Here is a 288,358-nt window from a genome sequence, read left to right on the forward strand (position 1 = left end):
ATGATTTTATAGCAGTTGATTCATTATTGTTGCATTCTGTGAATGTTTTATGTTATATAACAAAAGCTGGTCACATTTTGTAACATGGGGACTTATGATTGTATTATACATTATAATATTATTTTCTGTGCACTTTATAAAGCAATAAAGCTCCTGATATATAGATAATGAACTGATGCTTCTATGAATTGTTACAAACTGATGATGATGCTGGTGCAGTACTGCTAGATAGTGATGATCATAATCAGCTAATTACGATTACACACATAAGTAATTACAATTTGTAAACTCAATTTATTGTCTGTGATCATTCGTAATTTTGTGCAATTTTTGTGTAATTTTGTGAATGTATTATTCTAAAACTATATGGCCGAAAACTGAGAAATAATACATTTTTTTTCTTATTATTTCCATTAAAACGCAGTTAGAATAAAATAATTCTTAGCAAAAAGTACCCCCTAAAGAAAGCCTAATTGGTAGCAAAAAAAACAAAAAAACAAGCAATATGTTTTGTTGTGATAAGTAGTAATAAAATTATAGGCGAATGAATGGAAGGAGTGCCGAAGGAGTGGTGATAATTGCTCTCGTTTTTTAAGGGGAAAAACCCTTGGAGGTGAAGTGGTAAAAAAAAACATTTTTTCTTTTGCATATTTAAAATCGATTTTCTCAAAAACGACAAGGTCTTTTTAACCGGTTCAGCGCCGCAGTGCCGAAAATCTCATGCATCCGAGCAACGTTCACCTCCCATTCATTCGCCTATAACTTTATTGCTACTTATCACAATGAATTGATCTATAGCTTGTTTTTTCCGCCACTAATTAGGCTTTCTTTGGGTAGTACATTTTGCTAAGAATTATTTTTTTCTAAATCCATTTTAACAGGAAGATTAAGAAAGAAATGAAAAAAAATCATTATTTCTCAGTTTTTGGCCATTATAGTTTGAAATTAATATACGCTACCGTAATTAAAACTCATTTATTTTGTTTGCCTATCTGTCGCGGTTATTTCACCGTTTAAACGATGTCCCTATCACAATTTATAGTGCCGATATTTCATTTAGAAATAAAGGTGCATTTTTTCAATTTGCGTCCATCGCTATTTATAGGCTTATAATTTTAAATAATATAATAACATACTCTCTTGACATGCATATTTAAAAAGTTCAGACCCTTGGGTAACTATTTATGTTGTTTTTGTTTTTTTTTATTGTATTTTTTTTTGTTTTTTTTAAATAAAAAAATGTATGTGGGTAATTTTTGGGGTGGGAGGGAAACTGCTATTTTCTAATGTAAAATAATGTAATTGTTTTATTAAAAATGTATGTGGGTGCAGTTTACTATTTGGCCACAAGATGGCCACAGTGAGCAAAGTCCTGGATGCGAACTATGTCGCATCCAGGAACTAAAATTCAGAGGAGTTGTTTCCTGGGGGGCAGAAATACCACGCTCTCTGGAGAGAAAGCGTCGGTATTTCTGCGGGGAAGTCAGATCGGTGAATGGGAATTATATTCCCATTCACTGATCGGGGGGCTAGCGGCGGGCGGCGGGTGCGCGCGCGGGCGCGCGCCCGATCGCGCGCACCACGCAGGGAACACAGCAGTGCCTTTCTGGACGAGAAAGCTCGTCCAGAAAGGCCGAACTGGTTAAAAGGGCTTTTCTTTTTACTTGTACCCACTATTCTCCTTAACATATGTAGCAATGTTTGTGGCAATAGCATGTATGGGAGCTTAGCTGTTAACCAGTAAATTGGCACAAAATTATGTGAAAATTACGCAAAATTACGAATGATTACAATTACAGGCAAAATTAATTATGATTTTCCCTGAAATTCCGCATAACAATTTTGCATCATAATTGCGAACTTCAATGCAAAATTACTTCTATGTGAAATTTGTGCTCATCAGTACTTCTAGATGTCCATAACCATAAGTAGCATCTACAGCTGTGCTATGGTTTTTTAATGCGGATATGTGCAGCTTGAATATGAACCAATTAAGGGGAACTGCTGAACATTTTGACTGGTCTAGCTGAAGAAATGCCATCCTTTTTAAAAAGGTACATTTATATTTAAGCCCCTTGTAACATCCTAATGGTGCTGGGTCACCACAAGCTATTTGGGGATTCCATATCTCTGCTGGTGGGAAGGTTTGGATACAAAAAAAAATAAAAATCTAACAGTATATTTTTCTAACAAGAGGAAACTCACATAGGAAGAGAACATGACAATCTCAGACAACCTCTTTATACTATTTATATTGAAAACGTTCCTTTTTTCATCCTCTTATTGGGCAAGTCTCCCTTTTAATCTCCTTTTATTGCATGAGACAAAACATATAACATTTATATCATGCTGGACTCAAATGCTTCAGAATTTTCAGCCACTTGAGGCGCTCTCCCAGGAGCTCTCCCAGGATCATTAGAGAGCCAGAGACTCCTTACTGTTTTACATACTGGCTTAATTCGGGATTCAACCCCAGACAAGGCTTTACTGTTAATAGTTTATTGCAAAGGCAAGCCATACACACAAACATATAATATAATCAGGTTTCGGCATTGATGTAGGCATCAATGCCAAAACCTGATTATCTTATTAGTTTGTATGCATGGCTTGCCTTTGCAATATACTATTAATAGTAAAGCCTTGTGCAGTTGTTATACTGTGATTAGCTATAATTATATATCCCCATCATTCCCTGCAGTTCCCAGCACACTACTTCCAAAGAGAACATTCCTTAACCTTTGCCAGTGATGTCAAATATTGGCACTAGGCTCAGAAACTTCACAGCTGTTTGTTTACACGATTCAGAAGGTTCATTGACTTTGTTCTGCATTTCTGAGAGCTTGATGGTGTGCTTTGTCTCTTAGCTTGAATGCCAGATATAAAATAGACTGCTGGTTTATTCATTTGATCTTTCAAGAACTCACATTGATGGTATATGGTAAAATGGATAACAGACCTATGTGATTTGAAAGCTTTACTGATCTACCTCGGCCAAACAATTAAAAATCAAAAACTTCTCAAAAAGCTAGAGAAGTTTTGAGTGTATAGTTCACAGAGCAACTATTTGTTGCATTTTCTCAGTGACGTGGTGGCATATTACGTAATAACATACGCTGGGTCATGGAGAAGAGGCAAAAATGACGATAGGAACACACGGCTCTGTGTGTTCCTATCATCATTTTTGCCTTTTCTCCAGGCAGAACGATGGATGAGTGTGCCAGTTGGGACAGGTGAGTCACTACACTGCCTAAAACTCTGCAGGGCTCTGGCAAACACAATTACATTGGGGGAGCCCTGCGGTGGGGCCGACAGGTGGCTTGGAGCAATTGCTCAGTTTGCCCTTATTATAGCACTGGCTCTGGTTGCAGAAGTGTAATTTAGAAACTATCTATAATATCCAATAGATCAATGTAACATGGCAAGTGACATTTACAGTATATTGTTTGAAGGTGTGTTGTTGCTCATTTTATATGATGCTCTTAAATTGTAAGCTTTATACAAGATGCACTTACAATCACACAAATGATACATTATCCATGAGATTGTATCGTTAATGGGCACCTTTAGTAAGACCTCTGCCCCCCCATACGCAGAGTGCTGCAGCAGATTTTGATGGCTGCGTGCTGCTAACCTCCCTCCCGCCTGGGTTGATTGATTGGTCCATTTTCAAGCTGCATATATTTGCATAAAAATGTGCATACATTTACATCAACTTGGAAGAATTTGCATACCTTTGATCATCCCTAATCAAAATATTGCATTGCTATAATGGTCAAAACTATGCTTTTATATGTGTTGGATAGATAATATTTGATAGATAAAGCTTTCATGCAGTGTTTTCGATATACTTAACTTTGAACAAAAACATTTGCACCATTTCATGCACAATGACAAGCATTTGTGAGTGAAAGGAGGTGCGCCAAGACTTTTCTTGGCCTGAGGAAGTGGGCTTGTGCTCACGAAACATGTTGCCTGTGCAAATAAAATCAAGTTTAATTAATTTTTTTGTGTTGTGTGAAAGGTAAGCTATCTCTACTTTTTCTAGTTTTATTTGTGCTTTTAACTAAGTTTTAACTATTCTGAGCACTTCTCCACCCTTGTTGTTATATGTGAGTAAAAAACATGTTATACAAGTATTATCACAAACATACACAGATGCAAGATTTTTTTTTTCTACAAAGCACAATGATTTTATTATTCGTTGACCCTCAATCAAATACACAACACAAAGACAAAAGAAAAAAAAATACAAAACAGACACACACAATACATACAATATTTCTTCTTATTTTAGCTATGAATTTCTGTGATCCTGGAAGGTGGAGAATCTGCCATCACTTACTTATTTTTCGAAATTGCTGTCCTGTTCAGCTTATGGCTTTGCTGCTTAGTGAGTTACTGATTAAGATCCATACTGGCTGGAGCTTATTACTTAACAAACTGTGTGCTTATGTCAGGTCAGTGCATTAGTCAGTAGTAAAGCCACAGAACCATGATAGCAAAGGAAATAGCAACTTTAGGAAAGAATCCCGTAAAGCAAGTGCCTATAATCTAAACATTATCCACAATGCATGCCCTGCTATTCAAGAAGCTAGTGGTAGTAGGACCATGCAAACAATACTTAACCATCTGCACAGTGTGACTGTATTGTTTAGCTGGCATGTGCTGAGGAGTGGTTGCACGTAATTGGGTATCTGCTCTAGTTTTGATTTGCCCATTTGTGCCACTTTTCTGTCTGGCTGGTGGCAGCATGCTGGACACTCTTTTTCTGTAGTGGTTGCCAGTTGCCTTGTTGTTTCCTCACTAGCCTGACCTCTGACTTCACTTTATGACTACTGAGATTGACATTGGTGATGATGGCAGAACCATTCAACAGGCATACGGTTTCAAGCAACTGATCGCCGTTCGCTAGCTCACCTTAGCGGTGACCCGTACAGGACATTCGTGCCTCCCCTTTAGTTTCCCATAGGGCCATTCTTTGACCCTTCACCCTGAATTCAGGTGGGATTTTTGGCATTTATGCATGAAAGAAAACCTCTGCGTAAAATGCGTTATTTTTGCGGATTATGTTCCCCTTGATCCACCTCCGTCATGCCACTGCCAGGATTTTACTACACTAGTACAACCTTCTTTAAGGAAATTGTGGCTTCAGAAATGACAGGAAGGGTTCAGAAGTGAATCTGCATTAAAGACAATGGGATTTGTGAACGTTCGTGGTAATGTTCATGAACGCGTTGACAAACACAAAATCGTGATGTACATTCATCCCTACTTGACAACTAACAGCTGGCCTCAGTGCATCACTCATGACTTCATGGAGGAACACTGATGTGGTCAGGCTGTAGAACTGATATCTATGACTGCATGACATACTGTAGCTCTACTGAAAGAGGTGGCAGACTCAGAAGTAGTATTATTGAATGACTGCCTGGTGCAACTGCACTGACTGGGGAGTGAATGATGGTGGGAATCAGGAAAGAATTGACACATTGCACTCTGCAGTGTACAGCATGACCGTCACCCAGGGATAAGGAGAATTTACTACTCCCAGTGCAGCTAGGTCAGCAGGTGCCAGGGCAAACACAGACAGCGACATTGCTGGCAGGGCAAAGCTTGTTATAGGTGGGCAAATGAGATTGGGGTAAATATGGATTTGGTGTGATATAGTTTGGTCCCAGCTTATGAAGGACGACAAACCTTTTCATATCAATATGCAGTACAACAGTTTTGTCCCAGCATTTTTGTTATTGTTACATTGCACAACACAGGCTCCTGCCCATTATGGTGCCCAATTCATGCACCCTATACCATTAAGTTTGGATGCTTGGCATGCAAACATATCAGGCAACTGTACAGCAAGGCTTGTCATGGGGCTGGCATTTCTTGCAGCACTTTGTATCCTGGGCACATGAGGACTGCTCCTATTTGTTGAGATGTGATGCATGCATTGTTTGTTATGGCAGTCTTTCAATGGTATGTAATTGGCTATACATTAAAAAAATACACATCTAACAGACTTCAGATTTTATTGGGAATATATAATGGGTTCCACACTTAAGGCTCGATTCTCTAAAGTGTAATAACCGCTATCACAGCAGTTATGACGCGAGCTGCCGCGCGAAAGGGTAGCGCACAAACAGCGTTACTTGGCGTGATAAGCAAAGGTTTGCTCACGATCATGTGCGCTTTTCATGTGAAAGGCACACGTGATCGCCCGCAAACCTTCGGTTATCACACTTTAGAGAATCAAGCCCTTACTGTGGGCACACAAGAGGGCACGAATGGGGGCACATGACAGAAGATGCACATTGAATGGGTAATATGGAAGCGGCTGAACATGGAGGATGCATATACGGAGGTGAACACAGGTAAATCTGGGAAAAAATGCAGTAAACACACCTTGTTTTGTAATCACCCCCTCCTTAAAGCGGACCCAAACCAAAATTTTTTTTAATTCAAAATATTTAGTTGCACCACTCTGACACATATACAGATAAATAAACACTCCTTCAAGCCTATGAGCATTTCAGTGCTTGCTTTTCACCCTTCTCTTTGCATAACTAGGGTTATACAGGTGGCAGCCATTAGCAATTCCTCCTTTGCTGGACACCATCTACTCCACCAGTTTGCCAGATCCTGTCCCGGCAATATGAAAGGAAGGGAGGGGTTCTTCCAATAAATGTAAAATATTTCATATTTGTCATCATGCAGCTGAAAAAAGGCTGCTATATATTATTATAATTTAGAAAATAGATTTTATTTCTGAAATCTTGTATTTTTAGTTTGGGTCCACTTTAAGGATACCCTGCACAGCCCTGCTGTGTGCTTACATCCGAAAATGGCGCAGGGAGAAAAATGGCGCACCGTTCTGCCGATAAATAAAACGCTATTTACCGTTTTGCAGAGCGGTGCGCCATGAAAAACCATGCAGGGGGCTGGGGTCGGTAGTACAGGCAGCGGGGGCTGTTAGTGTAGGCAGCGGGGGGGGGGGGGGGGGGCTGGAGGAGAGAGGCAGCGGGACACTGGAGGGCATAGGTATCGGATGTATGCAGAGGCATACGTTACCTTGTCCTGGGCCGGCGATCGCTCCTTCCCTCCGCTCCTTCCATTCGTTTGCTGTATTCCTGCAGCCGGCCAATCACCATGCGGAGACTGAAGCCACATGGTGATTGGCCGGCTGCAGGACTACAGTAAACGAATGGAGGAAGTGAAGGAGCGGAGGAAAGGAGCGATCGGCGGCCGGGACAAGGTAACGTATGGCTCTGCACATCCTCCCCCGATGCCTATGCCCTCCAGCGTCCCGCTGCCTCTCTCTCTCTCTCTCTCCTCCCCCGACCCCCGCTGCATTTTTGACCACTTATAACGCTATTTAGCGTTATAAGTGTAAGGCACACTGCCTGCGCCATTTTTTAACACTTATAACGCTAAATAGCGTTATATAATGTAAGTCTATGGGGCGCCCTTTTTATCCCCCTGGCGCTGTGCGCCATTTTTAACTGACACCCTGCTGTGTAGTACTTACGGTATTATCATTTGTTGCCTGTATTTGAATAGCACCAACATATTAAACAAAGCTTCACAGAGAAGATTTATTGATTCACATTTTTACCATCCTCAACTGGGATCTCAATATGATGTTTCTGCTGGTGGCATAACTACAAATAATGGGGTCCAATAGCAAAGTATTGATCAGGCCTCCAGACTGAGGCATACAAGAACAATGACCTAGCATCGATATTGAATGGTAACATTTACTCACACACAATTCAAAGAGTATACAGCATGTGGACAAGGTGATGGTATAGCTGGATAGAGAAAAAAAAATCTTTATATCAGCCTACCCCACACTGTCACAACAGGGGAGAACATGATTTATCTAATTCAAATACCAAAAGAGTGGCAATGAAAGCTAGAATTCCCTTTAGCACAGATCTATGTAAGCATTCTTTGAAAGAAACAGGGATTGGCTTTGCCAATCTTTGTACCGTAACTAGATTATAGAGGAAAAATAAAAGGGTAATTAACACATAAAGTACTGCCTACCCCCCACCAGGCCCTAGGCAACTGCCTAGGTTTGCCTTGTGTATGATCCAGCTCTGCCCCCAACCCTCCAGGTCCAATAACAGACACTAGATACCATGCTGTGTATATTGGCATACTGGGCACTAGTTATTATTCATGAGTAGGCACTGAGCTTCCATTGCTCATTTAATACAGCAACCAGGATCACATTTATGCTATGGAGCCTCATGATTTGTAGTTATGCCTTGGCGCTTAGATATAGCTGTATAAAAAAAAAAAAATTTTTTCAAAAACAAGAGAAACATTGGTGTCAATTCACCAAAGGCTGTTCGATAAGAAAAAAAATAGTCTGGAAAATACAGCATTCGGTATTTTAGACTTTTGTGTGCTAATTCACCAATATTTTTACAGGTGGGGTAGAAGTTTGGTGATTTACCGAAGCCCAGTTGTCAGTATCTGTGTTGTTACATGTTGTTCTGTGCAGAGCCCGCATCAAAATAGTAGTAAGAGGCATCCTGACATGTTTTGTTATATTGCCTCTGCTTGCTCTGAATCTAGCCTCCATTAGACTTTCTTAACATTTTATTTATTTGCCACATCTTAGATGTTATTTCCCCACTACCTCCTTATTTCCCCCACTAGCGCCTCCACATTTTCAAACAGGAACTTAAGAGGTTAAACTGCTGAAGGGTGGCAGGGGAAGCTTGTTTTGTTCCATAATCGCTCACTGGTGTGCTTCTGTGAGTCCTGTGAGTCTTGCACTGATACCGACAGAAGAGAACTGTCAGTAATGGAACTGTGTTTTACTGCATGCTGTAACGTTGGTGAATTGCCATTTACTGACTGTTGTTGAGGTATTTATCACACAAATCAGTAATTTACCTCACTGCTCAGTCATTTAAGCTTTTCATGCGATAACAGTCTTGGTGAATTGACACTTTCCTAAGTGCTCGGTAAAATCAGCTGTTTTCAGCATTACCGAATGCGGTAATGCTTGGTGATTTGACGCCATTTTGTGGACAGAGTTTTTAGTTGGGAGTTAAATTCCAATTACACTGGTTAATGATTCAGATTGTACTTAATTGCTTCCAGTTAGTCCATCTTTACAGGTTTTCTCCAGAAAAACTCTCACCATAAAGTTCACTGATCCCATTTCCACCATGCTTGTTGATTATGTACACACAAAGTAAATAAACGGAGGTGTATACATGGAGAGGTGTGTACATGGAGTACTGTTCAGTCTATCTGGAATGAAGAATTGTCATAGCCTTTGACATCGACGATACTAATATCAGGAATCTCCACTCCTTTATCTTCTTTGTCTTCATCTTTTCTCTTGTTGTCCTTCATATGTTGGTATCTCTCACCGCGATTCTCTGGAAGGGCAGGACCCCAGTTATCAGCTGGTCTACAGGTACTCGCAATGCGCTGTATAACAAAATAAGATTACTTCAGTAAATAAAACTGTTAACATTATCTGAAGCTCCATACACACGCTCAACAGTGGTCTTTTATGCAGCACAATTATCAAACAACTTTTGTAGTGAAACAAGTTGAAACAACCCAAAAAATCGATAATTGTGCTGCATAAAAGACCGCTGTTGAGCGTGTGTATGGAGCTTTACACTTCAGAAAGCTACAGTAGGAGTGTGACTTGTGCTTAGTGATGAGCAAAGTGGCTGAAATTTGATTTGTTGAAAACCTGTTAGCTATTTCTGAAAAATGGATAGTTTTCTTAAAAAATTACAATTCAGGAAAATACATTTAATGGCCCCTTGCATACTGTGTTGCACGGTGCACCACCTTGCTCTTCCCCACCGCTTCCCCACCGCATGGACCCAGGGCCGGTTCAAGTAACAATTGGGACCTAGGGCAAAATTAGCCTGAGGGCCCCCCAACAGACACCCCCCCCCCCCACCAAAAAGTGTCATTAGTCATTGTTGCAGCCAAATTTCCCTTCTGGGCCCCTGAGCTGGCTGCTCCCCCTCCCCCAATCACCTCCCAACTTAACAGACTCTGCAGAGTCCCTGGGGAGCAACAGTTAATATGGGGGAGGGACACATTGGCGGCCCCTACAGGCTCTGGGGCCCTGGGGCAATTGCTCATTTTTTCCTATGGTAGCTCCGGCCCTGCATGGACCATACAAGTCGGTGGAGACTTGCACACTTCACACGAAACCAAGTGGTGTGCCGGAAGTATTCCAATGGCGTCAAGTCCTGGGGCTGCAGGAGTGCCTAGTGCACGGATTATGCAGTAATGGCGGGAACGTGGTGCGATGCGGCGCTCATGCTAGGAATGATGGGAATCAACCCAATGAATCAACAGGGTTACAGTAAAAGATATTTTGAAAAGGTTGTCACCACCACCTTGTATTTAAAAGCTCTTTATTAAATTACAGCTGTTTAAAATGCTGTCATTAGGTAGCAGAAAAAGCAAGCTCTGATCACAGCTGTAATTTAATAAAGAGCTTTTAACTACAAGGTGGTGGTGCTAACCTTTTTAACATATCTATTCTATTACTGTGACCTTGCTGGTACATTTGGTTGATTCCTGTGCTTACTTTTGCTGCTGCCTGTTAAACAGCTGTAATTTAATAAAAAGCTTTTAATGACATGGTGGTGGTGCCAACCATTCCAGCATATTGCATACAATCTTCTAGACAGAACAGTGCGTCAACACGCAGCAACACACAAGGGCCCATATGCAATTAAGTTTTTTTCCTGAGTTTTCTCCTAGGAGAGAATTTTTCAGCTTCAATTTAAATGATCTTTTTAGCACTTTGCAATAGAAAAAGTACCAAAAAGTAGGTGAAAAAGTACTGCCAAAATTATTTTGAGTATTTGCTTGCTGGGTGGTCTAAAGGCATTTTATTGACAATTTTGAATATCACCTAGGAGAAAACTCAGTAGAAAAAAATAAATTGCATATGCCCTAGTGTGTGAATACACCTTTAGTCTGGGACCCTACTTGTCCGATCAGAAAATGCATATTTTTCTATATGCAATTTTTCACTCATAATGCACGCCTGTGTTTAAATGCTTGTATTATTTCACATTAGCTAATGGTTTTCAATGGGAAACAAACAACTTGCAATATTATGTTTCAAAAAGTATTTTTTTTCCTGCATGCAAAAATCACATTCAACTGTGAAAAATGCCATTGACTAACATTGGCTTTCAGTTGTAATGCCATTTTGCATGCCGAAAAAAGTGTGAGATTTTGATAAGTCTTGTCCCAGCCTAAAAGTTAATTCAAGACAAGAAAACATTAGTGCTTCTCCGAATACTGTAGATGCAAACAAGGAATTCTTGAAAATACAGAGTTGGAGTTGATTACATAATACTACAAAGGCATTTTTTCCTTTTAAAGGAGATTATAAATGATGTCACTGTAATAGTCGGGAATGTAAGTGAAAGCACTGTAACTGGGGGATATTGCAACAGGAAGCACTATAGTTGGGAAGGACTATAATAGAGGGCACTATAACTAAGGGCACAAGATCATGAGGATACTAGGCGTTCTGTAACTGGGGGCACGATAACTGATCCCCTTACTGCATACATATAACAAGGGCCCCTGGAGATAGCCGCTAGTAGAATATCGGTAAAATTACTAGTGTTGCTCTCTACGGCCTCGTGATCACGAGTAACCCGTGATCACGAGCTGTTTTTCCTGATCATGAGGTCAGATTCTGAATTCGTGATTGTCTCTCAATCACGGATTCAGTTCCGAATGCACCCGTGATCGTGGTCCAAATCCGGCACGTGATCACGGAATTAGCCGCGATCACAGCTGTGATTATTACCTGAAAACCCGCCGACTTTAGTGGTTAATAGCAAAGCCCCCTTACATGATATGAACACCAAATTTGCAGGATATGTTAAGTAGAATAGTGGGAACAAGGGGAATTTTTTTTTAAATACCTTATAGTTTTTGAGAAAATCGATTTTTTTCTAAGGAAAATAGTATACATTTAAATGCAGTAAATGACAGTTAATGTATTTACCGTATTTACACTAATACTTTTTTCCTTTGAAACTTTAAAATCAATTTTTCTCAAAAACTATAAGTTCATTTTGAAAAGTTTTTTTTCAAGTTGTAACCACTGATCACCTTTAAAATCTTTGCTATTAACTTTAAAGTAAAATCCGTAATCAGGAAGTGATCACAGATTCTACATGTAATCACAGCTAAAATCCGATTCGAATTCGGAGCTCCGGTTGAAATCTGGATCACAATCACGGCGAATCCGGATTTCAATTCTGCCATGGCCGGATTTACTCGAATCTGTGATTGGGGGTATCCGAGCAGCACTGAAAATTACCAATATTCTACTAGTTATTTTGGACAGTAAAATATTGGCAATATTTTCTGATATTTTATCATGACTTAACCTAACTGTAATAGATAGCGGAGATACCGCCGCAGAGACAAGCGGCATGGCGGCTATCTCCGCGTATCAGCCAGCGGCCTCTGCCATGCGGTTACATGCTGAGACTTTGCCTGGTCCTTCTGTTGCTCACAGGTTAAGGGCTACGCGTGCGAGCTGAGCGACAGGACCTTTATGCATCTAGGAGGGGAGTCAGCTGACGCGCGGTCAGCTGATTCCAGCCAGCGTCCGGATTGGCTGAGTGACTGGGGCGGCGCTGTGGAGAATGGTTGGGTTTATATAGGACAGGCCTGTCAGTAGCTCCTCGTCTGCTGTTGCAAATGCTATCGTGTTAGCGCTCAGACCCTAGTCAGATCCCAAAGTGTGCTAGAACCGGCTGGAGCCGGGGATCCACACTTAGCCAGATTCTGTTGATAGCTTAAAGTACTAATAGCATTTATTTGTTATGACTTTCTGCTTCCTCTGACTATCCTCCTGTTTGTCGATTCTGTGCCTCAGCCATCTGATTCACGTTGCCGACCCTGCTTGTTATTGAAGCTGAATCAGTCTTCCGTTTCTGTACTGTACCTGTGCGCTCGTTGCCTACTCTGCCTGTCTGACCTCGCTACCCGCACCAGTGGGCCTAGCCACTGGTGAGGGAAATTACTGTCTGTATCATCTACTCCAAGGCTGCAGTACTGTCTGTATCATCTACTCCTAGGCTGCAGTACTGTCTGTATTGCCTACACTTAGGCTGCAGTACCTTCTGTATCAACTACGCCTAGGCTGCAGTACAGTTCGTATCACCTGTTCCACAGGGGATCGTTAGAGCAGTACTAATTGTATTACTCCTCCTTGTGCTGTGCACCAAACACTACTAGGCTGCAGTACTACCTGAATCACCTGCTCCACAGGTGATCAGTTGTTCAGCTCTGGTTGTATTATCTTCTACTTGCGTTTGTGCTTCCAACACTCTCGGCTGCAGTACGGTCTGACTCACCTGCCCAATAGTGAGCACCGGCTGCAGTACTGTCTGGGTCACCCGCTCCTTGGGTGAACCCGCTCATCCTAATTACTGTTATACAAAACACTATACTACATTAGCTGCCTTGTGCTTTGCTATACTTGTATTATTGGTGATTCTGCAGATCACCATATAATCAGGTATAGGATCTGTATTATTGGTGATACTGCAGATCACCAATAATCAGAAAATCTGTTCAGCTGACACCTATCGTTACAGAACAGCAGACCAAAACAATATGGACGCACTATGCAGCCAAGTTAAAGTCCTGATTATCGCGGTTAATAATCTCACCGGGGTGATTAATACCCAGCAGACTCAGATCCCCTAACTGTCTGGGACAGTCAGGGTACTTCAAACGGCTGTCGATACAGTGCAATCTCCTCCAGTTACAGATCTATGCATGGCTGTACCCGAGAAGTTTTCAGGGCATAGATCTGACTTTCAGAATTTCAGGAATCGTGTGCTATCCTATTTTGAGTTAAGGCCTAACTTGTCTGGTTCAGAGAGCCAGAGGATAACGTTTATTAAGACTCTATTGTCAGGAGACTCGCAGACATGGGCGTATAGTCCTTATTCTGAGCCTGAGGCATTATCCTCGGTTCAGGAGTTTTTTAAGGCCATGGCCATTATATAAAACTCTCAGGCAGGGTCGTAATCCAGTGGAGGTTTATGCTGCGGAGTTTAGAAAGTGGGCTGTGTCAGATAGATGAGGGACGTATGGATTACTAGATTGTTTTCTGTCAGGGTTGTCTGATGCAATCTCTGATTTGATGTTGGGACATCCTGAACCCAAATCCATAGACGAAGCAATCTCTTTTGCAGTGCAGGTAGATCGCCGCCTGCGTTATCAGAAACAGACCCGTGGTAAAACCACGGTAAGATCTGTCTCCTACGCCTCTCCTCCACCCTCGTCATCTCCAGACGAGCCGATACAAATCAGACATTCTAGATGGACACAAGTGGAAAAGAATCGTAGAAGGTCAGAAGGACTTTGTCTATACTGTGCGGAGCAGGGTCACATTGTCCAAAACTGTCCTAAGAAGTCGGGAAACACTGACGCCTAGGTGTAGTCAGAGGTAATACCCTAGGCGAGCAGTCAATACCTCTAAACAATAACCGTTTGCTCCTCCCCTGCTCCATCACTTGGGAGGGTCAGACCACGCCCACAGAAGCCTTTTTAGACTCCGGCTCTGCAGCCATTTTCATAGATTTTGATTTTGTGAAAAAATTGGGGATTCCCTTGCTCCCGTTAGACCGGCAGATTGTGGTTACGGCAGTTGATGACTCTCCGCTACAGTGTAGACAGCCTCTGTCTCAGACCCCATTGCTGATACGCAAAATATAGGGGTGCTACATAAAGAAAAATTACAGTTCTTTGTCTTGCATATGGCAACCTCTACTATCATTCTTGGCATGCGCTGGTTGCAACTCCACTCCCCTCGGATTGACTGGGCGTCAGGTCAGCTACAGAGCTGGTCTACCCATTGTCATCATCATTGTTTGGAGAGAGTTGCTGTTTGCGCCACCAAGATTCAGGTTAAAGGGGTGCCAATGCAGTACGCAGAATTTGCAGATGTATTCTGTCCTAAATCTGCGGATAAACTTCCGCCTCACCGGAGCTATGACTGTCCTATAGAATTAAGATCCGGTTGTATGCCCCCTAGAGGCCATCTGTATAATTTATCTGGGCCTGAGAAACTGGCAATGCAAGAGTACATTAAAGGGATACTGTAGGGGGGTCGGGGGAAAATGAGTTGAAGTTACCCAAGGCTTCTAAAGGTCCCCCGCAGACATCCTGCGCATGCGCAGCCACTCCCTAATGCTCCGGCCCCGCCTCCGGTTCACTTCTGGAATTTCAGACTTTAAAGTCTGAAAACCACTGTGCCTGCGTTGCCGTGTCCTCACTCCCGCTGATGGCACCAGGAGCGTACTGCGCAGGCCTAGTATGGTCTGTGTATGCGCAGTACGCTCCTGGTGACATCAGCGGGATTGAGGACACGGCAACACAGGCACAGTGGTTTTCAGACTTTAAAGTCAGAAATTCCAGAAGTGAACCGGAGGCGGGGCCGGAGCATCGGTGAGTGGCTGCGCATATGCAGGATGTCTGTGGGGGACCATTAAAAGCCTCAGGTAACTTCAGCTCATTTTCCCCCGACCCCCCTACAGTATCCCTTTAAGGAAAATTTGGCCAAGGGCTTCATCCGTCCTTCCCGGTCGGCAGCTGGGGCTGGATTCTTTTTTGTAAAGAAGAAGGACGGAGGGCTTAGACCCTGTATTGACTACAGAGGTCTAAATAAGATCACAATGAAAAATCGTTACCCATTGCCTTTGATAGACGATTTGTTCACGCAGGTGACCAATGCCAGTATTATCTCCAAATTAGACCTGCGAGGGGCATACAACCTGGTACGCATCAGAGATGGTGACGAATGGAAGACGGCGTTTAACACGCCCAACGGGCATTACGAGTATTTGGTTATGCTCTCCAGGTTGTGTAACGCCCCGGCCGGTTTCCAGGAATTAATCAATGAGGTTTTCAGGGAGGTTTGGGGAAAATTCGTGCTTGTATATCTTGATGACATACTAATTTTCTCATCTAATGTGACAGAGCATCGAAAGCATGTTAAATTTGTTCTACGGAAATTAAGACAGAATTCACTGTATGCGAAGTTGGAAAAGTGCCTCTTCGAGGTCACGGAGGTGCCATTCTTGGGGTATATTATTTCCACTTCTGGTCTTTCGATGGATCCCGCAAAGGTCTCTGCTATTTTGGAGTGGCCTCAACCTGTGGGATTGAAGGCACTCCAAAGATTTCTTGGCTTTGCCAACTACTACAGGAAGTTCATCAAGGGCTTCTCGTCTGTAGTGTCACCCCTCACCAGTCTTACTAAAAAGGGGGCTGACACGTATCACTAGTCAACAGAGGCCCAGTCAGCTTTTGCCACTTTGAAAAACTTGTTCTGTTCCGCTACCCATCCTGAGACACGTGGATGTCACCTTCCCCTTCATTGTGGAAGTCGATGCGTCTGAAATAGGGGTTGGGGCTGTGCTGTCTCAGCGCTCTGGTCTTCAAGGCAAATTACACCCATGTGCCTTCTTTTCACGTAGATTCACTCCAGCTGAGAGGAACTACGATATTGGTAATCGGGAGCTCTTGGCCATTAAGTTAGCCTTTGAAGAATGGCGCCATTGGCTGCAAGGGGCAGAACATACAATTACAGTTTATACAGATCATAAGAACTTGGAGTTCATTGAAGGGGCCAAGAGGCTTAGCCCTCGACAGGCCCGTTGGTCTTTATTCTTTTCAAGGTTCAGATTCATTATAACATATACACCAGGTAGCAAGAACGTCAAGGCAGACGCTTTATCCAAGTGTTTCGAGCCTGAGACAGGTCAGCCCTCAACCCCTGAGGCCATTCTACCACAGAAGGTGGTGTTGGCAGCTACTGAGACCTGGGAGGACTGGATGGCTACGCTTGGCCCTTATCAACAGGATATTCCAGAAGGGAGGCCTGAGGGGGTTCTGTTCGTTCCACTCCCTTTCTGCCTACAACCCTTACAATTATTCCATACCCATAAGAATGCTGGGCACCCAGGGGCCACCCGAACTCAGGATCTTTTGGCCAGATGTGTATGGTGGCCTTCACTGGCATCTGATTGTAAGGAGTTCGTGAGGGAGTGTTCAGTGTGTGCCAGAAGTAAACCCTCTCGCCAGGCTCCAGTGGGCACGTTACAACCTTTACCAGTGCCAAGCGAGCCCTGGACCCATTTGTCAATGGACTTCATAGGAGAACTTCCTGTGTCTGAGGGCAAGACGGTCATTTGGGTGGTAGTGGACAGATTCAGTAAGATGGCTCATTTTGTCCCTTTGAAGGGACTCCCCTCGGCCCAGGAATTAGCTAATCTCTTCATTCAGCACATCTTCCGGCTGCATGGCATTCCGGAGAATGTGGTGTCAGATAGGGGAGTCCAGTTTATATCGAAATTCTGGAGAGCCTTTTGCCATCAGTTAGGTATGAATCTTTCCTTCTCATCAGGCTACCACCCACAGACCAATGGTCAGACCGAAAGAGTTAACCAGTCTCTTGAACAATTTCTCAGGTGTTATGTGGCAGATGCACAGGCAGATTAGGTAAAGTTTCTGCCCTTCGCGGAGTTCGCGCATAATAACCTGAAGAGTTCCTCTTCAGGATTTTCCCCCTTTCAGGTGGTATCGGGAAAATCTCCCAAGTTTTCTCCTTTACCGGTGGCTTCTTCTCCTTTCCCGGCCCTAGAAGATTGGCAAAGGGCTCTAAAGGAGATTTGGGGTTCAGTTAAGAGGAATTTGGGAAAAGCCTTCCAGACTCAGAAGAAACAGGCAGATAAGAGGCGGTCTGTAGAGTGGAAGTTTTCCCCAGGGGACATGGTGTGGATATCTACGTGGCATTTGGCATTGAAACAACCATCACCCAAGTTAGGACCCAGATTTATAGGCCCATACCCTGTCACCAAGAAGATTAATGATGTCACATATGTGGTTGATCTCCCAGCCAGCATGAGAGGCGTGAGATCGTTCCTCTCCCCCCCCCCCTGTGATGGTCGACGACCAACCTGAGTATGAGATCGAGAAGATCCTGGATTCTCGATTAGTGCAGAATTCTATACAGTACCTGGTCCATTGGAAGGGGTATGGGCTGGAGGAAAGAACTTGGGTAGCGAGTTGTCACATGCATGCTGAAGATTTAAGGAAAGAATTGCACCCGGATAAGCCGGGCAGGAAGTGTCCGGGGTCCACTCCTCAGGCGGGGGTACTGTAATAGATAGCGGAGATACCGCCGCAGAGACAAGCGGCATGGCGGCTATCTCCACGTATCAGCCAGCGGCCTCTGCCGCGCGGTTACATGCTGAGACTTTGCCTGGTCCTTCTGTTGCTCACAGGTTAAGGGCTACGCGTGCGAGAGGGGAGTCAGCTGACGCGCGGTCAGCTGATTCCAACCAGCGTCCAGATTGGCTGAGTGACTGGGGCGGCGCTGTGGAGCATGGTTGGGTATTGTTAATGTCATAGCTGTGTGTTAATCCAAGTTTCATATATATGCACTTAATAGATATAAGGTGACACTAATGTTTATTAAAGGCCAATGTAACACAGATGATTCAGATAAATAGAGTTACCCTTTATCGTTAGACTCAGATTCTTTCATTGCTGACATGCTCTAGCTAAGACCTAGTACTGTGTGAGTTTTTTATCTTTCAGGAATGTCTAAACAGATATGCTGCGCCTGGCACTGCGAACCTTCCATCGGAGGATGATTCGAGTCCCGCAAGCTAAGACCTTGGAAGTAACTATGTGAGCAAGATGCTGAATAGATTGTGTGCTGGAGACCATACCAGGTGCAATGCTGTGGGAATTCTCCACCCTCCTTGAGTAAAGAAGAAAAACTCTCAGAGACATACATTATTATTGGACAAGTAAAATTACATCATGACTACGTACTTTGGGGTATAAGAACTAATGCACAGCGGAAGTAAAGCCAGAAACCTTAAACTGCCTTGATCCTTTTGCTAGGCTTAACTGGGTTTCCCGCATGTATACATGTGACATTTTTGAATAAAGCCATATGTTGTTTTTCTTTTCATCTCCTGACTTATTTTTGAAATCTTGGTGTATGGGTAAGTAAGTGACTTCCACAGTATATATAGGACAGGCCTGTCAATAGCTCCTCGTCTGCTGTTGCAAATGCTATCGTGTTAGTGCTCAGACCCTAGTCAGATCCCAAAGTGTGCTAGAACCGGCCGGAGCCGGGGATCCACACTTAGCCAGATTCTGTTGATAGCTTAAAGTACTAATAGCGGGGGCGTGGCCGAACTGGACATGTGAGCGGACGTGTGACTCCTGAGCTCCTCTCCCCAGCTGTCTTTATCCGCCTTCATCCTACTTACTCTGCCCGGTGGTTTGCACAACTTATACCTCACCTTGTTGCCGAAAGATTGCTCATCCGACTGCTACCAAAATGGGTCCCAAAAAAGACAAGGAGAAGGAGAGGGGAGCGACTATAGGCCCGCTGGACAAGTACCGGCAAGCAGCACAAGATGGCCCCCAAGATGGCGTCAGCCACGAGGAAGGGGAACCGGCTGATAATCCGGAGACTGTTCGTATCCTGGAGGCCATAACTACTTTGCAGGCAACCCTCACTGACTCTATCACGGCTAAAGTGGAAGAGGTCCGCACCGAAATCCAACTGCTGCGTGCGGACATGGGTAACCTACGAGAGCGTGTTACGGCGGCTGAGCAGCGCATCTCACAGCTTGAAGACGACACCAAGCACACCCCCTGCGAGATGTCCACCATGAAAAATCAGATACGTTCTGTGATAACAAGACAGGAGGACACTGAGAACCGCCTACGCCGTAATAATATCAGGTTAGGGGGCCTCCCTGAGAATATAGAGGGGGATCAACCTGAACTCTTTCTAGAAAGGCTCCTAATCGACCAGTATGGCAGAGAGGCCTTCACTTGCACGTTTTCCGTAGAAAGAGCCCATCGTCTGCCTACACGCAATAAGCTACCCGGCGCCCCTCCACGTACCTTTATCGCTAGGATGCTCCACTACAGGGACCGGGACACCGCCCTTCGTTTAGCGAGAGAGAAAGGGAATATACAAGTCGAGAATGTCTCTATTTCACTGTTCCCTGACTTTGGACTGGAAACCCAGAAACAGCGTGCCAGTTTTCAGGATGTGAAGAAGAAGCTAAAAAATCTTGATTTGCAATATGCCATGTTGTTTCCCGCCCGGCTGCGAGTGGTCTCAGACGGCAAGACCTATTTCTTTGATACGCCATGGGAGGTAATCGACTGGCTGGAAATAAGATCTGCCAAAACCAGGGCCTGAGCGGACCTAACTTGTTTACTACGCATTAATATGCCGTTTTTTCCGAAATGACAGCCTTTTCTCCTTCACAAGATAATGGCTTAATCGGATTCTCTTTTACTGAACTGCCTACTTTATTCCTTAAAATGTGATGCAGTGCAATGCCAGCACCAGGAAACTTGGGAACGTAATAGCCTTACTCCTATTATAACTTCAGGTTAACCTGTAGCTATTACTAAAAGCGTTATAAATGATCTATATGAGCTGCTCTGCAGTTTGCACTACTATAGACTGTTTATGCAACTTTAATGTTTCACGCACTTTATTCCCTGCTAACAGAGCACTGTATACTCTATCCCTCTTCTCCCCTCTCCTTCCCTCCCCGCAATTTGTTATATGTTCCCGTTTTGTGTTGAATAGGGGGTGTGATGTTTGACAACATATGGGCCCTTTGAATATGACTGGTATTGCAGCAGTTTAAAAGCTGGGGGGAGGGTTCTCGCCCTCCGCCTACAATGTTCCTAAGGTTACCTTATTACCCCCTCTGACACCTAGTTAGCTGTTCATCATATTCTCTGTGAGAGTTATCTCCTACCACTATGCGTGGACTCGAGCTACGTGTCAGAAGTGTTAAAGTGAGAAAGCCCTGGCCTCGTTTTAAAGGCAAAGAGCTATTTGTATATAGTTATCCTTACAACTCAGCTATGTTGTTTAATCCTCTATGCCTATGCAGATTGTGCGCGTTAGAGATCCTCCGCCAGCTACATTACATTGTATTTCCCCCATGATGAGCACCCAGAAAGTCTCCTTCCTCACTTGGAACGTCAGGGGGATTAGGGATAAAGTTAAGAGAACAGCAATCCTAGACCATCTCAAGAGGATAGATGTGGATATCTTTGCACTGCAGGAAACGCACCTTGATGAATCCCTTCGCCGATCCATATACAGACCCTGGATTGGGTGGTGCTATCAGTCCTTTTTCAATTCTCAATCTCGTGGAGTGGCTCTGGCCATTTCTAGACGAGTACACTTTCAAATTATACAAAGCACAATAGATCCCGAGGGCCGATACATTTTCTTACATTGTTTAATATTTAATACACCTACGTTAATAATAGCATTATATATTCCTCCACCCTTTCAGTATGAGATAATTAACAAAGCCCTAGCTTTCACTGCTACCTATCCACATCTGCCCTCTATTTGGCTCGGTGACTTTAATTACATGTTTTTTCCTCACCTAGATAAGTTTCCAATGACGCAGCAATCACAATTCCCCTCTAAGTTGGTGCGTATACTTGACTTGGTTTCTGTGGTTGATGTATGGCACAGTAAATACCCTAATACACCAGCATATTCGTGCTACTCTGCCACGCATCACACCAGGTCAAGCATTGATTATGTATTGGTCAGTGAAATCTTGCTGCCCAACTGCACTGAGGTTGAATACCGTGTACCTGTTTTATCAGATCATGCGCCCTGTAAAGTAACTTTCAAATGGATCTTCCCACCCAGGGCAGATTTATGGAAACTTAGTCCATACTGGTTAAACAGCGTCTCACAGGAGGCGCATGTCCTACAATCTATACATAGATTTATTGAGCAGCAATGTGAATCTGTACAATTTACATCCACTTGGAGCGTTGCTAAGATGTTTCTTAAAGACCTTTACCGAAAGGAAATCAAACGTATTAAATCTAATAATGCAGCGTCAGTGCAGTGGGCAGAGAGGAAATACCGAACTGCAGAATTGGAATACTCCCGATCTCCTAATTCTGTAACAGAGATGGAATTTAGGGCTAGATTGCGCGAATATGAGAATTTGCTAAAGGAAAAGGCTAACAGGAAAATATTATATTTGGTCTGGTACGAGATGGGTGATCAATGTGGCGCACTTCTCGCCAAAATAGCTAGACAGCGCGAAGCCCCCCAAGTAATTGCCTCAATACTAGATATTAATGGGCAAGAAACAACTGACCCGTCTGCTATACTGTCCAGGTTCTTAGGGTTCTACGAGAATTTATATACTAAACAAACGTCAAAAACTACCCAGGAGATCACAGAATATCTGGCCAATGTCCCTACCCCCCAACTCAATGAGTCACAGGCACAATTGCTCGATGCTCCAATCTCGATTGATGAGATATGCGATGTTATCTCCTCCTTCCCTTCCTCGAAAACCCCCGGATCTGATGGCCTACCCATAGAATTATATAAGTTATACTCCAAAGACTTAGCACCCTACCTCCAGCGCTTATACCAATCTGCGCTTAACCAAGAAATACTACCATACACCATGAGAGAGGCAGTAATCTCACTTATACTCAAACCTGGGAAAAATCCCGCTGAGTGCGGTTCTTACCGCCCGATATCTCTTATTCAGAATGACACTAAAATCCGTGCGAAAATTCTGGCCCGCAGACTAAACACAGTCCTGCAAATCCTAATACACCGGGATCAGACAGGTTTTGTCCCTGGCCGTTCAACAGCATTAAACCTCAGGCGCCTGTATCTCAACCTGCAGGCTGAACACTCCAATATCGGTACACGAGTGCTTATATCTTTAGATGCTGAAAAAGCATTTGATACTGTGGAGTGGGACTTTCTGTTGGCGGTCTTGAGACGCCTGGGGTTTGGGGAATCCTATATTAAATGGGTTCAACTATTATACACTAAACCGGTGGCCAGAATTAAGGTTAATGGGTGGCTCTCCTCTACCTTTGAATTACACAGGGGTACCCGTCAAGGGTGTCTCCTCTGCCCACTTCTTTTTGATCTCGCTCTAGAGCCACTAGCCACCTTGATCAGATCACATCCCGGGATCAGAGGATGGGAAAAAGGAATCTTACATGAAAAAATCAGTTTGTACGCGGACGACATGCTGCTATATCTGTCCGATCCTGGTGACTCATTGAGCAATGTCCTCTCCACTATCACGGATTTTGGCCATTTTGCCGGTCTTAAGATCAATTGGAACAAATCCTACCTAATGCCCATAGATTTATTCCCCCCTACATTAGAACAAACTAAATCTCCACTGCAGTGGGTCAGTTCCTTTAAATATCTGGGAATTTTAATCTCGAGGTCTCCCTCAGACTTCCTCAAGATTAATCTAGAGCCATTACTGGGTGCGGTTTGTGGAAGGCTGAGGGCATGGGAAAAGCTTCCTCTTACTGTAGTGGGCAGGGCCAATCTGTTTAAAATGATGATACTCCCCAAGGTTCTCTATGTAACATGGCATTCCCCCATATTTCTCCCACCTGCTGCCTTCATCAAACTTAACTCTACTTTAACTCAGTTTATTTGGGCCAAACAGTGGCATCGGTTGGCAATATCTACCTTGCAATGTCCAAAAGATGTAGGCGGGATAGCCCTCCCTAACTGTTATCTATATTACCTTGCAGCGCAGTTGTCGCATCTGTATACTGGCTTCCGGGAGGACAAGTCACTAGTACAACAATTGTTGTTTACCAGCCTACCCTTTGTAAATGCGGATCCTTTATATAATCTGCTTAAGGGTACATCTGGTGTACCTAATTTTAGATCCCTACCGGTCACTCTGAAGCAAATGTTCTATGTTTGGGAACGCTCACATAAACTTCTTAAACTAGATGACAAACCTAATCAGATTCCAATATGGGAGAATGCCAACTTTAGAGAATTTATGAAACTGCCAGACTTTAAGTACTGGGTAAATAAAGGAATTGTATACATACACCAAATTATAGCTAGTGGTAGAATGAAATCCTTCCCACAGCTTTCCACGGACTTTGACTTACCGCAATCTGCTTTTTATAAGTATCTACAGTTAAGACATGCTTTCTATGCCCAATTAAAAGACATACCACCCCCTCCAGTAAACTCGGATATACTAGAAATTGTTACTGGCCCCTCCTCTAAACAATTGATCTCCTTATTGTATCACTCTCTAATTCTACCCACTGCACAATATAAACTCAACACTAAACGCATAGCATGGACAAATGATATAGGTGAAATTGAAGAAGAAGAATGGGAGGAAACTCTTGAGAAGGTTGTAAAGGTCTCGCCACACAAACCAGATAGGCTGCAGTATTTATATATCTTGCATCGTGCATACTTCACACCAATTCGCTTAGCCAAATTCAAACCAGGAACGTCTACATACTGCCCTAAGTGTGTTACTGCACCTGGTACCTTCTTCCATCTAATGTGGAGCTGTTAAAATGTTAACCTATACTGGCTGCAAGTCGTCAAGTTCCTTAATGATCACATGGGTTGCTCAATTGAATGTGATCCTAAATTGTGCTTGCTGAGCATTTTTCCTGATTCCATTACTGATAAATACATCAAGTTCTTTTTACTTGAATTAATGCATATGGCTCGCAAATTACTCACCAAGCACTGGATTGTCGCAACCGTACCCACATGTTCAGATCTTATAAGGTCTGTCAACCAAGTCCTCCCACTCCACAAAGCTGTATATCAACGTAGAGGCGCAGAGGCCAAATACAATAGAATATGGACAGCTTGGCTCTCCTCAATTAGAACTAGAATTTAGATACTCACTCTTTTCCCTAACCTGACCGTTATATACTGCGTCTGGGTGTGCTCTGCTCCCTTCTCTCCACTGGCGGGGGATCTCTCTCTTATTCTATACTCCTGATGGCACAGTCTTATATACTACATAATATAAATGTGCACTGTCTGCATCCAAAACATGGAATTAGTTTTGATATTGTCAATCAACAATGTTGCTGATGTTTATATGTTTTTGTTTTTTTCTGTTAAGATTTAACATCTGCCACAGTTTTATTGCATTTATGGATGATGTAACAACGTTTACCCATTATTTACCTGCTTAATAAAACGTGGTTTGACAAAAAAAAGTACTAATAGCATTGTTTATTTGTTATGACTTTCTGCTTCCTCTGACTATCCTCCTTTTTGTTGATTCTGTGCCTCAGCCATCTGATTCACGTTGCCGACCCTGCTTGTTATTGACGCTGAATCAGTCTTCCGTTTCTGTACTGTACCTGTCCGCTTGTTGCCTACTCTGCCTGTCTGACCTCGCTACCCGCACCAGTGGGCCTAGCCACTGGTGAGGGAAATTACTGTCTGTATCATCTACTCCTAGGCTGCAGTACTGTCTGTATCATCTACTCCTAGGCTGCAGTACTGTCTGTATTGCCTACACTCAGGCTGCAGTACCTTCTGTATCAACTATGCCTAGGCTGCAATACAGTTCGTATCACCTGTTCCACAGGGGATCGTTAGTGCAGTACTAATTGTATTACTCCTCCTTGAGCTGTGCACCAAACACTACTAGGCTGCAGTACTACCTGAATCACCTGCTCCACAGGTGATCAGTTGTTTAGCTCTGGTTGTATTATCTTCTACTTGCGTTTGTGCTTCCAACACTCTCGGGTGCAGCACGGTCTGACTCACCTGCCCAATAGTGAGCACCGGCTGCAGTACTGTCTGGGTCACCCGCTCCTCGGGTGAACCCGCTCATCCTAATTACTGTTACACCAAACACTATACTACATTAGCTGCCTTGTGCTTTTCTATACTTGTATAATTGGTGATTCTGCAGATCACCATATAATCAGGTATAGGATCTGTATTATTGGTGATACTGCAGATCACCAATAATCAGAAAATCTGTTCAGCTGATCTATCGTTACACTAACCTTACACGACATGAGCCTTCCCTCTTGATGTCTAACCCTGGGGATCCCCCTAGCCCTGCAATTTTAGCAGGTGCCTCTGGTGCCCAAATTGCCGCCTATAGCGATGTCCTTTTTACCTTTTAATGGAAAGTGAGTTATAGAATAAATCAGGAGATAAAATATTGTGTTGCAAGTGGTACAGTGTGCAAAATGAGTCAAACTATATTAATGCAAATGACCACAAATGTAAATATTAATGCAATATATTAATGCAAATTGACACCAAAAAGCACATACAACAAGTTGAATTACTGTAACCACAATGACCTGACACTTGTAAGCTACATTTTTATTATTATTATTTATTGTATTTATAAAGCGCCAACATATTACGCAGCGCTGGCATTTGTAACCTTTCTTCCAACCTGATAGCACACCCAAGTATGCAGCCACAAATTCCATTGTATACACCATTAACTTGGACAAACTAACAGCGGGGGTAACCAATTCTATGAAATAATGGAATATACCTATCTTATTGGCTGGATAGTGGCTGGATAGTGTACTGGTTAAGGGCTCTGCCTCTGACACAGGAGACTTGGTTTTGAATCTCGTCTCTGCCTGTTCAGTAAGCCAGCACCTATTCAGTAGGAGACCATGGGCAAGTCTCCCTAACACTGCTACTGCCTATAGAGCGCATCCTAGTGGCTGCAGCTCTGGTGCTTTGAGTCCGCCAGGAGAAAAGCGCTATATAAGTCTTTGTCTTTATTTTTAAGAATATATATTATTTCTTTTATGATATGAAAAAATTTAAAGCAGCCCTGTAGCAAATAAAAACCTGATGATATACTGTGTTGTACTGTATATGTAAGTATGGATAAGGAACAGAACATTAATAACAAAGAAAAGAGTCTCGGTTTTATTTTCACTTATATAGCTTTTTTTAATTGTCATACTGCCACAGTTGCAGTTTTAAAGCCACACTCTGTCTTTTAAACTATAAAACAAAGCAGCAATAAAGACCATTGGAACTTTCCTGCAGAAAAAACTAATCACAAGCGGTCTCTCACTATTTCTTGGCTGTTTAAGTGCTTCAGAATACTGTATTCGACTCAGTGGGTCGAATAGCTCAGAGAAGCTCTTTTGCATAGATAACAACTGAAATTTTTTACTAACTCTTCCTGTACTGGAAAACAACATGAGATTTCTTTTCAACTTATGTTCTATCTCTTAGCTTTACTACAAATAAGTTTATTTTCACTTCAAGTTTGCTTTAACTTTGAGGAAAGCCTCATTTGTAAGAAGAGGGCCCTCCAAGTGTCTTGGAAGAAGGATGTTAGAAACAAGTTTATTTAGGTTTTCCAACTATCTTCAGTTGGTTTATTGAATAGCTCAATCTAATGGTTAGATAGATATCAAGACTACTGTAAGTGTACAATTCTGTTGATCAGAGCATAACATTCTCTCCAGAATTGTTATTGTTACACGTGCCATCTTATGAGGTTAGCTGTGTTGCCAGCTTGATTTTGAGTTATAATTGTTTGGAGTCATTCCAATCTGTTACTGAGAAGCTCTGGAGGGATTTACTGAATTGTAAATATAGTGTTGATTTTCCAAATGTAGTTTTTACTCTGTAAGTGATTTGTTTTACACATGGGCTACATGTGTTCTTTTTTATGATCCAACAACTGTTAACGGTTTACTGCACTGGCAGTTCAATCAGTACATTGTGCAATAATTGTACTCTTTGTTTGCTGAGAATTTAGTTGAAAACATTTTTACTTGTTGCTCTTTTTTCTGTGAAAGCTCGACCCCATCTCAGCTTAAAGGGTACCTCAACTGAATTTGAAAAACAATTCAATTTAGCTGAGACTTCATCCAGCTCAGGGACAGATTTCTCATAAGGCACTGTAGACACGTGCATACAGGCGTCTGAGGATGGAAAGGCAGCTCACTCCCCTCTCTAAGGGCCTCCCCCCTGACTTACCTATACAGAGTCCTGAGCGGGGTGTAAATGAGCGGTTACTCACCTGGGTCTAGGTAATGTTTATGTTTTTATTGTCTTGAAATTATGGCAGTTTGTGCTGTTTTTAAACTACCATCTTGAACTACTGGCCTTTTTATTTGTTCTTTGACATATAAAGGTGCCCATACATATAGTAATGTATAGGCAGATCAACAAAAAAAATGGATGACCATTAAGTAATTATGCAGTGTTCATTGTAAGTAATTTCTGTTTATTCAGTTTTATGCACTTTTTCCATCAGATACTCTGTGTCTGCTACCTGGATTTCCTTCAGCTTTTCTGTAAGATGATGGCCAAGTCTTTTGAAGTCAATAAGGATTGGTCAGGAGCTTGTTCTCAGCAGCGAGTACAAATCCCTTCAGTACAGTACAGGTCAACCCTTGGCCACCAGCTGCTGTCTCTGTTTACAGCTACATGAATCACCTGCTCTCTCATTGGTCAGCAGCCACATTATATGATGTTCACAGAACTGTATTATGAGAACTGATACTGCACACGTCATGATGAATTTTTTTTTTTAACAAAAACTTCAGCCTTTTATAAATCGGACAGAGTTTCTTTTGATGAAATGCTGTGATGTGCAGGGGAAGCCAGGCAATGTGCAAAGCAATGTTTTTTTCCCTTTATAAGGCCTCTTGCACACTGCAAGTGATTCCGATTCAGATTCCGCTTTTTAATCAGTTTTTACATCCGATTCAGATTCCAATTTGCAGTGTGCAGGGTGCAAACTGCAAATCGGAATCTGAATCAGATGTAAAAACTGATTAAAAAGCGGAATCGGAATCACTTGCAGTGTGCAAGAGGCCTAACAGGTTTCCTAAAAAGCATGCCTACAAAACACACATAAGTAACGGCAGACCCTAAATGCTAAAAAGAAATAACAAAGCATTTTACAGCAAACCTGAAGCAAAAAAAAAACAAAAAACAACAAACAAACCCCAAAACCTTATGAAATAATTAATTGTATGTATAGTACAGATAACAAATAGAACATTACTAGCAAAGAAAAGAGTCTCATAATGTAATTTTCAGTTATATAGCTTTTTGTTTTATAACATTGCATCATTCTGTCATATTTGCAGTTTAGAAACCACACTCTGTCTTTTCAGCTATAAAACAAAGCAGAGATAATGACCTTTTGAACTTCCTTGCAGTAAAACTTTATCTCAAGCTGTCTCTCACTGTTTATTTGCTGTTTAAAGTATTACTATCGCGAAAAGTGTAACATTTAAAATAAATGTAAACATGCAAATAAGAAGTACGTTTTTTTCCAGGGTATAATAAGCCATAAATTCGTTTTCTCCTATGTTGCTGTGACTTACAGTAGGTAGTAGAAATCTGACATTACCGACAGGTTTTGGACCAGTTCATTTCCTCATGGGGGATTCTAAGCATGACCTTTATTCTCTATAAAGACACTCATTGAAAATGATTTTTACAAATCACTTGTATACAATGAACAGAGGCGCCAAAAGTATAAGATTAGATTAAATGAGCTTAAAAACCAACTTAAATGGCAAAATTGAAGGAGGAAGTGGTGGTCTTACCTCCCTCAAGCAGACACGACAACGACTGCGATTCAGACAGTCAAACACATTTATTAGGAACTCCAAAAGAAATGCAACGCGTTTCGCAGGTTCAACCCCGCTTCATCAGGCAATATAGGGAGGAGTATCAAACAATCTGCACAAGGATTCAAATTAAGCGCCTCTGTGCACAAATTGGATGGAGCAACTGCCATTTACTAAGTGCTTTGGAAAATAAAGAAAACACTAAGAATCTCCCCCTGAGGAAATGAGCTTGTCTAAAACCTGTTGGTTCTGTTAGATCCCTACTACCTACTGTAAGTGACAGCAATGTAAAAGAAAATTAAATTAGTTTATGGCTCATTTTACTCTTGAAAAATGTACATCTTACTTGTATATGTTCATATTTACTTTAAATGTTATGATTTTGTGATAGTGGTCCTTTAAGTGCTTCAAGACTGTATGCGACTCAAGTTGTGTCGAATAGGTCAGAGAAGCTCTCACCGCTCACTATTGAAGTTTTTTTTTAAAGAAAACCTGTAACAAAAAAACCCTCCCCTCCGGATCCTATCGAGGCTTCCCCCGCCCTCCTGTGTCCCACGGCGGCGGCGATAAAGCTCCCCAAGCAGCGGGGATGTAAATATTTACCTTCCCGGCTCAAGCGCAGGTGCAGCATCGGCTCTCCGCTCGGAGATAGGCGGAAATAGCTCTGCGCAGTAGAGCGGACCCGACAGAGATCGGCTATTTCCGCCTATATCCATGCGGAGATTCGCAACTGCGCCCCCGCTGGAGCCAGGAATGTTAAATAAATCAGCCCTTATCAGCGCTTGTCAGGCTTGTCAAGGGAGGATTGCCGGACACTTCAGGGGAGCCAGCGCTGCATTGCCTGCAACTACAGGGGAGGGGGAAGCCTCATTGGGACCCAGAGGCTTCCCCCTCCCGAGCTGAGTACCCCCCAGGGGAACTTTTTTTTGTTACCGGTTCTCTTTAACTCTTCCTGTACTCTTCTTGTACTTGAAAACAATATGAGAGTCTTTTATGTGCTTCTAATGTTCTATTTCTTAACTATACTAGACACAAGGCCAGTTCCAGACTTTTTGCTGCCTGAGGCAAACTTGTGAGGATCAGTATGATTAATGTTCTCAGTCAGCAAGGGAACATATGCAACAACTTGAGACATGACATGCTGCAGCTCAACACAATAACACACTGGCTGGCTGGCTGCGAGTCTGTGATAAACAAACGGCTCACCCTCAACCAGTCAGCCGTCCTCCATTCCTCCTCAGTCAGAACAGCAGTGCCACATCCTCCCTTCTGCTGTGCAAGTCAAATGAAACACTGCTGCTCTCCTGCCTCCCCCCTCCTCACTCACTGTCACTTCTCCTCCTACTCTGACTGCATGTTGTGTTAGTGTAAACACACAGTACAAACATGCTACCCCTGTAATCTCTGTGCCTGATGCAAGTGTTTCACCTTGCTTCATGCGAGAACCGGCTCTGACTACACATACAATTCTTTATCTCATAAGTTTATTGTCGCTTCAGCTTTGCTTTAAATGCCTCCAGGCATGGTAGTACAGCACAAGGGCAGGCATGGGGGGGGGGGGGGGGGTATCACAGGGGCAGACATGGGGTGTAGCACCGGAGCAGGCATGGCATTCCAGCATAGGGGCAGGCATAGCGCTCATGGTGCTGTGGCACCCATGGCACGAGCCATGCTTGCACCCCTTTAGATACGCCTCTGCCTACATGTTACTGCAGCTTGTTATTCTGGTTTTGTGATGTTTCCCACAGAAGGTATTCTTGCTTGTTTACAAGAATAGAGGCTTTTACACCTCTCTTCCATTCAAAAAGCTTGTAAATAAAAGTTGAGAGGCGGCTATGCAGCCATTCACCGACAGGACCGGCCTTAGGTTTCACAGCGCCCTGAGCGAAATCTGATTTTTGTGCCCCCCCCCCCCCCCTTCATCTGAATCATGCGTGCCCACACACGTACGCATGCACGCGCACACGCACATAAACACAGGCCCATATGCAATTAAACTTCTTTCCTGAGTTAACACCTAGGAAAGTGGTTCCCAACCTTTCTGAAGTCGTGACACATCACGCCAAATTCTCAGATTTCCGTGATACATCACATATGTATAATAGAAAAAAAAATATTAATAACCACAAAATGGATGGAAAGAGTGCATTATCCTGAATTAACTTAAAAAAATGAAGGCTAGAACCTTTCAGGAATATTAATAAAAACAATCAGTGGGACAGTTAGCGCCCCCAATTTGGAATCATAGCACAGCACCGACAATTAGCACCAATCGTTATTGCCCCAGCGCCCCCCCCCCAAAAGAAAACAACCAAAAAACAAACAAACATCAGACTCAGTATAGGTAGGTGTGAGAGATCGCGGAAAAGCCGCCGCGTGTGCTACTGAGGAGGTGGCTGATTCCGCGGCGGTTTGCATGCGGAAGCGGGTGTCTAGTGGCAGGGCGGAACGCAGAAAAGCCGCCGCATGCAACAACAGTCAGGCGGCTGGTTCCGTGTCCAGCGCGGCGGTTTGCACGCGGCAGCGTGTGTCTGGTGTGGCTGGGTCTGTTAGTGCACACAGGCTTAGGAATACACGCGCGCACGCTGAGAGGCAGAATTCTTATACTAGGCAGGGAGAGTCAGCTGACCACGCCGATCAGCTGACTCCTGAGCAGGATACTATTGGTTGAGCAATTAGGGGTGGTGCTGGAGAGCACTACTCCATATATAGTTTCTGCTGGTCACTTGCAAGTTGTCTGCCGTTGCGATCACTACGTGGAAGCACACAGACCTCAGTCAGATCCTACATTGTGCTTGAACCAGGTGGACCTGGGAATTCACACTTAGCCTGATTACTTGAACTGTTTTTCTGTTTATGCTCAGACTAGTTCCAGGGTGTAGAGACCAAGGACCTCACACCCAGCTTAGGGAACTGTACTTTAATTTGTGTTATATTTCAGACTAGTTCCAGGGTGCTGAGACCACGGACCTCGCACCCAGACTAGGGAACTTTATATCATCTGTGTTATTCTTCAGACTAGTTCCAGGGTGCTGAGACCACGGACCTCGCACCCAGACTAGGGAACTTTATTATCATCTGTGTTATTCTTCAGACTAGTTCCAGGGTGCTGAGACCACGGACCTCGCACCCAGACTAGGGAACTTTATTATCATCTGTGTTATTCTTCAGACTAGTTCCAGGGTGCTGAGACCACGGACCTCGCACCCAGACTAGGCATTGTTTGATATCTGTTAAGACTTATTGCTTTTCTGACTACTCCTCTGTCTTCTGATTCGGTACCTTGCATATCTGATATTCCCTTGCCAGACCCTGCTTGCCTTGGATACCGAATCAGCCTTCTGTCTTTGTACTTATCTGTCAGTGTGTTGCCGACCTGGCGAGCCCGACCTCGAGAGCTATCTCTCCTATTAAGAGATAGTCTCCAGACCAGATAGTGACATCCACCTGCAGGTGTCACTCACTCTCTGGCCTTCCCTATCTTCAGCCTGACTCCACCCCTTAAGGAGTCTCAGGCTGCTGGAAGGTTCCTGTGCTCTCAGAGCAGTGTCTCTTTACTGTCTATTATCACCTGCTCTGAAGGTGCATTACTCAAAGTACTACTGTTGCACCAAACACTCACATACCAAAAGGTGTCCAGAGGTTAGCAATATATCTGTATTATCAGTGATTCTGCAGATCATCAATAATCAGGTATATATCTGCATTCTTGGTGATACTGCAGATCACCAATAATCAGATTCTCTCTGCGTGCTGACACCAATCGTTACAGTAGGTAGCCAGGTATAGGTGCCCCCAGTATAGGATCTCATGTGTAAGGTTCCCTCAATATAGGTAGTCAAGCATAGGTTCCCCCAGGATAGAAAGTCAATTGTAGGTCTCCCCCATAGGTAGCTAGGCTTAGGCGCCTCCAGTATAGGTAGCTAGGTGTTGGTGCCTTCAGTATAGGTATCCAGGAGTAGATGCACTACCTAAGTATAGGTAGCCAGCTATAAGTGCCCCCAATATAGGAAGTCAGGTGTAGGTGCTCTCAGTATAGTTAGCCAGCTATAGGTGCCACCCTTGGAAGCCGGCGCCCTGAGCAACCGCTCCGGTCGTTCATATCAAAGGCCGGCTATGCTCACCGATGCTCCGGTCTCCGGCCGCAGGTTATTTTCATTTTCGCCGACCACTGCACATGCGCAGCTCTGGCCACACATATCCTTCTTCACATTGCCGTCCACAATAGCATACTGCACAGGACGCTATTGCTGATGGCAATGCAAAGAAGGATGCGCATGGCCAGAGCTACACAGGCACAGTGGCCTGGAACACTAAACTAACCCGTGGCTGGAGACCGAAGCATTGGTGAATAGCAGAATGGGCACAGGCTGGCTGCAGGGGGCTGGTAGAAGCCCCAGGTAGGTGAAACTCTTTTTTTTTTTTAAAGGCTTAATTATCCCTTTAAGCATAGGTTGGGGACTTTGATTAGGGTTAGGCATCGGTTTGGGGGGGGATGTTGGGGGATTAAGTGTCAACAGAGGGAGTGTTCAAGTGAGGTCAGGTTAAGCGAGAGTGAAAAAAAAGAAATTACTCATATTTTACTGTCGTAATAGGGATGTAACTACAAATCATGGAGGCCCCTGCAAAACTTTGATGGGGCTTCTTTAATGTACATAAACCTCCCCTTAGCCACCCCTTCTTGACACTCACAGCCTGGGGACCCATCTTATTAGGATCATAAAACAAATGTGGCCATCGGGATCTTTACACCCATAACATGTGTAACTACAAAAACACTTGCTATAGAGTATCAGAAGGAGGGAAGGTTACTAGTTGGGATCTCCCCAGATCTCTGGGCTCCCCTGCAGCTGCAGACGCTGCTCTTCTATAGTTATGACGCTGAATTGTAATTACATCCAGCCTATTAGTTGTAAAATTACCGATATTCTACTAGCAGCTATTTCCAGCACCCAAACTAACGGAGTGCCCTTTTACATGTGCACGGATAAATAACCTTAATATGAAACATTTACTGACCTGAAAAATGTTTCCTGAAGCTTGAAAGAGTTTCACAATGGCAACGATGGGAATCCAAATGAGACAAAATACCACCATGAGCAGACCCAGGATTATCCCCCATTTAGGGTATTCTACATCTCCGTACACAGGAGCCTCAAACGTTACCAAAGACCAAACCAAGATAGCCTAAAATAAGACAAAATTTCAATACATCACTGTTTTAATGTGCACTTGCAAATTATGTATCTAAACATAAACAGCGGATATATAAACCTACATAGGGCTGGAGTATGACTTTGCCTTGCAGAGTCTAAGGTTCAGTTCTTGTGATTTCTGTTATAAACTGTTCTAATCACCTTTTTCCGGCACCAGCAACTTCTTATAGTTGCGTCTCACGGACTGTGAGATAACTTGACTCTCAACACAGCAAGCAGGAGATAGACTTTCTCAGGCTTCTTCAATATTCACGTTATTTATTCAGAAAACAGAAATACAGATAGATACAGTTCATCATATCCTAGCCACGCCAATCTTCATGTTGCGTTACAAGCTTCTTGATTAAACCTTCTGCTGAAGTCAATCAGGTACCTTCTTTCTAACCTACGTTACACTAGACTACCTATGTACAGCATACATTATATCAGATTACAGAAAAGAATGAAATACTTAGAGGTTCCAGTCAGCATTTAGAGCTAGTGTGAAAGTAAGAAGCAGAGTGAGCTCCCATCGCTCACTCGGGCTTTAATACCGACTAGAAAAGAGTTAAATATGACATCATCTTCGCCATCCCCTAAATCAGACTATTGGTGGACCCACTCGTGGTGTCATCATACACACCTACTCGATTAATATTCAATGCGGCTTTTGACATACATACAGGAATGAGGTGTTTAGTAAATATGGCTGATGTTTATTGTTCTAGTGGTGTACATGCACAGGTCAGGGAGACCTGTGGCCTTGTCCATAGAACAGCTTCTTGGTATGTTCTAGTTCTGACAGAACTGAAGATTTTCTCTCTAAGAGAAAATCCCCTTAAAGGGCAGGTCTGCTCCCCAAGCCTTTTTGACTAACTCAGTCCAAATAACTGAGGCCTACTTAAATTATAACAGTTTCTCCTTGTGTGAGCTTTCCCTGGGCTCACTAATTTCCTGAAACCTCCCAAAAACTTATAAGTAGGTTAATTGTTCTCCTCCCAAATTGGCCCTAAACTATGGTAGGATAATAGACAAAGACTATGAAAATGACCTTAGAATGGGAACCAATCTTGTAGGAAAAACAAATCACACAGAGTAAGTAGCGTGATGGAGTTTACCTTCAATTTTAAACAATTTTTAATTATTTTTATCATTATATGGAGTTTACCTTCAATTTTAAACAATATTTATTTATTTTTATCATTATATGGGTGCCTCTAGTGATCTATTCACCATTAGATTGGGGACTCCGCTGAGAAAAAGTCAGTGATTTTCAATGACTTTCCTGTAGTTGTGGAGATCTGCAGTGCTATACAAGTGCATACAAATGATAATAACAATAATAATAATATGTGGAATAATTAACAAGCATATTCTTCTGTCTCCACAATAAGGTATAAGTAGTATATAAAAAAAATATATCCTTTATGGCCCACCAAACCCCTGTGTAAGTTTGCATACTATAAACATAGGTTCACAAGTGCAAGTAAATAAAATTAAGCCTATGACTGTTAAAGATATAAAAAAAAGTATACACTCCCTGTTACTATGACAGGATAAGTAAAACAAAGATTTTATCAAGGGTGATTTCAGTCTGGTAACCCTATCCAGAAGAGTATAGATAAAGGTATATAAAAGCAGTTTGCTTTATTAAGTAACACATACAACACCTACATGTGTGGAGAACCAGAAAAACGTTTTTTAGCACTTTAAAAACAATAACATATTGTTTTCAATATGATAAACAATGTTTTTTGTGGTTTTCCACTATAAAAAGTTTATGTATTTATTTTTATGCGTATATCTGTTATTTACTGGATAGGCTTATGATTTAAGTAAAATCCCAAGATTCTCTATTTGACCTTTCCTAACTTACCTTTTCCTAACTTTACCTTCATAAACTTTACAGTTAAAGTGGAATAAAACTCTGACATAACATTCAATAAATTATGTTTTCCTACTTTTTATTACCCATTCATTTACCATATTTGCTTGTGTGAACTAATAATATTGTCTGTTTACAAATTACAAGTTCCCAAAGTACAGTTGATCTGCTCTGAAAGCTGCCATTGCATTGTATTCATAGATCTTAATATAAATATAAATAATATATACTGTATATATTAAAATATACAGCAGCTATCTAGTGAACATTTCTCATCAGTCTCTGCTTGTCAGATCAGTACAGTTCCACTTCACCAAGTGGCTGGCTGTAACTAATTGTAGCAAAACACACCTCCAGATCCGCTGGAATGCAATGATGTGTCAGCTTGATAATATTACAGAGCCACACTAATGCAACATGCATACAGACTGTTTCGGATTGGTTGATCCTCATCAGTGCATGGCATGGATTAACCACCCTGGCGTTCTATTAAGCTCGCCAGGGCGGCTGCGGGAGGGTTTTTTTTAAATAAAAAAAAAATATTTCATGCAGCCAACTGAAAGTTGGCTGCATGAAAGCCCACTAGAGGGCGCTCCGGAGGCGTTCTTCTGATCGCCTCCGGCGGCCAAAAGTAACACGGAAGGCCGCAATGAGCGGCCTTCCGTGTTTTGCTTACTTCGTCGCCATGGCGACGAGCGGAGTGACGTCATGGACGTCAGCCGCCTCCGATCCAGCCCTTAGCGCTGGCCGGAACTATTTGTTCCGACTGCGCAGGGCTCAGGCGGCTGGGGGGACCCTCTTTCGCCGCTGCTCACGGCGGATCGCTGCAGAGCGGCGGCGACCAGGCCGCACACGCGGCTGGCAAAGTGCCGGCTGCGTGTGCTGCACTTTATTTCATCAAAATCGGCCCAGCAGGGCCTGAGCGGCACCCTCTGGCGGTAATGGACGAGCTGAGCTCGTCCATACCGCTGAGGTGGTTAATGTGGCTCTATGGAGTAGGACTTGAAACACCCAGAGTTACAGACTACCCAGCAAGCTAATGGTGAACCAGAACTCATTGGAGTGTGTAAGGGGCTACAATGGACCAAAAAGCCCTCATACTTCTGGTTCATCATGAGCTTGCTGGGTAGTCTATAACTGTTGTAAGTGGTTGTTGCAAGTGTAACTGTAATTGCAATTGCAGCATATTTGCAATTCCTAGTGGGAAACAGTCCATAGTCCTTTATTCTACTACAGTGCTTTCATCAACGTTTTTCAATCCTCTGCGATTCTAAAAGCGTTATTTAAATGAAAATCAATGGAGGTGATCCCACAGCAGCAATTGCGATTTCCCGAAATCGCAATAGTGGTACCTGCAGCATTTTGGAGTATTTGCACTTCGATGCAAAGTATAGGATTGTTGCAAAATTGCTTTTCAATCGCAGTACAAAGCAATCTTGCAGTGCTTTTACTACATATAACCTCATGCAGTACCCATAGCCTTTCACTGGAAAACACAATCACTATTCAAATTGCTAGCATTAAATTCAAAATCACTTCTAAAGTGTCAGAAATCATTCTGGAAAATGTTGCAAAAATTGCTACAAAGAGGTTAAGCGATTTTGATTGCGTTTCGATTTCCAATAGGCCCCAGCCCTTACTGTTGCTATGAAGTGCCTCAGCCAGACATTCAGTGCTTAGATGCTTTCACACAGGGGGCAGTGTATAAAGAATAAAACTGGTCCAAGATAGCTATAGGCATGAAATATATTTATAACGCTACATCAGATCCGCTGAGACCAAACATGCTGACAATCCAGCAATGAGTGTGGACCTAGCCTTAAAAGGGAACATTTTATTGCATATACAGAAATAAGCCACTAAGTGCTTTAATGCTCCTTTTACATCTTACTACTACCATGCTTAAACATAGTACATACATTCTTCAGGCAATAAAGGCTGAATGTGACAGCCCTGTATAGTTCAGATCAGCACAGCATGTATTAATGTAAATGGAAAAATGTAGTACTTACTGCTAGCAGTACAGGTGTTACAAAATACCAGCAGATTCTCCACCACAGCCAGAATATCCAGTGCTTCTTTCCCAGCATCATCTCTATGTCCAGGATAACTCTGTTGCCACCTGTTGGATTACACAGCCGTTACATCTACTCATTTAAAGAGGCACTGTAGTAACATATAGTAAAATGCAGTCAGTTATCCAGGATACCAACTTTCCAAGCATATTTTCTGATTTCAGCATCAAACACTTCATATACAGTATATTCTGGCGTATAAGACTACTTTTAAACCTTTGAAAATCTTCTGAAAGGTCAGGGGTTGTCTTATACGCCGAGTGTCATTGATGCCGGGTGATATGCCTTGTCCTGTTACCGATTCTCAGATCTCGCTGCTGAGGACTAGTGAAGCGGCGCAGGCACACATGTGCGAGACCTGAGAGGCAGAGAAGGAGGAGATACATGGGTGAAAGAGGCGTGTTTTATGGGCACAGTGCGATCTATTCTTCCATACCGCTCTGATAAACAGGGATAAAGGGAGAGCTGACTAATCCACTTAGGTAGAGGGAGAGTTGACCAATCAAACCAGTCAATCGCCTATATATTGTTATATACTGGGTATCACACACAGTACAGCACCAGTATCTGTTCATACATAGCACCAATTAATGATGTTTTTTTTTTTTTTTTTCATTTGGTGTGCGTTGGAAGAGGGGTAGTCTTATACGTCGAGTATATCCCAAACTCTATAATTTAACTGGAAAAGTTGGTAGGCTCGTCTTATACGCCCAGTCATTTTATACGCCGGAATATACGGTATCTATATATTGCTATATATTGGTGTTCAGCTGCTATAGTGGATAGCACAATATCGTAAAATTACCAATATTTGATTATCTGTATTTCACGCCTATTTTTCCTTGTGCCCTATTTTGCATAGACACGCTCGCCCCATCCAGGTAAATAGGTAAAAAGGGTCATGTAAGACCCTCCTATTTCTTTTAATGGGATTAAGTGTTAAAAAAAATCTTTTATGCAAAAATATTTTAATAAAACAAACACACAGTTTTCAAATGATTTTATTACATTTCAATATTATTGTATTTTTCCTCTGCTTGCAGTAAACACTAAGGCTTAACCCTTTCAGTGCTCCCTGCAAAGTGAAACCAAGTTAGAACTTTTTAGGATTTCCATAAGGCTTTTTCATTTCATTTCCATAAACTGTATTAAATATTTTTTCCCCATGAAGGTTATCATGATGTGGCTAATCTTTTACAGCAGAGATGAAGTTCTGAGTTTAGTTTCATTTTAAAATGAGAGGTTTCTATTAATAAAAAAATTACATCATAGAACACAGAGCAGTAGATTTTTTTTCAGAAACTATATGTGGAATAAAGACTTTTCATTGTGCGCTGTACAGATAATGAATTAGTAGCAAAGAAAAGAGTCTCATATTTTTATTTTTAGTTAAAATAGCAAAAAAATAATTAATGTGTTTTTTTAATTGTTTTATTTGTAGTTAGCTATTTTTTTTTAGAACATTGCATAATTCTGTCATATTTGCAGTTTAAAAACCCACACCCTGTCTTTCAAGCTATACAACAAAACAGAAATCATGACCCTTTGAGTGTTCCTGCAGTAAAACGTATCTCACGCCGTCTCACTCTTTCTTGGCTGTTTAACCACTTCAGGACTCAGTCTTTACCCCCCCCTTAAGGACCAGCGCTGATTTCGCTGATCTGTGCTGGGTGGGCTCTACAGCCCCCAGCACAGATCAAATACCAGGCAGAGCGACCAGATCGCCCCCCTTTTTTCCCCACTAGGGGGATGATGTGCTGGGGGGGTCTGATCGCTCCTGCCTGCGTGTGGCTGGCGGGGAGGGGGGGGGGCACCTCAAAGCAGCGTTGTACAAATGTAAACAAAGCGGATTATTTCCGCTTGTGTTTACATTTAGCCTGCGAGCTGCAATCGGCAGCCCGCAGGCTATTCACGGAGCCCTCCGCCGTGAATTGACAGGAAGCAGCCACTCGCGCGCGCGCGGCTGCTTCCTGATTAATTAGCCTGCAGCCAGCGACGCAGATGTGCGTCGCTGGTCCTGCAGCTACCACTTTGCCGACGCACGTTATGAGTGCGCGGTCGGCATGTGGTTAAGTACTTCAGAAAAAACAACTCTATTCAACCCAGTGAATCAAATAGCTCACAGAAGCTCTTTTTAACCATTTATGCCGCGCGGACGTGAGCTTCATGTCTGCAGCGGCAGCTTCTAGAGCTGCAGGAACGTGCTAGTAACATCCCTGCAGTTTGGGGGGAATGCCCGTGATAGCACTGTTACAGGGAGCAGGGATAGATTGGCTGCAGGGAGCAAAAGTCTTCTGTGCCAATCCGTACATTACCATCAAGAATAAACATTATTTTTGTTCAAAAACAGTGTTTATTCTTACATAGAGCGCCGTGATTTTCGCCGCCCAATCGGTAAATTTTTGAATGGGAACAAAGTTCATTAATCTCCCTGCCGGCACTGTGATTGCAGGTTTCCATTGAAACCTTGAGTCACTTCCCTAGTTACAGTGTAGCAATACATTGTATCCTATGTAGTGTACTTACGCTACATAGAATTTTGCTCAGCAGGGACATCTTGTGGCCAAATAGTAAAATACACCTACTGACTTTAGGGGAAAAAAAATAATAATATCTATGTCAAGAGGGCCTATAATTATTAAATAATGGGCTAAAAATTAGTGATGGATGTAAAACTGAAAAATATTGTCACAATACATTATACTGAGGATATAATTGCAATTGCAATAACCGGGACAAATGGCCAATTCAAATGTGTGCATTTTAATTATGGTAGCATTAATTATTTTAAAATTATAATGGCTGAAAACTGCAAAATAATGATTTTTTTCTCAATGTTGTCTTATTATTCCCATTATAATGCATTTAGAATAAAATAATTCTTAGCATAATGTACTACCCAAAGAAGGCCTAATTGGTGGCAGAAAAAACAAGGTATAGATAATTTTGCTGTGATAAGTAGTGATAAGTTATTGGGGAATGAAAGGAAGGAGCACTGCAATGTGAAATTCCTCTCATCCATAAGGTTAAAAATACCCGCAGGCTGAAATGATAACAACAAGTTTTATTAAAATTCTTCTTGTACTGGAAAACCATGAGACTTCTTTCTCTGCTACTAATGTTCTGTTTCTTAGCTGTACTACACATACAATTCATTATCTCATAAGTTTATTTTCATCTCAGGTTTTCTACCACGTTTTGCCTTCAACTAACGTTACAACTTACCTCATATGTAAATGCATTACTAAACTGTCCTGGATTGGGATACAGATTTGATCTTTAGTCATTAACTGTTCCAGAGCATAACTGCAAAATTCTGTGTGGCAGCTTCCTCATTTTGAAGCTCTCTTCCTTCTCCAGATTTTCTCTTAAAGGAATACTATCGATGTATGCATTTATTTTGAAATGCTGTATGTTGTAGCACACATTAGGGCAAGTACTAGGAGCAATTCGATTCCTCACACAGCTGTTCCTCTCAGCTGTAAAGTCCTCTGTCAGTTTTGGCGTCAGTGTTGGATACAAAATGTATCTAAATACTGGGCTCCCAGAGGGCTAGACCATGTCTCTGCAAAGGGCTGTGGCGTAGCTAAGGAGCTGTGGGCCCCGATGCAAGTTTTACAATGGGGCCCCCCAAGCACTCTATACATAACAATTGATACGACGCACCAAAACCTGCCAATGGCAACTACAGTGTCAGAGGTGCAAGAAGGGGATGGGAAACAGTTTGTTAATGATTACCACTATTCAATGTATTTATACAAGTGATTATTATGAGCACAGGACCAATAGAGAGCTAATACTGTAGTTGAGGGAGGGACCTTCGGGGCCCCTCTGGCCCAAGGGCCCCGATGCGGTCGCTACCTCTGCACCCCCTATTGCTACGCCCCTGCAAAGGGGAGTTCCTATCAACTCTTCAGTTTATAGTTTAAGTATCACCTTGCTGAAAGAATCTTGTTGATATGGTGGTAAGGGGTTAAAGATTCTAGCAATGTGTATTTATTATCTTTGCTTCTCTTGACTGATAAAGATACAAATAATGCTAATTGTAGACAGAGGTCTGCCCCTCTCAGCAGCTTGTAAAGTGGATGCAGCCTGGAGTGAATCACCTCAAGCAGGCAGCCAGTCTGAGTGTAAACACAGACTACTGTTATAGCTTGTTATATTCCAGCAATATTACATCCTCAGATCAGCCTGTTTCTCCTCATGTCTGCTGCATGCTGTGAGTGACACAGTGAAATATATTTGTGAGCTGTGTGACAGAGTAACCAAGCAGCTCAGGATGACCCAAACTACTATGAGCTGTGTTAGAAATTAATTTTTAAGCAGGGATAGTGTAATGATCGCTGCTGCAGCAGATATTGCTGGAAGTAGTAGTGCTGCAGCTCAGGCAGTTCTGATCTCTTTCCATGCAAGCTGCATAGCTTTGTCTGCCTTTCCCTGCTGTCAGCTTGTGACTGATTACCATTCACCTGTGTGGGAATCTGCATGTCTGCTCCCATTGGATGACCTCAGTATAAAGATCTGCTTCCTGCAGGACTCCTCGGGTTTTCATAGCTTCAGTTTAAGCCTGTCTTGCTGTCGCTTCAGCCCCCGATCGTGTTTCTTGTTCTAAAAGATACTTTGCTGGTTTTGCATCATATATTGGTTCATTGCCCATATATATGCATACCAGCACGTTTATTATTTTCCTTGTATTCGTGTTACGTTGATACATCAGTGTCGCTGATGTATACGTACACGAACTGTTTATATCCTGTGTGCAGTTAGTCAGCTTTCCAGCACATTTTGGTAGTTTGCGCGTATCGTTAGCACCCGTGCTGAGCTAGTATCCTGCTCCTGGTCCTGTTCGTGTATTGCGTTCATCTCTGCGAAGAGATAGCGAATCCTTCTGAGTCCTGTTCCCTGTATTACTCCAGTCCTAGTCAGCGTTCCTGCTTATGTCATATATCGGTTCATTGCCGATATATACATATGTTAGTCAGACGTTACAAATAGTTTCATTGATAGCTGTAATTGTAATACGCTAGGAAAACATACTTATTGTATATTTGTCTGTGTTACGTTCCATCTATCTTGATCCGGCTATTTCCTGACTATCCTGTCCTGTCTTTGTGAGGCACGCCATCGCTGCAATCGCATTGGCTGCCTCATTCCAGTCTGTCTTGTTTTGGACGCTTGCTGTCGCTAAGTAGCCGCTAGCTAGCAAGCGTTCATTCTGTCTACCTGTCCTGATCTCCTCAGTTCTGGTTTATGCGCTCAGCGCTACTTTGCGCTGAGACGTTATAACGAAAGCATTGTTTGTGGCTGTCAGATCTGCACCGTCTCTGTGCGCCACAATCTCCTATTGGAGTCAGTCCTCCCCTCCACTATACTGGGGATAGCCTGTTTCCTTGTGCTGGTGTGTGTACCTCCTCCACGCCGGCTCGTGCTTTGCATGCTGACTGTGGAGAATACACCACCAAGCCTTACATTATGAAAACCCCATTACCAATCCCTATTGTGGGGGGGATTCCCAGAAAGTATGACACTGTTAATTATGGTTCCTGTTCCTTTAAGAAATTTGAAGAACTTAACTCTAAAACAGAAAATGAGTTTTTCTCTGAATGTGCCAGGTTCCTGGCCAATCCCGATCTCCAAGCGACTCCTGTTTCAACCTGGACACTCCAACTAAGTTATATTTTGTTTAAAGAAAACCTGTACTGAAAATAAAAGTCAAAATAAGCATATACAAGTCATACTTACCTTCCATGTAGTCTACTCCTCAGTGTCTTTCTCCTCTCCCGCGTCCTATTTGTTCACTGTGATCAAGGGAATTTTCCGTCCTCCATTTTGAAAATAGCCATTACCCATAACAGCTTTCTGGTCAGCACACAGTTAAACTGTAACATCGCCCACTTGAGCCATAGGGAAACATGGACATTACCTGGTACATCAGTTTTCCTCTCAGCTATAACTGACAGCAACTGATATTTTACTGACAGCAACTGATATATTTCAGATCTGACAAAATATTGTCAGAACTGGAAGGGATCATTGTCAGAAGAAAATGGCGAGCTTCTGAGAGGACCTGATGGCAAGGTAACTATGAAATGTTCATTTGAAGTTACCTCATGTGTTTATTTTAAATATTTTTACTCAGTACAGGTTCTCTTTAAAGGGGAATTATTCCAGTGGGCATTTGATGTTCTCAATCATTCCGATTTGAAAGAGAGACCGCTGGAATTTCTAGCGTTTGTGATCCATAACTGGTTGCACATAGATCCATTGCCTTTTCCTTTTAATGAACTCCTGGCAGCAGGCCAATCAGCTTCTCCTTCAATTGCTTGCAAAAATGTTCAGCAAGCAGAAAGTGTTACTGATAATTTTCCTGCAGCCTTGAATAAATCACCAAAAACAGCAGGGTCTAAGGCAAAATGCAAACGTTCTAAGAAACGTGTCCGTTCTGCAGAGTCGTTATCCTTAGCGACTGAGACCTATAATGAGATTCTGCCATTAACAGATAATGAAATGCAATTGTCTTTCAGGGGAGTTAAATGGACTTATGAAACTACTAATGAACTTTCCTCCCTGGCTAGGGAAAATAAAGATTTTTGTTTAAAAGAATTATCTGAGTATGATTATGAGGAGATATTACAGAGTATTGAACAAATCAACTTATTTGTGAAGCAAGGAAAGTTTGCATACACTACAGTTCAGCACTTGCTACAGGTATTGGAGATTCTTAGGAATAAGGAATCTGCCAATCACCTGCTAATTAACCCAATATATGTCCCTGCTACAATCATATCTGCAAACCATGATCTGCCTGTTAAGTATGCTTGGAATCCTCCATTTGAGAAAGGAGAGATGGAAGCTCTGGTCAATGAATGGAAGAATGATTCAAGTTCATTTTGTCAATTTTACAGTGCAAAAAGTGAATTAGTATTGAATGCATGCATTAAGTCTGCCTATAACCTAATAAAAACTGGTGTGTGTGGGTATGACTTTGTGGCTCCATTGATTGATGTGTGGGAACTGATTTTAGATGATTTTTATGTGACTCCGAATTCGCAAATTTGGCGTTCTGACCCGCCTGCTTCAGCACCTTTGGCTGATTCAGCAGGTGATTCGGAGCTCTGCCTCTGCAAACACTTCTGCAGAAATTACCTGTGTTAATAAAGTTCAACTCCTGTCTGATCCAGCAGATGCCAATAGATGCACTACATCAGTTTCCGAGTCCCAGCAATCCTGTCTAGAAACCTTAGAACCCCAGCATCTGAATTTTCCAATTTTACAAATGAATGGTGATTCAGATGCGCAAACATTGTGTCTTGATCTTCCTGTTTCTACACCTCGCTCTAGTTTCATGAATAGCTCAGAGCATCTGCTATGTGAACCTGAAATCGCAGAATTATTACCTTGTTCAGAAAATATTCCAGTAAATTTGCCCTGTACCATGAATTGTGCAGTAGATCTCTCCAATGAAACTCAGGTCACAGAATCATTATGCTGTCCAGCAGGTGCTTCCATGGTTTTGCCCTGCAATATGGACTGTTCAGTGATCCTGTCCAGTAAAGCTGTGGTCGCAGAGTCTTATGCTTCACCCAGTACTTTGGATACTTCAAACCCTCCAGCAGAGGAGTCTGAGGCACTGCTTACCTCAGTTGGTGTTGCAGTAATATTCACTTGTTTAGCAGCTGTTTTGGAATTACAGTCTGCTCTAATAAAACTTGATGAATTTCTGCCCAGCAAAGCAGAAGCCATTGAAATATTGTCCTCGTCAGCAAGTGGGTTAGATACCTTGCCCTGTACACAGTCTGATTTAACCAATGTTGTTGAGTCCCTCTCCAGTGTTGTAACAGCCGAGGAACTCCAGCCCTGTCCTCTGAATGTTTCAGAAGTCTTGCCCTGTAACATGGATAATTCTGATTCTCTGGTCAAAATAATAGAAATCTCAGAATTTCAGTCCGGTCTGATGAGTGTTCCTGAAACCCAGCCCTGTATCCTGAAAGATTCTGGTTCTCTGGCCGCTGTGGCAGAGGTTCCAGAGTCCCCTTCCTGTCCAGGGAATTCCTCAGTTTTGCCTAGTCCAGTGGGGGCTGCTGCAATACTGACTTGTTCTGCAGCGCCTCATGAGCTCCAATCCAGTGTATTAGATGAGTCTCTGTCCAGTCCAGAGGTAGTTGTGGAGTCCCTATCTGGTTCAGTGCATACATCAGAAGATTTGTCCTGTCTTGTTAGTGCCCCTGAATCTGATTTGTTACTGACTTTGCTGGAATCAGCGACATCTAAGTCTGATCCTGCATTCTCGTGTAAAAGTCCAGTAGTTGCGAAGTCTAGTCATGATGATTTTTTTTTGGCCAGTCCTGGTTTTGGTCCTGTCTTGGCTGACCCTGAGGCTCACAGTTCCTTGACATGCCCAGAGGTTTCTCTTGTGCCAGTGTGCCCAGATGTTCTTTGTGTGCCAGAATGCCCAAGTGTGTCTAAGGTGTTAGCGTGCTCTGATGCTTCCTTAGTGGGAACATGTTCTGATGTTGCCAGTCTGCCTGCATGCCCAGAGATGGTTCTGGTCCCTGAAAGCCCTGATCTTGATGTTTGTCCTTGTGGCCCTGACTCGGGAATTGCCCTAGGTTCCATAGGGGTTCTTGATAGTTCTCCATGTGAGCCTAAGGGGCGTTCTGACCTATGGGGATCTCTTTGGAGCTTCAAGGTGTTCTGGGAGGTCTCTGAGAAAACTTGTCCTGGTGCCTTGGACTGGTTCAACAGTGGGTTTTGTGTTGGTAAAGACAGTCCCGGTGGGCATTGCAAAGGCTTTGGCATTTTTTAACGGTTCCTGGAAGGCGGTGGGTATCGCTCAGGGAGTTTCGGAGGGCTTTCTTCTGGAAATCATGGTTCTGATGGGTGTCACACTGGGGCTTGTAGTACTGATGGGCATGGTTCTGTAGGTTCTGGTTCTGATGGGTCCAGTCTTGTGGGGACTGATTCTGGAATTTGGTCTTGCCGGGCTGTCCCGGTCATCATGAATTATCAGTCAGACTGTTTTGTTGGGAATTTCAGTTTTGAAAAGCGTCTGGAATCCGCTTTTAAGGGCGGGGGTACTGTAATGATCGCTGCTGCAGCAGATATTGCTGGAAGTAGTAGTGCTGCAGCTCAGGCAGTTCTGATCTCTTTCCATGCAAGCTGCATAGCTTTGTCTGCCTTTCCCTGCTGTCAGCTTGTGACTGATTACCATTCACCTGTGTGGGAATCTGCATGTCTGCTCCCATTGGATGACCTCAGTATAAAGATCTGCTTCCTGCAGGACTCCTCGGGTTTTCATAGCTTCAGTTTAAGCCTGTCTTGCTGTCGCTTCAGCCCCCGATCGTGTTTCTTGTTCTAAAAGATACTTTGCTGGTTTTGCATCATATATTGGTTCATTGCCCATATATATGCATACCAGCACGTTTATTATTTTCCTTGTATTCGTGTTACGTTGATACATCAGTGTCGCTGATGTATACGTACACGAACTGTTTATATCCTGTGTGCAGTTAGTCAGCTTTCCAGCACGTTTTGGTAGTTTGCGCGTATCGTGAGCACCCGTGCTGAGCTAGTATCCTGCTCCTGGTCCTGTTCGTGGATTGCGTTCATCTCTGCGAGGAGATAACGAATCCTTCTGAATCCTGTCCTGTTACCGTTTGTGGATTGCGTTCATCTCTTCGAAGAGATAACGAATCCTTCTGAATCCTGTTCTGTTACTGTTTGTGGATTGCGTTCATCTCTGCGAAGAGATAACGAATCCTTCTGAATCCTGTTCTGTTACCGTTTGTGGATTGCGTTCATCTCTGCGAAGAGATAGCGAATCCTTCTGAGTCCTGTTCCCTGTATTACTCCAGTCCTAGTCAGCGTTCCTGCTTATGTCATATATCGGTTCATTGCCGATATATACATATGTTAGTCAGACGTTACAAATAGTTTCATTGATAGCTGTAATTGTAATACGCTAGGAAAACATACTTATTGTATATTTGTCTGTGTTACGTTCCATCTATCTTGATCCGGCTATTTCCTGACTATCCTGTCCTGTCTTTGTGAGGCACGCCATCGCTGCAATCGCATTGGCTGCCTCATTCCAGTCTGTCTTGTTTTGGACGCTTGCTGTCGCTAAGTAGCCGCTAGCTAGCAAGCGTTCATTCTGTCTACCTGTCCTGATCTCCTCAGTTCTGGTTTATGCGCTCAGCGCTACTTTGCGCTGAGACGTTATAACGAAAGCATTGTTTGTGGCTGTCAGATCTGCACCGGCTCTGTGCGCCACAATCTCCTATTGGAGTCAGTCCTCCCCTCCACTATACTGGGGATAGCCTGTTTCCTTGTGCTGGTGTGTGTACCTCCTCCACGCCGGCTCGTGCGTTGCATGCTGACTGTGGAGAATACACCACCAAGCCTTACAGATAGTGAGAGAGAGACCTGGGTGAAAAAATAAAGTGCCCCTAGCACTAGTGGCAATGTGTACACTAATATAGAGTATTAAAAAAAAAGTAGTTTCAATCGATAGTATTCCTTTAAGCTGCACTTAATGCAGCCCTACTGTTTTTTGTTTTTTTATTTTAGTTTTGCTTGAGGACTTTAACTCACCTATTTTCAGTAGCCAGTCTCTTAGGGCCTGAGCCCACTAACGCAGTTGTGCGCAGTTGTGTCCGCTTTTCAGTAATACATCAACAGATGCTGAAAAGTGGACAGAAGCGGACACAACTGCGTAAGTGGGCTCAGGCCCTTAATGAGAAAGGGTCCTTTTTTACCCTCTGTCATATTTTTGTCAGTGTTTGCTTCAGAATGCTTCTTGCTTCTAAACCCTTTATTATTTTTTCATGCACAGTGCCATGTAATATGTACATAAAATATGGTGAAAATGAGGATATATGAAAATAACAATATTGATGATAATTGGTAACAATAATAATAATTTTATTGTAAGCATCATACTGTACCATAAATCCAGATCATCGCTACCAGCTCTAACACTGCCACAAATAAAATGGCCCATCCTCCACAGAAGGAGTCAATGAGATTTACCCAGTAGATTCCTGCCTGGAGGTGAAAAGGTCAAGTTAAATTGGGGATAATTCTACAACTTGTGTAATTAAAATGTTTTGTTACTTAAAGGACAACTATCAGGGGAAAAAATTTTTTAATTTTAAAATACATACGTATAAAATGTACATTTCTCTCAGAATAAAATGCACTATGAATTACTTTTTTTGCTGTCACTCTGTCGTTTTTAGTAGATAGTGAAAATGCAACAGTTCTGACAAAAGGAAAGCAGGGATAGAGGTGCCAATACCAGGATAAAATATGTTAAAGACTATTTAAAAAGGAGGTACACTTCACACTGAGGCGCGTAGCTCTTTTACTGACCTGATTTTGTTTTTCTGCTACCATTATTGCCTGATGAAGCGAGATTGCACCTGCGAAACGTGTTGCATTGTGGAGTTTTTGAATAAATTATTGTTGATCAAAAAAATAAACAGAGGTTGTGTCTTCTGAATAGGGAGGTAAGTCCACCACTACCTCCTTTTTTAATGGTTTTTAACGTATTTTATCCGGATATTGGTGCTGCTGTTCCTGCTTTCAGTTTACAGTCTAGTCCACCCAGGGGAGGACTGGGACCTTTTGGCCTGGGGGGAAACCGCAGCCTAGAGGCCCTGTCATGACAGCCCCAGCCCAAATGCACATATTAACGTAAAACAGTAATACATTAAAGTTCTGATGCGCTTCATGGTGCCCGCACACACAGATTTTTTTAGGAATCAATCCCCTTAAAATGTCTGAACGATCACATTTCGATTGATTATGACACAGAAACGATTGAAAAAGTGTCCAACAGACAGGACAGAAAATCTAGGTTAAATTAATTAGGCACGGGCCAGAAGCAGTGGTAGATCTGTGGCTAAAAGTGCTGCACCACATTGAACAGTACAATACTGCAGTTTATCTGTTTTTAATAGATTCCCTGCTGGAATGTATTGAAAATTGATGTTCTGTGTGTGGTAGGTATTGATTACAGAACTTTCCCTCTCCATAGGTATCTGACTTTTTTTTATTTTGTTCACTTCAAGCTTTAAATTGCAATCAATGAATGCTCGCTGAATTGTGCATCAGTACTTCAGCGATACATTTTGGCCATACATCTGTAGATTGTGTGATTCGATTATTATCATCGAATGGATGAAAATCAGTGCTGGAACAAGCATACCCAATTGGTTGCATATTAATTCGGCGCCGCTCAGTTCGGCACGAGAGAGACGAATGACGGCTCTCACCGCTGCCGCTAAACTCGAGGCGGCGTTAAATACTATTCTTCCTCCAAGTTGTAGCAACTCGGGAGATGTAATGTGGGGTCTGGCAGCTGCCAGAGCCCCAAATTACCACTACACAGGGCACGCAGCATAGCATTGCTGCTATGGGGCGCCTAGTTTCGGCGCTCGGCTCTCAGAGCCCGTGCCAAAATCAGCTGATCCATGCCCAATTGACTATTCAACCAATGTCATGCTGAAATGAGTCCAATGTTTTGATTGGACATGCTTAGAAATCTCGGGTTAACATGGACAATTGGGTGCGTGGCTGTAACAGCACGCAAAATTGCCAATGATTGCGATGGATCCCCTAGCTGCTGTCCTTCCAAATGTTATATGTCCGTCTGGTGCCTATGCATGTACATACTTTACATATCCCCTGCCACCAGGAGTCTGCCGAATGTCTGCTGTACTTACGCATTCACGTCCCATGTGACAACCAGCATATAGTATGTGGGACGCATGTGTGATGTCACACACGCCCCCCATGTCATTATAATGCCGGCAGCTATGTGGGGTGCCAATGCAGAAGTGTAAAGGACATTCGGGGCAGTAGACAGGTAACGTAGTTACGTGCACGGGGAAGAGGAATCTAAGGTGGCCATTAACGGTCCAATTTCTAGCGAAAAATCGTTCGAGCGATCAGAAATTCTGATCGGAAGTGAAATATTGTAATATTGGGCGGAGCTACAGACGTGCAGAGCTGGCGTGGAGGACACTGTTTTATGCTTGTATTTACCTGGAACATGTGAGTGCAGTGATTTTAAACTTTTAAAATTAAAGTACTTTTTTACGCTATGTGAAGCTCTTCAGTTCATTAGGCAATTGTGGATCCTATCTGACAAGAAGTGGCCTTCTTTTGATGTAATACCCTAAGCGCTTATGCTGTCTTATAATCTGGATGGCATTTTGAGTAGGTGAGAGTCCATGTGTGATGGTGTTGGGATTCTTGGAGTGTCACTTGGTTGATGAGGGGCAACACCTGTTTGTCTGGTGACACTATAAGGCTTATATAGCTGTCTGTGACCTGGCAGCCACGCTAAATGGTGAGGACCTGTGAGACCTTTCTGTGATATTCATACACGAGATCATTGCTTGCAGCACTGGGTGTTGTGGGAAGGATAACACATCTAAAACAGTATTATGCTATGTTTTTTATGTCTCCTTTTTCCCGAGCTACACTTATGGAATGAGGACGTATTGAATCTGTGAGCGCAGTGTCTTGGTGAAATATTTTTAAATATTGTAATACATCGTTCACTACACCATCAACGAAGCAATCTTTGCTTCCTATCTATCACAACCAACAAGAAAATCCAAATTTTGGTTTGACAAAAATTCATTCGGGCGACATTTTTTTCACTCGTTCATAATCGATTGTGTCCACCAATGGAGATTATTTACAACTAATACGAACATAATTTCTGATCGCTTGAACGATTTTTCGCTAGAAATTGGACCGTTAGTGGCCACCTTAACATTTGGGGGGGGGGGGGGGGGGCAGCAGCCAGTGTCTGTGTCTAGAGACCATTTCCTGAAAGATTTAATGCTGAAATAGGATTGGGAATCTGCCAATAGTGTATGGGTCTAATTAGAGAGAGATCTGTCTCTTAGTTGAATCTGTATGGGCACCTTAGTATTTGTGTGTCTTTTGGTCACTTGGCTCTGGCAGCTCCCTTCACTATAAGCCCTCCCCCCTTCCCCCATAGTTTCCATCATACCTTAGGGCCTAGTGCTCCAGGGCCAGGCTTGCTTATCATTTTTCTGCTCCTGTTGATACTAGTGTTCTAAGAATCAGATGGAGAGGTTAGGGATCATTTCCCCTGTGCTAAACTCATCCCCACCAGTCTCATCTCACAGACATGCAGCCTTGCCAAGTGCCAGTGACAGGCGTATGTCCGTTCCTTATCTGTGGGGGAGGGAGCCCAGTACAAGTGAAAACCACAGTGCAGGGTCAGCAGTTCAGGTAGAGACACGGACACTCTGACTGCAAGCCAGCTGAGCAGTCTGTGTGTCCCTGCAACCTGACATTACATAGTATTATGCCATCCAGCTTCCTGCAGCAGCCCAGGCACCCAGTAGTAGCTGTACCAGCCTGCATTGATAGGAGGTCGGATCGTTTCCAAGGCTGCAAGGAATACTTTCTTTTTAACGATTCCTAGCTATTTTGCAATTAAAAAATAAGCATGACATTGCTAGTAATCCAAGGAGGGAGTCCTGACCCACATTCACTGACAGAAAAAGAGAAACTTACAGTGGGCTGGCCGGGCTCATTGCATGCTATCTAGCTGGCTGCTACATGTGTCTGCAGTGTGTTTGCTTTGATTCAGCTTCTCTTCCGGGGGTGGAGTGCATCACCTGCAGCCAATGAGGAAGCAGCACACCGAGAGGAGAAAGTGCTGAGCCAATGCCCTGCAATTTGTGGCTGGTAAGAGAGAGCTGGGGGCGGGGCTGAAATTCTATTTTCGTTCCTACACTAAGCTGGCGGCCCTGATTGTTTATTGAGACGATGGCCCGGGGGGAAACTGGCACCCGTCCCCCCGGGCCAGTCCGCCCCTGATCCCTTGGTGGAGGGGTATAACCCCTTTCCTTTCTACAGAGATTGACTTTTTAACCTGAGTGGGATCAGGTCTAATCTACCCACCTGCTTGAACACTGGTTGCCTGTGTGGTAACCCATGTTTGTGAGTATAAATATACTCACAAACATGGGTCACCACACAGGCAACCAGTGTTCAAGCAGGTGGGTAGATTATATTGCTCTACCCCTTAATAACAAACTACACCATTTGGGCTATCGATTTCCTTTTTGTTTTCTCAAACAGAGACTAAAATGCAATTGCTCAGCCCAACTGCCGAAGAGGATGGCTGACATCTTTGTATAGATTCTTTCCAGGGAGTGCTTTTGTGAAGGATAATGGTAATATTGAGAATCTCCCATGAGGAGATGGACTAGTCAATCTCCTCATGTTTTTTCCCTTCTGTGTATTTAGATATTATTTACCTGTGTGACACATGGAAGTCCAAGTAGAAATAATGCTGCACACAGGGCTAAAGTCAGCGGAATCCTCATTTTTTTCATTGCTCTCGGGTATACATCCTGGATTGCTGTTGTTATTGTTTCTTGTGGAGTCATAAAGAGAAAAAATAAACATGTAGTATCTTTGTGCAACAACCCATTCCTTCATCACAATGTGGAGGTATTTTATACGAGGCAGAAAGGAACACCAATTTAGCTGCTGGTTACAGTGCAGAGAGACCTAAAGGTGGCCACTAACAGTCCAATTAGTGAAAAATTGTTTGAACGATCAGAAATTCTGAATGGATTGGTTGAAAATAATCTCAGTTGATGGGCACAATCGATTACAAATGATTATAAAAATATCCAATTGGATTTTTGTCAAACCAAAATTTGGATTTTCTTGTTGGTTTGAATAGATAGGAAGCAAAGATTGGTTCGTTGATGGTGTAGTGAACGATTTTTCGTCTGATCAGAATATCTGATCGCTCAAACGATTTTTCGCTAGAAATTGGTCCGTTAGTGGCCAGCTTAAGACATCCTGAGGTAGGAGGAACAGAACAGTATGGAAATTATTAAGGCATCCAGCGTGATGAGGGATACAGTATGTGGTACAGAGAGGACTGTGAAATAATAAGACATGAAGTCCACAGGGAGGGGGATAGAATTACAATATACTGATGTATTAGAAACATATGAGGTGGAGATGAAAGTCAGTTTTGGGTAAATGGTGGAGAGACCAAATTCGATCAGCTGGACACTCAGTCACTGTTGTTCTGTCATTCAGCTACCTCAGCCCGGCGACCATATGGGCTTGAAAACCGCCATCGCCTGCACTCTCACCATGCTGCGCAGCAGTCCAGCATGGCCATCACTACACAAACAGCTGTTTGCGGTGCATTACACAGTGAGTTTAGTCTGTCAGTGGGAAGCAGTACACTAATTACAATTCCTGATTGATGTATATGTTACGGCCAGAACCCGAAGTTTGGCCACTTCTAGTTCTGGCCGGCCACTTCGGGTTCTGGCCGGCCAATGCGTGAAGTGGCCGCTGCGCTGCGGCCAATGTTAGAAATGGAATGATTCCTCTGACATTAATGTATCTTCTGGCCGCAGCGCAGCGGCCAAACGTAGAACAACTTAGTTCATTTAATGCAATTCAGCCGGCGGCAATGTAACAATTCAAGCCGCCGGCTTTTTCTCTGCATCTCTCTCTCTCCTTCTCCCCCCCCCTCCCGCCTCTCTCCTATGGGCAGCCGGGCGGGGACACGAGTGTCCCCCCGGAGTCGTTCGTCGCGGCAGGGGAATCATGCCGTTCTTGCAGAGCGGGTGCTGGCAGAAGCAATGTCTGCAGCCTCCCCGCTCTGCTGCCCTGGTGCGATGAACGACTCCCGGGGACACGCGTGTCCCCGCCTGCTGCCCATAAGAGGAGGAGAGAGAGGCAGAGAAAAAGCCGGCGGCTTGAATTGTTACATTGCCGCCTGGCTGAATTGCATTAAATGAACTCAGTTGTTCTACGTTTGGCCGCTGCGCTGCGGCCAGAAGATACATTAATGTCAGAGGAATCATTCCATTTCTCACATTGGCCGCAGCGCAGCGGCCACTTCGCGCATTGGTCGGCCAGAACCCGAAGTGGCCGGCCAGAACTAGAAGTGGCCAAACTTCGGGTTCTGGCCGTAACATATACACATGCAAGATGTTTTAAAGCACTTTAGACCTTCAATTTAGCAATAAAATGTGATTTCTGCCCTTAAACCCTGCTGTGCGTCAAATCCGGATTTTTCCCTTGGACTTTTGGCATGTATCCCACTCATCCATGCCCCCTACAGGTGTTAGACCCCTTGAAACATCTTTTCCATCACCTTAGTGGCCACAATTAGTGTTTGTAGTTTTGAAAGTTCGCCTGCCCATTGAAGTCTAAGGCGGTTCAAAAAGTTTGCATGTTCACAAACTTTTTTCGCGTGTTCGAGTTCAATGGTTCGTGAACCAAAATCAGAGGTTCACAACAACTCTAGTGCATTGAAGCTGGTCAGTGAAACTTACATAACTTTGTACATTATAGAAAGGACCATAGAGTAAAAAATTCATGCAGAATCTTCAGGTACAAAAATATCAAAACTTTATTGACACAAAAATAGATAGTCTATTAAAAACAGTGATGAGCGAAAATGCAAATATTCTTTTCGCCGAATTTTCGCGAAAATAATGACTATTTTCGTTTAGTTTCGCATTAACTTTCGCCTAAAGTCCGTTTTTTTTGGCGTTAAATATCTAAACCCCCTTACAAGCTAGAATCACCAAATTTTCAGGGTATATTAAGGAGATATGTGGGTACAAGAGGAAAAAATTTTTTTGCAAAAAGACCTTATAGTTTTGAGAAAATCGATTTTAAAGTTTCAAAGGAAAAAAGTTTACATTTAAATGCAGTAAATGACAGTTACTGTAGCAAACCTAGCGGTAGTGTAAATTTACTAATATCAAATGAAAGGGCCAAGTGCAAAGGGCCAAGTGTCAAATGCAAAGTGCAAAGTGTTAAATGCAAAGTGCAAAGTGTCAAATGCAAAGTGCAAAGTGCAAAGTGTCAAATGCAAAGTGTCAAATGCAAAGTGCCAAGTGCAAAATGTCAAATGCAAAGTGCAAAGTGCAAAGTGTCAAATGCAAAGTGCCAAGTGCAAAGTGTCAAATGCAAAGTGCCAAGTGCAAAGTGCCAAGTGCAAAGTGTTAAATGCAAAGTGCACTTTGCACTTGGCACTTTGCATGGCCCTTTGCACTTTGCATGGCCCTTTGCACTTTGCATGGCCCTTTGCACTTAGCCCTTTGCACTTAACCCTTTGCGCTTGCACTTGGCCCGTTGCACTTGGCCCTTTGCGCTTGGCCCTTTGCGCTTGCACTTGGCCCTTTGCGCTTGCACTTGGCATTTTGCACTTTGCATGGCCCTTTGCAGCTGGCACTTGGCCCTTTGCGCTGGCACTTGGCCCTTTGCGCTGGCACTTGGCCCTTTGCGCTGGCAGTTTGCACTTGGCACTTGGCCCATGGCACTTGCACTTGGCCCTTTGCACTTGGCCCTTTCTTTTGATATTACTAAATTTACACTACCGCTAGGTTTGCTACAGTAACTGTCATTTACTGCATTTAAATGTAAACTTTTTTCCTTTGAAACTTTAAATCGATTTTCTCAAAAACTATAAGGTCTTGCACTTTATAGTTATAGCCCTTTGCACTTTGCATGGCCCTTTGCACTTGGCCCTTTGTGCTTGCACTTGGCCCTTTGTGCTTGCACTTGGCCCTTGGCCCTTTGTGCTGGCACTTGGCCCTTGGCCCTTTGCAGTTGCACTTGGCACTTGGCCCTTTGCGGTTGCACTTGGCACTTGGCCCTTTGCGCTTGCACTTGGCCCTTTGTGCTGGCACTTGGCCCTTTGCGCTGGCAGCTGGCACTTGGCCCTTTGCGCTGGCAGCTGGCTCTTTTGCGCTGGCCCTTGGCCTCTTGCATGTTTGCACTTGGCCCATGGCACTTGCACTTGGCCCTTTGCACTTGGCCCTTTCTTTTGATATTACTAAATTTACACTACCGCTAGGTTTGCTACAGTAACTGTCATTTACTACATTTAAATGTAAACTTTTTTCCTTTGAAACTTTAAAATCGATTTTCTCAAAAACTATAAGGTCTTTTTGCAAAAAAATGTTTTCCTCTTGTACCCACATATCTCCTTAATATACCCTGAAAATTTGGTGATTCTAGCTTGTAAGGGGGCTTAGATATTTAACGCGAAAAAAAACGGACTTTAGGCGAAAATTTCGCCTTTTGAAGCGAAAATAGTCATTATTTTCGCAAAAATTCGGCGAAATCAAAAATGGGATTTTCGATGCGAAAATGACTTTGGCGAAAATTCGCAAGCAACACTGATTAAAAATATCTCTGTAAGAGGTTCCTTGTAGATATTTCCAACTCAGAATTCAGGCACACATATAGACTTAATTGTAGATTTAATGCATTTTATGGAAAAGGTCTTTTCCATAAAATGCATTAAGTCTACAATTAAGTCTATATGTGTGCCTGAATTCTGTGTTGGAAATATCTACAAGGAACCTCTTACAGAGATATTTTTAATAGATTATCTATTTTTGTGTCAATAAAGTTTTGATATTTTTGTACCTGAAGATTCTGCATGAATTTTTTACTCTATGGTCCTTTCTATAATGTACAAAGTCTTGTGAAAGGGTGGAGTGGATAACCCTTAAAAGGACAAAAAGGTTTTTTGTCTTTTCCTTTTTCTTAAAAAAGACCACACTCCCAATTATATTTAAACCAGTGAAACTTACATAGACAGTTTTTTTGTTTTTTTTCTTAATAGGGGTGTGTGTGTGTGTGTGTGTGTGAGAGGGGGGTCCATAAGAAGCCCATGCACTTAAGACACACCTAGGTTTAGTAGGGTGCATCTTATAGTAAGGAGGGTCTTATATTCTGAAAAATATGGTATGCCTTCGCATGACATCAGACCAGTCTTACAGTGTTTTATATATTTATTTTTTTACTGTGTTTAAAGAGCATAAATGTAATTTTGAGAATCAACCCACTTAAAGGGACACTTAAGTCAAACAAAAAAAATGAGTTTCACTCACCTAGGGCTTCCAATAGCCACCTGCAGCTGTCCGGTGCCCTCGCCGTCTCCCTCCGATCCTCCTGGCCCCGCCGGCAGCCACTTCCTGTTTTGGTGACAGGAACTGACAGGCTGGGGACGCGAGTGATTCTTCGCGTTCCCAGACACATTAGCACCCTCTATGCTGCTATGTGGTATATGATATATGCTATAGCAGCATAGATGGCGCTATTGTGGCCAGGAACGCGAAGAATCACTCGCGTCCCCAGCCTGTCAGCTCCTGTCACCGAAACAGGAAGTGGCTGCCGACGGGGCCAGGAGGATCGGAGGGAGACGGTGAGGGCACCGGACAGCTGCAGGGGGCTATTGGAAGCCCCAGGTGAGTAAAACTCATTTTTTTTGTTTGACTTAAGTGTCCCTTTAAGCGCTTCTTCTTTTGTTCTGAGCTTGCAGAAAATGTAACTTTGTTATAGATTTAATTTGACTACCCTCCACCCTAAATGTGAATTCCGCAGTAAAAAGCTATATTGTAATTAATATTACATATTGTATTAATAGTATGGATGTTGAAGCACAATACCTTCTGACTTTATATCTAAGGACTTACCAATGGTGGCAAATTGTGAGTCCAGTCCAAGGGTCAGGAGCATGAAAAAAAATAAAATAGACCAAAGTGGAGCTACTGGTAGTTTTGCCAAAGCATCAGGGTAAGCAATAAATGCCAGTCCAAAACCTGTAAGATAATTGTTATGCTTAGTTTTACCTGTAACAAGCATTTGGTTTGTGTTCAGAGTGCAAAAAAATACATTTAACCGTTTCAAAGCCAAGGTCCTGCTCCCATATTGCACTTCACGTGGCCAAGCCAGTTTTTTTTTTTTTTTGCCAAGAAAACATTTCAGAGTTCAGTTACTAATGTAGAGTTTATATGTACAGTATTTGTAAATATAAATTACCATTTGTATTATTGCAGTAACATCCACGCATCCACAACAAGAACGTATTGTTTTGATTTATTAATAAAATAAATGCTCAAAGTGCATGTGTCTGACTTGTCATCAGCCTTCATTATGGTCTTATATTACTCAGGTTGGGGTTGTTTACATTTGCAAACTAACAGCAGGATCACTTGTTTTCGCCACTGTTCTCCAATCTCCACCTCTGGAGGACTTGAATAAATAAAGCCATTTGGGTCTGCTTCCATGTGCAATCCATTTCGATGGTGTAGTAGCTAGCGCCCTTGCCTTGGGTTGCTTGGGTCACCAGTGTCCTCCTTGGCCAGGAGGAGTATATGTACATAGAGTATGTGTGTTCTCTCTATGAATTGTCTACCATTACTTCTAAACTCAGATTTATCTCTGCTTACCTACCGGTAAGTCAGCTAATGATCATGCATCCTTCCTTACTGTATTCATTTATCTCATGAATTAGCTCTCCTTTGGCCTGCAGCAATAAAAGCCAGTAATTTTGCCTTGTGCAGGCAGCACACAGCAGTTTTACAGATCTTAAAGAGGAACTCCAGTGAACATTTTACTGCTGGCAAGTGATGTAGCTGCTGCATGGTTTTTGGCAGTTGGAATCAGCTGAAAACAGCTATTTCCCACAAAAGTTCGAACTTTTCTTGTGGGATGGGTTACTTGTGGGAGGGGTTTCACCACAATATCGGTCATACAGCGACCCCTGATGGTCTGTTTGTGAAAAGGAATAGATTCTCAAGTAAAAGGGGGTATCAGCTACTGATTGGGATAAAGTTCAATTTTTAGTAGGAGTTTCTCTTTAATGCCAGAGAAGCACCACCCACTACTCCTTGGTGCCATGTGCATTACCGCTGTAATGTGTGCATCGCTATGGCAACCTGTGTTATGCTATGCTATGTGTGTGCGTATTGTTAAGGTGCAGTAATACCCTGAACTTGGGACTGGTAAAATTGCCATGCAATTTTAGGGGGAAGCCAATTAACTTATCTGTATGTTTTTGGGGATGTGGGAGGAAACGGAAGTGCCCAGAGGAAACCCACAGAGACATGGGGAGAACATACAAACTCCATGCAGATAGCGCCCTGGCTGGGAATTGAAATGGGGACCCAGCGTTGCAAGGCAAGAGTGCTATCTGCTACAACCGTGCTGTCCATTTGACTGGCCATGACAGGAAATACAGTGAACGTTTCTCTAATAGTTAATACATACTGTAAGGACCTGTGAAATATGTCAGTGCTATATTAAATAGACAATATTAAAAATGATTCAGCTATAATATTTGTTACCTTCATCCACCACTTGTGCAACTGGCTTCCCGGAAACTAAAGCCATGTGTCCAAGGATGGAGAAGATTGAGAATCCTGCAAGGATGCTGGTCAGACAGTTTACAACACAAACCACAATAGAGTCCCAATAAGAATTGTTGTGGAATTTGTTATATGAGGCAAGAGCAGTCAGTCCTCCCCAAGCTGTGGAAAGAGAATAAAATATTTGTGTAGCCGCATCTCTCCAAACCTGCAAAAGAAGAGTGGGAAGAAGTTTTTATCAACATAAATAGGTTTCAGTAGCGTATCTGTAGGCTAGTGTATTTTGTGTTGTTCATGTATTCTAGAGATGTTTCAGATTTACTGTACAGTCTTGTTATATTATATATAAACCAATTTATATTATAAACATACGTATGGTTTCAGCATTTCTAGTTTAAGTAATTCACACTCATATTGTATCTATCTTCTTAAAGGGAATGCCCAAGCAAAATAAAAAAATGAGTTTCACTTACCTGGGGCTTCTACCAGCCCCAAGCAGCCATCCTGTGCCCTCGTAGTCACTCACTGCTGCTCCAGTCCCCTGCTGCCAGCTTGGCGACCTCAGAGGTCGGCGGGCCGCATTGCGTACATTTTTACGCATTCCCGCTAGTGCAGGAACATTAACACATACATTTTTACGCATTACTGGTTCAATGCGTAAAAATGTACGCATTGAACCAGTAACGCGTAAAAATTTATGCGTTAATGTTCCTGCACTAGCGGGAATGCGTAAAAATGTACGCAATGCGGCCCGCCGACCTCTGAGGTCGGCAAGCTGCCAGCAGGGGACTGGAGCAGCAGTGAGTGACTACGAGGGCACAGGATGGCTGCATGGGGATGGTAGAAGCCCCAGGTAAGTGAAACTCATTTTTTTATTTTGCTTGGACCTTCCCTTTAAGAATTAAACATAGCATAAAATTAACAGCTAAAACCTTTTAAGCAGATTCCAAGGTATTGGAAGGGTTAAAACTCAAGCTTTTCAAAAAATGTAGTTACTAATTGATAAGCTTGCAGGCCAGCATTATCAGATTGTGCTGGAAGTGTAATAAACTGTGTAAACAAGATAAACAACGCAGATTATGCTGTATCCAGGGGGGAAGCAGAGAACTTTCTCTTCTTTGTTTGCTTGTTAATTACTTTATTACTTTATTAAAAGCCTATCTGATAATTTGTCCTGCAGCCAGCAATGATATGTTAGCTTTAGTGAGTTATATATATATATACATATCTATATACATATACATATATATATATACATATCTATATATCTATATATATATATATATATATATATATATATATATATATATATATATATATATATATATATATATATATATATATATATATACATATCAGGCCAGTTTTATACTTTTATAGTTCATTAGGCCACAATCAGCTATAATCATTTATGTAATCATTGTTTGCACCTATGGCAGGTGTGGTGAACCTATGGCATGGGGGGGGGGGAGAAAAGGAAATTTGGGTGCATGCAGCATGTGGACTAATTGGGTGCCGCCATAGGCACCAATACATTTTATTGGTATTTGGGCTCAGGAGTGTAAATTTGGGCACCTGGTAAATAGAGGGCGCTTTTACAGTGCCTGCTGTGTATCGGGGACCCAAATGCTGATATATCTATAGGCGCCTATGGCAACACCAAAGGACTTACTTTTTTTGCGGCGAGGTTGGCAGTGGATAGAGGGGTGGACAGTTAGGCGTCAGGGAGGTAGTTTGGGGTGCGGGTTAAGGGTTAGACGTCAAGGAGGTAGATTGTTTGTGTGGTGGGTTAAGGGTTAGGTGTCAGGTAGGTAGTTTGTGCAGGTAGGGGGGTTTTAAGGGTTAGGCGTCAGGTAGGTAGTGTGTGCGGGAGGGGGGGTTAAGGGTTAGGTGTCGGGAAGGGTTCTGTGTGAGAGTAGGGTTAGGTTTAGCTATAGTAGAATACAAATACAGGTAGTCCCCGACTTACGAACGCCCGACTTACGAACGACCCGCCGGTACGAACGGCTCGGATTCTGTGTTTCCATGGGAACAAGCCCCCAAAATTTTTTAAAGCGGACTTGTAGTTTTTGAGAAAATCTATTTTAAAAAATTTAAAGAAAAAATGGCTTTTAAACTTGTATAAGCAGGCACAGAGGGCAGAGGTGACACAGGGGGGACACTGGAGGCACATGGGGGCACAGAGGAGGTACAGGGGACAGAGATGGCACAATGTTCCGACTTAAGAACAGATTCAGGTTAAGAACAAACCTACAGTCCCTATCTCGTTCGTTAACCGGGGACTACCTGTATATATTTTACACTTCATAGTAAAATATTGGTATAATATGTTGGCGTAATATGTTGGCGCTTTATAAATACAATAAATAATAATAATAATAGTATTAAATGCTGGTAATTCTGGGAGCCCAAATTTCCAGGAGCCTTTATTTGAAGTACGCGGCATAGGGTACATTCTGCATATTAAATGTAGGGCATCTTTTAATGTATGGGTTGTTTTTTTCTTAACTAAAACCTCAGTGTCTAAAAGGTTTGCAATCAGTCACCTAGAGAAAGTGGGTGAATGTGTTCTTGCCAGGCCACAAATGCGCCCGACCAAACAGATTACTGAATCATGAAATGTATTTTGTTGTTTGAAATAAATTGCTTCATCTCATGTGTGAGCTCTTCTTAGGTATGTCAATTCTTGTTTCCCATACACCTGCAATTGGATCTACACTTCTTCTGCAGAGAGTCCCACACGTGCCCATTTACCTTGAGTGATATATGCAATTGAATCAAGCCCATGGTTTACTATTAACCTTCGCTAAATAAATTATATAGCTTAACAGAATACATTTTTGTTTTCACAACAGAAGTGCAATATTCTCTTAAATACAAAGTCTCCTCAAACTATTATACTTAGAAACTGGATAGACCAGCACCCGAATGGGGACAGACGTGTGCTAGAGTGGAAAGACCCAATAGCCCTCAGAGGGTCAGCAAAGTCCAACACGAGAAGTCCACAGCACCACGTCAGTAATGTATAGCTCTTTTATTAAAAGAAATACAAAGAGATAGCCATAGCAGCGACAGACGCTGTTTCGGACAAAGTCCTTCCTCAAGCTGTATCAGGCTCTCTCTCAAACTATTATACTCACGTCTCCATTGCTGAGCTTTCTAATGTCCGACTGCTGTCCAATGTAATATTCAATACCATCTCTTGCCCCCTCTAAGGTGACACCTCTCACAAGAAGGATAATTAATACCACATATGGAAATAAGGCTGTGAAATAGACCACCTATGAGGAATTGAAAATGAGCAATTACTGGAAATACATGCTTAGCATGATAAGCAAACATCACCCACTGTTAACACAGATTGGAAGTATGAATGCCCATTTAAGCTGGGTAGGGATTCATATCTGCAGATGATTATATGGGCATTGTATACATTCCTTGTACAACAGAAGCATCCTTACTATAACCTTAAAGAGGGTATACCCTTTACTGAATATAACATTATGATTGAAATTGCTTTTTTTTTTTTTTTGCAATATTCATTAATAAATGATTTAGTCAGTGTTTGCTCATTGTTTTACCTCACCCTTCTTAAAGCACACCTAAATTGAGGTGAAAAAGTTAATTTTACGTACTTTGCTTTACTTACTTTACTTACCTAGGTCTTTTTCCAGCCCCTGTAATCTTTGAGGCTTCTTCCAGCCCCCTGTAGTCTTTGAGGTCCCTCATGGCTTCCTGGGGACCCCTGCATTGTGCTGTTGCCCACAGCAGAAACATGTCTTAACAGGCTGGGTCGTGGTATACTTTGTAAGCGCAGTCCCGATTGGGCGCTTCTATCAATCATGCTCCCATCACTGGGAGCATTCTGCGTATGCAAGGAGAAAGTTCTTGCCAATGGGAGCATGACTGATGCACAGTATCCTGGGACCAAGCTGGGATGGAGATTTTTATGGACAGTGGCACAGTGGAGGGGACCCTGAAAACACTGAAGGGCTTCAACGACTACGGGGGACTGGAACAAGTCCCAGGTAAGTAAAAGCCAATTTCTTCATCCCAGTTCAGGTGTGCTTTAAATGTGTTAGTGATGCCGGTATATTAACTACTGACATGATGAATCATCCTAGGTGTGTGTGTGTGTGTGTGCGGGTGCGTGTGTGTGAGGGGGGGGGGTTGAAGGGATTGATTTTAAGACTATGTATCAGGCACCAAAAGGATAAAACAATGTTCAAATAAAAAATAGGGGAAGAGGTACTCAACTCCCCATAGAAGATTCAACAAGATAAACGTTTCAAAGTATTCTTTAATAATGTTCTCCAATAATTGTAATTGTGATGCGTTTTGTGGGACATATCCCTCTTCCTCAGGCAGTGGAACATGAGCAGCTAATCTGTTATCAGAGCGAGCACAAAATTGATCCCTTTCTTGATGGGAAGCAGATCGGTCATGTCGGAAATGATTGTATGATGGGACATTTCTCATTGATCTTATGGGGATATTATATCCTGTCTACCAGGCCTTAGTTTCTGCTACTAGTTGCAGCTAATACTCACTTTAACCTGTACAGGACCATAGGCTTACACTCCCCTAGTGACCAAGCTATTTTTTACTAATTAGGGCTCTGCAGCTTTAAGTGCTCACTGCAAAGCCATTCTAGTCAGCACACAAGTGACCCCACCCCCTTTTCTGCCCACCAATAGATATTTCTGTTGGTGGGCTCTGATCTCTACTGACGTGCTTGTTTATTTATTTATATATTTATTTGTTGCTTTATTTTGATTAAATTTCACTATTTTGTTCTTATTTTTTCCCTCCCTCCCCCCACCAGTTACTGTGATCGACTGTCATAGGCATCAGCCTATGAGAGCCAATCGCTTCTGTGCCTCCCCAGGTAGATTACAATGCTGTACAATGTAAATAGACGGCGGTTTCGCCATCTAACAGTCTCCTAGTGGCGATCGCTGCTGGGAGACAGATGACGGTGCGGGGCTCCGTTACTCAAGCTGGGATGCCTATGCATTGGCACACATAGTTACATAGTTGTTTTGGTTGAAAAAATACATACGTCCACCGAGTTCAACCAGAGAACAAAGTACAACTCCAGCCTGCTCCCTCACATATCCCTGTTGATCCAGAGGAAGGCGAAAAAACCTTTACAAGTCATGATCCAATTAGCCACAAAAGGGAAAAAAAATCCCTCCCGACTCCAGATGGCAATCAGATAAAATCCCTGGATCAACATCATTAGGCATTACCTAGTAATTGTAGCCATGGATGTCTTTCAACGCAAGGAAAGCATCTAAGCCCCCTTTAAATGCAGGTATAGAGTTTGCCATAACGACTTCCTGTGGCAATGCATTCCACATATTAATCACTCTTACCGTAAAAAACCCTTTCCTAAATAAATGGCTAAAACGTTTTTCCTCCATGCGCAGATCATGTCCTCTAGTCCTTTGAGAAGGCCTAGGGACAAAATGCTCATCCGCCAAGCTTTTGCTGGATCCCCAGCAAAACATGCTCCCAGGACTTCATGCCAATTGGCATTGAGCGGTCCTGTGGGAGCCGCCGCGTTCATGCCAATTGGCGTGGAGTGGTCAGCAAGAGGTTAAAGGTGCGGTTGCTAAGAACTGTCACACACTACAGAAACTAGTTGTTGCTTGCGTGTGTGCTTCAGTTCTCAGCAGCTGCACTGGAAAGTGTTAGACTTAGCTTGTTATATGTAGTAGGTACGAGAATTGTTGCCTCCGTTAGAGGCTGAATACTGTACAGACCCATCAACATCCTGTTGCTATGGACAGGAGAAGAGGGACCACCCTGCTATGCATGACAGAGCGTCACAGCAGGCAAAGTGAGTTGGAGAAAAATACCCTTGGCCTAGATGATCTGTCAGGCTGACAAACTACACACTTACATAACAATTATGCTATCTATAGCTCAGGAGAAGAGATTCCTTTGAAATCAAGTTTACCATCTCAGAGGACTTAAAAACAGAGTGTCCAAAAGACATATAACAGTACACACTGTGCTCAGTTTAACTGAAAGCAGAAAGAAACATCTTACCTTTCCAGAAGATTTTATCCCTTTCCATAGTGATGCTACAGTAATAACCCAAGCCAGGAGCAAACAGAGTGCCATGTACCACACTACCGAGCCTGTTTCGTCAAGGCCACTTGACTGTCTCAGAGCCACTTTTCTAGAGATATAGAAAAGAATGAGAACACCGTCATATTTCACAAACCAGAGATCCCTTTAAGGTGGTCATCCATTAGATGACTTGGTAGCCGTTTGACTATTTGATTTGATTATTATCGGAACGGATAAAAATGGGTACCCCCAATCTCATCTTAAACCTCAGTGGCAATGACAACTTTCATTGCAATATTATGATCACTCAAACATAATCCAAACAGAGGAGGCACTCAATAGACATAAACTTGCGATTAAAGCAAACCTGAAACTTTAGAAGGATAAAAAACCTTGTTATCTTGGTAAAGGAAAGCCTCTGAATCTTCCAGAGGTGTCCCACATCCTCTTCCAGACCACAGCTAGATGCAAAGACCCCCTGGAAGTTCCCTCTTGTCCATGAATGAGTGTGGCCACACTAGATAGACACATGATGCCTCGACCCTTCACAGTAGCACGAAGCTACTTGGACTCGGCTTCTTCTGCTTTGCCCGAGCAGCTCCGTGCTACCGTGCAGGCAAGAGGCATCCTGCCTCGTTCACGGATGGGAGAGTGGCTGCATGCGCTCTTCTACAAGGCCATGTCGAAGAGGTTCAGCGGGTCCCAGCACAGGATTGGTGGAGGAAAGAGGGATGGGGGAATCCTCTGTATTATCCAAAGGCTTTGCTCTATTGAGGTAAGTACCCATTTTAGGCATTTTTTTTCCTTTCCGGTTTCCTTTAATAATGTAGACTGCACACTACATGTTATGAGGTCTCGCACCTTTGTTAGGTGTACAGGTAGATTTGGGGAGGTCATGAACCCTACAAGGATTGCACACTGGCATTCAGGTTTAAGACACCTGGCTGAGAGCTAGTAGCAGATTTTTTTTTTAATTATGAACGTTCAGTCAGTCGGTTACTTTACAATATTATTACATGATCAAATTCACCAAAAGATTTGTCATGATTCTCATTTAGACACTTAGGCAGTCATCTCTATTTATAGCAGATCCAACCTGTAGAAAACGGTACTTATCCTCCGACTTTTGAGCTTCTCTAATCATAGGAAAGATTCTTGTTTTACTTACTCCCAATATTGTTTGCTTGGAAGTTCACTTGAGTTGTCAGCAGCACATGTGAGATTCTGTTCATGTACCCAGGATACGTTCATTGTCACTGTGACATTGTCCAATGTTACATGGCACCAGCCTATAACAAAAAGCCACTACATTTATAAAGCTGCAAAAGGGAACGTGATCAAAATAAATAAATCCAACAGTGTAGGTAAACACAATGAGGAAATATATTCTGTAACTTCCAGTTTTAAGGAGGGAGCCACAAAAAGGTGAACTAGCAAAGTACAAAGATGCTGCAGTCATTTTTGTAAACTAAGATCATCCATTTAAACAACTCTGAGGCTCCGTTCACAGTGCTCAGTTACGTTACGTCATAACGGAGGTTTTTAACAGAGAATATCGCACAGCAATGAAAAGTCAATGCGACGTTCACAGTGCATGAGGTGCGATGCGTGTCAACGGGGTACGTAAAAATAACGCAGTTCCTCCTTTACATTTTTGCAGATTATGCGTTGACGCGTTTAATGTTAGTCTGTGGTAATGCTTGCATGTTTGCATTTCTGTGCTGCGTCTAACTACGTTATAGCCATTATACATGCGCACATCTGTTTTTAAAAAGGTGTGGCTTTATTTATACTCTCAACTGTGAGACACAAACGTTGCACACCTATGATGCAATTTTCATTCTTATGCCTCAGTTATATCGCATGCCACCGCAACACATTACCTGCCTCTTTGCGTTTCGTTTTATCTCTGTTGTGTAGCACTGTGAACGTAGCCTAAGGCTAGGTTTACAGTGGTGGACAGTTGCATAACTCAAGTGTTAAGATGTGTATGAACTGCAGTGGAGACTGGACTCAGATGCAAAGCCTGCATGCAGGGAGTTAGAATAATGCGATCAGTTACGTTGTACTGTGACCAGCACCATAGAATTGTATGGGCTGCGAGTTGACATGCAGAATTATTCTGCAACACAACTGAGCACTGTGAACTAAGCCTAAATGTTTTTTTTATTGCTGTTAGTGTTCTAGATTGTTATCAGTGTCAGACTGGGAGGTGGAAACACTGAGGAAATACACCTGGAGGCCAAGCAGCAGAAACCCTGAGTTATCAATCCCAATAGAAACCTGCAGCAAGTCTTCACTGTGACCAGCAACACCTGATACTGCTGCTTGGCCAACAAGTGGATTCTTTCAGCTTTTCCAGCTCCCAGTCTGACACTAATTGTTATGGTCGTGTTTTGAGTGCAGAGGGTTAGGCCCTGTTCACAGCGGTCAGTTTGATTGCAGGATAATTATGCATGTTGACTCACTGACCATACAATCCTATGGACCTGTTCCCAGTACTGAGTTGTAACTGATCACGTCATCCTAACTCGCTGCATGCAGGCTTTGTATTAAAGGCTATGTCCAGTCTTCATTGCAGTTCACACTCATTTTAACGTGTGCATTATGCAACTGACCACTGTGAACCTGGTCGTAATGATTTTTTGCATGTAAATTAATCACATCCCTCAGCACCGTTTTTTCCCCTTATTTAAGTCCAAACGGCATGAGCTTAGTTACTCTTATTTAACATAGTAACATACTGTAGTTAGTTTGGTTGAAAAAAGACAACGGATGTCCATCAAGTTCAACCAGAAATTTGTATACCTTGTTGTGCTCCTTTGCTTGATAGAAGGGCGTACGTACAAAAAGGGCGCCTGGACAAAAAGGGCGCGGGGTGTAAACGCTAATTAACAATTAATCAACAATTAATTTTTAATAGCGTTTATAAAAATAGTGTGCTATATTTCGTTTACAAATAATGTTTAACAAATTTATAAATCATTAAATAATGTTTATGAAATCGGCAATTGTGAAAACTTTAATCTTCCCTGTTTCAAAAGTGAAACTTATAATTACATTTATTAAAATAACGATAATATATGATTAATTGTTATAATTGTATATTATTGTGAATAACCTTCATTTATGGTTTGTTCTTATAATAAAATCTGAAAATATTCTTTATTACCACTGGCGAACTGAGGGGGCTATTCCGGGTGTCTGGAACCTCCCCCCTGCACTGAGCTGTGTATTCAGCCAGGGAAGCCCGCATAATAGCTTGCCTGGACTCAGGGTCTGTGGGCAAACATCTGTCTGGTCTCTCCCTATTGTTATAATGACTGCATGTGTGGGTAAGGTGTTTAACAAGCTGAAAAGTTTTGCACAGTCCCTAGACTCCAGGAGGGCTTCTTTCTGACTTGTGTGAGAGACTGACAGGGACAGGAGTCCGATTACAGGCAAGTAGCCTGTGTGACGTGGGACTGCAATACAGATAAGTTCTCTACTCCATCTCAGGCTATTCTCAATTTCTCCACTCCTCTCTCTGGGCTAGTGCACGCCAAAATGACAATAGCAATCGCTAGCAATTTGTGAGTGTGATTTTGTGAAGTGATTTTCAGAGCGATTTTTGAATGAATTGCTCAAAAACATGCTACATGCAGTATACCTGCGATTTTGAAAAAATCACAACGCTGCTGTGAGAACACCCACATAGGGTAACATTAGCCAAGCGCTTTTCAAATCACTGTTGATTTGAAAAACGCTCAGAAGCACTCTTGGTGTGCACCAGCCTCCTTTATTCACCTTTGTTTCCCTCTTCCCCTAGAGCTGGCTGTGTGTTCTTGTCATACAGGAAAGCTAAATAAAAGTGCAATCCTGGTGAGGCAAAATATTATTATTTAGTATTTATATAGCGCCGCCATCTTCCGCAGATGCATATATCCCTGCATCATATGGGTATCGCTTGCGCTATGTGACACTATGTAGCATATTCCACTGAATTGTCCAAACTAAGTCTAGCTCCTGTTCCTCTCTTGGGGAGTTGTTCCAGCGCTGTACCCCGTTCACATTTGCTGCTACCAGAAGCCCTCAGAAACACTTGTGTCCTTGAGTACTTCCAAAGATAGGCAGCTCCGTAATACGCCAGCGCACTTTTGTGCATGGGCAGTATGGAGCCACCTGTATTCGGAAGCACTCGGGGACATACGTGCTTCTGGACCTTTCAGGAACCCCCCCCCCTTAAAAATCCTGCGTTTGCCCCTGATTACGATTATATAAATATAACTACGTTCGTAATAAGTGTTGTAAAAACATTAGTAAATATTACTAAAATTGTAGTAAAACTATACCTAAGCCTACTCTCACACAGAACCCTCCCTGTACCTATCCCTAACCCCTAGACCCCCCTGGTGGTGCCTAAACCTAAGACCCCCCTGGTGGTGCCTAAACCTAAGACCCCCCTGGTGGTGCCTAACCCTAACCACCCCCCTGGTGATTTATATTGTAATGTAACTATACCTAACCCTACTCTCTCACATAACCCTCCCTGTACCTATCCCTAACCCCTAGACCCCCCTGGTGGTGCCTAAACCTAAGACCCCCCTGGTGGTGCCTAAACCTAAGACCCCCCTGGTGGTGCCTAAACCTAAGACCCCCCTGGTGGTGCCTAAACCTAAGACCCCCCTGGTGGTGCCTAAACCTAAGACCCCCCTGGTGGTGCCTAAGCCTAAGACCCCCCTGGTGGTGCTTAAAACTAACCACCCCAAAGCCCTCCCTGTACCTATCCCTAACCCCTAGACCCCCTGGTGGTGCCTAAACCTAAGACCCCCCTGGTGGTGCCTAAACCTAAGACCCCCTGGTGGTGTCTAAACCTAAGACCCCACTGGTGGTGCCTAAACCTAAGACCCCCCTGGTGGTGCCTAAACCTAAGACCCCCCTGGTGATGCCTAACCCTAACCACCCCCCTTAGTCATCGCTTTATTATGTGGATAATAATGTTTTACAAATTGTGACTCCAAAAAATATATTCCAATTTACATTACGTACTGATCGCTTTATTTTGTGAATAATGTTTTAAAAACAGTAAGGGATAAAACTTTAAATAATGTTTTAATTATTTAAATAAGATAAATATGTTTAGTATTTTCATAAACGTTGTTCGGCACGGGTGCATTTTATAAACGTAAATCACCACAAGCTCAGTTATAAATCATTAAACATCTCCGGGCGCCGTTTGTAAACCTTATTTAGCTCCGGGCGCCGTTTGTAAACCTTATTTAGCTCCGGGCGCCGTTTGTAAACTTTATTTAGCTCCGGGGGCCGTTTGTAAACTTTATTTAGCTCCGGCGCCCTTTTTTTCCTGCCCGGCGCCCATTAAACGTTATTTATTATGGGAGTGAATGGGGGCGCCCTTTTTGTCCACTAGCTGCCTGCGCCCTTTTTTCCCAGCTCCTGATAAAATGTCTATTTGAACTTGTAGAGACTAGAGAGTTGTATTTACATGTGTTCATTTTTCTAGATGAATGCAGAAGATATATTTATATATTTATATATATTTAAATATATTAACTATATTTATTTATACTAAATTTAGCTTTGGTTATAATCATAATTGCTGAAGGATGTCACATCCAAAAATACTGATGCTAGGGAGGAAACCAAAAGATGCAGTGTATTGCTTTTGGAAAACAGAAACTACAAATGTCTTATTCCTCATGTATTTTATTCTTAGGCTACTTGCACACCAAGACGTTGCGTTAGGTGCTACATTAAGGTCGCATAACGTGCACCTAGCGCAAGGCCTGGTGCTCTTCGATGTGGACGTCAGAGTGAGCCGCGTTGTGCAGCTCACTCTGGCGACCATGATGCCGTGATGCGTACTCTTGGATGCATGCGGCATCACGTGGTCCCGCCGGCCAATCGCTGCACAGAGCGGCTGCACCAGGAAGTAAACACTGCACGTCACAACGTGCAGTGACTATTACCGTAATTAGCCATGTGCCTGGCCGCTCTCCGCTCCTCCTCAACATGACTGAGCATGTGCAAACAGTCTAACGTGGCATAAGCCGTTGTAACGCTTGAGTATGCTGCACTTTCGGAAGAACGTGCAGCGTTACATGTAACGCAACGTGGCAGTGTGAACAGCCCACTTGTGTTACATTGCTGTGCGTTGGGGGAGCGTTACAGGCTGCACTAACGAGCGCCTGTAACGTCCCTGTGTGTAAGCAGCCTAAAAAGAATTTTGAAGTGAAAAAAAAATCAGCTAGGCCGGTTAGTGAGCCTTAACACTTTGTGGGCGCAAACCAGGGTGTTAGATTGTTTGTGCTCACACATTGCGCACAGCACCGTGCACAGCACCGTACGCAGCTTGGTGCGCTGATAATGTCGCGCGGTGCGATGATAATGTTGCACCCGCTGCCCTGGAAACGTCGCATCCGGTGCGCCAAAAACGGCACATCGGGTGTGCCTGAAGCGGCCCAACCCGATGCGCCGTTTTCAACGCACCGGGTGCAACGTTTCCAGGGCAGCGGGTGCGATGTTGCCGTCACACCGCACGCCATTATCGGTGCACCGAGATGCGCGTGAGGTGCACGGTGCTGTGCGCGATGTAGCTTTGCATGGCAATTAGTGCGCTCAAAGCTACTTTTCAGGCACTAAGTGGCTTTTCACTCCGGCGCTAACACTTAAGCCCCGTTCACACTGCACGCGTTTCCAGTCGCGTTTTGGAAACGCGTGCAGGTGGCCGACACGCACAACATCAGACATTGCATAGAGTGCAATGTCTGATGTTCACACTGCATGCGTTCCGGACCTGTGCGGTCCGGGAACGCATGCTGCACGCATTTTTGTAAAAACGCGTGGCTGTCCCTTTCAGTGAATGGGATCAGCCACGCAACGCACAGAGACGCACATGACGTGCGTTCCTGTGCGTTGTGTTCTGAACGGAACGCGTCTGCGTTCTGTGATGTGAACGGGGCCTTAGCGCTGGTTAGTGAATCAATCCCAATATATTTTGTTTAAATGGGGTGTTCTCCGTGGATCTACAATCAGAAGTGCCATTGATCAATATTAAGCTGGTATACTCACTAGGCTAACTTTGATTGTTGGAGTGCTGTAGACACCACACCAATTAGAACTGCAACAATGCATGTCATTTATGACTACAGGTAAATAATAATAATAGTGTACAAACCTGATGAACTGCCAAGACATTTACTATCTGCCCACTCAAAACACTCTGACCAGGGCAAATAGCTTCGAAATGAGGCAAACAAATAATACAGGCTGTACGCCACAATAACATTGTAGTAAATGGACACCAATCCTGATATAATAACCATTGTAACTCCAAGACCTGCAAATGAGAAACAGACAGTAAAAACTCTTTTCTGCAATATTGTCTAGACTCTACAGCATTAGAAATCTGGACAGCAATTGACACAACTGCTTTGTTTCTACTTAAAGAGAAACCGTGACCAAGGATTGAACTTCATCCGAATCAGTAGCTGATAACCCCTTTCCCATGAGAAATCTTTACCTTTTCTCAAACGGATCATCAGGGGGCTCTGTATGGCTGATATTGTGTTGAAACCCCTCCCCCAGTGTAATGTCAGGACCATGGTGCTGGCATCACACTGTGGGAGCCGTGTTGCATTGTGGGAAATAACAGCTGTTTCCAACTGCCAAAAAAGCAAGCAGCAGCTACTTCCAGTGACATCACCTGCCAGCAGTAAAAATGTCGCCATGTTATCAATGTCAGAATGTAAATCAGGGAGAGGAAAGATTTGACAATAGGCAAACACTGACTAAATCATTTATACATAATTATTGTAAAAATTAAGCACTTTTTGTTCATTACGTTATTTTCACTGGAGTTCCTCTTTAAATGGGTTATTAAGATTTATTTTTTATTGCATTTAAAGAGACTCCGTAACAAAAATTGCTTGTTATCATCCTACAAGTTCAAAAAGCTATTCTAATGTGTTCTGGCTTACTGCAGCACTTTATACTATCACTGTCTCTGTAATAAATCAACTTATCTCTCTCTTGTCAGACTTGTCAGCCTGTGTCTGGAAGGCTGCCAAGTTCTTCAGTGTCGTGGTTCTGCTATGAACTCCCCCTCCAGGCCCCTCTCTGCACACTGCCTGTGTGTTATTTAGGATTAGAGCAGCTTCTCTCTTCTCTCTTATATTTTACAACCTGGATAAATCGTTCTCTGAGCTGGCTGGGCTTTCAGATACTGAAGAATTACAGACAAGGGCAAAGCTGTTTGCAGGAAGAAACAAGCAGCCTATCACTTCAGTGCATGAGAACAGGGGGAAAGAAACACACAAATGATCTCTTGAGATTCAAAAGGAATGCTGTATACAGCCTGCTTGTGTATGGATGTATTTTCTATGTGTGGACATACTGTACATCAACCTACTTCCTGTTTTGGTGGCCATTTTGTTTGTTTATAAAAAAACTTTTTAAAACTGTTTTTAACCACTTTTAATGCGGCGAGGAGTGGCGAAATTGTGTCAGAGGGTAATAGGAGATGTCCCCTAACGCACTGGTATGTTTACTTTTGTGCGATTTTAACAATACAGATTCTCTTTAAAAGAGAACCCGAGATCAGGTTAACCGTCTTAAACTGAAACTGCCTTTATGAAGTAGAGGGCCTCTACCTTCATATATTCCCCTAGAAGGGCACTTAAAGAGCACCTCTGGAGATCAGTTGAAAACAAACCAATCCTCTAACGAGGACAAGTTATAACGGAACGGGCCAGCACGTTAGTGTCACTGGAGCCCCGTTTAGCCTGACTGCATGTAGCCCCGCCCCTTGAATAACAAGGTCTCTGCTCCAGCACTGGGGATACAGAAAAGGCCAAGGCCTTTTTCCTCAAGAGGGTGGGGCTACATGCAGGCTGCGTAAAATAGGGCTCCAGTGACACTTACATCAAATGCAATATGCCAGCCTGTTATAACCTGTTCTTATTAGAGGATTTATTTGTTTTGGGTAGGAACACACTAGGCAGAATCTCATATCCGTCTTCCATAGCACATGGTGGAAACCGCATATGCGATTCTGCCTAGTGTGTTCCTGCCCTTTAACTGGTAACCAGGGGTCCTCTTTAAGTGGAAAGAGGAGTGAAGTTTGGAAATTATTGTACTGGATAATTTGAGGAATCTAAACATTAGACAATTTCTAGGTTTATGTCTTAGAAACTCAACTCTGGATGCCGACCTTATGCTACCGAGGAACATGCTCAAGCACAAGTTGAAAATCAAGTTCAGGTACAGCTTGTAAGATAAAAGATAAATATCTGCTGCACAAGTTTATGTATCCTCACCCCCCTCTACCGCTCTTAGTCATTCTGAGGCCATGCTTCCTAGTAGGCTATGAGTCAGCAACTAAATATGTCTTCAGATGTCAGAACAAGCTCACTCCTCCTTGGTAGGATCAATTGAAAAAAACACTACAAGTTTAAAAAGGTTCCCAAGCTATATAACTGACCCACGCTATAATATCAGCTACAATTTGTAGCCGCTATTTGTAGCTGCTAGCTATTTGTTGCCACATGTAGCCATTATTTGTAGACAAGATGTTGGGGTTAAGGTTAGTTGGGGGGTTAAGGTTAGTTTCACACCAGAAGGGGGGGGGCTAAGGGGTATTCACTACCAAGGGGGTTAGAGGTTAAGCCCCACAGTGGGTGAAGTTAAGGGTCAGGCACTGCCAGGGGAGGGTTCTGTGTGAGAGTAGGGAGAGGTTAGGTCATAGTAAAATATTACCAATATTTTACTATATGAATCTACTTGACTATCGGTAAAACTACCGATATTCTACTACCGTTAACCTGCACCCATTTCAACGTGCGGCTTCTTCAAATGTATGCCCCTTGTTGCCCATATGACTAAACTAAAACTGATGCAGGCCAGCTGAGAGTGGACAGCTGTAGGTCTAAGAAGAGATGAATTGGTGTAGATTACCTTCTTATTTTGCAAAAAGTTAATTTTTAGCCAAACTTTTTATACTTAATTTAATATATATATATATATATATATATATATATATATATATATATATTTTATTTTTTTTTTCTGTTCATAGTGCAACAGACTGCCTCATTTATTTTGTTTAAGTTAGTTAGCAGCCGGACGGCTAGGATTTTATTTTGGTTTTGTTACCTGCCTGTACATATTGTAAATAGCCTTGCACGTGTGCCAATAAAGGTGTTGGTGAACCTGAAAAGAACTGTGTCGTCTGTCTGACAGCTCTGAAAGCCCACCCCAGAGGGCAAAACGCAACCCATACTCTGGTCCTGTTACAATATATATATATACTAGCCGACCCGCGTCGTAGCATACGCCGCATCTTCGATCTATCTAATAGAGTACGTGCCTCAACCTTGAAGCAAGAAGAATAAAGGTGGGTACACACATCAGATAAAAGTCTTTGGAAAATCAAAGATCACAGACCAATTTTACCCCCTTCCGTGTAGTATGAGAGCCATACCTACACAGTCTATTCTATTGAGCTGAACTCCCCATCAGACAGATATCTTTGCAAGATGCTGCACACACAGATGCTGTACACATGCAACAGATCAGTATCTGCAAAAGATCTGTTTCTGCAAAAGATCCGTTCCTACAAAATACATTCATAGTCTATATCTGCAGATCTCATACACACCTTGTTTAACGGACTTCATCTGCAGATCAGATCCACCAGGATGGATCTTTGGATCTGCAGATGATTGTCTGATCTGCAGATGAATATCCGTCAAACAAGGTGTGCATTATGCTGGGCATACATGGTATGTTTTCTACCGTGTAATCGAGCCGCTGCCTCTATTCCCGCTCGTCCCCGCGGGCGCCCGGATCGATTCCCGCTCGTCCCCGCGAGCGCTTTCTTATTTTCCACTCGTTTCTTCTTTTGTCCTGCCCGCCGGTATCAAGCACAGAATCGACCCGGCAGGGTATCGGACACGGCTCGATTACATGGTAGAAAACATACCGTGTATGCCCAGCATGAGATCTGCAGATATCATAGACTATAAATGCATTTTGCAGAAACTGATTTTTTTGCAGGAACAGATCTTTTGCAGATACTGATCTGTTGCATGTGTACAGCATCTGTGTGTGCAGCATCTTGCAAAGATTTCTGATGGGGAGTTCAGCTCAATAGAATAAACTACATACTACATGGAAGGGGATAACATTGGTCTGTGATCTTTCATTTTCCAAAGACTTTTATCTGATGTGTGTACCCACCTTTAGGCTTTCCATTACAAAATGTATGCGTGCTCAAACACCAAGTTTAACCCTAGCAAGTCTGGCTTTCCAAATCTGGCCTAATTGGCTATTCATGAGGCAATGCTCATGCAAATATGCATTTGCTTTCGCATGCCAAACTATGCAGGGTCAAAAAAACAATACTGCAAAGTGGTCGTCCTGCATGAATAATTTCATGCTACATTAGCACTATCCAGGAGCGCCACGGGGAGGATTCCCAATGCCACCCTTTTTATACAACCAGGGGGGACCGCGGGGTCCCAGGCTCTCTCACTGCCTGGGAACCACAGCGGCACCCCAGAGGGGGAGGCTGGGTGGCGCAGCCGACCCCCCTAAGCGTGGCCAGCGCCAGGGAGAGCCATCCGCACCCACCTCCCAATATTAAAAACAGGCACTTACCTTAATGTCCATTGCGTTCTGCTACATGCGCATTAATTTTCTCATGGAAGCATTTTTTGCAGTTTGTATCCTTTGGAGGCAGGTGGTGGATGGCTTGCTCCGGTGGTGTGAGCCCTGGAGTTAGTTGTCTGCGCCTGTCCTCCCCCCCCCCCTAGAGTGCTGTATGTGAGCCAGCCCTGAGCGCTAAAGCTTGGGGTGCCCCATGCTTCACTCCTTTCTCATGTGGTGCCCCCAAGTTAATGCACATGTAGCAGAACGCAATGGACGTTAAGGTAAGTGCCTGTTTTTAATATTGGGAGGTGGGTGCGGACGGCTCTCCCAGGCGCTGACCACGCTTGGGGGGGGTCGCCTGCGCCACCCAGCCTCCCCCTCCGGGGTGCTGCTGTGGTTCCCAGGCAGTGAGAGTGCCTGGGACCCCGCGGTCCCCCGGTTGTATAAAAAGGGGGCATTGGGAATCCTCCCTGTGGCGCTCCTGGATAGTGCTAATGTAGCATGTAGCAGTGTTGCTTGCGAATTTTCACCTAAGTCATTTTCGCATCGAAAATCCCGTTTTCGTTTTTGGCGAATTTTCACGCAAATCTTCAGAAATATTTGCGTTTTTGAAAATTCATTGTATGCGGATGCTTATGCCCTTATGCAGAAAAATGTACACAATAATCCGCATGGAAATTCAGTCTATGTGGACGTTTATACGGAAAAATGTCCGCAATAATGCGCAAGAAACTTCTCTGAATGCAGACGCTAATGCCCTTATGCGGAAAATGTCCGCAATAATACGCAAGTAACGTGAAAATGACTGGCATTAGGCAAAAATTAAGGCGAAAAAATTAGATGGAAAATTTGGCTGTCAAAACGAAATTAGGCGAAAATTCTGTAAAAATTTTCGCTCATCACTGGCATGCAGCAGGGCGACCGCTTTATTGGTTTTTTGACCCTGCATAGTTTGGCATGCAAAAGCAAATTTGCGTGAGCATTGCCTCATGAATAGCCAATTAGGACAGATTTGCAAAGCCAGACTTGCTAGGGTAGGCCTCTTTTCCACGGACAGTTGATAGGCAGTAAAATACCTCTCAAACTCTTACAACTGCTCACTACTGCCTGGTAACAGCTTGCTGCTGCCTGGTAACAGCTTGCTGCTGCCTGGTAACTGCTTGCTGCTGCCTGGTAACTGCACTGGTAACTGCTTGCTGCTGCCTGGTAACTGCTTACTGCTGCCTGGTAACTGCTTACTGCTGCCTGGTAACTGCTTACTGCTGCCTGGTAACTGCTTTCTGAGCACACAGCTCAACAGTCCGTGGAAAAGAGGCCTTAAACTTGGTGTTTGAGCACGCATACATTTTCTCGTGCAAAGTACTTCTTCTTCTTGCTCGAAGGTTGAGGCACTTACTCTAATATATATATATATATATATATATATATATATATATATATATATATATATATATATATATATACTTAATAACTTGTTAATAAAATGCCTTTTAAACCACCAGCAAGTAAGAAAATACTCAGAATAATTTTGATAGTACTATTTCAAGTACTTTTTGGTACTTTTTAAATTGCAAAGTGCTGCAAAGTGATTTTAAGGATAAGAAGATGATATCTCCTAGTAAATAACTCAGGAAAAAAAGTTATTTGCATATGGGCCAAAGTAATGTTTTATTATGTATGATGCTGTCTTAGGTATTAAAGTTAACCTGAAATGTTTTTAAAATAAAAAAAACAAACAGTTAGCTAAGGAGAGGGAAGGCTCTGATTCCTATAGAGCCTTTCCGTTCCTCTCCTGGTCCCCGTGTTCCAATGCTGTCTCACCCATTAGCAGTCCCTGACCGATGGTTTGGAGACTGCTCTCTTCCGCTGCGGGAGGCTTCAGAAGTTTTAAGGAGCCTGAGTGCTCCCGAAGACGGACTGCTCTGTAATACGCATGCCCGAGCAGTGAGAGATTTGAATGTGGAAAGTAGCGCTGAAATGACGGGACTAGGAGAGGAATGGGAAGGCTCTATAGGGCCCAGAGCCTTCCCTCTCCTTAGGTAAGTATTTTTTAATTTTATTTTAAGAACACTTCAGGTTTAATTTAAGCTGTTTCTGGAACTTTCTTTGGCAGGTACATGGATCGTTCTTTATGTAGACAGTGGATTGACTACCTGTAGAGAAGAGCACCAGTGTGTATTTAGCTCCAACTCAGTATAATCTTCTAGATAGCGCTTAGCACATAGGTTGTTGAACTGGACTCCTCAAGGGCCATATCCATGCCAGTGTTTAGGATAGTAAAATAACCACAGGATATCTCTGTGTGTAAAATGCAATGCTGATGTGAATGGGATTGCTATTTCCTGTATTCACTCTGCATTCTCTCTGTTCTAAGCAAGCTGCATTTCCTGATGGTGGCGTGTGATATATCTCTGCATGTTTTTCTTCAAGTAAAGAGTTATAACTTGTTATACTGGGTGCCTATCTGCATCTACAGAACTCTATGCTCCAACAATCAGAACTCAGCCAAGAGACCTCCTCAGCCAAGTTTTGCTATTCACCCACCCTCACCCAATTTTGATGGCTGTAACGGTCCTTTCACACTTTCACCGTTGCGCAGCGTTGCAGTGCACAAATTCGATGCATCGCGACATAGAAGCAATGATAGTCCTGTGGAGCTCCTGTTCCACACCAAAACAGCCATACAAAGTAGTTGATTCGCATATAAGCCAAGGGGGAGACTTTTGAGCACATTTTTTTTGTGTTCAAAAATTCAGCTTATACGCGAGTATATATGGGACTTCTGTAGATAGCTAGGGCTCGATTCACAAAGCGGTGCTAACCCAGTTAGAGACTTTAGGCATGATAACCATTGCACCACGCTGGTGAAAAGCCAGTTTAGGCGTGATAAGTTTAGGTGTGATAAGTTTAGGCATGATAAGTTTAGGCATGCTAAGTTTAGATAAGTTTAGATCGCTTGCAAAGTCCCGCACACCAAGCAGCACCATTAAACGTTATGCAAAGTGCACCAGACTTTGCTGGTGCAAAACTTTTGATCAGCTGTGCACTGCGGTGCTAACCCAGTTTGTGCTTAAACTTATCATGCCTAAACTTATCATGCCTAAAGTTATCATGCCTAAACTTATCAAACCTAAACTTATCACACCTGAACTTATCATGCCTAAACTGAGTTTAGGCATGATAAAGGGCTTTTCACCAGCGTGCTAACTGTTAGCACCGCTTTGTAAATCAGGCCCCTAGAGTGTTATTTTTTTTACAATATGAAACTTCATTTTTGAGGAGCTTTTTGCACCCAATACACGATGTGAAAAATTTCTCTCACAGCAAAGGTACCATGAATGCCGATAAGCATGACATGGATAATCTCCATTTCTTTGCAACGCAGTCCACCAGTCCCATCCAGAGGCAGAAAGCAGGATATCATGCAGTAGCTTAAGCATTTGAGGTTGCTTCAATTTCTTCACAGATATAGCATCAGGAAGCTTTGTCACAGAATATTGCTTATATGTTACTACACTAACCTTGGAAAAATGGGCAAATCCTCCATACTTCAATAGGACCGGCACTGGCAAACTGACCAAGCGAACATTCTAGAAAAAATATAGGTAAACCAGCCAGTGCCAGCATAATTGCATAAGGGATAATGAATGCACCTGGAAATATATAAAAAAAAGCATATGTGTACATTTAATTTTAAGTGTACATATATTAACTAGCTTTACACATACGGTACAGAATTTCAATTAAAAAAGTATGTGTCCATTAGCGTAAAAGATAAAAAAAAAGCCAACCTGAACGAAAACAAACCCAAAAGATAATTAATTTTATGTGTAGTAACAATGGTTGATAGTAGGACCTTTCTGGTGTCTCTTAAAGTGCGTACACACATCAGATAAAAGTCTTTGGAAAATGAAAGACCACAGACCAATTTTACCCCCTTCCATGTAGTATGAGAGCCATACCTACACAGTCTATTCTATGGAGCTGAACAACCCATCAGATAAAAATCTTTGCAAGATGCTGAAAACAAGGATGCTGTACACATTCAACAGATCAGTATCTGCAAAAGATCTGTTCCTGTAAAAGATCAGTTCCTGCAAAATCAGTTCTGTGATCTTTCATTTTCCAAAGACTTTTATCTGATGTGTGTACCCACCTTAACTCTTATTTTCAATTTATGGGGTTAAATGTAAACTCTGAAGTTTTAAAGCCATGTCAGTGTGACCTTACATTTGGTTCACTCAGCTTTCAGCAACAATAAATAATTCGTTTTGAGTTTTTAAAGCCAGGCAATGCTTCGTACCCTCCTCACTCTGTTGTCACTTTAAAGAGTTTTATGACCCACAAAGACTTAAAGGAAGCTTCATAATATTACATGAAATGGGGCGTTGAATGTTTTACCAGTTCCACCAAGAATAACAGGTTGTGATCGGGTTATTTCAAGAAATCTGGGTCTGTAAACCTCCATTAGGTGTTCAAAATTCCTGTAAGTTTTATTTCATTTTCTTCTTCAACAATGTATTTTATTGAACATTTGGTCAAAGATAATGTGTCATAACAGCATATGAAAAATTAAATATCCTGAAAAAAATCTTAAGAAATAATAAAAGAAAAGGTTTCAAACAATAAAGTTGATGGTACATAAACTTTTTATTAGAACCTATAATTTCACTTACAGTCTTGTTAATGCTATTTTAGCGTACATTTATTACGTTTAGAACAAGCTTGTTAGGTGGCTAATTATAATTTTATTGCCTACCATATATGCAGAGATAGTGGAGTAGCTAAGGAGCTGTGGGCCCCAATGCAAGTTTTACATTGGGGCTCCTCAAGCACTCTATACATAACAATTGATACGGCGCACCAAAACCTGCCAAGGACAACACAGTGTCAGAGGTGCAAGAAGGGGAGGGGGAACTGTTTGTTAGTGATCACTACTATTCAACGTATCTATATAAGTGATTATTACCAGCACAGGACCAATAAAGAGCTAATACTGTAGTTGAGGGAGGTCCCTTCGGGGCCCCTCTGGCCCAAGGGCCCCGATGCAGTGGCTACCTCTGCACCTCCTATTGCTACACCCCTGTGCAGAGAATACCTAAGAAAATAAATGTGTTTCTATCCATTGTTTCCATATCCCAAGAAAGTTGTCATGTGTGTCACCTGTGTCTCCATGATCATTGTCTAGTTACATTTTAAGAGAGCATATTAAATGGGAGGGTAACTTGCAGCCACAACGTGGGTGATATGATATGTGAGTTTCATTTTGTATATACAGTGGCTTGCAAAAGTATTCGGCCCCCTTGAAGTTTTCCACATTTTTGTCACATTACTGCCACAAACATGAATCAATTTTATTGGAATTCTCCTTGAAAGACCAATACAAAGTGGTGTACATGTGAGAAGTGGAACGAAAATCATACATGATTCTAAACATTTTTTACAAATCAATAACTGCAAAGTGGGGTGTGCGTAATTATTCTGCCCCCTTTGGTCTGAGTGCAGTCAGTTGCCCATAGACATTGCCTGATGAGTGCTAATGACTAAATAACGTGCACCTGTGTGTAATCTAATGTCAGTACAAATACAGCTGCTCTGTGACGACCTCAGAGGTTGTCTAAGAGAATATTGGGAGCAACAACACCATGAAGTCCAAAGAACACACCAGACAGGTCAGGGATAAAGTTATTGAGAAATTTAAAGCAGGCTTAGGCTACAAAAAGATTTCCAAAGCCTTAACCATCCCACGGAGCACTGTTCAAATTTCAACAATTAGTCGTGCACTGCACAAAGTTGGCCTTTATAGAAGAGTGGCAAGAAGAAAGCCAATGTTAACAGAAAAGCATAAGAAGTGCCGTTTGCAGTTTGCCACAAGCCATGTGGGGGACACAGCAAACATGTGGAAGAAGGTGCACTGGTCAGATGAGACCAAAAATTGAACTTTTTGGCCAAAATGCAAAACGCTATGCGTGGCGGAAAACTAACACTGCACATCACTCTGAACACACCATCCCCACTGTCAAATATGGTGGTGGTAGTATCATGCTCTGGGAGTGCTTCTCTTCAGCAGGGACAGGGAAGCTGGTCAAAGTTGATGGGAAGATGGATGGAGCCAAATACAGGGCAATCTTGGAAGAAAACCTCTTCGAGTCTGCAAAAGACTTGAGACTGGTGCGGAGGTTCACTTTCCAGCAGGACAATGACCCTAAACATAAATCCAGGGCGACAATGGAATGGTTTAAAACAAAACATATCCATGTGTTAGAATGGCCCAGTCAAAGTCCAGATCTAAATCCAATCTAAAATCTGTGGCAAGATCTGAAAACTACTGTTCACAAACGCTGTCCATCTAATCTGACTGAGCTGGAGCTGCTTTGCAAAGAAGAATGGGCAAGGATTTCAGTCTCTAGATGTGCAAAGCTGGTAGAGACATACCCTAAAAGACTGGCAGCTGTAATTGCAGCAAAAGATGGTTCTACAAAGTGTTGACTCGGGGGGGGGGGGGGGGGGGGTATGGGGGGGGCGCTGAATAATTACACCCCACTTTGCAGTTATTGATTTGTAAAAAAATGTTTGGAATCATGTATGATTTTTGTTCCACTTCTCACGTGTGCACCACTTTGTATTGGTCTTTCATGTGGAATTCCAATAAAATCAATTCATGTTTGTGGCAGTAATGTGGAAAAATTCAAGTGGGCCGAATATTTTTGCAAGCCATTGTATATATATATATATATATATACCTTCTACTGGAGCGAATAACAAGGCACTAAACAAATGTATGTTGACTTTTTATTTTCAGAAATGGATTTATGAGGTATACTACCTGTTTTCAAAAGGTAGTGGCAACATTTTATCTCCTTATCATCAACTGAAAGTCTCCTGATACTTTATTAATATTGTTATTTAATTATATAGCACCAACATTTTTCGTAGCGCTATACATAGCAATCTGTACCTTGACTTATTTCCTTAGTTCAACATAACCATTTAATGGAACAAAAGATAAGACAAACAACAACTGGGCATGGCAATATTTTTTTACTCCTGGTTGTATTCCATTAGGTTATATTTTTGTTTTTAAGCTATAGAGGTTAGCAAAAGCTATAATGGTAATGATTTGGCATATTATTTCCTTTGTTTCATATTATAGTTACTTAATTTTCCATTATTTATTGCCTAATTGTATAATAGAGATGACCATATATTAGAAAACAGGGACATTTGTTTAACCACTATCCACAGGATGTTTTAAAATGCCCTCCCCCGCCGCCGCTAACCCCCCCCCCCCCCCCCCACCGCCGTGCTTACCCGTCGGAGCCCGCAAAGCCACCATTGGTGAATCAAAGTGTCCGTAAGCAAAGATCATGGTATGCAAAGATCATGGATTCAATGAGAAGCCACAGAGACAGTGATTATGAGTACATCTAGTGGTAAGTGGTAAATATATATATATATATATATATATATATATATATATATATATATATATATATAACATATATATAAATATACAAAAAAAAGACATTTTATATTACATTTTACACACTTTATACTAAATAAAAATAAGGTAATATCTCCTTCTCCCCTCCCCTGCCCCCCACCCCCATAGTTACCAAAATAAAACACTAAAAAAAAAATTGACATCGCATTTAAAAAAAAATACATAAATACAGTAGTTACGTTAGGGACTTTTTTTTTTTTTTTACTCTGTATGGCATGAGGGTATATTACTGTTATATTTGCATATATTGGGTTGTAATCAGTGACAGACGCAAAACTGAAAAAAAATCACCTTTATTTCTAAATTAAATATTGTCGCCATACATTGTACTGGGAACATAATTTAAATGTTGTAATAACCAGGAGTCCGAGACAAATGGGCAAATAAAATACATGAGTTTTAGTCACAGTAGCATATTTTATTTTAAGACCCATAATGTCTGAAAACTGAGAAATAATGTTTTTTTTTCCATTTGTTTCTTATTATTCCTGTTAAAATGCATTTAGCTTAATATGTGCCCAGTGTATTTACCCAACCTACATTATTGTATACTGATCTGCCCTTTTATTAGATTTATACAGATTTTCATAGTATTGTCTACTACCCTACATACCACTTGCATTGGTTGACTTATTAAGTCATACTTATATCTTTCTGTAACTATCTACACTTACACAACTGTGTTATACCCATGATGTTTTTTTCTTCTACCATTTTGACTAGCTAATCATTTAAGGTTTGTCATGATACGGCATTTTGCATACTTGTATTAGTGATAACCGAATAAAGTATTTTTGAGTAGATTTGAAATCATAACTAGTTTCATATGTTTTTTTTCTGTATGTGCAAGCAGAGTAGCTGTCAACTCAAAACTAGTTTTAACAAAATGCCTGCTATTTTTGAAGCAAGCAACACAATACTTCAAGCTCTTCCCTCTGGAAACTGACTACAAATTGCCTTGTGTAAATTATCCAATTAGATGTGAGAATGCTATATTTAGACACCAACAGTCCGGTCACAAAAACCTGATCATTCTAGTTCTTCACCCATTCTATTCAAAACAATAAAATACATTTTTTTTATGGCTAAAGCATCTGTTTAGTTTTTTTACTTTATTTTTTTGTAACTTACTGTGGAATTATATGGTCAAAAAGATATAACATGTAGAGGGAACTGTATTACTTAAAAACAACTATCAAAGAAACAGTTTTTCTGTAAACCCCACATACCTATGGAACTTTTAGCCAGCAACACTAAAATGCTTTTCAGAGCTCAGTACAGCCTGTGTGAAAGAAAAGTTGTGTTCACCAGCTGTTTTGTAACAGAGAGAGACACACAGACAGGAACACAGAGCTTCAACTGATGATTATTTACACACATTTGAAGCTATATTTCTGCTTTCTATCATTCTGAACAAATTCCAGTGACAGTATTAGAGTCAGTGAAGATTGTTTCTGTATGCTGGATGTGCTGGGCACAGTTCTCCATAGTAATGCCCCCAATGATAACTGTTCTCTGTAAATGTCATGTTCTTCATATAAAACATGAAAAGGTGAAATAAAGCCTTTGTATTGATATTTGCTAGTAATTACTGGAAATATATGTGGCATTTAGAATTTAAATTAAGTTGTACTTTAATTGTGTTAATATATTCTGATATACATGGTGGCACATGAAAGACCGGCAAGGCTATTCTATTCCTGCTTTGTGTCTTCCCTGGCTTTATTAAAGCCTGTGTCACCTGCAGCGGTTGCCATATGAGAGCGTTATCCATACAGCAGCAAATGCAGGCAACACAGACTTCAATAAAATTGGTGAGAACTAACACAACAGGAATAGAGAGGTGCATGGGGACTGGCCGGCGATTTCTTATACACTCATGCAGGTCTTTTGTGCGCAACCCTATATTGTAATTGCACAGGCCAGAATGTATTTACCTCCTCCATGTTTAAAGGCGAGATAAGGGAACCTCCACACGTTTCCAAGTCCCACACCATACCCTATCATCGACAACAGGTAATCTGTTTTACTGGCCCACATCTCCCGCTCAGGCTCTCCATGACTGGACACAGACCGAACATCATTCTGCAAGCAACATGGAAAAAAGGGGATTTATCTTTTTAAAATGTCAACATTTTATTCATACATGATTGCATTATCATTATTATTTATATAGCGCTAACACATTCAATGCAATGCTTTACAGAGTACACTGAACAACACATGTCAACATTCAACAACTGTCCCTTGGAGGTCTAAATCCTGGTTTTGGCAGAAGCCAGTAAACTGCATACCCATTTGTATTTATTTATTTTATGTTTTCAGGGAACACATTTAAGAGTGACACCCTTGCTACACCTCTAATCACACCATTGCCACGCTGCATAGTCACGCAAACCATAAAGAATTCATAAAGAAAGGGATGTAGTTTACAATTCAAACCACATTTTTTTTCTGACATTATGTGTTGTCCTTCTTACTAACATTTGGAATTAAGAAGTATAACACTTATAAGGATGGGAATACAGTTCAGAGTAAATTAAACGCATTCTTCGTCTGAAAAAAATATATTTTTTAATTTTTACAGGGATCTGTACATCAGTCCAGAAAGAGGGACTCATGAAGAAGAAAGAGGGACAAGGGGATCTGGTTTCCAAAGAAAGACTGACACTTCAAAAAGGGTCAGTTGAAGGCTATTGGGTAGAGCAAAAAAAAAACTTTTCTGTTTTAGTTGGGGGGGGGGGGGGGAGGGGGGATTTGGGGTTGTTTCTTTGTTTCTTTTTCTCCTTTTTAATTTTGAGTTTTGTTGTTGAAAAGCACCACAAAAAGAGCTCTTTTCAGAGATAATGTTCTTGTGAAGTTTTTTTGTGTGCCACTGACACTGCATTATACATCCCTGTGTGTTGCAGCTGGCCCTTGATAATTGCTATACTGTGCAAGGCCCAGCACAGTCAGTGCCTACCTTTTCACTGCACCTGTGTGTGACAGCTGCACATTTATAATACCAACTACACAATTCTGATTTTCACTATAAACACAATTTTTGACCCTGTTTGAGACTTAATAAAATATAACTTTTAATTCATAACTTTATAAAAACATCTATATAATAATAAATACTTTATTTCATTTATTTTGCTTTAGCCTTTTTTCCTTTATTACTTTCAAATACATCGCTGGGCAGTCTGATTGTACTTTCTCTCAGAGGACCTATATGTAATAATTGGTCAGTTGGGGTTACTGCCCTTCGCCAAGTAAAAATTATATACAAATGCTGATTAGATTCTACTTAAATATAAAGAAACCCTCCACCAAAACCGACATGTTTCGGCTCATAAATAATAGAGCCGTCGTCAGGGCATAAATAAATAAACTGCTAGGGTGCAAAGTGCATTGTAGATAAGTGCATTGAGAGCACATCTCTCATTTGTTATTTTTCTCGAATATGTCTTTGTAATTAGCTGTGTGGTTCTTCTACAGGCATGGATCCCGGAGGGCTACTGCCTGCCCGAAGACTAAGTCAGTCCCCACACACAGCATCTCTGCCTGCATGCCGTGTGACTGCCTGCCCCAAGACTAAGTCAGTCCTCACACAGCATCTCTGCCTGCAGGCCGCATGACTGCCTTCTCCGCCACCACCAACAGGGTCCAGGACTCCAGGTGGATTCCTGAACAAAAAGAACAATATTTTTTCTGGTGCATGTACATGCCTACCTAATTTTTCTGGATGCACTGGGGCTGCAACAACAAAACAAAAGGCATGTACATGTGTCAATTCCCCTTCGTGATCGTTACCTTGCCACGGTGAAGGGGCGTGTGTATCACAATAAAGCAATGACCGTCTAAATGAGAGTGTTGGGGTTGTGGGGCACACCTGACCCAAGAAGATAATAAGGTCGTTGCTTCATTGTGGACAGACCAAATTCGATCAGTTGGACACTCAGTCACTGTTGTTATGTCATTGAGCTACCTCAGCCCGACCATATGGGCTTGAAAACCGCCATCGCCTGCACTCTCGCCATGGTGCGCACCAGTCCAGCACGCACTACACAAACAGCTGTTTGCGGTGCATTACACAGTGAGTTTAGTCTATCAGTGTGAAGCAGTACACTAATTGCATTACCTGATTAATGTATACACATGCAAGATGTTTTAAAGCACTTTAGGCCTCCAATTTAGCAATAAAATGTGATTTCTGCCCTTAAACCCTGCTGTGCGTCAAATCCATTTTTTTCCCCGGGACTTTTGGCGTGTATCCCACTCCGCCATGCCCCCCTACAGGTGTTAGACCCCTTGAAACATCTTTTCCATCACTTTAGTGGCCACAATCAGTGTTTGTAGTTTTAAAAGTTTTAAAAGTTTGCATGTTCGCAAACTTTTTTTGCATGTTCGATCGAGTTCGAGGTTTGCGAAACAAAATCGGAGGATCGCGACAACTCTAATAGGTTTTGGGTGGTGACAGATACAAATCCGGGCCTAATGATCATGACTAGGATATCAGAGACTTACATATCTACCACCTGACTGAATAGATCACATGCTTCTCCATGAGTTCTCCTAGATATGACAATCAGTATAGCAAAAGCATTCAAAACTCACTGCACAGTAAGTCAAGTGAGGGAAAGACCTGAGAGGAGACTGTTGCAGTAGGCAAGACATAATTAGGACATTCAGTAAGACATTTGTCATCCACTAGTTGGATGGAAAAATGTGATCCTATGCAAATGGAAAAGCCTGAATTGTAAATATGAGGAGAGAATGACAGATCAAGGTCAAAGGTAACTCCAAGGTAGCAAACTTGTGAACATGGCAGTAGGACAGGGCTACTTACAGATCAACAGATGTCAGGGTATAAAGAAAAAGAAAGAGGGGAAAGATATTAAGAAATGTTTCAAATTTTAGTTCATGTTAAAACATCCATTAAAAGATGTGACACGCAGGGGCATGGATATACAAATATAAACATAGTAATCATAACAGCAGTTGTGGGGCCCAGCAGTAGATGGAGGCCCATACCACACTGTTTTAGAGTCCCACTGACCTTATTATTGCCAATCACTGGTATTTAAATTATAGCAAAAAAACTTTATAGGAAGGAACCAAAAGATGGATGGTACACACCAATAATACACAGAAAATGTTTTACTAAAAACTGTATACATTTTTATTTATCAAAACAGACAAAATTCTTAAAAATTACCCCAGACCCAATCCCTAAAGGCACCCCTGTACCCACTACACTGTATGCTCCCTATATCAATGCATACACACCACACATCACTTAACAAAGCACACAAGGCCATAGTGAAGGTGCACCTCAATGTGCACTAAGGAGGATTCATATATTATGTGATCACATGTAGATGTTGTTCCTGTGAAAGTCCATTCACATACACTGCAAATGTACCTGTTGAAGGTCTATAGACCATAGTAAACAACACGGTTCATTGGCCTAATGCTGTTGGAACCGTAAGATATCCACTTGTTAGCATTTCAATCATGCAAGATAGTAACATTCTTCTTTAAGCAGCAGGTACACAGCAAGCAATTATAGCATAGCATGAGATAGTGGAACTGGTGGAGATCACATGGAGTGGGTGTGGAGTGAGGGTAGTGTGAGGACTGATGAAATTAGAGTACACACACACAGATACAGAGCCAACGGGGAAGCTGTGACGAGTGTTGCAGCAACTACATTGGCAGGTTTTGGTGCGCCGTATCAATTGTTTTGTAGAGAGTGCTTGGGGGGCCCCAATGTAAAACTTGCATCTGGGCCCACAGCTCCTTAGTTACGCCACTGCCTCTCACCTTATCTGAATGCTGACACATTATAAGACAGCTACAACAGCGTTTGATATGATCCGGGCTTATTGCATCTTCCCAAACATCCAGATTTAATACACCGTTCCCACAACGCTTCTGCGCCACCAGAAGTTAACCTAATAACTGCAAGGAGAACTGTCTTTCATAAATCTTGGATACTTGAATTTGTTGCAGAAAACTCTTGTTGCATGTGCAGCTCTTCCGTCCTGGGTTGGTGCAGTGCTGCTGGAGAGGTTGCTGGTGGAAGTTTCAGTAGTTTGCAGACTTTCGGGATTTCCTTTCACAGCATTCCTTCAAAGATTGCTGTCTTTTGTTGGTACACCATTATCTCACTTGGAGAACATGTAGACTTATAGAGACTCTGTAACAACATTTTCAACCTTATTTCTTCTATCCTATAAGTTCCTATACCTGTTCTAATGTGCTCTGGCTTACTGCAGCCTTTTCTAGTTGCAGAGTGGCTGTGTTATCTCTGTTATATAATCTAATCTTCTTTCCTCTGTCGGCTCTGTCGGGCTCAGGCTCTCAGGCTGGAATGTGCTGGTCTGCTTGTGATAGGATAGAAGCTATACACACCCTCTCCAGGCCCCCTCCAAGCTCTGTATGACTCACACACTGAGCTACTCTCAGCCTATCACATGCTGTTAGCAGCCATGTCTTTTGTTTGTAAACACTGCCTAAAACTGGCAATTACAAGCCAGGATTGCAGCAGGAAGTGGCAGAAACAGCACAGAGGGGCCCAGGAGAACATAAGGAATAGAATGGTATGCTTTTTATTGTAAGAATTTTACAGATTCAGACTCTTTAATACCAATAGCATCCCGAAGAAACATCAACCCCAGGACTGTGGTGCTGCAAGGCAAGAATGCAAGCCACTTAGCCACCATCTTTCCCACAAAGAATAAGTAGGCTGCCTATTTGTACTGTACTGAATATCCAGCGCTGGTGCCATTCTTCTTGTCTTACAAATGCAGGGCCGGGCCAGCCCGCCCATGAGGCGGGGTGAAACTTTTGCCTCAGGCAGCACTTCTGGGGGGGCAGCACTTATGGGGGGGGGGGCGCGAACTGTCTTTCATAAATCTTGGATACTTAAATTTAATGCAGAAAACTCTTGTTGCATGTGCTCCATAAAGAAGGGGGTTAACCCAAATTATTAACAAATTATCAGGAACCAGATCCTTGATAAGTGTTTCACAGATTGCAGTCCACTTCCTCAGATCAGTACAAAAAATGTCAATAATGGTTGGCTGCTCTCTTTAGGCTGGTTGCAAGTGAGTTGATGTGTGATAACATTTGTACAGGCCCGGCCCTAGACTTTTTGCTGCCTGAGGCAATCTTTAAAGAAATCGCTCCCACCCCGTGGGTGTGGGGGGCTGCCCGAGCTGGAGGGGATAGCGGTCAGGAAGGGGGTATTGGGCCCAGCGGCGGCGGGGAAGGGGATTTCTTTAAAGATTGCCTCAGGCGGCAAAAAGTCTAGGGCCGGGCCTGTACAAATGTTATCAGGCATCAACTCACTTGCAACCAGCCTAAAGAGAGCAGCCAACCATTATTGACATTTTTTGTACTGATCTGAGGAAGTGGACTGCGATCTGTGAAACGTTTATCAAGGATCTGGTTCCTGATAATTTGTTAATAATTTGGGTTAACCCCCTTCTTTATGAAGCACATGCAACAAGAGTTTTCTGCATTAAATTTAAGTATCCAAGATTTATGAAAGACAGTTCTCCTTGCAGTTATTAGGTTAACTTCTGGTGGAGCAGAAGCGTTGTGGGAACGGTGTATTAAATCTGGATGTTTGGGAAGATGCAATAAGCCCGGATCATATCAAACGCTGTTGTAGCTGTCTTATAATGTGTCAGCATTCAGATAAGGTGAGAGGCCAGGTGTCCTGGTGTGTTGCAGCTTTTGTGGTGAAGGAAGTTCAATGAAGGAGTTCAATCACTGGTGATAAAGTGTGTGAGCTGTCTGTGACTTGACAGTCACTGCAGAGGGTGAGGAGCTCTGAATTCTGGATCTGTGGTCGGTTCACACAGGATTAAAGGATACACCTGGTAATGTGAAACTTATTCATAAAGAGTCAGGCTATGTTTTGTTTTTCTTTTCGTTTTATATGTATGACGAAGTATATAAAGACAGGAATTTGGAAGCTGGCGGATATTTGTAATGAGAGTGCAGTATCCATCCATGGGATTGAATAATGAAGGAGAGGTAGTGACTGCACGAGGGCCTTTGGACCAGAGGGGTCCAGTAAGGGCCCTCCTTCATCCGCTTTATTGCTCTTAATTAGTGCTTGAAAGAATTGATGGGATTGGTTGCCCAGGGTAACCACCGTTTGGCACCAGACGTCTAAGAACTGCACTTAATAGCATGACATTCTCAAAGCCGCAGTAGATATCATGGTGGACCACAGAAGCCTCAAGCAGTTCATTAAATGTATTGGCTTCAATACAAGGTGCATATATAATCAGCATTCTTTGTTATACAGTATATAGAAAAACCTCCAGTTTACCAAGGGTTACTTCGCACGTCACCCTGTGAGTATGCCGTGGGTGTGCATGTCAATCACATTAGGAGCTTTCTATTGGCTCTCATGAGCATGTGACTGACAGGGCACACTGCACAGTCGTGAAGACTCTGGACCAAAGTTGGAGCTTGCAGTGATTTCGAGTCGAGGCAACATTGTTTATATTTTGCCAGCCCAGAGCCAAGCTGTCTGCACATTTAGACTTGTAAACAAATGTGCAGTGCTGCGCCTGGTGATGGATCAGCAGCTCACTGGAGTGAGGATCTCCCCAATCCTCCCCAAAAATATAGACTTGAGCTGAAGGTTGTCCTGTGAGCGCTTTGAGGAGTGCTAATAATAAAGCCTCCGATGGACAATTACCATTGTTTGGTTTTCAATGAAAATTACGCACATGTGTTCTAGCTCTATCTGTCCGTAAATTTCATTGAAACCAGTCACTCAAGCAATGTAATTGTCCATCGGAGGCTTTATTATTAGCGCTCCTCTAAACACTCACAGGAGAACCTTCAGCTCAATTGTATTGCATGATGTACCACTGAAAATCTCAGAATTATATTTTTCTGTGTCCTAAAGGAGAACTCTGTATATAGTCTTCTTTATGAAACCATGGTTCTCTAAAGTAAATGAGGGATTCTCCATTGCAAGAGTCTGATCGCTTCTTACAGTGCTAAGCTGATAAGGATCACTTCTAGATGCACTTTGATTAGTTGTAATCATTAATAGAATGTTCTCCTCCCCAGCCTACACCTCTCTGACACTGCAGCTGTCCTTGGAAAGTTTTGGTGCTCCACATCAATTGTTATGTATAGAATGCTTGAGGAGGCCTAATGTAAAACTTGCATCGGGGCCCAGAGCTTCTAAGCTATGCTGTTGGTTGAGTGTAGATGTATATTGCCCTTTCCACATATGAGGAAGGGTGCTATTGATCAAGTGTTTCTAGAGCAGGGGTCACACTCACAACACATACTGTAATTGGCAGGCAGGGCCAGTTCTCTCATGCAGTATTTACACTTACAGCGTGCAGTCAGAGTAGGAGGGGAATCAAGAGGAGAGCGAGATAAAGAGGTCATCATTGGGGAAAAACAGCTTGATGTGCTGTGTGAGGAGTCTGACAGTGAGTGAGGAGGGGGGAGGCAGGAGAGCAGCAGTGCTTCATTTGACTTGCACAGCAGAAGGGAGGTGGTGGCACTGCTGTCCTGAGTGAGGAGGAATGGAGTGGATGAGGGTGAGCAGTTTGTTTGTCACAGACTCACAGCCAGCCACTGTGCTATTGTGTTTAGCTGCAGCATGTCATGTGAGAACATTAAATGAAGCAGAGTAAATTTTTGGGTGCTGTGCTACCATTCCAAATGTGGGGGTGGACAGAGAGGGGGCGCATCCTCACAAGTTTGCTCAGGCTGTGTGTGTGTGTGTGTGTGTGTGTGTGTGCGTGCGTGCGTGCGTGCGTGCGTGTGTGTGTTGACATACTATTTAACAAGACGTTAGTCAAAATAGCATCGTCAAGTCTTTTCAAATGTACTTACATTAATATCAACGGATTTCTTTCTTCGCCATTTCAGACATGCTGGTGAGGGTATATTTCCCATGTCCTGTGCAGAGTAAAGCTCACATGCGATCACTAGCTTAGTTTCAAGGTGTAATGTGTATCTTGTTGTTCTCTCTGCACTATAATTAAAGAAAGTCAGCTACTGCCTTCCCATGATTTCTCAATGATGCCTTGTGTGCTTATTAGGTATGCAAATCTGAAAAGCAGTTCTTCAACTCGAATGCTACGATCTGAAATCAAGCGAGGACACTTATAATAGCTCAGTTATTATATGTGGTGAGACGTCAGTTAAAAAGTGTGAGCAAACACTTGTCTGGTGAGTCTGCTGCAGGCGTGACCTCAGGCCGGTGTTTAAATTAAAGTACTTGCACTTCCAATGTCAATAGGCATCATTTGTTTTGGAGTCAGGGAGCTTTGGTAAAATTACCTATAGTGTTTGTTTGGTACAGGAATTGCTATCTCATCACTTCTGAGAAGAGAACACAATGATTAATTAAATTAAACTAGAGATGCTGACAAGGCAAGATTTGATACTTACCCGGGGCTTCCTCCAGGCCCATAAGCAGGGGCGTAACTAGACTTAACAGGGGCCCCCTGCAAAAATGATAGCCTGGGGCCCCCTTTGCGTACGAGAGAGAACGGCGCCGGAGACTTGGGCGCAGGACACAGCCAGTATATGGCTGATCCTGCTGCCGCACAAGTCCGGGCCGTGTTAATTACTATTCCCCCTCCAGGCCGACATGGATAGTGGGGGAATGAAATAATTCGGCTTCCAGCAATCGCTGGAATCCGAATTATTGTTTTAAAAGCAATTTCAGGTCCGTCTTCTGACGGCGCTGAAGTTACTCCCTGTGCCTGCGATAGCCGTAGTTCCTATTACGGCCTATGGTGGCGCCGGCTGCGCCCAAGTCTCCTGCGCTGCTGCGCCCAAGTCTCCAGCGCTGGATTTACCGTGTTCGCCCCCTTGGCCCTGAATCCAATGGGATTGGGAGCCGGCGTATGGCAGCAGAGAGTGTTCTGCTGTGAAGCAACGTCTGGAAGAAGGAAAAAAATTACACATGCTCCTGCACATGGTTTTTCTTAGTGAATGGAAAGGGGGAGGGAGAAGGAGGGACCCCCAAAGCCTCCGGGTCCCCTGCGATGGCAGGGGTTGCAGGGGAGATTGCTATGCCCATGTCTATAAGCACCTGTGAGTCCCTCACCATCCTCCCGCAGTCTGCCGTTCAGCCGCAAATCAGCCCCAGTGACTGGCTCACTTGTGTCAGTCGGGGTCTTCTGCGCATCCGACTTAGCCATTTACTGGGGCTGATTGCGGGAGGACAGGAGGGACTCACATGTGCTTATGGAGCTGGAGGAAACTCTGGGTAAGTATGAAATCTTGCCTTGTCAGCGTTTCTAGATGAAATAGGGCCCTAGGCAAGGTAGTAGCTTTGGTTCTTTCTGATGGTCCATTTGGCAATCTGAGGTGGGAGACAGGACAGGAACAGTGGCAGATGGCCCCCCTGACACCCACTAGGCCCCAGGCACCTGTTAAGGTTGCCTTGTGGATGATCTGCTCTGAAAGAGAGAGAAATCACGGTAAACAGGAAGTGGCTTTATCTCATAAGCTGGTATTTTCTGCACAATGTTTTCAGATGGACACATGTGTATTAAATCTTCTGTGTTATTATTTTTAGGGAACAATTAAGCTTGTGGACAGGTGAGAGGTCAAGAAAAAGACATAGGCACAAATAACTGGTTAGACCTACTGTACATGCATCAGTTAGTAAGAGGTCAGTGTTAATTTTAGATGCAATTGATGGGGGATAAGTTGGGCAGCTCAGTGGCCCAGTGGTTAGCACTCTTGCCTTGCCCAGCCAGGGTATTGTCTGCATGGAGTTTGTTTGCTCTTCCCGTGTCTGCATGGGTTTCTTCCGGGCACATCCCAAAAACATACAAATAAGTTACTTGGCTTTCCCCTAAATTGGCACTAGACTATAATACATACACTACACATACACTAGGCATATGACTATGGTAGGGATTAGATTGTGAGTCCTTCAGAGGGACAGTTAGTGACAAGACAATATACTCTGTACAGCGCTACAGAAGATTTTGGCGCTGTAATAAGTTAGCATTTTTCAAGTTCAGGGTCAGATATTTGTTTTTTTTCTCTATATGGACAGTCTTTCTTTGATTCCGCATATAAATCCCACTACTGATCTGCAGTATTGGTTGGCACACTAATTGCAAGCTTATCACTTCTGTATTTGCAGAACTGAAACAAAATAGATTTTTCTGAGAAGAGAATGAAATCACAGTAAACAGGCATTGGCTGTGTATCTCCTGATAAGCTGGTGTTTTCTGAACTGAGCAATAGTCAGCTGAACAGTTGTGTATTCAGTCGGTTGTATTATTTGAAAAGCATTCTTTCAGTGAAAGGCAATCATTTAGGTAAATATCATTTTAGGAATACACATGGTGCAGCTACTGGCCTTTTAAATAGTACTGTGTTTTCAGAATGAAATGCTAATTTTCTGGCTATATTACCGGTATTTCATAATATGTGCAGATGAGATATTCTTAGCAATTAGATGAATCTGACTTTCCTGGTGTACCTACTATATGCATGCAAGCGCATGACTCCCAAAGTATATTGCCATTTGCCCGAAGATGAGCATTATAGTCAGCTTTAATGAAGGCCAGCTGTCAATATGATGAGGTCTTTTTTTTCTTGTGCTGTCATAGAGTGCTGTGTGTAATAATAACTCTGCTGCTGTGTGGCTGCCTCCCATAGTCCCTCATGATGAGCTTTGAGGTCTCACCAGAGATGGTCAATGAGATGCAAATGATTTCTACTTTCATCCAAGTTTCATATAAGTTGTATGCAGTTTGGTATTGGACCAATTATAATCAGAGTTGTACTCTTTACCACCCAAGGCCACTGTCAGCAGCCGCCCCCCTCCAGTATAGGTAGCCAGTTGACCCTTCCCCCTCCCTTCAGTATAGGTAGCCCGTTGACACTTCCCTCTAGTATAGATAGCCAGAAAACCCTCCTCTCCATTTTAGCCAGATGACAACTCCGACCACCACTTACCTCCACTATAGGTAGCCTGATGGCCTCTCCCCCCTTCCCTCTAGTATAACAAACCAGATGACTCTACCCTTCTTTCATATAGATAGCCTGATTACCCGCTCCCTCCAGTATAGGTAGCCAAGTGACCCTCCCCTCCCAGTATAGCCTGCTGCCTATCCACCCTTGATCCTGTGGTGCCCTAGGCCATGGCCTATGTGGCATTGGCTTCAATCCGGCCCTGATCATAATAAGTAGGGATGGTCAGTGAAATGTAAATCATTTTTAGTTGATGCATTATGCAAATGTTATGTGCAAATTTATGCAGCCTCAAAAATTAACCAATCAAATCCTGCTGAGGTAAAATTTGATTGGTCCATTTTCAAGCTGCATAAATTTGCAAACAAAATGAGCATAATTCTGCACCAACTTGAAATTATTTTCATCCTATTGACCATGCCTACAATCTAGCACTAGGGGGACTGGTTTAAAATGAAAGGAGGTACACCATTAGTTTAAATGCATTTGGCATATTCAAATTCGGAACATTATTCTGAAACCTGCCAATCAGAACCTGAATCTTCATAACATAGGCACCAGGGAAGGAGTGTTAACGCACTCTTGTGGCCACTTCTGTGTGTGACCTCTATGCCCCATTCCAGCTCTCTCATACTTCCTCATGAAGGAAGAAGTGTGTGAGAGCTACAGTGGGATGCAAAAGTTTGGGCAACCTTGTTAATCATCATGATTTTCCTGTATAAATAGTTGGTTGTTACAATAAAAAATGTCAGTTAAATACATCATATAGGAGACACACACAGTGATATTTGAGAAGTGAAATTAAGTTTATTGGATTTACAGAAAGTGTGCAATAATTGTTTAAACAAAATTAGGCAGGTGCAGAAATTTGGGCACCACAAAAAATAAATGAAATCAATATTTAGTAGATCCTCCTTTTGCAGAAATTACAGCGTCTAAACACTTTCTGTAGGTTCCAATCTAGATTCTGGTTGAAGGTATTTTGGACCATTCCTCTGTAAAAAACATCTCTAGTTCATTCAGGTTTGATGGCTACCGAGCATGGATAGCTCTCTTTAAAGAGAATGTGTACTCTAATATTCTTACACTAAAAAGCATACCATTTTATTCCTTATTTTCTCCTGTGCCCCTCTGTGCTGTTTCTGCCACTTTCTGCTGCAATCCTGGCTTGTAATTAACAGTTTTAGGCAGTGTTTACAAACAAACTAACCAGCTTGTGATAGGCTCACATAAACAGAGTGTGTGAGTCATACAGAGTGTGCAGGGGGCCTGCAGGGGGTGTGTATCGCTTCTATCCAATCACAAGCAGCCCTGCACATTCCACACATTCAAGCATTACCCGACAGACACGACAGAGGAAAGGATATAAGATTTATTACAGAGACAGTGCAATTAGGAAAGGCTGCAGTAAGCCAGAGCTCATTAGAACAGGCATAGGAACCTATAGGATAGAAGAACTAAGGCTGAAAAATTTGTTACAGAGTCTCTTTAACTCACACCACAGATTTTCAATTCTATTCAGGTCCGGGGACTGAGATGGCCATTCCAGAACATTGTACTTGTTCCATTGCATGAATGCCTTAGTGCAGTGTTTCTCAACATTTTACTGTTATGTACCCCTTTTAAAACCCTGTACTCACCAAGTACCCCCTAGCATAGTAAACATTATCACAAGTACCCCTTGACAAATATATATTTGATGGTAGTACATTAAAATTGGTTCTAAACACTTTCCAAGCATTTACTATTGCTTTTAATTAGCAAAAATATTCATTTGGTATTGTTTAAATAAGATTTCTCATTTTCTTAAACTCTAAATTTGTTATTATTGGTAACGTTTATCAAGCCGAGTACCCCCTGGAACCATCAGAAGTACCCCCTGGGGTACGCATACCACATGTTGAGAACCTAGGCCTTAGTGGATTTTGAGCAGTGTTTAGAGTCGTTGTCTTGTTGAAAGATCCAGCCCCGGCGCAGCTTCAGCTTTGTCACTGATTCCTGGACATTGGTCTCCAGAGTCTGGTGATACTGAGTGGAATACATGCATCCCTCAACTTTGACAAAATTCTCAGTCCCTGCACTGGCCACACAGCCCCACAGCATGATGGAACCACCATATTTTATTGTAGGCAGCAGGTGTTTTTCTTGGAATGCTGTGTTTTTTTTCCTCCATGCATAATGCCCCATATTATTCCCAAATAACTCAATTTTAGTTTCATCAGTCCACAGCAGCTTATTCCAAAATGAAGCTGGCTTGTCCAAATTTGCTTTAGCATACCTCGGTGGCTCTGTTTGTGCTGTGGGCGAAGAAAAGGCTTCCTCTGCATCACTCTTCCATACAGCATCTCCTTGTGTAAAGTGCGCTGAATGGTTGAACGATGCACAGTGACTCCATATGCCGCAAGATGATGTTGTAGGGCTTTGGTGCTGGTCTGTGGGCTGACTCTGACTGTTCTCACCATTCGTCGCTTCTGTTTATCCGAGATTTTTCTTGCTCTGCCACTTCGAGCCTTAACTTGAACTGAGCCTGTGATCTTTCATTTCCTCAATATGTTCCTAACTGTGGAAACAGACAGCTGAAATCTCTGAGACAGCTTTCTGTATCCTTCCCCTAAACCAGGCATGGGCAAACTTGGCCCTCCAGCTGTTACAGAACTACAACTCCCACAATGTATTGCAGGAGTCTGACAGCCACAGTCATGACTCATAAAGGCAAATGCATTGTGGGACTTGTAGTTCCGTAACAGCTGGAGGGCCAAGTTTGCCCATGCCTGCCCTAAACCATGATGGTGAACAATCTTTGTCTTCAGGTCATTTGAGAGATGTTTTGAGACCCCCATGTTGCTACTCTTCAGAGAAACTTAAAAGAGGAGGGAAACTTACAATTGGCCCCCTTAAACACTCTTTCTCATAATTGGATTCACCTGTGTATGTAGGTCAGGGGTCACTGAGCTTACAAAGCCAATTTGAGTTTCAATAATTAGTTCTAAAGGTTTTGGAATCAATAAAATGACATCGGGGCCCACATTTATGCACCTGCCTAATTTTATTTAAATAATTATTGCACACTTTTTGTAAATCCAATAAACTTAATTTCACTTTTCAAATATCACAGTTTGTGTGTTTCCTATATGATGTATTTAACTGACATTTTTTTTCGTAACAACCAACCGTTTATACAGGACAATCATGATGATTAACAATGTTGCCCAAACTTTTGCATCCCACTGTAGGATGTGATGGGGAAGGCAGGGCACAGAGGCAGCCACAAGGGTGAGTTAACACCCCCTGTCAGGGCACATGTGTCAAAGATTTAGGCTGAAACTGAAACAAGGTTCCAAATTCAAATAATCCAACTGTGTCAACACTACACACTGCACAACACAGTAACTAGTTAAAGTCGTTAATCAGGAATGTTCAGTGAAAACAGTCAGGTTGTTTATTATCTGTCTCTCCCTCTGAGATATGTTTTAGAATTATCATAAATTGTTCTATGGTAAAGGTGTCACCAGCTCTACTCCAGCTACTGAATACTTTATAAACTCATAATTCTCTATATTGCTTTAATCCTTTAATAAATATTACTGATGATTGCTAAAGAACAATATAAGTTAATATGAGAGATGAACAACAAACAGAAGAAATGTTCCTTTCACTCACAAAATGGGATCTCTGCATGAATTTATTTATTGATTGCAAAGTAAATAAAAATAAAAATGAAAAACATTACAGAAAAAAAAATAGAACTTAATGTGGGTCTTTAATGAACAAGAACACAATAGACACAGAATGCAAACACTCACCCCATGCAGGGGCAAATCCAGGATTTCCAAAGGGGGGGGTTCCTGAAAGTGGCGTGTGGGCGTGGCCAAAATATGGTGTGGGTGGAACCAAATACTAGCAGTTTCTAGGCTAAATTGCACCCAGGGTGAGGGCGTAAAATGCGCCCCCAACGTGGAGACAGGTATAGGTGCCCGCAGTATAGGTAGCCAGCTATAGGTCCCCCCCCAGTATAGGTAGCCCATATAGTTGCCCCCAGTATAGGTTAGATAGGTATATGCCCCCCAGTATAGATTAGATAGGTATATGTCCCCCAGTATAGGTTAGATAGGTATATGCCCCCCAGTATAGGTTAGATAGGTATATGCCCCCCAGTATAGGTTAGATAGGTATATGCCCACCAGTATAGGTTAGATAGGTATATGCCCCCCAGTATAAATTAGATAGGTATATACCCCCCAGTATAGGTTAGATAGGTATATGCCCCCAGTATAGGTTAGATAGGTATATGCCCCCCAGTATAGGTTAGATAGGGCTATGCCCCCCAGTATAGGTTAGATAGGGCTATGCCCCCCAGTATAGGTTAGATAGGTATATGCCCCCCAGTATAGGTTAGATAGGTATATGCCCCCCAGTATAGGTTAGATAGGTATATGCCCCCCAGTATAGGTTAGATAGGTATTTGCCCCCCAGTATAGATTAGATAGGTATATGCCCCCCAGTATAGGTTAGATAGGTATATGCCCCCCAGTATAGATTAGATAGGTATATGCCCCCCAGTATAGATTAGATAGGTATATGCCCCCCAGTATAGGTTAGATAGGTATATGCCCCCCAGTATAGGTTAGATAGGTATATGCCCCCCAGTATAGATTAGATAGGTATAAGCCCCCAAGTATAGATTAGATAGGTATATGCCCCCCAGTATAGGTTAGATAGGTATATGCCCCCCAGTATAGATTAGATAGGTATATGCCCCCCAGTATAGGTTAGATAGGTATATGCCCCCCAGTATAGGTTAGATAGGTATATGCCCCCCAGGATAGATTAGATAGGTATATGCCCCCCAGTATAAGATAGGTGAAGGAAGGTGCCCGCCCCCTGTGTGGGGAGAAGATTGCCCGGGGGAGAAAAGACAGAAGAAAATGATGGAGGCGCCAGCCGCGCTAATAAGGGATGCGGGAGCCGGCTTTATTCCTCGCTCCCTCCCTCCCTCTGAATGCCCCTCGCCTGCGGTGAATGTGTGCCCGGCTCCCCCATGAGTGTGTGCGCAGCGGAGCGGTAGGTCCTCTTACCGCAGATCAGGCGCACCAGCAACTGGAGTCTCATGCTTCCTGTTTACCATGACGTCACAGGAAGCATGAGACTCCAGTTGCTGGTGCGCCTGATCTGCGGTAAGAGGACCTACCGCTCCGCTGCGCACACACTCATGGGGGAGCCGGGCACACATTCACCGCAGGCGAGGGGCATTCAGAGGGAGGGAGGGAGGGAGCGAGGAATAAAGCCGGCTCCCGCATCCCTTATTAGCGCGGCTGGCGCCTCCATCATTTTCTTCTGTCTTCTCTCCCCAGCCGGCCGGGCTATGCGGCAGCCCCACTTCCGGTCTCGGTGCAGGGGGGTGTTCTAGACACCCAGAACAACCCCCTCCGTGCGCCACTGCCATGTACATTCCAAATGGCATCTTCTTTCTTTCTTCTAGTGTCCTGTTTGGCTGCTTCATCCTCCTGAATCCTGGTTCCTCCATTTCAAAAATGGTGCAGACCTTGGAACAGCTTTTAGGTCAATGTACAAAGACCTACTGCTACCGTGCATCCTAGCTCAGCTGGGGCAGGAAAGAGGGGCGTGAGGGCGCATGGGGCGGGCAGCTTTTCAGGACAGCAGGTTGAATTTGACTTGTTGTTTGATTGCCTAATTTGCATAGATAACATCTCTAGTGGTTTTTTCTAACACTTCCCATGCAGGAAAATAGAAAGGTATTTTAGACAATGTCTTAGTAAAACTAGAACTGTTTATCTCATATCACATGTCAGTGCAGGTACACTTTAAAAACCTTAAACTTTATTTATGCGTCATCTATGAGAATTCAAAGCAGAAGCAAGTGTCTACAAGCTCAGCTAGAGTCTAGTAGTTCAATAATGTGGAGTTACTTCAGGAAGTGACATCACCAGTCACAAAATACTACAGAAGAGGGCTGGTATTTTTAATAGTGTGTTGGGAAGAACCAATGTCCAGCACAGATTTTATTTTAGGTGTGAGCAGAGCCGGTTCTGGACTTTTTGCTGCCTGAAGCAAACATTGTGAGGATGTTGCCCCCCAAACCATGCTGTGGATGGATCATGGGTGGCAAGGAGAGGGGGTGAGACAGCTAAGGGCAGTGCCAGTGACACAATGACACGCTGCCTCTTACTCAGAGCAGCTTTGGACAAGGGTTATTTACCTGAAGAAGTGGCTTCAGGCCACAAAACGTATTGTTTTTGCCCTTATTAATAAAACTGTCTAAACACTGAACATTATCTTTATTGCAGATACGCTCATAGTTACTTTCCTTTTAAGCATTTTTAACATTGTTGTTTTTGTTTTGTTTTTTTAAATATATTTTCACTATCCAGTCACTACATGTGTCTCCACCCCATTTGGGGGGTGGTGGGGGGGTGTCAGAAATTTTTGATTTTATGGTTTTTAAAATCCCCAAAAATTATTTTGATGAAGCGACCACACCTGCACCTGAAAGGCAGGGTGGAGATTGTACTTCCTCACGTGATTATAGTGGTTGCAGGTTTTGTATTGTGAGTACTCTTTTCTTTGATTATTTACCCTAGCTTCATACTGAAATTTTACACTATAATGATCTGCTCTGCTGTCTGCACAGGCAGGCAGCTTTTTGACCGTTTTTCAGGTCTGCATGCTGCAGGTCCCTGGAAAGGAGACATGTTTTCACTCTGCAAGTTCAGACTTGCTGTCCTGGTGAGGGGTTTGCATTCACTTATCTGGTTATTGATAGCTCTGCCTCTCTTGAAGGCTTGCAGTATAAATGCCATTTCCTCCCAGAATTCCCTGATGGTCATAAAGGTTTGGTTCCGCTGGACTTACCTTGAGTTTCAGCCCTCTGCTATTGTTTGCTAATATTGTCTTAGAGTAGTTATCCTTGGGCGTGCACTAGCATTCCTTCTAGCGCAGTCAGGTTGTTTATTATCTGTATTGCCTAGTTCTGTCTTGTCTGTTTGGATTGCATTCACCCTAGCGGTAGAGGCGGTGGATCCTTCTGTACTCTGTCTTGGAGTGTAAGCCAGAGCAGCAGTTGCTACTGGTTACTTCTTCTGTCTGTCTGTTTGGATCACACCCGCCCTAGCGGTAGAGGCGGTGGATAGTTCTGTACTCTGTTTTGAAGTGTAAGCCAGAGCTGCGGTTGCTACTGGTTACTCCTTCTGCCTGTCTTGTCTGGTCCGTGCGATGGTACTGTCGCCAGCGGTGGCTGACAGTGAATTGTTCTGTCCTGTTCCTAGATCCCATTTGCCCTAGCGTTAGAGGCAGTGGATCTCTCTTGTCTGAACCTTGGAGTTTAACCTTAGCTGCGGATGCTACTGGTTTCTCCTTCTGTCTGCCTTGAACGCGCTTTGTCGCTAATGCGCTTAATGTTTGGTGACCGTGTTTAGCTAGTCCTGTCTGTTCCTTTGTGTTGGATTGCAGTTTGCTATTGGTTCTGTTTATATTCATTCTATGTTCTGTCTTTACTCCGTCTTGTGTCTCTGCTAGCAATCGCCATTCTTGCGATTGCTTTCTCACTTTGGTCTTCGCTGTTGTATGTCAACCGTCGCTAGGTGGTGACTAGATTGGAGGACATACATACATTCTGTCTCTGTGCTCACTCTCTCTCAAGTGGCTATCTTGCCCTGTATTGCTTCACTTCGTACAATCTCCATCTGGCATCTGTGGTTGTACAGAGACCGAGTTCCTCTGTACTCCACAGCTCCATCTGCCGGTTGGAATTCCTCTCTACAGGTGCATTTGCACGAAAGCTGGGTTCCCTTATCCAAACGCTTGTGGAGGGTTTCCGCAGTGTCAGCGCACATGTTGTGCGCTGACCACGGAGATAATTCCCCAATCGTTACATACACCAGATTGGGTTCCTGTTTTCCCTGAGTTATACTGTTTTGTTTCCACATATCGTGTGTGGTGTTGCATTGTTCTGGATCAGGATGTACAGTTCTGAGAAATATTGCAGACTGTGTTTTTTCCCAGTACTGACAAATAACTTACCCAATCAGAACTGAGCAGATGTAATTCCATTTATGGACAAAAGCAAGAGTTTCCTACTCTGCTTTTCAGAGTTCTGAGTTCAGTTATATAGAACCAGAACCACAGAGAATTGCCTTCCTAGCCAAAAATGCCTTTAGAACCTCTATACAATGAGCTTTCATAAGTGACGTTATGTTCTTTCAATAGTATCAAAGCTAAAAACATTTTATGGAAATATGTTTTTTTAATACAATTTTGTCCTGGCACTGGTAATCCTCCCACAGGATTAATATTATTACAAACATAATTACAAACACTGAATTCAGAGTTATGCTCTAGCAAGTCCATCAGTATCATTGACTTTAGCTATACAGCTGAGAGTCCATGGGTTAGTCAATGACCGTTATGTGATTCAGTCTCTTTGAAATGAAACATTATCAAATCCTTTGATGTCTGTAATTTCCACTCCTGGTTCTTCCTGTTTGGCTGTTTCAGTCTTATCATCCTTCATATCTTTATACCTCTCTCCGCGGTTCTTTACCAAGGCAGGACCCCAGTTTTCAGTTGGTCTGCAACACTTTACAATACGCTATAAAACAAAACAAATTATTTAGCCTCGGTATACAGACAAAAATCTTATTTTGTTTACTAAAATGTAAAGGTCCACTCCAGCAAAAAAAAAAAATAGCAGTTAAAATCTGAGAGAACAGACAGGTTGTGGACTAGTCCATCTCCTCATGGGGGATTCTCAATGTTTTCTTTGTTTTCAAAAGCATTTCCTGTGACCAATGAACTGTTTGTGATTTAAAACTACACTGGTATTGGCTGATCTACGTTGGACATCTTGTGTGCAGAGCGTACAGCCACAAATGCTCGCAGTACTTTTACTGTAAAACATACCAATGTGGACGTCTGATGGAAGAGACCACAATCAAGGGTAACCTGCATTACAGCATTATGGGACTTTATTAAATAAGTACGGTAAATCCTATCACTGTCCCAAATGGCCCGCAATAAACCATACTTAACCACTTCAAATCCCTCCATTGAGAGGTTAAAATGGGCGTGAGTGCATGAGAAATAATCTTATGAGACAATTAATTAAATGTGCAGTACTGAGTGTCATATTTTTTATTTTCAGTTTAATAGCTTCATTTTAAAGATTGCATTAGACTGTCACAGATGCTATTTAAAATCCACACTCTGCTTTGTTTACCCGAAAAGGAAACTGTAGTAATGATCCTTTGAACTTTCCTATACAAAAACCCTATTGTCTTCCTTTTTCCTGACAAATATTTACGTCTATTTACTTTTCAGGAAACCTGATGGAATTTGACAAGCTGTTCGACAAGCTCATTTACGCTCTTAACTCTTGATGTACTGGAAAACAGAAAGGGACTTCAGTTAATTTCTTATTAGGGCTAGTCCTATATGTACCTATGTTTATCTCATCATGCCACATGTCATGACATAAAGAAATACATAGCTTCAGGTTCTGATTGGTTTGGACATTTCCAGCCCCACAGAACAAAATAGACGGTAACCAAGACACACCTTAAGTAGTATCAATGGATTACATAAGGTGTGCCTAGAATACAATCTTGTGCTTTGTTCTGTAGATAGATTGGTTTGCACACTTGATATAGTAATGGACTGTATTTCAGGAACCTGTTGAATTATCTTTTGAGGAAAGCAAGGTTTGTTGTTTTGCTGTACTGTTCCTGTTCTACCTCTGCCCACTTTCTCCACTGCTGTCACACAGCTTTCTTTGTGTTAGACAAACTAAAACCCCATAATTAAACACCTCAAAAATAGGCTGTACCATGGAGCCTGTAATATATAGTCATTCATGGGTGATGTCATCATCCTATAAGAATTGCAAAGTCGCATTATTAAACAATCCATAATGTTCTTTTATATTATTGTAATTTCAATACATTACTTATGCTCAGCGTAGGCAATGGACAAGAAAGGATGAGACAAAGGGCCAGATCCAATTCACTTTTTCTCCTAGGTGACATTTTTACACCTTATGAATAAAATGCCTTTTAAAGAGAGTCTGAAGTGTTTTAAAATGCCTGTTTTTATGGTTGCAGACCACATCAGCATTATAATCCAAACTTATTTGCCACATTCTTGCAGCAGAACGAGGTCTTAATCACCCTGAAATCCCCGGGGCAAAATTCAGGGCTCTTTTCTGGGGGAGGCAGAGCTGTGCGCAGTAGCTCTGCCTCTGCTCCAGTCAATCTCCACCAATCTCCACCTCTCCCCGCCCCTCTCAGTCTTCTTTCACTGAGAGGGGCAGGGAGAGGCGGAGATCGTCAGAGATTGATTGGACTGAAGACAGAGCTACAGTGCAAAGCTCTGCCTCCCCAGGCAGCAAAATCCATGACCTGGAAAGTCGTGGAATTTTCCCCCGGGATTTGAAGAGTATAAAGACATTGTTCTGCCATGGGGATGCGGCGAATCATAATGCTCAAGCCAAGCGGCCTGCTGCATAAAAACAGGTATTTTATAACGCTTCAGACTCTATTTAAGCTACCAGCAAGCAAGAAAATACTTTTCTATCTATAATCTATTAGTAGCAATTTCACAACCAAGCTTACAGGCATTGTCAATTGTATACACATATGCCGGGTAGCTCAAGATGTTTTCTGGGACAAGGGATGAGCCAAAAGGGAGCCCCGACATGCATTTCCGGAAATTTTAGTTTTTACAACATGAAAGCCTGCCTTTTTTGGCATATTAAGGTTTGCCACAAAATGCAGGTTTTCATTTTCTCAAGCTCACAACTTTCTGGCTCACACTTCACTGTCAAGAGGGGGCGCAAAAACTGACTTTGTGCTGAAAACCGTAGCTACTCCTTTGAATACTTTGTTGGGTTTTTACCATCTCTTGCCAATATCTCTGCTACTATCTTATGTAGGCCCACAGTGTCAGGCCTCTTGCACACTGCACACGATTCCGATTCAGATTCCGCTTTTTAATCAGTTTTTACATCCGATTCAGATTCCGATTTGCAGTGTGCAAGGAGAAAACTGCAAATCAGAATCTGAATCGGATGTAAAAACTGATTAAAAAGTGGAATCTGAATCGGAATCGCGTGCAGTGTGCAAGAGGCCTAACTGCAAAAAAACATGTGTAGACCAGGGCAGGAGTATATCCAGCAGGAGCATAGACTGCAAAAGCAAACTGACAGTAGTTCTAATACTTTCACCGGCTTTCTAACTGTAATAGAAAACAATATACTGTATACTGTGGTACTGGGCTTTAAAGCAAAACTCCTCTTTTATTAACTCGCTTGGCGGTACGATTCTTTCTGGATTTTAGGGTCTAAAAGCTGTACACTTATTTTGCATGTTTTTAGACCCTAAAACTGGGGAAAAAAATCATGCTGCTAGGGAGATCTGCAGTGGCTCAGCACTCACTCACCTCCCTGAGCTCCAACGCCCCAAATCCAGTGCTGCAGTTTTCCCTCCATCCTCCGGGTGGCACTGGAACCCTATAGTGAGATTGTGGTACGATTCTTTCTGGATTTTAGGGTCTAAAAGCTGTACACTTATTTTGCATGTTTTTAGAACCGAAAACTGGGAAAAAAAATCATGCTGCTAGGGAGATTTGCAGTGGCTCAGAACTCACTCACCTCCCTGAGCTCCAACGCCCAAAATCCAGCGCTGCAGTTTTCCCTCCGTCCTCCGGGTGGCACTGTAACCCTATAGTGAGATTGCTGGCTGTCGTCATGACAACAGACGGCAATCTCACCAGGGGGAAGCAAATCCTCTGAGGAGAGGAAGAAGAATGGTGTCTGGTGTCTGGATCCTCTGGGAGGTGAGTGAAAAATGCCCAGTGTGCGCATTGCTTGCATAGACCTCCGGCGGCTACCACAAATTCAACTCGGAGTTACCGCTCCTGGCATGGAGCTTTACTTGTGATTACCGCTAAGGAGGTTAAAGTGAACCTTAACTGTTGAAAACTGTTGAAAAAAAAAACAAGTTTATCTTCTTCTACCAGCCCCCTGCAACCACACTGTGCCTGTGTTGGGACAAAGTGATCCTCCAGTCCCCTGCAGCCACCCTCTGTCACTTGGATGAGAGGCTCTGGTCCACGTGCCTCCTAATCGCAAAGTACGAAGAAACCTCTACTGAGCTTGCACAGAACAATCCCAGTGATGGGAGCATGATCAAGGACAGAAGAGGGTCACTGCCGGGGGACTAGAGGGACACTTAGTGACAGCACAGGCACAGGGCAGCTGCAGGGGGCTGGTAGAAGCCCCAGGTAAGGTAAAGTCTTTTTTTTTTTAATTCAATTTAGGCCATTTAGGTTCCCTTTGTTATACAGTAGAATTTTCTTAAACTGCTTTTCTAAAACACCCTTTGTTCCACAGAATCCAAATAAATCCCTATTTTCCTTCATGTACGATTGACTACACAGAGTAAAAAGAGAATTTTAGCACTCGAGGCAAGATCTTAAGGTTCAATAAAGACATTTGTGTTGCTGTATGCCCAAGATGCCTTGTTTTTTTAGAAACCTGGCAACAGGGCACTTTCTAGGCTACAGAGCTAATATCATTTTTGTTGCTAAAGGTTTTGTATTGCATAAAACAAAACTGGAGTTCAGTGCTGTTAATTATTTACTCACAAGTAGAGTTTCACATTAAGGTGTGCATGCAGGTACCTGGAAAATGTTTCCTTTTGCTTGAATGATCTTCACAATGGCAATAATGGGAATCCATATGAGGCAGAAGACAACCATTAGAAATCCTAGTATAATTGCCCATTTGGGGTATATAACTCCACCATATGTTGTAGCTTCATAAGTGACCAACGACCAAACTAAAATGACCTGCAATAAGAAAGTTTCATTAGATGGTAAATGTTGTAGATACAAGCAGATGTTTCATATCACTTTCATTTTAATATAGGACAGTGTTTCTCAACTTTATTCGTCATAACTCCACAGGTCGTATCTTCAGTTTTCCTATCATGGATTTGTGATATAATTCGAGTCCCTGAATGAATAACAATAACATCTGTTTCCTCTTAGGCAAATACACAAACACAGAGAGCACTTGCATTCTGGAGTGAAAGCAAGAAGTTTTGAATCAGGATTATACTGTACCATTTATTGGCTAACATAGAAGAAAAGGAGTAAGCTTTCGGCTATGTAGCCATCATCAGACTTATTCATGTATCAATAAATGTATAAATAGTATCATCCTGATTTAAAACTTCTTGCTTTTACTGATGACTAACACAGAACAACACTCTACTGATTCTGGAGTGAAGACATTCTTTTTTTTTTACTTTAAAAGGTGCTTTATTGAAAATGATGAAGAACAAATGCATTGAACTAGAACATTGAACAAATAAAACCAAACTGAAAAAGTCATCAACAGTTGTCTGTCATAGTGATATGAGTCCAAGTGAAGAAATCAATTATCGTGACAGAATGCGTTTCTACCGTGTGTCACTTTGAAGACTTACGATAATCATGACAGAACAATAAGAGGATAAACATATAACAGATAGTAACATTATAAAATGAATTACAGCAGTGTGAGTGGTACTTTGTTTTTGACATTTCAGGGGGAATTACCTTATGGTGGAGTGATTATAGGTCTAGGTTAGGGTCATATTGATGATTCAATTACTTTTCTAATGAGAATGTTTATATTAGAACACGTCTTGTGAGCGATATTTGGCCAAAATGCATTGCAGATGTTTGCCATATGAGGAATTCCACCATTGGGCCCAAACAGAAAAAAGGTTGAGTATCTCCCTTAGTCATACTCATGAGAAATTGGTTTAAGCAGATATAATTAGCTTTATGAACGACCTTCTCCCAACTCAGTTGTTTAGATAGCTATACTTGTGCAATGTGTGAGCTGTTATATTTATTAATTCTAGATAGAGTTAGGTAAGTGCACAACAACAATTTCAAAGAGGTTTCAATTAGTGATGTGTTACTAGAACATTAGGAGGTATTTCTCCAAATTGTTGCTTATTGTTCATCTGATATCTCATGACCTAATTTGATCCATGCTCACTGGTAATACACTCTTTTATTATCCAGAGGGGATGAAATCAGTTTATAGATGATTGAGATCGATTTTGCTACCTCTCCTTTCCGAACTATGTGCTTCTCTAACAGAGTCAGAGTTGGGTGATTATTAGGTGACCAGTGTTGGGCAATGAAGTGTTTGAGTTGGATATTTTGGAAGACTTCTGATGGGGAAAGGTTTGTTATAAATTGGTAACTTTCCCTTTTGCATTAAGTCTTAAAATCTTTTTAACCCATTTTCCGTCCACAAATTACATTTCCCTGGTTGGAGCCCTGGGAGGAATTCGGGATTTCTCGTTATGGGGCTAATGCAGATTGTGATGAAGAAATCTTATATTTGAACCTTAATAGGTTCCACAATTTGAAAACGGTGGTTATTATTGGATGTTTCCTTTTTCTGCTAGATTCAGGTGTTTCTCTTACCCATAACAAATCTTGAACCCGAAGGGGTGCTATACAGTTATTATCAATGCCTCTCCATTGTGAAGAATGGCTTTTAAATGCTGTGCTTAAGAGTTGAGAATTTCTGGCTGCTTGGAAATTTTTTGGGATATTTGGTACTCCTAGACCACCTTCTAATCTATGCCTATACATTATATATTGAGCAATACAGGGTTTTTGCTTCTTCCAAATGAACCTAGAGATCCCTTTTTGTAGACTTTGGAGTTGTGAAACTAGGACATCTATTGGTAGGGATCTAAAATAATATAGTAGTTTAGGAAGTATAATCATCTTAGTAGATGTGATTCTGCCAGTCCATGGAGTGAAGAAATTCTAATGAAGGAGCAAATGTTTCTTTGTTCTCTGCACAGGTCACTAGTTGGGAATAGCAGCACAATTCTGCAAAGTATGTTTCCACATTCAGAAGGACATGTGGTAGAAGTCCCCTTTAATTCCAACATGTTGTGGTTTCAGTGGGAATGCAGGTGCCATCTTTATTACTTTCACTTTCTAGTAGTAGCTGATCGAGAGTTCCCAGGCGTTACAAAAGTGTATGCCCTTGCTACAGTGTTATTTCTTAAACACTGTCTGGCTCTAAAAACCTGATGATTCTCTGCGTAAAAAAAAATACAAAAAAAACCAAAACAGTGTGGGTTCCCCTCAATTATTTTGTCTAGAATGTTAGTTTGCCGCCTGGTAGGGATGAGGGGGGGGGGGGTATAGAGCAAAATGTGGGGTCCAGGAAAGGAAGGACAGTGAGCATGCAGCTCCTCCTTCCTGAAACAAACCAGTCCACACAGGGCTGGAGAGGGGGAGGGATAACTAACTTTCCCCCCTTCCAAAGTACCTTTGCCCTAGAAAAAATATAGCATAACATTGATATTTTGTGTAACGAGTAGCTTATTAACACCACATGTGGACTCACTGCCCATATTATGTGGTCAGTGAGTTCACATGCGGCATTGTGGCACAGCTCGAGGTGCATAGTGTGACTGCACCCTAAAACAGGTGCTATGAGAAAACACTAACATTTTAAATTAATGTGTACACATATCATTTTTTTCTCATTCACTTTAAATAATTTATTTTCTAACAGCAGGTATTATGGCTTAGGACCTCTGTCTTGGTTTTAGACATCTCTTTGTGGGACATTCTTAAAGGGACTCCGAGCTCACCCAAAAAAAGAAAGTTGTACTCACCAGGGGCATTCTCCAGCCCAGTGCTGGTCGGGAGGTCCCACGCCGGCGTCCTGGCTCCTCTCCTTCTCCCCGCTCCGGAATGGCTGACAGGCCGCAGCCCGGGCGACACTCGGCAGAGTGTCGGGCTGCTCCTTCCGCGTATGAAGCGGCTGACGTCACACGCCGGCCGCCTCACATCATCACGGCGGCCGACGTGAAAGTACTGCGCATGCGCGCTTTAATCGCGCATGCGCAGTACTTTCACGCCGGCCGCCGTGATGACGCGAGGCGGCCGGCGTGTGACGTCAGCCGCGTCATACGCGGAAGCAGCAGCCCGACACTCTGCCGAGTGTCGCCCGGGCTGCGGCCTGTCAGCCATTCCGGAGCGGGGAGAAGGAGAGGAGCCAGGACGCCGGCGTGGGACCTCCCGACCAGCACTGGGCTGGAGAAAGCCCCTGGTGAGTACAACTTTCTTTTTTTGGGTGAGCTCGGAGTCCCTTTAAGATCTTCCCAAAACATCTTCTGAATGGTAATGGTACAGTTATCCTGCCAGAAAAGAGTCCACTCAAGTAGGCTTGCTGACATCTTTGTTAAGGTCCCTGACAAGGGGGGGCTTTGAAAATGAAGGAAGCCTTGAGACTCCCCCATAAGAAGACACATTAGTTTAAAGAGGAGCTGTCAGCCATGCTATCTCAGAAAAAACACATATATAAGTAGATAAATACTTGCTCTACTTCCATAACATATGTATTGCACTGTTCACGTTTAGATTTTAGTGATTTTTCTATAGTAAAAAAAAAATAATCCTTCTTAGGATTCTCCATTTTAACTGTGTCTATCTTGAAGCCAACCCTGATGTCATTTCCTCCCTTACTTTCCACTGCCTGATTGTGTTTTCATTGCCCACCCTCCTCCCAGTCTTCAGGCACTCCCACCCAGCTCTGCAATAGAAAGTGCATTGTCTCAGCATGAGAAATATTGGCCAATCAGAGAGGAACAGAGGTGTGGGAGGGGAAAACAGGAGGGAAAGAGGCTTAAGCCAATCAGGCTGCATTAGTTAAGTCTGAGGGGAAAGTAAAGAAGCAAAAAAGACAACCCACCATGCCCTGCAACTTCCTGTGTGGCAGATGTACCAAATAAGAGTCAGGAAAATGGGGGAATAGGCATTTATCAACAAGCACGGTGGCGTAGTGGTTAGCTCTCTCGTCTTACAGCGCTGGGTTCCTGGTTTGAATCCCAGCCAGGGCACTATCTGCAAAGAGTTTGTATGTTCTCTCCGTGTCTGTGTGGGTTTCCTCCGGGCACTCCGGTTTCCTCCCACATTCCAAAAACATATGGATACGTTAATTGGCTCCCCCTAAAATTGGCCCTAGACTACAGTACTTGCACTACATAATATAGACACATGGCAAAGGTAGGGATTAGATTGTAAGCTCCTTTGAGGGACAGTTAGTGACAAGATATATATATATACACACTGTACAGCGCTGCGTAATATGTCGGCGCTATATAAATACTAAATAATAATTTAAAAAAAAGTAAGAGTGATTTTTAACTTTTGGATTGCCTGGTTAGTATCCTTATTACTTGATTACCAGATAAAAATAAAGAATTGTTTTTGATTTTATGCCCCACAGTTACACTTTAACACCTGTCAGTAAGAGGTTCACAGATAGAGATGAGCGTAATGGAGTAATTACGATTTCGCGAAATTTCGCGTAATTAGTGTAATTACGTTTATGGCCGTAAGTACATAATCGTAATGAAGAAGGATTTCGCGAAATTTCGCGTAAGCGTAATTTTTCGCGTAATTTTCGCATTGCACCGGTTATTACGAAATTAATGCGTATGGTCATGCTCCCGAAGCGGAAAAGTTGACGCATGTATCAATGTTAGGTAGCCGCCGACTTTAAGGGTTAATAGCAAAGCCCCCTTAAATGCTAAGAGCCTCAAATTTGGAGAATATATTAAGGAGATCAGGAGGAATAAGAGGAAAATTTTTTTTTTCAAAAAGACCTTATAGTTTTTGAGAAAATCGATGTTAAAGTTTCAAAGGAAAAATGTAAACATTTAAAAACCCGCCGACTTTAACGGTTAATAGCAAAGCCTGCTTAAAGTTTAGGAACACCAAATTCCCAGGGTATATTAAGGGGAACAGTGGGAATAAGAGGAAAAAAATTTTTTCAAAAAGACCTTATAGTTTTTGAGAAAATCGATTTTTAAGTTTCAAGGGCGAAAATGTCTTTTAAATGCAGAAAATGTCAGTTTTTTTTGCACAGGTAACAATAGTGTATTATTTTCATAGATTCCCCCAAGTGGGAAGAGTTTTACTTACTTCGTTCTGAGTGTGGGAAATATTTAAAAAAAACGACGTGGGGTCCCCCCTCCCAGACCTCTTTAACCCCTTGTCCCCCATGCAGGCTGGGATAGCCAGAATGCGGAGCACCGGCCGCGTGGGGCTCCGCGCCCTGACTATACCAGCCCGCATGGTCCATGGATTGGGGGGTCTCGGAAGGGGAGGGGCAGCCAAGCTTTCCCCTCCCCCTCCGAGCCCTTGTCCAATCCAAGGACAAGGGGCTCTTCTCCACCTCCGATGGGCGGTGGAGGTGGAGGCCGCGATTTCCTGGGGGGGAGGTTCATGGTGGAATCTGGGAGTCCCCTTTAAAAAGGCGTCCCCCAGATGCCCACCCCCCCTCCCAGGAGAAATGAGTATAGAGGTACTTGTACCCCTTACCCATTTCCTTTAAGAGTTAAAAGTAAATAAACACACAAACACTTAGAAAAAGTATTTTAATTGAACAAAAAACATAACCACGAAAAAAGTCCTTTAATATTCTTAATTAACCATTAATACTTACCTGTCCCTTTAAATAAATGATCCCTCGAAATAGCCTCGGAAATGTTCTATCAGTTACAATGTAACAAAGTTATTACAATGTAACAACTTTGTTACATTGTAACTACGCCGCACCCGACGTCACTCACCACCGCCGCCGCCTCTGCGTCTCTTATTCCTCCTGATCTCCTTAATATATTCTCCAAATTTGAGGCTCTTAGCATTTAAGGGGGCTTTGCTATTAACCCTTAAAGTCGGCGGCTTTTTTATATTATACGGAGCGTTACGGTTTAACGCGAAATTACGGTAGCGTTTAATGCGAAATTACGGCATGAACGTTGAAAATTACGCTTACGGTATTTTCAATTACGATTTTAATGGCAATTTCGCTACGCTAATTTCGCATCGTAATCGCAAATTTCGCATGCGTAATTATAGTAATGCGAAATTACGAAAATTTCAGCTCAACTCTATTCACAGATGTTAGATTAATACCTACTGTAATTGACAGTTGCATAAGAAAATTCATTTACAGTGCATTTTACTTTGACCTGGAACAAATTTACATCTTTTATGTGTGCATACATATGTATTTTAATAGTTTTAAGCATACTGGTTCTTTATTAGTGATCTTCTTAAGCTGCATATACACAAAAGACTGAGGCAGCCGATAACGACCGCCTCAGCCATTAATCTGGCATGTGTACAGCAACCCCAGACAAATGACCACTGCATGGCTAGGGATCCACCGGCGGATCAACTCAGCAAAGTCAGATTGCTTTGTAGGCGCCACTCGTCCCACCCATAGTGTAAAATCACGCGTGTGCACTCCGCCGTCCCTCTGCCTCCCCGCATAGCAACAGAACGCATCTGTATAGTCCGGCCCAGCGATCTTGTCCGTATGATCGGGTCCAGAACCCTGATGGGCAACATCAGTCAGCCTGTGTGTATGTGCCTTTAGGCATCAACAGAATTACCAGCAAGCACCAGCCAATGTTCCCCAGTGCCAGTCAACATCAGCCAGCTCCTGCTAGAATCACCAGTCCAGAGCTGCTAAAAGTGCTTTTTCCCCTCTGCCAAAAGGGCATGTTGATATCAGGACATACTTATGAAATAGTCAGAACCTGCCAATTCCAGTTATAGTATCTCTATGCCAGTCAATATTTTCTAAAACTGCCAGCAATCTGCAGTGATCAGTACCTGCAAAATGCACCTATGCTTATAGAGTCCTAGTCAGTGCTTGCCAATGCCAGTTAGTGCCTCTCAGCATCAGCAGTCACCATTTCCTAAAAGTCAATTATAATGCCTGTGCCACACCAGTCAGCACCTTTCTACTTTGGTCAGCACCTGATGAAAGCACCTGTTTATTATATGTCTCTGCCAGTTGTACACCAGCCAACATCTATTCACACTAGTGGGTGCATGCCGAGAGTGCCAGTTAGCATGCAAGGTGTTTTTTTTCTTCTCAGAGCAGACAAGAAAATACAAATAAACAAACAAGATTCTGGTTACTACATATGTCCACTGATGAAAAGTTCCTTTTAAAGGACAACTGTACCGAAAGGTATTTGGAAGCTGCCATATTTATTTCCTTTTAAAGAGGATCCGCGATGAAAAACTGACTATAGTAAGTAACTTGTCTATATATCTTATCTAAAGTTTATATAGTTTACACAGTAAATCTAGCTGAAACCAGCTTCAATAATATTTGATTATTTCTTCCGGTGATACAATGAGAGCAGCCATATTCTGCTTTTCATCATTACACAGGCAAGCTGCTCTGCATCTTCACCCCTCAGCAGGTGAAAACTCCACTCCCATCTCCTCCTTTCTCTTCCCCTCTCTGCCCCCTTGCCTCTGAAATCTCATGCATGCTTTAGCAAAAGCCTCCTCCTCCCCAGGCTGAACTCCCATGAGCACTTGCAGCATGGGACTCAGGATGCCTAGGCGCTGGGGGCGTGAATACATTCATTTACATGCAATTAGGTAATAAATCAAATTTAAAAAAGCATTTAGGGGGAAGAATGCCCAATAAACTATATGTAAGGGGCAGAAAAATGAAGGCAGCAAAAGTTTGTCTTGGATCCACTTTAAGCAATACCAGTTGCCTAGCAGTCCTGCTGATCCTCTGCTTCTAATACTTTTAGCCATAGACCCCGAACAAGCATGCAGCAGATCGGGTGATTCTGATATTATTGTCAGATCTGACAAGAATAGTTGCATGCTTGTTTCTGGTGTGATTAAGACACTGCTGCAGCCAAATAAACCAACAGGGCTGCCAGGCAACTGGTATTGTTTAACAGGAAATAAATATGGCAGCCTCCATGTTCTTCTCACTTCAGTTGTCCTTTAAAACTGAACTCAGCTCAAACATAAAAAACATCATCAAATTCAGTTATGTGATTATAAAAAACAAACAAATGTTTTTTGTACAAGCCTGTATGCGTTTTAGCATTTAATAAGGACTCTATGGAAGCATTCATTCCCCTCAAAACAAAAGAAAAATGCAAAACTAGAACATGGTTGTGAAAGTTGGTGAATAAACACATCATAAATGTCATAACAGAACTTACTGCCAACAATACAGGCGATACGAAATACCAGCAGATTCTCCACCACAGCCAGAATATCCAGTGCTTCTTTCCCAGCATCATCTCTATGTCCAGGATAACTCTGTTGCCACCTATAGGATTACACAGTGACTACATGCATTACCCATTACCAAAGTACAATACGCAGCCGTGTTTGTTAATCTAATAAAAGAATCATAATTGAGGATAAATGAGTATTTATTCTTACCAGAGTATACATTCCATCGTACTAATGTAAGTTTTCCCATAACCCCTTCATCACTTAGTGTTTTTATACTTGGTGACAAGAACAATTTTCCTTCATTTTACATTACACATCCAAATACTGCAAATAATTTTTTTACTGCTTTGTATATTAACCACTTAATGACAAGCAGACTTATAAAAATTTCCAGCTAGAGCCTCTTAACGGCTCCAGGACATTTTTATAAGTCAAACATTGCTGCTGCTGCTGTGCTCCCGCGTGCTCATGCATGCTTCTGCGCGTGCACGTGCGCACTCGTGTGCACGTGAGATTAGTGGAAAAAAAAACACCGTAGAAAAAATACACCTTTATTTCCAAATAATATATTGTCACCATATTTTGTACTAGGGACATAATTAAAATCTTGTGATAACCAGGACAAATAGGCAGATAAAATGTGTGGGTTTTATGTACAGTAGCAGTGTTTATATTAAAACTATAGGGGATGAAGTTAGAGAAATAGTGTATTTTTTCATTTTTCCCTTTAAAATGCATAGAAAATAAAGTAATTACTGAAAACAAATATCAACCCCAAAAAGCCTAATTGGTGGTGGAAAAAACAAGATATAGATCATTTCATTGTCATTAGTAGTGATTATGCTATTGGCAAATGAAAGGGATGAGCACTGAAGGTGAAAGGTGAAAATCGCTCTTGTCCGTTAGGGTAAAAAACGATTTGGGGTGAAGTGGTTAACACAGACATTGCCGTGTTTTTTGAAGACAGAACAAGTATTTTTTTTTATGGTGTTTTAATATATTTTCAATACGCAGGAACACTTTGTGAAAACATTTGTTTTCTTAATATTTTCAACAAGTTTTGTTAGCCATTCTATATGTTAGCTGAAGACAAGTTTGAACCTATTCTGTTGTATCTGGGTTAATCATACTGTCTTTAAGTAAGCATGACTATATTTATTTACATAGATAAATGCAATTAAAAAGAAAAATACTATAAATGATTCTAAATGTCCTTGATTAACATTGCTAGACACCTAAATTAACTATGGGTTTTAATCTTTCTTTTTGGAAAAAAAAATAAAATCATGGATTAAAGCAAACTTTAACTGATCCACTAATAAAGCAAGTCGATGAGATAAACAATTGTATCTATACTCTACTCCTACATAGGCCTTGTCTAGGATTTTGCCGTCTGGTGATACAGTGGGCTTATGATAGAGCCACCTTAGACCTCATGGCATTAGCGTGAATTCTCTCCAACGGCCACAAAGACAGAAGAAAAATCTTAAAATAGTTTCTAGTTAATATATATTTTCTTGTTAGCTGATAAGGATGAATTAGAACCATCTACAAACAGACTTACACAGTGCATTGCCTTACAAAATCTGAAGGCCACATACCGTATATCCAGATCACAGCTGCCAGCTCCAACACTGCAGCAAACAGCAGAGCCCATCCACCACAAAAAGAGTCAATGAGATTAACCCAATAAATTCCTGCCTGTTGGGAGAAATAACCAGGTAAAAGCATGATTTTTACTTTATTGTGTATCATTATATTATGAAGCTATGGATTTATTTAAAAAATGCAGCTTTGGATGGATGGCACTCCAAACAGATACTGTGTATAGGTAACTGGAACATTGCTAAGCCTCCCCCAAAATATGAACATACCTCACCCAGCATATATAGGGCAGCAAATAATCAGAAACAGCAGAATTGATGAAAGAAATTTCTGGAAAATTGCTGCATTGTTTCCAGCTGCCCCTCTTTGGCTGCAGCCACCCAAAGCCCGGGCCTTTATGGCCTTTCCAGAAATCCGGCCCTGTCTATGGGCACAGCATACATTATATTGCTTGCATAAACACTGGAAAAATCCCTTTGTGCTGCTCTGCAATTTTAGCATAGTTTAGTGAATCAATGCCAATATTTTTTAAAGCATGCATCAAAAATTAGTAAATTGTTTACCTGGGTGACACACGGAAGACCCAATAAAAATAGCATTGCACATATTGCAGTCGTTAGTGGAATCCTCATTTTTTTCATTACTTTTGGAAAAACATCTTGTATCGTTGTCGTCAGAGTTTCTAGGATAATAGGATATACACATTTATCTAATTTGTAAACTTTACTTCCAAAAACTCTCATATTTTACTAGTATACAACAATATATGGATTTAAGAAGTGTTTCTGATGCTGAAAAAACAGGAAAATGAATGTAAAAGTGGGTATCCTGAATAATTTACTGCATTCTACCCCAGGCCAGTTCTAGACTTTTTGCTGTCTGAAGCAATACATTGTGAAGACACCCAACACCCCGATGTGTGTGTGCAAATCTGGACAGGAGAGGAGAGACACATCGGGCTCTGCATTGTAGGCACTGGCACTACGCTTACCTCCCTCTGCTTCCTCCAAGACAGCATCTCCTCCCTGCTGGCCTGCAGCCTCATGGCTCTGATCCACATGATGCTGGGTATGTGCTGCACCGGCGTCACATCACTCACCTACTCTCAGCAGATAAGTGATGTGGTCACCAGTCACACGTGAAGCCATGCTTGCTCTCTGACTACAGCAGTGCTTCATGTGACCCAACAGCACATAACAGGTCACATGAGGCACCACTGTAGCCATGGATACAGGATGCTGCAAGGAGGAGAACATTTGGGGAATTGGGATAGGATTTTTCCGCCCCTCTAATTATTGCTGCCCTGAAGCACGTGATTCACATTATTTCATGGAAGAACCACCCCTGATTCTACTATATGTCATTATGGTGCCTCTTGCTTTCAATATTTAGCACTGGAACTAATGATTATTTTTACAATGCGTTTTTTTTTTCCCATCACATCACTTTGGTTAAACTATTTTCTTTAAGGAAGACACATGGAGTCAGTTTAACTTACCAATCAGTGCAAACTGGGAGTCAAGACCCAAAGCCAGGAGCATACAAAAGAACAAAATGGACCAGAGGGGAGCAACTGGTAGCCTGGCCAATGCGTCAGGGTAGGCAATGAATGCCAGTCCAAAACCTAAAAGACAATGTTCATTGCTAGGTTATAATTCTTGAGACATATGTCCTTAGTTACAGCGCTATTATAAGTTGTCCTTAATCATTAGTGGAGATGCTGATATTTATCAAGATATGAAATGGTTAGTCCCCTAGCATGAGTAAATACATTTTGGTGTGACATCATCTTATCAGCAATAATACCCAATTAGGAGGTATCCGGTTTGCTAACTCTAATAATCTTTACCCAGAGCGCAGCAATATAATGTCAAAGGCATAGACATCGACAGTGTTTACAATTACACACTCATCCATCAGGAGTATTTTAAAAAGTACAGATACAAACTGTGATTCAAACCATGCTTTATCTTTTTTATGGTTTGTGAAAATTCACCAAAAGGCTTATTCATATAGTTTAGTTGACGATGTAAAGGTCATTTCAGATCTTTGACACAAAGAAAGTGATGCAATAAAATGCGGTAAAGTTGGCGTCCGCAGGGAGTTTATGACAATTTTACCTTTACTAGCGCAGGGGAACCACTGGGCGTTAAACCATTAGCGCCAATCAATATCACTTCTATTAGAGCAAAAACATCACACATGATAATGTGTCTCCAAAGGGCTAATAATTGCAAATGAAAACCACGAGAAAAGATGCCCTATCTAAAGACACTAGTAAAAATGAATAAGTCGTCACATGCCAATATGATGCAAACTTAGGAGGACTTTTCCAACAGACACAATGGGCCATATTCTATTGATAAACTCGCCAGTGCTAAGCACTGGCGAGTTCTTAACTTAGGCGATGGGGGCATCGCCTAATCTTATAAAACTTTAGACCCCCCAGGTGGAAAAGAACTCGCTTGGGCGATATAATCGCCCAGTGAGTTCTTAACACGTTATCCAATTACCCTTATCATGCCTCCGGGAAGCGATACTTCCCGGCAGACATGAGCGTTAGCTTAGACCTGCAAAAAGCAGGTCTAAACCGGCTACCGCACGTCGCCACCGCAGCATTTGGGGGTCTCCTTTAATAAGGAGACACCAGAACTCCCCGTCGGGTCGTTGTAGAAGCTCCCCATTGGTCCGCTGTGTGAGCCATTTTATTGGTTCAGACAGCGGACCAATGGGGAGCCCCGGCTGCAGATTCAAAGATGCTTTGCTCGGGCTCCTTCTATGCGCACAGTAATTACAGTGTCAGATACACTGTAAATACACGCCGGATTTTGCGGCGAGAGGCGTCGGATGATCTGCGGCGGTATGTATGCCAACAGGGGTGCCGGTGCAGATACATCGGGGGCTTCTACAGTGTGCAGCGACCCGACGGGGAGCTTTGGGGGTCTCCTTATTAAAGGAGACCCCCAGATGCTGCGGCGGAAGATGTCGGCGGGCGAGTGCGCATGTGTGGGGAGTGAGGCTATGGTGCTGATGGACAGCACCACAGCGTAAACCTCACTCCCCATCGCCCGGTAATAGGGAGCATCGCTCAGGCTTTCGCCTGAGTAATGCTCCTTAACGGTCGGCCATCGCGCGAAGGATATGGGCAATAGGATTTGCCGCTAATCCTCACGCAATGGCAAGGTGATAAGTAGCTCACATCTGCAAGCTACTTATCATCTGGAATAGGATATGGCCCAATAAGTTAAAAACAGCATCTGTCCCTGTGTCAGTGCTTTTGAGCTACTGCGCATGTCAAGCACTGACAGCCGTTGGGAATGCAGAAATTTCGTCAAAGGGATTGCGGTCCCATGGAATCCCAGTGATGTACTTCCTGCCCAGTAGGGAGTACGTCACTGAGCGGTGGGCGGTGCTATGCGTATGACCCGGTCAGCGCACTGTGCCGCAGGGTAATATGTTTTTCTTTTTTGTCATTGGAGTGGGATTGCATCCCCATCACAATGCAAAAAATAAGTGTAAAACCATTCTAAATCATCCTGCTTCATTGGAAAAAAAGGTGGGCACTTTGAAAGCCTTCATACAGATGTATTAAGGCTGTCAACTGCAGGGATTGGGACTTGATTGCTTGGATGCCTTGGGTGACAGATCTGGGCTGAGTGCTGTACAGATGTGTTGCTGGCTTGCAGGCCTGTAGGAAGGGATGCACAGAAAAGTACAGGACTAAGCAGGAGGGGTGAGATGGAGAGCAATAGTCTCAGCCTGCACCAGAGAAAAGATTATCTGGCAGGCTGGACCTCTTACTGATGCATCAGTGCAGCGGTACACATGTTAGATTATCAGCAGAGTCATCCCAAACCGGCTACCCCCGCCAAGAACCATCTAGCATGCGGACTCTCCCTCAGGGCACCTACAAACATTCAATTTTGATTGGCCAATTTTACCACTTCCGTGTAGGATGAGAGCTTATCTACATAATCTGTTCATAGAATTCAAAATCTATTGGCCCCTTATACTACATGAGAGTGGTAAACTTGGCTATTAATTGGTGTTTGCACTATAGGTCTCACTTCATGCACAGATAAACAAGGCAATTTCAAAGTAAAGAAAAATAACATTGAAGTCAAATGTGGAGAAGTCATAAAAAGGAAGCGTGTGTAATGTTTTTACAGGCGTTCTTTACTCCACTGTATTTGGAGATAGTTTTACTTTAAACTGAAATGTTAGTTTTGTAGCTCATCACTACTTTCATTTTGCCCTTTGATACTCTATTGGTTGTGTTCCTGAAATGAGAACAATTTTGTAAACATACGTTACCTTCATCCACCACATCAGAAACCTTTTTGCCCGAGATCAGTGCCATGTGGCCAAGGATGGAGAAGATAGCAAATCCCGCAAGGATGCTGGTTAAGCAGTTGACGATTGAAACCGCTATGGAGTCTAAGTAGCAGTTGTTGCGAAATTTATTATAGGATGACAGAGCAATCAGTCCTCCCCAAGCCGTGTTAAGGGAATAAAATATCTGTGTAGCAGCATCTCTCCACACCTAAAAAAGAAAAATTGAGTACAGTACTTTAGTCTTTTCAATTCAAGGTATTTTATATCATGCTAGTGCTTCTCCAGGGGCGTAACTATAATGGGGACCCCCAGTAAAACTTAGATGGGACGCCCCAATGTTCACAGTCTTTCCCTAGCCCAGTGATAGCTAACCTTGGCACTCCAGCTGTGACAAAACTACAAAGCCCATCATGCCTCTGCCTCTTCGAGTTATTCTTAGAGCTGTCAGAGTATTGCAATGCCTCATGGGACTTGTAGTTCCACCACAGCTGGAATGCCAAGGTTAGCCATCACTGCCCTAGCCTAACCCTTGTGATCCTCACAGCTGGATGGCCAACATAATCTTCACACCCATAAGAAGTGTGGCCACCTAATCTGGAGGATGGACCCCTTTATCAGAGGTACTGAACTAGTAGTTGGGGTCCCCCCTTCAGCTCTGGGCCTCCCTGCAGGCGCAGGTGCTGCTCCTCTGTAGTTACATCCCTTTCTAAATGTACAGGCTGGCACCTGATGATCTTGGACATTATGTCCCTCTGCTCATCCCTTACACTGATTAAAGTGTACCTGAGGAAAATGAAAAGTTAAAAGATATACTTACCTTGATGATATGTAAGCTCTTCAGACACCTCCAGGCTCTTTATTGCAACTGGCCTCCCCTCCATATTGCCTCTGTAGCCCCCATTTGTAGCTGCAGCTGGGACCAGTTGGTGCTCACTGCATGCACAGTCAGATCCAAGAGCCCACATGGATTGCACTCTTGAATGGCTGAGCACAACAGCCAAGATGAAGAGGATCCACGGCATGCACAGATTGGAACTGTGAGTGCCCAACACACTTCTGGTGATGGCTGCTACACACAACTATGTGGGAGCCCATGCAGAGGGCACATGGATGGACTGTGCATACAAACCCACTGGACTTCAAACGGACTGACATGATGGAGGGGAGGCCAGATGGAATAAAGGAGGCTGGATACATCTCAAGAACCTTTATCAAGGTCAATATATGTTTTATCCTTCTTCAATGGTTTACAGCCCTAGTTCAGCCTCCTATTTTTTACGCATGTGATATTACATTTTCATTGAAATTATCAATGACACTATGAAAATATTCCCTAAAACCCTGGCAGCCCTGGTTCTCCATAGACAATATTGTTGGCCTCAGAGCCTGTGCTCTCTCATTTGCCTTCCTCCTCAACCTCTTGACATGGTGTCCTCAGTGACATGACCGAACACCATCATTACACCATCATTGTGGCCTCAAATATGAACTATTGTATTATCCGTAGATTATTACCAAGTGATTACACTCATATACTGTTTTGATTTTTATTATATTCATGTTGTTTGCAACTTTTCCACTACTTGTAAGCTATCAATCTGATAAGTGTCCCGTCGGGGCAACTAATATCTTGTATGTTTTTGCTGGAAATTACTTATTTGTCACATAAAAAAACTACTGAAACTTAACTTGCATTTAGTTCACATTACACTTCTGTACCGTTTTCAATAAAGATACTTAAAATAATGGGCTGGCTTTTGTAGCTCTATTTCCTGTTGAGATAACAAAGCAATTTTCCTGGACAGATAGCCGGACAAACTCTTTCTTCGAATACATCATTACTCATCTGAGATAGTCAAGAAGGAGCTGGGAGGGGCAACATTCTGTCTATAAATCAGGACTCAGATCACCAGAGAGCAAACAACATCCTTATGCGGAGAGAATAACTCTTTGCAGGAAATCAGCAGCACTACAGATGAACAGCTTATCTCCCTGTTTCTTCTTTCCCACTCACTACTTTGGGTCTTTATTAAAGGGTAAGACCAGTGAGAAATATCTTTTGCGTTTTTTTTATTTACTAACAATGATGAAAGGCAGATGTGAACTATAAGAATAATTGAATGCTTTTAATCACTGGGTGGGGAAGAACTAAAGCCGATGTGCTGACTGCATAGAGATAATTTCTCTCAGTACAGACAGGAAGTGGGCAGTGTCAGGTGATCCTTGTTGTGCTGGGAAGAAACTCCCACTCTGCTGGCAGCAAGGAATTACAGGAGCCAGCAGGTGTTTAAAATATATTCATTGCAAAATGTATGGACACAAAATGCATAAACACATTTTTAATGCAGGCTGAACTGAGGGCTAGTTCACAGTGCTCAGTTGCATTGCAGAATATATTTTTTATGTCAACTCACTGCCCATACAATTCTATGGGCCTGTTCACAGTACTGATTTGCAACTGCTCATGTTATCCAAGTGATTCAGAAGATGAGCAAGCGCTGCTCACGTGCAAGTGGGTGTTCGTGCATATGCAGTACAGAGCCACCCATCTGCAGAACATAAGTGCTTCTGAAGCCTTCCAAGGTCACCTGAAATTGCAGAATTGCAGAATGTCCAACAGAGGACAGTAAAGCGGCACAGAGAGAGGACCAGAAACTTCAGTCCTCAAGAGCTGAGGTCCTCACACAATTTTGGCACAACTCAATTCATTGATGGGACTGAATCAGGAAAGGTGTGCTTCATCAGGTAGAACACATTTCTCCATTTCTCAGCCCATCCTAAACACTGACATATATATATATATGGCCCTGGAGGACTAGAGTTCGGCACCTGTGGGATGCAGAGCCTTCCATCTTCACAGGTAAGTATCTAACCTTTTTATGGTCAGCTTGCTTACATTTGATTTAAAAGGGTGACCTATCACTTCCTCACAAAGAGGCTCCTCAGAACTGGAGGCTTTGATCACTTCAGAAAGCTCAGGTAAACATCGACCCCCTTGAAATCTTAACAGCATGATGATGTTGTGTCAGTAAGCAACAACAACCCCTACTACAAAGTCTGCTGCTAAATATTTCATTTGCTTCAAGTTACGTGATCACATTTTTAGCAAAGAATCTTAGCAAGAATCTTGGCATTAAAAGCCTTATTTGCCACAAAAATTTTACATTGGGTAGAAATTGGCCTGGATATGAGTTTTAAATAAAAAGAAACGTAAAACATGCTTTGTAAAAGTATATAACTACATTTTTGAATTCTTTAAATTTAAAGCATAATAGATATGATTGGCTGTAGTAAAATACTCACCTCTCCATTGTTGAGCTTTGAAATATCGGACTGTTGTCCAATAAAATATTCAATACCATCTCTTGCTCCCTCCAGGGTGACTCCTCTAACGAGGAGGATAATAAGGACGGCATAAGGGAACAAGGCAGTGAAGTAGACCACCTAAAAGAGATAAATGTCATAGAATCATTACTAAAGAACATTTTCAGCCCTGTCCCTACTTAGTATGAGGCCAAAGGGTATCAAAGCATAACTATTTTTCCTGGTTTTAGGGCTGTCACAAGCCATCTGCTCTGAATGTACCAGTAATTCTTCAAGCCTTTAACTAGTTTCTGCACCACGGGCGGTATACAGTATCTACATCCTGCAGGACTTCATCTGAAGTCCCGTGGACATAGATATTAGTTTGTTGCCGCTATCACCGGTGTGTACGATCCTGTTCACTCCTGCCTGACGTTCTCATTGCCTCCCGTTAGTGCACAGATCAGTGAACAGGAAACCAGTTCCCATTCACTGATCTAAGTGCCATATCAATGAATACCAGCATCAATGAGATACTGTGTTCATTGACAAAAATGTATGTATAGAATACATGCGTTATTTCCTGTAACGGGTATATGCAGTCAAATGTAAATAATCAGAATAAAGTGTGGGGGGACATCTCGCAGTCAAGAAGTAAAATTACACCTAGGAAGTTCCCAATAAAGAAAAATACATATAATATAGTATTAATTAATAAAAAAGGTGACATTTTAAAAAATACATACATAGTTAACTTAGGGACTAAACTTTTTATAATGTATGTCAAGAGTGTATATTACTGTTTTGTTTTTTGAAAATAAGGGCTTGTAATTAGCAACGGATGCAAAACTGAAGAAAATCCACCTTTATTTCCAAATAAAATATTGTCACCATACATTGTGGTAGGGACATAATTTAAACAGTGTAATAACCAGGACAAATGGGCAAATATACGTGGGTTTTAATTACAGTAGCATGTATTATTTTAAAACTATAATGGCTGAAAACTGAGAAATGATTTTCTTTCCATTTTTTCTTATTTTTTTTCATTAAGATGCATTTATAATAAAATATTTCTTAGCAAAATGTACCACCCAAAGAAAGCCTAATTGGTGGGGGAAAAAAACAAGATATAGATCATTTTGTTGTGATAAGGAGCGATAAAGTTATTCACAAATGAATGGAAGGAGCGCTGAATGGTGAAAATTGCTCTGGTCCTCAAGATGAAAAACCCCTCAGTGGTCAACTAGCTTAAAATATTCCACTGCATGCACCCCCTCTCCCCCATGCAGCACCGTGTGAGTGCCCACTGCGCAAGCCCTCTCTGCCTTCCTCACCACAAGCACATTAGGTAGTATTACAACTGCCTTTTAGTACAGTATATACATTTGTTCTCATGAGTTGTAGGGCCAGTTCACATGGACGTTTTCCACCAGCTTGTCGTTAAACCGCTGCCAATTCAAGTGAATGGGCAGTGCCTGTGCCGTCGGCTGTGCATTCCAATCCTGATTTTTCCCGTTGTTTCAGCCGACCCTTTAAGCAACACCGCCAGAAGATGTCTAATGCTTTTCTGCATGCTTGGAGAAAAGCATTTGATTAACACACCGGAAGACACTCGTGTGAACTGGCCCATAGTCAAAATCCTATTTGTCATTTTCAGGAACCAACCCACCTTTATTTAAAACACGAAACATTCTATTGTCTAAAATACCTTTTTATACAATTGGAAAAGTCCTTGCAGAAACTGGATCTACAGCTTTGTAAATTTGTCAGTGTGCATATGTAACGATCGGTGTCAGCACACAGAGAGAATCTGATTATTGGTGATCTGCAGTATCACCAAGAATACAGATATATACCTGATTATTGATGATCTGCAGAATCACCAATAATCCAAGTAAAACTAACCTCTGGACACCTATATAGTGTGAGTGTTTGGTGCAACAGTAATGACTTTGAGTGGGACCACCCGAGGAGCAGGTGGTCCTTGGCAGTATGGGAAATACCTCCCTCTGGGAAGTGCAAAAACCTTCCAGCAGCCTGAGGGATCCAAAGGGGTGGAGCCCCAGGCTGGATAGCAGGAAGAACCTGTGGCTGAGTGACACCTGGAAGGTGGGTGTCACAAGCAGGTCTAGAGACTAATCTCTCAATGGAGAGGGATAGCTCTCAAGGTCGGGCAAGCCAGGTCGGCAACACACGGACAGATAAGGTACAGAGACAGAAGGCTGATTCGGTAACCAATGGCAGGCAGGGTTGGCAACAGGTAATCAGATATGCGTAGGTACTGAATCAGAAAGCAGAGGGATAGTCAGGAATGGAAAACGTCATAACATATATCAAACAATGCCTAGTCTTGGGTGTGAGGTCCATGGTCTCAACACCCTGGAACTAGTCTGAAGTATAATATGATGGTACACAGTATCCCTAGTCTTGGGTGTGAGGCCCGTGGTCTCAACACCCTGGAACTAGTCTGAAGTATAATATGATGGTACACAGAATCCCTAGTCTTGGGTGTGAGGTCCGTGGTCTCAACACCCTGGAACTAGTCTGAAGTATAACACAATGATAACACAGAATCCCTAGTCTTGGGTGTGAGGTCCGTGGTCTCAACACCCTGGAACTAGTCTGAAGTATAACACAATAATATCACAGAAGTAATCTGGCTCAGTGTGAATTCCCAGGTCCTCCTAGTTCTAACACACTGTGGGATCTGACTATGGTCTGAGTGCTTTCACGTAAGTGTTCGCAATGGCAGACAACCTGAGACTGACCAGCAGTAACTATATATAGAGCGGTGCTCCCCGGCGCCACCCATAACCGATCAACCAATAGTCACTTGCTCTGAGGTCAGCTGACCAGGCGATCCCTCCTCGTTTGTCATAAAGGTTCTGCCTCTCAGCGCGCGCGCGTATTCCTCAACCTGTGTGAACTAACAGACCCAGCCACACCAGACGCACGCTGCTGCGTGCAAACCGCCGAGCTTTACGCGGAATCAGCTGCCTTGCTGCCGGCACACGAGGCGGCTTTTCCGCGATCTATTACAGTATAAAGAGGGAATGCTCTGAGTCTAGTTTCAGGGTCATTTTAACTATTAGAATCTCCTGCTGGTTCAGTAAACTTGTATAAAGCATCTTGGCCACTATAAGCACATAAATCCTCAAAGCGCTGACAGCAGAAGGGTTAGGAGTGAGCTCTCTTCCCAGGCACACAATTCTTATTATAAGCTCATCTTGATTATTTTTTCTATTGTACAAACAAAGCTCACAATTTATTTGTTTACTCATTATGTCATGTTCCTGCCTGTTTGTCTGGGACAAAAGAACTCTGTGTTCCACATTCCTGTGACTGTGTATATCCCTGTGTAGTGCAGAAATGTATTTCCCTCTCTGACAGTGTGCCCTGGCAAAGCTGCCTACTCTCCCTCTTGAATTTTTTTTAATTGCATAGTTGTGGATGGATGACAAAGGAAACCTGAAATAAAGTTATGAAACAAGATATCTATGGAATCTAAAGCCCAATCTACACGATATAATTCTTTGTGAGATTCGATTACGATTTTATTTATGATCCAATTAAATCTGACATGTCCGAACGGGATTCGTTCGATTAAATTCGATTTGCCATTGCAAAACAATGGCAATTCGAATTGAATCGAATCCCGATCGGACATGTTGGATTTAATCGGATTGTAATTAGAATCGTAATCGAATCTCACAAAGAATCGTATCGTGTAGATGGGACTTTACAGTTTTGTATAGATCTCTTATCATTTGTAAATCGCTATGCAAGTATTAAATCCAGAACGTGCTGCGCTGCATAGTCACTCAGGGAATGTACACACATCCAATTGTGATTTGCGAATCACTGACCAATTTTACCACCTCCATGTAGTATGAGAGCTTTCCTACACAGCTGTTCGTACTATTAAGAACCTGTTGGCCCTCATACTACATGAAAGCGTTAAAATTGGTCTGTCATTGGAAAATCAAAATTGGATGTGTGTGTGCACCCTAAAGGCCCGTACCCACCTCGGGATTTTACCAATGTTTTTCCAGACAGCTGGCAATCGACGAGCGGTCATTTCCGCGATCTTGTGATGTGGGTACAGGCACACGATCATGCGAACATCGTTTAGTGTCCCACAGCGATAATGACCGTCATAGCAGATCAGATCTTTAAAATCCCTGCCGACTCCGACGCATTGGCTTCAAGTCTAGCTCGCGCCCGTCGTGTAACATCACATGACATCGTGCATACCCACCGGCCGGAAGATGGATCGTAAAACGCTTGTTGTCAGGGAGACTTTGCTTGATCCATCTTCCTTGGTTGCGAGTTGAGTATTCAGCTTCAAGCCTGGTACACACTTAATTATGTAATAGGTAAATAAGTAATGTCACGTAAATAAGTAACATGAGGTAATTCAAGAGAAAAGCTTTGTGGTAGGGATGGTTGGAAATGCCCATTTATGATTCCACTGTAATTCCGATTTCTGTCAATGCCAATTTACATTTTTCCGATTTCTGATTTTCCATTTTTCCGACTTCTGATTTTGTAATTTCTGATTTTCAAGCAGTATTTATAAGTAATTTTTTGTATCAAAAAAAAAAGGAAGAATTGAAAGTCTTGTCTTGTGATTGGTCTAAAATTACTGTAGTGATCTGATTTTTGCAGAAATTTTCTGCATTTTCTAAATTCAGAAGAAAATGCCATTTGGAAAATTCTGAAATTTCAATTCTGCGGAATCCGAATGAGCATCGCTACTTTATGGATCAACCCATTTGTTTGGAGAACTTTTCACACAGGAAACCTTGGCCCATATGCAATTCACATTTTCTACTAAGTTTTCCCCAGATGAAAGTTTTCCATCTTCTCTATAATATTTTTCAGCATTTTGCAACTAAAAAAAGTACCAAAAGTACTATCAAAATTATTTTGTGAATTTCTTGCTTGCTGGAGGTCTAAATTGCATTTAAAGGAACACTATCGATTAACATGTTTTTTCCAATAATAGGAGTTGCAACTGCCTGTCTCTGAGAGCTGTCTGCAGTAAGCAGAGGAAATTTATCTTATGTGCAACATAAACATTTGTAATAATGTGTGAAACCTGACACCCGAGGCATTTCATATAACTCTGCTTCAATATTGCACTGTTCTTAGCAGGTCAGACTGCAGAGATTCACCTCTGCAAATGAAACCTTCCAACGCACCTAAAATCTACACACAATGAACTAAAGCTTTTGCCTCTGATATTCAACATGTAAAAGTAAGAAAATGTTTACACAGCTACTTAGACATTATTTGTACCATGCCATTTTAAAACACTTGGTTTGATAGTGTTCCTTTAATTGACAATTGTGAAATTATCAACTTGGAGAGAACAAAAAGAGAAAAAGTGAGTTGCATATTGCCCATGGTGTTTTCTAGAAGTGTAAAACTGGGCACATTTTACAATCGGAAGCAAGCTGAGCTTCTAATAGACTAAAGATTCAATGAGGCTAAGAAAGCTGTTCTTCAAGGCTGAGAAACTAAACTACACAGAATGCTTGCCACTAACCACACAAAAGTCATTAAATGGGAATTAACAAACCTATGCAACACAATAAAGACATCAGACAGCAGATAACTTTTATAATTATTCATACACTTAACTTTTAAGCACATTTTTATTAAGGTTTAATATAAGCTCTGGAAAGCACAGTGATGATGCTTAGTGCGTATAATGCTGTCATGTAGACTCTGTTAATGTTTTATCTTACTGTTAGTTGAATTACTATATCACTATGCATAAATGACTGTAGATATCAAAAAGTGACACATATCTTACTTTTCCAGAAGATTGTATTCCTTTAACAAGTGCAGCTGCAGTTATGATCCATGCCAACAGAAGACAGAGAGCCAAATGCCAAACTACTTGCCCTGTTTCATCCATGCCGCTTGACCGCTTCAAAGCCATTTTACTGAAAATACAAATGCGTATTATAAATATCCAGTTCCGGACTTCAGTATAGTAAATCTGATCATGCCACAAAAAATAGTTATGCTAACAATTGGTGAAAACCTCAGGCACTTAGATGTGCCTATAACCATCTTGTAGTATATCCAAATATTGTGACATGGAATAGTCCAAATGAAGGATCTGTGGGTGGGACTGCCACCACTGCATGGCATAGTATTTTTCTGTGGTTAAAGTGGCTTTGAACCCACATGTATTATACTAATACAATTATTCTTCAGTTACAACTGTGTTAGCATATGTTGTTTTTCAGGCTTACCACAAGGTGGCGATGACAAGTTTTACTTTTTATTTATTTTTTTCTATTGAGTTTCTAACAAATTTCTCTGATCAAGTAAAGCAAGAAAGAAAGCTGACAGGGCCAAAGCTGTAAATTAGATTTTAGAAGTTAAAAAAAAAATTACATGTAAATATTAAAATGTTTTGTTTAAGTCATTAACTGTGCTTTCATAGGAAACTAAGTAAATAGACTTCAGTTTCTCTTTAAATTGACAGTTTCCAAGCATCTTACTGTCACTATGTCTTTGGAAGCAGTAAAAAAGGGCGCTGCCTGCTAGTGGTTAAAAAGGGAGCCGCCATAGACTCTAATGCAATTATCGTTAATACGGTGAAAAAAGCTGAAAAAAGTGTGCCCGATAAATATCGTTAACAACATTAGAACATTAAAGTTTTTGAAGTATGTTATCATTTTAGAAGCTTGCAACATTATAGCCATATTATTTCATTTGTATGTACAGATTTTACGTTATCAGAGATATTATCGTTTCTATGGGAAAAATGGTGTTTCTGCAGGGGGAGTGGTTAGGGTTAGGCACCACAAGGGGGAGTTGTTAGGCACCACCCAGGGGGCGCTTAGGTTTAGGCAACACCGTGGGGGAGGGGGTTGGTTAGAGTTAGGCACCACCAGGGGAGTGGTTAGCTTTAGGCACCACCAGGGGAGGGTTCTGTGTAAGCGTAGGGTTGGGGTAAGTTATATTGTTGCAATACGTTACGATTTTTAATGTTAATATATTTTCGTGGCCGCATGTGCGACCTCTGACGTCATACGTGTGCCCTTACTAGGCAACCACGTGGTGCACGTGTCTATGCAGAGTGGAGCAGTGCTGGGCCGAAATTACGCATTAGCGTAATTACGCATCGTAATTCACTACAAATGCACCGTAAGCGTTACGTGTAAGGTTACGGTATTACGCGTAATTAATTACGCGTAGACCGTAGGGTTACGTTTTACGCGTAACAAATTACGCGTAAGACAGTAAATTCCCATTGAAATTACACAGTCTGCCGTAATCGCGTAATATTACGCTCCCGTATAATATAAAAAAGCCGCCGACTTTAAGGGTTAATAGCAAAGCCCCCTTAAGTGCTAAGAGCCTCAAATTTGGAGAATATATTAAGGAGATCAGAAGGAATAAGAGGAAAATTTTTTTTTTCAAAAAGACCTTATAGTTTTTGAGAAAATCGATGTTAAAGTTTCAAAGGAAAAATATATACATTTAAAAACCCGCCGACTTTAACGGTTAATAGCAAAGCCTGCTTAAAATTTAGGAACACCAAATTCACAGGGTATATTAAGGGGATCAGTGGGAATAAGAGGAAAATTTTTTTTTTCAAAAAGACCTTATAGTTTTTGAGAAAATCGATTTTTAAGTTTCAAGGGCGAAAATGTCTTTTAAATGCGGAAAATGTCAGTTTTTTTTGCACAGGTAACAATAGTGTTTTATTTTCATAGATTCCCCCAAGTGGGAAGAGTTTTACTTACTTCGTTCTGAGTGTGGGAAATATAAAAAAAAAACGACGTGGGGTCCCCCTCCCAGACCTCTTTAACCCCTTGTCCCCCATGCAGACTGGGATAGCCAGAATGCGGAGCACCGGCCGCGTGGGGCTCCGCACCCTGACTATACCAGCCCACATGGTCCATGGATTGGGGGGTCTCGGAAGGGGAGGGGCAGCCAAGCTTTCCCCTCCCCCTCTGAGCCCTTGTCCAATCCAAGGACAAGGGGCTCTTCTCCACCTCCGATGGGCGGTGGAGGTGGAGGCCGCGATTTCCTGGGGAGGGGTTCATGGTGGCATCTGGGAGTCCCCTTTAAAAAAGGGTCCCCCAGATGCCCACCCCCCTCCCAGGAGAAATGAGTATAGAGGTACTTGTAGTACCCCTTACCCATTTCCTTTAAGAGTTAAAAGTAAATAAACACACAAACACATAGAAAAAGTATTTTAATTGAACAAAAAACATAACCACGAAAAAAGTCCTTTAATATTCTTAATTAACCATTAATACTTACCTGTCCCTTTAAAAGCCAGTTCCCACGCAATATCCTCGGAAATATACTAATCAGTTACAATGTAACAAAGTTATTACAATGTAACAACTTTGTTACATTGTAACTACGCCGCACCCGACGTCACTCACCGCCGCCACCGCGTCTGTGCTGCAGGACCCGACAGAGCTCTGAGCTATAGCTCAGAGCTCTCTAAGCATCTTTGTATTTGGGCTCCAAGGAGCCCCATTGGTCCTTAGCAGACCAATGGGGTTCCTTCTGATTTGAAGGAACCCCATTGGTCTGCTAAGGACCAATGGGGCTCCTTGGAGCCCAAATACAAAGATGCTTTCGAGAGCTCTGAGCTAATATAGCTCAGAGCTCTGTCGGGTGAAGGGACGCTAAGTCCCCGCCGGCTCCGCTGCCCTCCCCGCCTCTCCCACATGTCACCTATATACATGCTGGCACCCATGGGTGCCAGCATGTATATGAGTGACAGGTGTGGGCGGAGTGGGCGGTGGGAGCCGGCAGGGACTTAGAGTGTATGCGGCGGCCGGCGGGTGAGCGGCGAGTGACGTCGGGTGCGGTGGTGTTACAAAGTAACAAAGTTGTTACATTGTAACTGATTAGTATATTTCCGAGGATATTGCGTGGGAACTGGCTTTTAAAGGGACAGGTAAGTATTAATGGTTAATTAAGAATATTAAAGGACTTTTTTCGTGGTTATGTTTTTTGTTCAATTAAAATACTTTTTCTATGTGTTTGTGTGTTTATTTACGTTTAACTCTTAAAGGAAATGGGTAAGGGGTACTACAAGTACCTCTATACTCATTTCTCCTGGGAGGGGGGTGGGCATCTGGGGGACCCCTTTTTAAAGGGGACTCCCAGATGCCACCATGAACCCCTCCCCAGGAAATCGCGGCCTCCACCTCCACCGCCCATCGGAGGTGAAGAAAGAGCCCCTTGTCCTTGGATTGGACAAGGGCTCGGAGGGGGAGGGGAAAGCTTGGCTGCCCCTCCCCTTCCGAGACCCTCCAATCCATGGACCATGCGGGCTGGTATAGTCAGGGTGCGGAGCCCCACGCGGCCGGTGCTCCGCATTCTGGCTATCCCAGTCTGCATGGGGGACAAGGGGTTAAAGAGGTCTGGGAGGGGGGACCCCACGTCGTTTTTTTTTTATATTTCCCACACTCAGAACGAAGTAAGTAAAACTCTTCCCACTTGGGGGAATCTATGAAAATAAAACACTATTGTTACCTGTGCAAAAAAACCTGACATTTTCCGCATTTAAAAGACATTTTCGCCCTTGAAACTTAAAAATCGATTTTCTCAAAAACTATAAGGTCTTTTTGAAAACTTTTTTTTCCTCTTATTCCCACTGATCCCCTTAATATACCCTGTGAATTTGGTGTTCCTAAATTTTAAGCAGGCTTTGCTATTAACCGTTAAAGTCGGCGGGTTTTTAAATGTATATATTTTTCCTTTGAAACTGTAACATCGATTTTCTCAAAAACTATAAGGTCTTTTTGAAAAAAATGTTTTTCCTCTTATTCCTTCTGATCTCCTTAATATATTCTCTAAATTTGAGGCTCTTAGCACTTAAGGGGGCTTTGCTATTAACCCTTAAAGTCGGCGGCTACCTAACATTGATCCATGCGTCAACTTTTCCGCTTGGCAGCATGACCTTACGCATTAATTGCTAGTAGGATTTTACGCGTAAACCTATAACGTAATAACATGAATTACGGTATACTTACGCGTAATTGCGTAAGTGCTATACGTAATTATAGACATGTACCGAAATTTACTGTCTATGCCGTAAGCGTAATTTCGTAATGCGTAATAGCGTAAAATTACGCGTAATGATCCGTAAGCGTAGCTTTCTCCATTACGACCAGCACTGGAGTGGAGTGTGCCCGGAGCCAGCAGGAGGACAAGCGGAGGCTGCGGACAGGTAAAGTATAACTAGCACTGGGCACTGAGGGGAGATCTAACACTATGGGGACAGCGCCGGGGGTTTCGTCGCTTTTGTCGAGCAATTAGGCCCAACATCTTGCAGCATGTGCAATCAAATTTTGTGACCAACTATGTCTCGAAATTGGTCACATTGTCGGTCACCTGATTTATGGCCACCTTAAGTCTATGAGAATTGTCCTGAGACCTGCAGGCACTCATTTTATATTTTTCTGGATTCCATTCTTCCCAGACATATCAGCTTATAGTTCAGTTCTAGAAATGATCAATTTATTGTATACAAATTGTTCTTTAGTAGATGTCATGGAGAAGCATGGGATTAAATTGACTGATTTGTGAAGGTGTCTACAGACATATGACTTCTACTGAACGAATTTGGTTGATACTCTAGCACCTGTATGGGGATTTTGTTTCTAAGTGTTTGGTTGTGATCCCGTGATTATGTCTCACTTTTGCTTTTTGCTTCGGCCTACACAAAAAGTGACAAATAATTATGTAATAATGTAATACAAATAATTATAACTTTTTTGTAGCTGTCATAAAAATTGTATGCAACTTGAAAGTGGAGCCATTGGACTTACTTAAGGCAGCCATACAGTGGTCGATTGCCACCAGATCGACCAGCAGATAGGCCCCTCTGTGATCGAATCTGATCAAAGAGGGATCTATTGGCTGCCTACACTGCAAACAGATTTTTAATTGATTTCACTATGAAATCAATTCACAATCCCTGGAGCTGCCGCTGCCATCGCCCCCTGCATACATTACCTGATTCGGCCGGCACGAGTCCCCTGGTCTCCGCTGTCTCTTCTCTGCTCTGGGCTTCAGCTTCACTTTACTTCCTGTCGGGGGAAGTTTAAACAGTAGAGGGCTGTTTAAACTTCCCCCGACAGGAAGTAAGTTAAGCCAGTCGGAGCCCAGCGCGGAGATGGGACCGCGGGGACAGCGGGGACACGTGCCGGCGGAACTGGTAATGTATTGCCGTTAGCGTAGGTCGTTGGACATTCGAACGCTGCTATCGATGCACTCCCGACCCGCCGGCGTTCGAGCAAAATTTTCCGTGCAGACAGATCGACGGGATTGATTTCAGACGGAAATCAGTCGATCGGTCAGTGTTTGCGCATCGATTACACAGCAGATTCCATCACAGTGATCGAATCTGCTGTCTATCGGCGGGAAATCGAGTAAGTGTATGGGCACCTTTACTGTTGAAAATAATTGGTCCAGTTTCAAGTTTCATACAATCTGAATGCAATTTGCATCTCAAAGACCATCTCTAATCATGACCAGCCAATCAAAGACTTGAAAATATACGACCTGATTCAATCACCTGCTTCCTCAAAAATGTTCCATGATGAGATCTTTTGCAATGTAAACTGATCAGTAGCTTTGGTGTTCGAATTTGAGAGATTGAATTCGGAAACCTGAATACTCCCACACACCTAATTTCAGAACGCGAAGCAGTGTACAAGGTCACGGAGTTCACTTAAAGGAAAACTGAAGTGAGAAGGATATGAAGGCTGTTATTTTGATTTCCTTTTAAGCAATACCAGTTGCCTGGCTATCCTGCTGAACCTCTGCCTCTAATACTTTTAGCCATAGACCCTGAACAAGCATGTGCAGATCAGGTGTTTCTGACATTATTGTCAGAGCAGACTGGATTTATTGCATGCTTGTTTCAGGTGATTCAGAACTGAGCCGGGACAAAGTCCACCAGCACCCAAAGCAGCCAAAGACACCAAAGTGCACCCCTTCATTCCTCCCACTCCAGCCATCACACAGTGATTGCTATTAGAGTAAGAGGCACCCCCCCCCCAACACCTTAAAGGAGTACTGAAGGGGGGGTAGGGGGAAAAAGAGTTGAACTTACCTGGGGCTTCTAACAGTCCCCCGCAGACATCCTGTGCATGCGCAGCCATTCATCGATGCTCAGGCCCCTGCCACCGGTTCACTTCCGGAATATCCGACATTAAAGTCGGAAAACCACTGCGCCTGCATGGCCGCATCCTCACTCCTGCTGACGTCACCAGGAGCGTACTGCACAGTCGCAGACAGTACTGGGCCTGTGCAGTATGCTCCCAGTGACATCAGCAGCAGGAGTTAGAACATGGCCCCGCAGGCGCAGTGGTTTTCCGACGTTAAAGTCGGAAATTCTGGAAGTGACCAGAGCACAGGTGGCTGGCTGCGCAGGCCCAGGACGTCTGTGGGGGACTGTTAGAAGCCCCAGCTAAGTTCAACTCTTTTTCCCCCTACCCCTCTACAGTACTCCTTTAATCTCTATTTATCTGGCTTGCAGTCACTGCCATGTATCCCTTTTTCTTATTTCTCTTTCCTTCAAACACAATAGGGGAATGATAGCTGAGAGAGTTGTGCACTCCCTCTTACACTGCACCCTCAGGCTAGAGCCTCTCTCGCCTCTGCCTCAGCCCGGCCTTGAGTCAGAGTCTGCTGCAGCCAAAGAGATCAGCAGGGAAGCCAGGCAACTGGTATTGTTTAAAAGTAAATAAATAGCAGCCTCTATATTGCTCTCACTACAGTTGTCATTTAAATGCGGTTCACGCCACGCTTTAAGTGACTCCAATGGTTCCTCCTTCCAAGCCGGAAGGAGGAAGCATCAAGGTCACGTGAAGCCCTGGGGTTCACTTACTTGTGGTGCACCCTGCACTTCACTGGACTTAACATTTAACCATGTCCCATTTTACAGAAAGTGATGACAAAGTGCTCATGAATCTTACTCCCAGTATTGCTTGCTTGGTAGCTCCGTTGTGTTGTCGATAGTGCAGGTGAAATTTTGTTCATGTACCCAAGTTAGGTTCATTAATATTGAAGAAGAGTTGTCCAAGGTTACATAGCAGAAACCTGGAACAATAAATAAATAAAATAAACAGTTTATCTGTGAATTTATGTTTCTTTCTGTATTGCATGTTATGCAGTGACTTACCACTGGTGGCGCTTCTACAGTGACTATCTGCCCATTCATAGCAATTATCCCATGGCAGATAACTTCGGAATGAAGAAAACAAATAATATAAGCTGTAAGCAATTATGACGTTGTAGTATATAGATACAAGGGTTGATATAATCACCATAGTATATCCAACACCTAAAATATATATAAAAAAAACAATAGTTATTAGCTACACAGAACTATTTTGTATGATATTGCTCACACAATACGCAGAAATATATTCATAGACAACAAAAAATAAACTTGGGAATTCACCTACACTATATTCTAGTGGTGGCGAACCTATGGCTCTGAGTGCTGCCTCTGGCATACGTGCTGTCTCCCCCCAGCTAGTGGTGTAGGTATTAGACGATAAGGGGGTCCACAGAATACCCCTCTTGCTACCTATACTGGGGTCCCTCTTTTGACCTTGTACTGGGTAGGCTATCTATACTGGGAGCCCCTCACAATGCCATTGTGATTTCTGTAATGTCGAGAGAATTGTGTTAGATCCATTTTTGGATCAGAATGTACACAATAGAAAAGGGTTCTAACACTTTGTAACTGAAATCAGTCATTCCCTTATGCTCCCAGTCATCAGAGAATGCTGGATGCATATGGTGCTTCTTGGTCAAGCTGGGTTTGTGCACCAATTGAAATTATGATAAAAATGCAAGGAATAGTCTGAGTTTCCAAATTTCATTATACATTAAACTGGAATATAACCCTGCATTCCATCTTTGCTCTAAAACATTATTTACAGCATATTATATGCAACCAGCATTTTTTTTTACTAGACCAGCATTCGAAGGGTTACACACAGAGCTTGAAAGTTGAGTGCAGTGAATTGCAGACGCATCCGAACTTCAGATAATGATACATTTAAGTAAACACAAGATAACAAGTGAGGAATGTGACACATTCTCTGACTGTGCAGGAGCTGCTGTAGACAGAGAGACACTGAAAGCTTGTCTGCCTGCAAAACAGCAACAAATAAAAACAGTTATTAATAAAATGCAAAGTCAGCTCACAAAGCAAAAAACTGTACTTTTGGAAACCTATAACTTCTAAATGAATAATAATACTTATGCACAAATGCAAATATGATAACCGTACGGCATATAAAAAGTAGGTAAACATGTTTTTATTGAATATTTTGTCAGGGTTTTATACCGCTTTAATTGTAAATTAACAGTGCAATTTCTGACTTACAGTAAATACTGACTTTTGGCTATTCTGACCTAAATGCATTGACATTTGAGGGGTGGCCATGATTGATTTCATTATGACAGAATTGCGAAGTCACTATTGACATCTCCTTTTGTCAACAAATTACTGTAGAAATCAAGGACACCTGTGGGAACCTGTTCCCAGTGAAATGCAAAAATATGGTTATAGATTTTTCATAAATAAAAGCTATTTTTTGGGGCAGGAAAATGCATTTTTACAGATGGTAGGGGTGGAATTTATGTGTTTTTTTAGTATCCCTATGCTTCAATCTAGATTATTATTATTTTCGTATTGAGAAAATTGGTGAAAGTTTACATGTTTAATGTGAAAGTACACGTGTAAAAACACAAACACCAAGGGCTCCCCTCACAAGTATTTTTACCCATTATGTCCATGCAATTTCCTGAGATGGCTCGAACCTCAGTGTAACGACTGCGAGATTTATTTCCGAGGTCAGTGCACAGGACGCGCGCCGACACTACGGAAATCCTCCACAAGCTTGTAATATATATATAACCCAGCTATGGTGCTATGCACCTGTAGAGGGAGATTCCCACCGGCAGATGGAGCTGTGGAGTACAAACGGACTCAGCCTCTGTACTGCCACACATGCCAGATGGGAATTGCACGAGTTGAAGCAAAGTAGGGCTGGATAGCCCTTAAAGAGAGAGCACAGAGACAGACTAAATGTGTGTTCCCCAATCTAGTCGCCATCCAGCGACGGCGAACACACATTCGCAGAAACAAAGCGGGATCTCAGTCGCAAGAGAGAGGCGATTGCCAGAAGTGACACAAGGCTGAACAGAACAGAACACGAGAGTAGCAAAGGCCCAGCAAACAACCATGAGAAGATAAAGAAAATAACAAACGCTAGCTAAACGCGAACATCGCACTCATTCGCAACAGCAAACGCGTTTCTGCACAATCACCGCGCGTTAGGCGCCCATTGATAAGCGTGCCACCCTAACTGATCAAATACACACAAACACGAAATAGAGAACGCGAACGCTTGCTAAATGGTTACCTCACCGAGCCTACAGCAAGCGTTTGTACAAGACAGAGAGGAGGCGCGGCCAGCAGCAACCGCAGCTCTGGCCTACACTCCCAGACAGAGTTCAGAAGGAACCACCGCTGCTACCGCTAGAGCGAGTGCGATCCAGACAGACAACAGATGGGGCTACCAGTAGCAACCGCTGCTCTGGTTAGCACCCCTGAGGCAGAATACAGAAGGAGGCACTGCCACCACCACTAGGGCGAGTGCGATCCAGACAAATGAACAGAAGGGGCTACCAGTAGCAACCGCTGCTCTGGTTAGCACCCCCAGAAAGACAGAACGATTCCCTGTCGACTGCCGCTGGCGACATGGCAATCGAGACACAAAGACTGAACAGGCAAAACAGATAATGCAACCTAACTGCACTAGAGAAGGTGCCCAGTGCAGTCCCAAGGAATTACTCCAAGGTAAACTTTAGCAAACAAACAGGGCTGATACTCTAGGAGAGTTCATCAATAACAAACCATGAAGATGACCAGCAAAGGATTCTGGGAGAACATGGTATTTATACTGCCAGCCTTCAAAGGAGGCAGCTAGGCAATTGCATAACAAATGTATGCAAATTCCTCAGTAGCAGAGCAGGTCTGAAACTTGCAAAGAAAAGACAGGTCTCTTTTCCAGAGACCTGCAGCCCTCAGACTTAAGGAATGGTCAAACAGCTGTCTGTCTGTGCAGAAAGCTGAGCGGATCATTACACTCAGATTTGGGGTTCGTAAACCGAGAACGAGAACTTCCGCAAAAGTTTGCGAACCGGCGAATTCGGCGAACTGCAATAGACTTCAATGGGCAGGCGAACTTGAAAAACTACAAACAATGCTTCTGGCCACAAAAGTAATGGAAAAGATGTTTCAAGGGATCTAACCCCTGGAGGGGGGCATGGCGGACTGGGATACACACCAAAAGTCCCTGGGAAAAATCTGGATTTGACGCACAGCAGGGTTATAGTCCCTAAAGGGCAGAAATCACATTGCATTCCTAAATTGCAGGCATAAAGTGCTTGAAAACATCTTACGTGTGTAGACATGGATCAGCAGGTAGTGTAAGTAGTATATTGCTTCACACTGACAGACCAAACTCCCTGTGTAACGTACCACAAACGGCAGCTCGGGCTGAGGTAGCTCAATCACAGAACAACAGTGACTGTCCAGCTGATTGAATTTGGTCTGTCCACAATGAAGCAACAACCTTATTATCTTGGGTGTGCCCCCCAACACACTCATATAGGTCATTGCTTCATTGTGATACGCAAGCCCCTTCACCGCGGCAAGGTAACGATCATGAAGGGGAATTGACACTTGTCAAGTTTTGTTCTTGCAGCCACAGTGCAGCCAGAAAAATTAGGTTGGCATGTACACGCACTAGAAATATTATTATTCTTTTTGTTAGCGGCCGCTGCTACCAGCGGCCTTAAAAATTCAGGAATCCACCTAGAGTCCTGGACCCTGTTGGTGGTGGCGGAGAAGCCAGTCAAGCAGCCTGCAGGCACAGATGCTGTGTGGGGAGCGACTTAGTCTTGGGGCAGGCAGCCAGTCACACGGCATGCAGGCAGAGATGCTGTGTTTGGGGACTGACTTAGTCTTCGGGCGGGCAGTAGCCCTCCGGGATCCATGCCTCATTCATTTTGATAAAGGTGAGGTACTGAACACTTTTTTGACCTAGGCGATTTCTCTTCTCACTGACAATGCCTCCAGCTGCGCTGAAGGTCCTTTCTGACAGGACGCTTGAGGCAGTGCAAGCCAGAAGTTGGATGGCAAATTGTGACAGCTCTGGCCACAGGTCAAGCCTGTGCACCCAGTAGTCCAGGGGTCTGGAGTGGGAGCCTGAGAAACAACTACCACCACACATCCAAGGAAGGACCCATTTGCTGTATAAGTAATGTACCTGCCCTGACCGTGCTTTGCAGACCAGGCATCTGTGGTCAGATGGACCCTTGACCCAATGCTGTGTGCCAGAGATGACACCACTTGCCTTTCAACATCACGGTACAGTTTGGGTATCACCTTTTTAGAAAAAAAATTGCAGCCTGGTATCTTCCACTGCGGTGTCCCAATCGCCACAAACTTTTGGAAGGCCTCAGATGGTATGGTAACAGCTGGCGAGCTAACAGATCCGCAAAGCCAGTTGTCAGACACCGAGCAAGTGGATGACTGGTAGACATTGGCTTCTTCCGCTCAAAGATTTGGACACCTGGCTGCTGTGGGCAGAGGAGCAGGAACCGCTGGTATAATGCAGTGTGCAGTCACACAGATGCAGTGAAAGGTATGCAGTAACTGGTATAATACAGTGTGCAATCACACAGATGCAGTGAAAGGTATGGGAATCAGGTTTCGATTCCAGTCCAGAGTGGGAGCCTGAGAAACGGCTACCACCACACATCCATGGAATGCAGCAGGCACGGCAGGCAAGTCCCAACTCAGGGAGGTAGTGATGAAAAATAACAATACAGGAAGACTCTTTCGAGGCCCTGCTGACTGCTGTATAGTGATGAGACAAATACACTTGAAATCCTTTAACAAGAATCTGTTATGGAGGGCAAGTCTGCCATCCATTCAAGTGAAAGGTATGCACTGACTGGTATAATACAATGTGCAGTCACACAGATGCAGTGAAAGGTATGCAATGACTGGTATAATACAATGTACAGTCACAGATGCAGTGAAAGGTATGCATTGACTGGTATATAAAACAGTGTGCAGTCACATAGATGCAGTGAAAGGTATGCAGTGACTGGTATAATACAATGTACAGTCACAGATGCAGTGAAAGGTATGCATTGACTGGTATATAAAACAGTGTGCAGTCACATAGATGCAGTGAAAGGTATGCAGTGACTGGTATAATACAATGTGCAGTCACAGATGTAGTGAAAGGTATGCACTGACTGGTATAATATAGTGTGCAGTCACACAGATGCAGTGAAAGGTATGCACTGACTGTTATAATACAATGTGCAATCACAGAGATGCAGTGAAAGGTATGTGTCAGTGGCACACACACACACACACACACACACACACAAAACATCACAAGATCATTAGCTCTCAAAAGAGCTTTTTTTGTGGTGCTTTTCGGCAACAAATATCAGCAAGGAGCAAGCTAACAAGACCTAACTAACGCTTTCCCTATCTCTCCAGCAACCTCTCCCTTCTCTCACTAAGCAGGCAGCAGACAGAGTGAGAAAATGGCTGATGCAGCAGCATTTTTATAGGGGGGCGGGGGTCCAGGAGGGAGTGCAGCCTGATTAGCTGCCATGTGTCTGCTGAGTGCTGACTGGGATGTAGAGGGTCAAAGTTTAGCACAATAATGTGGTATAGGGGGCGAATCGAACTCACTATGTGTTATGCGGTTCGTCGCGAACAAGTTCGGGCCATCTCTATTTCCTGGTGAGACTCAATTTAATTTATGGATTAAAAAAAAAAAAGCCACAGAGCTGTTGAAGTGGGATTGTACTCTAAAAACGGGTGCACACATGACAGAAATGCTCTAGGAGCGGAAAACGCTGCGTTTTATGCAGCAATGCTAGTCTATGGGAGGCAGAAGTACCAGCGTTGCACTTGCGATTTACAGTAAGCGTTCTACAGATGCTGGTAGTGTTGCATAATATGCAGACTAGCTGCCAAAACGCACATAATGAAAGTCTATGGTAACGCATATGCATTATGTTTCTCATGCGTTTTTTAATGCGTTTTTCATTAAAAAGTAAAGATCTGTGATGTGTTTCCGCTTCCTGTTGTCTTCCTAGTGATTTGCATAAATAAAAAAAAAAAACACATATGCGTTTTCCATTAGTGAACCGCAAATGCATTAAAACGCACGCAAAATGCATGAAAAACGCATCTGCGTAAAAAAAAAACGCAAACGCAAAACGCAGTAAAAAAGCAATAACAAATTGCAAACGCACCATTCAAAAACACTACTTTTTCATGCTATGTCATATGTGACCCCAGCCTGAAGCCTATTTGTATATATAGCGTCCTCTGACAGTGAGACACTTACAGAGGCACTTGGCTCAGTCCCAGAGCTGCAGTGGTAAGTCCCTTAGAATTTATCCCATATACCTAATGTCTTTGCTTGTACATGCATTTTTATGTAATGTTTTAAATTACTCTAAGTAAGCTATTTCTTGTTTTTGCAGATTTACAGCAATAACTATGAAGTTAAGTATGTGGAAAAAATGGTGGCATTGGCCTCTACCCCATGAAACAGCTGACCTGGCATTGAATACACCACCTGACAAATCGATGGACAAGCTGAAATATTTATCATTATCCTTAGATTATATGCATGGGTTGCCATGTGACATAATTAGGTGGAGTTTATTACAGAAGAGCCACCAGCTCCATACAGATGGCCAGAACGGTTGACCTGGCGGGTAGTTCGCTCAAATTTCCACTGTTCGTGTCTACGGCGAATAGCGAACTTTTATGCCTCCTATACTTGTCATTGGGCTAAACTTTGACCCTCTACATCACAGTCAACAGACACATGGCAGCCAATCAGGCTGCACTCCCTCATAGACCCCGCCCCCCCTTATAAAAGGCAGCAGCGTTGACCATGTTCTCACTCTGTCTGCTGCTGCTATAGTGAGAGAGGGGAGAGGTTGCTGGAGAGATAGGGGTAGCGTTAGTTAGGCTCTTGTTAGCTTGCTCCTCGCTGAAATTTGTTGCTGAAAGCACCCCAAACCAGCTCTTTTGAGGGCTAATGTTCTTCATATGTTTTTTTTTTGTGTGTGTGTGTGTGACACTAACCCTGCATAGATATAGCCCTGTCGCAGCTGTGCCCTTGCTTGCTGACACACTGTATTAGATCAGTGCATTTCTTCCCACTCTATTTGTGTGATTTAACTTACTAAAGCATAGCTCTCTTTGTGGGTGACACTGCATAGATATAGCCCACAGACAGTTGCGGCCTGCTTGGTATTTGAAGTCCCACTGTCTGACAGCACATTGTTTTAGCCAAGTGGGACAGTGCATATCTTTCAACTTCATCTGTGTGACTGCACACTGTATTAGAGCAGTGCATATCTTTCCACTGCATCTGTGTGACTGCACACTGTATTAGAGCAGTGCAAATCTTTCCACTGTGTCTGTGTGACTGCACACTGTATTAGAGCAGTGCATGTCTTTCCACTGCATCTGTGCAACTGCACACTGTATTAGAGCAGTGCATATCTTTCCACTGCATCTGTGTGACTAAACACAGTATTAGACAAGTGCATACCACTATTGAATATTGTTAGTAGTAATGCATACCCCCAATATGGGAAAAATAACAGGCAGAGGCAGGCCACCCCACAGGTATTTTTGAGGTCATGCTGGCGTGATTTCGTGTGGCCCTTGACCAAACTACAGTGTTCTGAGGATGTGGTTGACGGGCTTAAACAGCGCACTGCATCTTCTACAGCTTAAACTCAGAACCTCCCTGAGGCACCGTCCTCCTCCTGCTCGGCTACTGGTTTCACACAAAAACATAACTCTACTACCACTAGCAACCCAGCTGCTCCACTTGATGTGTCAGAGGAGTTATTCCCACATGATGCATTTAGTGATACACTTAGGGTCACCCAGCCAACACGCTCTTCAAGGCCTGCTGTTGCCACCACCCGAATGCTGACATTCCAAAGCTCACCAGTGTGGCATTTTTGTTTGTTTGTGTGCCTCTGATACCAGCAATGCCATCTGCAACCTGTGCCAAAAGAAACTGAGTCGAGGTGAGCCCAACACCCAACTAGGGACAACTGCTTTGCGAAGGCACCTGATCGCAAAACACAAACACCAATGGTATGCACACATTAATAAAAGTAGCACACAAATATGTTTGCGGTGGTGCGTTAAACAGTGAGTTTGGTCTGTCAGTGTGAAGCAGTACACTACTTACACTACCTGATCAATGTATACACACGCAAGATGTTTTAAAGCACTTTATGCCTCTAATTTAGCAATGCAATGTGATTTCTGCCCTTTAGGCTGTGCGTCAAATCCGGATTTTTCCCCGGGACTTTTGGCATGTATCCTACTCCGCCATGCCCCCCTCCAGGTGTTAGACCCCTTGAAACATCTTTTCCATCACTTTTGTGGCCAGAAACAGTGTAGTTTTTAAAGTTCGTCTGACCATTGAAGTCTATTGTGGTGCGCCGAGTTTGCTGGTCCGCTGACTTTTGCGGAAGTTCGCGTCCGTGGTCTGCAAACCCGAAATCTGAGGTTCAAGCCATCTTAACAGATCCATGCACACTTGACATATGTAAGGGCCAAAACACAGCTTTTGCTTTATTTAGTAAAGGCTCTGCACTAGGGATGATTTAGCATAATCTTGAATTCCAAATTCACTATTTCGATTTGAAAGTCATTGTTTAGAATCCACTGACTTCCCAATATCTAAATTTCAAAAGTTACATAAAATTACACAAATGTTTTTCACACAGAGTTAGACGTGAATGAGAAAATTCTATGTGAAAATGAAAAAAATTCAAAGCGAAATTATAACTTGTAATCCTATAACCTATAATCGGATACATATCTTAGCAAATCGGCATGCGCAGTGCCACGGGCACACGCTGTAGGACGCGCAGCCCAGCCGGCACCTGCGCCATAAGTCCTGACCCAGCCAACCGGAAGAGGATCCCGGGGGGCTTTTAGGTGAGCTATGGGGGGTAGAGAGGAGAACAGGGTTTCTCCAAAGTTTTTGAGCTCTGGTATACTTTAAGCTGGGTACATACGTGAGATAAAAGTCTTTGGAAAAGAAAAGACCAAAATCATCTGCAGAAAATCTTTGTAAAAAACGTTTACAAAAGTCCTCCAAAGATATCGATGAAAGGTATTTGTCTCTAAATCTTTCAAATCTGGCCTGCAGATGATTGTTCGTTAAAAAAAATGTGCATGAGATCTGCAGATATTAGATTGTACAAAGGGAAGTGAGTGTGGCACTCCTATATAAGGCAGGATGGATCAATGGATAGGGAGAGAGTGAGACCAAGACTCCCGCTATAAATGACTTGTTATACTGTTTTAAACAATCAGCCACTGATGTGTGCCTCGCATACGTGACAGGAAGGAAGTAAATCGTAACTGGTTGTGGATAAGAAGCAGATTCGGGCACCATCCGTCATTCAGCTTTTTTATTTTCAAAACAACTTGTGCAGTATAAACATCAAACAGCTATCACCTGTTGTCCCATGGCGGGGCTGTGCGGGATGCGGTGGAGGTGGGTGCTCAGGGCTGTAGAAGGGTCGGCAACGGCCGTTTCACGTCCACCAGGACGCTTGGTCACGCTGCGTTCCACCGTCCACCGTTCCAACGCAGCGTGACCAAGCGTCCTGGTGGACGCGAAACGGCCATCGCCGACCCTTCTACAGCCCTGAGCACCCACCTCCACCGCATCCCGCACAGCCCCACCATGGGACAACAGGTGATAGCTGTTTGATGTTTATACTGCACAAGTTGTTTTGAAAATAAACAAGCTGAATGACGGATGGTGCCCGAATCTCCTTCTTATCCACAACCATCTGCAGATATTAACCACTTCACCACTGAGCGGTTTTACCCCTTGAGCACCCGAACAATTTTCACCTTTCAGCGCTCCTTCCATTCATTCGTCTATAACTTTATTATTACTTATCGCAATGAAGTGAACTATATCTTTTTTTTTCGCCAATTAGGCTTTCTTTAGGTGGGACATTATGCCAAAAATTATTTTATTCTGAATGTGTTTTAATGGGAAAATAAGAAAAAATGGGGAAAAAATCATAATTTTTCAGTTTTCGGCCATTGTAGTTTTTAAATAATGCATGCTACTGTAATTAAAATCCATGAAATGTATTTGCCCATTTGTCCCGGTTATTACATCATTTAAATGATGTCCCTATCACAATGTTTGGCACCAATATTGTATTTGGAAATAAAGGTGCATTTTTTTCAGTTTTGCGTCCACCCCTAATTACAAGCCCATAGTTTATAAAGTAACAGTGTTATACCCTCTTGACATAAATATTTAAAGAGTTCAGTCCCTAATGTAACTATTTATGTTTTTTTTTATTGTAATTTTTTTTCTTTTTATTACAAAAAAAAAAATTGGGGAGTGTGGGAGGTAATGAGTTAATTTATAGTGTAAAAGTATGTATTTGTATATGAGAAATGTTTTGGATGTAGTTTTACTGTTTGGCCACAAGATGGCCACAGTAATTTTTTTTGTAAATGCGTCCTGTAAGCGTAGGAAGTACGCTTACAGGAAGTTCAACGAGGCTGGGAAACTTTATTTTTCACAATGATCGCACTGCTTCTCATAGAAGCAGCCGATCATTGCTGGGGGGCTGAGATCAACGAACGGGAACGTTTTTTTCCCATTCATTGATCTCCGGGCGAGCGGCCGGTGGCGTGCACGAGTGCGGGGGCGCGCGCACGAGCGAGCGGGTGTGCGGACAGCGGCGGTAGCGGTGGGAGGTGCGTGTATCTACGCTCCTGGTGGGCAAAGGGTGTTAAAAGGAGTATAGATATATGCACCTGTGGTGGCAAAGTGGTTAATTAGCCCTTGTGTGCACAGCACAAGCGTGAAAAAGAAGGAACTAAATAGTATTTTTCAGGTCTTGTGCATGCACTGATAATTTGCACATGTGTACAGCATCTTTAGAACGATCAGTCTTTCAAACTTTCCTGACAATTGTGAAGTGATTCCTTGGTTAGGAAAGATTTTTATAGTGCAGTTTACTTGCGCAGTAGCGTAGCTAAAAATCATGGGGGCCATAGCAAAATTTTCATGAGACCCTCAGAGCTAGGCACTCTTGAGCCTGCCCCTATCCTGTGAATATGAGGTAATTAGGCAATTTACATTACCATGCAATGACGCAGCACGCTCTGAAGAAGCCCCAAGGGAGGGGTGAAATGCATTAGCGATGGCCGCTGCTGGTGTGCGTCCTGGATGATCTGAATGTTTGGGCAGTTCCCACGTGGCAATTATCCCCTGCTTACTACATCTTATGGCAGCAGAGCACAGTATACAGATAAGTGGAAATGGGCAGTAGCCTGCATACTTATATGAAGTGCTGAGGGAAATATATATTGCATTTTCAGCAACCTTCTATGTGAACTGTCTGGAAGGGGCATTACTGCTATCAGCTAACTGGATAAGGATTAGTGTGGCAAGGACTGATGATCACACATACAGTTTGCAATCATGCTGTTTGGTACGTGGTGGAGCTGCCCTTAAAGAGAACCTGTACTGAGTAAAAATATTTAAAATAAACACATGAGGTAACTTCAAATGGACATTACATAGTTACCTTGCCATCAGTTCCTCTCAGAAGCTCACCATTTTCTTCTGACAATAATCCCATCCAGTTCTGACAATATTTTGTCAGATCTGAAATATATCAGTTGCTGTCAGTAAAATATCAGTTGCTGTCAGTTAAAGCTGAGAGGAAAACGGATGTACCAGGTAATGTCCATGTTTCCCTATGGCTCAAGTGGGCGATGTTACAGTTTAACTGTGTGCTGACCAGAAAGCTGTTATGGGTAATGGCTATTTTCAAAATGGAGGACGGAAAATTCCCTTGATCATAGTGAACAAATAGGACGCGGGACAGGAGAAAGACACTGAGGAGTAGACTACATGGAAGGTAAGTATGACTTGTGTATGCTTATTTTGACTTTTATTTTCAGTACAGGTTTTCTTTAAGTGATTTTTTCATCTACCAGGTCGTATGCTGCCTTTTATCATTATTATGACAAGTAAACCTTATTGGGACATTGCCTCAGCAATACATTGTTTTTGATGCAGAGATGCTGCTAACCATCTCACATGGACTATATGGGCATAATAGAAGATTGCTTGAATTATACATAGGATTTCCTGGATAGGAACTACTATTTTTTGCATATGCAGTTTTTTTCTATCTAAAAGTGCACTTTACTTCAGAAGAAAGCTTTTTTTGATTAGCTAATCTTGATGAATTGTTGATATCAATCACTGCATAATTTACTGCATCTTCGGATTGAAGTCGTATCCCTGCATATTTATGAGTGAGTGGGTGATGTGAGTGTGGTTTCTCTCTGGTAGATGTATTGGGGCCCCAATTGGATCTTGTCATTTTTAGATTTATGCAATTTATACCCTATATTTATTGGGGTTTTTTTTGCTCAAATTTTCAAACAGTGAAGCATATTTTTGTGCAATAAATGGTTCTCTCTTATGAGTGCAGCTAAACTGGTGTTGGTGTTCTGTATTTTGGGTGGTTTATTATTACCAGTGCTAGCACCTGGGAGGTTTGATATATATTGTTGAGCAATTGTTCATATATATTTTTTTTATGCAATGTACAGTCCTTGGGCTAAGAGACAAGGTCAGAGGGTGGAGAGACAAAGGAAAGTTCATAGTGAACACACCAAGTACAGCCTGTGCCCCCTTTGCTCTAGGGCCTCACAGCTGTTGCTATGGTTGCTATGGCTATTGCTATGCCCTTGGACGTGTGTACCCACCTTACTAATCCACAAAATTCAGAAATCATTTAGAATTCCCTTCAATATTTTGGAATTTCTACAGATTTGAAACTTGGCCATTCTGACCATCCCTTTTCTGCACCAAAGGGATGTTTTTGTGCTGTTTTTGTTAACAAGCCTGTGCACTGTTCAACACAAATCAACAGTGTCCAATAATCTGCAGTACACTGTAGCATTCATTGACAAGTTCATAAGTGGTGAAATGTCTCATCGGATGATTGCTTTAGCAAACAAGTTCTGCCAGTCTGCCGGGCTTTTCCGATAAGGAAAGATCATTGGAATTATTTGCTTACTAACTTAATTCAAAGTAAAACCAACTCCAATAGCCCAAGAACAGTTTCTCAGATTAGCCAGAAGATAATGAGGAACAGGACTGATGCTGAAGAAGCCAGTATGGAATGATGCCAGTACATTTCTACACTTACTAAAGCACAATGCAACTGTACTCCTGCAAAACAAGCAAATGCTGAACATAGACTGCTAAGGGCCCCTATGCTGTTATTTGGCTTAGTGCTTTTCAGATTGCTAACTTTCAATTTGATAATGTCACAGCTTTAAATCATATTTTTTATTTATATTAAGCTACCCATACAATGAGGCACCAAGAGGTTTTTTATTTTTAACCATTTAGCAGCATCGATTGAGTTATCTCGTTTGAGACAAGTACACTCCTTTTGACCTCAGTCGGCAGAACTCATTGTGCTGTAAATTCTTGGAATGCTTTGATCTCCCTCTCTCTCTGCTAGCAGAACATACAGACACTGAAAGCAGAAGTCCTCTGTTATTGTTATTGTCTCACACTGCCCCCTAGTGACAAGTGGCCAGAAATACACATTACAGCAGTACTATATAGTAGAAAGCAAATGTAACAAATAATAAATTGGCCTGGAGTAGTTGATCAAAGAAATGTTTATCAAAGCAATGTGTTCTTCTCACTACTTTGCCCAACCTCAAACAAAAAGCATCCCTCTGCCCTTTCATTAGGCTATTTAATAAACACACTGAAAAGAGCATTACATTGATTAAAGTAAAGCTGAACTGAGAGGGCTATGGTGGCCACCATATTTATTTATTTCCTTTTAAACAATGCCAGTTGCCTGGCAGTTCTGCTGATCTCTTTGGCTGTAGTAGTGTCTGACTCCCACATCTGAAACAAGCATGAGGCTAACCTTGTCAGACTTCAGTCAGAAACACCTGATCTGCTGCATGCTTGTTCAGGGTCTATGGCTAAGAATATTAGAGGCAGGGCGGCCAGGCAATCTCTATTATTTAAAAGGAAATAATCATGTCAGTCTCCATATCCCTTTCAGTTCAGGTGTGCTTTCCAGGGTTGCCACCTCATCCCTTTAAATACCGACACTTATGAATTATACATGCCTTGTGGCTAGTTAGATGCAATTTAGGCACTGATTATGAGTAGGTCCAGAACCTGTATAACTTAGATGTGTCGGTATTTAAAGGGATAAGGTGGCAACCCTGGTGCTGTCACACTATACAGAAACAGAGAGAGATAAGAGATGGATGGTTCGATAGATAATTTCTGACATGTCCGATCTGATTTTGGATCGTTTTTCTGATCGATTTCTCATAGAAGTGAATGGAAATCAATCAGAAAACACGATCAGAAAATCAATGGGACAGTAAATCTGCTGAAAAATCTAATTGTGTATTCCCAGCATTAAACTCTGGGAAGAGGGAGGATGTGTGTGAGGTCAGGTAATCTTTGCACACGGAAGGAGATTGGCTATTTCCCATGACACCTGCATCCTGACTGTTTTATGTGGGCAATGATGAGATAAAAGGAGGAGCTTAGACTGTTGCATCTCCAATAAAAATAGTCAGTGAAACAGGAAATGGAGCTGGAGGAGCTAGCAGCCAGGCATTTTAGCTATATTTACTTGATAAAGTACAGGCATACAATGCATAAAACTTTGATCATTGCTAATTACTGCAAATGTATATTTGCATTAAAAATGGAGCAATGAACTTTGATATTAATGTATTCAAGAAGAGTGTCAAAATCATGACTTATCATTTCTATAGCAGGAAAGTTCCATTGCAATGTTGCATCAGTGAATGATAATTATCTCTGCATGGGTCATTGGCAGATATGTCAGCAGCAAGATATCTGTGACACCCTTCCAGGTGTGTCAGTAGTATTACCTGTGTTGCCTAGATCTTAAAAAATAAAAATAGAATATTACCTTTAATCTGCAGAATTATAATTCATTCTTACTCATCCTATAAAGATGTTGTTGCCATACATGCAAGTGTTCTCCCAGTACTGTAAGGATGTTTCAGGACATTTACTTTTACTACTTGTTACAGCAGTACTTGAAAGATTGTGAACCCTTTAACACTTTCAATCAGATGAGCAGAAACTATGCCAGTGTGAATTTACGCATTGTAGTTCGCATCTACGCATCGTAGTTCATAGGTGAAATTTAAAAACTACGCTTAAGAATTTACGCGTAGCGAAGTACCGCTACGCGTAGCTTACGGCCACTAGGCGTAGAACTATGAATGCGTTACTCGCGTCTAATTTTTCCGCGTGCGATTGTATGCTTACAAATTTACGCTTTGGAAAGGGGAATGTACGCATTGAAGATTTCCCATTCTAAGCAATTAAAGAGGAATTATTGACTAAAATGTTCTGCATACGGGCATAAGCATCTGCATACACTATGCTTCGCACTACGCGTAATTGCGTATTTTAATGCATAGTCTACGAAATGCATATGAAGCGAATATTTGATTTCAAAGCCGTAGTTTGGCGGAGCTTAATTGCGTAAAACTATGCGTAGTTCCAGAATAATGAAGTTGGCTGACTACGACTATTCCTGCTTTCAATATCTTTATTAGCTACCGTTTTGCGTGGGTGATTTTATTGCGACTAGAGCAGTAAAATCACTGTACACCCCCACGATTCCCGACGGTCACGATCAGCGCTAGTTTAAGCACTGTAACGGGATTGCTTGAGAACTGTGGAACAATGTTGCAGGTAACAGGTTTTGCGATTGCCATTAATCGCAAAATGCCCGCAATTGGTGCCAATCGCAGTAGTGAGATCACTGGCATAGGGTTATCATAGGGTTATCATGTTAAAGCGCTAGAGCTTCGGCGATTAGCAGGAATCACCCACCTATCGCTATAGTGTGAATGGCCTGGAACCCACTAGAAGTTGCAAATGGCAATCGCGATTGCTGATATTTTGAATTAGCGTTTTGTAAGTGATTTCATGAGCGTTTTTCAGCGATTTTGGTAGCGATTTTAAAAAGTGTACGTTTTTTTGCCAGCAATTGTGATTGCGATTTGCGATTCGTGATTTTTATTCTGAATGGTTATTTCAATTTTTTTTTTTTTTACAGTTTGCAGTAATTCAAAAACACACACAGATCGCTATGTGTAGCGATTAATTGGCGATTTGCCAGCGTTTCAATACTTTACATTGGAGAGCAAACGCTCCCAAGATGCTGCATGTGCTGCAATTGCGATTTGCCTAATTGCAATTGCTCCAGTGGAATCTGTCCCATCCACTTGCATTGGTAAAGGGTTAAGGCAAATCGCTAGCGATTTAAAGCAATCCCTAAATGCTCCCCCCCAAAAAAAGCTTTATGGCGTCATTATGACATCATGCACCTGCGCAGAGCGCTCCCAGCTGCGGGCATGCGCTGTAGGGACGCGTACAGCTGGACCAGCACAGGTGCAGTGATGCCAGACCCAGCCGGCCAGGAAGATGGTGCTGGGTGGCATTTAGGTGGATTGGAGGGGCAGATTGGAGAACGAGGGAAAGCGTTGGGCATCAGGACAGCTCACCATACATGCCTGCTCCCCCATTTCTCATATTCATTCGGGCTCTGGTATCTTTTAAAGCCATAGACCCTGAACAAGTATGTGATTCAGATGTTTCTGAGTTCTGACTGAAGTCTGCCTGAATTAGCTGCATGCTTGTTTCAGGTGTGTTTTAAACGCTACTGCAGCCAAGGAGATCAGCAGGACTGCCAGGCAACTGGTATTATTTAAAAGGAAATACATATGGCAGCCTTCATATCTACTCACTTCAGGTTCCTTTTATTTCTGCTGATGAAAAGCATCCTGCGGCCACCACACTGCTTACAAGTTGTAGTTATACTTGATCAATATGTATGTTATTTGTATGTGTAGACAAGCCAACATAGTTGATCACTACACACGCTGGCTTTGCTATAGTTATGCCTTGCTGCCCCTTTAACTTCTACGCATTTACCAGTTTCTGGTTGAAAAGAATCTAATGCTGAAAATACACGGGTCGATTCTGCTGCTCGATTCTGCGGCCGATCGCTATGCCCGCTCGTTTTTCTTATCGTTTTTTCAATTCACTTCAATGACAAATCGAGCGGAAAAACCATCAAACGGTGATCGGACATGTCGGAAATGATCTATCTAACTATCTTATCAGCTCACAATAGACTCGTGTTTGCATTAGACACTGATTCACTAAAGCCTTGTTTTACACATATGAGTACTGTCACCCATGGGGATTGGGACTCAATTCTTTGGGCGATAGTTTGGGATGGAGTGCTGTACAGACTCATCACTGACTTAGAGGTTAGTATGTCTGTTGCTATAGAGGGGAGGAAGGATGATGCGCATTGCACAATGCTGTGGGGATGAGTAGGACAACATACACTCTGGGGTGGGGTTGGTTTCTTACCCGAGGTGGTTTCTTAATGTCCACCTCGATCAAGATTAATTCAGTATGTGTACTTGTCTTAAGGGAGCTCCAAATGATCCAGAAAACCTAATTTTGTTTTAGACATTGTTCACTATTATTATTCACACAACAATTAGTGATGTCACAAACTTGAAATTTTTGGTTTGGTTTGCGAATGTGAATTTGCCGTAAACCTTCATGAACCAGCAAACCACCATAGACTTCAATGGGCAGGCGAATTTTAAAACCTAGAAGGACTCTTTCTCGCCACAAAAGTGATGGAAAAGTTGTGTTAAGGGGCCTTACACCTGGGTTGTTGCATGACAGGGAGGGGAAGGGGGGGGGATCCATAGCAAAAGTCCCACGAGAAATTACGTTGTTGACCAGTCGTGTTTTAATCTCTAAATAGCAGAAATCCCATTACCTTACTTAGTTTGTGGAATAAAGTGCTTTAAAACGTGCAGCGTGTGTACATGTCGATCAGGTAGTGTAATGGTTAGGTCCGGATCACACTGACAGACGAAACACCACATTTACCGCACCGCAAACAACCGCAGAGAACTTTAGTGTTAATGTCAGGTGAGCAAATTATTGTTTTTACTAGTTGACACCTACAGGACGAAAATGTTAATCCTCTCTGGAGCAATCTTTGTGTGGTGGTGACGATCGCTGTGCTTGTGCGAACGTTCATGGGAGTGCAGGCGATCACGGTTTTCCAGCCCCTATGATCGGGTTGAGGTAAATCAATGACATTGTAGAGTGCCCATATCAGAGGAGGATGGGGATGTTGCGGCAAGGTTCCTAGCAGAAGTGGTAGAAGATGGTGTGGGCTGCTGTAGGCCAGTCAACTACTTCTGTGGCATTTTGTGAGTTCAAGGTACGTAGCCTCAGAACACTGGGCAATATGCTAGGGCCACAGGAAATCACAGCAGCACAACCCGTATGACCCCTGGGGTGTGGCCTGCGCTGCCTGTCATTTTTTTTAACAATATTACAATATAAAAAAAGGTAACAGTAAATTCGGGCGCCTGAGGCAAGTGGACAAATCGGGCGCCGCCATTCACTCCCATAATAAATATCGTTTAATGGGCGCCCGACAGGAAAAAAGGGCGCCGGAGAAAAATAACGTTTTATAAGCGGCGCCCGGAGACTTTTACTGTTTTATAACTGCTTCTCATGATTACACATTATTTTATGATTTATAATTTTTTAAACATTATTTTTAAACGAAAAACAGTACAATCTTTTTTAAAACATTATTTTTAAACGAAAAACAGCACAATATTTTTTTCACACGTTATTAATGCTTATCACAGGGGGGTCTTAGGTTTAGGCACCACCAGGGGGGTCTTAGGTTTAGGCATCAACAGGGGGGTCTTAGGTTTAGGCACCACCAGGGGAGTCTTAGGTTTAGGCACCACCAGGGGAGTCTTAGGTTTAGGCACCATCAGGGGAGTCTTAGGTTTAGGCACCACCAGGGGGGTCTTAGGTTTAGGCACCAACACGGGGGTCTAGGGGTTAGGGGTAGGTACAGGGAGGGTTACTTACTATTTTTTTTTAAACGTTATTATACGTTTCACTTTTAAAAACGGAAGATTAACGTTTTCACAATTGCCAATTTCATGCACATTATTTAATGATTTATAACTTTATAAAACATTATTTTTAAACGAAATATAGTACATTATATTTTTAAACGTTATCCATGTTTATCGTTTAAAACCCGGCGCCCTTTTTTCCCAGCGCCCCTTTTTAACGTACGCATAAAAAAAAGGGAAAAACTCTGCCAGGCAGGAACTGATTGTCACTTCACACAGATCAGGGGAAAGGTTTATGTTATGTGCAACAATCACCTCAAAATATAGGCCCTGCCAGTGGAGCCTTATGCAGGGCAGTAGTGGATATTAGATGCCAGTAGTGGTGGTGAAGGATTATTATGCTATCTAGTCAGTACACTACTAGGACCAGCAGACCTGTCTCCAACAGCATACTTGTGCACTGGACACACACAACAGCAATACAATAGCAAGAAAAACAATATACCAGCCCTAATAAGGGCTATTAGCTTTTCAGGACACTGTGGTAGCAGCAAGAATCTGATTGAAGACACAGAACACAGGCCTAACTAATTCTATCCCTGTCAGCAGCACACTCTCCCTGATCTACGTAGCACAGAAGTGAAGCACAGAAGCGAAGCCCAGACAGCAAAATGGCTGCTGTGCTGGATTTCTGATAGGTAGGTAGGTGTGTGTGTGTGTGTGTGTGTGTGTGTGTGTGTGTGTGTGTGTGTGTGTGTGTGTGTGTGTGTGTGTGCGTGCGTGTGCGTGCGTGTGCGTGCGCGTGCGCGTGCGCGTGTGCGTGCGCGTGTGCGTGCGTGCGTGCGTGTGTGTGTGTGTGTGTGTGTGTGTGGTGGGGGGGGGGGCAGGTGTGAGGGATTGCAGATTGGCTGCCATGTATCTGCTGACTCTGAGGTGAGGGGTCAGTTTTTGGCTCCATTATAATGTATAGGGAGTGGGTCGAACATGCCATAGGTTTGCAAACAGACGCGAACAGCCGAATCATCGTTGGGAACTGTCCGCCAGCGAACAGTTCGTGCCATCTCTAACAACAACTAACTCACAAACTTCTCAGCAACCTTGACCATAATCCGATATGACTCAGTTCAATTTGGTGGATCCTAACCACTAAGTAGCAAACCATTTTTAATGAATCCCCTCCAGGTTTGCTAGCTTATGTATAACCACCTACCCTACAAAAAAAACAACTTTTTTTTTACAGCTGTGATAACCAAACTTCTGGCAGCCTAGACTATATGTACTGCAGCACAAACACACACTTGTATGAATCAGGGAAAAGGGGCGCAAGAGCCCTTATGTAAAAAAACAGCGCTGCCATAGGCACCTATTATAAAAGTTGTGATTTGCAGCAAACAAGGACATTCAGGCGCATAGCGTTGCCTGCTATCGGGCGCCTTCAGGCACTGAAACTTTCTAATGACCACGATATGTGGCAAATAAGGTAAATTTTGGCGCCTGGAGGTACCCGATTTGTGTCAAAGAAGGTAAACTTTGGTGCCCAATCTATAGCGAGCTTGGCAGCCACTAAGCAATGTCACAATTTGCATATCCGTATGCCTTGGCACCCGCGTTTCTATCGGGCACCTCTGGGTGCTGAAATTTAGCTTCTTTGCCGCTAATTGTGGCTTTGTGCCGGATGCCCAAATTTACTGTCTTTGCCGCAAATCGAAGCTCTGCAACAGAGGGGGGTTAGGGTTTAGGCAAAAGGGTTAGGCGCAACCAGGGGGTTTAGGATTAGACACCTATTGGGGTCGTCTTAGGGTTAGGCACCACCAGGGGAGGTTAGGTTTGGGCATCAGAAGAGGGAGAATTCTGTGTGAGAGTAGGGATAGGTTTAGCCATAGTAAAATATCGGTAAACATCTATATATATAATTCAGTAAGTGCCTCAACCGTCCAGCAAGAAGAAGAAGTACTTTGCATGAGAAAATTTATGCGTGCTCAAAGACCAAGTTTGAGGCCTCCTTTCCACGGACTGTTGAGCTGTGTGCTCAGCAAGCAGTTACCAGGCACAGGTAAGAAGTTATCAGGCAGCAACAAGCAGTTATCAGGCAGCAACAAGCAGTTATCAGGCAGCAACAAGCAGTTATCAGGCAGCAACAAGCAGTTACTAGGCAGCAGTGAGCAGTTGAGAGAGTTTGAGAGGCATTTCACTGCCTATCAACAGTCTGTGGAAAGGAGGCTTAACCCTAGCAAGTCTGGCTTTGCAAATCTGGCCTAATTGACTATTCATGAGGCAATGCTCATGCAATTATGCATTTGCTTACGCATCTCAAATTATGCAGGGTCAAAAAACCAATACTGCAAAGCGGTCGTGGAGCAGTGCTTTTCAGCACTGCTAGATTTGGGCGCAGCGAGTGCCGCCATAGACTGTAATGGGAATCAGTCTATAGCGGCGCTCAGTGAGTAACGTCAGCGCCGTCAGAAGACGGAGCCAAAGTTGCTTAAAAAACACAATAATTCGACCTCCAGCAATCGCTGGAAGCCGAATTATATCATTCCCCCACTATCCATGGCGGCCTGGAGGGGGAATCTATCTATCTATATATATAATAGAGTAAGTGCCTCAACCTTCAAGCAAGAAGAAGAAGTAGTGCCCTGCCCCCAGGGCCGGTCCAAGCAAGAAGAAGGGGCTGGTCCAAGCAAGAAGAAGAAGTAGTGTCATATCAAACCAAGGGCAAAGAGGGATAATTTGCATATTCAGTAGCAGTGCATTGTGGGTAACCACAAATGTTCACTTATAGCTGAATTATTGCAGATTTGCTTCTATTTTAAGAAGGAAAATTACACCAAGCTTTGCTTTTTTTAGTAGGAGGGCTTTTTGGTCCCTTTTATCCCCCTATACATTCTTAGTAATTTAGGTCACCCTGAGCTGCTTAGTTACTCTGTTGTACTGGTCCTAGCCCTATCTCATACAGCCATAGCAATCTCTGCTGTGAACTGATGAGGACTAAAAGTCTGAAATAGGCTGTCACATGTGGGTTTGATATGACTGTGTAAAATTTAAAGCTATAGGGCCTGATTCACAAAATGGTGCAAACTGTTAAGCATGGGTGTGCTAAACAGTTAGCACGTGAAGTGCCGTTTATGGACTTTTGTGCGTGGAAAGTGCTGTGAATTGCGCAATTGCGGTCTTTTGCGCGCACAATTTGCGAAGTTGCGGACTTTTGCGTGTGCAAGATTTGTGGCAAATTGCGCGCGCAAAAGACCGCAATCACGCAAATCGCGGCACTTTGTGCGCGCAAAGGTCCGCGAACGGCACTTCACGTGCTAACTGTTTAGCACAACCGTGCTAAACAGTTTGCACCGCTTTGTGAATCAGGCCCATAGGCTTGCTTGACTTACCAAGAGTGAAAAGGAATAGTTTGCATATTTAGTAGCGGTGCATTGTGGGTAACCACAAATGTTCACTTATAGCTGAATTATTGCAGATTTTCTACTGTTTTAAGAAGCCAAATTAAACCAAGCTTTGATTTTTTTAGTAGAAGGTCTTTTTGGTTCCTTTTATCCCCCTATACATTCCGAGTGGTTTGGGTCACCCTGAGCTGCTTGGTTACTCTGTTGTACTGGTCCAAGCCCTATCTCATGCAGCCATATCAATCCCTGCCATGTACTGATGAGGACCAAAAGTCTGAAACAGGCTGTCACATGTGGGTTTGATATAGCTGTGTAAAATTTAAAGCTATAAGCTTGCTATACACCAGTGGTTCTGGATGCTTGCTTGGATTACTAAGGTTGAAAAGGGATAATTTGCATATTTAAAAATGTTTACTTATAGCTGAATTATTGCAGATTTCCTTCTGTTTTAAAAAGGCAAATTACACCAATACAGTGGGGAGCATTGCAGGAAGTGACAACAGTGGAACGCACAATGGAACACGGAAGAGGTGAGGCATCCCCGCCCGCTGCCTCTTACTAATAGTGGCGGCTGCTACTGTGCTTAAGCAGGAGGGGAGCGCACATGGGGGACACAGGTGAGGCAGTATGGGTTCCTGCTGAGCTTAAGCTGCAGGGAGAATGCACATGGTGGACCCAGGTGAGGGGGGGTTCCTGCTGAGCTTAAGCTGGAGGGGGAGTGCACATGGGGGACCCAGGTGAGGGAGGGGGGTCCTGCTGAGCTTAAGCAGGAGGGGGAGCGCACATGGGGGACCCAGGTGAGGGAGGGGGGGTTCCTGCTGAGCTTAAGCTGGAGGGGGAGCACACATGGGGGACCCAGTTGAGGGGGGAGTCTGACCCCCCTCCCCGCCACTGTGCCCAATACCTCCTTCCTGCCCTCTACCCCCTTATGCGGCATATGCTACGCTGCGGGTCGGCTAGTAACCAATATTTTACTATTGGAATCCAGCAGTAGAATATCACAAATTTTAATGATATTCTACCAGCTGCAATCCCCTGCGCTTTTTTCCAGGCACCTTTTTTTCTGTATTCCAGTCAGTGAGCAGATATTATGAATGTGTGTTTTTATACAGTGGGAGAATCTGTGGCAAGATCTGAAAACTGCTGTTCACAAACTCTGTCCATCTAATCTAATGAACTGGAGCTGTTTTGCAAATAAGAATGGGCAAGGATTTCAGTCTCTAGATGTGCAAAGCTGGTAGAGACATACCCTAAAAGACTGGCAGCTGTAATTGCAGCAAAAGGTGGTTCGACAAAATATTGACTCAGGGGGCCGAATAATTACGCACACCCCACTTTGCAGTTATTTATTTGTAAAAAATGTTTGGAATGATGTATGATTTTCGATCCACTTCTCACATGTACTCCACTTTGTATTGGTCTTTCACGTGGAATTCCAATAAAATGTATGCATGTTTGTAGCAGTAATGTGACAAAATGTGGAAAACTTCAAGGGGGCCGAATACTTTTGCAACCCACTGTATATTTAGCATCAACAACAATAAAGGAACATGGTAGAAAATCTCACTTACCCTGGAACAAGGGTGCAATCCTCCATATTTCAATGGGACCAAGACTGGCAAACTGGCCTAGAGAACATTCCAGAAATAACAGAGGTAATCCAGCCACAGCCAGCATAATTATATATGGTATGAGAAATGCCCCTGAAACAGAACACAGCAGGTTAATTGTGGCAACGCTGGTTACAACAGTTTGTCTGTGAACTTCATTGTGTACCTAGTATCTACTTTGTGACATCTATAGTGACAATGAAGATTATCTCATGCACTGACTAAAATATGAACAATAATGTACTTAGACTGATAGGATGTTCAGGGAACAGTGTGTACATCTGACATATGGCCTGATAACAAGAACAAATAGATTCAGACATTCCTTGCACCAACTCAGCCATGGAAGAGACAGAGAGTGATAGCAGCATCCTCAGCCATTGTCAGTGCTTGGCTTCACAGATATTCCCAGACATGCCCAGAACACCTAATGTGGTGATTTATGATTCTTACCTTTTCTCAAGAGAAATGGGAAAATATAATTAAAGGACACCTAAAGCGAAAGGGATATGGAGGTTGCCTGGCAACGTCTCTAGCTGATCTTTCTGGCATCAGTAGTGCCTGAATCACCCACCTGTAACAAGCATGCGGCAAATCCAGAAAAAAATGCAGTCAGACACCTGATCCGCATGCTTGTTCTGGGTCTATAATGAAAAGGATTAGAGGCAGAGGATCAGCAGGACAGCCAGGCAATTGGCATTGTTTAACAGGAAATAAAAATGGAAGCCTCCATATCCCTCTTACTTAAGGTGTTGTTTAAAGCTTGCATAGATGCTTAATTATCACCTGGAATGATTGTTGGAGATTATTATTTTAGTTGTGATGGCTGTACAGACATACTGCTCTGCTAAAACTGTGTGTCCTGCCCTGTTATATGGGGAAGTGAAGTAAAGGGGAGGGGGTAACAAGATGTCAACTTACTCCATATGGAATGGAAAGATTTCTGAATTTCCCAGAGACACAGTAGTAAATTATGACAGCAGTTCCATTTGGAACGCTAAATGAGGTGGCAACCAGGGTGGTAACTGGGACACTGCGCCACATTCACTGCAGTTGATCTTGCACTTACCTTGATGAATCCACTCCCCACCCTCTGTGTCACTGTGTTATAAGGTTGGTGCACACCAAGAGCGCAGCTTAGCGCTTTTCAGATCGCCAGCACTTTGAAAAGCACTTGGCTAATGTTACCCTATAACAGTGATGGCTAACCTTGGCACTCCAGCTGTGACAAAACTACGAATCCCATCATGCCTCTCCTTCTCCGGGTTATGCTTAGAGCTGTCAGAGTATTGCAATGCCTCATGGGAGTTGTAGTTCCACCACAGCTGGAGTGCCAAGGTTAGCCATCACTGCCCTATAAGTTGTTCTAAAATAGCAAACATGTTTTTTGTAGTGATACTGCTTGAATGATTTAAAAATCGCTCTGAAAAAAGCTTCACAAAATCGCTATTGCTAAGCGCTAGCGATTGCAGTAGCAATTTTGGTGTGCTCTAGCCCATAGATGCATTTAGCACAAGTTAAACCCAGCATTTGGGACCCACTGCAAAGGTATCTAAATAACTTAAAGGGTGCATCTGTAGTCCAATTATAATCTTGGACGATGATGGTTGCTTAGTAATACCTTCCATAGCCTTATGTTCAAACGCAGAATCAAAAGATAAGTGAATAATTATATGCATATGCTAAAGAAATCCCAATAACAGCATTCATAATAATGAGTTCATCATGTTGTTCCTATGAATCTAATGATTCAGGTGGCTTCATGGTAGGGCTAATCCGGTCTGGAGATAATTCCCACAATTCAGATGCTTCCAAACGTGATCAAAACTTTACGAGAGCTTTTTAGCATTAGAAGCCTCATTCAATACAGAAAGGTAATATCTGAGCACTCAGATTACTAAGAATTTACATCCTGCTTTAGATATGTGCCTGGATTTCAGATTCAGCTTTAATTGCCACACAAAAACCTGATTTTGCAATAATTCACATATGTTCCCTTCAAAAAGGAATAAAACTTAACTTTTAATTAATATCACAGCATTTAGGCTGATGACAGCAGCAGCTCCATAAGGCCCCCATTGGAGCTGCTGTCATAAGCCTAAATGCTGTGATACTCTGTTGATAATGCTTTAATAATGTATATTGCACCCTAGCACTAGGGATGCTCATTCGGATTCCGAGGAAATGCAATTTCCACATTTCCGATCCGATAGAAGTGCGGTAGGCGGATTTCCGCTCGAAATTGCGGAAATTTCCGCCGACTTTAACATCAATTTACTCAAAAACTATAAGGTATTTTTGAAAAAAAAATTTCATCTTGTTCACAAGATTCTGTTTAATAAATCCTGGAAATTTGGTGTGTCTAGGTCTTATGGGGCTTTGCTATTAACCGCTAAAGTCGGCGGATTTGTACTGTAATGTAAAATGCAGAAAATCCACATTATCCGATATGCGGTAATTTTAAGCCAATCGGAAGACTCGGAATGAATAAACCAATCAGAGAATGGGGATTAAGGTGGAAATTTCTGCATTCTCTGATTGGCTTATTCATTCTGAGTCTTCTGATTGGCTTAAAATTACCGCATATCGGATAATGCGGATTTCCTGCTTTTTACATTACAGTAAAAATCCGCCAACTTTAGCGGTTAATAGCAAAGCCCCCATAAGTCCTAGAAACACCTAATTTTCAGGGTTTATTAAACAGAATCTTGTGAACAAGATAAAACACATTTTTTCAAAAAGACCTTATGGTTTTTGAGAAAACCGATGTTAAAGTCGGCGGAAATTTCCGCAATTTCCGGCGGAAATCCACATCAGAATGCGGAAATTGGTAGCGGAAAGCGGAATCGGTAGCAGTAGCGGTAATTGGCAATGGCGGAATGCGGATTTTCCACGAAATCGGAAATTGGCATTCCGACCATCTCTACCTAGCACTGATGCACTTTTGCACTGTACGTTTTCCCTTGATAAAGCTTCCGCTAGGAAGTGAAATATGTCGGGTTGTTTATGGTGGGGGGTCTGTGTAATGGATTATTGATATATTCTATATGATGTTTAGGAAGTAGTAGGTTACTCCCTGATATGCAACGTCCACAACAATATGACAGCTACCTATTAGAAGATTTTAATGTAACATTAAAAGTTAAGTTTTATTTCTTTTTGAGGGAACATCAGCTTTAATTGCCCCAGTTATTAACAGTCTTGTGCAAATAGAAAAAAAAACAGCAATTTTTCAATCTCAGCTAGTTACATCTGGTTCAGAGACTTTGAGTAGCTTAATTGGGGTAAAACAAAAAGACAATAGTGGGCCAATTATAGGCCCCTAAAGGAAAGCAAGGCCTTGACAAAGGTTGTGTTCATCAGTTAGCTGTCCTTGACAATGGTCAGTGTATGGTGGGGAGATAACTCATTGAATAGGTTTCAGCCTCTAGGATTCTGTTTGTGAGTGAAGGGAAAGTGAAGTGAAACTCCCCCCCACCACCACTGTAGATGAAACTACTGCTATGTGTTTGTATGGTAACAAGTATTTACATACTAACACTATATACTTATGATATGTATGGTATGTTGTAGTGTATTTGAGTTGGAATATGAGTGTTAATGTATGTATAGGAAACAAGCAATATCCTGTCTATGGCTTCCCTGGAGACACAATCAAGGGAGGGAATGGGGAGATTTAATTGTAAATCTTGGAAAACATTGCCTAGTTTCTATACTGTCATATATTGGCATATTTGTCTATTGCCCCCATTTTCCTCAGGCACTGAAAGGGGGCTCCCACCACTGTTATCACACTGTTGCAAGCATTTTTCACAAAAGTGCAACGCTGACCCATTCACTGCAGTGAATGGGATCAGCAGCACAATGCACAGCAGCGCAGATGGCGTGTGGACACAGGCATTGCATTCCGATCGCACAGCCATCTGCGCTTGCAAGTGTGAATGAGGCCTGCTCACTCTCTCTGTTTAACTTTCTCTGTTTCTGCACACTTGCACTTTTTCTGTAACAACCTACTCTCTCTGCTTTGTTCCTATCGCACTCATTGTTTGTACATATGTACCATAATCATAGTCTATTGTCCTACCACATTATTATGTATTTATATTGCACTAACATCTTCTACAGCACTTTACAAAGTATATAGTCATGTCCCTAACTGTCTTCATTGGAGCTCACAATCTAATCCTCCCATAGTCATAGTCTAATGTACTACATTATTATTATTATTATTAGTAGTAGTAGTAGTAGTATTATTATTATGTATTTATAGAACACTAACATGTTCTGCAGCACTTTACAGCGTACATAGCAGTCACAGACTGTCCTCAGAGAAGTTTACAATCTAATCCTACTATTGTCATAGTCTGACGTCCTTCCATATTATTATTATTATTATGTATTTAAGGTGCACTGACATCTTCTGCAGCATTTTACAGAGTACATAGTCATGTCATAAGAGGAGCTCAGCTCACAATCTAATCCTATTATATTCATAGTCTAATGCCCTACCATAATATTGTTATTATGTATTTATATAGCACTGATTGTATTTATTTTATAGAGGAAGCTGCTTTTTTTGTGTTGGCAGTAAATTTGCCCAGTATGGGGCCCACAAATTTCTCAAGCAGCCCACAACACAAGCTAAATTACTTCTGTAAATACTGGTAAAATCGTGGTGCATTGTCTGCAATTTTAATGGAGATTACTGGATCAACCTCATAGGGCTTGATTCACAAAGCGGTGCAAAGTGTTTGCACGCTGGTGAAAAGGCCCTTATCACGCCTAAACTCACTTTAGGCATGATAAGAAGAAACTCGCGCGAAGTTACCATGCGTACGCGCGTACGCGCGCGCGCAGCACCCGACACTTCGCGCAAAGCTCCCATTAAGCCCTATGGGACTTTGTGCGCGCGAATGCGCGTACGCGCGGTAACTTCGCGCGAAGAGCAGGAAAAAGCGGTGATAACTCAGTGGTGAAAAGGTCATCACGCCTAAAGTCTTTTAGGCGTGATAACTGGGTTATCACCGCTTTGTGAATCAAGCCCATAGTCTGTTATGCTCACCCCAGTCTACAGCTGATTTTGATATTAAACCCGTTTACCTACCAGGAAGGTGTTGGGATGTGGGAGTAAACCTGAAAGAGGAAACTAAACCTGCTTATAAGAAATCCACACAGACATGGAGAGAACATACAATCTCTTTGAACATACATGCAGCTCCCCTTTGATCAAATTCTTTAAAATAAGATAAATAACATTTGTTGTATTAAAATCACTCATTGTTATTTAAGAGGTATTTAAAGTATACCTTAAAGAGAAACTCCAACCTAGAATTGAACTTTAGCCCAATCAGTAGCTGATACCCCCTTTTACATGAGAAATATAATGATTTTCACAAACAGACCATCAGGGGGCGCCGTGTGACTGATTTTGTGCTGAAACCCCTCCCACAAGAAGCTCTGAATACCATGGTACTCTGGGCAAACTGCTACAATGTAACAATGTTCAGAGACAGGAATTAGCTGTTTACAGCTGTCTCTAACAGCCAAAACAGCTAGGAGCAGCTACATAACCTGCCCACAGTAAAAATGTCACCATGTAATAAATGTCAGAATGTAAATTGGGGAGAGGAAAGATTTTACAATGAGAAAACACTGACTAAATCATTTATACATAATTATGGTAAAAAATGAAGCACTTTTTTTACTACATTATTTTCACTGGAGTTCTTCTTTAAGTCACATGTGACACGATGATATAGACATGTGTATCTACAGGGCTAAGCATACCAATAACTAGGCTGTGTTTCTTTTTCTTTTTTTGTCTGAAAATGTTAACCACTAAGGTGTGCAGCTGACAGTTTCTCTCTATTTCGACACTGTGAGCTTTTTATCTCTTTCCTGTTCTCAGAAGCCTTTACTGCCAAGAAAATGTTTTATGGCAATAATTCCTCAACAGTGAGGGTTACGTTGTAGTCCAATCCAGTCCCAACCCAAACAGAAACTGTCACTTGCATACCTGATGTTTAACTCTTTCAGGCACAGAAAAAAAAAAGAAGGCAGCATAGTCATTTGAGTACCTGGCACAGTACATACACATGTTTATCTCATTATGTCACATGTCCCCTTGGATGACCTTTAAATCAAATTATTACTAAAACTAGTAATCAACAAATATGGACATTTCTGTTTCTCCATAATTTCTTGTAAAAATGTTACATTTGCATACAGATGAGAGTATTGGGTAATATATATGGTCATGAGAACACATATTTTTGCACAGATAAAAATACTTGCAAAATTATACCGGCATGAGAAAACACATTGATATTTTAACCATCTCTATTTCCTACAGGTAAGATTTGCTGTCATATTACCTCCACCATGCTTAAATGCAAGGTACGGAAATCTCCAGACATTTCCGAGACCTACTGCATATCCCACCAGAGACAGCAGGTAGTCCGTTTTGCTAGACCAAAATTCTCGCTCTACTTCCTGATTGTTGCTCGTCTCCTGGTTATTACTTCCCACACTCATGTTATCCTAACAGAAGACGACAGTGAGAAGATTTTAGTATGACATAAAACTTTGAAAATAAAAAATTCCTTTAGGCACAAATTATTGAAAGAACTACCAATGTGAAAAATGTTAATATTTAAAATACATTCATATAAAAGGTTGATTTCTCCCAGAGTAAAATGCACCATCAAGTTCTTTTTTCATGTCACTGTCACCTACAATAGGTGGTAAAAAGCTGACAGATTTCCTATTATCTCCTCGTGGGAAATTCTCAGTGCTCCAGGAAATTTGAGTGCCCACTATTGGTGGAATATCAACTTTAAGGGAAAATATGCACACCCGTGGCACCTGAAAATTATTTTTTTATTTTTTTTTTCAGAAGATTGGAACAAGGTGGTTAAAGGACACACGAGACGAAAATACACTAATGAAATAAATGTTTGTATCTATCTTCCATGGTTTTATTTTATGTTTCAAACTTCTTTTTAGGTTTTAACTGTTTTATTGTTTTTGCTCAATGACACATTCGTAGAAGTATGCCATAGCTAAAATCTATTAACTATTGACCCTTTTTTATCTCTTTCCTGCTCTCAGAAGCCATTTTCTGCTAGGTGGTTAAGGCTAGGTGGTTAAGGTGGTTAAGGCTAGCCGAGGGGGTAGGTGGTTAAGGTTAGGCATCAGTAGATACAGGGTTCGGTACAGGTACTAGTGAGCTGAAAAAAAAAACCTTGTTTCTACATCACCAGTCACCCTTTTTTCCTCGTTGCCCTTTTTGCATTAATGTTATTCTCAATATTTCTTTACAAATCACTCCCTATAAAGGATCTATAGAAAGATATCATCCAGCTTCCCTATTTGTTTGCAAACTATTTTGGAAGTTTGACAGTGTCTCCTCTCTCATCTCTAAATCTCATCTCACTATATGCCCCCTCTACCCCATTCCCTCTTACCTCATTACTTATGTATCCTTCAACCTTTCTCTCACTAAAGGCATCTTTCCATCCACACACTTAAGCAAGCCCTCCCCTTCTCTTCCAAACTACTTGACTTCACTGTCACAGGGACTCTGACTTAGTCCATCACCTCACAGCTAATTCTCTGTTTGACAATCTCCAATCTGGATTCCATCCCAGCCACTCAACCAAAACTGCCCTACTCAAAGTAATTAGTGGGTGTCAGGACACCTTCTGAAAAAGGACACAGGGAACAGAAACGGGGAGCCCAATGGTGCAGTACGTCAAAACAATCGGGTAATTGTAGTAAGTGAAAATCTACTCACAAAGGTGGGTTGCAGAGGGGCAACCAACCGCAGGAAGCAGGTGCAGACAATAAACCCGACTCCACACGGGGAGGTCACCGAGAACCTGGATGCGGTCGCACTCCTTGGGTAAAAGAAAGGGGACAGGTGTCCACCGTGGTGTACACCACGCGTGGTCTGTCTCCACCCCTCAAACGGGACACGTATGGGGGTACAAGTTGCACTAGACAATTGTAAAGAGGCGCCCTAATCGTAGATAAAAGCATCTAAAAACAGTTTAAAATTGACAAAAACGTATCCACCTAAAATACAGCTACTGTATTAGAGCTCTTGGTGCTTCTAAGTGCCAAGAGCTATGATATCTCAAATGTTAAACTATATAATGATTTAAATACATGTGTGACATTGATGTTATAAATGTATGTACCCTACTAGTACTGGTATATTGAGGAGGAGTCTTGTTTTTGCTGATGTAGGCACTTGTATTTGCCTGAGGAAGCGGGCTTGGACCCGCGAAACGCGTTGTCTGTGCTATAACTAAATCTTTTGATTATTACAAAGATTTGTCGTCATTGAGGTAAGCTACCTCACGTTTTTGTCAATTTTAAACTGTTTTTAGATGCTTTTATCTACGATTAGGGCGCCTCTTTACAATTGTCTAGTACTCAAAGTAATGACCTGGCAACTGTTAAAACTTAAGGCCTTTGCTCTAGTCTCATCCTCCTAGATCTCTCTTTTCCGCTTTCGACACAGTGGACCACCCTCTCCTTTTGTGCTTCTGTAAATAAATAAATAACTGAAAATATCCTATGAGTAAATGGAATGGTCCAAAACCTGACAGATCTGTCTGCCTTTCACTATCTAATAATAAGTGTCAGGGACATAGGGAAAAGGTAATTTATAGTGCATTTTACTCAGGGATAAATGTATGTATGCACTTTTTAAAAAAATTAAAATTTTTGAAATTGTCCTTTAAGTGAAAACAATTATTTGAGAGATTTTGCTGAACAGTAAATACCACGAATATGCAAATTTCTGCACAAGAGAAACATGAAGTGAAATCCTCAACATCAAACTAGGCTTTGCCAATCAATTTACCTGTTAATTCAGCAGCTCCCTAGATTCAATTCGCTGCAATCACTTCCTGTTTCTGTGGTACAGAAATTTATATATTCATGAAATTTTCTGTTCAACACAATCTCTTACCTAAAAGAACAGATGATGGGCTTGACTCATCAAGCTGTGCTACTAAAGCAGTGCAGCTTAATGAGAGGAGCGCGAGCTCAGCGCACGGTATGCTGTAGTATTGCAACATAGCGTGCTCTGGTAACTTACGCATGCTCCTTGTTACTAATGGACGCTCCATTCATCTCGCCCTGAGCCTTGTTGGGTCCAGTGGCTTTAATGGACGTGATCCCAGCTTTTGATTGACCCAACAAGCTGCCTGTCAAGTCACTACTGCAGCATAGCGTGTGCTGAGTTTGCGTAGCTCTTATTAAGCTTCGCTGCTCCAGCAGCACAGCTTGATGAATCAAGTCTGATGTGAGATAATCGCATCTTTGCAGCATTACATGTAGCTAAAATCCACTAGTCCTCTGATCCTCGGTGGTACTTGTTATCTTGCCCTCAAATTGGTCTTATGCTAAGCATACACAGCTCGATTTTGCTGCTCAATTCTCCCGCTTGATCGATTCCCCATTCAATTCAACAGGAGATTATTTTATCTATCGCTCGTTTTTCTTATCTTTTTGCATTGTCCTCAATGTGGAATCCAGCAGGGAAATGATCGGGTGGGAGATCGGACGTGTCAGAAATGATCTATTGAGCCATCTAAATGGCTCAGAATCGAGCCGTGTATTCCCAGCATTACATGTCCACATTCTACCAAAGTCTTAATCTGTCACTCTGTTCTCTCATAGCAGTCTATGTAACTCTACCATTCATCTGGTAGTGCGTTCTGTATGTACATGCAAGGGAAAAGCATTGTCCTAGAAAAAAAAGTAATTTTCAGGAAGTACTTTCAGAGTTTCTTCAGTGTGGTAATTAACCCTGTTTTTGCTTTTTATCTACGAAGGACTACCGCTACAGCATCCTTCCTAGCTGCAAAATGACCAAAGTAGTACAAAGTACAGTACTTTGTCATCTGTCAGCATCTGTCACTTATATAATGATGATCAGTCTAATGACTAGATAACCTGGCTCAGATTTTAATATTATAGTCACCATGTTCTCCCTGCCATATGAGAGATCCAATAACGGTACATCTAAAGGAGAATTCCACTGGCAGGCACCTGTTATAAATGTCAAGTACAGTTGATACGTAATCTGACTTCCAATGTCCATGATCTATGTGTAGTATGATATGGTAAAGTAAAGATTCTAATTATGCAGATATAGTAAAAGCTTAAAGGGCTTATTAATGTATGTCCTTGTCAATTTCAGATTTTCCAGAAGGGTATATATACTGTACATTGTAGTCTGTACAGAATTAAATAAAATTTATGTCTCTTTATATCGCTAATGTTTTTTGGTGGGTTAGGTTTTTCTATGTACTTTACTATGCCTGTTAACTTATACATCATACACCAGTCCAGCTAATAAGCATTACATGCTAAATAGAAGAACATGACAGGGTTTTGATCATCTAGCATCATGGAGGTATAAAACACAGTAGAAAGGGGTAACAAGCAGTACCGTTTTTATATAAGTTTGTTAACCTCCTTAGCGGTAACCCCGTGCTGGACACGGGGTAAGCCGCCGGAGGGTGCCGCTCAGGCCCTGCTGGGCCGATTTTCATTTTTTTTTTTTTTGCTGTACGCAGCTAGCACTTTGCTAGCTGCGCCTGCACTCTGATCGCCGCTGGCCCCCGCCCGATCGCCGCTATCTGATGCGGCGCGCGGCCCCCCCCCCCCAGACCCCGTGCGCTGCCTGGCCAATCAGTGCCAGGCAGCGCCGAGGGGTGGTTCGGGACTCCCAATGACGTCCCGACGTCGCTGACGTCGGTGACGTCATCCCGCCCCGTCGCCATGGCGACGGGGGAAGCCCTCCAGGAAATCCCGTTCGTTGAACGGGATTTCCTGATCGGAGATCGCCGAAGGCGATTGAAGCGGGCGGGGGGATGCCGCTGAGCAGCGGCTATCATGTAGCGAGCCCTGGGCTCGCTACATGATTTAAAAAAAAACTGCTGCGCTGCCCCCTGGCGGAATTTTTCATACCGCCAGGGGGGTTAACAGATAGTATTTCAAACCCACATATTGGCGACCGCTATAGCACCATTGAAGAGCTTTTGCAGCAGCTTGAAGGGAACCTGAAGTGAGAGACAAATGGTGGCTGCCATATTTATTTCCTTTTAATACAATACCACTAGCATGGCAGTTCTGCTCATCTTTCTGGTAAGTAGGTTCTGAATCCCACACTTAAAACAAGCAAGCAGCTAATGTTGTCAGATTTGTATTAGAAACATTTGATTTGCATGCTATGGCTAAACGTTTTAGAGGCAGATGATCAGCAGGGCATTCAGGCAATGTGCATTGTTAAAAGGGTTACTTGAGTCAAAATCAAAAATCAGTTTAACTTACCTGGGGCTTATTGTAGCACCCTGGAGTCATCCTGTGCCATCCTTCCATCAAGCAGCGGCAACCCCCTCAAAGCTGGCCAGTCCCGCAGTAGCGCAAGCGCAGGACGCTCCCAGAAGCAAAAGCGCGATGCGGAGGAGGGTAGGCGGTCAGCTTTGTGGGGTTGCTGCTGCTTGCTGGAGGGACTCGAAGTCTTGAACGGATGCCGTGGGCACAGAATGACTCCAGGGGGCTGCAGGAAGCCCCAGGTAGTTTAAACTGATTTCTCATTTTGACTTTAGAGTTCCTTTAAAATATATATATATATATATATATATATATATATATATATATATATATATATATGCCAGCCTCCATATCCTTCTCATGTCAGTTTCCCTTTAAGGAAGATTCAACTGGGGCCCTCTGATTGAAGGTCCCAGGTGCAGTGATAACCTCTGCATTCTCTATTTCTATGTTATTAGTAAATAGGACTCAAACTGGTGCTCAGTTGCTCATATCTCTATGCTAACAGCTTATTATCCCTGGCATTTACTGTAAAAAGAAAATGGCTTTCATGTGACTATTGAATGGCTCAACTGTAAGTTTATTAAGTGAGCCATCACTTGCAGGAATAGCATGCCCTGAGATCCACTGCAAAATGTTTAACAACTGTATCCCAAGTTGATGAATAATTCCAGAAAAACAAAACAAAACAAAAAACATACTGAAGAGCAGAAAATGCAATGCAAAAGGAGTTTTAACAAAATGTCAAAATGACAAATGACAAATGACAAAATGACAAAATGACAAAATGTACTCTAAAACCTAGCTTGTACTGCTACATAAAATAAAATAGCCTGGAATACATACAATGTACTCAGAGAATCTTAAAATAAGCGTTACAGCAATTATGGATTGTATCCAATATGCCTATCCTACGGCGTATTGGATGCAATCCATATTTGCTCTGGCATTCTTATTAATTCTTTAAATGTATTCTTTATGCAGCCTAGTCTATTTTAATATACAGTATGAGGGGAACAGAGGAGCCAAAAGAATAAAATCCACTAAATTTTTTAAAAACATAAATAAAAAGGAGGTAGTGGTGGACTTACCTCCTCAAGTAAACAAACTGTCGATTTCAAAAGTGAAAAGTTTTACATATACCCATTGTGCAACGCGTTTCACAGGCGTAACCCTGCTTTATCAGGCAGTAAAAAAACGTAGTATACAACAGCTGCAGATTAGTGTAACACTAAGCACCTCTGTGATATTTTAATATATAGCAGCAATCAAAGCTAAATGTTTAAAAAGCTGCAAATTACACATCCTGCTTAGTACACAACCTGCCTGGTACATAATTTGCCTAGTTTATGGGCAGCACGGTGGCGTAGTGGTTAGCTATGTCGCCTTGCCGCGCTGGGTCCCTGGTTCGAATCCCAGCCAGGGCACTATCTGCAAAGAGTTTGTATATTCTCTCCGTGTCTGCGTGGGTTTCCTCCGGGCACTCCGGTTTCCTCCCACATTCCAAAAACATACAGATAAGTTAATTGGCTGCCCCTAAAAAAATTGGCCCTAGACTACAGTACTTACACTACATAATATAGACATATGGCAATGGTAGGGATTAGATTGTGAGCTCCTTTGAGGGACAGTTAGTGACAAGATAATATATATATACTGTACAGCGCTGCGAAATATGTCGGCGCTATATAAATACTAAATAATAATAGTAATATTCAGATTCTTAGTAATCAATCATACATAAGTGTATAACACCCTTGGAGTCAGGCAATAGTTGCACTTATTGCCTTCATTGATGCTTATAGTGATGCTTTGGCTATCATTTGGATATATCTATGTATTTGTAAATAAATCTATGCTTGCATGGATTTGATATGTATATCTTCAAGATCTACGAATATATTAAAGTTACGATGTATCGTAATGGAGATAAACCTGGACCAAATGTACATTCTTGTTCTCTTCTTCTCATCTTTCTTCTTCATTCTTCTTTACTTCTATTCTTTTTCACTTACTTTCTCTTTCTAGCTCTCTCTTTTTGGTTATATAATAATAACACATAGGGGCGGTTACACTCCTATTTCTTTAAGTTTAAGATAAACTGCTACTTAATCAATTGTATCTTTAGCTGTGTATTGTAACACCAAGAATAATTGATGACAATGTTGAAATTGTTACAAGCTTTGTTAAACAAAAAATTTCAATAAAAATAATTGAAAAAAAAAAAAGCTGCAAATTGCCATTTTGTTCTGTGTTCCTATATTTATTCCATTTCTATATTGTTGCCTGGCATATTCCGCAAGCATCACACTAAATCTGTAACAGGTAGGTATATGCAGTGATGAGGTGGGTTCACTGAACACAACAGGTAGGTATATGCAGTGATGAGGTGGGTTCACTGAACACAACAGGTAGGTATATGCAGAACTGGGTATTACAATGTGCACCTGTCCCACACACAGGTAGTCACTGAATGTGCTTGGCCTGGCTGGCAGTGGCACACACACAGTATGAATTAGCAAGGGTGTCTATGCAACACAAGTGTCCATGAGACACACAGGAAAAAAAAATAGATCACAAGAACAAGATTAGCTCTCAAAAGAGCTGTTGTGGGGTGCTATTTTAGCAATAAGAATCAGCCAGGAGCAAGCTAAGAAGCCTACAAGAGCCTAAATAATCTTTCCCTATGGGAGTCTGCCAGCATCTGTCCCTTCTCTAATTAATGCAGGCATACAAGCCTTTTATAATGGGGAAGTGGCTCCAGGAGAGAGTGTAGCCTGATTGGCTACAATGTGCCTGCTGACTGTGATGTAAAGGGTCAAAGTTGACCCTAATGGTGCACTATGGGGGCGAACCGAACTACCGGAAAAGTTCGCCTTACATGGCGAACGCGAACGCTGGGAACCGTTCGCCGGCGAACCGTTCAGGCCATCTCTATTAACAAGTAAATTATCGTTTACACTTATTTTACCATAAAAAATTTGTTTTCATACGCATAATGCTTAAATATCGTTTTCAACCTTGTTCTATTGGAAATACGTCGCTTTTGGTATTAACTCTGTTTTTTACACTTATAATGCGTTGATATAGTTTTCTAATATATCGCTTTTAATATTACCGTTATTTTAAGATTTTTAATGCGTACGTGATTGTAAGGCTATCTATTCTAATATATATATATATATATATATATATATATATATATATATATATATATATATATATATATATATACCTTTTTCTATTTATAATATTATTAATGTGTATGTGATTTTAACGCTATTTATTCTATTACAAATATATAAATTATTCTATTCATGTTATTTATAGTGAAGTATTTTAAGGTTTAAATATATTATTGTTTATATGTGTGTAAGGGTGTTTGTGCAGTGGGGAAGGTAAGGGTTAGGCATGACCAGGGGGATGGTTCAGGGAGGTCTTAGGATTAGGCACCACCAGGGGGTCTTAGGGTTAGGCACCACCAGGGGGATCTTAGGGTTAGGCACCAACAGGGGGGTGGTTAGGGCTAGGCACCACCAGGGCGGTGGTTAGGGTTAGGCACCACCAGGGGGTGGTTAGGGTTAGGCACCACCAGGGGCGGTGGTTAGGGTTAGGCACCACCAGGGGGGTGGTTAGGGTTAGGCACCACCAGGGGCGGTGGTTAGGGTTAGGCACCACCAGGGGGGTGGTTAGGGTTAGGCACCACCAGGGGGGTCTTAGGGTTAGGCACCACCAGGGGAGGTTAGGGTTAGGCACCACCAGGAGGGTCTAGGGGTTAGGGATAGGTACAGGGAGGGTTCTGTGTGAGAGTAGGGATAGGTATAGTTACAGTACCATATACACAACCAGGGGGGTGGTTAGGGTTAGGCACCACCAGGAGGGTCTAGGGGTTAGGGATAGGTACAGGGAGGGTTCTGTGTGAGAGTAGGGATAGGTATAGTTACAGTACCATATACACAACCAGGGGGGTGGTTAGGGTTAGGCACCACCAGGGGGGTCTAGGGGATAGGGATAGGTACAGGGAGGGTTCTGTGTGAGAGTAGGGATAGGTATAGTTACAGTACAAGATTTGTACAATACACAATTTATTAAATTATGTATATTTACACCAAGGGGGGGGGGGGGGTCTAGGTGTTAGGGATAGGGATAGGGAGAGCCTACAGTTAGGTATAATTGCAGTAAAATACCTGTAAAATCTACCATTGTATTACTATGCCTAATACAAGTGTACATATCGTTTTTTGTTACAGACGCTATTTGACGTTTCATTTCTGAATTCGTTTGTTGTTATAGACAGTATTTTGCTGTTTCATATCCGTTTATTGAACCGATTTAGCACTATATTTTATAAGCTATAAACGAAAAATGTTGTTTTACATTACAACTTATAATTTCGGCTATATCCTGCGCCCTTCTTTCCAGATGCCCTTTTTTGATACACGCAGGAAAGGTGGGTGGGGGGGGGGGTCACAGTAGCAGGTCGCACTTACAGGCAGAGGCAGGTTTTATAAAGATTGGTGCCTCACTACGTTTTTTTTTTTTTTTGCGGGGGGGGGGGGGGTGCATTCTCTATCTCTATGTTATTGGTAAAGAGGTCTCAAACTGGTGCTTAGTTGCTCATATCTCTATGCTAACTGCTTATTAACCCTGGAATATTCTCCAGAAAGAAAATGCCTTTCATGTGACTATTGAATGGCTCAACTGTAAGTTTATTAAGTGCACTGTATATATTAAGTGAACTGTAATAACTGTAAGTTTATTAACTTGCAGGAATAGCATGCCCTGAGATCCACTGCAAAATGTTTCAAAACTGTATGAGTAATTCCAGAAATAAAAAAACAAAAACAAACAGCAAAACAAAGAAAAAGCATATTGAAGAGCAAAAAATGCAATGCAAAAGAGGTTTTATCAGAGACAAAATGTACCGTAAAACCTAGCTTGTACTGCTACCTATATTAAAATAGCCTGCAATACATAAAATGTACTCAGAGAATCTTAAAATAAGCGTTACAGAAATTATGGATTGTATCCAATATGCCTATCCTCCGGCGTATTCATATTTGCTCAGACATTCCTTTTAAAATTCTCAGAGTACATTTTATGCATCCGAATCTATTTTAATACTGTATTTAGCAATCAAAGTTACATGCCATTTTGTTCTGTGTTCCTATATTTATTCCATTTCTATATTGTTGTCTGGCATATTCCTCAAGTATTACACTAATTCAGTAACAATGTGTAATGAATGATGAGAATGTGTAAGGTACGGTACATATAACTATGCAGCAGATGCAACTTTCGCTTTCTAGGAGGCCTATTTACAGTTAATAGAAATGTAAATTTAAATCGTGTCCAGGCAGCTACAGCATACATCATGGAAGTAAAAACATCACCCACAACCCCTGCATGGGGAAGGGCAAAGCTAAGGGGGCCCGTCACTCTCTATCCATTCTCTATCCCCCATTTATGCAAAGCAGTGTTTATGCAGCGCCACTCCCTCTTCTGCACTCTGGAGCGCATCAGCGCCTACCAATTTTACCGGATGCATGTCGCATAACATCATCAGGGCCTTGCGGAGGACAGTTGGTGCATATTGCCATGCTGCAGAATGAAGAGGAAGGCGTGGAGCAGCAGTGACATAAATAAATATGTGCTCACTGCACTGCAATCATAAAGCAGAGCCCGAGGGGAAAGGGGGGGGAGGGTCACTGTAGCAGGCCGCACTTATGGGCAAAGGCATGTTTTATAAAGCCTGGGGCCTCACAATTTTTTTTTTTTGGGGGGGGGGGAGGCTGGGTGCACCTTAGCAGTGTTGCTTGCAAATTTTTGCCGGTCATTTTTGCACCGAAAATGCTATTTTTTAAAACTTTGCAAAAATAGCTTTCATTACATAAAATTATATGTTTGCCGTGAACATTTCTGCCATGAGAATGCAGATAAATCTATATTGTTGCTATTACATTTTTGCTCGAAAATTGAACTTTCTTCTCCCGAAAATGAATGCAAAAAGAATATTAGCATTTTTGCTCATCACTGCACCCTAGTTATGCCTCTGCTGTATATGTACAAAAGTTGAATCAATTGGCAATAGAATGCAGCAGGACAGGGAGGTAGACCCATCACCAAGGATAGCAGACAGCAACTAGATCCAAAATAATAAGGGTTGGAAGTGTCATTGTAGTAGTTTGTAGTACATTGAAAAAAGAGTGACAAGAAACTCATGATAAAATTTAAAGGACAACTGAAGTGAGAGGGATATGGAGGCTGCCATATTTATTTCCTTTTAAGCAATACCAATTGCCTGGCTTGCCTGCTGATCCCCTGCCTCTAATATGTTCACCCATAAACCCTGAACAAGCATGCAGCAGATCAGGTGTTTCTGACATTATTGTCAGATCTAACAAGATTAGATGCATGCTTGTTTCTGGTGTTAATCATACACTACTGCAGCTAAATCGATCAGCAGGGCTGCCAGGCAACTGGTATTATTTAAAAGGAAATAGATATGGCAGCCTCCATATTCTTCTCACTTCAGTTGTCTTTTAAGGTTTGCTGCAGAATGTGATGACAAGACTGGATAAATGTAGATTGTTGATTGTGGCAAATTAAGACCCACTCCCCTGAAAATCAATATAAAACTTTGTGTTATTTGCAGGGAAACACTGTAGCATAGAAAGAAAAAAAATCACCCTGCAGGTTAAATACAACATAATAAATGCAAAATAAATGCAGCAAAAGACTGTACAGAAGATGTATCACAATGACTTACATCAGCTTGTTCTTCCTTTTTCCGGCAACATTTAAAACACTTTGGTAGAGCTATGTTCCCCATGTCCAGACTGAAGTTCTGCAGTTTGTAAGCCACCTGCTGTAACCTCTGTGTAGTACTGTCAGGGAATGATGTGAGCTTTAATAAGAGTCTCTAGTATATAATTAAGGAGTGTAACAATTGACTCCCTGTGATTACTCAATGGGCTTTAACAGTACATCCAGCCGAGTTCACGACTATGCAAATATTGAAGTTGAATTACCACTTAAAGACTTTCAGCTCCATGCGCTGAAACAATAGGGAAGTATCACTTTTTTTCCGGGAAAGACTAACTTTTGTCATAGGAGCCCAGATGTTGCTTTACTTTGAATGAGTTTCTTTCAAAATTTACTGGCAAAGCTTGTTTGAGTACTTAAACTTTATGTTAATTCTTCAGTTCTGTTACATCCTTAAGACTTGTACACATGATTTATGATCCAACGTCAAAATGAGCAGAAGGTACAATGACAGGAGTGAATCCTTATACCAACCAATTAAAGATGTATGGAATGTCAAGAGATCAGACATGCAGGTAAATATTGACTACATATTGAATCACCACCAGGGCCGGATTTGTACCTTTTACCGCCCAAGGCCCACTATCACCAGCTGCCCCTCGACCAACAGAATCCTAAACTCCCCCCAAACTTGGAAGGGATTAGACTGTAGGCTCCTCTGAGGACAGATAGTGAAGTGATGGCAGGAATTAGATTGTAAGCTCCTTGGTGAGCAGCAGATTCGTTAAGTGACAGGCAGCTCAGAGATCACTGTAAGTGCGCGTTCACTGCCCATTCATCCCCTGAGTGCCAGATCCGGCTGTTGGTAGCTGTCCACCACTATGTGCAAACTCTATGCAGCAGGACCGATGTTTGGCTGGCTAAATGCTACTGCCACCCTGCTGTGATGGACAGCTGGAAGCATTTTGTAAATTACCCTCGGACTATAGCATACAGGCAGTGGTGGTGTTGGCACAGTTACTGATGATAAGGAAAATGTCTGAGGGAAAAAGTACACCAATTGGAGGGGGCAAGGCCAGTATTATTGCATGCTCTAGTGCTGTCCTACAATGCACATCCACCAATGTAAAATCTAACTACATGGCACATTGTGGTGCCAGAGGAGATCCAAGATCAAATGACACTTAGATTAAAGGGGCCTGACGCCATATTGGAAAGGATCCGATGGGCTAGCGACAGCCCAAATGCATCCACAGAATGGGCCACATGCAATTCACTTTTTCTCCTATGTTATTTCCAAGGTGATATGTCACACCTTAACAATACAATGCCTTTTAAGGCACCAGCAAGCAAGAAAATACTTATTATTTTGACAGTACTTTTCTACCTACTTTTTAGTACTTTTTCACTTGCAGTGCTAAAAAGTTATTTTAAACAGAAGATGAAAATTGTCTTCTAGGAGAAAAAGTGAATTGCATATGGCTGAAGATGTGAGTGCATGGTGCAGTGTGGTTCCAGAGGAGATTGGAGTGCATGGTGCAGTATGATTCCGGAAGAGATTGGAGTGCATGGTGCAGTATGATTCCGGAGGAGATTGGAGTGCATGGTGCAGTGTGGTTTCCGGAGGAGACTGGACTCGGAGTGCATGGTGCAGGGTGGTTCCGGAGGAGATTAGAGTGCATGGTGCAGTGTGATTCCAGAGGAGATTGGAGTGCATGGTGCAGGGTGATTCCGGAGCAGATTGGAGTGCATGGTGCAGTGTGGTTCTGGAGCAGTTTGCAGTGCATGGTGCAGTGTGATTCCGGAGTAGATTGGAGTGCATGGTGCAGTGTGGTTCCGGAGCAGATTGGTGTGCATGGTGCAGTGTGGTTCTGGAGCAGTTTGGAGTGCATGGTGCAGTGTGGTTCCGGAGCAGATTGGAGTGCATGATGCAGTGTGGTTCCGGAGGAGATTGGAGTGCATGGTGCAGTGTGGTTCCGGAGCAGATTGGAGTGCATGGTGCAGTGTGGTTCTGTAGCAGATTGGAGTGCATGGTGCAGTGTGGTTCTGTAGCAGATTGGAGTGCATGGTGCAGTGTGGTTCTGGAGCAGATTGGAGTGCATGGTGCAGTATGGTTCTGGAGGAGATTGGAGTGCATGGTGCAGTGTGGTTCCAGAGCAGATTGGAGTGCATGGTGCAGTGTGGTTCCGGAGCAGATTGGAGTGCATGGTGCAGTGTGGTTCCAGAGGAGATTGGAGTGCATGGTGCAGTGTGGTTTCCGGAGGAGATTGGAGTGCATAGTGCAGTGTGGTTCTGGAGCAGATTGGAGTGCATGGTGCAGTGTGGTTCCAGAGGAAATTAGAGTGCATGATGCAGTGTGGTTCCAGAGCAGATTGGAGTGCATGGTGCAGTGTGGTTCCAGAGGAGATTGGAGTGCATGGTGCAGTGTGGTTTCCGGAGGAGATTGGAATGCATGGTGCAGTGTGGTTCCGGAGCAGATTGGAGTGCATGGTGCAGTGTGGTTCCCGAGCAGATTGGAGTGCATGGTGCAGTGTGGTTCCGGAGGAGATTGGAGTGCATGGTGCAGTATGGTTCTGGAGCTGATTGGAGTGCATGGTGCAGTGTGGTTCCGGAGGAGATTGGAGTGCATGGTGCAGTATGGTTCTGGAGGAGATTGGAGTGCATGGTGCAGTGTGGTTCCGGAGGAGATTGGAGTGCATGATGCAGTATGGTTCTGGAGGAGATTGGAGTGCATGGTGCAGTGTGGTTTCCGGAGGAGATTGGAGTGCATGGTGCAGCGTGGTTCCGGAGCAGATTGGAGTGCATGGTGCAGTGTGGTTCCAGAGGAGATTAGAGTGCATCATGCAGTGTGGTTCCAGAGGAGATTGGAGTGCATGGTGCAGTGTAGTTTCTGGAGGAGATTGGAGTGCATGGTGCAGTGTGGTTCTGGAGCAGATTGGAGTGCATGGTGCAGTATGGTTCCGGAGCAGATTGGAGTGCATGGTGCAGTGTGGTTCTGGAGGAGATTGGAGTGCATGGTGCAGTGTGGTTTCCGGAGGAGATTGGAGTGCATGGTGCAGCGTGGTTCCGGAGCAGATTGGAGTGCATGGTGCAGTGTGGTTCCAGAGGAGATTAGAGTGCATCATGCAGTGTGGTTCCAGAGGAGATTGGAGTGCATGGTGCAGTGTAGTTTCTGGAGGAGATTGGAGTGCATGGTGCAGTGTGGTTCTGGAGCAGATTGGAGTGCATGGTGCAGTATGGTTCCGGAGCAGATTGGAGTGCATGGTGCAGTGCGGTTCCGGAGGAGATTGGAGTGCATGGTGCAGTATGGTTCTGGAGGAGATTGGAGTGCATGGTGCAGTGTGGTTTCCGGTGGAGATTGGAGTGCATGGTGCAGTGTGGTTCCGGAGCAGATTGGAGTGCATGGTGCAGTGTGGTTCCGGAGCAGATTGGAGTGCATGATGCAGTGTGGTTTCTGGAGCAGATTGGAGTGCATGGTGCAGTGTGGTTCCAGAGGAGATTAGAGTGCATCATGCAGTGTGGTTCCAGAGCAGATTGGAGTGCATGGTGCAGTGTGGTTTCCGGAGGAGATTGGAATGCATGGTGCAGTGTGGTTCTGGAGCAGATTGGAGTGCATGGTGCAGTATGGTTCCGGAGCAGATTGGAGTGCATGGTGCAGTGTGGTTCCGGAGGAGATTGGAGTGCATGATGCAGTGTGGTTCCGGAGAAGATTGGAGTGCATGGTGCAGTATGGTTCTGGAGGAGATTGGAGTGCATGGTGCAGTGTGGTTACGGAGGACATTGGAGTGCATGATGCAGTATGGTTCTGGAGGAGATTGGAGTGCATGGTGCAGTGGGGTTACGGAGCAGATTGGAGTGCATGGTGCAGTGTGGTTCCGGAGGAGATTGGAGTGCATGATGCAGTATGGTTCTGGAGGAGATTGGGAGTGCATGGTGCAGTGTGGTTACAGAGCAGATTGGAGTGCATGGTGCAGTGTGGTTCCAGAGGAGATTGGCGTGCATGGTGTAGTGTGGTTCCGGAGGAGATTGGAGTGCATGATGCAGTATGGTTCTGAAGGAGATTGGAGTGCATGGTGCAGTGTGGTTACAGAGGAGATTGGAGTGCATGATGCAGTATGGTTCTGGAGGAGATTGGAGTGCATGGTGCAGTGTGGTTACGGAGCAGATTGGAGTGCATGGTGCAGTGTGGTTCCGGAGGAGATTGGAGTGCATGGTGCAGTGTGGTTTCCGGAGGAGACTGAAGTGTTTGCCTTGGTCCGACTCTTGGATGAGAGGGAACTGAAGCCATGTTGGACTGTATCTGACAGCAGCGCAGCCAGCAGCAGCTAAACTGTCACGGACGGTTGCGGGGCCGCAGGCGCGTCCTGTAACCGCCCGTGAAGAAAAGCGATCGCACTCGATTCTCTGCATCGATTGCGCTTCAAATCGATACAATCTGGGTTGAGTGTGTAGGGGCAGCTGAAGTCTTCTCTCAGCAGAGAGATAGCACCAGCCCAACTGCTGGATGGCTCTTTTGATATGCTAATGAGCCTGGGCCCAGAGAGTCCCTGGCTTCAAGCTGTGCTGATGGCCCATCCATCAGGTATAGACCATGACAGAAGCAATCTAGTTGGGAGAAAAGCCAGACCCTCTGGCTCCCTCCCAGCAGGGGAGCTGACACCTAGCTAGCTGCCCCAAACTTCAAAGAGCCGTTGCCTGGGAATGACCTGCTATCAATCCCAAATGTAGATCATATTCCATAAACGGCTATATGTATCATATTTTCTGTGTTGCCAGGCTGGCAGACCCTCCAAACTAACAGAGCATGTAGGGCCCGGTCTGGCGTTGGTTCTGAGAACATTTCAGAACCTTCTGAGGTAAAGACTGCCCGTTAGGCAGTTCAACAGTGCCCTAATGATACCACAGGGGTCCCACCCCTTATGTTTGGTATCAGGCTGCTGGGTACATCGAGGCAGACCTGAAAATATTAGTAAATCTGCCCTGACCTGTACGGTTCTGTGAGATAGAGCCCATATATGGTTAAGGCATGATTTCTGGTCCCCCAGGACAAGGGGAGGACTCATCTCATGTTCTAAGGGGGTGTGTGGGCCCGCCCTCACTCCCTCCTACTGAATCAGGGGCATAAGAATGGCAGAGGAGCCAAACTCAGTGTCCTCCACCCTGAAAACATCTTGAACTCATCGGTGCCAGCTTGAGGATATGCTGGCATCCACCTGGTCTGAACTCTGAACTTTGATTGAAACCCAGAACTCTGATTTTTCCCACAAAAAGGACATCTTTCCAGGAACTAAGTATTTTTCTCCCTTCTTTTATTTTTTATACTGGCTATTACTGTTTTAATAATTGATGATTTTAATAATTGTCTGTATATATTAATTATTTATATTGCGTGAATAAACGACTTTCTCCAAGTCATTCACTGTCCGCTACCCTGCTTATCAGCACACACAGAACTGATCCCGGGTCTCTGAAGATACGCTACTGTTTGTTTGTTGTTGGCTAGACAGAATACCGTGTGTTTAACCGTTTTATTCGCAGGACTAGTCAGTCAGTAAATCGGGTCCACTGGCCCATACCAGTGGTGGTGGCAGTTACCGTGGAATCGTGTGTACGTTGTAATTACCCGTGTCTCACAGGCCCCCTTCTGGGTTGTCTGCGGCTAATTCTTAACGATTCCTGCGCATTGACTGCGACCAGAGTTCGCACGATCTGTGCGCTGGCACCGTTTAGAAGGCTAAGTGCGGTCAGACCACTAGGGCTCCTGTGACACAAACACTCCCGTGTCAGTTGGGATCCAACATCCGTAACTGTGGAAAACGCTTCTGATGTTAATGCACTGCCTTTACTTGAGCTGCTTCAGGTCACATGACCAAATAAAAAAAGATATTTAGAGGTAGCTTAACCCTTTTGGGACCGGCCACCTAACCCCCCTTAAGGACCAGGCGTTTTTGCTGAAAAGGGGGGGGGGGCGCGTTTGGGGGGTTAGGGCAGCCGGATCCCTGCAGGGTCTTGCTGGGCAGTGTCCTCCCATTGTGGCCAGGTGGCCCCCCTTCATGCAGACCCCTTCACTCACCTATCAGGCTCCAGCGACAAGCTGCAGCAGTCCCCTCTGCTCTGGCTGGCATCTCTGCTCCTACTGCCAGTCAGTTCCAGGTCACGGCTTGATGACATCATCAAGCCGGGATCCGGCTCTGAGGTCGGAAGGAGCAGAGATGCCGGCAAGAGCGGTGGGGAGCGCCGATCGCCGCAGGAACGGCAGGAAGGTGAGTGGATCCTCTTCTTTTCCCCCTACGGCCGCAGCTGTCAAATTGATCACTACGATCCGCCGGCGATCGTAGTGATCACGTGATCAGCATCCATACGTGATGGCTGCTGATCACTGAGGAGAGATGTCAGCTGTCATATGACAGCTTAATCTCCCCTCTCCGGTGCGGACGATCGCATCGGGACGGTTCGTTAGCGCGGATGTTGAATGTCCAGTCAGGGCAGCAGCACCACCTGCTGGGTGTAGATTCAACCTACGTCGGTCTCCAAAAGGTTAAAGAGACACTGAAGCGACAAAAAAATTAAGCTATAATGATTGGTATGTGTAATACAGCTAAGAAATAATACACTAGGGGCAGAGACACAAGTTTAATATTGGTTCCAGTACAGGAAGAGTTAAGAAACTCCAGTTGTTATCCATGCAAAAAAGCCATTGAGCTCCACGACCTTCAAAGTCGCAGAGAGCTCTGTCTTCTGAAGCTTGTTTTCTCTAGTGTCTGGCACTGTATTGTTTGGTTTCCTGCAGAGGAAAGTTCAAAAGTTCAGTGGCCTGCTCTGTAAAATCATTTAGAATGCTGAGAGTACTGTGTAAACTGCAAATATTAGAGAATAATGCAATGTTATAAAAAAAAAGTATATAACTGAAAATAAAAATACAAGAATATTTTATTTGCTACTAATGTTCTAGTAATTATCCGTACTACACAACCAATTCATTGTATCATAATTTTTTTTTCACTTCAGTGTCTCTTTAAAGCAAACCTGAACTGAAAATTCAAATTCAAAATAAACATAAACACATCATTCTTACCTCCCATGTAGTCTACTCATAAATCTCTTTCTCCTCTCCTGTGTCCTGTTTGTCCACTGTGATCAATGGAATTCTCCGGCCTCCATTTTGGAAAGGGCTATTACCCTATAACAGCTTCCTGGTGAGCACACTGTTAAACTGTATTATTGCTTACATGAGCCATAGGGAAAGATGGGAATTACCTTGCTCATCAGTTGTCCTTTCAGTTTTAACTGACAGGAACTGATATATAACTGACAGCGAATGATATATTTCGGTTCTGACAAAATCTTGCCAGAACTGAAAGGAATCACTGTAAGAAGAAAATGGTGAGCATCTGAGAGAAACTGGCGGCGAGGTAAGTATGTAGTATTATTTGCAGGTACATCATGTGTTTATCTATATATATAATAGACTAAGTGCCTCAACCTTCAAACAAGAAGAAGAAGTACTTCGCATTTGAAAATGTATGCGTGCTCAAACACCAAGTTTAAGGCCTCTTTTCCACGGACTGTTGAGCTGTGTGCTCAGCAAGCAGTTACCAGGCAGCAGTGAGCAGATACCAGGCAGCAACAAGCAGTTACCAGGCAGCAGCAAGCAGTTATCAGTCAGCAGTGAGCAGATACCAGGCAGCAACAAGCAGTTACCAGGCAGCAGCAAGCAGTTACCAGGCAGCAGTGAGCAGATACCAAGCAGCAACAAGCAGTTACCAGGCAGCAGCAAGCAGTTACCAGGCAGCAGTGAGCAGATACCAGGCAGCAACAAGCAGTTACCAGGCAGCAACAAGCAGTTACCAGGCAGCAACAAGCAGTTACCAGGCAGCAACAAGCAGTTACCAGGCAGCAACAAGCAGTTACCAGGCAGCAGTGAGCAGATACCAGGCAGCAGCAAGCAGTTACCAGGCAGCAGCAAGCAGTTACCAGGCAGCAGCAAGCAGTTACCAGGCAGCAGCAAGCAGTTACCAGGCAGCAGTGAGCAGTTACCAGGCAGCAGTAAGCAGTGGTGAGAGTTTGAGAGCCATTTCACTGCCTATTCACAGTCCATGGAAAAGAGGCCTTACCCTAGCAAGTCTGACATTGCAAATCTGGCCTAATTGGCTATTCATGAGGCAATGCTCATGCAAATGCATGCACAAACCAATACCACAAAGCAGTCACCCTGCTACATGCTACATTAGCACTATCCGGCTTAGTGCACACCAGAGCGGTTCGGCAGCGTTTTGCGATCCACTTGCGGCTGCGGATACGCTTGGGTAATGTATTTCAATGGGCTGGTGCACACCAGAGCGGGAGGCGGTTTGCTGAAACGCATACTCCCGAGGTGAGGCATTTTTTGGATTGCGGAGGCGTTTCTGCCTCCAATGTAAAGTATAGGAAAAATGCAAACCGCTCTGAAAAACGGCAGTTCAGAGCGGTTTTGCAGGCGTTTTTGTTACAGAAGCTGTTCAGTAACAGCTTTACTGTGACAATATATGAAATCTACTACACCAAAAACGCTTTACAAAACCGCAAAATGCTAGGTGAAATGCTACAGAAAAATAAGAAAAAGCGTTTCAAAATCTGCTAGCATTTTGCGGATCTGCTAGCAGTTTTTGGTGTGCTCCAGGCCTCCAGGAGCGCCACGGGAAGGATTCCCAATGCCCCCTTTTTATACAACTGGGGGGACCGCAGGGTCCCAGGCTCTCTCACTGCCTGGAAACCACAGCGGCACCCCGGAGGGGGAGGCTGGGTGGCGTGGACGACCCCCCCCCCCCCAAGTGTGGCCAGCGCCGGGGAGAGCCGTCTGCACCCACCTCCTAATATTAAAAACAGGCACTTACCTTAACGTCCATTGTGTTCTGCTACATGCGCATTAATTTGGGGGCACCACATGAGAAAGGAGAGAAGCATGGGTCACCCCGAGCTTTAGAGCTCAGGGCTGGCTCACATACAGCACTCCAGAGGGGGGGGGGGGACAGGCGCACTCACTCCAGGGTTCACACCACCGGAGCAAGCCATCCACCACCTGCCTCCAAAGGATACAAACTGCACAAAATGCTTTCCATGAGAAAATTAATGCGCATGTAGCAGAACCCAATGGACGTTAAGGTAAGTGGCTGTTTTTAATATTAGGAGGTGGGTGCGGACGGCTCTCCCCAGCGCTGGCCACGCTTGGGGAGGGGGGGGCGGCTGCGCCACCCAGCCTCCCACTCCGGGGTGCCGCTGTGGTTCCCAGGCAGCGAGAGAGCACTTTGCAGTATTGTTTTTTTGACCCTGCATAGTTTGGCATGCGAAAGCAAGAGCATATTTGCATGAGCATTGCCTCATGAATAGCCAATTAGGCCGGATTTGCAAAGCCAGACTTGCTAGGGTTAAACTTGGTGTTTGAGCACGCATACATTTTCTCATGGAAAGCCTACTTCTTCTTGCTTCAAGGTTGAGGCACGTACTCTATTAGATAGATAGATGCGGCGTATGCTACGACGCGGGTTGGCTAGTTTTAAATAATTTTACTCAGTTCAGGTTCCCTTTAATGTCTGCCAACTGAGCTATGAGATGATTTTATTTAGATCTGTTTTTGGAGTTAGGATTTTAAATTAAAGGAAAGATACATCATATATATATATATATGTATACAGCAGAGTGTTCATTGGTGCAAGTGCCCAAAAAATCTCACAGAGTACTGGAATTGCTGTGGTGATATTTGGGTTAATGTGGCATATGGGTGATTGATCTACTTTAAAAAGGTGTGGCTACACCTAATTTAGGTTGGCTAGCGATCTGTACTTTTCAACCCTTTCTCTCACATATTGAAGCTGTAATTAGGTTTGTGCAACAAAACATACTGTACAAGCTTATTTTTTTTTCAGTAACTGTCTAAGACAGTCTTTCTCAACCAGGGTTCCCTGGAACACCAGGGTTCCTTGAGGACTCTGCAGGGGTTCCTTGGCATTTTACCCTATGGCGAGAGAAGTATAATAGAGCACATTATAATAGGGGGTACTGTAAAAAAAACCACTAAACTGGGGTCAGAATAATAATGAGCACAGTATAATAAGTGTCAGTGTAATATAGGAGGTGAAATTAACAGCCTCACCTACTTTTAAAGACCATGCCTCTCGAAAAATAAATGCAGGGGTTCCTCGAGATCAAATAATTGTTTGCAGGGGTTCCTTGAAATCCAAATGTTATTTGCAGGGTTCCTCCAGGGTAAAAAGGTTGAGAAAGGCTGGTCTAAGATATACCTGAAGGCAAATTTGGAGAAAAAGTTACTTACTTCAGTAGAAGAAAGCCTCTGGATTATCCACCCTCCCCATCCCCATCAAGCTTTCTGTTACAGTGCTGGGACCCTCTAAATCTATTCCACAAGGGCTTGTCTAATAGGTTCGTGTGGCCATACTACACAGGCGCAAGATGGCCTGCACCAATCTACAGGGGTTGGACAAAATAATGGAAACACCTTGAAAATCAACAGAATATATTTTAATATGGTGTAGGTCCACCTTTTGCAGCAATTACAGCCTCAATTCTTTGAGGTATTCATTCATACAAATAGTGAATTGTTTCCAAAGGAATTTTAGCCCATTTTTCAGTTAAAACACCCTCCAGTTCTTTTAGAGATGATGGTGGCGGAAATCGACTTCTTACTTGAATCTCTAATAACGACCATAAATGCTCAATAATGTTGAGGTCTGGGGATAGTGGTGGCCAGATGAGATGCTCAACTTCATAAGAATGTTCCTCGTGCCATTCTTTAACAATTCTAGCTGTATGGATTTGGGCATTATCATCTTCAAATATGGCATTACCCTCTGGAAACAGTTCTTGAACCATAGGATGAACTTGGTCGCTCAAAATTATTTTAATTAAACATATCAAATAACAAAAATAATAATAAAAAAAAAAATAACCAGGCTAATTTTTGTGAAAATGGCCACTGCAGCTTTAAGGTCAAGCTGCAGGGCTGCACAACACAGCACACAAGTGATTCCACCCCCCTTTTTTCCCCACCAACAGGGCTCTCTGTTGGTGGGGTCAGATCACCCCCCGGATGTTTATTTGTTTATTTATTTTTTACTTAATGTTTGTTTTTTAATACATTTTGCTATTTTTTCTTTATTTGTTTGTATTCCCCCCTCCCTCCCTCCCCCTGCTGGCCAATCCATGTGATCAGCTGTCATAGGCTTCAGCCTATGACAGCTGATCACCGCCGACAGTCAGGAGGGACCGCCGTGTCACACGGCTGTCCCCAGTACAGCGCTGCTGCTGATCGCAGCGCTGTACAATGTGTAAAGACGGCGCAATCGCCACTCGGAGTCTGAAGGTGGGGCGGAGCTCCACCTCCCGAGCAGGAGATGCGTGCGCAGCCTGCGCGCGATCTCCTGCAAACTGCAGTCCCAGGACTTGACGCCGATCGGCGTTAGGCAGTCCTGGAGAGGTTAAAACATGTTCAAAGATTATGATGCCAAAATGTTAGGTGTTTCCATTATTTTGTCCAACCCCTGTAGTAGCATAGAGCTGCTCATACACAGCTTTTTCCTCTATGCCTTCAGTGTGCCTGTGCTCATTCACAAATAGGAGCAAATAGGAGCATGGCTGTGAACATGGGCGTACCAATCACTCCTACAACCCCTGCCACCGCAGGGGGTCCCAGAGGCTTTGGGGTCCTCTTCTCCTCTTTCTCCCCAACTGCAAATTATCAGAAAAACCACCCTGTTTTCTCACAAAAACTGTGTAGGAGCGTGTGTAATTTTTTTTCTTGCTTCCAGACGCTGCTACACATCAGAAAACTCTCTGCTGCCATTCACCGGCTTCCAATCAAGTGACCTGCTTGGGGTTCAGGGACCAAAGGGGTCCCATGCTATCATTTTTGCAGGAAGGCCCTATGAAGTCTAGTTACGCCCCTGGCTGTGAAGAAGAAGAGGGTTCTTCTTCTTCACAGCCAGCAGGGGGGCTCAAGGAGAATGGGAGCCAGCAGGGGGCACAAGGAGAATGGGAGGAGCCTCTGGAGGATCCAGAGTCTTCCCTCTACTGAGATAATTATCTAACTCGTTTGTTTATTAAAATGACAGGTTTGCTTTCGTTTCAAGGGTGTTTATTGAAAATATTCACAAGACAGGATATAACCAAGAAAGAAAAAAAAGCGATTGCCCCACGCATGGGGAGATATCTCGAGATTACACGTCAAGTAAACATTGGATAATAACAATCTCAACTATTTGTGAAGTAAAACACAAAATAATATAAAGAAAATGATGAGATGTGCATCTTTTAACATACACACATATATTTTTTCTGTTTAGGAGTAGTGGGGAGGAGAAAGGGAAAAAGCAGGAAGTGGGGGAGGGGGGTAGAGGGTGAGGATAAAAGACTGCGCCACGGGTGGGGATACCACATCATGCCGGTGGCACATATCAGTGGGCAAGAGGAGGGTAGAGGTGAGGAAGGGGAGGAGGGAGGGTAGTTGGTGTACCGCAGCTGCATATACAGGTGGAGGTTGCATTCACAATGAGAAGCAAATTGGGAAAAGGCCAGCCTACGGGCCCATCTAGTTCCACAGACAGTTTAGAAGAATATGAATATAGAATGGCGTGTTTTAAAACGAATGGAGAGTGTAGGAAAGGCCCTGGTTATCTTGCCAGTCGATCCAGGGCGACCAGGTATTAAAAAAGAGCTCCATTTTATCCAATAGCTTAGCCTTAATGTGCTCAGACAACATAGTCTGGTTAAGACCTGAAAACACTGACAGGTTTGCTTTTAATGCCAAAAATAAATATTTTCAAGTGCCTTATAATAATCACGCAAAAAGGATTACTCTTATAAGAAGGGCTCCAGCCAATTGGGAAATAGTCTGACCATATGAGTACAAATGATCAATATTTTCATGCGCCTTGCCAATGATAATTGATAAGGAACAACAAAAAATAGAATTGGCTCTTTGGTGCATGAAAATAAATAACTTTATTGATAATTCATCTAGAAGAACATATAAACACATACACTATATAAACCCCCCTAAAAGCGTCCATAGTAAAAATCATGCTCAGAACTCCATAAATGCAACCAACAAGTCGCTGACAACCAATGGTAATGGGGCTGCAGTCCCCTCCAGATATAGTCCATAAGCCAAAGGGTGATCAGGGATGGTTGCAAAGAGGAGTATGAGATTCTGTCAGTCCGCCTGACATGTTTCGCCGCACTAGCAGCCTTTTCAAAGGCTAGACAGCAAGTGTAGAAGTGCTAGCACGCCGGGATGGCGTCCTTAAATCTCGCCGCGTACACATCTCTCCCTGCCCGGCCTCCGCCACACCCCCTGAACACGTCCCAGATGGAGGCAAATGCGCTCCACCTTGGCGAACCTGGAAACAACAGGTGTCCGATGCACGCCGCATGTGACCTTAGCCCAGCAGAAGGCACGGGAGAGGCGGAGGCAAGGAGAGGTGGGCATGGCTTTTCAAAAACTAAAACCACAATAATGCATAATAAACACACATAATTAAATAAAGAGAAAAATAAATTAAAGCAATTACAGTCTGCACCATTCTTGTGTACAATGTTGGCCAAGGAGGCCAGCGCCGATCGCAAAAATGGGAGACCAGAGTCAGCAACGGAGACCACATTGACACACTAAGTGCCTCCCATCTCATCAAAACGTCATAAATATAAATGACTGTGATTGTATGAACAACCCACCAAAATGAATATCATCTGGGCAATGAAACCAAGCCCAGATGCATAGCATTAGGTCAAAAAACGTTGTCGCAGAAGGGAGAGAGGAAGTTGATGGAAACCAAAGTGGGTATGAATAACGCGCGCAGAGCAATCAGGAGGCAGGAGAGCAGAGCACACATAACACATTCCCAGATAGATAAATTCACCCTATGTAAGTGAACCTAGCTGGGCAGAAATACCCAGTAATTGATACTATCATTGAGTCCCTTATGTTTAGTAGACTTGAGGTTGAAAATCCACTGGGATTCAAGTTGCAATAAAGATTTATCTATATTGCCCCCCCTGGAATGTTGATAGACCATATCTAGCCCTATGAACCTAATAAAATGGGCATCCCCTCGATGTTCCAATATATATGTCTGGAGATGGGAGATTTGAAATTACATCCTGTAATGTCCCCCACATGGGCCCATATGCATACCTCCCAACTTTTTGAGATGAGACAGCGGGACACTTAAGCCACGCCCCCGACAAACCCCCAACGACACCCCCTGACACACCCCTAGTTAATCATTTATATATATATATATATATATATATATATATATATATATATATATATATATATCCTTTATTAAAAAAATAATTGTGGGTGGGGAGAGGGTGCCCATGGGTGAGGAGATAAAAGAAATGATCGAGGCCCCAGCCAGCGGATGCGGTGTGTGGGATGCGGGTCTGGGATAGTATTGTCCCCCCCTCCCTCCGAATGTGCCCCCCAGTGTCCTCCTGTATGCAGAGATAAGAGCGCAGCAGAGCGGGCAGTCTTACCATTCCTTCTCGCGTACGGGCATCTGGTCTTCTCCGCTTCCTGCTTCCTGTGACATCACAGGAAGTAGATGGAAGCAAGAGATGCCAGTACGCGAGAAGGAATGGTAAGACTGCCCGCTCTGCTGCGCTCTTATCTCTGCATACAGGGGGACACTGGGGGGCACATTCGGAGGGAGGGGGGACAATACTATCCCAGACCCGCATCCCACACACCACATCCGCCGGCAGGGGCCTCGATCATTTCTTTTGCACATCTAACCCCCCAGCCGCCCGGGACACTGGGGGGTCATAACAGGATAGTGGGACAGCCCCCCCAAATCGGGACTGTCCCGCCAAAAATGGGACGGTTGGGGGCTATGCATATGCAATTCACTTTTTCTCCGGAGTTTTCTCCTAGGTGATATTTTTAAACTGGTCAATAAAATGCTTTTTAAGCCACCAGAAAACAAGAAAATACTCAAAATAATTTTGATAGTACCTTTTAACCTACTTTTTGGTACTGTTTTAGTTGAAAAGTTCTTGAAAGTTATTTTAAATCGAAGATGAAAAATTATCTCCTAGGAGAAAATCCAGGTGAAAAAGCGAATTCCATGGTCTTTAATCCTCTCCCTGAGGGCTCGCAATGTTTCCTAATAAAGAAACACCCTCATCAACAATAGAGTAAATAAATTACCCCCTTGGTGTTGCAGTTCACGAAATGTTGCAAATGCCATCTCCGGCCATTGGGCAATATCACAGTATGTGCCTGTAACTTTACAATGTTTATTAGGTTCCTTCTTACCCCAAAAATGGCTTGTTGTTAGCATATTTATTTACTGCGTCTAAAGGTGACTTGTGGATTGGGGGACACAAATTCACTTATGATATTATCATTTGTCAAAATGTGCCAGTGTCGACGGAGGATCTTGTCCACCTTTTTGTTTTGATCACTAACGAGTGATCAATCGTGTTTCTTTACAGTTTTTAGTCAACTCCCTCTTTTTCGGCAGTAAATCAGTGCGATTCGCTACTTTCGCACGTTTGTAGGCTTGTTTGAGCCAGGGATCCTTATAGCCGCGTTCCCTAAAACGGAACCGTAAAAGTTTAGCCTCCTTTTCGAAGGTTGTTTCATCAGTACAATTTCGTCGTGCACGTAGGTACTGGTTCATCGGTATACCGCGTATCGTATGTAGCGGGTGCGCAATCTTAGTGTGTAGATAAGCATTTGATGCCGTGGATTTGCGATAGAGCTGGGTGGACAAAAATCCCTCATCGCTGACCTTGACAATTAGATCTAAAAATGGTATTGAATTGCAATGACAATCAACAGTAAATTTGAGGTTCCAGTCATTACAATTCAGAATGTTTATGAACTCATCTAATAGGTCTTTGCCACCCGTCCAGAACATGAGCACGTCGTCTATGTACCTATGCCAAGACACAATGTGGCACAGGTACATGACGAGGGCATCACTTCCGAACAGATGTCGTTCCCACTCCCCCAGGTACAGGTTGGCGAGGGACAGGGCGCAGGTTGTCCCCATAGCCGCCCCCTGCACCCGGAGGTAGTAGGTGTCATCAAAAACGAATACGTTATTCTGTAAAATAAACATCAAAAGATCCAAGATGAATTGATGGTGAGGTCCCTCACACACATCCATCTCAGATAGAAATTTTCCCACTGCTTTCAATACCCTTTCTTGTGGTATACTAGAGTAGAGAGCCTCTACATCCAGGGTCACCAGCAAAGCACCAGAGGGTAACTGTAAACCCTCAAGAATGGTTAAAAGGTGCACAGTGTCCCGTACAAAAGAAGGTAAACGGTGAACATGTGGTTGCAAATGTTTGTCAACATAACCACTTATTTTTTCAGTGGAGTGACCCATTTCCAGAGACGATAGGTCGTCCCGGGGGTCTGTGTGAGTTCTTATGCACTTTTGGTAGGGCATAGAAGGTAGGTATAGTTGGATTTTCCACTTTCAAAATGGACCCAACATCAGCCGTGATAAAACCATCTCTTACAGCAGTTTCAATAAGATCAAATAACTTCCTCTGATTTGTGATGACCCTGGATGCAGAGACCCTCCGGTACCACTTCTTATTGTTCCAAAGCTTCTGACACATGTATACATACTGTTTAGATCTCATGATTACTACGTTTCCCTCCTTATCCGTGGGTTTAATAATTATATCTTTGTTTTCACGCAACTCAATAAGCGCTTGATTTTCCTCCTCAGAGAGGTTGGATGATATATTTTTTTATACGAATGTCCTCTTCCACCAAAGAGACAAACGTGTGGACACTAGGGCAAATAGAAAAGGGGGGGAACGCAGCAGACCGAGACGTGAATTGTTGATTGATTTGTTCACTAGCAGACCTATTTTATATGTTAAACCCAAATAGGTTCTCATCCTCATCCTGACCACTCTCTTCACTTACCGTATTTGTCGCCGTATAAGACGCACTTTTTCTCCCCCAAAAATGAGGAGAAAAAGTCCCTGCGTCTTATACGGCAAAGGCAGGGAATCCCCGACTTAATAACGCCCGCCGATACGAACCGCGACCCGCCGCCAAGTCGGGGATTCCCTGCCTTTCTGTGCCTGCCTTCCCCCTGCCTGCCTGAGACTCCTGGCCCCCCAGGTGGAGTGTTAATAGCGGCGGCAACTTACCTTTGGCAGGCTCCCACGCTGATCCTAGATCATTGTGCTGCCCCCCGCTAGCCTCCTCTGCCTCCCCCCTGCTTATCTGCCCCCCCCCCCGGGTGTAGGAATAAGTATCGGTAGCTTACCTCCGCAGTGCGCCCGCGATGACTGCAGACATCCGTCTTCCAGGCACTTCTCGCTCTAGTGACCGGTTTTGAACTGCGCGTCATCAGTTCAAGCCGGTTACTAGAGCGAGAAGTGCCTGGAAGACGGATGTCTGCAGTCATTGCGGGCGCACTGTGGAGGTAAGCTACCGATACTTATTCCTACACCCGGGGGGGCAGATAAGCAGGGGGGAGGCAGAGGAGGCTAGCGGGGGGCAGCGCAATGATCTAGGATCAGCGCGGGAGCCTGCCAAAGGTAAGTTGCCGCCGCTATTGACACTCTTCTCTTTTTTTGTTTTCTTGCTTTTCGCTCTCTTTTTTAAAAATTGCTTCATAGTCAACCTTTTTATGGTTAATTAATAAAAGGAATACATTCTTTCTATTTTTTGTATTGGTTAATATGGCCGTTTTTTGAATATACATTTCTAGTTTAATATCAGTGTGGTACTCTATGTCAAATGTTCCCGTTCCCAGGCATACACAGACTACAGACCTCACTGACAAATAGTTATTTATGCCACATTCTAGATTATTATGAGAATATTATGAAAATTATATTTTTCTGTGATTTTCCTAAATAGCCGATGCAAGTGGCAGTCAGCATCATTTTTAAATCAGGTAGACAAAAGAGCCCTGAGACACAATACAAAATATTTAATCTTTATGACACTTAAAGAGGAACTGTCACAAAAATCTTAAAGTGAACCTCCGGACTAAAAATCTACTCAGCAGAACTGAAAAGGCTTGGTGTTTCTTTAACAGTTTCACAGCATCCGAACTTAGTTTTTCTTACAATGCATCATTTTTGGCTGCATTTTTAACTAAGCTCCACCCATCAAAGAAAAAAAGCCCGGGCTTTTTTTCCCTGATGCTGTGCAGAGCATGATGGGATTTCCTATGTTGTTAATCACGTTGCCTAGCAACTGGGAGAGGTGCTCAGGACACAGGACAGTTGGAAATGTGTCTCATGCTCCCTGTCACCTCCTTTCAACCAAAAAGATGGCTGCCATCATGAAATCAAACATTTGCCTGTTCTTTTAAAACAGTGTGGATAAGAGATTATATTACCTATCTATTTTAATTAACATAACGAATGTAACTTAAAGCGGAATATAACCCTGCATTTCAACTTTGCTCTAAAACATTATTTACAGTATATTATATGCAACCAGCATTTTTTTTTTACTAGACCAGCATTGGAAGGGTTAAGGTGCCCATACACTCGTCAGATTGGCAGCAGATACATAAGAAATGCATCTGATGTGTTTTTAGAACATTTTTTACCAGGATAGAATTCCAATAGATTTCAGTTTGAAATCTATTGAAATTCGATCTGATGGCATTTTTTTGCCATCAGATTTCCATTAAAGCCAATGCAAAGTGATAAGCAATCTCATCAGATCGACCTAAATTTTCCACCCTGCCAGTTCGATGGAAATCGATCGAAATCGATCGAAATCGGCCATCGATCGGTCGATTGGCCAACCGATTTGCAAACGATCAATCGATCGATCGGGATCGATCGGTCGGCCAGAAAATCGGCTGAGTGTATGGGCCCCTTTACACAGGGCTTTAAAGTTCCTGGAGATTTCTGCAGACGCATCCGAAGCTGACATAGATACATTTTGTTTACATAAATGTATCTAAGTGTTGAATGTGTTGAATGTTTTAGAGCAAAGTTGAAATGCAGGGTTATATTCCGCTTTAATGACAGTATGTTTAGGCCTCTTTAACATTTAAAAAACATACAAATAAGAAGTACATTTCTCCCAGAGTAAAATGAACCATAAATTACTTTTCTCCTATGTTGCTGTCACTTACAGTAGGTAGTAGAAATTTGACATTACCAACAGGTTTTGGGTTAGTCTATCTCTTCATGGGGGATTCTGAGCATGGCCTTTATTCTTTATAAAGACACTCCCTGAAAATGATTAATGCAAAGATGCTGGCCAGCCTCCTTGCTCCTTTTAAAAATAAAGAAAACCCTGAGAACCCCCCTATGAGAAGATGGTCTAATCCAAAATCTGTATGTAATGTCATATTGCTACTACGTACTGTAAGTGACAGCAACATAGGAGAAAAGTAATTTATGGCTCATTTTACTCTGGGAGAAATGTACTTCTTATTTTTATGCGTTTTAAATTTTACGATTTTTGCGACAGTTCCTCTTTAAATACAATCAGCATAATAATTTGAAATGCGGTGTATTTGTTATTTTGCTAATGGTCCAAACTATATATACTGTATATTGGTAGTTTTAAAGTACTGTATGCTTACACCACAATTGCGATTTTTTTTTTTTCATTTTCCAAATCAGCTCCCAATGGATAGTCCCAACAGGATTCATGGGCTTCATCGGAACCCTCTTGTCTTGTGTTTCAGATTTGCGTCAGTTGTTGGAAAACAAGACAGATTACACAATTTATTAAACAAACAATGTATATAAAATCCTGATGTTAAATACCTTTTTAGTAGTGTTATGCTGGGAATAGATGGTGCGTTTCTTTCTTATCAATCGAGCCGCTGATGGCTCGATTGATAATTTCCGACGTGTCCGATCACGAGGCGGATCAATTCCGTGCTCGATCCCTGTGGGCGGTTAATGGAAGAAAACGAACCGCTGATAAGGAAGTGCCAGCGGGGACGAGCGGGAATTGATCCGGGCGGCCGCGGGGGTGAGCGGGGACGAGGCAGGAGAGTCGACTCGTGTATTCCTAGCATTAAACATGTTCAACAATGGGTGCCTCCCAACCAGATACTTCTAGTTTTGTAGTTTTGGATCTATCTTAATGGTTAACATTCTCACCACCATACAACCTTCTCCTAACCTACCATACCTTCATCACTTGCCCACATAATCTAATTCCCAACCTGTGTCGGGATTGCTCCCAAACCTCCACACCTAACGCCACTCATACTTCACTAAAATCACCTACCACCATCTAACATAGCCATTGTAATGGACCCTGCTATCTCTGGGTGATCCTATACGCCCATGCCTTTTTTTTACAGCTGTTAGGTCCCTGAATACCATTCTGCAATCTCCTTTTACATAATCGTCCAATTATCTCTCTATTATGCACTAGATCTAGTGTCCCAGTCCTTCCTCCATCTGCACGTGATCACAGGATATTTTTACCATTGACCAGTTGGCCAAGGCAGGGTTCTCTTCCTCATCTGTGGTCAACTCAGAAACCCTAAACATTTTGTTAATCCAGACATTTAAGGATAGACAGTAATTTCCTTTCCAGTTTCTAAAAGTAATCCTCCTAGAAATTAGATAGCCTATCTCCACCAAAAAAAGGGGGGCTCTTTTCTCCTCCTCTCCCACTCCTAACACTGCCAGTTTTAAGTCCAGGTTGAGGGAGAGTTCAGAGATTCTGCCAGAATTCTTTAATAAAGGGGCAATCCAAAATCACGTGGGAAATGGTACCCACTGATAAGTTACACTTCCAACAAAAGGGATCCAGTGAACTTTTTATTTTTGCTAAGCATAAGGGGTGAAGGTACCATCCCAACATTAACTTATACAGCATTAATTGTGAGTGATTATTTGGAACTTTCCAGATGTTTTGAAAGGCTCTCCTCTAGAACACCTGCCCCAATGGGAATCCCATCTCTGTCTTCCATCCCCTGCAGCCCCTTGGGGGGTCCCATCTGTTGTCTTATCTAGTAGGTTGTACAGGGCCAGATTTACCATAAGGCACTGTAGACATGTGCCTACAGGCACCTGATGATGGAGGGGCGGCTCACTCCCCTCCCCTAGCGCCTCCCTCCTTCCCTATGCTAGTCTTGTGCGGAGCGTAAAAGAGAGTTTAGTCACCCTGCTCTTGGCATTCCACTGACGATCTCCATTCAATCGGGGCTCCACTAGCTACTTAATACTGAAGATACCTCTGGCTACCCAATGCTAAGGGACACCTGTAAATTCCTATGATCGGCAAGGGCCAGCCAGCACACTTGCAGTGCGGTTCAGCAGGGGTTTGTAGGTTCATGGAAGGTGAAGTCTAGGGTGGCATGACATCTGTGCCTATAGGCTCCTGCGATGTAAATCCAGGCCTGAGGTTGTATATGTGGGAATGGATCCTTTTTGGTCTTTGGTCTTAACTGCAAACATGCACGCCATCAAGGCTTCTTTTTAATGGTCAGGAGTCATGACACTATCTGCATGTTCTGCAGGTTTGTATGTTCTCTTCATATTTGTATGAGTTTATTTTAGGCACTCTGGTTTTCCAAAATGTCAGTAATTGTAATGAGGGTCCCTGATTTGTTTGACTAGATACTCTATGAGTCAAGGCCGTTTCTAGCCTTTTTGTCCCCCGTGGCAAGAAATCTTGTGTCTCTCCTCCCCCCAAAACAAAAAAATTATGGACACTATTGAGCACATCCTATATGCTATTATTATTATTATTAACCATATGCCATATACTACATGCCAGGGCTGTGCTGAGGCAGAGGCGAGAGAGGCTCCAGCCTCAGGGTGCAGTGTAGGAGTGGGCACACAACTCACTCAGCTATCAGTCCCCTATTGTGTTTGATGCAGAGAGAAATAAGAAAAAGGTATACATGGCAGTGACTGCAAGCCAGGTAACTAGAGATTAAGGTGTTGGGGGGGTTGGGGGCCCTGGGATGTCTCTTAGTCTAATAGCAATCAGTGTGTGTCAGCTGGGGTGGGAGGGATGGAGGGGCGCACCTCAGCCTTGGGTGCTGGAGCACCTTGTCCCGGCTCTGCTACATGCTGCCACCATGCATCTCAAATAAAAACAGCAGATATAACATCACCCACACTACAAGTTCTGACATCATGTCTCACAGAACAATTTCAGGCATCATGTCCTTCATACTGCAGGATCAGATTATCAAGCAAATCTTCATTTCATTTCAGAATACTTTTTAAAAAACATTATGGAATATGCAAATACGTTACCGCCTGTTAGGAAAGATGTGAACTGGATTGGGTACATCATGACACTGAAGGGCTGACAAAGTGAGATGGTACAACCCATTCTGGAGATAAGCAAGTACAATGATGGTAGTGTAAGTGAGACAAGATCAGAGCAGTAGAATGGAGGAAGGAAGGGTAGTAGAGGGTCAGAGTCGATGACTTGGATGAACGGATATATATGAGTGGAATAAAGACATAGCAGATAGCACTATTGTATTATAGTGCACACTTGAATGCATTTTTCCAATGCAGAAAAAAACTGACAGCAGTGAAGCACTGTGAGTATTTTCTCTATCAATTACATTAGCTTCTGTGATAAAACTGAGTGTTTTTACACATACAGACACACATGGCCTCAATTCTGGTAGCTATGTGAGGTAAATATTTTTTTGTAGGTAAAATACCTCATGAGGTATTTACCTCTTTATATAGCAATTCTGAAAGATTTTTCTCCATTTCAGAACATGAGGTAAAACATGCGGTAAAACATGAGGTAAATGCATAAAGTGAGGAAAAACATGAGGTATTTAGGTGGTAAACATGCAGTAAATAAATAATAGTAGTCTTTAATTGTCTTCCATAAGTTAGGATTTGGATTTGACTTCCATAAGTTTGGAAGAATTTTTTTTTTTGAGGGAGGAAGGTGTATTTGATAATGTATCAACCTATGAAAAGTAAAATTATAGACATCCCTTATTAAAAAAAAAAATAAAAAAAAAAAAGTAAATATTTGGAGTTTTATTTCCACGATTCTTTTCTATTACACAACCTGAATAGGAACTCCACTAAAAACAGCAAAATGCATGCAAATTGACATTACCTCCAGGTACAGGCAGGTCTTAAACTGATCGGTAAATCATGTGCTAACATGCACCCTAATTTCCATGAGAATAGCTATTTTTGGTAAATTACCTCATGAATTACCTCATAATTTACCTCATGAGGTAAAACATGACTAAAACCTACCAGAATTGCTAAATGTCATTACCTCATGAGGTAAATTACCTCACATGAGGACATTTGTTCGATAACCCTACCAGAATTGAGGCCATGGTATGTCAGACAAGTGTGCTTCCAGCCACTGTTTTTTCCACTCACTCTGTCCTCCACTGATGGAGCAGTTCTCAGCCAAACTCTTCCAGTATCACTACAGTACACATCATTTTAGAGGGGTTGGAGAGGCTGGGGGCAGGGCAGCTGTAAACAAGCCCCTCTAAAGGCTCATACACACACGTCCCAACAATCTGCCCAACTATCTTTCAAACTTGGTCTGGTGAAAGATAGCTGGGTGTGTGTACAGCTCGCAAACAACCAGACGACCAACTGATAACAGGTTGATTGCCAGATCCAACCGGTGGATCAATCTGCCCAACTATCATGCAGATTGGAACGTGTGTACAAGTCTTTTGGTTGATGTGTGTGTATGTACTTGTAAAAACAACTTATTGTACGGTTGGAAATGTTGTGCTGTTGGTTGTGCCTTAAGTTGGACGTGTGTATATGAGCCTTAAGTAGGAAAATTCTACAAATCCAAACTCTGAATGATTCCTTATGAGTGGCTGTGCAGATGCAGTCCTTAGAACAGTTGTGAAGAGAGCAGAAATCTTTTTCTCTCCGTACCCTTACCAGTGTCTCTCAGGATGGGGAAAATATTTTTCCCTGGACTGACAGGTATTCACCGCGCCTTTTCCCAGCATTTTACTTCAGGCCACCGCCTGGAAACTCTGTGGGTTTACACGGGTCTGCTATGATAACATTGCATAGCGTTTTTTAGATGTATATAACGTCATTGCAACTGTGGAGGAATGAGGAACTCCGGTGTAAATAATGTAATAAAAAAAAAGTGCTTCATTTTTACAATAATTATGTATAAATGATTTAGTCAGTGTTTTCCCATTGTAAAAGCTTTCCTCTCCCTGATTTACATTCTGACATTTATCACATGGTGACATTTTTACTGCTGGCAGGTGATGTCAGTGGAAGTACCTGCTGCTTGCTTTTTTGACAGTTGGAAATAGCTGTAAACAGCTATTTCCCAACATGCAACGAGGTTCACAGACAGGAAAATGCCAGGACCATGGTCCTCACAGTTTCCTGTGGGAGGGGTTTCACCACAATATCAGTCATACAGCGCCCCCTGATGATCCGTTTGTGAAAAGGAATACATTTCTCATGTAAAATGTGGTATCAGCAACTGATTGGGATGAAGTACAATTCTTGGTTACGCTTTCTCTTCAAAGCAAACCTGTGGGGAAAAAAAGGTCAAAGTTTGATACTTATCCCAGTAGAGGGAAGCTTGTGGATGATCCAGAGGCTTCTGCCATCCTCCCACACCTTACTGGGACACTCTTATTCTATGTGGCCACACTACCATCCTTGTTCAAGCACAGCGCACTGGTTGATTCACACTGCAAGGGCTCTTTCTAAGCGCTTGTGATTTGAAGAGCTCTTGCTAATGTAATGCTACCTGTGGGATCTCTCTTGAGCGATGTAATTTTATAAACATCATCTATAGCATTTCCTTTTTTAAGCACTGCTCAGGGTCCATTTAAAGTGTACCAGAGCTGAACAATGTAAAAAGATTTATACATACCTGGAGCTCCCTCCAGCCCCATCCGCTCGGATCACACCCTTGCCGCCGTCTTCCGCTGCCCGCAGCTTCGGGAACCGGGTCCTGTCACTTCCGTCAGTCAGCTCTCTCTATACGTATCTCTACAGCGGCTGCTGGAGAGATACACAAACAGCGCACTCCTGCGTAGACTGGCTCTGACTGATGGAAGTGACAGGCGGACCCGTTTCCCGAAGCTGCGGGCAGCGGAGGACGGCGGTGTGGGAGCGATCCGTGCCCATGGGGCTGAAGCCCCAGGTATGTATACATCTTTTTACTTTGTTCAGCTCTGAGTCCCTTTAAAGAGAAACTCCAACCAAGAATTGAACTTTATCTCAATCAGTAGCTGATACCCCATTTTACATAAGAAATACAATGATTTTCACAAACAGACCATCAGGGGGCGCTGTGTGACTGATTTTGTGCTGAAACCCCTCCCACAAGAGGCTCTGAATACCGCGGTACTGCTGGCAAACTGCCACAATGTAACAATGTTCAGAGACAGGAAATAGCTGTTATTAGCTGTCTGTAACAGACAGAGCAGCTAGAAACAGCTAAATAACCTGCCCACAGTAACAATGTCACCATGTAATAAATGTCAGAATGTGAATCTGGGAGAGGAAAGATTTTACAATGAGCAAACACTGACTAAATCATTTATACATAATTATGGTAAAAAATGAAGCACTTTTTTTACTACATTATTTTCACTGGAGTTCCTCTTTAAGCTCTGCTGGTGTGAACTAGGCCCCTAAACTATACAAAGATTCCATCCAGGTTTATTGTCTGCTGATCAAAGATAATTATGCTAAGTGAGGCAATATATTTGTCATTACCTAGATTTTTCTAATCGGCCTTTCCTATTAGCTGGTTTTTATTGAACCATTTACAATCTAGTTATATTTTTATGAGAACATTGTCTTACATATTAAATAACCGCAAAATGACCTCAGGGTTTTCAGATTTTTTTTTGTCATCCTGAAACATTCCTCCAGCTCTATAAAGTGTTACACTGACACTGATCACCTGATATTTGAAGCAGGTAATATGCGCGCCGCAAACACCGCAATGTTGATTGTGACTATAGCGGGGCCCAATGTATAATTTGGGCTTTGGGACCTTCATTTTTGTATGATCCGTGAATATTAGATAGGTATAAAAATAAAATTACCAATATTCTACTATCAGTATTAGCCAGTGCCCAATAGTAGAATATTGGTAATTTTACTGGTATTTTTCTAGCAGCTTCACCTGGCACTTGAATTGCTGCAGCACCCCCTTTCAGCATCTGCACTGATATTCTTCTTGTCTGCAAATTGTTGGGAAAGTGATTTAGCAAAAACAGATAAGGCCCAGTGCACAACAAAAACCTTTAGCAGATCCGCAAAACACTAGAGGTTTTTGGAGCAGATTTCAGAGTGATTCTAGGCATGTTTAGAGAGATTTCCTAAACATGCCTAGTGTTTTTTGGAGCGTTTTTGTGTAGCACATTTCATATATTGTTATATTTTCTGTAACAAAAACGCCTGGAAAACCGCTCTGATCACGGGCTTGATTCACAAAGCGGCGCTAAGTGTTAGCGCCGCTGTAAAAAGCCTTTAATGCCCCTTTAAAAAAATTGTTTTGTGATGTATTTCCGCTTCCTGTTGTCTTCCTAGTGATTTGCATAAAATACAAAATGAAAACGCATGAAAAACGCATACAAACCACATACACGTTTTCATATGCGAACTGCAAACGCATTAAAATGCACCCAGAACACTTGAAAAACACATCTGCGTAAAAAAAAGCTGATGCAAATGCACCAAAAATGCAGCAAAAACGCACCAAAAATGCACACAACATTAACATAAAACATGACATAAAACGCAGCTTTTCATGTTATGTGTGCACCTGGCCTTAAATAATATAGTTTATGATAGTCATGCTTTAGAAAAAGATTGAGGCCTGTGAGTGTGTGCAGGTGATTGGGAATGCATAACCTCTGTTTCACCTAACCCAATCTAGTGCGGTTACACAGATAGGCACCATTGCAAAAATTGTCAAAGTCTATGTGGCTACCCTCCCCGCTCCTCCATTAAAAAGGAGCTGTAGCAAAAAAAGGGGGCAGAGTAAATCAATACATTGCAGTGAGAAATTAAAAAATATAAGGGAGATCAAGAAATGATTGACATTTGCCATGTAATTTGTTCATGTTGTTTGATGTACTATTAGCTTGCATGTAATCATCTTTCCCACTGGCAGATATGAAAAAAATACAGACAGCACCAACTGCTATTATCTATAGCCACAACACCTAACAATGTGATAGGCTAACGTTGTTTTTTTTAATAGATAAACATATGCACAGAGGGAGATACTGGTTGCCTGGCAGTTGGAAACAGCTGTTATTTCCCACAAAGCAACGAGGTTCACAGATGGCAAACTGTCAAGACCATGGTCATGACATCACACTGTGGGAGGGGTTTCACCACAATATCAGCCATACAGAGCCCCCTGATGCCCTATTAGAGAAAAGGTAAAGGTATCTAGAGGGAAAGGGGTATAAACTACTGATTGGGATGAAGTTCAATCCTCTTTACACGCATAATATTAACCTTTATGATAACAGTACTAATGTGCAAATGTGCAAATGTGCAAACGTGCTCATGATCAATCTTTTCAGTATCAACAGTACACATTTTTTGTGTGAATTTTCACAATAGTATCTTTTCATTCAAAATAACCCCCAGCTCCATAGCCCCCTTTGTGTATTTGGATGCCTCCATCTTCTCTCCCCCATGCCTCAGAGCAGCAGGTTCCAGCAGTTTTGTCCTATGTCCCCCGGCAACTGTAATGCATTGATGCATGCCGTAATGAAATTCACATTGATGTGAAGTTCATCTCTTTGCAGACCGGCATGCATTGCGCATCCCCTGCATGCATTGTGCATCCCCTGCATGTATTGCGCATCCCTTGCATGTATTGTGCACCCCTGCATGTATTGTGCATCCCCTGCATGCATTGTGCATCCCCTGCATGTATTGTGCATTCCCTGCATGTATTGTGCATCCCCTGCATGCATTGTGCATCCCCTGCATGTATTGTGCGGACCGGGGACATACGGATAACCAACAGGAACCTGTGGCTCTGCGCCATGGAGAGAGAAGAGGGAGGCATCCAAATAGAGAAGGTGGCCTACGAAGCAGCCCCCAAGGTAGGTAAATGCCTGCTCGGTCCCCAAAAGCACACACAGTTTACAAACCTACCTTAGGGGAAGGTTGATTTGACAATTTAAACTGCTCAGATCGCTTAAAGAGGATCTGTAGGAAAAAAGTGCTCCTATGGGGTACTTACCTTGGGCAGAGGAAGCCTCTGCATCCTAATGAGGCTTCCCCATCCTCCTCTTTCACTCCGTTTCAGCACTGACAGCTGCCAAAGATCTGCACACTATCACAGTAGAGCACATCCAATCAGGCTCGGCTATTTCCGCCTGAGCTGAAAGGAAAGCAGATACTGTGCCCAAGGCTCACCCAGGATTGTTATGATCCTGGAGCCCAGCACTGCCGACAACCTTATCGAGGGATTTTCGGTGGCTGACAGCAATGGAATGGAGGAGGACGGGGTAAGCCTCATTAGGATGCAGAAGCTATCCCTCCTGAGGTAAGTACCCCATAGGGGCAATTGTGTTTGCTATAGTACAGGTCCTCGTTAAAGCAAACTGGCCGGATTCATAATGGATAGGATTTTGTGAACTTCAATCCAACTTCAATCTAGCATGTGTACTAGCTTTAGGATTTGTTCTGTGAAGATTTGAGTCTTTTATACTTTTATGTGTGTATGTCATCTACCTTATGTCTTTTTAGCTTAATTTCCTCTAATACATCAACTGTGCTTCTCTCATTTGCATCCTTTTTTTACATTACACAAATCTGCAAGACTCTATTTTGTATTTATTTATTTTTACCTACAAACTAACTATGTTTCTTTTGTGTTGCACAATTACAGTAACAATCACTAGTGTGTGCTGGTAAACATCCTATGTCTGGCCAAGTAATAAACACATGAGAAGCACTAAAGCCTGTAACTATGTGTCCCTATATATTATGTGTGACATCATTGTATTCCAATTAGAACTGTAGGCAAAACCCCAATTTCAATAAAATGTTGATTGAAGATATTTATCTGTAGTCACTTTTTGTTTTCAAGAGTCCTTTTTTATCTACATTAGGAAATTAACCACTTTACCTCCCCCACCGAGTATCTACATCCCTGCAAAACACCACTTAACCTCGCAGGGACGTAGATACTCGTCCCTTGCCACTGTGCACTTTCTATTGCTCCCGCGCCTATTCCCACGGTCGGCCTGAATACCGAGCATGGAGACCGGGAGAACGGCGGGGAGCGGAGCGGTCGGCGTGGGACAGTTGGCTGCAAGGGGCTGGAGAAAGCGCCAGGTGAGTAAAGCTCAATTTGGTTATTTTCCCTGATAACTCCTTTAACCCCCTTGCCGTTCCAATTATTGCGGCAAGGGGGCAGCGCAGCACTTTTTTTTTTTTTAAATCATGTAGGTAGCCTAGCGCTAGCTACATGATAGCTGCTGAGCAGCGGCATCCCCCCACACACTCCGATCGCCACCGGCGATATGCGCAAGCAGGAAATCCCGTTCAGAATGGGATTTCCTGCTAGCTTCCCCCGTTGCTATGGCGATGGGGCGGGATGACGTCACCGACGTCATGGACGTCGGGACGTCAGAGGGAGTCCCGATCCACCCCTCAGCGCTGCCTGGCACTGATTGGCCAGGCTGCGCAAGGGGTCTGGGGGGGGGGCGGCGCGGCGTGACGGGTAGCGAATCGGCGGCGATCGAGTTATGCACGCAGCTAGCAAAGTGCTAGCTGCGTGCAATAAAAAAAATTGTGAAAATCGGCTCAGCGGGGCCTGAGCAATCCTCCTGCACAGGTTATCCTGATCTCAGCTCGGGATAACCGGCAAGGAGGTTAAAGGGACTCCATGCAGTGCCTGTAGGTATGCCTTTAAGCATACCCACAACTAATTAATTATATCCTCACACCTACCATCATGATGTTTGTAATTATATCCCCCTGGGTTCCTTGTATTTCATTGCATTGCACTGAATGGAGCTGCCGACACTGGGGAAAGTGTCGTCCTGCATAATACAATGCTGAATAAGGAATCCAAGATGGTGGCCGTGATTTAAATCGCGAAAATAACGAAACTAAAAGGCGTAGGGTGGCGGTTTATATATCATTGGAAAGAGGAGAAAGAAAGCTTCATAATGGTATGCATCTTTCCATAGTTACTGCACTGCTCGGAGTCCCTTTAAGCATAGCTACCGCCTGCGGGAAACAGCTGTACCTTCTAACGCCAGTAGAAAATATACTTGGTTTCTCAGAATGCTTGTGGGGATGGAGGTTAGAATTACACATTGAGAAAAATCCTAGGATAAAGCTTGCCATGCACGCATTAACTTTATGTGTGATGCAATGGGCCACAATTCGATCAATTTTCATCAAAAGTCAATAGTAAATATTGTCAGATTGTAATTTTCGGTTGATCAGACACAGCAGCCGGCCGGGGAGCAAGCGGTAAATCGGTGGTCGATACCTTGGCTCTGTATCAAACAATGCAACGCTGTAGTTCAATATATTTTCCATAGATTTCATGATGAAATCTGTGTGCTGTGTATGGGAGGAATCAATGCCTCTCTGATCAGATTCAGATCTGAGCTAACTAATGCTCGAGTCGTCATAAGACAGCTCTTAGCAATGGGAAGACTTTGCTGTGCATTAGATATGATCAAATCAGGTGCCCAAGCAGAAATCATGGCAGTGGAGTCTCACTACTATGTAGTGGAATTCTGCAGGAATGGTGGCGGTGTGGGTAATATAACCGCTCACTGGGAGCAGTAGTGCACTGAAGTTTGGCTACACTGTAGATGAACTCATGTCTTTTTGATTATCGGGTTGGAGGGGGGTTAGTACTGTATAAGGAGTAGGAGAGCAGAGCCTGGACAGGGTCCTCATGCACCCAAGGCTGCGAAACCAAAGTGCGCCCCTCCATCCCTCCCACCCAGCCGTCACACGCTGCTATTAGACTAAGAGGCACCCCAGGGCCCTGACACCTTAATCTCTAGTTATCTGGCTTGCAGTCACTGCCATGCATTCCCTTTTCTTATTTCTCTCTGCTTCAAACCCCTCAGTTCTGATAGCTATGTGAGGTAAATATTTTTTGTAGGTAAAATACCTCATGAGGTATTTTCCTCTTTTTTTTAGCAATTCTGAAAGATTTTTCTCCATTTCCGAACATGAGGTAAATGCATAAAGTGAGGTAAAACATGAGGTATTTCAGCAGTAAGCATGCAGTAGATACATGATAGTACTCTTGAATTGTCTTCCATAAGTTTGGAAGATTTTTTTTTTTTGAGGGGGAAGGTGTATTTGATTATGTAGCAACCGATGACAAGTATATTTATAAGCATCCCTTATAAAAAAAATCCAGTAAATAACTGGAGTTTTATTTCTACTATTCTTTACTGTTGCACAGCCTGAATAGGAACAACACTAAGGCCTCTTTCACAGTGCGACGTTAAAGTCTCACTATAGAAAATGTTCCAATGCAGACTAACGCACCGCAATACTAAGTCTGTGCGACATTCAGTGCACACGTTGCGTTTGTGTGTAACGTATAGCATTATTAGAAAGTGCTGCATGCTGTGCGTTATACACGTTATTAGCTGCGTTGGACTGTTTGCACATGCTCAGTAATGACTTGGAAGCATACTTTTCATTATCTGTATGCTCTACTGTATGCGACGATAACGGGGCATTAAGTTGTCTTGAGACTTTTTTGGGGCGTTGCGTTGTTATTTGCGTTGCTACTTTAGCATCGCATTAAAACGCAACGTCCTACTGTGAAAGAGGCCTAAAACTGCAATAGGAACTCCACTAAAAACTGCAGAATGCATACAAATTGACTAAACCTCCAGGGACAGGCAGGTCTTAAACTGATAGTTAAATTATGTGCTAACATGCCCCCTAATTTACATTACAATGGCCTCGATTCATAAAAGTGCTGTCGAGCGGGGAAAGTCGAGCGGGGAAACACCGCTGTCGGTATTTCCGCCTTCAGGGTGGTAATTCATAAAAATGTAGCTAGATGTGACAGGCATGCGGAGATATCCCGCTGTAGGCAGGCGTTAGGCTGTCGGGAGACATGCGGAAACAGGAGAAGCAGGCGGAATCCCTCCGTGCGGTGTTCTCTCTGCAGCTGCTTGGGAGGTCTGTCCCATTCACTGCAATGTATTCCGCACGCTTCTCGCCACATCAGAGGTAGCGGTAATACCCGTCCGCATACCGCTACCTCTAATCTTTATGAATTGACTACTTGTTACTTTTGCTATGATAATCACCGCGCAAGGCGGTGATTTATCACTCTGCTCGCGAAAGTCGGCTTTTCATGCGGAAAAAGCCTTTATGAATAAAGATTCTGCTGTGTGGTCGGTAAAGTGTGCCGTTTTCAGCATTTCCGCATGCGGGAATGCTTTATGAATCAAGGCCAATAGCTATTTTCGGTAAATTACCTCATGAATTACCTCATAATTTACCTCATGAGGTAAAACATGACTAAAACCTACCAGAATTGCTAAATGTTATTACCTCATGAGGTAATTTGTTTGACAACCCTACCAGAATTGAGGCCAATAGAGGAATGATAGTGGAGTGAGTTGTGCGCCCCCTCCTACACTGCACCCTGAGGCTGGAGCCTCTCTGCCTCGGCCCGCACCTGTAGGAGAGGGGAGGTTAGTGATAGGAATAGATAGGGAAGGGTTAGCATGTTAATTAGGGGTATAGAGAGTAATAGAAGATTATTGGTAAAGTTACCAATATTTTACAATGGGGGAAGAATCAGAGCCAGAGATCTTGACCCAACATTTTTCACTCCTTAACACTCCTTAAAGTGGACCTGAACTCTTGCACAGGACAGAAGGAAAACATATAGATGCAGAGTTTATTTAGAGAATTTAGACTGTCTAATCTCCCTTCATCTGATATTAATCACAAGTTGCAATTTGATCCCTCAGCTGTGTCAGCTGACTGCCACAGCAGAGATCTGATTGGTAAACACAGGACATTAATAATATGTCTGCTTCCATGAAAGCAGGAAGTAGAAACAGTGCAGATTTATTGCAAGATTTGTATCAACTGTAACAAAGAAATTATTTCTTTAAAGGTTATTGTGATGTTCCTTATCTTTTAGAGCAGAGAGGAAGTTCTGAGGTCAGGTCCCCTTTAACGTTAGTAGTAATGATGTTTAGTATTGCCATACTTCCTGGTCACAACAGTAACTGATTGTGTTACTATAACACTTTCCATATTTGTCAAATCAGTAGTCTCTTTGTTTGGAAAGCATGCTGGAAAACATGGAAAAGGTATAGGTCTAGTTTTAAGCATTCCCATATTTCTCTGCTCTGATTTGTCTCAGGTTCATAAGCCTGTATACAATAAGAACTATTTATTGCATCCCTTTTCACACACGCAGCTTCACTGGGAGCAAAGACTTCACACACTTGTAGAGATTTTGGCTTTGCAAATAGCACAGTTGGAGGTCACCCTCAGTACCAACTGACAGCATTGCAAGACAGATTTCAGAGAGAAATATGCAGAGCTCCAGAACTTTTACCAGGGAACCATTAGAGTAAATACAAGAGAAAATACAGCTTGTTAAAATACTTAAAGGGGCACTAAATTGTAAAATGTAAAATATGTGTAAACATAGAGAAATAAGAAGTACGTTTTTTCCAGAGCAAAATGAGCCATACATTACTTTTCTCATATGTTGCTGTCACTTACAGTAGATAGTAGAAATCTGACAGAAGTGCTTTTGGACTAGTCCATCTCTTCATAGGGGATACTCAGCAAGGCTTTTATTCTTTATTAAGATATTCCCTAAAAAGGATTTAAACAATGATGCTGGCCAGCTTCCCTGCTCGCTACACAGTTTTTTGGCAGTTGGATAGAGCAACTGCCATTCACTATTTGCTTTTGAAAATAAATAAATCCCTGATCCCCTCATGAAGAGATGGACTAGTCCAAAACCTATTGCTTCTGATTTCTACTACCTACTGTAAGTGATCACAACATAGGAGAAAAGTAATGTATGGCTCATTTTACTCTGGAAAAGAACATACTTCTTATTTCTCTCTGTTTGCACATATTTTAAATTTTAAAAATGTTTGCCATAGTGCCTCTTTAAAAAATAAATAAATAAATATATATATATATATATATATATATATATATATATATACTAGCTGATTGCCCGGCGTTGCCCGGGTATGTATTTGGCTGGTGTTGACTCTGCATAATTTTTCTAGCCCTAACACACAATTACTCACTGACCAAGTTTGTGAGCTTTGCGGTCTTTGGTATCAATAATTTGCATTGAAATGAAAAAATCTGATTGGCTGTTTGTGGCTACACACCCTTTTCTGAATTGGAACCCCAGTCACCCAATAACCAACTGTACCAGGTTTGAGGCTTGTGCCATTAACAGTGCAAGAATGGTAGCAATTAAATAATTCCCATTGAAAAGCAATAGGTGAAGTTTGATACACTTTTGTAGGCTCCACCCACTTTTCTGAAGATTAATTCCAGTCACCCAGTGACCAACTGTGCAAAGTTTAAAAACCCTGCCATTAACAGTGTAAGAATGGCTGCAGTTTACATTTTCCCAGCGAAATTTTTATTTGTCTCCACCCATTGATGACCCGGCATTGCCCGTGTATGTATTTGGCTGGTGTTAGCTCCGCCCACTTTCTAACCCTAACGGACAAACACTCAATGACCAAGTTTGTGAGCTTTGGGGTCCTTGGCATCAATAATTTGTATATTCCAATAGAAATTAAACAAATCAGATTGGCTGTTTGTGGCTTCACCCCCTCTCCAGCATTTGAACCCCAGTCACCCAATGACCAATTGTAGCAGGTTTGAGGCATCTGCTATTAACAGTGGAAAAATGGCAGCAATTGAAATTATCCACTTGAAAATCAACAGGTGAATTTTGATTGGCTATTATAGGCTCCACCCACTTCCCTGAATATTAATCTCAGTCACTCAGTGACCATCTGGGCAAAATTTGGGAACCCTGCCATAAACAGTGTAAGAAGGGCTGCAGTTTACACTTTCCTAGTGAAATTTGTTTTTGGCTCCGCCCACTTTTTGTAACCTGGACACACAGTCACTCCATGACCAAGTTTGTGAGCTTTGGGGTCCTTGGCATCAATAATTTGTATTTTCCCATGAAATGAAACAAATCTGATTCACTGTTTGTGGCTCTGTCCCCTTTTCTGAATTTGATCCCCAGTGACCCAATGACCAACTGTACCAGGTCTGAGGCTTGTGCCATTAACAGTTCAAGAATGGCAGCAATTGTAATATTCTCCTTGAAAAGCGACATGTGATTTTTGATTGGCATTTTTAGGTTCCACCCACTTTTCTGAACATTAATCCCAGTCACCCAGTAAGCAGCTATGCTAAGTTTGAGAACCCTGCCATTAACAGTGAAGAAGGGCTGCAGTTTACAATTTCCCAGAAAAATCAGTTTTAACTCCACCCACTTTTTGTAACCTGGACACACAGTCACTACACAATGACCAAGTTTGTGAGCTTTTGGGTTCCTGGCATCAAAATTGTGGTAATGGAAGCAGTTTATCCAGTAAAGAAATCTGGCAGTTTTTGGCTCCGCCCCTTTACTGAATTTGAACCCCAGACACTTAACGACCGACTGTAGCAGGTTTGAGGCCTCTGCCATTAACAGTGTAAGAATGGCTGCAGTTGCAATATTCCCCTTGAAAATCAAAAGGTGAATTTTGATTGGCTGCTGTAGGCTCCACCCACTTTCCTGAATATTAGTCCCCGTCACCCAGTGGCCAACTGTGTCACGTTTGAGAACCCTGCCAATAACAGAATGGCTGAAATCAATCTAACAAATCTGATTGGCTGTTTGTGGCTCTACCCCTTTAGTGAATTTGGACCCCAGTCACCCAATGACTGACTGTATCAGGTTTGAGGCCTCTGCCATCAACAGTGTAAGAATGGTAGCAATGTGAATAGTCCCCTTAAAAATCAATAGGTAAATTTTGATTGGCTGTTTTAGGCTCCACCCACATTTCTGAATATTCATCCCAGTCGCACAGTGGCCAATTGTGTAAAGTTTGGGAACCCTGCCATGTTAAAAATTTAGTTGTTGGCACCGCCCACTTTTTCTAACCTTGACATACAGTCACTCAATTATCAAGTTTATCAGCTTTGGGGTCCTTGGTATCAATACTTTGTATATTCCCATTGAAAAATAAACTAATCTTATTGGCTGTTTGTGGCTCCGCCACCTTTCTGAGTTTGGGCCCTAGTCACCCAGTGACTGACTGTACCAGGTTTGATGCATCTGCCTTTAACAGTATAAGGGCCTGTACACACTGCTGCGCTTTTAAAATCGCATGCGATTTTTAAATCGCAAGCCTTCATGAGAATAGGAAAAGCGCATCGCACCAGTGTGTACAGGTCTCCACGATTTTCATTATTTTTCAAAAGACCTTGCGATTAAAAAGCGAATGCGATTTGAAAAGCGCAGCGCAAGAGCAGCAGTGTGTACAGGCCCTAAGAGAATGGTAGCAGCTTAAACATTCCCTTTGAAAATTGAAAGGAGAATTTTTATTGGCTGTTGTAGGCTCCACCCACCTTCCAAAATCTTAATCTCAGTTACCCAATGACCAACTGTGCAAAGTTTGAGAACCCTGCCATTAACGATGTAAGAATGGCTGCAGTTTATATTTTCCCAGTAAAAGCTGTTTTTGGCTCCACCTACTTTTTGTGACCTTGGCACACAGTCACTCAATGACCACATTTGTGAGCTTTCAGGTTCCTGGCATAAAAAATGTGTGATTGGAAGCAGTTTATCCACCAAGGTAGTCTGATTGGCTGTATGTGGCCCCACCCCTTTAGTGAATTTGGACCCCAGTCACCCAATGACGACTGTAGCAAGTTTGAAGCCTCTGCCATTAACAGTGTAAGAATGGCAGCAGTTTAAATATTCCCCTTGAAAATCAATAAGTGAATTTTGATTGGCTGTTGTAAGCTCCACCCATTTTCTTGAATCTTAATCGCATTCACCCAGTGACCAACTGTGGCAAGTTTGAGAACCCTGCGATTAACATTCTAAGAATGGCTGCAGTTTACATTTTCCCATTTAAAATGAACGGCTGGAATTTGATTGGCTGTTTTATGCTCCGCCCACTTTTCCTGGATTTGTAACCTCGGTCACCAAGTGACCACCTGTGCCAAGTGTGGGGACTGTGGCTTGATTACTGTGAGAATGGCAGCCTTTTACATTTTTTCCATTGACTTGAATGGGTGAAATCTGATTTGCTGTTTGTAGCTTCGCCCAGGTGTGCAGGGGGGCCGCGAGACCCCCAGAACCTATCATCCCAGGTAGTAAGGGATCTGTGTACCAAGTTTCGTTCAAATCGGTCAAGCCGTTTTCGAGTGATCGCGGCACATACATACACACACACACACACACACACACACACACACACACACACACACACACACACACATCCGATTTTATATATATAGATATATATATATATATATATATATATATATATACAGAGAGAGAGAGAGAGAGAGAGAGAGAGAGAGAGATGATTTAATAAGGATTGTCTTTTTTGAAGGGAGAGGAGATAGTAAATGAAAGTGATCTGCATAATCTAACCCTCTTAGCACACAGATAATCTGTGCCAAATCATTCAACTGAAGCTGAACTAAAATGTGCTAAAATGGAAGTATTTTTGGAAAAGCCACAAAAGCCATGGCCTTGAGTGGTGAAAAAGCAGAAGGGCAAAAGGACAGAAGGACTAGGGGAGAGATAAGTGGCCATTCTCCAGGTCTGAAGCCGCCCTGCTTTGCTGCACACACAGCCTGAATTCCAGAGCATCCTTGCATCTTCCTTACTTCCTGGTGATCGATAGTGTTGGGCGAACACCTGGATGTTCGGGTTCGGGCCGAACAGGCCGAACATGGGCCAGATGTTCGGCATGTTCGGCCCGAACGCCGAACTCAATGGGAGTCAATGGGACCCCCGAACATGCCCATTTTGGGGGCCCTATGGGGTCGCAGGCATAAGGGGGGAGCATGCCCCGGTCGCGGGGGGGGTCGGAAATTCCCCCCACCCCCTCCGCTAGCGCTCCCCCCTCTGCCCGCTTCTCCATACAAAAAGTTTGAAACAAGTTCAATAGTACCTGGGCTGGTGGCACTGGCTGGCAGTGGAGTGAGGAGGAGGAGGAGTCCGAGTAGCAGAGTGACGTTGAGGCCGGGCAGCGGGCGGTTCAGCGCTAGTACCCTTGTGGTACTTCCGCCCTTTCTCTGACCTCACGTCCTCTGCGTGATGACGCATACGAGGGTACGCGTGATGCGTACCCTCGTATGCAGAGGACGTGAGGTCAGAGAAAGGGCGGAAGTACCACAAGGGTACTAGCGCTGAACCGCCCGCTGCCCGGCCTCAACGTCACTCTGCTACTCGGACTCCTCCTCACTCCACTGCCAGCCAGTGCCACCAGCCCAGGTACTATTGAACTTGTTTCAAACTTTTTGTATGGGGAAGCGGGCAGAGGGGGGAGCGCTAGCGGAGGGGGTGGGGGGAATTTCCGACCCCCCCCGCGATCGGGGCATGCTCCCCCCTTATGCCTGCGACCCCATAGGGGGCATAGGGGGGCAGTATTCGGCCGAACAGGGCCCTGTTCGGCCGAACAGGGGCCCTGTTCGGCCATGTTCGGCCATGCATTCTGCAGTTCGGGCGAACCCCGAACAGTTTGGCCGAACACCACCAGGTGTTCGGCCGAACTCGAACATCACCCGAACAGGGTGATGTTCTGCAGAACCCGAACAGTGGCGAACACTGTTCGCCCAACACTAGTGATCGATGAGACAGTACTATTTCCTGATAACCCTGGGACATACAAGCTTCATTTTAGTACCAGGGTTGTAAAGAAAATCATTTTGATCTGATAAGATAGTTTTACACACAGCACACATTCACACTTTCACAGGAATATCAGGTCCACTTTAGGACTCCAGCTGTCAGACAGTATAGCTCGTCAGACTCTGTGTATGACTTGAGCACTCCACTTCTTCTTGCCCAACTGTTAAAATGGTAAAAAAAATTTACATAGAAATTGAAGCCAGTGCAAGGAGGAAATCTGAAGAGACATAATCTTAATATATAGGTACAGGGAGACTCAAAAGAAAGCCAAGTAGGACAACCTAACATTATCTGCATGATTGACCCAAGCATCCCACATCTTAGAGAACTGAAGCATGCGATTCTACACCATTGCCAACATCCATCCCAGTGAACTCGGGAACTACCAAATTTATTTCAACCATGACGGATTTCCATTTGGATGCTAAGTAGGGGCGGGCCAAGTTAGCAATATGTTTGACAAGGTGGTGGGTAGAATGTCTTATTGAGCTAGGTTTATCACGTCTTACCAGTTACTTTATTGATCAATTTGTTGACCTGGCCCCAACTAGAAGGTACCACTGGACAATCCCCCAAGTGCGATAAAAAGTTCCCTTTGCCCCACATCTTCGAAACCCAAATTTGAGCTTTGGGAGTAGATGTTAGAGACTTTTACAGGGGTTAGATATGCCCGATGGAGAATTTTGAGGTCAGTCTCAAGGAAGGAATAGTAGTAACTGCCTTTCATAAGAGTCTCAAAACAATGGCTCAATTTAACCAGAGAGATTTAAAGAGAACCCGAGGTGGGTTTGAAGAATATTATCTGCATACAGAGGCTGGATCTGCCTATACAGCCCAGCCTCTGTTGCTATCCCAAACCCCCCTAAGGTCCCCCTGCACTCTGCAATCCCTCATAAATCACAGCCACTGCTGCTGACAAACAGCTTGTCAGAGCTGGCTGTGTTTATCTCTATAGTGTCAGTCTGCTGCTCTCCCCGCCTCCTGCAGAACTCCAGTCCCCGCCTGCATCCCTTCCCTCCCTGCTGATTGGAGGGAAGGGATGGGGGCAGGGACCGGAGCTATGCAGGAGGCGGGGGAGCAGCGGAGACTGACACTACAGATGTAAACACAGCCTCACAGCACGGCTGTGATTTATGAGGGATTGCAGAGTGCAGGGGGACCTTAGTGGGGTTTGGGATAGCAACAGAGGCTGGGCTGTATAGGCAGATCCAGCCTCTGTATGCAGATAACATTCTTTAAACACACCTCGGGTTCTCTTTAAAGGCCCACATTTGCTTGCCTCTCGGCCAGAACTAGAGACATATACTGCTCTGGGCAGGCCACTATAAGACCATTATGGTATGATATAATTCCTCCATCGGGCATTGAGTCCCGGCACCATCTTTCAAAGTAGATGGGATAGGGCCTAAAGAGGACTAGAAGTGGTGAATCTGGAATTTCAACAAGGTGGAGAGAAGGGCTTAAGGTATGTTGGTTGATCAGAGTAAGAGGATATATCAATTTACCATTCTGAACAAATTTAGTTAATCTAGTCATCTTAATTCCCTCCAGCCAGGACAGATCCGTAGAGCAAAGTCAGGATTGTGCAAAATCAGAGTGTTCATGGGAAGGGGTGGACTGAAGTTTAAGATGAAACCTGTACCTCTTCCACATTTGCATGGTATTGGCCCGAATAATGTGAAGTACTTGCTATTTTAGAAACCTGAGAAAGGCTAGAGCACACCAGGGATTCAAGGCTGCAAGGAGATAATACTGATAATTCTAGGTCAACGCATACAGGGTATGGAACGCGGGTCAGAGTTGGGGGGGGGGGCGCCAGCTGAGCTGCGATGTAATAATTATACATAACGGGAATAGCAGAGCCTTCTAAATGTATGGGAAGCTCCAAACTATTACGGGATATCTAAGGAAGGTTATTTTTCCAAATGAAACGCACAATCTCAAGTTGCAAAGGTACCAAGCATGGCTTAGGAATTCATATGAAAAGAACCCTGAAAGAATATAGTATCTTCTTGGGTAGCAAGGTCATACGGACCATGTGTATACTGCTGCTTAGGTAGAACGGGAGTTGGCCCACATGGAGAGGAGGTTGTGGAGGGAGGAGATGATAGGGGAGTAATTTGTAGCAAACATTTCATGGTAACATGGTAAGTTTAATGCCTAAATATTTGACATATTTATATTGAATCCAAAATTAGCTGCTTAGGTAGAGACTATTTGAATGGGGACATCATAAGGAAGGAGCTACAATTTATTCAAATTCAGAGATAATCCCGAAACTTGCTCAAATTTGGAAAGCAAACTTAATAGGGTTGGCACTTAAATTATGAGAGGTGGTGAGGGTAAGGGCCAGATTACCCGCAAAGAGCGAGACCTTATAAGAAGAACAGCCTATGCTATAGCCTGCAATATCAATCACCTCCCTACTTTTAAGAGCAATAGTGTCCATGCATAGAGCGAAGATAGCTGGAGAGTAAGGGCAACAAAGCAATTTTAATAGAAGCATAATGAGTGGAGGGCAATTTGGCCATGGGAGAGGAATTTAAGACCCTGGTGGTTTTAAGAAAATGACCAGTGACACCAAATTTCTGAAGTGTTTTAATCATATAAGACCAACTCTGAGTGTGAAAGGCCTTTTCAATGTCAAGAAGTAGAAGGGCCAAGGGCTTATTACAATGTCAATTGTGTAGTAAATTCAAAAAGTTTTCTAATATTGTCAGAAGTCTGCTGAAGGAGTATAAAACACACTTGGGGCCCTATGCAATTCACTTTTTCACCTGAGTTTTCTCCTAGGTGATATTTTTAAATGTGTCATTAAAATGCCTGTACAGCCACCAGCAAGCAAGAAAATACTCAAAATAATTTTGAGAGTACTTCTTCACCTACTTTATTGTACTTTTTTAATTGAAAAGTGCTAGAAAGTTATTTTAAATTGAAGATGAAAAATTATCTCCTAGGAGAAAACTCAGGTGAAAAAGTGAATTGCATATGGCCCTTGGTCTTTATGGACCTAGGGACTTAGATATTTCTTAAGATGGGTCACAAGGATGTAGGTAAACATTTTATAATCGCTATTCAGCTGCGAGATGGGACAATAATTAGAGGGGAAAAGTGAACCCCTTTCAGGTTTAGGTATAAGGGTGATAGCCGATCCTAAAAATTCAAGCCCGATCTCTCCTGGAGAGATTATGTTATATATCTGATTGCAAACCTTTTGTATATCCTTTATGGTATTGTGTTAAAAAGCTTTGGTTATATTAGGTCTTGTGGTTCAGGGTTCCTCGTCAATGGGCCATTTACATGGTTGCTTTGTACCCTAGTGCTGGGCCGAAATTTTGCATTGAAATGCGCAACTGCACATTGTAATCGTAATGTGAAATTTCAGGGAAAATCGTAATGAACTTTGTATGTAATAGAAATATTTCATAATTTTGCATAATTTTTTGCATAATTTTCGTCAAATTTTGCATAATTGTGTGCTGAACTTAGTGGTTAATACCAAAGCCCCCATACATGTTATTGCTACCAAAACTCATTTTTCTGAGTTTAAAAACCATTTTCTCTTTAAATTTTTTAAATCGATTTTCTCTAAAACTACAAGGTCTTTTTGGAAAATTATTTTTTTGTCTTGTACTGTGTACCCACTATTCTCCTTAAATGATACCTGAAGTAACATGTGACATGATGAGATAGACATGTGTATATACAGTGCCTAGCACACAAATAACTATGCTGTGTTCTTTTTATCTTTCTCTGCCTGAAAGAGTTAAATATCAAGTATGTAAGTGGCTGACTCAGTCCTGATTCAGACAGAAAGTGACTACAGTGTGACCCTCATTGATAAGAAATTCCAACTATACAGTATAACACTTTCCTAGCAGAAAATGGCTTCTGAGAGCAACAAAGAGATAAAAAGGGGAATTTCTTATCAGTGAGGGTCACACTGTAGTCACTTCTTGTCTGATTCAGGTCTGAGTCAGCCACTTACATACCTGATATTTAACTCTTTCAGGCAGAGAAAGAAAAAAGGAACACAGCCTAGTTATTTATCTTGGGGCATCACATTTAGTGTATGTGGTACCTTTCACATGGACAGATAATTTAAGTCTCATGTGTCATACATTGGTCGATTTGTATTGGCACGTGTGAAAGAATTAATTACTTGACTTTTTACGACATGATCATAGATTTTTTTTTTCTAAACCCGGCCTAAAACCCTCCTTTTGATTAACCCTGTCAATGGGCTAATTTTGATGAAATCCTATAGGCCTTGCAAATTTTTTTTTAAACATACATAGATTCTTCTTAAGAACTAGTTACTACGACTAATTGCGGCTGAACGAAAGACCACCGGAGCACAGCGATGGACTCAGACATGCTTATGGGGCTGGAGGAGGCCCCGAGTAAGTATCAAGTCTTTCTTCTTCTACATCTCTGGTTTCCTTTAAGATCACATCTCGAGGGAGATGTGAGCTGTGGGGATGCCCACAAACCTGGCCAGGCTACTGCACATGCGTGGTCCCGAGCCGTGCGCACCATGATTTCCGTGTACTGTGCAGTAGACAGTGACTAGCGGTGCTTTGCTGGGGTCACCGTTGCTGGACAGAGGGAATTAGAAGGATGTCGGGGGCACAGGACAAGTCCAGGGGGCTGCAAGAAGCCATGGGTAAGTTAAAATCATTTTTTTTACTTTAAAATCCCTTCAAATACACTGTTTTGAATCTTTACTTAACCATTTAAGCCGCCTGGACGTGATTGTCACTTCCAGGCGGCATCTGTTGTGCTGCTGTGCGCTCCCGTGTTGCCCCCATTAGTCCGGAGATCAATGAATGGTTATATAGTTCCCATTCATTGATCTGAGTCCCCGGTAGAAAGACTGACGGCTTCTGATAAGAAGCAGCTGTCTTTCTGATTAAAAAAAAGTTTCCCGTCCTCCCTATGCTTCCTGAAAGCGAGAGCGTTCACTTCCAGGACTAGAAATTTTTTTTTTGACTGTGGCCATCTTGTGGCCAAATAGTAAAACTACATCTACATACATTTTTTTAATGAAATAAACACACATTATTACATTTAAAATTAACTGTTTACCTACCACATCAAAAATTACCCAAATAAAATTTCTAATGAAAAAAAAAAAAACATAAATAGTTACCTAAGGGTCTGAACTTTTTTAATATGCATGTGACGATGGTATGTTATGAACATTTTTTAAATTATAAGCTTGTAAATAGTGATGGACGCAAAACTGAAAAAAATGCACCTTTATTTCCCCCAAAAATATTGGTGCCATACATTGTGATAGGGACATAATTTAAATGGTGTAATAACTGGGACAAATGGGGAAATAAAATACATAGGTTTTAGTTATGGTAGCATGTATTATTTTTTTTTTGTTATACTTGTTTTTATTTTGGAAAATAATGATTTCTCACAAGTCGTATAACAATAATGTCAGATATAACAGTCAAACATTTGGTTTTAGAAAGAAAACAGGTAGATACATAACCGTGGCATATAGTATATAAGAGGTAGAGTGTAGTCCAAATCAGAGCAATATCCGGTAGCTTTTTGGGAAACCTCGTTGTAGTTTAGAGTTCAGGTTGAGCCCATTCTTATCGGTGCAGTTTCAAACAAGTTTAAAACAGGGACTGCGTTCTCGGATTACCTGTTGGGAGAGAGGGAGGGGGGAGCCCCTTATAGACTGGAGAGGAGAGAGAGAAAAAAGGAGTATTGGACATACACAAGGAGGAAGCTAGAAAAGAGTGGGAGAATAGGTTAGGAAGGAGAGTAGAAGGAAGTAAGGATATCTCCTAAATAGAGGAGTATAGGTATAGGACCACATCGGTATAGCTCTGAACCCTGTTGAGTGTTAGAAGGGTAAGATGATATTAAGGGCCTGGAATGGTTTGAGACCTGAGAGAGGAGTGGTGATATCAAATCACTGAGGATAGGGGGAACAATTGTGTGGTGAGGGTAAGAGGGTATAGGAGGGGTAGTGTGTAATCTATTCAGGGGGGGGTGATATGTAGGCGAAGCATAGGGCCAAGCGTCCCATATTTTATGAAAATTTAACTCGGTGTCTCTAAGGGAAGCTGTAAGTTGTTCCATATTTTTAGTCCAATCTGTTTTGTGTATGACCTCTGAAATATCTGGAGGGGCTAGTTTTTTTCCAGTTGGAGGCTATGGCTAGTCTAGCAGCAGTTAGAATGTGGGTAATGAGGCGATTGGTGTATTTATTGGTTTTTTTCAAAGGTCTACCCAAGATCATAAAGAGGAGATCAAGAGGAACCATAAGATCTGTTGTTGATTTGATAAGGTCCTGTACTTTGGACCAGAAAGGTACTATTAGGGGGCAAGACCAAAAGATGTGGTCAATAGTCCCTTTATTGTTACATCCTCTCCAACAAAGGTCTGATGAGCCTGGGTAGATCTTTGCTAATTTATCGGGTGTAAGATACCAATGAAAAATGATCTTATATATATTTTCTCGGATTTGGATACATTGTGAAGAGTGCTTAGCGTTGTCCCATATTTCGGACCAGTCTTCCATTGTGATAGGGGATAGTATTATATTTGCCCATTTGTGCATATAGGGGTGGTCTGGGGTCCGTGTACCAGACCTTGTATGTAAGATGGTATAAATTTGGGATATCAGACCCTTTTGATGTCCAGTTTGACTACAGATCCTCTCAAATGCGGATTTTGTGGGGCTTGAGTTTCTTATGAGAGATTGTAGAAAATGGTTTGATTATATTGCAAAATCGTTTGAGGTGCGAAGGGAATTTTTTCTTCTAAGTGAGATTTATGATATAGTTTCCCTGTGAGGGGGTTAAGCCAGTCATTGAGATTGAAGTATCCCATACCATACCATTTAGTCATAAAAGGCTTAGAGAGACCAGGTGGGAAATGAGGGTTTCCCAAGATTGGGCAAAGAGGGGAGGGTGTTGACCTCAGCTTCGCAATGTGGACAGAGGACCTCCAAATTTGTAGGGTAAATTTGATGGAGGGGAGTAAGTTTTGATCATTGATTTTTGGAAAGGGGTGTGTCCACAAAAGTGATGCAAGTGATATAGGAAGGATGCTAGTCGCCTCTATGAGACCCCATTTAGTAAATACTTTTAAATTGGACCATTCTGGTAATTGCCTTAGGTGTGCTGCCTGATAGTATAGTCGGAGGTGAGGGACTCCTAGACCGCCCTGGTCTCTAGGTGAGAGTAGGATGGATTTTAGGACTCTTGGGGATCTATGATTCCAAATAAATTTAAAGAAGGCTGATTGTAGGGCAGACAATTGTGAGGCGAGTACTAGAACAGGGAGGGTCTCGAACAGATATAGGAGACGGGGGAGAATATTCATCTTAAGGGCGTAGATACAGCCTAACCAGGAGATCTTATAGGCTGTCCATTTGTGTAAGTCTTGTAGTATTTTTTGAATTAGGGAGGGAAAGTTAGACATGTAGAGTGATTTGTATGTAGGGGTAAGGTAAATTCCTAAGTATTTCAAAGAACGGGTTTGCCACCTGTAGGGAAAGAAGGATTGTAGAGATGCCAGGAGTTGAGAGGGGATTTTAATGGGGAGAGCCTCGGTCTTATCTTGGTTGAGTTTGAATCCTGAGAGGGTTTCAAAGATTTTTAAAGTGTCATGTAGTACTGGGAGAGTTGTGAGAGGGCTAGAAAGTGTTAGGAGTATGTCATCAGCGAATAGTGAGATCTTGTATTCATGTTTTCCAAGGGAGATTCCTTTAATGTTAGTATTTTTTCTGATGGCTGTGGCCAATGGCTCTATACTTAAAGCAAATAGGAGGGGGGAAAGTGGGCAACCCTGTCTAGTACCGTTGTGGATTTGGAATGAGGAAGAAGGGGCGAAGGGGAGTTTTATTGAGGCTGAGGGGAATGAATAAATAAATTTTATCATGGAGAGGAAAGGACCTGAGAAACCCTGATGGTTCAGGACATGAAATAGAAAGGGCCAATAAAGCCTATCAAAAGCCTTTTCTGCATCCAGACTAAGGAGCAGAGAAGGGAGATTTGATTTGTTCATTATAGATATGAGGTTTATAGCTCGACGGGTGTTGTCTCCTGCTTGCCTCCCCATGATAAAGCCAACTTGGTCATTGTCAATGATTCTAGTGAGGATAGGGTTAAGCCGGTTGGCTAGAGTTTTTGTGATTATCTTAAGGTCGGAGTTGAGGAGAGAGATGGGGCGGTAGCTTTGGGGTAAGTGGGGATCCTTCCCTTCCTTTGCGATGACTGTAAGTATTGAGGTAAGTATAGATTTAGGGGGTAAGTCCTCGTTCATAATTTTATTAGCTAGGTATACAAGGTGTGGGACAAGGATGGAGCTAAAATTTTTATAATATGAGTAAGGGAGGCCATCAGGGCCTGGGGACTTAGAGGAGGGAAGAGTTTTGAGTACTTCTGTAATCTCATCTATAGTTATTGGGGAGTTGAGGGCAGAACGTTCCTGATCTGTGAGTTTCGGGAGATCAAGTGGAGTTAGGAATGATAGTACTTTTGAGTCATAATCAGGAGAGGAAGAGGGATCTGGTAAATTATATAATTGTTCATAAAAAGATGTAAAGATTTGAGCGATCTTTGAAGGGTCATGATGTAAGATGCCTTGGGGGTCTTTTAAGGAATGGACAGATTGATAAGAGCTCCTAGGGTTTAATTTGCGGGCAAGAATGGTGTGAGGCTTATTCCCTCTTTCAAAAAATAATTGCCTCGTCCACTTTAAGCTTTTTTCTAATTGGGAGGTCTGGAGGGATTTGATATCTAGTTTAATTCGTTGAATGGTGGAAAAGTGAGCTTGGGTGGGAGAGCTTTTATAAGTGGAGAAAGCCTTAGCGAGGGAGGAGTTAAGTTGAGTCAGCTTATGGGAGGAAAAACGTTTGCGTTTTGAACTCTCGGCAATGAAGAAGCCTCTTATGAAGGCCTTATGGGATTCCCAAAGCAAGCCAAAAGAGGAAACTGAGTCCAAATTTGTGGAAAAAAAGTGTTGCAATTCGTCCGCACACTTAGATAGTAATATTTTGTCTCTAAAAAGCGACTCATTAAGCCTCCAATGTAAGGGCTTGTGAGGTGTGGAGAGCCAATCTAATTCAACAATGACAGCATGGTGATCAGACCAGGCCATTGGTATTATATTGGAGGAGATGAGGATGGGAAGAACTGGGGCATTAGCAAAAAAGTAGTCGATCCTAGAATGTGATGCATGTGGGGGGGAGAAAAAGGTGTATTCTACCATTGTAGGATTAGCTATACGCCATAGATCAAAAAGTTTGTATTTCCTTAGGAGTATTCTACATTTGCGTGAATTTCTATCATGGGAGGCTTGGGAGGAGAGGGTGGGGGAGTTACTTCTGTCTTTTGAGGTTGAGAAAGCCAAGTTGAAGTCACCACCCAGGAGAAGGGTACCCTTTAGTACTTTAGTAAGTTTAACAAAAAATGTAGTAAGGAATGTGATTTGTTTTGAATTAGGTACATATACATTGGCCACTGTGACTGGCTTTCCCGCTAGGGACCCAACCAGGATCAAGAAGTGACCTTGTGGGTCGCTTATAGTTTTGTCAATCTGAAGCGGGAGGTCTTTTTGACACAAAATAGCTAGACCAGCACGTTTTTTAGGTCCTGAAGCTAAGTGTGCAATTGGATAGTGTTTGTTAGTGAGTCGTATGGAGTCACTAGAGGTTAGATGGGTCTCCTGCAGGAAAGCCAAATCTACATTAAGTTTTCTGAGGTCCCGTATTAAGGATGACCTTTTCTGTGGAATATTCAGGCCCTTAGTGTTTAGTGTACAAGGATTAATCATTGGTCATAGTATAGGTGTATGTGTAGATTAGGTCCGAGAGTATTCGATGTGGTCTGAAAGGAAAGGATAGGAAAACAGGTGGGGAGAAAGTGAGGAACCATATAGTATAAGTTATATGAGACAGTGGTTGATAAACATTCTTAGAAAGACTGCCACTGTAAAGTTCGTGGCACAATGATGGAGCAACTATAAAGAGTTGCGAAGATATGAGCTGCCAAAAAAGACACAGTCCCTGAAAAATTTTGTGGGATAGTGTGGCAGCTCTCCTGAGGTACATGTGGGTGAGCCAAGAGGGTCGCCCAGATCTCCTCTGCTACATAGCCAAAAACAGTTAGAAGGGTCATATACTAAACATTATCAATAACAATAACAATAAGGCACAGATGTAGTATGTCATTGTAAATTAGAATAACATATTAAACCAGGATGTAAGGAAAAAGGATAATAATAATGAGAATAATATCTGCGTTTGGACGTGGTATGCGTCCGGATCAGGTAAGGACCATATCAAAGTTCTGTTAGTCAGGTGGGGAGAGCTTCCATGTCTTCAGATGTCTCCGGGTAAGTAAGACTGCGGAGAGGACCTCTGGATCTGTCATTCATGTGGCAGATCTTTCTTGGTGGCGATGTCGGTGAGAGAGAAAGATCTTGTTGTAAGTTAGGTGGATGAGGAAGGCGGAGGCCTAGTTGCTTAAGGAACATGGGTGCATCATCTAGGTCTGAGACTGAGAAGCGCGCACCATTCCTGCTGACCATTAGACGGAAAGGGAATCCCCATTGGTATTGGATCTTAGCATCCCTCAAAAGTTGGGTGATTGGTCTGAAAGCTCTTCTCTTGGTCAGGGTAATAAGAGAGAGGTCATTATATATAGAAAGTTCGTCGCCTTTAAAGGAGATTGTGGATGTGTTACGGATGGCTCTTAGGAGTGCCTCCTTAGCTTCATAGTAATGCAGCCTGATTATAACATCTTTAGGGCGCTGTGCCGTGGGTCTCCTCTCACCTAATGAGCGGTGGGCTCTATCCATCCTCCACATTTCATCAGGAAGGTCAGGAACTACTGATTTGTATAGCTCTAGGAGGTGTGGGAGAAGTTTATCAGAAGTCACAGACATGGACATACCTTTAATGCGGATATTTTGCCGCCTCTCTCTGTTCTCAAAGTCCTCCTGAGAAGATCTTATTGCCCTAAGGTCAGATTGGATTAAGCGCTGTTCATCTTCCATATCCTGTTGTTTAAGAGACATAGCGTCCATTTTCACCTCCAGAGAGGTGGTGCGGTCTGCCAGTGTAATTATATCCCCCTTAAGGTCCCTCACCGCTGTAAGTATTACTTGTTGGAGCGATTCCTGGAGGGCTCTATAGTGTCTCTCCAAAGCTATTTCCAGCGTTGCTGAGGTAAGTGGGGTGAGGTCTGGAGAAGCAGAGCTTTCCTCTGTTATGTGGAAGGTTTGCTGTGGGGCTTGCTGCGGAGGATAGGAGGGATGTGCTGCTGAATCCGGAGCGCGGTCGGCGCCATCTTGAGAAGGCGGAGGGTGGACAAAACGGTCCATGGAGCCGGCTTGTGGGGGAGCTTTAGGGTTATTTTTTCCGGCCATCTGTGCCTGTGGGTGTCCGGGAGCTAGACCCGTAGTGGCCGCGTTTCTAGAGCGGAGTGGTGGCTGAGTGCGGCCTGTAGTAGCAGAGGCGTGGGCTGGAGCTCGGAGCATAAAGCGGCCATCTTGGAATCGCCGCGCATGCGCCTGTAGCATGTATTATTTTAAAGTTATAATGGTCTAAAACTGAGAAATAATGAATTATATCCATTTTTTTTCTTAAAGAGGATCTGTAACGTCAAAAGATCCCCTGGGGGGTACTCACCTTGGGTGGGGAAAGCCTCCAGATCCTAATGAGGCTTCCCACGCCGTCCTCCGTCCCTCAGGGGTCTTGCTGCAGCCCTCCGAGAAAGATGACGTCAATATTTCCCTTCCTGGCTCCTGTGCAGGCGCTCTGACGGCTGTCGGCTACGAAGTAGGCGGAAATACCCGATCGCCGTCGGGTCTGCTCTACTGCGCAGGCGCAAGTGTCCTGCGCCTGCGCAGTAGAGCGGACCCGACTGAGATCGGGTATTTTCGTGTAGTTCGGAACCGAGAGCAGCCACAACGCCCCCGCTGGAGCCTGCAAAGGTAAATATTGAACTGACAGTCGGGTCTGTCGCCGGCTGTTCGGAGGGCTGCAGCGAGACCCCCGTGGGACAGAGGATGGCGTGGGAAGCCTCATTAGGATCCCGAGGATTCCCCCACCCGAGGTGAGTACCCCCCAGGGGATCTTTTTGATGTTACAGAGTCTCTTTAATATTCCTGTGAAAATGCATTTAGAAAAAAATAATTCTTAGCAAAATGTAATGCCCTTAAAAAAATGTTATTTTGACAAAAATCTGAATCTTAAGGGTTTAAAGGGACACTTAAGACTAAAAAAAATAAGTTTTACTCACCTGGGGCTTCTACCAGCCGCCTGCAGCTGTCCCGTGCCCACCCAGTCTCTCTCGGATCCTCCTGTCCCCGCCGACAGCTACTTCCGTTTTTGGTTCCTGTCCGCAATAGCAGTATAGAGGGCTCTATTGTGGCCAGGAATGCAAAGAATCACTAGGGTTCCCAGGCCTGTCGGGCCTGTCGGCGAAAACAGGAGTTGCTGCCGGCGGGGACAGGAGGATCTGAGCGAGACTGTGTGGGCACTGGACAGCTACAGGGGGCTGGTAGAAGCCCCAGGTGAGTAAAACTCATTTTTTAGCCCTAAGTGACCCTTTAAGGTGTACATTAATGGTAGAATATTTTTCTTAGCTGTGATTAGATTTATGATCGAATTGTACAGAACACCATACAGTATAAAGTAAATAGTTGTTAAACTATTCTATATTCACTTGGAATACAGAACTTTGTTAATCAGAATGTTGAATTTTACGATCGTATCTAAGTATCTGAAGCGAGAAAGTGCCCTAATCGATGGCAATAATCAAACAATTACCTTCCGATTACTTACGTTTCCGCATATCTGATCTAATGATCGCATCTGAGTAAAATATTGTTCTGTTAGCCTGGTTGTACCAGTAGAGCTAAAGAAAATTATTTATACAGATTTGAATATCTCATGTAGTTTTGCAGGTGAAGGTTCTAAGAGATTTGTCATTGTAATGTGGTGTAACAGCTCCCTCTTTAGGAAAAGATGAAGCAGTGGAAGTTAGAAACAATATTGTACTGAATGTTTAAGTGGACCTGAACTCTTGCACAGGACTAAAGAAATACATAGAGAAATGCACCCTGTATGTATTTAGAGAGTTTAGCCTGTTTAATTCCCCCCTCATTTGTGTCTAATCACAAGCTGTAATTTGATCTCCCTCGCGTGTCACATGACTGCCTTTGACAGAGATGGCAGATAAGGCCATTTGAAAGCACAGGAAGTTAATAATATGACTGCTTCCATGAAAGTAGGAAGTAGAAACAGTGCAGATTCATTACAGGATTTGTATCAGCTGTAACAAAGAAATGTTTTTTTGTTTAAAGGTTATTATGCTGTTGCTTATCTTTTAGAGCAGAGAGGGTGTTCTGAGTTCAGGTCCGCTTTAAGGGATATGGAGATATGTAAAAGCAAGTTAGAAAAGCTCTGTGTTTAGAGGTCAGAAGCAGTATGCCGCCTCTGGCCGCCAACCTCACTCCCCCTCCTCGCTCAGTTGTGGGGCTATTGCTATGCGCCTGCCTTAACTTTCTTAGCGTTAAGGACGAGCCTGGCTCATCCCCCCCCCCAAAAAAAAATAGATGGAATTATTAAGGACGAGTCAGGCTTGTCCGGTAATAATTACTATTACTCACCTGCGGCGTCCCTGGCATGCAGGATCCCTCGCCGGCACCGTGCAGCTTTCCTGCTAGCATATTCCCCTCTTCTCTGCGTCGACCCCCAGTGGCAATCTCCTATTCTGCTTCCTTCATCTGCTTCCCTCCTCCCGGTGATCAAGTCCCCTGGTGTGTGCCTCTGATAAAACTGTGTGCGCCTTTTGGTGTTGGGCACACGCAGCTTCATCACTTCAGGTGGCAAATTTTAATTTTCTGTATTGGATTCAATACAAACATCTGTATTGGATCCAATATAAAAAATTCTAAGAGTGAAAAAAAAAAAAAAGCTATGGGCAGCACTACTGCCTATAGCAGCAAATAAAGTAGAAAAAAACCTAAAAAACATTTTTTTTTTAAAATCTATGTTTGTTGTGCCCGTGTATTTTCTGCTTTAAACAATCATGTCCCCAGGGATGCTTAGCCCAGGCTGTTTAGCTATGTGGAGTTCTCCTCCCAGAGCATTCTGGGAGACCGGGTATATTTTGTATTTCAGAAACAAACATTCCGCACAGCTGCCTGCACCTGACAGGACTAAAAATGTTTCCACCTGTGATAAGTTTCAGAATGTAAATCAGGGTGACGAAAGATTTTTACATGGCAAACACTGACTAAATAATGTGCAAACGAATATTGTACAAAAATAAACAGTATTATTACATACCTCCCAACTTTTTGAGATGAGAAAGAGTGACACGCCCATGCCACACCCCTGCCACACCCCTGATCACGCCCCATCACAACCCTAGTCATGCATACCATAAAGATTTCATAAGAAAAATATGTTGCTTTATAATTCAAACCACACTGTTCCTTTCTATGCTGGTTCATGTTCCTTCATATTAACATTTTAAAATTGGTAATATATCAATGTAAAGGATGTAAATGAAGTTTTGAGTAAATCAAAGACATTTTTTTTGTAGAGAAATATATATAATTACATAATAAGAGGGACAAAGTGCTGAAAGACGGCTAAAATAAGAGGGGGCAAAATCATTTATGCATTGTTTCATATATTTATAAGTGCACTTATTCTCAAATTTTAACTGAGTCACACCAATTTTAACAGAACTTTAATTCAAATTTTAATTTCACCTGAGTTGATATGTGTTTGACAAAAATACATAATACAGACATTTGCATTGCAGTCTTCAGTACACACAACATTAAATAGCTTGCTGATTGTGAAAGTCACTTGTATAAAAAATAGGAACTCTTGGCTGTGGTTCTCTTGTTGAGAGTCCATACAACGAAGAGGTCAGAGGTAGGCATCATTGTCATATCCCATCATGGCACTCACTGATGGGATCTCTACAGTATTCTTCTCTGCTCTACTGTCTGGCATATGTTTATATCGCTCTCCGCGGTGCTGGGCTAGTGCTGGTCCCCAGTTATCAGCAGGTCTGCACACCTTTAGAAAGAAAAGATATATACAGGGAGTTAAAGCCAAAGCATACGTCCAAACAGATATGTGTAGTTCATTCTGCATGAAAAAAGGAAGGATTACAGCATCTTCTAGGTTTTCATTGCTGTCTGTGCACCAGATATGGAGATTTCTGCTTGCTTCCTGTTCTCGGTGACTATGGGCCTGATGTAGTAAACTCCCTATGCACGTTACCTGGGCCAACACATGCATTGCTAAGATAACGCGCATTACCATAGCAACATGAATTACTGAGGTAGCACGCGTGGCACTAAAGATCAATGGCCAGTGCTCCATCTGCCCTAGTGATGGTAAAATTGCTGTGCACTCCCTGCATCAGGCCCCATGTCACTGGGACAGACACTGGTGACAGTGCACACAGTAGGGAAATAGGCAAGATGGTTTTGACTACTAACTACAACTAATAAAAATGATGTCCTAACCAAAGTAAAATAAACCATTTTACTTACAATTAAACTAATAAAATTGTAACAGCGTTTCTAATCCTTCCCTACTAAATCCAATTATTAATTTAAAAAAAAAAAAAAAAAAAAAAAACTTGTGATGCTGTACAGCCTGACTATTGTATTTATTTAGTTTAAAGCTGCTATGTATTTATTTATTTAAGTATTGACATATTACTTAGCGCTGTACAGAGTATATTGTCTTGTAACTAACCTTCAGAGGGGCACACAATCGGCAGATACCCATGGATTTCCTGCATGCATGTTGTTACATAATACTGCATGTATTTCTTATGGTAGTCCTTTGCATTCACAGCCAGTTAGCAAATGGTAATCAAGCCAGCTCAGGATTGAATGATTACCATTCAGCTGTGTGGAAATTTGCATACTTGCATCCATTGGCTGATGCCAGTTTAAAAGTCTGCCTCCCATTTTAGACCCCACCCGTCATAGCGGTCAGTACACTGATCTGCTGGGCACCTTTACACTCTGTTATAGATCTGTTATTGTAGTTCTATGTGACCTTATTATTTGTCCTTTAGCTAGTTTCTTGATAAATATATATACAGACTTGCTAATATATATTTATCCGTTAGTTGAGCCGTTTGTAATTTTTCCTGTATTATTGTTTATTGCCTTGTTCCCTTGCCTGATGGATGTTCGCTAAATCCGTGGTGGGTCAGTGAAGTCCACTATCCTGATAGCTTGGATTCTGCCATCGCCACGTTGGTGACTGGTGGTATTCCTGCTACTCTAGTTTCTGGGAACATAACTATAGGCTGCAGTTGCTATTAGTTATGTTCTATTCTGTAGTCTTGCCTGGGTGGATGCTTGCTGGTGACTGTTGTTAGCCTGCTTGCTCTGCTTCTGTGGACGTGACTGTGAGCTGCGGTTGCTACTAGTTACGCTCCAATCTATAGTCCTGTCTTGTACCTGTCTGAATGCTTGCTATCGCTAAGGCAGCGGAAAATCGCACTGCGCTGCCATTGTGTTTAATTTGTAGCGATATCGGAAGCCCAGAGCTGCAATTGCTCTGGGCAGCCTGTGTAGCATCTTCCATTGGCCAGCTGCTCAGCCTTGTTGCGCTAGGTGATAAGAAAGTATGGCCCCCCAGCATCACATTATGACGGGCCACACACAAACACACATGGAGGAGGGCTCTGACACAGTGTATTATGGTTCTTTGTTTTTTAAAATATTTTAAAAGCTTGGTCCTAAAACAGCAAACACATTTTTGCATGAATGTTTGTCAAACCCAGACTTCCAAGCTACACCTGTCTCTACCTGGGCTGATCAGATAGTTTGCACTCTGTTCAAGGGCAAGCTTTTTGATTGGGCAGTTGATGTTTTGAATCACACTACTCTGAGAGAAAAGCCTTTAGAATTCATAGCTTTTGTGAGCCATAACTGGTTAAGAATATCTCCATTACTGTAACAATCCCTGGAGAAGCAGCGGCGGGCAGTCTGGATGCCTCCGCAGCTGCTTCGGTTCGACTGTCAGGCAGGTCTACCTTCCCTCTGGCGTCTAGCACGCCGAGGATGGGACTCTCAGTGGCTCACAGAGTAGCTTTGTCGCGCGCGCGCGCGCACATAGTTGTGATTATTTATGCGGGAATGAGGCGCGTCAGCTGACCAGCTGGTCGGCTGACGTCAGCCGAGACTTTCGGCGTCTCCGATTGGCTGATGAGCGGAGGCGTGGCCGAAGGGTCTCGTCTGCTTCTTAAGCGGCGTGGTTTCACTTGCAAAGTGTCTGCTGTTGTGAATGCTACGTGTTAGCACTCAGACCCTTAGATCCGGTGTGCTTTGATCCGGGAGGAAACCGGGAATTTCACACAGACTAGGATTATTATTGTTATTTGATATTTATTGCTTGATACCTGTGTATGACTCTGGCTCTCTCTTCTGACTTCCCTTTCACTGAACGCCTTTGTACTATAGCCATCTGATCCTGTTGCTAACTCTGCCTGTATTACCTTGATCCTCTTGCCTGACGATTCTGTACTGTATCTTCCTGTCTGTTGCCAAACCGATCTGTCTGACTACTCTACTCACCAGTGAGCCCTTGTCACTGGTGAGGTTATTACTATTAGTGCCCACCAGCTCCTCTGGTGAGGACTTCTGTTTTGATAGTCTCCACCAACACCTCTGGTGAGAATTATTACATTGTTATCATACACCAGCTCCTCTGGTGAGAACTATTGCATTTGTTATCATTCACCAGCTTCTCTGGTAATAGCTCCTGCACTGATAAGTGCTCACCAGCTCCTCTGGTGAGGCTTACTTTACTGATAGTACTCACCAGCTCCTCTGGTGAGCTATCTGCATTACTGTTGCACCAAGCACGTTACACCTGTTACACCTTTTGTATTTGTTGTCACGGTAACTTCTGATATACCAGCATTATAGGTGATTCTGCAGATCACCTAATAATCAGAATTCTGCCTTTTGCTGACACAAATCGTTACAATTACCATATTCTCTTAATGAACTCCTGATTGCTAGTCAATCAGATGTCTCTTCAGCAGCATTTAAAAGCAATCTGAATGCAGCAAAGTCTAAAGTCTTGCATAAAACTAAACGTAAACATTTCAGAAAATGTTCACAACCAGCAGTGTCGTCCATAGCAACTGCGCATCAGACCCATAGTCAGACTCTGTCATTAGCAGATAATGAAATTCAATTTTCATTCATGGGAGTCAAATGGACCTATGCAACTATCAATGAACTTTGCTTGCTAGCCAGGGAGAATAAAGATTTTTGTTTAAAAGAATTGTCTGAATATTCTTATGAGGAAATATTACAGAATATTGAGCAAATCAAATTGTTTGTGCAGCAAGGAAAATGTGCATATTCTGCAGTTCAACACTTGTTACAAGTCCTGGAGATTCTTAAGAATAGGAAATACCCAAGTAATGATCCAGTTAATCGAGTTGATTCTCTGTCAGGAGTAAACCAAGCCAAGTCCACTCCAGCTACCTTCCTGCAGACTGGTCCAACTGTAAATTATGCCCAGAATAATTGTTTAGTTCCTGACAAGAATGAATGGGATCCTCCGTTTGAAAAATGGGAAATTGAAGCTTTGATTTACGAATTGGAGAATGATCGAAAATATTTCTATGAATTTTACACTGCTAAGAGTAACATAATTTTGCAAGCATGCATTGAGTCTGCTTTTTCTTTGATTGAAATGAATCTGTGTGTGCATGACTTTGTGATTCCGTAAATTGATGCATGGAATGAGATCTTGAATGATCGCTCTGGGAGTCAGTGTGAGCAACACTCAGTAACCAATGTCAATTTGTTCTCTCCGTTGCCCCTAGCAACGACATCACCTGCTAGCCTTGCTCCGGATGCACGCCTTGCTTCTCTAACCCGTTATAATGGTGGCAATAAGTCTTTTTTGAATTTCTTGCAGCATTGCAAAATTTGGAATTCATGTTCTTTCTTCAGATCAGCTACAACATTTCAGCAGTCCAGCTTTATTATCTTATACCTGCTTGATAGCAAGATGAGAACGTGGGCTGAGGAAGTTGCTGATGAAAACGAGGAGGTTTTTGATGACCCGCTGGAATTTGTTAAATTGATCGCAAAACGTTTTGTGAAAAAATACAAATTCCTACTGATTTGTTTTCAGCATCCTGCAAACCATATGATCCAGCAGACACCAATAGATGCACTACATCAGTTTCTGAGTCTCAGCAATCATGTTTAGTAACCTTAGAACCCCAGAATCTGAATTTTCCAACTTCACAGTTGAAGAACTGTGGTTCAGATTTGCAAACTCTGTGTTCTGATACTTCTGTTTCCACACCTTGCTCTAGTTTCGCGAATGGTTCAGAGCATCTGTTAGGTGAACCTGAAATCACAGAATCATTGCCTTATCCAGAAAATGTTCCAGTAAATTCGCCCTGTACCATGAATTACTCAGTAGTTCTGTCCAATAAAGCTCAGGTCACAGAATCATTATGCTGTCCAGCAGGTGCTTCCATGGTTCTGCCCTGCAATATGGACTGTTCAGTGATCCTGCCCAGTGAAGCTGAGGTTGCAAAGTCTTATGCTTTACCCAGTACTTTGGATGCTTTAAGATCCCTAGCAGAGGACTCAGAGGCTCTGCTTACTTCAGTTGGTGTTGCATTAATATTCACCTGTTTAGCAGCTGCCTTAGAATTACAGTCCACTCTAGTAAAACTTGATGAATCGCTGTCCAGTAAATCAGAAGCCATTGAGGCATTGTCCTCGTCAGCAAATGTTTTAGATACCTTACCCTGTACACAGTCCTGTTTAGTGAGTGTCCCGCGGTGGGTCAGTGAAGTCCACTATCCTGATAGCTTAGATTCTGCTATTGCCACATTGGTGACTGGTGGTATTCCTGCTACTCTAGTTTCTGGGATCATAACTATAGGCTGCAGTTGCTATTAGTTACGTTCTATTCTGTTGTCTTGCCTGGGTGGATGCTTGCTGGTGACTGTTGTTAGCCTGCTTACTCTGCTTCTGTGGACGTGACTGTGAGCTGCAGTTGCTACTAGTTACGCTCCAATCTATAGTCCTGTCTTGTACCTGTCTGAATGCTTGCTATCGCTAAGGCAGCGCAACATCGCACTGCGCTGCCATTGTGTTTAATTTGTAGCGATATCAGAAGCCCAGAGCAGCAGTAGCTCTGGGCAGCCTGTGTAGCCTCCTCCATTGACCAGCTGCTTAGCATTGTTGCGCTGGGTGGTCAGAAAGTATGGCCCCCCAGCATCACAAAGACTTTATTGAAAAATCCACAATTAATAGTGACATGTTTTGTAGGCAATTACCCCACTTTGTCAGGCAGTTTAGGGAGCAACTGTTCTGCACTCAGAAGTGCCTTACTTGCTAAGAGTACAGCAAAGTTGCTCCCTACACTGCCTGAGGAAGTGGGCCAATTGCCTGTGAAATGCATCACAATTAATTTTGGGGTTTTCAATAAAATCCTTGTCTGTCCACAACAGTCGGTATATAAGAGGTCAGCACTCCTCACTGATTTCAGAAGTACAGTGAAAAAAAGTGTGAGTAAAGCTGTTTCTCACCACTGCTGCAGCATCCTGCATCGACTATGCTTCAAGGGTGCTCAGTCAGTCGATTACGAGAAGGTAGAAACCAAATGACTGTACTTGTGGACAAGAAAAAGCAGACACGTGTACCTTCCATATGCGCGAAGCTTTAATTTCCATTCAATGCGGCATAGAAACATAACATGGATCGCCACTGATGTTTGCCAAGTGGATGCATTCAGTGCAGCTATGTGAGTGGAGCTGGGTAGCGGGCACAAAAGTGCGGCATGCAGGGCCGATTCTAGACTTTCAGCTGCCTGAGGCAAACTTGTGAAGATGCCCCCCCCAATTAGAATGATCACACAGCACCCGACAATTTGCACCGCACTTTATAGCTGCGGCAAACTCCCAAAAACACCCTCAGTATAGGAAAGTAGTCAGGTGCTGCTAGTATTGGTAGCCAGGTACAGTTGCCCCCAGTATAGGTTGGCCAGGCACTCTCTTCACTTCCTGTTCCTGCCTGGTGCTGTCCCCAGACTTCTGCCGCCTGGGCAAGTTGCCATACTTGGCATCATGGGCGGACTGGGCCTGGTGGCATGTATGCATGGCCATGGAGGGAGATGGAAGGTGCACGTCTCTCCTTTTTCTTGTCTACAAGTAAAATCCTTGTCTGAATTGAGACATTTTGAGTCTTCAGTGGGAGGTAAGTCCACCACCTCCTCTTATTTTAAACTGTTTTTAGTTATATTTCTGTCTGCAGTTGCTCTTCCATGGTTGGGGAATACAGGGAGTGCAGAATTATTAGGCAAATGAGTATTTTGACCACATCATCCTCTTTATGCATGCTGTCTTACTCCAAGCTGTATAGGCTCGAAAGCCAATTACCAATTAAGCATATTAGGTGATGTGCATCTCTGTAATGAGAAGGGGTGTGGTCTAATGACATCAACACCCTATATCAGGTGTGCATAATTATTAGGCAACTTCCTTTCCTTTGGCAAAATGGGTCAAAAGAAGGACTTGACAGGCTCAGAAAAGTCAAAAATAGTGAGATATCTTGCAGAGGGATGCAGCACTCTTAAAATTGCAAAGCTTCTGAAGCGTGATCATCGAACAATCAAGCGTTTCATTCAAAATAGTCAACAGGGTCGCAAGAAGCGTGTGGAAAAACCAAGGAACAAAATAACTGCCCATGAACTGAGAAAAGTCAAGCATGCCACTTGCCACCAGTTTGCCAATATTTCAGAGCTGCAACATCACTGGAGTGCCCAAAAGCACAAGGTGTGCAATACTCAGAGACATGGCCAAGGTAAGAAAGGCAGAAAGACGACCACCACTGAACAAGACACACAAGCTGAAACGTCAAGACTGGGCCAAGAAATATCTCAAGACTGATTTTTCTAAGGTTTTATGGACTGATGAAATGAGAGTGAGTGTTGACGGGCCAGATGGATGGGCCCGTGGCTGGATTTGTAAAGGGCAGAGAGCTCCAGTCCGACTCAGACGCCAGCAAGGTGGAGGTGGAGTACTGGTTTGGGCTGGTATCATCAAAGATGAGCTTGTGGGGCCTTTCGGGTTGAGGATGGAGTCAAGCTCAACTCCCAGTCCTACTGCCAGTTTCTGGAAGACACCTTCTTCAAGCAGTGGTACAGGAAGAAGTCTGCATCCTTCAAGAAAAACATGATTTTCATGCAGGACAATGCTCCACCACACGCGTCCAAGTACTCCACAGCGTGGCTGGCAAGAAAGGGTATAAAAGAAGAAAAACTAATGACATGGCCTCCTTGTTCACCTGATCTGAACCCCATTGAGAACCTGTGGTCCATCATAAAATGTGAGATTTATAAGGAGGGAAAACAGTACACCTCTCTGAACAGTGTCTGGGAGGCTGTGGTTGCTGCTGCACGCAATGTTGATGGTGAACAGATCAAAACACTGACAGAATCCATGGATGGCAGGCTTTTGAGTGTCCTTGCAAAGAAAGGTGGCTATATTGGTCACTGATTTGTTTTTGTTTTGTTTTTGAATGTCAGAAATGTATATTTGTGAATGTTGAGATGTTATATTGGTTTTACTGGTAAAAATAAATAATTGAAATGGGTATATATTTGTTTTTTGTTAAGTTGCCTAATAATTATGCACAGTAATAGTCACCTGCACACACAGATATCCCCCTAAAATAGCTAAAACTAAAAACAAACTAAAAACTACTTTCAAAAATATTCAGCTTTGATATTAATGAGTTTTTTGGGTTCATCGAGAAAATGGTTGTTGTTCAATAATAAAATTATTCCTTAAAAATACAACTTGCCTAATAATTCTGCACTCCCTGTACAATGTGCAATGTTCCCCAGCTATTAGTGTGAATGTAACAGAGGTGCATTATATTTGGCTTCAAATAGATGTGCAAGATCTTATTTTTCCTGTCCTGCTAAGGCAGATATGTCCCAGTGCTAAACGACTTACTTTTTTGATGTTTCCCTTGGCTTTAATAACTTTTATAACAGCTACGATAGGAATCCATATAAGGCAAAATATGATCATACACCAGCCCAGCGCTGTCCCCCACTCAGGATATTTGACGGAGCCATATGAGGGAGATTCAAAAGTAATGAGCGACCACAACAGAATAGCCTGCAAAAATAAACAAGAAATCCTATGTGAACAATTTAGCATGTGGCACACAGGATTCAATTCATGAAAAGCATAAGGCAGTTTCACACTGGCATTTTCAAGCCAAACGGATCCGGTAAAGCGGGCAGTGAGGGAGGATTCACTTACCCAGTCTTCCGTCTTCCTGCAATTGCATCCCTGGTTGCATCACGTGACTACCATGCTTTCTCTTCCAACCCGGAAGGAGGAACCATGGTAGTCACTTAATGCGATGTGGGACGCAACAGGAAGACAGAATCTTGGGTAAGTAGAGAAGTGGTAAAAGGCAGCACCCAACCATCCAGTTGGTTGTTGTCCCTCTGCCTCCAGGAACAGCAAGTAGACACTCCAAGAGAAGAGACCCAGCACCGTCTTCAAATGAGAGGGCTTGTCGGCTTGAGAAAGAGAGGAGGTTCCTCTCGAAACGCCAGACAGACTTGCCCTTTTTATGTCTTTGATGCTTTAAATAATAAAGAGCTTGAAATACATTTGAAGACGGTGCCAAATCTCTTCTCTTGGAGTGGGAATCCTGGGTAAGAAACCTTCCCTCACCCGGCCGCCTACACTTGCGTCCCCGCAGACCCCCACCCCAAGTGGAGCGTCCCCACATCCCCCCAGACCAACACCCTCAGACTGACACCCCCAGTGCAGTGTCCTCACATCCCCCCCCCCCCCCCCCAAGGATTTTGCCCCTTGGCGGTCCGTTTTTTCACTAGTGCGAAGAAACGTTCCTTTCTCTAATTGCCCCCAAAGCAGGGCTTCAGCTTCCGTTTCTCAAAAATAGGTGCTGCAGCGGAACGGATCCGTTCAGACGTACGCATGTGTACGGTTCCATGGGTTAACATTGGATCTGTTTGCATCCGTTCTTTTTGTACAGTATCTATTCCGTTCTGATCTGGGAATGGACCGTTTTCTAATGCAGGTGTAAAATGGGCCTAAGTCATTGCATACTAAGGCACTACACAATGCTTCCCATAGCAATACTTTGACGGGGACCTGGGTTCTTGACGCACTTGAAACATCATTCCTAATTTTTTTTCCTCATGGATTGTCATGGATACTTGTGCTTAAAGTGTTTACACTAACCCATTTAGCTACCCCCTCTCTTTTACAGTGTACTGTATCAGTACAAAATGTAGTAATATCACATAATAGATGCATCACAGATGCAAAACCTCCAAAGGAGCTATATTGTATAGTAGGTCTGTGACTGCCACTGGAGGAAATACCAGTGCCTCTCCTGTCTTAAGCCCCATCTACACCATCCAATTTTTATTGCCCGATTTGATTCAATTCAATTCATTGATTCGATTCAATCCGACATGTCCAATTGGGATTCGATTCGATTCAATTTGCCATTGTTTTGCAATGGCAAATTGAATCAAATTGAATCCCGATTGGACATGTCGGATTGAATCAAATCAATGAATCAAATTGAATTGAATCGGACAAAAAATTGTATGGTATAGATGGGGCTTAACTATTATATAAAGACAGTAACCCCTCCCAATAGAAGTTGTAGGGTAAACAACTGGTGTCATGTGGTCCACATCACTATGACAACCAGTTCCTCTTACCAAGGATAGCAGCTTCCTCCAGCCTTGTCTGGACACACTGAGTGGAGTCGGGTTCATTGTCTCCACCTCCTAAGTGGTTGGTTGCCCCTGCTGCAACCCACCTTTGTGAGTAGCACTCTTGACAATTTTACATCCATTTGATTAAGAACAAACTACGCTTTCTAGGCTCCCTTTGTCTCTGTGTCTTTTTTTTCTTAGGGTTTCAAAACACCTCATCCCTCCATATTATATAAAGAAGTCAGGCTGCCACATTCAGTGCAGTGAGCATGTAGGTTTTGTACCTGTGAGTACCTAATCATTTTCTGAGTCTACACACTGTGTGCATTCCTGACCCTCTAAGCTCCTGCTACTGGGTGTAAATTACAGTAAACACTTTAAATAATGCTTAAAGGATCACTGCTGTGAAAAGTGGTAACATTTAAAATACATGTACATGTATATGTTATGGCCAGAACCCGAAGTTTGGCCACTTCTGCACTGCGGCCAATGTGAGAAATGGAATTATGCCTGTAACATTAATGTATCTTCTGGCCGCAGCGCAGCGGCCAAATGTATCACAACTTAGTTAATTTAATGCAATTAAGCCGGCGGCAATGTAACAGATCAAGCCGCCGGCTTTTTCTCTGCCTCTCTCTCCTCCCTCCCTCCTCTCTCTCGCTCTTCTATGGGCAGCCGGTGGGGACACGCGTGTTCCCCCGGAGTCGTTCGTCGTGGCAGGTAATCCTGCCGTTCTTGCAGAGCGGGTGCTGGCAGAAGCAATGTCTGCAGCCTCCCCGCTCTGCTTTCCTGGCGCGACGAACGACTCTCAGGGACACGCGTGTCCCCGCCGGCTGCCCATAAGAGAAGGAGAGAGAGGCAGAGCAAAAGCCGGCGGCTTGAATTGTTACATTGCCGCCGGCTTAATTGCATTAAATTAACTAAGTTGTGATACATTTGGCCGCTGCGCTGCGGCCAGAAGATACATTAACGTTACAGGAATGATTCCATTTCTCACATTGGCCGCAGCGCAGCGGCCACTTCGCACATTGGCCGTCCAGAACCTGAAGTAGCCGGCCAGAACTAGAAGTGGCCAAACTTTGGGTTCTGGCCGTAACATATATATAAAATGTACATTTGTCCTCAGGGCCAGATTTACCACAAGGCACTGTAGACATGTGCCTACAGGCGCCTGATGATGGAAAGGCAGCTCACTCCCCTCCTCAAGGGCCTCCCTCCTGCCTTACCTATGCAGAGGACCGAGCAGAGCGTAAATGAGAGGTTATTCACACAGCTCTTGGCATTCCAATAATGAGATCTCCCTTCAGTCGGAGAAACCTCTAGCTACTTAATACTGAGGTACCTCTGGCTACCTAATGCTAAGGGCGACCTTTAGCTACCTATGACGGGCTGGGGAAGTAAGGGAGAAGTGACAGCTGGGCCATCCAGCACACTTGCGGCGATGCCGTTCACTGGGGGTTTGTAGGTTCATGGAGAGTGAAGTCTAAGGTGCCAGGACATCTGTGCCTATAGGCTCCTGTGATGGAAATCCGGGGTTGTATGTACTAGTGTAAAATGCACTATAAAGTACATTTTTTTTCGATGTTGTTGTCAATTATAGCAGGTAGCGCTTAGTGTAGTTTTCCTTGTTAAAACAGAAGGTATTTTCAATAAATCAGCTTAAGTGAGCGACTGCAGTCTCTTGCAATGCACCGCTACTGAATATGCAAATTATCTCTTGATACCTCTGAAGCCAGACGTACATTTATAACCACTGCTGCAAGCCCATAGCTTATACAATTTACAGAGCCACATCAACCCCACATGCAGACAGCCTGTTTCGGACTGTTGGCCCTCATCAGTGCATGGCAGGGATTGATATGGCTCTATGGAATAGGAGCTTGGACCAATACAACAGAATACCCAAGCAATTCGGGGTGCGCCAAAACTACTAGGAAAATATAGGGGACTAACTGAGACCAACCGGGCACTGCTACAGAAAATCTGATCATTGTGTCTTTTCCAGAAAGTTGACTGTGCTGTCATATGGCTGATGAATGGCAGGTAACCGAACCAGAGTGTGTATCTGTAAAATAATGGTACCACTCTGGCATAGACCGAAATGAGCCAGATACATTTTACAGTTTACATATGCTTTTTAATAAGAGTCCATTGATTGTGACATATATAGTCGGTGTAAACACAATTGTACCAATGGGTGCAGAATTCTTTAAACCATTTCACCTGTTTTTTATTTCTCATATTTTCAGGGCTGGTTCTAGTAACAATGAGCAACATGCCCCCCTCCCCCCCAACAGCCTGGACAGACCTGAGGCCCTTTGTAAAGGTGGCCACAACACACCATACAATTTTCATGCAATCTTATTGTACAATTTTTATACAATCTTATCAACATCCATGTAGTATAACAGCACTTGGGGATTGATTGTACAGCCAGATTGAATGAAAATTATATGGTGTGTGGCACCTTAACATTTGTCAGTTCACAAAAGAGAGGCGCCCCTACAAGGATGCAGGGATGGAGCTAGACAAAGTTGCGCCTGTGGCAAGGTAACATTTTGGCGCCTGAAGGTCAGGTTTTGGCACCAAAACGGCGCCTAAAGGTCAGGTTTTGGCACCTAAAGGTCAGGTTTTGGCACCTAAATTGCAATTCCCCATCCAAATTTTGCTGCCTTTTTGAAAATTCAACAAACTGCGCCTGGGGCAAGAGCCCCTCCTGCTCCCCCCTAGATCCGTCCCTGCAAGGATGAAGATGGAAACTCATGGAAGGATTGGAGGACCATGCCAGTTGGGACAGGTGAGTATCTACTCTGCTGAAGACTATGCAGGAGACCAGTGGACCATAGTTCAGTTGGTTGATGTCCTGGTGGTGGTGGTGGTGGAGGAGGGGGCAGCCGGCTCAGGCGCCTGGGAAAATTGCCCAGCTTGCCCACATGGTAGCCCCAAACCTGCAAAGTTTTGTTAAGAACATTATTGAGCACTTAATGAAACACACTTCAATGATTTGTTACTTACAGATAATAACAATGGTGATATAAAGTACCAGCATGCTCTCCACCATAGCCAGAAGCACCAGCTCTTCTTTCCAATCATCATTTCAATGTCCTGGATGAACCGATTGCCACCTACAAGTAGACATTTCCAGTTTGACAATGCCAGAAAAGAGAATTTACAGTCACAGGATTTAAACATTGATTTCTAGAGGGTTGCATTAACTGGGAATATTCATAGAGTGTGAAACCAACGTATTCAACTTTATAAGTAGAAATTATTTATTGATCTCAAAAATCTTTTCATATTCCAGGTTTTTCCAATAAAAATAGCTATTTAGGTATGCAGGTGTCCTAAAAAAAATGCTGACGTAAACTGCCATCTCTACTCTGATAAAAATGCTCTGTAGGCATTACGTGGCCCTTATTGGTGATTTGATCATCACCAGCAAATTGGGAGTTGGCAGTAATAAGAGTTATCTCATTGCAGATCCCAAAAGTATTCTTCCATCCTAAAAAAACAGCAAAAGAATGGCAGTCCACACAATCGGGCTGATGATTGACAGCTGAGGAGCTCACGAGGCTAGGCAGCAACTCACAGAGCAAAATTTAAAGGGATCTTACTTTCTGTAAGTTTTGAGCAAGGGTCCTTTTAAATTTTGCTCTACCCTAAAAATACTTTGATCTTTCATAAATATATCAATGTTTTCTTTTTGAGACACACTGTGGTGTTAGGCAAGGTATAATGCAGCAGTCCATTATCAGTGATTCATGAATGGGTCACTAAATGTCACTCAGAACTGAACATGACACAACACCTTGCGTTTTAACCCCCAAATTCACCAGAAGTTTAAGGTTCATTGAGTTACCTTAAAACAATATTCTTGCGTACATTTACAATCAGTGGCGTAGCTAGAGATTATGGGCACCATAGCAAAACTTTCAAGTGCTCAGATGTAGGCACTCTTTAGCTATGCCACCTGCCCCTACCCTATGGATATCAGTTAGTTGGCAATTTACACTCTTGTGCAATTATGCATATAGTCCATAGGCACTGATAGAAGGTGGAGGAACACAAGAAAGTTAAAGAGGCAGTTTAGTGAAAATTATTATTTGCCATTAACCCAGGGGCGCCCCTGGCCATTTTGTCACTCCAGGCGAGAAAGTTTGTGCCCCCCCCCCCCCCACATTGCTCCCCCCTTCCGGTATTTCATGCAATTTGTAAAAAAAAAGTTATAAACGGGGCAATTATGTTTATTATATATTACCAACTATAATGCATCCTTTTTGATATAAAGCGTTTGCCATATGATTCATGCTGCCACCGTTCCCTAAGATAAAATCAGCAGATAGCATGGCCACTTCAGAACACGTTCAGATATATAATAGCACAAATAACAATGTCAGGTATCTACAAATCAAATGCAGATAACACGTCCCCCACAGATCAAATGCACATAACACGTCATCCCCCATAGATCAAATGCAGATATGCCCCCCATAGATCAAATGCACATAACACACCCCCCACAGACCAAATCCAGATATGTCCCCCATAGATCGAAATGCACATAACACGTCACGCACAGACTAAATCCAGATATGATTCCCATAGATCAAATGCACATAACTCGTCCCCCACCGATCAAATACAGATATGTCCCCCATAGATCAAATGCACATAACACATCCCCCACAGACCAAATCCAGATGTGTCCCCCATAGATTGAAATGCACATAACACGTCCCTCACAGATCAAATGCAGATATGTCCCCCATAGATCAAATGCTGCAGAAGATTTCAGTGCTATATAAATACATAATAATAATATGGTAGGACATTGCGGAGAGGTCACTGGGTGCTGTTTGGGGGAGAATGGGCAGGAAAGTTCATTGGGTGCTGCTGGGGGGCTCAAGAGAGGTCACTGGGTGCTGCTGGTGGTTGGGAAGAGAACACTGGGTGCTGCTGGGGTTGGGGTCAGGAGAGGTAACTGGGTGCTGCTGGGGGTCAGGAGAGGACACTGGGAGTTGATTGGGGGTCAGGAGAGGTCACTGAGTGCTGCTGGGGGTCACTAAATGCTGCTGAGGGGGTCAGATGAGGTTACTGGGTGCTACTGGGGAAGGGGAGGGTGATCAGGAGAGGTCACTGGGTGCTGCTGGGGTTGGGGTCAGGAGAGGTAACTGGGTGCTGCTGGAGGTCAGGGGAGGACACTGGGTGTTGATTGGGGGTCAGGAGAGGTCATTGAGTGCTGCTGGGGGTCACTGAATGCTGCTGAGGGGGTCAGATAAGGTTACTGGGTGCTACTGGGGAAGGGGAGGGGTGATCAGGAGAGGTCACAGGGTGCTGGTGGTGGTTGGAAAGAGAACACTGGGTGCTGCTGGGGTTGGGGTGATCAGGAGAGGTCACTGGGTGCTGCTGGGGGGGATCAGGAGAGGTCATCATTGGGTGCTGCTGGGGGGGGGGCAGGGCAGGAGTCAGGAGAGGTCACTGGGTGCTGTTGGGGCTCAGAAGAAGTCACGTGGGGGGGGGGGGGGGGGGTCAGGAGAGGTCACTGGGTGATGCTGGCCTGGGGTGGTTCTGGTGGTGAGGAGAAGTCATGGTCCTGCTGATGGAGTGGAGGCACCATCTTACCTGTCCTGCTCACAGAGTCCCAGTCTTTCATTCATTACAGCCACAACTAGAATTCATGGTTGGGTGGGGGCGGAGCTTCAATTCGGTGGGGGCGGAGCTTCAATTCGGTGGGGGCGGAGCTTCCCGCGGCCGGGGTTTCACCTGCATACAACCGAAAGCCCTGGAACCAGGCCAATATCTCCTCCCCTTCCCTCAATGTGAGTCGCAGCATGACCGGGGAAGCCTATGGTAGGGGATTCAGCAGTGACAGTCTCTTCCTCTCCTTCGTCACGCTGGAGTCACGCTGCGAGGGGGGCGGGGCTCCTTTAGCTAAACATGCTTCCCACATTGGCTCTCCTCCTTCTGTTGAACGGCACACCCCCTCCCCTGCTCTCTTCCTAGCACAGTGGCGGCAGAGAGATAACTTGCCCGCAGCTTTAAAGGGGCCATGTAGCGGGTAATTTTAATGACACAGAGCGCGCCCTGTGCATTGTGGGGGCGCTTCAGGCAGTTGCCTGGAATGCCAGTGGCTAGAGGCGCCCCTGCATTAACCCCATATCAGTTATGTAATATGGAGAGTATACATTTCTTCATAGACCTTGTGTTAAAAAAATAGATGATAACACTAATTCTGCTTTTTAAGACCGCTGAGCTGCATCATTAGCATGCTAAGCGATGGACTTCACTGATAGTAGCAGACATTCCAGCTGATTTATAACGGCTGTCTGACTCACTACAGAAAGCCGTGCTGTTCTCACATGTAACTAGCTAAGTAAATAGATAAAGCAGATACTATTGTAATGATCGGTGTCAGCACGCAGAGAGAATCTGATTATTGGTGTGCTGCAGACTCACCAATAATGCAGATATACACCGGATTATGAATGATCTGCAGAATCACTAATAATCCAGGTATGTCTAACCTCTGGACACCTGTAGGTATATGAGTGTTTGGTGTAACAGTAATACTTTGAGTAAGGCACCTGCTGAGCAGGTGATGAGAAGCAGCCTGGAATACTGCTTATGCTGACACAGGAACCTTCCAACAGCCTGAGATTCTCCAAGGGGTGGAGTCAGGCTGAAGGTAGGAGGAACCTGCGCAGGAGTGACACCTGAAGGGTGGATGTCACAAGCATGTCGGGAGACTATCTCTTAAGAAAGAGAGATAGTTCCCAAGGTAATAACAGATATCAAACAATTCCTAGTCTTGGTGTGAGGTCCTTGGTCTCTACACCCTGGAACTAGTCTGATGCATAACACAATGATAACACAGAGTCCCTAGTCTGGTGTGAGGACCGTAGTCTTGACACCCTGGAACTAGTCTGAAGTATAACACAAATGATAATACAGTTCCCTAATCTTAGGCGTGAGGGCCTTGGTCTCTACTCCCTGGAACTAGTCTGGAGCATAACACAAATGATAATACAGTTCCCTAGTCTTAGGCGTGAGGTCCTTGGTCTCTATGCCCTGGAACTAGTCTATAACATAACATTAACAAGCGAGAGTATTCTAGCTCAGTGTGAATTCCCAGGTCCGTCCTGGTTCTAACACACTGTGGGATCTGACTATGGTCTGAATGCTTCCACGTAAGTGTTTGCAATGGCAGACCACCAGCAACTGGCAAGCAAGCTGTATAAATAGCTGCTGGAGTCTGCCGCCCCGCCCAAGCCACTCAGCCAATCATGAGTCCAGCAGGAATCAGCTGATCCTCCTGATCAGCTGACACTTCCCCTGCTGGTATAAAGGTCCTGACATCTGGGCCGCACGCGCGTAGCTCTCCATCTGCCCATGTGAACTAACAGAACCAGCCACACCAAACGCACGCTGCTGCGTACAAACCGCCGCGTTGGACGCGGAAACAGCCGCCTTGCTGTCAGTATGAGCGGCGGCTTTTCCACGTTCCCTCGTGGTGCCAGGCGCACGTCTCCGCATGCCAGCCGCTGTGCTAGACGCGGACTCAGCCGCCCTGCCGTTAGAACACGCGGCGGCTTTTCCGCGTTTCCTCACAACTATCAGTGAAGTCCATTGCTTAGCATGCTAATGACGTAGCTCAGCTGTCTTAAAAAGCAGAATTAGTGTTATCATCTACTTTTTTTAACACAAGGTCTATGGAGAAACGTATGCTCTCCTTATTAAATAACTGATATGTGATTAATAAAAACCATAAAAAAACATAAAAACTGCCCCTTTAATAGTAAATACATTTAGTACCTGGGCCCCCACTGCTCCAGGGCTGCTATGGCTGCTATGACTATTGCTATGCCCCTGTTTACAATAGATGAGTTTGAAGCAAGCAGCCAATAGTATTAATATTGCTAATTTTATGTAACCCATATTATATTACTAATAAGTTACTGCTCACATCAAACACGTCCTAATCCCTTCTCTTACAATAACCTTCCTAGTACTCATCTAACAATGCAACATCTAACACTGTCCTTCCTACTATCAGTTTACCTGCGCTGAATCAAAGTACCACAGTGCACCATAGTTACAATTAACATTGCACATACTTCCAACATTTTCAGATAAGAAGGAGGAAGCAGAGCCCCGGAGGACAGAAGAAGAATGGCGTCCGACGTCGGGATCCCTGGGAGGTATGTAGAAACGCTCCCGCTGCGCGCATTGCTCTGCATAGAGCCTCCAGCGGCTACCCTGAGCAGAGGTCGGGATTACCGCTCTGACCTGCGGTTTTCAGCCCCGACCCTTGCTCGGGGTTACCGCCAAGGAGGTTAAATGATGGGAATGTCGTTAGAGTCAGTTAAACACATTTCTCTGTATAAAAATACATGTATTTACACAGACCTGTACAGCAGTGCTGAAAGAGGAACAAATGAGGAGGAAAGGACAGGCGGATTTGGTTCCCAAAGAGGGACTGTCCCTCGAAAATGGGACAGTGTGGAGCTATGAATGACATGGCAGGAAATGATAGTGCCAGGATGCTACCTGCCTCCTGCAATATAAATGAGCTCTTCAACATTTTCTTTCATTTTTAACTTTTTTATTGGAAAATGTTCAGCACATTTTTTTGATCATTTGATTGTTCTTTCACCTTAAAACCTAGGTAACCCTTTATGTTCCACATTGTTTTGTATTTAAAGTGTAAACTGTTCCAGTGTTGCTGTATATTCAGTAACATTGGACAGGATCAGCTGTACTCAGCATTCCTAGCCGCCACCCCCTTCTCTCACACCATGTTTTGTGGATTGGATGTTGGTCTTCTTTGCTGTGCTCAGCTGGCATGCTGTAACAATGTTAGTGCCCCATGGTATGAGGTTAGAGGAATGAGAGCAGTGGGGGGCCTTTCATAATGCTACACACCTCTGCAACAGCCAGCAGTGAAGAGGGGTGGAGATTAGAAACGACAAGAAAAGAAGATATTTTCACATAATGATATATTTTTCTTAATAAAGATAACTTCACACCATTATGGAACTGAACATGCATTCCAAACAATGCATGTTCACTTCCACTTTGCTTCAACTGACTTTTAATCAATGTTATAAAATACCCATTAGGACCCTTTTACACTTAATGCGTTTTAATGCGTTGCTATGTGTTGCATTTTAATGCGTTTTTTTTCTCTCCATAGCAGTGCAGTGCATTGTTTTTTTTCAGCAGAGAGTGTGAAAGAGGCCATAGGGATACATGGACACTGGACTGCACATCAGTTGTCCTTTCAGTTACAACTAACTGCAACTTATTAAAGGGAATGTCTGAGTATTAAAAGAAAAAAAAAATATATACTTACCCGGGGCTTCCTCCAGCCCCTGGCAGCTGTCCTGAGCCCTTGCCACAGCTCCGATGTCCAAGGATCCCTCCATTAGAGGGAATTTACTGCACCTGCGCAAGCGCTGCTGGTGACTGCACTCACGTGGTATGGAGCGTTCTGCGCATGTGCCGTACACCTGTGCAGAACACTCCACACCCTGTGAGCGCAATCACACAGTAGATGCCAGAGCTGCGGCGAGGGCACAGGACTGCTGCCTGGGGCTGGAGGAAACCCCGGGTAAGTACATATTTTTTTTCTTTTTTTAATCCTCAGACATAAGTGTAAAAGGGATCTCAGGCACTACTCGCCTGCATCAGCAGGCGGTGATAGAGTACCACTTTTTTCTAGATCTGAGCTTTTTTCTAAATAAAACTATAATCATCAGGAGTTTCATTCTGTTACATAAATTATTATTATTATTTAGTATTTATATGGCGCTGACCTCTTCCGTATATTGTCATATCTATACTCGCTGAGTTGCAGTGACCTCTCAGGTGTCAGAGGGCATCCGTCCTTCGTTGTTTAAGGAAGGACTCTCACTGACACCTGATAGGTCACTGCTACTCAGCGAGTTCAGTAATTTATGCATTGTTTAGTAAAATAGAGTTTATTTAAAGCTGAACTGGCCTCAATGGTAGCAGACTTTACTCATCAGACCTATAGGCCACCAGAGGATTAAGGCTTGTTCAGACAGGCAGTATATACGGTATTTTCAGTGGCAACAAAAGCAACGTTTGAAAGGGATCAACCACAGTTCCATTCAAACGACAGTGATAGCTTTTTGTGTTGTTCATGTAAACGCCATGGTAGATCCTTTAGTCTCATCTCGTCTTGGATGCTACAAGTAGTGTCGTAGAAGGCTGCATTCAAGCAGTTCCACGTCCCCTTAGGGACTCAAGATGTGACACCATGGCAAAACACTGAGCACCGATGCTGAGCCCTTTTCTCGGTAGCAGAAAAGCGTTTTAGCATCGGCTAAATGAGGCACCGCCAGCCGCCCCGCAGAAACCCATCTGATCTTCAGTGAAATGCCCTAGTGTACGCCAAATGGTAAGTATTAAATATTTAAAAGTTTTGATTATTAAATAAATATATTAATATGTAAAATGGACCTGAATCAAAGAAATTTACTTTAGTACTGAACACAACAATTAAATATTTAAAACACTGATGTTACCATAAATCCAGGCAATGCCGGCCAGCTCAAGCACTGCCGCAAACAGGAGGGCCCATCCGCTGCAGAAATAGTCAATCAAGTTTACCCAGTAAATCCCTGCCTGCAGAAAACAATAGCCATAACTATGACAGCATGTAAGAGAGCTAAGGCACAATATAGAAAGTAAATTTCAAATATGCACTGATTTAACAAAATAATGCAAATTTTCAGTATCTTAGTATAGAAAGTGGTGGTTCTTGGACAGAGACAAATTTACTGGCCCATATGCAATTCCCTTTTTCTCCTGAGTTTTCACCTAGATGATATAACGACACCTTGTCATAAAATGCCTTTTAAATCCCCAGCAAATGAGAAAATCGTCAAAATAATTGTCATAGTACTGTTTCACCTACTTTCCGGTATTTTTTTTAATTGTAAAATGTTGAAAAGTTATTTTAACCACTTATGGACCGCGGTGTTAAACCCCCCCAATGACCAGGCCATTTTTTACTAAATAGGCCACTGCAGCTTTAAGGCCTTGCTGCAGGGCCGCACAACTCAGCACACAAGTGATCCCCCCCCCCTTTTCTCCCCACCAACAGAGCTTTCTTTGGTGGGGTCTGATCGCTCCCCCAATGTGTATATATATATATATATATATATATATATATATATATATATATATATATATATATATATATATATATATATTTTAATTTCTTTATTTTTTTACTAATACATTTCTTCTTCTTTTTTTTCAACCCTCCCTCCCCCAGCCAGCCAATCAGCATAATGGGCTGTCATAGGCTTCAGTCTATGTCAGCGGATCACTTTTGGGCAGCCCAGGGGGACAGCCATGTAACCTGGCTGTCCCCAGTACAGCACTGCCGTAGATCGCAGCGATGTACATAGTAAATAGACGGCGCTCCGCCATTCCAGCGGGGTGCGCGCATGATCCCCTGCTATCCCCACCCAATCAGCGTGGTGTGGTCCTGGGGCTTTTACGCTGCTCACACCAGTCGGCGTGGAGCAGTAGCAAACTGGTTAAGGAGAAGATGAGAATGATCTCTTAGCAGAAAACTCAGGATAAAAAGTAAATTGCATATGGCCCACTTGTGTTTGAAGCTAATGTTAGCCTAAGGGCCTCTATTCAATTATTTTCTTCCCTTGAGTTTTCTCATAGGATATGTGTTCACATATTATCAGTAAAACACGTCTTTCCCCCAGAACACAAGAAAGTACAAAAAATCAGTTTGATATTATTGCGTTGCCCACCGTTTAGTCCTATTTCAATTGTCGTGCTGAAAACCTATTTTGCAGAAAAATTTAACATGAAAAATTGTCTCCTTGGAGAAAACACAGTTAAAATGTTAATTGAATAAGGGTGATCACTACTAGTAGATCCAAAAAGGACACACGGACACCAGGAGCCCCCTATGGAGTAATATTGCCAGGTATTGGGTAAAGGATAAAGGGTAGATATATACTCACAATGCTTGGGTTGCTTCCCAGAGGCAACCATTCGAATGGACATGTGGGGAGGTACCGTGTCCACTTTTAGAAAAGGTGTTTCAGTCGCTGCTCCAAAAAAGGTTCACCCCACAGTCAGGTTGTGGGGTGAGTATCCTAACAATGTAGGGGTAATTGGGGTAGACTAAATACAAATGCAGGAGGTGCCCAAAAATTAACAGTGCAGGGTAAAAAACTCTGATGCTACCATAAGAAAGAGGATCACAATGAGTTTTATAAAAAGGTTTTGGAATTTTGTACAGCACATAGGACTGGGTGCTAAATAAAATTTGTATTGAATAATTTGGATAATTAAATAAGGGCTATACTTTATAATTTGTGGTAGAGAAGGCAAATCATCATTGTCGTCTAAATATTGATTGTTTACACACTCCGCCATTGTTTACATGGTCCACCATTAGAAATCTTGTCTAATATCCATTCTACCACTGCAGCTGCTAACTTTGTACTGTGTGATGTAGTACAAAGCTATGCAAACATCATGTATTGTTCCCACTCATGCCAACCAACCTACCGGTATTGACTGGATAAAGAACCAGCATGCACAATCAATATTTGATAATTATATTGATTGTGCAAACAAAATGTAACACATTTTTATTAGATATTATATTTGATCAAATTAATATGCAATCTATTTGGCCCAAATGAGTAAATCAATCCACTGCGCTCTCTTTTGATGACCTAAAACAAAAAAACACACTGCACATCGCGTGATCCTGTCTCTAATATAGTCCTTCTCACACCCACATTAGTGTGAAATCTATTTGGCCCAGTGCACACCAAAAACCTCTAGCAGATCCGCAAAACGCTAGAGGTTTTTGAAGCAGACTTCAGAGCGAGAGGTTTTCTAAACATGCCTAGCGTTTTTTGGAGCTTTTTTGTGTAGAAGATGTCATATATTGTTACAGTAAAGATGTTACTAAACAACTTCTGTAACAAAAACGCCTGGAAAACCGTTCTGATCTAGCATTTTTCAGAGCTGTTTTCCACTTTCCTATACTTTAACATCGAGGCAGAAATACCTCAGAAATCGAAAAAATGCTGCAGCCCCGAGATTGCGTTTGTGGAAAAAACAAACCACTCTGGTGTGCACCATCCCATTCACTGCATAGATAACAACTGCAGTTTCTTAAATCTTCCTGTTCTGGAAACAATATTAGACTTATGTTTCTGTCCCTAATGTTTCATTTCTTAGCTGTACTACACATGATACAAATCATTATATAATCTTTTTTTGCTTCAGTGTCTCTTTAATTCCATCCACTTTTTTCTCCCACATTTTCTCCTAAGAGATAATTTTTCCTATTTTTGTTAAAATAACTTTTCAGGGCTCTGCAAATAAAAAAGTAGCAATAAGTACTGTCAACATTATTCTATTTTCTTGCTTTCTGGTGGTTTTAAAGGCATTTTATTGATAAGGTGTCTGTCTATCTGTTTGTTAGTTTTTCTCTCTTTTCACTGCGTATTGTTTACTCTTCTCATTTTCTAGATGAACAGCTCCCTCGACAAGGGGTATATCCGTCCTTAGCCTACTCTGCCACAAGGGCCTTGGTGTACAATCCCTTTTTGGGCTTGGGGACAACCTCTTATTCCGCAGCTTCATGCTAAGGTGCATTTTTTGGATGAATGACTCATGACCTGTACTATCAGGAGAGGTTGTTTATGGTTTTATTTACAAAGGTTTTGTTGATCATTGATCAATTTAATTTCCAAGTGGTTCCTCTGGCATGAGGTTACTGGTTCATTTTTATAGATTGATATGCTCAAATCATTCTCGGGCAGCACTGGTTAGCCACCAGCTACTGTATCTGTTATTGACTTGTTTTTGTCTCATCCTATGTAGAATATTTTCTACTTACTTGTCTTTTGTCTAACTCTTACTCTACGTTTTATGAAAATGATAATAAAACAATCTTTAAAAATATCACCTAAGAGAAATACTTTCCTTTCATAGGTGACATGTTAGTTAAAGGTCACTGTATCCGAGTACTTCAGAAGATGAGCACCTCTGTAATGTAATTCCACGCTCGTGTGTGTGTGCAGTACAGAGCCACTCATCTTAAGAAGTACTCAGAGACCTGCATACTTTCATGGCCTATGATGGAAACTCAAAGGCTTCTTCAACATTAAAGTTGGACGCTGGAATGGGGGGCCTGACAATGGAATGAGGTGATGCAGATGGGGAAGGGGAAGGCTTGAAGGGATCCAGAGCTTTCCCTCCTCTTAGGTGAGTATCTAACTTTTTTGTTTTAGGAGGTTATGGTTGTCCTTTAAGTGTGCTAAATATGGCCCAACTATTTTAATTATTTCTCAAGAAAGATTAATCTACAAACGTTTAAGCTAAACCTGGCTATGCATGCATGGTTCTTACTACTCAGAGTAAATAAGTAGGGTCAGTAAAATGAAAATTAGCCAGGAATAATCCAGTCCAGGCCATCACCATTTTAGGTGTGGCATTCAACCCACCTATAGAAGTTCAGAAATGGTCAGGTATAAAAAATGAAATTTGTCTAGGTAGGTTATTTTGATTGTTCCATTAAAAGATCAGATAGGCTACAGTTGCAATACCTGAGTAACACAAACCAATCCCAGTAGAAACAGGACAGCACAACAAACACTGGTGATATAGATTCGCCTTTTCCTCATCAGCTCAGGAAATGCATCTTGTATAGATGTTGTTATAGTTTCTGCATAAGAAAGAAAAATTAGGCTGATTATTTGTTTTCAGTCTTTTATAAAAAGAAACAGAAGCATAAGAAAATGCAGGGTTTTTGCAAAAATAAAACACCTGGGCCCATATGCAATGAAAGGGACACTTAAGTCAAACAAAAAAAAAATGAGTTTTACTCACCTAGGGCTTCCAATAGCCCCCTGCAGCTGTCCATTGCCCTCGCCGTCTCCCTCCGATTCTCCTGGCCCTGCCAGCAGCCACTTCCTGTTTCGGTGACAGGAGCTGACAGGCTGGGGACGCGAGTGATTCTTCGCGTTCCCAGACACATTAGCACCCTCTATGCTGCTATATGTATATGATATATGCTACAGTAGCATAGATGGTGCTATTGTGGCCAGGAACCCGAAGAATCACTCACGTCCCCAGCCTGTCAGCTCCTGTCACTGAAACAGGAAGTGGCTGCCGGCGGGGCCAGGAGGATCGGAGGGAGACGGCGATGGGCACCGGACAGCTACAGGGGGCTATTGGAAGCCCCAGGTGAGTAAAACTCATTTTTTTTGTTTGACTTAAGTGTCCCTTTCAAGTTTTCGGACAAGTTTTCTCTTAGGTGATATTTTCACAATTGTCATAAAAAGCAATTTACGCCACTGGCAATCAAAAAATACTTTAAATAAATGTAATGGTACTTTTTCACAAACTTTTGGGTACTTTTTCAATTGTAAAATGCTGAAAAGTTAGTTTAAAGAGAAGATGAAAATCATCTCCTAGGAGATAACTCAGGAGAAAAAGTTAATTGAATATCAGCCCTGGGCCCATATGCAATTAACTTTTTCTCCTGAGTTTTCTCCTAGGAGATATTTTTTTCATTTTGTATTTAAAATGCATTTTCAGCACTTTGCAATTGAAAAGCCCAAAAAGTGGGCGAAAAAGTAATGTCAAAATTATTTGGAGTATTTTCTTGCTTGCTGGTGGCTTAAAAAGTACTTTATTGACAAAGTGGGAAGATATCACCTAGGAGAAAACTCAGGAGAAATAATGAATTGCATATGGCCCAGGAGTCATACCCTTTGCTTGTCACTTTTTCTGTCATTTCAGAATTAAACTTACCAATCATTGCAAACTGAGAGTCCAGTCCCAAGGTGAGAAGCATGAAGAAGAACAGGAAGGACCATAATGGAGAAACCGGTAGCTTGGTTAAAGCTTCTGGATAGGCAATAAAGGCCAAACCAAAGCCTAAATTATAAAATAAAAAAGTAGAATGTTCAATGAACATAATTGCAACACCTTCTTGCTACAAGATAATAGGGTGTTTAATTCTCTCCTATATCAGTCAAAACATGAAGAAGAAGAATATTTGAGGTTACAGCGGGCTTGCACTTCAGTGTGAAGTTTACCTGTAAGTGCATTGCTACCTGACCACTTATAGGTCCACAATATTATGCCTGAGGCTGTGGAAAGGGGGGGGGGGGAGGGGGAGGGGGGGAGAGGAAGCAATGTTTATACAAAAAGAAGGTCTTTATTACAGGCATCTTCTTATTGATGCAACCGTGGAAGTGGCTGTACATACAATTAAGCATACAGTCAATGAAAACTATGCTTCACTGATACTGTTAACATGAGCGTTTTGAGGTTACGCACCACATGCAGTGCATTACAATGCCCCACGCCGTTATGCCGCACCGCTTTCACAGTACTGTGAACGCCGCATAGATGGCATATTTTAATCTATCAAGCCACGTTACAAAGTGATCGACACCTGCAATGCACCACTGTGGTTATTAAAGAGACACTGAAGCGAAAAAAATGATGATATTATGATTTGTATGTGTAGCACAGCTAAGAAATAAAACATTAAGATCAGATACATCAGTCTAATTGTTTCCAGTACAGGAAGAGTTGAGAAACTCCAGTTGTTATCTCTATGCAAACAAGCCATTAAGCTCTCCGACTAAGTTAGTCGTGGAGAGGGCTGTTATCTGACTTGTATTATCTCAACTGTTCCTGGACTATTTACTTTTCCTCTGCTAGAGGAGAGGTCATTACTTCACAGACTGCTCTGAAAGACTCATTTTGAATGCTGAGTGTTGTGTAATGTGCACATATTATAGAATGATGCAAAGTTAGAAATAACACTATATACCTGAAAATAAAAGTATGAGAATATTTTCTTTGCTGCTAATCTTCTAGTAATTATTCATAGTACACAACCAATTCACTATATCATATATTTTTTTTCGCTTCAGTGTCTCTTTAGGAGTGGCAAATTTTGTTCCCAGTCTAGCAAAGTTTCAGACGAGAGGCACAGGGCACCAGTCCATCAAATAAGCATTTTTATTCAAACTAGTGGCAGCACATATGTAGAGATTCAGGGGTTAAACAGGCTCTGCCCTGACAGCTGTTTCAGCTGTTCACGGCAGGATTGGAAGGCGGCACACAAGTGACCCTGGAAGAGGGAAATCGGAAGTCACTCACATGGGGATGGCCTGTGGTTCAAACTGTTTCCGGTCAACTATGAAAGCTCTAAGTAATACATCTGTAAATATACAGTGGGATGCAAAAGTTTTGGGCAACCTTGTTAATCATCATGATTTTCCAGTATAAATCGTTGGTTGTAACAATAAAAAAGTCAGTTAAATATATCATTTAAGAGACACACACAGAGATATTTGAGTGAAATGAAGTTTATTGGATTTACAGAAAGTGTGCAATAATTGTTTAACCTCCTTGCCGGTCTAATTCCCGCCGGCAAGGAGGCAGCGCAGAACTTTTTTTTTTTTTTTTAAATCATGTAGTGAGCCCAGGGCTCGCTACATGATAGCCACTGAGCGGTGGCATCCCCCCCCCACCCACTCCGATCGCGGCGTATCGGCGGCGATCGAATGTTACAAGCATCTAGCAAAGTGCTAGCTGCATGTAACAGCGGCGTAGCGGCGGCGATCGAATGTTCGAATGTAACAAAAAAAAAAATTGCAAGTCGGCCCAACGGGGCCTGAGAAATCCTCCTGCGCAGGTTACCCCGAGCTGAGCTCGGGATAACCGGCAAGGAGGTTAAACAAAATTAGGCAGGTGCATACATTTGGGCACCACAAAAAAGAAATTAAATCAATATTAAGTAGATCCTCCTTTACAGCCTCTAAGTGCTTCCTTCATGTTCCAATGAGTGTCTGGATTCTGGTTTGAAGGTATTTTGGACCATTCCTCTTTACAAAACATTTCTAGTTCATTCAGGTTTTATGGCTTCCGAACATGGACAGCTCTCTTTAACTCACACCTCAGATTTTCAATTATATTCACGTCTGGGGACTGAGATGGCCATTCCAGAACATTGTACTTGTTCCTCTACATCAGGGGTCTCAAACTTGCGGCCCGGGGGCCATTTACGGCCCTCGATACAATATTTTGTGGCCCGCGCCGGTAAAAGCTTCCTTATAGTTCGCTTCAGTGCTCCCAAGTAATCCGCCGCATTCCCGTCGCTAAACAAGGGCTGCAGAGCCCCCAAATCGCCCGGGGGGCAATCCGCCGGCATTTCCTGGAAGGGGCAGAGCTTTCAGCTTCAGCTCTGCCCCTCCTGACGTCAATCGTGGCGCATCGCCGCCTCTGCCCTCACCTCTCACTCTTCCTTCACAGAGAGGGGTGGGGAGAGGTGGCGATGTGCCGCGATTTACGTCAGGAGGGTCAGAGCTGAAGCTGAAAGCTCTGCCCCTTCCAGGAAATGCTGGCGGATTGCCCTCCGGGCGATTTGGGGGCTCTGCAGCCCTCGTTTAGTGGCGGGGATGCAGCGGATTACTTGGGAGCACTGAAGCGAACTATAAAGTAAAATAGGCAAAATAGTTTGCTTCAGTGTGAATTTGATTTTGATGGTGGGCGGGAGCTGCTGATTGACTTTTTGTGAAATCCCTTATGCGGCCCAGCCTCATCCTGACTTTGCCTCCTGTGGCCCCCCAGGTAAATTGAGTTTGAGACCCCTGCTCTACATGAATGCCTTAGTGGATTTTGAGCAGTGTTTAGGGTTATTGTCTTGTTTAAAGCTCCAGCCCCGGCTCAGCTTCTGCTGATACTGAGTGGAATCCATGCATCCTTCAACTTTGACAAGATTCCCAGTGCCTGCACTGGCCACACAGCCCCACAGCATGATGGAACCACCACCATATTTTACTGTTGGTAGCAGGTGTTTTTCTTGAAATGTTTTCCTCCTTGCATAACTCCCCTTGTTATGCCCAAATAACTAAACTTTAGTTTCATCAGTCCACAGCACCGTATTCCAAAATGTAGCTGGCTCGTCCAAATGTGCTTTAGCATACCTCAAGCGGCTCTGTTTGTGCTGTGGGCAGAGAAAAGGCTTCCTATGCATCACTCTCACAGACAGCATCTCCTTGTGCAAAGTGACCCGAATGGTTGAACGATGCACAGTGACTCCATCTGCAGCAAGATGATGTTGTAGGTCCTTGGTGCTGGTCTGTGGGTGGACTCTGACTGTTCTCACCATTCGACGCTTCTGACTATCCGAGATTTTTCTTGGTCTGCCACTTCGAGCCCTAACTTGAACTGATCCTGTGGTCTTCCATTTCCTCAATATGTTCCTAACTATGGAAACAGACAGCTGAAATCTCTGAGACAGCTTTCTGTATCCTTCCCCTAAACCATGATGGTGAACCATATTTGTCTTCAGGTCACTTGAGATTTGTTTTGAGACCCCCACGTTACTACTCTTCAGAGAAAATTAAAAGAGGAGGGAAACTTACAATTGACCCCCTTAAATACTATTTCTCATAATTGGATTCACCTGTGTATATAGATCAGGGGTTACTGAGTTTACTGAGCCAATTTGAGTGCTAATAATTAGTTCTAAAGGCTTTGGAATCAATAAAATGACAACAGTGCCTAAATGTATGCACTTGCCTAATTTTATTTAAACAATCATTGCACACTTTCTCTAAATCCAATAAGCTTAATTTCACTTTTCAAATTTTACTTTGTGTGTCTCCTATATGATATGTTTAACTGACATTTTTTATCATAACAACCAACGATTTATACAGGAAAACCATGACGATTAACAAGGTTGCCCAAACTTTCGCATCCCACTGTATATACCAGCACTTGAGTATCGTCTCGTTGTTACATTTTGTGGCCTTTGAAGCAGCGGTGGAGACCGCAAAACAGCTGTCAGGCTGGGGTGTGTTTAACCCCTGCATCTCTGGATATGTACTGTCACTAGTGTGTAAAAGTGTGGATTTGGTGGATTGGTGCTCTGTCTCTCTCTTTTCATTTGGATTATTGTTGGCTGGAACACAGAGAGCACACAACTGCACAGCCACTAGTGCATCCCTGCCAGTGCACTTTGTGCCAAACTTCTTTGCCTACAAGCAAAGTTTGAACTTCTGGACAGTCTATTGGCTCCTCTTGCATGTAAGTTAGGTAAACAGGCATTGGGCTTCACAGAGTTAGACAAGAACACACTACCTCCCACTGCCGACAATCCTAGTAGGGTGAAAAATAGAGAATAACTTCTAGCAACCAATGATCAATGGAATTCCTTTCTGATGTTAACAACATGGCAGATTGTAGTAAAAACACACATAAAAGATTTAAACTTTTCATTCCGATCACTAACAGATCACAAAACGCAGGGTACAGTTAAACTAATGCTTTGTTCTATCTGTGGCGCAAGGACCTCCCAAGCACATTTGTTGTCCTGACAAGTTTTTGGAGCAATTGAGATCCTATACTTTGTACAGAAGCTTGATCGTTCGTAGCTCAATCACAGTAGTGGAAATTAGGAAGAGACCGTGATTGCTATTGCGTTTCCTTGTGGCAAAGGGCCCTAACTGGTTGAGAAAGTTCCTGGCTGCTTCTGCTTATTATTCACGGATTCCATTATTTCCAATTATCCAAGATCCACTTAGCTTAAAGGGGCACATGGCAAAATTTTGGCTATTGGGATTTCCCTAATAGCATGTCTCTATTAGAAAGAGCAACACATATTAGATGGTGTTTTTGTTTACAAAGGTCATCTGGGTAATGTATAGCTCAGATACAGATCCTGTCATCATCAAGGCAAGGGAAGCTAGGCTGTGTGATTAGAGCTAATATCTTTCTCCTCTCTGTCAGTTCAAAGCCCCGTTCTCCTAATGCAAGTTCAATCAGCAGCAAGAACCTTGTTGTGGAATGTCCTAGTTAAATAAACAGGCTGCCTGTTTACTTAACACCTTTCACAGCATTAAGAGAACAGGATTGCATTAAAAGAGCTGGGCTTTGAGTTGACAGAGAAGAGAAAGATATTCAGCCCAACTGAATACAGAGTACGTTGTTTCCCTTGCCTTTGCAATGCCAGGATCTGTATGTGAGCTATAAATATTATCCAGATGCCCTTTGTAAACAACAGCACTATCTAAAATGTGTTGCTCTTACTAATAGAAACATGCTACTAGGGAAATCCCAATAGCCTAAATTTCGCTGTAGCGCCCCTTTAAAGTGAACAGAGCGCAATTTTTAGCAACCAGGGCATCTCAATAGCGCATTAAAAATGCATGCTAACAATGTGCCTCATTATTAAAAAAAACCTAAATGTTACCTCTTATTTTTAAATTTAGAAGTTTAGCAGAGCTTTTTATTACCCTACGTCCAAGGCCTACCTGACCACAGAACTTTCAGGTAGATAAGGACTGATGTAATTATTTTATTGCACACATTAGGCAAGAGCAAACAAAAGCTTTCATGGGGGATGGGACACTGTACTTCAAAAAGTTTGGAGAAGTCACAAATGATATCTTCACACCTGCCCCTGGATAAATAAATGCAGCTAGAAGAGGAAGGGGGAACATCACAGCTCCTATAGCTATTAGAAACCTGCAGGAAAAAAGTGGCGCTTGGTTCCCTTTAACCCACTATTTACAATTGTACATACCTGAATCAGCTATTTCAGACACAGCCTTTTCAGAAACATGAGCCATATGTCCCAGAATGGAGAATATAGCAAATCCTGCAAACACGCTGGTGGCACAGTTTGTTACACAGACAATAATGGCATCTGAGTAACAGTTGTTGTAGAATTTGTTGTATGAAGATAGAGCTATAAGTCCGCCCCATGCTGTGGAGAGTGAGAAAAAGATCTGAGTGGCAGCATCTTTCCAAACCTGCAAGGTGACAAAAGGATATTAAACATAGTATGCAAACTGTGAAGTCTATAAAGTTCATGAGCATACAGCGTTCCAAGCTGAAATCCATACAGGCAGATAAATACACAGCTGACATATTATCCCTGCCCTTACTATTTGGACATTCAATTGATTTTGTATAGTTGATTCATAATTTGGTGCAATTTTCATGTAATTTTGGCATCATTTTCTTGCTGACTTTAGCAGTCAGTAACAAAGCATGAAGTAGAATAGTGAGAAGAAGACAAAAACATTTTTCAAAAAGACCTTGTAGTTTTCAAGAAAAACTATTTTAAAAATAAAAAGAAAAAATGTTTTTAAAACTGTAATTTTTCTGAGTTTAAAAAACATTTTTCCTTTGTATTTTAAAATCAACTTTCTCAAAAACTACAAGGTCTTTTTGAAAAATGGTTTTGTTCCCACAACTCTCTCCTAAACATACAAAGAAATGTAAGCATATATGGGGGCTTTGCTATTAACCGCTAAAGTCAGCGTGAAATTATGCGAAAATTAAGTGAAATTGTGAAATTACGGTTCCGGATTACGTTCACAAACAAAATTATTATGATTTTCCTGAAATTTCGCATTACTATTTTGCATCCTAATCATGATTTTCGACGCAAAATCATGATTATACGAAATTTGCGCTTATCACTAGTCACAGAGGCCAGTCAAAAACTACAGCTAGAAAGTTACATGAGAAGTGCATGCAGCCCGTAATTATTTGCATTTCATTGATCGGCTATTATGAAGGCTAGGGCGTGATCACTTTTTAGACAGATTCAATCTCTTTGATCAATTACACCAGAGTCCTTCTGATTTCTGCATAGTTTATCAATCAGTTTTATTTGGACATCAGAAACTTTATTCATATCCTTGCCAGCTGGAGAAGGAGCAATAGGGGATTGATGGCCACAAAGTCTGTACTGCATCTGGCAGAACAAAGAGTTAGATTCATTATGAGTCAGATTTTTTCCTGAAATCTCATTGAGATCATGCAGTGTGGTACATCCATCTGGGAGTAATCAGTTACCTGTCAGATTAGCCAGTTATTGACTTAGATTAAGTTATACATAGTTACACACAGTACCTAACTAACGACCTGATGCACTAATCTCCGGAAAAGATGTCATGCGCAGAGTGCAAAGCAATTTTACCATTACTAGCACAGGAGGAACACTGGCCATTAACCCTTAGTGTCACATGCATTACCGTGGTAATGTACCTGTTGCTATGGTAACGCACAGTGTGATGTACTTTACCATAGCAACCCATGCCTTACCGCTGTAACACATATGGTGCAAAGGGCTAACGGTCAGTGCTTCCCTACACTAGTAATAGTAAAATTGCTTTGCACTCCCTGTGCATGGCAACTTTACAGGAGCTAAGTGCATCAGGCCCCTCTAATTGTGCACAAAGCAGCCCTGGCCAACAAACTGTATGAATTCAGAAGGTGTTTGGCCACCGATACTATCTGTAAACAAAAGTGCATTTAATCAATATCTATTGAACACATGACTTAGCTTAATCTAAAAATAAAGGAAAAACCAAGACAATGGAATAGTTCTCTTTAGTTCGTGACTTTTAAGCCCTCTAACCCTACCTGGCTGGAGTTTGTTTATACTAAAGAGTCATATCAAGGTCAAGTATTCAGACATTGCTCTAAGCTCTTCACAGACAATTCCATCAGTCTCATGGAAGAAGTGTCAGATGTGCTAACAAAAAATACATGTGGGATTGTCCGTGTTTGGGAAACTTACCCGTTGCTTTTCTTTGAAAAAGTGTTCCTAAGTTCAGGTACACTTTAAGGAAGATCTGAACTGAGAGGAGAAGGGAGGTCGCCATATTTATTTCCTTTTGCAAAATGCCAGTTGCTTGGTTGTAGTTATTATCTTTTGTAGTTTTTGAGTTACATGCCCGGAGCAAGCATGCGGTCAATGGAGTCAGAACATCTGAAGTGCCCTCTCAATCTAGGTCAGTCATTTTTAGTGAAGTAAAGCCTGAGAATCAGTACACTCACCAGGCAAGTTTACATTTCTCAGCATAGGTGTCATTTAATACAGGTTTTTGGATTTCACACAAGAAGGAGCATGGCGTAAAGTGCATTCGAAGTGAGCATGATATCCAGGCTGCCACAATTATTTCCTTTTAAACAATATGAGTTACTGTACAGTCCTGTTGATCTTCTGGCATCAGTAGTGTCTGAGTCACGCACTTGAAATAAGCATGAGGCTAATCCATTCAGACTAGAGTCAGAGCACCTGATCTGCATGCTTGTTTAGTGTATATGGCTAAAAGTATTAGAGAGACAGGATCAGGGGCACAGCCAGACAACTTGTGTTGTTTAACCATTTATGCCGCCTGGACGTGAAGCTCACATCCAGGCAGCTGCTGCTGTGCGGGTGCGCACTCCCGTGCACAGTTGCGCGAGTGCAACCTCGTGCACGTGGTGCCCCCGTTAGCCCAGCGATCAATGAATCGGAATATAATTCCCATTCATCGATCTAAGTGCCCGCTAGAAAGACCAATGGCTTCTTTTCAGAAACCGCCGTCTTTCTGAAAAAAAAAAAAGTTCCCTGTCCTCCTCCTTGTGGCCAAATAGTACTACTACATTTACATACACTTTTGTATGTTTTTTTTGTGACTACCACAAGAGCCAGGAGTTTGGTAGTAAATGTTTGGTAATGATTTGCTCCTTTGTAAGTGGTCCTTAAAAATGCATGAACCGTATATGGTAAATGCATATATATATAAATGAATGCAATATACTGATATGAAAACAGAATGTTTCACCTCTGCATCCATTAGTTTTGTAATGTTTGATTGTGTTCCAATGTAATAGTTAATTCCATCATATGCACCATCTAGAGTTGCTCCTCGAACCAACAGAATGATAAGCACTACGTAAGGAAACACAGCTGTGAAGTATACCACCTAAAATGAAATGGATATAACAGTTATTTTGTAGGCAGAAAACATCTACTTATGTAATATGCCACATATGAAATTATGATTATGTGAAAATCGTGCTTATCACTGCTGAATATAATTGCAGGAATCCTTCCGGTACCTTTCCAGATGATTTAATTCCTTTGAAGAGCGCAGCTCCAACGATAATCCAGGCTAGAAGTAAACACAGAGCCAAGTACCAAACCACTTCACCAGTCTCATCCATACCACTAGAGCGGCGGAGCGCCACTTTACTGTAAGCAAATAACGTAGAAAGGACAGTATAAGGCAACAATGAATTAATCTAATGACTGCACTCCCCACCTCTCTTCCACCACTGCCACCTACCAAACAGGTGGACCCACCTACCTTCCAGATCGACGGGGTCCTCAGTTTTAGAGGCGAGCCCCCCCCCCCCCTAAAAAAATGCATTATGGGGCAAAATTCTATCTTCCATCAGTAGGAATGCCAAACCCATGCCTAGGGCCATGCTCCCCCATGCATAGGAAACAAAAGGAGGGAGGTTGATAGATAGACCAGCCTTGCCCCTCTTTCAGTCCAGTGTGCCCAATGCCCCAGAGTGCATTTCGTGACACCTGGGCCCATGTGCAATTAACTTTTTCTCCTGCATTTTCTCCTAGGAGATATTGTTTTCATATTTTCTTAAAATAAACTTTTCAGTACTCTGCAATCGAAAAAAAATACCAAAAAGTAGGTGACAAAAATTCCACGAAGCTGGCACCACCGAATGTAGTAAAAAGCTCTTTATTCAAACGTCATTAAAATGACATTCAGTCAATAATAAAAAATGTAGCAATGGCGACAGCCCGCTGTTTCGAACTTGACGTCCTTTGTCAAGCCATACTGCTATCACTAAACATAAAACACACCTCCTTTAAATAGTGGTCAGTTACACAATCAACCAATGAGTTTGAAATCGCAACAACCAATGAGAATGCCTGACAGGGGGTGAGGACCTGATGGGGAACTGCTCTAAATCATGTGATCCATGGTAGACCAATAGAAACGCTGGTCGCGTGACCGAAATACGCATGCGGCCAAAAATACGCATAAAAATACGCATAAAAACTTCCGGAACGCAAAAATGACGTCAACGCGTGCCGTACGCGTAAAAATTTACGCATGCGTCACCGGATGCGTAAATTTACCAATATAGTATCATAGGCCTCTCCTCAGTGTGGCCGGCTAAAAAATATCCTAAAGCCTCTCAAAGAAAGCATTAGACTGATCATAATGAAAGCCCAGAGAAGGCCAAATCTAAAAGGAAACAGCTGGCACACACTGTGGAGAGCACCAAAGCAAGAGGATGGGGGGGGGGAGGGAAAAAGGGGGAGGGAGGACAGGGGAACAGGGGGAAGGGGAAAGGGAGGGGCAGGGAGGGAGGGGAAGGGAAGAAGGAACCGGCCTCACCATGGATCATGAAAAAGCCAAAATGAATAAAAACACCAGGTAAAAATAACAACCCCTGATGGCATCGCCAATGGTTTACAAAGACAGAAACATGGGCCAACAAGATCAAAACCAACACCACTGAAGCATCGAAAGTTAGCACAAAATTAAACACAAAAACTCAAATCATAATCTCGATTCAATGTTGGCCCATGTTTCTGTCTTTGTAAACCATTGGCGATGCCATCAGGGGTTGTTATTTTTACCTGGTGTTTTTATTCATTTTGGCTTTTTCATGATCCATGGTGAGGCCGGTTCCTTCTTCCCTTCCCCTCCCTCCCTGCCCCTCCCTTTCCCCTTCCCCCTGTTCCCCTGTCCTCCCTCCCCCTTTTTCCCTCCCCCCCCCATCCTCTTGCTTTGGTGCTCTCCACAGTGTGTGCCAGCTGTTTCCTTTTAGATTTGGCCTTCTCTGGGCTTTCATTATGATCAGTCTCATGCTTTCTTTGAGAGGCTTTAGGATATTTTTTAGCCGGCCACACTGAGGAGAGGCCTATGATACTATATTGGTAAATTTACGCATCCGGTGACGCATGCGTAAATTTTTACGCGTACGGCACGCGTTGACGTCATTTTTGCGTTCCGGAAGTTTTTATGCGTATTTTTATGCGTATTTTTGGCCGCATGCGTATTTCGGTCACGCGACCAGTGTTTCTATTGGTCTACCATGGATCACATGATTTAGAGCAGTTCCCCATCAGGTCCTCACCCCCTGTCAGGCATTCTCATTGGTTGTTGCGATTTCAAACTCATTGGTTGATTGTGTAACTGACCACTATTTAAAGGAGGTGTGTTTTATGTTTAGTGATAGCAGTATGGCTTGACAAAGGACGTCAAGTTCGAAACAGCGGGCTGTCGCCATTGCTACATTTTTTATTATTGACTGAATGTCATTTTAATGACGTTTGAATAAAGAGCTTTTTACTACATTCGGTGGTGCCAGCTTCGTGGAATTTTTGTTACTGGGTCACTAGGTACTGTGACCATGAGCTAAGGCACACAAAGGTCTTCTTGCATGGGTGCTTCTCCATTTTTGTGAATTGTCCAAAAAGTAGGTGAAAATGTGCTAACAAAATTATTGTGAGTAGTTTCTTGCTTGCTGGTGGATTAAAAGGCAGGTGTGAAAATATCACCTAGGAAAAAATCACCTAGGAAAAAAACTCAAGAGAAAAGGTTAATTGCATATGGGCCCTAGTACTTAAAGTGGTCTAACACCCAGCATTTCAACTTTGCTTTAAAAGATTGCTTACAGCTTAGAAACTATTATGCCAGATTTTTTTTAAGCAGAAATTCACTGAATGGGTTAAACATGACATTTTAGTGTTGCATTTAGCTAGAAATCCGTGTCTGTGCTGAGGTTTAGATACAAATGTATCCTTGTTTGGAATGCAAATAGACCTCTGAAAAGCCTGTCTGGGAAGCCCTCTGTGCTCTCTCAGAGAGGTGTTTGTTTATTTACATTGTCAATAGATACTTTTGTATCCAAACCTCAGCACGGATGCGGATTTCTAGCTAAATGCAACACTAAATTGTCATGTTTAACCCATTCAGTGAATTTCTGCTAAAAAAAAATCTGGCATAATAGTTTCTAAGCTGTAAGCAATCTTTTAAAGCAAAGTTGAAATGCTGGGTGTTAGACCGCTTTAAGTACTAGGGCCCATATGCAATTAACCTTTTCTCTTGAGTTTTTTTCCTAGGTGATTTTTTCCTAGGTGATATTTTCACACCTGCCTTTTAATCCACCAGCAAGCAAGAAAATACTCACAATAATTTTGTTAGCACATTTTCACCTACTTTTTGGTATTTTTTTCGATTGCAGAGTACTGAAAAACTAGCATAATAGTTTCTAAGCTGTAAGCAATCTTTTAAAGCAAAGTTGAAATGCTGGGTGTTAGACCACTTTAAGTCATGCTAGAAGATAGTCATGAAGAAGTCATGGACATAACTTGTCCTGAAGAAACAATGCAGAGCTTGTCTCCTAAATAAAATATCTGGTATACGGCACTAACAAGACTTTCTACAGTGTGATTGAATTCCTCCACCTAATTACTTTGCAATTTGACAGGTTAACAAAAAACAACTTTGGGCTTGATTCACATAGCCGTGATATCTCTTATCACGGTCGGGCTAGCGCTATAACGCGCGTAACGTTTTTTGCTTGCAAACGTGAATTTGTGTGTGAAATCGCGTTTATGCGTGAAAACGGCTGCTATTTCGTGCGTAAATTTCGGTTTGCGTGCAAAAACCTTTACGCGTGTTATAGCGCGTGCAAAAATGCTATCGTGACCGTGATGAGGTTATCAATGCTTTGTGAATCAAGCCCTTTGTCTTGCAAGTGAATATTTAAAATACTCGATAGGCAAGACAGATAGCTCATGGTAACTCAGAATGGGACCAACCAACCCTCTTACCAAAAAATCTATGCTAAATAGGGATTAGCCTTCTTGAAATATAAGGTATTTGCAAAGTCACTATGAACTATCTGAATACTCTGTAATACTCAACTGCCATAGTCCTCCGTATGCTAAAAGAGGCGCCATGGTAATTTGGGTGCCAGGTGAAGCTGCTAATAGAGTATCGATAAAATTACTTATATACTACTACTAGGCACTGGCTAATACTGACAGTAGAATAATGTTACTTTTTCCCGATATTCTTCTATAACTTCACCTAACCCTCTTCTCACACTGATCCAACCTCTAACTACTGCTAACAATAACCTAGCCCCCGCCAATCCTTCTGCAGATATTTGCACCACCTTCTTCAAATAATATTTGCAGATTCTGCAAAACCAAAGTCTGGCTCCCAAATTATACACTGGGCACTGCTACAAACCACAATTATCATTCTGGTCTATGCGTCACCCATTTTTCTAGCCAGCCACCAGTATCCAAAGTACCTGTTCTACAAGTCCTACCTCAAAGAGTCATGTTAATTCATGCCTTGCACTGATGGGGAGCAGAACTCTGAAACAGCCTCTTGGATTAGTATGGCTCTGTAAAATGAATATATTTCCTATGGAATGAATGGCGTGCATGGGTGCATGAAGTGGGTTTTGAAAGTGTGGGCATGCTGAGACATTTTTGAAGCTCCTATGGTGTTTTTAATGGTTTTATACAGTGCTTTGATACACACTCTTGATTAGTTTGTTCACAATAAAGTAAATTTTGATACTGACAAGGGAGGTCTGGTTTAACTTTTTTCATGTTGTGGTGGTTATAACAGATTGTGTTTGCACTTCTGGCGCAAAAAGGTATGATTTGCATATTCGGCAGTGTTGCATCATGGGAGAACTTTCTTGTTCACATAAAGCTAAATACTTAAAAATACCTTTCTATTTTAGGTAGGCAAATTCATATTATAGAAACCAATTGTGTAACTCGGTGGATGTTAGGTACATCATGATAGTTCCACACTATCTGCTGTCAACCAGAGATGGTCAATGAGAGACAAATAATGTTACTTGAAATTAGACTAATCAGATTAACTTCCTACTAAAAAAAGATTGGTCCAATATCAATATGGCAGCACGGTGGCGTAGCAGTTAGCGCTCTTTCCTTGCAGCGCTGGGTTCCCAATTCGAACCCCAGCCTGGTCAACATCTGCAAGGAGTTTGTATGTTCTCCCCATGTCTGTGTGGGTTTCCTCTGGGTACTCCGGTTTCCTCCCACATCCCAAAAACATACAGATAAGTTAACTGGCTTCCTCCTAAATTGGCCTTAGACTACAATACACACTGTACATACATATAGATATATGACTATGGTAGGCATTAGATTGTGAGCCTCTTTGAGGGACAGTTAAGTAACAAGACTATACTGTATATACTATGTACAGCGCTGCGAAAGATGACGGCGCTATATAAATACTAAATAATAATGATAATATAAAGATGCTTGCAAGTCAAAATGATTTGCATTTCATTGACCATAACAGCTGTATACAATTCCCTTCAGCTTTATTTAGCAACTATTCTGGCAGATAACTGAACTAACTGATAAATAAGACTGAAATCCATGTTTCAGGGCGTCATGTTCCTGGAATACCCTCTGAAGATGTACAAACTGAAATAGCCATTTTATTACACCTGTTTCTGGTGGTACTGGTTAATATGAACTATTAGCCTTTTTTTACCAAAACAGAAAGTACTGATGGAAATGAGCAGTTACTGATGGACATATCAGGTACTGGTGGAAATGAGCAGGTACTGATGGACATAGCAGGTACTGGTGGAAATGAGCACGTAGCAGTGGAAATGAGCAGGTACTGGTGGAAATGAGCAGGCACTGGTGGAAATAATTAGGTACTATTAGACATGAGCAGGTACTGGTGGACACAAGCGAGTACTGGTGAAAATGAGCATGTAGCGGTGGAAATGAGCAGGTACTGGTGGAAATGATTAGGTACTAATAGACATGAGCAGGTACTGGTGGACATGAGCAGGTACTGATGGAAATGAGCAGGTACTGGTGGAAATGAACAGGCACTGGTGGAAATGATTAGGCACTATTAGACGTGAGCAGGTACTGATGGAAATGAGCAGGTACTGGTGGAAATGAGCAGGCACTGGTGGAAATGATTAGGCACTATTAGACGTGAGCAGGTACTGGTGGACATGAACAGGTACTTGTGGAAATGATCAAGTACTGCTGGATCAGTATCATGGCTGCCATGTCCACCTTCTACTTGTGGCACTTCTCTCTTTGATTGCGGTACCCCTGATAAAACCAAAGCAACAAGCTAACATGTTAAAGCGTATCTGAAATTCCATGTGGCATGATGAGATACACATGGAAACATGTAGTTCTAGGCCTACTAAGACTTTTTGTTTTTAATTTCAATTTTTTATTGCATTGTAAGTGTTAAAAATACAATACTGCTATTATCTATGCATATGAGCCAGTCAAACAATAGTAGAATTCAGGTGAGTTCTCCTGAAATGTATATAGAAGGCATACCACTTTTATTTGGAAGAGAAAAACAGTGATAGAATTTTAGTGTTAAAAAAGTTCAAAGGGTTATTACTTCTATTTTTTTTTCTTTGCAGCTGAATGAAGCAGATTTTACATTACATTAGACTGTCATCACTGCTGTTTAGAATTCAATCTTAAAAATTAAGCTTTTAAAATTAAAATAGGAGACTCTAATCTAAGTTATTAATGTTTTATGTACCACTAGTACTACACATGCTGTTCAGTTAATTATCAGTTTAGGTTAACTGAGCCTGGGTTGACTTCCAAATTCTACCCATCAAAAATTGTGAAGAAACTGATTGTGCTGGCTATAACATCTAAATATGAAACTGAAAATTCACCTGTGTCACCGTCCTAACAAACTGATGTCAACATTGTTGTCTTCAGACCTATATTCTGACTTCTGGGAGCTACTGGTTTTCCCACATAAATTAATAAGTTGACCTTGGTAAATCACTAAACACAGATCTCTTCCTTGTCATAAAGTAGAAAATGTTTAACTTCTTCATGTGCAACTTTGGTAATTTCAGAATAAGTTAAACTCAGATTCCAGTCTTACCATTCTCTAGTACTCTTTAAATACAGTAAGCAATGATTAGACCATGGGTTTTTTCCACTGACTATATCTGCACACCGATCGCCGCCACCCCGTGCCGATTTGCAGCTATCCGCGCCGCCACAGAGCCCCCTCCCCTAGACCCCTGCGCTGCCTGGCCTATCAGCGCCAGGCAGCGCTAAGGGGTGGATCGGGTCTCCCTTAGACGTCACGACGTCCATGACGTCAGTGACGTCATCCAGGAAATCGCGTTCTTTGAACGGGATTTCCTGATCGCCTATCGCCGGAGGCTCGCTACATGATTTAAAAAAAACAAAAAACGGCAGCGCTGCCCCTGGCGGTTTTTAATAGACCGCCAGGAGGGCTAACACTTTTCTGTATTACTCATAACTAAAAGAAAAAACCTTTTCACTGTGGTTGAGCTGAGCTGGAAGCATTGACTTACTCCCAGTACTGTTTGCTAGGAAAGTCCACTTCTTCCATGACTGTAGTGTTGGCCAAGCAGGTCATGTTGTTTTGTCCCACCCAAGTTAGATTCACAGAGATGATATTATCAGCCAGTGAAACATTGCAGAACCCTGGGTAAATACAAAATCATGGATGTTTATGATTAATGGAGATCAGTTTATTCTTAACAACATCATTACTGGAGCAACACAGTCCAAAGTAAAATTTTTTTAACTATGACACAAAAAGACTATGATATAAAAGATTATACTGGTAAGAATCCGTACACATCATGTAAAGGTGTTATATAATGGTTATATGATATAACAGTTTTCATATTATCATGTACATTCTGTGAAGATTTATCACAACCAGTGCAAGGAAAGTTGGAAAACAGGGGCAAAAGTGAGATGTCGAGATTCGAGATAAAAAATTCTGATTGGTCCCTCTGAGTGACCACTCCCCTTTTGTACTGGTTACATTTTTTAAACATCTTATGAGCCCACTAATAAACAGATGGTAAGTGTACTTTCCTTCATGCATAGTTCATGTATTTCTGTCTTTTGTAGAGACCTAGGGATATATTTATATTTGGTAACTAGACTACCTCTAAACCCCCCCTTTTCCAAACCAAATCAGTCCAGTTTGTCTCACCTTTCTGGGTAAGTGAGACCTTTCATTCTCTTGATTTATTTAGTTGTAGGTCCTTGGGCTACCTAGGTAACTTAAAGAGGAACTGTCATGATCGCTGCTGCAGCAGGTATTGCTGGAAGTAGTAGTGCTGCAGCTCAGGCAGTTCTGATCTCTTTCCATGCAAGCTGCATAGCTTTGTCTGCCTTTCCCTGCTGTCAGCTTGTGACTGATTATCATTCACCTGTGTGGGAATCTGCATGTCTGCTCCCATTGGATGACCTCAGTATAAAGATCTGCTTCCTGCAGGACTCCTCGGGTTTTCATAGCTTCAGTTTAAGCCTGTCTTGCTGTTGCTTCAGCCCCCGATCGTGTTTCTTGTTCTAAAGATACTTTGCTGGTCTTTGCATCATATATTGGTTCATTGCCAATATATATGCATACCAGCACGTTTATTATTTTCCTTGTATTCGTGTTACGTTGATACATCAGTGTCGCTGATATATACGTACACGAACTGTTTATATCCTGTGTTCAGTTAGTCTGTTCCAGCACGTTTTGGTGGTTGCGCGTATCGTGATCACCCGTGCTGAGCTAGTTATCCTGTTCCTGGTCCTGTTTGTGGATTGCGTTCATCTCTGCGAGGAGATAACGAATCCTTCTGAATCCTGTCCTGTTACCGTTTGTGGATTGCGTTCATCTCTGCGAAGAGATAACAAATCTTTCTGAATCCTGTCCTGTTACCGTTTGTGGATTGCGTTCATCTCTGCGAAGAGATAGCGAATCCTTCTGAGTCCTGTTCCCTGTATCGTTCCAGTCCTAAGTCAGTGTTCCTGCTTATGTCATATATCGGTTCATTGCCGATATATACATATGTTAGTCAGACGTTACAAATAGTTTCATTGATAGCTGTAATTGTAATACGCTAGGAAATCATACTTATTGTATAATTATCTGTGTTACGTTCATCTATCTTGATCCTGCTATTTCCTGACTATCCTGTCCTGTCTTTGTGAGGCACGCCATCGCTGCAACGCATTGGCTGCCTCATTCCAGTCTGTTTTATTGTGGACGCTTGCTGTCACTAAGTAGTGGCTAGTTAAGCAAGCGTTCATTCTGTCTACCTGTCCTGATCTCCTCAGTTCTGGTTTATGCGCTCAGCGCTACTTTGCGCTGAGACGTTATAGCGAAAGTATTGTTTGTGGCTGTCGGATCTGCAGTGGCTCTGTGCACCACAATCTCCTATTGGAGTCAGTCCTCCCCTCCACTATACTAGGGATAGCCTGTTTCCTTGTGCTAGTGTGTGTAACTCCTTCACGTCAGCTCATGCGTTGCATGCTGACTGTGGAGAATACACCACCAAGCCTTACATTATGAAAACCTCATTACCAATCCCCATTGTGGGGGGGGGATTCCCAGAAAGTATGACACTGTTAATTATTGTTCCTGTGCCTTTAAGAAATTTGAAGAACTTAGCTCTGAAACAGAAAATGAGTTTTTCTTTGAATGTGCCAGGTTCCTGGCCAATCCTGATCTCCAAGCGACTCCTGTTTCAACCTGGGCACTCCAGCTAAGTTATATTTTATTTAAAGGGGAATTGTTTCAGTGGGCATTTGATGTTCTCAATCATTCCGATTTGAAAGAGAGACCGCTGGAATTTCTAGCGTTTGTGATCCATAACTGGTTGCGCATAGATCCATTGCCTTTTCCTCTAAATGAACTCCTGGCAGCAGGCCAATCAGCTGCTCCTTCAATTGTTTGCAAAAATGATCAGCAAGCAGAGAGTGTTCCTGATCATTTTCCTGCAGCTTTGAATAAATCACCAAAGGCAGCAGGGTCTAAGGCAAAACGCAAACGTTCTAAGAAACGTGTCCGATCTGCAGAGTCGTTATCCTTAGCGACTGAGACCTGTAATGAGATTCTGCCATTAACAGATAATGAAAAGCAATTGTCTGTCAGGGGAGTTAAATGGACTTATGAAACTACTAATGAACTTTCATCACTGGCTAGGGAAAATAAAGATTTTTGTTTAAAAGAATTATCTGAGTATGATTATGAGGAGATATTACAGAGTATTGAACAAATCAACTTATTTGTGAACCAAGGGAAGTTTGCATACAGTACAGTTCAACACTTGCTACAGGTATTGGAGAGTCTTAAGAATAAGGAATCTGCCAATCACCTGCTAATTAACCCAATACATGTGCCTGCCACAATCATATCTGCAAACTGTGATCAGCCGGAATGTTTCGCTGTTAAGTATGCATGGGATCCTCCATTCGAGAGGGGAGAGCTGGAAGCCCTGGTCTGTGAATGGAAGAATGATTCAAGTTCATTTTGTCAATTTTACAGTGCAAAAAGTGAAATGGTATTGAATGCATGCATTAAGTCAGCCTATAACCTAATAGAGACTGGTGTGTGTAGGTATGACTGTGTGGCTCCTTTGATTGATGTGTGGGAACTGATTTTGGATGATTTTTTTGTGACTCCGAATTCGCAAATTTGGCGTTCTGACCCACCTGCTTCAGCACCTTTGGCTGATTCAGCAGGTGATTCGGAGCTCTTTTTGTGTGAAATTGGAGTTCCTGCAATTCCACCCTGTACCATAGATAACTCAGTGTTACTTCCCAGTAAAGCAGAAGCCACTGATACTTTCTTAACCTTGCCCTGCACAAATTTCTCAGCAGAGAATCCAGAGGTCCTGCTGACTTCTGAGTCCAGCCTAGCCAGTACTCATGAGTCTTTGTTCAGTGAAACAGACACCAGAAAAATCTTGCCTGCCTCTGCAAACACTTCTGCAGAAATTACCTGTGTTAATAAAGTTCAACTCCTGTCTGATCCAGCAGATGCCAATAGATGCACTACATCAGTTTCCGAGTCCCAGCAATCCTGTCTAGAAACCTCAGAACCCCAGCATCTGAATTTCCCAATTTTACAAATGAATGGTGATTCAGATGAGCAAACATTGTGTCTTGATCTTCCTGTTTCTACACCTCGCTCTAGTTTCGTGAATAGCTCAGAGCATCTGCTATGTGAACCTGAAATCGCAGAATTATTACCTTGTTCAGAAAATGTTCCAGTAAATTTGCCCTGTATCGTGAATAGCTCAGAGCATCTGCTATGTGAACCTGAAATCGCAGAATTATTACCTTGTTCAGAAAATGTTCCAGTAAATTTGCCCTGTATTGTGAATAGCTCAGAGCATCTGCTATGTGAACCTGAAATCGCAGAATTAGTACCTTGTTCAGAAAATGTTCCAGTAAATTTGCCCTGTACCATGAATTGTGCAGTAGATCTCTCCAATGAAGCTCAGGTCACAGAATCCTTATGCTGTCCAGCAGGTGCTTCCATGGTTTTGCCCTGCAATATGGACTGTTCAGTGATCCTGTCCAGTGAAGCTGGAGTCGCAGAGTCCTATGCTTCACCCAGTACTTTGGATACTTCAAACCCTCTAGCAGAAGACTCTGAGGCACTGCTTACCTCAGTGGGTGTTGCAGCAATATTCACTTGTTTAGCAGCTGTCTTAGAATTAAAGTCCACTCTAAATAAACTTGATGAATCTTTGTCTGATGAAGCAGAAGTCATTGAAATATTGTCCTCGCCAGCAAGTGTCTTAGATACCTTGCCCTGTACACAGTCTGATTTAACCAATGTTGTTGAGTCCCTCTCCAGTGTTGTAACAGCCGAGGAACTCCAGCCCTGTCCTCTGAATGTTTCAGAAGCCTTGCCCAGTAACATGGATAATTCTGATTCTCTGGTCAAAATAATAGAAATCTCAGAAATTCAGTCCGGTCTGATGAGTGTTCCTTAAACCCAGCCCTGTATCCTGAAAGATTCTGGTTCTCTGGCCGCTGTGGCAGAGGTTCCAGAGTCCCCTTCCTGTCCAGGGAATCCCTCAGTTTTGCCTGGTCCAGTGGGGGCTGCTGCAATACTGACTTGTTCTGCAGCCCCTCATGAGCTCCAATCCAGTGTATTAGATGGTTCTCTGTCCAGTCCAGAGGAAGTTGTGGAGTCCCTATCTGGTTCAGTGCATACATCAGAAGATTTGTCCTGTCTTGTTAGTGCCCCTGAACCTGATTTGTTACTGACTTTGCTGGAATCAGCGACATCTAAGTCTGATCCTGCATTCTTGTGTGAAAGTCCAGTAGTTGCGAAGTCTAGTCATGATGATTTTTTTTTGGCCAGTCCTGGTTTTGGTCCTGTCTTGGCTGACCCTGAGGCTCACAGTTCCTTGACATGCCCAGAGGTTTCTCTTGTGCCAGTGTGCCCAGATGTTCTTTGTGTGCCAGAATGCCCAAGTGTGTCTAAGGTGTTAGCGTGCTCTGATGCTTCCTTAGTGGGAACATGTTCTGATGTTGCCAGTCTGCCTGCATGCCCAGAGATGGTTCTGGTCTCTGAAAGCCCTGATCTTGATGTTTGTCCCTGTGGCCCTGACTCGGGAATTGCCCTAGGTTCCATAGGGGTTCTTGATAGTTCTCCATGTGAGCCTAAGGGGCGTTCTGACCTATGGGGGTCTCTTTGGAGCTTCGAAGTGTTCTGGGAGATCTCTGAGGAAACTTGTCCTGGTGCCTTGGACTGGTTCAACAGTGGGTTTTGTGTTGGTAAAGACAGTCCCGGTGGGCATTGCAAAGGCTTTGGCGTTTTTGAACGGTTCCTGGAAGGCGGTGGGTATCGCTCAGGGAGTTTCGGAGGGCTTTCTTCTGGAAATCATGGTTCTGATGGGTCCAGTCTTGTGGGGACTGATTCTGGAATTTGGTCTTGCCGGGCTGTCCCGGTCATCATGAATTATCAGTCAGACTGTTTTGTTGGGAATTTCAGTTTTGAAAAGCGTCTGGAATCCGCTTTTAAAGGGGGAGGTACTGTCATGATCGCTGCTGCAGCAGGTATTGCTGGAAGTAGTAGTGCTGCAGCTCAGGCAGTTCTGATCTCTTTCCATGCAAGCTGCATAGCTTTGTCTGTCTTTCCCTGCTGTCAGCTTGTGACTGATTATCATTCACCTGTGTGGGAATCTGCATGTCTGCTCCCATTGGATGACCTCAGTATAAAGATCTGCTTCCTGCAGGACTCCTCGGGTTTTCATAGCTTCAGTTTAAGCCTGTCTTGCTGTTGCTTCAGCCCCAGACCGTGTTTCTTGTTCTAAAGATACTTTGCTGGTTTTGCATCATATATTGGTTCATTGCCCATATATATGCATACCAGCACGTTTATTATTTTCCTTGTATTCGTGTTACGTTGATACATCAGTGTCGCTGATATATACGTACACGAACTGTTTATATCCTGTGTTCAGTTAGTCTGTTCCAGCACGTTTTGGTGGTTGCGCGTATCGTGATCACCCGTGCTGAGCTAGTTATCCTGTTCCTGGTCCTGTTTGTGGATTGCGTTCATCTCTGCGAGGAGATAACGAATCCTTCTGAATCCTGTCCTGTTACCGTTTGTGGATTGCGTTCATCTCTGCGAAGAGATAACGAATCTTTCTGAATCCTGTCCTGTTACCGTTTGTGGATTGCGTTCATCTCTGCGAAGAGATAGCGAATCCTTCTGAGTCCTGTTCCCTGTATCGTTCCAGTCCTAAGTCAGTGTTCCTGCTTATGTCATATATCGGTTCATTGCCGATATATACATATGTTAGTCAGACGTTACAAATAGTTTCATTGATAGCTGTAATTGTAATACGCTAGGAAATCATACTTATTGTATAATTATCTGTGTTACGTTCATCTATCTTGATCCTGCTATTTCCTGACTATCCTGTCCTGTCTTTGTGAGGCACGCCATCGCCGCAACGCATTGGCTGCCTCATTCCAGTCTGTTTTATTGTGGACGCTTGCTGTCACTAAGTAGTGGCTAGTTAAGCAATCGTTCATTCTGTCTACCTGTCCTGATCTCCTCAGTTCTGGTTTATGCGCTCAGCGCTACTTTGCGCTGAGACGTTATAGCGAAAGTATTGTTTGTGGCTGTCGGATCTGCAGTGGCTCTGTGCACCACAATCTCCTATTGGAGTCAGTCCTCCCCTCCACTATACTAGGGATAGCCTGTTTCCTTGTGCTAGTGTGTGTACCTCCTTCACGTCAGCTCATGCGTTGCATGCTGACTGTGGAGAATACACCACCAAGCCTTACAGAAACTGTAGTGAAAATAACATAATGAATAAAATTGGTTATTTTTACAATATTTATTTATAAATTATTTATTGTAATTTTGGACTATAAGACTCACCTTTTTCTCCCCCAAAAGTGGGGAAAAAGTCACTGCGTCTTATAGGCCAAATGCAGGGACTTCCTGACTTGAGAACACCTGCCAATTTGAAACTCAAACCTACCGCAATGTTGGGGACTCCCTGTACTGTGCCCAGGCAGAGGAGGACACAGGGGCACAACTGGAGGACCCAGGGGGACACAAAGGGGCATAAAGGAGGACACAAGGGGGACAAAGAAGGACACAGAAAGATACAAGGGGTACAAAGGGGCATGAGGTACAGAGGAGGTGTAATCCACAAGATGCCCGTTTACCATCGATGCACCAGGTTTAGTATATATTTTTTTCCCTGGTCTTTGTTCTCTAAACCTAGGTGTGTCTTATGGTCAGGAGCGTCTTGTAGTCCGAAAAATACGGCAGTTAGTGTTTGCCCATTTTAAAATCTTTCCTCTCTTTGATTTATATTTGTAAATGTATCATTGTTGTTGACATCTTTATTTCTGCCAGAAGATGTATACAGGATGTTCATTTAGTGTGAGTTATATGCACAGAGGGAGATACTTCTGGCTTGGCAGCTGGAAAAAGCTGTTATTTTCCACAATGCAAAAGAGGTTCACAGACTGCAAAGGACCATGGTCATGACATGACACTGTGGGAGGGGTTTCACCACAATATCAGCCATACAGATGTCCCTAATTCATTATTCAAGAAAAGGTAAAGATTTCTTGTGGGAAAGAGGGTATCAGCTACTGATTGGGATG

General features: G+C 42.8%; 3 protein-coding genes and 1 long non-coding RNA gene across 4 annotated transcripts in view; 1 reads left to right on the top strand and 3 right to left on the bottom strand.

The window, feature by feature from the left end:
* Positions 1-9,104: 9,104 nt before the first annotated feature.
* Positions 9,105-96,094, bottom strand: LOC137529035 (sodium- and chloride-dependent neutral and basic amino acid transporter B(0+)-like). Its single transcript, XM_068250919.1, has 14 exons — positions 95,979-96,094; positions 88,046-88,193; positions 82,126-82,257; positions 74,133-74,294; positions 68,127-68,247; positions 66,935-67,067; positions 64,018-64,158; positions 60,857-61,085; positions 59,204-59,329; positions 53,984-54,102; positions 49,616-49,715; positions 38,607-38,716; positions 34,534-34,701; positions 9,105-9,450 (listed from the first exon to the last, which is right to left on the bottom strand). The coding sequence occupies exons 1-14, from the start codon at positions 96,039-96,041 to the stop codon at positions 9,259-9,261; spliced, it is 1,944 nt and encodes a 647-aa protein (XP_068107020.1). The 5' UTR covers positions 96,042-96,094; the 3' UTR covers positions 9,105-9,258.
* An 11,238-nt stretch (positions 96,095-107,332) lies between these two features.
* LOC137528274 (sodium- and chloride-dependent neutral and basic amino acid transporter B(0+)-like) lies at positions 107,333-184,899 on the bottom strand. The gene is made up of 14 exons (XM_068249567.1): positions 184,785-184,899; positions 173,035-173,200; positions 166,622-166,753; positions 142,648-142,809; positions 142,442-142,565; positions 135,283-135,415; positions 129,459-129,599; positions 126,135-126,363; positions 123,319-123,444; positions 122,384-122,502; positions 121,817-121,916; positions 120,197-120,306; positions 111,783-111,950; positions 107,333-107,697 (listed from the first exon to the last, which is right to left on the bottom strand). Exons 1-14 carry the CDS (start codon positions 184,845-184,847, stop codon positions 107,521-107,523), a joined length of 1,950 nt encoding a protein of 649 aa, XP_068105668.1. The 5' UTR covers positions 184,848-184,899; the 3' UTR covers positions 107,333-107,520.
* A 53,532-nt stretch (positions 184,900-238,431) lies between these two features.
* Positions 238,432-288,358, bottom strand: part of LOC137528275 (sodium- and chloride-dependent neutral and basic amino acid transporter B(0+)-like) — a 102,757-nt gene continuing 52,830 nt past the window's right edge. The window contains exons 5-14 of the mRNA XM_068249568.1: positions 280,768-280,900; positions 273,448-273,580; positions 273,171-273,311; positions 270,128-270,356; positions 264,328-264,453; positions 263,118-263,236; positions 259,038-259,137; positions 251,503-251,612; positions 246,728-246,895; positions 238,432-238,770 (exon numbers count right to left, since the gene is read on the bottom strand). Coding sequence (XP_068105669.1) covers positions 238,618-238,770; positions 246,728-246,895; positions 251,503-251,612; positions 259,038-259,137; positions 263,118-263,236; positions 264,328-264,453; positions 270,128-270,356; positions 273,171-273,311; positions 273,448-273,580; positions 280,768-280,900 — 1,412 coding nt within the window. The 3' untranslated portion in view covers positions 238,432-238,617. The remainder of the gene's footprint in view (positions 238,771-246,727; positions 246,896-251,502; positions 251,613-259,037; positions 259,138-263,117; positions 263,237-264,327; positions 264,454-270,127; positions 270,357-273,170; positions 273,312-273,447; positions 273,581-280,767; positions 280,901-288,358) is intronic.
* On the top strand, positions 248,521-264,447 carry LOC137528277 (uncharacterized). The gene is made up of 3 exons (XR_011023335.1): positions 248,521-248,595; positions 262,039-262,158; positions 264,316-264,447. It is a non-coding gene; the product is annotated as an uncharacterized lncRNA (long non-coding RNA).

Source organism: Hyperolius riggenbachi, chromosome 8, assembly GCF_040937935.1.
Source record: "Hyperolius riggenbachi isolate aHypRig1 chromosome 8, aHypRig1.pri, whole genome shotgun sequence".
Lineage (NCBI taxonomy): Eukaryota > Metazoa > Chordata > Amphibia > Anura > Hyperoliidae > Hyperolius > Hyperolius riggenbachi.

Coding starts and splice junctions, on each gene's coding strand:
- LOC137529035 (XM_068250919.1), bottom strand. CDS start 96,041: ATGGGAAATATACCCTCACCAGCATGTCTGAAATGGCGAAGAAAGAAA. Junction 68,248..74,132: donor ATGTCTTGGCAGTTCATCAG/GTTTGTACACTA, acceptor TTTTTGTTATAG/GCTGGTGCCATGTAACATTG. Junction 67,068..68,126: donor CCAAGCAAACAATATTGGGA/GTAAGTAAAACA, acceptor CTATATCTCTAG/AAAAGTGGCTCTGAGACAGT.
- LOC137528274 (XM_068249567.1), bottom strand. CDS start 184,847: ATGGGGAACATAGCTCTACCAAAGTGTTTTAAATGTTGCCGGAAAAAG. Junction 142,566..142,647: donor CTGTAGAAGCGCCACCAGTG/GTAAGTCACTGC, acceptor TTATTGTTCCAG/GTTTCTGCTATGTAACCTTG. Junction 135,416..142,441: donor CCAAGCAAGCAATACTGGGA/GTAAGATTCATG, acceptor TTGTATTTTCAG/TAAAATGGCTTTGAAGCGGT.